The sequence below is a fragment of the Scardinius erythrophthalmus genome (assembly GCF_964197995.2).
Source record: "Scardinius erythrophthalmus genome assembly, chromosome: 1".
NCBI lineage: Eukaryota > Metazoa > Chordata > Actinopteri > Cypriniformes > Leuciscidae > Scardinius > Scardinius erythrophthalmus.
Window position 1 is genome coordinate 59,337,847 of NC_138221.1, and position 244,641 is coordinate 59,582,487.

At 38.9% G+C, this 244,641-nt stretch overlaps 8 protein-coding genes across 16 annotated transcripts; 3 read left to right on the forward strand and 5 right to left on the reverse strand.

Moving 5' to 3' along the window:
• Nucleotides 1-15,592: 15,592 nt before the first annotated feature.
• Nucleotides 15,593-20,122, reverse strand: LOC308699747 (dynein regulatory complex subunit 3-like). 2 transcript variants are annotated; one of them, XM_081380691.1, is made up of 5 exons: nt 17,013-20,122; nt 16,613-16,930; nt 16,433-16,537; nt 16,156-16,287; nt 15,593-15,964 (listed from the first exon to the last, which is right to left on the reverse strand). In XM_081380691.1, exons 2-5 carry the CDS (start codon nt 16,730-16,732, stop codon nt 15,905-15,907), a joined length of 417 nt encoding a protein of 138 aa, XP_081236817.1. In that variant the 5' UTR covers nt 16,733-16,930; nt 17,013-20,122; the 3' UTR covers nt 15,593-15,904. The 2 variants fall into 2 exon arrangements, with proteins under 2 accessions (XP_081236817.1, XP_081236818.1); XM_081380692.1 differs by lacking the exon at nt 17,013-20,122 and having other exon boundaries at nt 16,613-16,741; nt 16,845-16,857.
• A 2,168-nt stretch (nt 20,123-22,290) lies between these two features.
• LOC308699777 (dynein regulatory complex subunit 3-like) lies at nt 22,291-23,059 on the reverse strand. The gene is made up of 3 exons (XM_081380772.1): nt 22,942-23,059; nt 22,665-22,796; nt 22,291-22,473 (listed from the first exon to the last, which is right to left on the reverse strand). The coding sequence occupies exons 1-3, from the start codon at nt 22,942-22,944 to the stop codon at nt 22,378-22,380; spliced, it is 231 nt and encodes a 76-aa protein (XP_081236898.1). The 5' UTR covers nt 22,945-23,059; the 3' UTR covers nt 22,291-22,377.
• Nucleotides 23,060-23,599: 540 nt separating this feature from the next.
• LOC308699764 (uncharacterized protein) lies at nt 23,600-55,843 on the forward strand. Its single transcript, XM_081380728.1, has 4 exons — nt 23,600-23,734; nt 24,504-24,656; nt 28,357-28,441; nt 54,055-55,843. Exons 2-4 carry the CDS (start codon nt 24,531-24,533, stop codon nt 54,150-54,152), a joined length of 309 nt encoding a protein of 102 aa, XP_081236854.1. The 5' UTR covers nt 23,600-23,734; nt 24,504-24,530; the 3' UTR covers nt 54,153-55,843.
• LOC308699707 (dynein regulatory complex subunit 3-like) lies at nt 49,407-58,269 on the reverse strand. 5 transcript variants are annotated; one of them, XM_081380622.1, is made up of 9 exons: nt 58,034-58,210; nt 57,309-57,368; nt 54,474-54,585; nt 54,238-54,374; nt 52,430-52,532; nt 52,079-52,268; nt 50,834-50,950; nt 50,585-50,751; nt 49,407-50,423 (listed from the first exon to the last, which is right to left on the reverse strand). In XM_081380622.1, exons 6-9 carry the CDS (start codon nt 52,230-52,232, stop codon nt 50,250-50,252), a joined length of 612 nt encoding a protein of 203 aa, XP_081236748.1. In that variant the 5' UTR covers nt 52,233-52,268; nt 52,430-52,532; nt 54,238-54,374; nt 54,474-54,585; nt 57,309-57,368; nt 58,034-58,210; the 3' UTR covers nt 49,407-50,249. The 5 variants fall into 5 exon arrangements, with proteins under 5 accessions (XP_081236748.1, XP_081236747.1, XP_081236750.1 ...); XM_081380623.1 differs by having other exon boundaries at nt 49,701-50,423; nt 57,941-58,068; XM_081380621.1 differs by having other exon boundaries at nt 57,309-58,269.
• A 16,180-nt stretch (nt 58,270-74,449) lies between these two features.
• LOC308696330 (dynein regulatory complex subunit 3-like) lies at nt 74,450-92,473 on the reverse strand (the record flags this gene model as incomplete). The annotated part of the gene is made up of 11 exons (XM_081374912.1): nt 74,450-74,560; nt 74,702-74,833; nt 74,979-75,056; nt 75,161-75,250; nt 75,346-75,477; nt 75,572-75,712; nt 76,638-76,757; nt 90,560-90,706; nt 90,855-91,021; nt 91,104-91,220; nt 92,320-92,473. The coding sequence occupies 11 exons, from the start codon at nt 92,471-92,473 to the stop codon at nt 74,450-74,452; spliced, it is 1,389 nt and encodes a 462-aa protein (XP_081231038.1).
• Nucleotides 92,474-93,188: 715 nt separating this feature from the next.
• Nucleotides 93,189-147,556, forward strand: tom1l2a (target of myb1 like 2 membrane trafficking protein a). Of its 3 annotated transcripts, XM_081380539.1 has the most exons (16): nt 93,189-93,253; nt 119,864-119,948; nt 124,097-124,175; nt 124,454-124,603; nt 127,401-127,535; nt 127,614-127,775; nt 128,740-128,856; nt 129,393-129,526; nt 129,735-129,777; nt 132,520-132,700; nt 133,259-133,376; nt 133,781-133,856; nt 137,420-137,485; nt 143,136-143,195; nt 145,722-145,761; nt 147,140-147,433. In XM_081380539.1, exons 1-16 carry the CDS (start codon nt 93,202-93,204, stop codon nt 147,286-147,288), a joined length of 1,647 nt encoding a protein of 548 aa, XP_081236665.1. In that variant the 5' UTR covers nt 93,189-93,201; the 3' UTR covers nt 147,289-147,433. The 3 variants fall into 3 exon arrangements, with proteins under 3 accessions (XP_081236665.1, XP_081236663.1, XP_081236664.1); XM_081380537.1 differs by lacking the exon at nt 137,420-137,485; XM_081380538.1 differs by lacking the exons at nt 137,420-137,485; nt 143,136-143,195 and having other exon boundaries at nt 147,140-147,556.
• Nucleotides 147,557-154,541: 6,985 nt separating this feature from the next.
• Nucleotides 154,542-180,960, forward strand: srebf1 (sterol regulatory element binding transcription factor 1). Of its 2 annotated transcripts, none has more exons than XM_081380185.1 (19): nt 154,542-154,986; nt 159,352-159,828; nt 164,051-164,241; nt 164,349-164,495; nt 166,011-166,229; nt 166,428-166,545; nt 167,609-167,763; nt 167,931-168,108; nt 168,574-168,758; nt 168,866-169,127; nt 169,780-169,946; nt 171,225-171,393; nt 171,486-171,594; nt 174,969-175,078; nt 176,091-176,223; nt 176,538-176,703; nt 177,798-177,980; nt 178,511-178,619; nt 179,361-180,960. In XM_081380185.1, the coding sequence occupies exons 1-19, from the start codon at nt 154,884-154,886 to the stop codon at nt 179,579-179,581; spliced, it is 3,402 nt and encodes a 1,133-aa protein (XP_081236311.1). In that variant the 5' UTR covers nt 154,542-154,883; the 3' UTR covers nt 179,582-180,960. The 2 variants fall into 2 exon arrangements, with proteins under 2 accessions (XP_081236311.1, XP_081236312.1); XM_081380186.1 differs by having other exon boundaries at nt 154,735-154,986; nt 166,431-166,545.
• A 3,077-nt stretch (nt 180,961-184,037) lies between these two features.
• Nucleotides 184,038-243,460, reverse strand: rai1 (retinoic acid induced 1). The gene is made up of 5 exons (XM_081368370.1): nt 243,343-243,460; nt 192,900-198,644; nt 192,258-192,351; nt 189,018-189,067; nt 184,038-184,478 (listed from the first exon to the last, which is right to left on the reverse strand). The coding sequence occupies exons 2-5, from the start codon at nt 198,624-198,626 to the stop codon at nt 184,470-184,472; spliced, it is 5,880 nt and encodes a 1,959-aa protein (XP_081224496.1). The 5' UTR covers nt 198,627-198,644; nt 243,343-243,460; the 3' UTR covers nt 184,038-184,469.
• Between the last annotated feature and the right edge of the window lie 1,181 nt (nt 243,461-244,641).

Genomic DNA, 244,641 nt, shown 5'->3' on the forward strand with positions numbered 1-244,641 from the left:
CTGGATTATTCACCGTCGATCTCACCACGGATTCTTCACCGGCGATCTCACCACGGATTCTTCACCGACGATCTCACCACGGATTATTCACCAGCACTCTCACTGAGGATCGCCTGTCTCAGCCCCTGTGTCACGCTCTCCTGTTTGCTGTGTTCCTGGCGATCTCCTGTGTACTGTGTTCCTGACCATCGCATCAAGAATACGTTTTCTGTCTTTAACCTTGAGTGTTTATTACGCAATAAACATATTGTGCACTCGCACTTGTTTCCTCTCAGTTTGTCGTTACAGATGCAGTATAGGTTTTTTTTTTTTTTAAGATATAAAGTAGAAGAGAAAAGAAAGCATTAGTATTAATGGATCCAGTGAATATATTTAAGATTCAGTATACATAGGCTTACATTTATTTAGTATATTTTACTGATAAATTTAAACCTTAAACGACAACAACAACAATTAATAATAATAATAATAATATGAAGAAGAAGAAGCAGGTGACATCATACAAAGCTACGCGTTTCCAAGGCACTTCAGAGGGCCTTTAATGTTGTTTATAGAATTATATTCTGCTGCTGTGATATTACTGCCATTCCATATTTATTTATGTCATTCGCTGTCAGTATTGGTCATATTTAGTCCTTATAATCACCAATGCACGGTTGTATCTCAGGTAGCACGCATGCGCTCAAAGTTGTTTACACCTGAGCTCACCATCTTTCACGTCAGGAGAGAAAGAGAGATACAGCAGAAGACAAGCATGAAGGAAACCTAGAGAAAGTATAATTATAGATCAAGTGTGAAACCCAAAGAGTTGGAATGACAGAGAATTAGAGATGAGATTGGCTGGAGCCTGGAGGGTCATTCATACTGACAGATCAAATGATTCAGAAACCAAGAGCAAGGAAGCAAAAGGCCTAAAAATTCAGTGAATTATGCATAACTAATACTTAAATTTAGATAGATATTTGGAACCATCTAAACCTTGTCGCATATGTTGTACACACATGTTTTTGTCGGAAAAGAAAAGCTACGAAATAAGTCCGGAATGATGCCTGCCATATGCTTGGATAACTGGAGTGGGTGCGTATGGAAATCAATGAAACTTGACATATTTTCATAAGTGGTGTAATTAATGCAGCAATGATTTTTAGAGTCTAATTTAACTCTGAGATCCAATTAAGTTTCGTAAGCATGTGCAAGGCTCCAACCTTTAAAGTTTGATTAATAAACAGTGAAGCGTTTAGTACAGAGTAGATCCTGCAACAGCTGACAGTCCATGTTTCTGCTGACAGTTTTGTCGCAAACACTTTGCTTCGCGGCTTTAAAATGCATTAAGACACACACATGATAATAATTAGAAACAGTGCAATTTACTGCAGTAATTATATTCCAGGGTTAAGAGAATTAAGGGTCATTGTGATTTTTTTTATTTGAATTGCCCTAGGGCACCCTAGGAAGATTAAAGTGCATTGATTTAATTTCTCTCTCTCTCTCTCGCCGTACTAAACCTATTTCTCCCAGAATATAATTGACATTTTCCCCAGGCTGCAGCTTCCTGATGGGCGGAGATTCAAGCTTCTGTCAGTGTTTTCTGCATGTCGCAGTTTCCACCAAGCATGCCTTGAGGTGTTTCCTTCTGTCACCTCTAAACAGTCTTTCGACATTGAATTAAGTGTTTCGTGTTCTCTCTAAGGATGTGTTCACACTTTGCATGTTAGGTTCGATTAAAATAAACTCTGGTGCGATTGCTCAGTTAGTGCGGTTCATTTGAATAAGCGGCAAACAATTGGACCAAGATCCATCTTTTCAGGGTGTCCACTTCGAACTCTGGTGAGGTTCGCAATAAGGACCAAAGACATCCCAGACAGCAACATAGTGTGGGCCCAGATCCGGCCCCGTACCAGATGTGGCCCGGATCTGGGCTAACACTACAGTACGTTCGTGTCTGGGATCAAAACAAACCAAAACCAGGAAGAGATGTCACAAGATGTGAGCCTAAAAAAGACAGAATGCTCAAGCAAATCTGGTTTCTCATCATATTCGCGACGTTGCTCATCACAGTTCGGTACAGGCATCAGCTTCTCCTCGCAACAGATTTTCTGGTATCACTTTATTTTGATGGTCCCTTTTGAACATTCTGTTGACTATAAGTAACTTTGCAACTACATGTCAAATAACTCTCTTTATTAAATTAGTAGACTGCCTGCTTAATATCAGCTAACTATTTATTGTGATGCTCCTCCAAAAGACTGACTATAAGAAACTTTGCAACTACATGTCAACTTATTCTAAACCTAATATCGTGTCCTAACCGGACGCGATGTGATAAGATTCCAGCGACAAATAATTTGTCTGTCCTCACTAGATGCGACGCGACTACGAGATGCGTCAAAATCAATCAAAACCCACAGCCAATCAGAACAACGTGTGGGCGGAGTCTCACGGCAAGCGCACAGAACCAGAGAGTCATCTTGACGACACTTGCAAGAAAATGGATAAGTAGGCTACATAATCACATTAACAAATATTACACCATTTAAACATTATTAAAAATGCATAGGCTACTGAGTTACTAAAACAATCTTTGTCAAATAATACACTTAGTTCACAGTTTGAATGTTCTTGTTTCCATATGTTTAATTTCAAGATCTGAGGTGAATTATCTATGGTTGCTTTTACAGCTATAAATCTGGAGCACTAAATGATATTTAAAGTCACACTGCATGCTTTTAACATTAAATAAAGCACATAAACAGTTCCTGAGATTGTCATTGCCACACTTTGTGTTTGTTGTTACAGCGCGACGTCACAGAAAAATAGAAACCGTTTCTAAAATAGAATTATGGAAGTAAAATAATGTCAAATGTTTTTGAAATAAAAAGCCTGTTGAATTGCACTACTTGAAAAAAAAAATAGGCATTGCATTAACCATGCTAGCATTTTAATGCATTGTATTTTTAGGGCTTGCATTTTTATGGGCTGAAATTCAACAAGGTTGAATATTTAAGCTGTGAATATTTCAATTAAAAACATTTCAAACACATTTTCATTATAAAAAATTCAATAATCCATATTCACCTTTCATATTTCACTTCCCAAATATTCAAACTGTTTAAAAATACAACCTATAATATTCAACAGGCAATTTTCGGTCCATTTTATTTCGCTTTGCAAATTCGCCTCCACAAATTCAGTGGTTCAAATTCGACAGTAAATTCAAAGGAAGTGCAGGAAAAGCAGTAGATTACCGAGATACTCTCCATCTGCTGTTAGTCGTCCTCACCAGCAGGTGGTGCAAAAGCGCGTGTTGTTGACGAAGACAGAGCAACAGTTAGAGCAAGCCATTCATTCATTCATAAAACTCATTTAACACCAATGTAAGTGTATTTGTGATTATTATGACGGCGGTTTTATGTTAAATTCAGTATCTTCACGGTTACTTTCCCTGTGTAGCCTACAAGCATCTTTCTCTACCGTGAACAAGATTATAATGTTATTCCCCGATGCGGATATACAGATCCAATATTACATTTTTGAGGCTGACATATATTTCTCTTGGTTGTTTAGTTGCCTTAACTTTATATTGTGGCATGCAGGCTATTAGGGTTTCCCTCAATACTTAAGGATTCCCCATTTGGACATATAAAACGCTTAACGTAGCTTAATGGACTAATTACAGTGATTTAAAAGACCAAACTCGCAGGGGCAAGCAGATTGACTCAGAATAACGCGCAAAGTTTAATGCTGAGCGTTTCCCCAGTGATAGACTGGCTGGCATAAAGTTGGCTTGACGTTGGACATTCGCACATTTAGGGACCGTCTCTAAAGTATATACGACTTTGGGATACACGTTTCTAACTTCAATAGCATTTGAATAGAACGACTTACAGTCATAAAACCAACTGTAAGTGTTCATGTAGTGTCAGGCATAATGCGCACCCTTTGGATTTGTGATATTTATTCAAATAAATTAAAGTTTGCTATTGACGTTAGAAACGTGTATGCCAATGTTGTATGCAACTTTTGAGACGGTCCCTAAATGTGCGAATGTCCAATGTCAAGCCAATTTTACATTTATTAGGCTACATTTAGTCATTTATTTAGCAGACGCTTTTATCCAAAGCGATTTACAGTTAAACTAACAATAGGAGGACAACAATGCAAGTGCTATGACTCTTCCCAGTTTAAGCTAATGCAGTACACGTAGGCATAGTCAATTATACTATACTATACTAATATACAGTGGTGGACGAAGTACACATACCATGTACTTGAGTAAAAGTAAAGATACTCAAGGTAAAATATTACTCAAGTAAAAGTAGAAGTGCTGCCTTTAAACATTCACTTGAGTAAAAGTACAAAAGTATTTGCCTTCAAATGTACTTAAGTATCCAAGTACTATGATTTTTTTATGGCTATAATTGTCCTATTATTATTTTTGTCACAAGACTCTTGCTTAACTCAGTCTACGTGAAGACTCCAGTGTCACTCTTGGCACATCAATCTATTAATAAAATGACATTAATTAGTCTATATATGGGTCAATATCACTATAAAGTGCCTTTGGTGTCCTCATCAGAATCGCTCAGTCATCATGAACATAATGCAAAATAATGAAATTCTGAGGTTGTATTATAAATGGCCAAACACTTACACATATACAAGAACAATGATACGTCTCTTGAAATGTGTTTTTCTGATTTTATACCATTTTCTTTGATTGGTATGTTTGCGATTTTGGCATGTCCCACACGCTGCTCAGCTAAATTCAGTGAGTGTAAAAAGTGGTTAAATTACATAAAATTAAAATACTTTTTTAATGTACTTATTGTTCTCAGCAAGCTATTTAATAAAACAAGTCATTTTGATTATTTATATTTTATGTTCATAATAATATTAAGCAGTTTGCATGTGTCCCTGAAATTGCTGTCCACCCTGTCATTATGGGGTAAACGCCCCTTTAAGAAACCAACTGATGTACTCAGTGACATCCCCTCCCCCCTTTGGTCTTTCTTCAGTGGATGTTAAAACATCTGCAACACACACAGTAAGAATCTACACTTATATTTCCTAATTTTCATCATATTGTGTTTGTAGTTGCGTGTTGTCAAGCTTAACATGTCCACCCTGTCATTGTGAAATATTAGTTAATATAAAAAATTTTCATAAATTCTAAATATACATTTTAAACAGTGCACAGTCAGCTTCAACAGTGAATCACTTTGCTAACTGCTGTACACCATGTGCTCATTAAATACTAACTTTAGCCAAAAAATGTCCACCCTGTTCCATGACAGGGTGGACATGGTTCATGACAGGGTGGACATTTGCAACTCCTGAAAATCAGTCTGAGCCAGGCCCCTCCGTCTTCTATGTTGGTTAAGGGTTTCTTGAAGTTCCTGTTGTTTTTCTAATGTTCCCCCGTTCTATTTCACTCATTAAAGCATTTGTCCACCCTGTCATGCCAAGTTCCACCCTGTCACTTTGTTGTCCACCCTGTCATTTTCAACTTTTATGATGAAAATTATCTAATTATTTTAACAAGTTAACAAAACCTTGTGTGTGGTTTCTTAATAAACAAATGAGGGCAGGTTAGTATTGTTTTAAAGTTTGACTAAATATCTTTGTTGTTAGATTTTATTTAGAATAGAATGTGCAACTATCGCATATTTTATTGGGCAATACATATTTAAGCAGTAACTTCATTATTATCAAAATACTTTTAATATTAACTAAAATGTTTTGTTGGGAAAGGGACACATTATCTTTCCACAGATCTACATTTTATAATCACTATGCAATGAAAATTTATTTATTCTACTATGAATTTGTCCATGACAGGGTGGACATATTTTATGGTTTGCTCGTATATTGTCAGCTTGCAGTTAATTTATAAAAAGTGCTGGAGCTTGACCAATATGCATTTCTAACAGCCTAATGTCTCCTTAATACAACACATATGAAGTTAAATGGAAAATCTCAGATTTTTTTTGGGAAATTGTGAAGTCTCAAAGGCACTTTATGGTGATTTTGACCCATATATATTTATATTATATATATATTTGAATTGAATACATTTTTTGTGTGTTTAATTTTGGACGGAAGGGGACTGTTCCCATAAGGTATAATACATTTACAGTATTTACTGTATATATTTTTCACGAGCGTCTAGTTATAATAGGCCTATTATAAACATCCTAATGTTATGATACATTCACATAAACCTGCACAATGCCATTAAACACACAAACACACACACACACACACACACACACACACACACACACACACACACACACACACACACACACATTTATACATATATAATATATATATATTATTTATTTATTTATTTATTTTTCTACGTTATGGGAGCAGCCTATTTCCCTCCAAAATTAAACACCAAAACGTATTAATGCTGCTACTCCCCAGAAAAAAAATGCTATTATATGCAAGTAATTTTAGTGTCAACATAATAAGCAATGCTCATTATGCGTCAATATTTACCGATAATTGCTGCAATAATAGCTGCTGCTCTCTGCCCCGCTTAAAATCATTGGCAACGCGATTTGTTTGGAACTATTGATAGCTACACGAATCACGTGACCGCGCGGCGGCGAGATTGCAGCGGCTGCACACTGCACAGGCCATTCGAATGATATTAAAATACTGCGACTCGAGATAGATCGATTAGTGTAGTGTAGACGGCTCTGTATGCTTTTCAATCACTCTCGCGATGTCATAAACGGATCGGTCTGTGCAGCTCCGGTTCAAGTCGAACAAGCCTATAGTGTGTCGCAACCTTACTGTCTATGGTCGCAACTCTCATAACGGCTCTGGTTCACGCAGATAGCGCCAAGGCAAGTTCAAAACAAAGCACGCAAGTTGTAGACTAGTGATTGGTGGCTCGTTTGACCAGTTAAGTTTTTATCCACTCATAAATAAAAAGGAACGACTGATTTTGAAAATGTAGTAGAGTAAAAAGTAAGATATTTGACTTTGAAATGTAGTGGAGTTAAAGTAAAAGTCTTCCCAAATTTAAATACTCAAGTAAAGTACAGATACACAAAAAAACTACTTAAGTACAGTAACGAATTACATTTACTTCGTTACTGTCCACCACTGCTAATATATATATATATATATATATATATATATATATATATATATATATATATATATATATATATATATATATATACTGTAGAGAGAGAGAGAGAGAGAGAGAGAGAGAAAAGAGAAGAGAAAGTGTTAGTATTGATTTTGTGGCAGTAGGCTATCACGAAACGCTCTGCATGAAACTGCGCGTTACGTTCATCTTAGTCCATCGAGCATATAGTAGCCTACAGCCTACATCCCCAATAATGTGCGAGTTTGGTCTTTTATATCACTGTATTAGTCCATAAACTACGTTATGCGTTTTGTCCCGACAGAAGGGGAATCCTTGAGTATGAGGTATCGAGGAAACCGATTATAATCCTGTTCATGTAGAGAAAGCTGATGACATGCTACACAGGGAAAGTAACAATGAAGTTATTGAATGAAACATAAACACAGTTTTTGTGTCTTTATCATCTTTTCCGCATATATACTGACACAGATAATGATTTTCATTTAATGAATGAATGGCTTGCTCTAACTGTTGCTCTGTCTTCGTCAACAACACGCGCTTTTGCACCTCCTGCTGGTGAGGTTGACTAACAGCAGATGGAGAGTATCTCGGTAATCTATTGCTTCCTGCAGTTCCGTTGAATTTACTGTCGAATTTGAACCACTGAATTTGTGGAAGCGAATTTGCAAAGCGAAATAAAATGGACCGAAAATTGCCTGTTGAATATTATTGGTTGTATTTTTAAACAGTTTGAATATTTTGAATTGAAATATGAAAGGTGAATATGGATTATTGAATTTTTAATAATGAAAGTGTGTTTGAAATGTTTTTAATTGAAATATTCACAGCTTAAATATTCAACCATGTTGAATTTCAGCCCATAAAAATGCAAGCCCTAAAAATACAATGCATGAAAATGCAAGCATGGTTAATGCAATGCCTATTTTTTTTCAAGTAGTGCAATTCAACAGGCTTTTTGTTTCAAAAACATGTGACATTATTTTACTTCCATATAGAATCGTCGTTAACAGAATGTGTTAACGGGACCATCAAAATAAAGTGAAACTCGTTTTTGTTCACAACGGAGGAATTCCTGCTACTGTTTTGAATCCTTTACACATTTTATTAGATCTTCACAAGTTCTCAGCTAATAAAAATACCATCACATGTACACACATACAATAAGCGTGTTTATCCTCGCACACAGCATTGTTTTGGATGTCCAGTAAGTTCAGACACAACAACATCATAAGCTGTTTTTTTTTTTTTTTTTATCTGAAGGTTCAGAGTTAAAAATGACAGTGTGAACACTAAGTGAACCAGGACTAAATTAATTATTTTCTTGGCTATGGACAAAAAGAACCAAGACAACCAAACAACACGTGCGAACACAACCCTAAGTCGGCCACTACTTTAGGAACCAGACCAGCAGACAATAAGGATCAGTGTAAACAAATCAATCCAACTAGTGGCTGCCCTGCTGTAAATTGGAGTGGTCCCAGCATCCTCTCTGACCCCCTGAGAGGAGTGTGAAGCCTGGACATATGTCAGTAAGCTCTTGTTCTGCTAGTGTGCCACTGTAAAAAGCACATATGGGTGACATGCTTCTCAAGGTCTCTTTAATTAAGAGAGAATGAATATACTTAGAATGAGAATCTGAGAGGGGAAAAACAAAATGAATGAGGCGACAGAGCCAGACTCCTGCTCAGTACTGGAGACCCCTGAGGCTTAACGTGCTAATTTTCAATTCACAGACAGTTTCAGAAATAACTCAAAGAACAGACTGGCCATTGTCTATTCTCTTCTTTTTTTTTTGCTTAAATATTCTTCGAAAATTCTAGTCAGCTTGCCTTGCACCAAATGTATGTTTTCATTATATTTTTCTAAACTATTGACACAATTGAACAGGCTGTTTAGTTACTGTATCTTCTATATGCAAATTACCTCTGTTGTGATTGGCTAACCTCCGCAAACTAGTTAAATTTATTTGTATAACGCTTTTCACAATGCACATTGTTTCAAAGCAGCTTTGCGACGATAAAAGCGATAAAGCAGTTGAGATTTGCTATATGGTATATATTGCCCTTCGCAAATATACTGTATCTATGTGGATAAAGTTGGACATGCTCATACAACTATAAATAAAGAGCTGTGTGATAATATAGTTATTTTTGCAACGAAAAAAGTTGAGATATGGTATATATAGCATTATGTGAGTATGCAGTATGTATGTGGATAAACTTTATATATAGAGCTGTGCGATAGCTTACATTTTTCGCTGATTTAATAATCAAGCAGTTGAGATTTGAATGTACTGTGAATCTGGGTAAGGTTGGATATACTTAGTCTCAATCCCAATTTGCCCTTACCCTCTTGGCCCTACCCCTTCGTTTTGCGCGTTCCCGCGAAGGGGTAGGGTTGTCTCGATTCTCTTTTGGTTGGAGGGGTAGGGGTAGGGGGAAGGGCCAGATAGCCCTTGAAACGAAGATTTTTCGGGACCACACTTCAAACGAAGGGGTATGAGAAATGTACCTGCATACACCGGCTACAGAGGCAACATGGCTGCCAATAATCATTTTCTTTATGTCACATTCAATCTAGTGTTTATATTTACGATCATGTTCTTCAAAGAAATGGTTGCAAAAAATCGCTAAAGTTCGTTAACAATATGACGCGTGTAAAAAGCAAAAGTTTGAAGCGAAAGACGCAAGACCTCCAGACGCGCGTAAACGCGTCTTTACATTGACTTAACATTGAAATCACTTGCGGCAGACGCTCTATTCGCGTTTGGTGTGAACGCAGCATTAGCGTCGAAGATATCGTCATCTCCGTTGTTTTCTGCGAACTTCAGAAGAAAAATGCAATAAAAAAATAGCTGTAACTCACGCAATTGAGATGACTACAGCTGACGACGGCATCTTGGAAATTTATGATTCATCTCATGTGACGTAGGCGCTAGCTAGCGACGACATGTAACGGTGTAGTAGTGGTGTCCCATTTCTAAGGGGAATATTTTCACCCCTACGCCTTGCCACTCTGTTTCAAGGGGCAAGGGTTAGGGGTAGGCGAAGGGGTATAAAATAGAATTTGGATTGAGCCAAAGAGATACTTAGAGTGATTAATTTGTTAAATAATTCAAGTTATTAATGAGTTATGCTGTGATATTAAGAATTATGAAACGTGAGGTTTTGTTCAATTTACAACAATTTGGTGTAATGACCAGCCAAATTACTAATTGGTAATGTGTGTCACTGACATGGTTAAGTCATGCAAGGGTTAAAAATGTGCAGTTTAACTGTGTACCAGTGTTCATCAGTGCAAGTCAAGTTGCTGAATACCGAAGTAAAAAAGTGCCTATTTTCCATTAAATACAGTGCACAACCAATTTCTTCCCACTGCTTTCACAATGAAAAGGAGTGAGTAGGGAATCCTGTAAGACGGGGGGAAAAAAAGTCCACAGGACATTTTAAAAACTTTGTAAGAGAAATTATTGAACTAGTTCCATCCTGTGAGAGTTGATGAATGGTTGGTTCAACTTTTTCAACAACGTCAAACTCAAGCGTGTTGCTTCACTCTGTTCACAAGGTTTGCTGGAGAATATCAACTCCTATGAAAGCTTCTTTATAGCTCACAGGTTCCTATTCTCTACCACAGGCCCTCTTCGATCTCTGAGGAAATATTGTGCACCACATCTTCAGCAGAGACCTTTCCATAATTCATAATCCTCATCTTAAAATGGATTTCTTGGAAGGCAGAGGTGACAAATTTTTTTTTTTTTTTTTTTTTTTGGCTGGCAGCACACAGAGCAAAGAGAGGAAAGCCAAGGTGGCCTTGAATGAGCTACCGACTGTTTCAACAAGTGAATGGAAATTAGAGTGCAAACATATTCCACTTGATTGCAACCAATCAGTGAGGGATCAAAGTAAAGTTGATTAAATTATTTGTTTAGTGAATGCCGATAACTACCAGCCTTTAGCTTTAGGATCATTATTGGTTTGTGGAGCCTACTATTTTACTTCTATTGTACTATTGTACATCTGTGTTGTTCCGGTTTCCTCCAGTGAGATGTTACATTGAGAACCGCTGCCAGGGACGGACTGACAATCTGTGCGTTCTGGAAAAGTCCAGAACGGCCTTCCAACCGAGGGCCGTCGGCACAAAAAAAAAAAAAAAAGTCTAATAAAGCAATATGAACAGCCAACAGCAGGGGCACTAATACGATCACTTATGCTACGTGTAAAAAACAACAACTGAGGAAGAAGAGTCGGCCTACTAGCCACTGCACTTTTAAATTTGCTTACATTATATTTGAATAGTTAAGTTATAGTATATAGCAGTGGTCTCCAACGTGGTGCCTGTGAGTTGCCCGCTAAACACATTATATTAATAGCCCCAACTGGGCAATAGCGATCCACTGTAATTCAGGGCTCCAGATTTAGACTAAATGGTATCATTTTGCGAACTTTTTTCGTGCCGGTGCAACTAAACATTTGCACTTTTGCCTCTACAAAATTACCCAACTCTCTTTGATTATACGCTGTTGCGTTGCGTTGAGAAACATCAAATGGCAAACGCTCAAAAAGCGGAACAAAACTTGTTTGATCTGAGCAGCGCAGAGTATTATCAGCTCGGCCCAATAAACAGCGATCGCGGCCAAAACAGCTGTGCGGGCTGATCTCGATCACGCGAACATTTTTACACAGAGCTGCACGATCCACTGAGAAGCATTTCAATTCAGCGCAGAATTCTCTATCTCTATTATAAACACACAGATGACTATGTGATTTAAGCTTGTTAAAAGCCAGATGAAACAGCGCTGATATAATATTCTCAACATATTGACGCAAAAAAACAAAACAAAACAAAAAACAGGCGAAACATTGTTCCAAGAACAAACCAGTTAGAAGACATTTCACTCCACAACTATGAATTACCTGTAGTAAAACAAAAGGCAGAAATGTGCCTGTATATATTCATATGAAAAATGCTGTTATATAGTCATGTATAAATGTATTAAATGTAATGCAGTAGGTTTAGAAGTTATGGCAGTTTATTTATTTATTTATTTTTGCATTTATAAATACTAAATGTTTGGTCTACTGTTTTTGATAACACATACAATTATAGAAAATTTAAAAAAAAAGATCAATAAATATTTTCATTATTTTTCAGGAATTGTTGATTTTTTTTTAAACGCTTGTAAGTCTGAACCAGAATATCAAGATATTTTATTATTTTGCATAAGATGGTGTTACGATATTATGTGACACCAAGCTGTGCGACTTTGGGTGTTTCTAGTTTCTTTTGTATTGTATCTGCCGCTGTCTGTTTGTTTTACTTTCGCTCTCGCAGGCGATGTGCTGATCGGTCGCCTGATTGGCTGACAACCATCGGAGAGGAGGGTCCTGGCGTGCTGACGTCTGCATGTGAGATCCAGTCTATGGTTACCGGAAACCCGGGAACTATAAAAGGAGTCATGGACGCACTAGACGGCGGCGGCCTTTTTGTTTGTTGAACTTGACTTTGTGTGCTTAGTATATTTTCTTCTGTTAAGCTTGATTTTGTTTTTTGCTTGTTTTTAACTTTTGAGAATTTATCAAGCTTTGTTAATGTGTTCGATGTGAGATCTCGTTGTGTTGCCGTCCTATTCCTTTTATCTAAATGTTTGAGAGCGGTAACGCTGTGTTTTGGGAATGATAGAGGAAAAGGGACAGGTAAGAGATGTCACGTGACGTACATCGCACTTAGGTTTATTTTCTGTTTAGATACACTAGTAAGAGGGCAAGTGCCATTCGTTGTATTTTTGTTTGATAGTTAGGGTAGGGAAGTATACGACGTCTAGGACGTCGAAGACTTTTCCTTTCTACATTTTCCTTTTGTGTTAGCTAGGTTAGTTCCAAACGACGTAGAAAGATTATTTTGTTTTATTCTTTTCTTTGAGTTGGCACTGTCCAGTTAATCCCTTTTTCTCCTTCGAGGTCTGGGATAATATAATTTGCTGGTTTGTTTGGTTTATTTCTTTTTTGTAAACAACTTTAATTGTTTTTTTTTAACTATCTATATATATATATGTTTATATATAGATATATTCTTTGACTAGTCGCACATAATAAATGTGTTCAAGTGTTCTGCTGCTTCCTTGTATCACTCACTTCCCAGTGTTTTCATAGTAAAGGTTGTTGACGGGTGACATAATGTTTCCCTTCTACCTTCCTAGACTTTTAAAATCTTGAAGGGTCGTAACAGATGGTGAAAACTAAACAAGTAATAAAAACTCAGTGAGCGTTTTAGCGCAATTTTCTCACGTCATGGGATCACAACACTAAGAGAAAAGGCTTGTTCGACTTCATGCAGCTCTGCGCAGACCGATCGGCGGCTGACTTAAAGCAGTGCATGCCGGTTAGAAATTTTGTCCGACTTGATACAGCGCAGACACCACGTGACTGTGACGTATGCCATCTAAGTACCGCGAGAGCGATTCGAGAGTAGCCGGAGAACTCAGCCAGCGCAGCTTCTCAAGAGCGGCTGCACGTGGGCTGATGATGACACAGCTGTTCTACAATTGGCCGGATTCACCGCATGACAACGATCACGTGTGTTTCGTGTTTATTCGAACACCTTTAGTTCCTCTAAAGCTCTCAAATCAGTTTTTTATAACAGTAAACACTCTTTTCATGTCGTTGCGATGTTATATATTGTGTAATGTTTAATAAATTAAAACTGATTAAAAAACATAGACTCCACTTCATTGATAGTAGCTTATGTTGAACTTTATTCTTGTTCAAACAGACGCTGTATGAAGCAGTACATAAAATATTGAATGAAAATGTCTCTGAAACATCTATTATTTGGCAAATATTGCATTTATTTCACTTCAGCTGTGGTAAAGTATGCAAACACCACGTGAGCGGTCACCACGGGAACCAGAAAGTGTCCGACTTCACGTCTCCGTTTGCAGCTCCTCCCCGCCTGCACGCGGCTACTCTCGCCGATCGGGTGCATCCAGCCGCAGCCGATGTCGAACACACCTAAAGTAAATCTTTTCCTGGATTTTTTTTTGTGCGTTCCCGAGATTAGACCTTCTTTAACATAATGCCGAAAGTCTCTAGGTGGTCTGGTTGAGGAGTAGATAGAAGTGCAAGATTGGTGCGCACAGACAGAACAGAAATCATGTTAACAATCGCAATTTTGTCCGGTGGAAAATTGCGCTAAAAAGCACCACCATGTTATATGTAATACATATTTTTGAGTATACACACGCACACAAAAAGGTTGGAGACCCCTGGTATATAGTAACTATATGTTTTATAATTACAAGTTTGTGTAATTTGGGGTTTCTGTAGCCTGCAGTGACACTTCGTTATTTGTATTATGGCATTGCACATTTTTTGTTTTTATTTGAAGGCTGAGGCTTCATTAATAAACACAACCCCAAAATGATCATCATTGGTTCATATATCAGGAATTGGAATATATCAGGACATCCTGGCTAGTGTCTGTCGCACACGGCAAGAGGCGAATGGCCGGATGATGGGCCTATTTGGGGAAAGTCCAGGGCTGTTTTTTAGCCCCAGTCCGTCCCTGACCGCTGCAATAGTGAGTTGATGTTTGTCAAGTTTGTGAACCAGTTCAACTGGTTCATTTAAAAGAAGCGGCTTTAAAAGAACAATTCATTCATGGATTCATTTATTGTAGTGGGTAACAGCTCACTGGAAAACAAGATCAGTGAATATGTCTGGATATACTGTATTAATTTATTCAAAACATGAAAAATGCAAAACACTGAGGGGAAATGCACTGTATTTTCAGTACAAGCAACACTGCAGCCTCCCAGATGAAATGGCCCCCTCAGTCACCAGATCTCAACCCAATAGAGCATCTTTGGGATGTGGTGGAACGGGAGCTGTGTGCCCTGGATGTGCATCCCACAAATCTCCATCAACTGCAAGATGCTATCCTATCAATATGGGCCAACATTTCTAAAGAATGCTTTCAGAACCTTGTTGAATCAATGCCACGTAGAATTAAGGCAGTTCTGAAGGCGAAAGGGGGTCAAACACAGTATTAGTATGGTGTTCCTAATAATCCTTTAGGTGAGTGTAGCTTTATTTCCAAATTATATATAACTGCCCACACCCCATTTGAGAAATGCCCTTTTATGTAATATACAGCTCTCTCTCTCTCTCTCAACAAATGGAAATGTTGCAACACTCTTTACTCGTCTGTAGATGGAGGCATTGCATAAAGTACAAAAACAAACCCTACAACATTCCTGTAAAACTGATGATCTCAAAATTTAATAAACAAAACAAAGATAATACAGCTGCATACTTATCAACATCTAACAACAAAATTGGCAAAAATAGTTTATTATATATACATACATAGCTATATATATTCTGGATCTGACAAGAGAAACATTTTAATTGTCCTCAGATCATGCCATGTCCTCCAGGTCAAACAAATGCAGTTTTGGATCTCTGAGATGTCAAGTAAAGTTTATTTATATAGCGCTTTTCACAATACAGATTGTATCAAAGCAGCTTCACAGTATTAAATTAAAATAATACATCAATGTTTGTTTCTAGTGGAAAACATCCACGTTTGGTAATGCTGATCAATAGTATTGTTGACTGATTAACTAAATTAAATATCCCCAAATATCCCCAACTGAGCAAGCCAAAGGCAACAGTGGCAAGGAACCGAAAAACTCCATCAGGTGACCTAATGGAGATAAAAAAACCTTGGGAGAACCCAGGCTCAGTCGGGGGCCAGTTCTCCTCTGGCGTTTATGAACTAGAGGTCGGATTTAACTAAGATGCGCTTGCGATTCCTCTTCACCTCGTCATTGTGTATCTATTAACACAAACAAAAAGGATTTACATTTTATTTAATAACAAAAGGTAGGACACAACGTAATATAATATAATATAATATAATATAATATAATATAATATAATATAATATAATATAATATAATATAATATAATATAATATAATATAATATAGTTAAGGAGTTCACAGGAAGTGTGTTCATAATCAAGTACCGATTTCAGCAGACCGCTCATCCAGCTGTTGACCCGTGCCAGTAGCTCATCCTCCCTGTTATCAATCTTCTGCACGTGTGTGTCGCGAGAAGCACTGACTGCATCGGTCACTGTGTCTTTATCTACCAGGAGCTACAGGGCAGCATAGGAAATGAGGACGAAGGATCAGTCAATACTAAAAATAAGTGTCTGGCATGTAGTTACGATGGCTTTTGACTTCTTAATTATTCAGAATTAAACACAAATTAAGTGATCATGAAGACAGTTTTCCACTGACCGTTGCCAGATGCCAGATGTTGGATAAAGGATATATCACTTGAACATTTTCAATGAACCCTTCAACCATGTCTGAGATGTTCCTCTCAAAGTCTTTGAAGATGTCCTAAAAAACATAATATGGAACATAATAACATAATAATTAATATTACATTAACAATATAGATATTTTTATTCTGACCTCCAGTTGGTCCACCAGTCGCATTTCAAGGCTCATGAGGGTTTCAGTGAACTGCTCAGCCTGTTCATGGCAGGAAGTGATGTGAGCTTCAAGAAGCTCGGCGTCTGCGATCTGTTGCATTTCCACAGTCTTCTGCAATAGAACAGAATTTAATTTATGAGCGTTTTGACGTGTTCAACTGGTGAGAAACAGGTTGTCTCGTTTTTGATTTGTATATTTTGCCATTCATAACAAGGACATGTCTCCAGCAGTCTCTGTGTCTCTATGTCTCTGCTGATCACCATCATCGTCCGTTCTCCACTCTGGTTTCTTCTCTACCTGCAAAGACATTCATATTACTCATTCAGCTAAGTTCATTTATCATCTCATTAACACTAACCTCATCGCATTACCTACTTACCTTAACACCTGCTGGTTCCGTGCTTCTGTTCTCAATAAATCATTGTTGATCTTACTCCCCTGCCTTCACTAAATCTGACAGAAGACCAGACCGCATGCAGAACCCCACAGAACCAGCGATGGATCCGCAATGCGATCCGGGCAGAACGGGCTGGCAACCCAATTTGTGTCTTCTGTGAGGGGGACTCCCACAACAAGCTACGATGAACCTAATGGAAAAATACCCCCAGGGGTGCCCGAGAGGGGGGGGGGGGGGTGAGCACCCCAACTGGACGGACACAACGGCATTAGAACAAGGCAACGGGCAAACGACTACGAGCAAGCAGTGTACATGTGGCAAAATCTGTAAGAACAAGCAAGGCCTAAAGATCCACCAAGGGTGGATGAAGTGTCTGGTGGGGACAGGACCAACACAACGCACAGGTGTTCAACCTGGTGAGACGCAGGAGGAGCCAGGCCCGGAGTCACCCCACAGTGCCCGGAACCTCCAAGTGTTGCAAATGACTCCCTCTAGTATCAAATCTGAGAGGAGGCGGATCAAGTGGCCAGCAGCTAACATGACCTCACTGTGGAACCAGTTTGACATTGATGTCGACCAGATTCTGGAGGCCACCATCAGGGGAGACGTCGACAGGAAACTGCAAGCCATGACAACGATCATCTTCAGCATTGCATCCGAACGATTTGGTGAAGAGGTGAATGAAGGAGGCTCCAAAGGATCTCACTCAAATAACCAACGTGAGGTGAGAATCCATAACATCAGACAGGAGATGAAGACCCTGAAGCGACAGTACAGGCAGACAGGAAAGGAGGATCGCATTGGCCTGGCACAGCTGATGAGCATCCTACGAAAGAAGATCAGGATCCTCCGTCGGGCAGAGTGGCACCGGAGGCGCCGCCACGAAAGAGCCCGAAAGCGAGCTGCATTCATTGCCAACCCCTTTAAGTTCACTAAGGAGCTGCTAGGATAGAAGCGTAGCGGCAAGCTGGTCTGCTCTCAGGAGGAGATTGATCACTACCTGAAGGAAACATACAGCGACCCAGCAAGAGTTGGGGGAGTGCAGCACTCTGATAGACCCTCCTGGGCCAAGTGTGCAATTCAACATGTCAGAGCTGCAGCTGAAGGAGGTTCGAGAGGTTGTCGGGAAAGCGTGAGAAAGCTCCGCTCCAGGACCAAGCGGCACTTGGTACAAAGTGTACAAGAACTGTCCTAAACTCCTGCTGCGCCTGTGGAAGATCCTGTGTTCAGGATTCCTGAACAGTGGAGAGTTGCTGAAGGGGTCTGGATTCCGAAGGAGGAGAACTCCAAGAAGATAGACCAGTTCCGCCTCATCTCCCTGTTGTGTATTGAAGCCAAGATCTAATTCAGTGCTGTCTCCAACCGGCTGAGCACCTTCCTCTCAAAGAACAGGTTTATCGACACATCAGTCCAGAAGGGTGGAATTGCAGGAATGTCTGGATGTTTGGAACACACAGGAGTGGTAACACAGCTCATCAGAGAGGCCAGAGAGAACAAGGGTAATCTGTCAGTGCTGTGGCTCGATCTGGCAAATGCATATGGCTCAATACCACACAAGCTTGTGCAGCTCACTCTGACAAAACATCACGTCCCCAGCAGAGACAGAGACCTCATCGCTGACTATTACAACAATTTCAGGATGAAAACCTCTTCAGGAGCAGTGACATCAGGCTGGCACAAGGTCGAGATCGGAATCATCACGGGATGTACCATCTCTGTAATTCTGTTCTCCATGGCCATGAATATGCTCACAAAGTCTGCTGAACCAGAGTGCAGAGGGGCCCAAGATGAAGTCAGCTCAACGTCAGCCACCGATCAGAGCATTTATGGATGACCTCACGGTCACCACAGAATCAGTCCCAGGCTGCTGGTGGATTATAAAGGGTCTCGAAAAGCTAATGGAGTGGGCACGGATGCATTTTAAACCAGCCAAGTCAAGATCAATGGTGCTGAGAAGAGGAAAGGTGGATGATAAATCCCGGTTTAGGGTCGCTGGTGTAACAATCCCGTGAGAAGCCTGTCAAGTGCATAGGTACGGTGTTTGACAGCACCCTGAGGGACTCCACATCCATCCAGTCAACCTGCACTGAGCTGGACAGATGGCTGAAGTGAGTGGATCGGTCTGGATTGCCAGGGAAGTTCAAACTCTTAGCAGTATTCTGAAGATATTTTCAGAGGGATTTGTTAATAAATCATTCCTGGCCTGATTTATGTGACATTTTAATAAAAAATCGATTTTTTAAGGCTATGGACAGTATATTTTGATTTCCTAGGTAATGAAAGCATATATCCTGAAATCCCTCTGAGTTTTTTTTTTTCATCTTGTGTGTAAACAAAATGAAAAAATAATTTTGCACCTGGCTTTAACATATGTTCAGATCTATCTACCGAAAATATATGCAAAATCGTGCATATTTAATGAGATAATGCCTAATTTACATAATTAAACATACACATTTCTAAAACTTATAATACATTTTTTTTATATACTTGTGTAAGTAATCAACTGAGGAAGTTTCATGGTGATATCTATTATTTTAAAATTGTACCCTATTCACCTGTAGTGTCTTGCCTTAATAGGGAGCCAGTGCATTGTTGACAGAACTGGGCTAATATGGTCATACTTCCTGGTTCTGGTAAGAACTCGAGCTGCTGCGTTTTGGACCAGCTGTAATTTGTTTATTAAGCATGCAGGGCAATCACCCATAATCTAGCCTTGATGTCATGAACGCATGGACTAATTGTTCTGCATTTGTCAATGAGAGCATATGACGTAATTTAGATATATTTTTAAGATGATACTTGACACGTGGCTTTCAAATGAAAGATTGGTATCAAAGAGCACACCTAGGTTCCTAACCGACGACGAAGACTTGACAGAGCAGCCATCAAGTGTTAGACAGTATTCTAGGTTATTATGTGAGGAAGTTTTTTGCCCAATACTTAGAATCTCTGTTTTTTCAGAATTTAGTAGTAGGAAATTACTAGTCATCAAATTTTTTATATCAGCTATACATTCAGTTAATTTTGTGAATTGGTAAGTTTCGTTAGGTTTTGAAGTAATATATAACTGAGTATCATCAGCATTACAGTGAAAGGTAATTCCATGTTTCCTAATGATATCTCCTAATGGTAGCATGTACAGAGTGAACAGCAGCGGTCCTAGTACTGAGCCTTGTGGTACGCCATACTGAACTTGTGATCGATGAGACATCTCATCATTTACTGCTACAAACTGATAACGGTCAGATAAGTATGATTTAAACCATGCTAGTGCAATTCCACTAATGCCAACATCATTTTCGAGTCTATTTAAAAGAATGTTGTGATCAGTGGTGTCAAATGCAGCACTAAGATCGAGTAACACTAATAGAGACATACAACCACGATCGGATGATAAGAGCAAGTCATTTGTAACTCTGAGAGCTGTCTCGGTACTATGGTACAGTCTAAATCCTGACTGAAAATCCTCACAGATATCATTTCTTTCTAAAAAGGACGGTAGATTCAAGATCAGCCTGTAATTGACGAATTCTGCACGATCAAGTTGCGTTTTTTTAACAAGCGATTTAATCATAAGGTTTAATCACAAGTTTTTGGTACGTATTCTTATGACAAAGATGAATTAATGATATTAAGAAGAGGATCTATGACCTCTGGAAGCATCTCTTTCAGTTGCTTAGTTGGTATAGGGTCTAACATACATGTTGTCGATTTAGATGATTTAACGAGTTTAACGAATTCTTCCTCTTCTATAGCAATGAATGAGTAAAACCGCATTTTTCCATCTTAAAAATATATCTAAATTATGTCATATGCTCTCATTGACAAACGCAGAACAATTAGTCCATGCGTTCATGACATCAAGGCTAGATTATGAGTGATTGCCCTGCATGCTTAATAAACAAACTACAGCTAGTTCAAAATGCAGCAGCTCGAGTTCTTACCAGAACCAGGAAGTATGACCATATTAGCCCAGTTCTGTCAACACTGCATTGGCTGCCTATTAAACATCGTATACATTTTAAAATATTGCTGATTACTTACAAAGCACTAAATGGTTTAGCTCCGCAGTACTTGAGCGAGCTCTTAACACATTATAGTCCTTCACGTCTATTGCGATCTCAAAATTCCGGCCAGTTAATAATACCTAGAATATCAAAATCAACTGCTGGCGGTAGATCCTTTTCCTATTTAGCACCAAAACTTTGGAACAGTCTTCCTAACATTGTCTGGGAAGCAGACACACTCTGTCAGTTCAAAGCCAGATTAAAGACACATCTCTTTGGCCTAGCATTCACTTAATACATTATAGACTTCTATAATTCAATGTTAGGCTGCATAGATTAGATCAGATGGAACCAGGAAAACTTCCCATAAATCCTGATGTGCTCGTTACATCATAAGAAGAATGGCGTCTATGCTAATATTAGTCTCTCTGTTTATCACGAGGTTTACCGCAGTCTGCCGGATCCAGGCCGTATCCAGACCTGACGAAGGACCTGCGCCTGGAGCGCAGCCCTGAAATGTCAACTAGTCTCTTCCCTGTAAAGACCTCCCTCCCCTCCCTTTCCCTATCTACAGATAAAGCGTTGTCGGGATAATTACGGTTCGCGTGGCTACGTCGAAGCGATAAAAATTCTGTATTATTAATTTTAAGGACAGGCAAGTAGTATGTTGAGGGTTGATTTGTAGGGAAGGACTACACGCTTGCGTACATATATTCAAATGCACATACCTATAGACTGAACTCGTAATACGCATGTGCATGCCATCGTCGTTCTCGCTGGTTCGCGTTTTTGAAGTTTGAGCAGAAAGAACTTAAGAGTTTTCTGTTAAAACGGTGTCGTGTTAGCGGCCCCTAAGTTAATAACTAATGATCGTTGCGTCGGAAGTTAATCAATCAAACTAACTTTAGCTGGATAATAACTTTTTTCTAGAGCTGCTATAAAGCCAAAACACTTTACTTTAATTTCCTATTATCAATGTAAAGCTGCTTTGGAACAGTCTACATTGTTAAAAGCGCTATATAAATGCCGCTTTTTCCCTGGTCAGGTGAGCCCTCAGAGGTTCCAGCTGTCAACCACTGGTTTGAGCAGAGCGAGAGGGTATGGGACACGGCTCACCTGACAGGCAGTGCGGAGGCACAAAACCCAAGCTGACCCTGCACCTCATCACCTCATCACCCACTCCCTTTATAAACCCACTGCACCTTCAGTTCACTGGTCTCGTCTCAACATAGACGCACAAGACTCACTCTAAAGACTTAAAGACTTACCCAATCTACCTACCTGCGATCATCCTCTTCAATCTCCTATTCCCGTCTACCATCCGCCATCTCTGCTGATCATGCCATGTACTCCAGCTCATCTTTTACAAAACGAATGTAGTTTAGGATCTCTGAGATGCGCTTGCGATTCCGCTTCACGTCATGATTTTCTATCTATTAACACAAACAAAAAAGATTTATATTTTATTTAATAACAAAAGGTCGTTCTGATCCTGGACAGCTGCACGGTAGGCTACAACATAATATAATATAATATAATATAATATAATATAATATAATATAATATAATATAATATAATAATATTGTTAAGGAGTTCACAGGAAGTGTGTTCATAATCAAGTACCGATTTCAGCAGACCGCTCATCCAGCTGTTGACCCGTGCCAGTAGCTCATCCTCGCTGTTATCAATCTTCTGCACGTGTGTGTCGCGAGAAGCACTGACTGCATCGGTCACTGTGTCTTTATCTACCAGGAGCTACAGGGCAGCATAGGAAATGAGGACGAAGGATCAGTCAATACTAAAAATAAGTGTCTGGCATGTAGTTACGATGGCTTTTGACTTCTTAATTATTCAGAATTAAACACAAATTAAGTGATCATGAAGACAGTTTTCCACTGACCATTGCCAGATCATCCAGTATTTGCTCCCCTAGCTCGCTTTTGACCACCTTCTCCAGTGTTGCCAAGGCAATCGAAAGCTGTTGTTCATTGTACCCGTCCTCCAGGTCTCGAATCAGTGCGAATGTGTGTCAGAGTTAAAGAAGCCTTACCCATAAAATAAAAATATTTTTGATTTGCTTTGTTAGATAAAGGATATATCCCTTGCACATTTTCAATGAACCCTCCAACCATGTCTGAGACGTTCCTCTCAAAGTCTTTGAAGATGTCCTTAAAAAAAAAAAAGCATTGTGAAACTTCCACTCATTTAGGTGATATGCTCCGTAATTAATATTACATTAACAATATAGGTATTTTTATTCTGACCTCCAGTTGGTCCACCAGTTGCAGTTCATGACTCATGAGGGTTTCATAGAGCTGGTCAGCCTGTTCACGGCAGGAAGTGATGTGAGCTTCAAGAAGCTCGGCGTCTGCGATCTGTTGCATTTCCGCAATCTTCTGCAATAGAATTTAGAATTTAATTTGTGAGCGTTTTGATGTGTTCAACTGGTGAGAAACAGGTTGTCTCGTTTTCCTTGTGTGACTGAGGGAGAAGAAACCAACCTGTCTCCTGTAGCTTTCAAAGTCAGCTACTATTTGCATTGCTTTGCGCCGATTGTCAGCCACTCCCTCATTGTGACCGGAAACAAAGGATTCCACCTCAGCCGTTCTCTGAGCAAGATGAGCCGAACCCTCATCAAATATCTGCACACATAGAGCTTCCATTTTGCTCTAAAATGTAAAGGGATTGTCAAGGTAAATTGATTATTTTGAGTCCTTTTTAACAGCTGTTCCCTCATCTGCACTTGCACTTCCCTCATCTGAGGTTATTTTACAGTCTTGATGTTGCTTTTGGGCTCTACTAGAATAGGTTTTCATGCTTGAATGTTCAAAATATTATTGAATGACAGATCTGAGGAATACAAGAATTCTGGCTTAGTAGGCTATTTGGAGATAGGCCTACTCTGGATATGTTTTTGGATATCAGTCAGACAGTCAAAAACAATCAATCAATCAGTCAAAACACGGTATCAGTCACCTATTTCAAATGTTATTACTAAAAGCTCGCTCATTTGACAACAGACTTACCTGGAAATATATCACTGAAGTACTCGTATATGCTGGACGCAAACACTGTTGCTCAGCAACCACAGACCACCGCCATGACGCCATCAACTTCCAGAGTTTTCAGGAGCTTTGCGGCGCTCTAAAGAAATTAAAATACATTGTATTAATAATATTCAGCCATATAAAGTTAGTGATATTCTTCGAGTATTTAATTTGTAAGATTCTTCATGAAATGGAAAATTAAAGGAAACTTTGGCAATTTAGAATAAATATTCCACGTGTATTTTCCTCCGCTATTTCTAAACTAAATTTCGAAAAGCAAACATGTTCATAAATTCATGTTTTTATAACGTAGTTTCCATACGTTTTTTGCTCATTAAGAGCATTTTGTAAAGGTCAAGGAACTCTGCCGTGTTAAGACATTGCCCATGATTGACAGCTTCCTCGATCAATAAAGGTGCAGACAGCTCTCTGGGCGGGGCTTATGCGCGCTGTCCCAGCCTCTCACCATCATCATAGACAGAAGCTCACCATCGGAGGATTGTTGTTGTCATCAAGATGGAGTTCTTGTTGGGGAATCCGTACAGCACTCCCGTTGGCCAGTGCATTGGTGAGTTAGCGGCTTATAGTAGCCTGTTCTTCAATGAAAAATGTTTTAATAACTGTTAATGGACCATGTTCGTCCATTGTTCGTGTTAAAAATGCTTGAAATGTGTGTAGCATCTTACAGGAGCGTGAACAGTCAGCACTGTTAGCTACATTAGATGATGTGCTAGCCAACCTTTTTAATCTGGTTAAAACACATAACATTTATCAAACTCTAATCATGTGTTTCTATAATGGAAAATTCATACCTAGCGAGTTAGAGTAAGTGTGTCGTCAGCAGATCTTCACTGTGACTGAGTGTGAAGCTGCTGAAGTCTCACTGGCTTCAATCAGAGCAGAATCTGTCTAACATTTACAATTTAGGAGTTACAAACTTAGTCTATACGGAGATATCACTTATCTCTGCTTATATATTTCATATCGATTACTCTCAGTCATGTAATACTTTGCCCAGTACATCATATAACTAAACAATCTGTCACATTCGTGTTCATGAATATGCAAAACACTTCTATAGCCTACTGTTTAAATATTAATGAAAAATAAATGACAACATGTCAATATCCAGGCCACCAAATTTATATATATAAACATCAACAGATTCTAAATGTCTCTTGAGGTTGTATCACAACACTGTTAATTTTTTTTGTATAGGATTTTTCCAGGTTAGTAATTGCATTTCTTTCACAGTATTTTCACAGTAAGACTTCTCGTGTATCTACTGCACTCTCAGACATTTCACAATTACACTACATATATACACTACATTTCAATATAAAATACAGTAAAATCAGTAATAAAGTGAAATATTATTACAATTTAAAATAAGTGTTTTCTATTTGAATATATTGTAAAATGTAATTTGTTCCTTTGAACAAATGTAAATTATGTGTTTTCAGCATAATTACTCTCTTCAGTGAGTCACATGATTATTGACTCCACATGACAGTCTTCAGTGACACATGACATTTCCTTCAGAAATCATTCTAATATGAAAATTTGATGCTCAAGAAACATTTATTATTATTATCAATGTTGGGGGGCACAACGAGGGACCCAGTCGAATGCCTTCTCCAAATCCAAAAAGCACATGTGGATTGGTTTGGCAAACTCCCATGAACCCTCCAGCATCCTGCAGAGGGTAAACAGCTGGCCCAGTGTTCCACGACCGGGACGAAAACCACACGGTTCCTCCTGAATCGGCCGAATTCTCTTCTCCAGTACCCTGGAAAAGACTTTCTCGAGGAGGCTGAGAAGTGTGATCCCCCTGTAGTTGGAACACACCCTTCGGTTCCCTTTCTTGAAAAGAGGGACAACCACCCCGGTCTGCCAGTCCAGAGATACTGTCCCTGACCGCCACGTGATGCTGCCGAGGCGTGTCAGTCAGCCAAGACAGCCCCACAACATCCAGAGACTTGAGGTACCCAGGGCGGATCTCATCCACCCCCGGTGCCTTGCCACCGAGGAGCTTCTTAATTACCTCTGTGGCTTCAGCTTGGGTGATGGACGAGTCCACCTCTGAGGGGTGTGTGTCAGATGTATCGGTCAGATTGAAGACATCCTCGAAGTATTCCTTCCACTGTCCGACGATATCCCTAGATGAGGTGTCCTGTAAACGGTGTTGCTAGGAGACTGCTTCCCCCTCCTGAGGCGCCGGACGGTTTGCTAGAATCTCTTTGAGGCCAACCGATAGTCCTTTTCAATGGCCTCACCGAACTCCTCACAGGCCTGATTTTTTTGCCTCCACAACCACCCGGGGCTCAGTCCGCTTGGCCTGCCGGTACCCGTCAGCTGCCTCAGGAGTCCCACAAGCCATCCAGGCCTGATAGGTTCTTCACCGGGTTCGGGGATTGCCGCCTCGACAGGCACCGGAGACCTTACGGCCACAGCTCCGAGCGGCCGGGTACTCTGCACTGCCATTTGGCCGGTAGGTAGGGCTGGGTATTGTTCAAAATCTTTCGATCCGGTGCCAATTTCGATACCTCAGTTTCGATACCGGTTCCTAACGATACTTTTTTCTATACCAATTTTATGAAATCCATTTTAACAAGATTACATAACACATTAGCTCAGAAAAACTCATGCTCCTTAGCCAGTGAACAAAGGAACACTTTTTTTTTTTTTTTTTTTTTTTTTATAAAGAGCTCATGCTCACCAAAGCTGAATTTGTTTGATCAAAAATACAGTAAAACTTGTGAAATAGTATTACAATTTAAAATCTTATTTGAATAGATTTCAAAATGTAATTTATTCCTGTGATGTCAAAGCTGAATTTTTTAAAATCATTACTTCAGTGTCACATGATCCTTCAGAAATATGCAAACAGTTTGCTGCTTAATATTTTTGGAAACTATGATACATTTTTGTTTGCATTGAGCCTGGAGAAATGTAGGCACACTTTTGATGAACTTTTCCACATATTTAGGGTATTGTGTGTGTGTGTGTGTGTGTGTGTGTGTGTGTGTGTGTGTGTGTGTGTGTGTGCTCGTGTCTCATATGAGTAGCCTATGTGCGCGGAGAGTTTGTGTGTGTGCTCGCGTCTCATTGAGTATGTGCGCGAGTTTGTGTGTGTGTGTGTGTGTGTGTGTGTGTGTGTGCGTGCTCGCCTCTCATATGAGTATGTGCGTGGAGAGCATTTGCGTGCGTGTGTCGTTGTGCTTTTCAAATGTATTTGTTTGAGCACTGACAGTTGAAGAGTTAACCCCTTAGGTATCAAAATCTGGTATAGAACAAGAAGTCATTTTTCGATACTCGATAGTATCGAGGCAATTCAGTCGGTACCTAAAAAGTTTCGAACTCGGTACCCAGCCCTACCCGTAGGCACACACGACAGTGAGTGACCTGTCCCCGACCCGAAGGCACAGGGAAGCGACCTTCTCGTTCACCGGGGTGAACTCCAACACATGGTGGCTGAGCTGGGGGGCTATAAGCAAACCCACACCAGCCCGCCATCACTCGCCATTGGCAACTCCAGAGCGGTAGAGACTAGAGTGTCCAGCCTCTCTCAAGGAGTTCCTGAACCCAAGCTGTGCGTGGAGGTGAGCCCGACTATCTCTAGTCGGTACCTCTCAGGCTCCTTCCCCGCCAGCGAGGTAAAGTTCCACGTCCCTAAAGCCAGTTTCCGTGTCCAGAGATCGGGTCGTCAGGGCCTTCGCCTTCGACTGCCGCCCGATCCACTATGCACTATACCCTTAGGGTCCCACAGGAGGGTGGCCCCACGTCATTCCTTTGGGCTGAGCTCCAGGGCGGGGACCCGGCTGCGCCATGCCGGGCGATGTCTTGGTCCTTGATAGATTGTGTCTCATAATGGGCTTCTGAACCGCTCTTAGTCTGACCCGTCACCTAGGACCTGTTTGCCTTGGGAGACCCTACCAGGGCAATATAGCCCCGGACAACTTGGCTCCTAGGATCATTCGGGTACTCAAACCCCTCCACCACGATAAGGTGGCAGTTCAAGGAGGAGTGAAAGAAAATTTTGTACATTTTGAAGTTAAATTCATAAATCTGGTGCAAAGTTCAAAATTAAGAGCTCCAACCCATATTCAGTGTGCAACTTGAACAAAGAAGAAGTCAGTGCATTGACTTGGACCTGAAATTTAAATGGGACTCAGACATCTTTTTAGTAGCGATAAAGTGTCTCAGTCTACATTACACTACATACTACTATGACTACTACTACTAATACTGTGATTTGTGTCTCACAGAAAAAGCCACAGATGGCTCCCTGCAGAATGAAGACTGGACACTCAACATGGAGATCTGTGACATCATTAATGAGACCGAGGAAGGGTGAGAGACCAACACACACATGAACACATGCGCACAGATCTTGCTGATGACTCACAGCGACTCTCACGGACTCATTCACAGCAGACTGACTGGGAATGTGCTGTCGTAGTGTTGTGCTCCAGCAGTAATGGGTTCTCACCGTTACTCTTGGACTGTTCACAGCTGATGTTGAAAACCATAAAACGTCTGAATTTCTTTCGAAAGAAGAATGTTTACAACTAGTTTTGTCTGCACAGTGAAATTCAGTGCGATCCAAAACAATTGTCTTTCATTTGATGTAGGGATGCACGATACATCTGCCACCATATCGGTATCGGCCAATATATGTTCATTTTTAAAGTTATCGATATCGGCAGTTACCAATATATTAAAGCTGATAAATATTAGATTATTTCCTTCAGCTGTGCTCTGTTGTGATGGTTTTGAATTGCTTAAAATATGATTTGAATCACTTCAAAAAAGGAAAATACAGTTAACGTGCAGTGCAAGTCTGTCATACAGGCTAGATAAAATTAGAACATTATAATTGTGTGCTTAGGACGTGGCTTTTAATGATGAGACTTTTGTTTTTGTGATCAGGCTCTCAAAAAGAATTCGGATTTGGATTTATCGACCAAAATGTTAATATCGGTGCATCCCTAATTTGATGTATTAAATGATGTACACTACTGTTCAAAAGTTTGGGGACGGTAAGATTAATTTTGAAAGAAGTCTCTTCTGCGCACCGAGGCTGCATTTATTTAATCAAAAATACAGTAAAAATAATAATATTGTGAGATTATTACAGTTTAAAATAAATGTTTTCTAAAATGTAATTTATTCCCATTTTGCAACCTTATGTTAAGTCTGTTGTAATAAACTTGGGAGTTAAAATGGATTGTGATTTTAAAATGGAGAAGCAGATCAACTCAGTTGTGAAAGCCAGTTTTTTTTCAACTTAGGCTTCTCACTAAGCTTAAGCCCTTTTTATCCATCATAGACTTTGAGAGGGTTATACATGCATTTATCACAACACGTCTTGATTATTGTAATGCTCTGTATGTAGGTGTTAGCCAGGCCTCCCTTTCTCGTCTACAACTGGTTCAAAATTCGGCCGCTCATCTTCTTACTGGCATTCGTAAGCGTGAGCATATCACCCCTGTCCTTGCCTCTCTTCACTGGCTCCCTGTTAATTTTAGGATTCATTTTAAGATTCTATTGTTTGTTTTCAAAGCCCTTCATGGACTAGCTCCTGTTTATATTACTTCTCTGTTGAAGCCACATGCTCCTTCAAGATCTTTAAGGTCTGCAAACCAGTCTCTTCTTGTCGTCCCTAAAACGCGTCTCAAAAGCAGAGGGGATCGAGCTTTCTCAGTCGCAGCCCCGAGACTGTGGAATGAATTGCCTCTTCATGTTAGACTGGCCCCCAGCCTTCTGGTTTTCAAATCGTGACTTAAAACACATTTTTATTCCTTGGCTTTTAATCCGGCATGAGAATTGTTGTAATTGTTTGGTGTTGTATCTTGTCTACTTATTGTTTCTTCTAAATGTACAGCACTTTGGTCAACATGGTTGTTTTTAAATGTGCTATAGAAATAAAGTTTGTATTGTATTGTAGTTTGTATGATGTTAAGCAGAATTTTCAGCATCATTACTCCAGTCTTCAGTGTCACGCGATCCTTCAGAAATCATTCAGATATGTACGTTGGCAGTGGGAGTTCCCCTACGTTACCTAGGCAGCGAACACAAATGAGAAGAGATTAAGAAAGGACATTTTGGTACAACCAGAGCCCGTCTACGGAGAGCCTGCCCACTCCCTATTAAGTCCTATTGTACCGAATTTTGGTTGTAGTTCCACCAGAGTTCCACTGGGGGCGATCGCCATGAGTGCAAAATGAATGGGAGTCAATGGGGCTAGACGGCTAAATTTGTCTCTTTCACCCGATTGCCGTTGAGAAATCTCAGATCTGATTGTAGGTTTTGCAAGTTCAACATGGGTTATAGGTCGAAAGTTGAATGAACGAGTACTTATGTCGTTTTGATTTCTTACAGGTTGAGTTGTTGTTGCCCATAACACGCTAGCATTCTGCTAATGACGTCAGCATTCTGAAATTTTGAAAGACTTTTTAAAGCAAATAAGTGACTCTAAAAAAATCTAACACCCAGCAATGTGTAATTTCTTTGCATCTCCTTTCGAATACAACATTCAAATTACTAGACAAAAAATTATATCCTGAGAAAAGTGGATTTTGAGGGGTATACCGCCATTGACCTCCATTCATTCTGCACTCGTCCTGTGAGCGCCCTCATATGGAACAAGAGTGGAACTGCAACCAGTTCAGAAGCCGGAAGTGTAGTGAGAGTGAAACTTCTCGCCATATTAGACATTCTCTGGTACAACCATGTTGTTTGCATTTTCTTCTTTGAAAACAAAATGTCAGCGGAATTTCCATGAATTGAAAGCGTTTTTGTCCCGCGGGCAACGTTTCTACTGGCAGCAGTGATTCATTCCGCGTCTGAGGAGATTGTAGACAGCTGTTATTTGCACATGCACCAGCGCGTGGCACACGTGAGTCATTACTGTCAACAGAACCAGTAACTACTGTATAATCAAGCAGCTTAAAATAGTGTTATTATGCCAAAATACTGATTTATTTAGTTTTAAATGAAACCATTGTAATCCTGAAAGTATTCCCCCTTTTTTCAAAATGTAACTATAATCTGATTACTACGTTTTTTGACGTAACTGTAACGGATTACAGTTACTGGATTTTTGTATCCTGATTACATAACGCCGTTACATGTATTCCGTTACTCCCCAACCCTATATATATATATATATATATATATATATATATATATATATATATATATATATATATATATATATATATATATATATATATATATATATATATATATATATATATATATATATATATATGGTACACACACACATACATAAGAGATACATATGAATTATAAAAAAAAAAAAACATTTTAGACTCATAATTAAGCATAATGAAATAATTTAAATCATGAGGCAAAATTATAGAGGCTACAAGAATGAAACTTTTCATTCACTAATAATTGCATACACTATTCATATTTATGTGCACATATGAACTTCTCACAAAAAACTTAACGCCTAATTCACAAACTATGAATTTGTTCTTAACCTAGTTCTAAAGTTGATGAATTCTGAGTATTCTAAATGAGAGGTTAATTTACATAAAACACACCCACACCATGCCCATATAAGGGCTTTCCACACGCCCTTTTCGTCACTTTCAGCATGATGCTCTCTAAAGACGCGTTCTTGCTCCAGAGTAAAGCAAGATCCTCAAGAAATGCCAAGAGTGTCTTCCTCAAAAAGTTCAAATCTTTTATGCAGACATTACAGACCTTTGATTAGCCAGCTGTACATATACATCTTTATGCAGAGTTACCTCACAGCTTGAGCTATTTAAGACCTGTTTCAAATTTCATCTTAAATAAGGCCACCAATTGTATTTGATTTTTGCATGAGTGGTTTTAGTTTTTCCTATATTTCTTAGATACAGACAGTTGAGGTACTTTGCTCTAGTTTGTTTGCTCTTTGACTTTGAATACAAACTTCTTTTCTTTTACTTTAGTATTTTACTGTAGCATTTTGCAAGTCCGCTACTGACACAATTTGTATTTTATTTTTTATGTGCAAATTCAAAGTGTTAAACAGTCTCAAACTCATAAGAAACCAGCAAAAGATGTATGAATGAAGCCGATCAATAGAAAAAGTTTATTTTTAGAGCATATCACAATCACTCCAAAATATATGACAATTCGCATAAATCACAAGCTGTGCTTCTTTACGCGCTTGTTTAGCCTTTCGCTTAGCAGCATTCTAAGGATCTGTTCGCTTCGACGCCATCATAATTCAAGTCAGTCAGCTGCAGAAAAGTTGCAGTTTTGCATTTACGTACCCTATCTTGTCATACATTCAGACTTTGAAACAGTGACATGTTTTAGTTTTATTATAAGTCAGTGACAATTCAACTATATACAATGGTCAGAGTTTTTGCGGCCCGTCTTGATTGGTGGACTAGCGTATGGGGGATGATACGCTCTGCCTCAAAAAAAGTGAGGTTTCATCTTTTACAACCCCTAGACAACAAAAGTGTTAAGATTACCTCCGAAAAGAGAAAAAACTAATATATATATATATATATATATATATATATATATATATATATATATATATATATATATATATATATATATATATAACTGCAAGTCTTAGGCACATTTGACCCATATACAGCACCCACTGCGTTGTTTTAGCTAATCATTAAGCGCTAGCTAGCTACGCTGCTCATCCGATCATAACATGATAGACTATAATAATTTTCATCACTGCTCATTTCATAAAGGCCGCCGCAAGATAACGTGTCTGTTTACATTGTATAATGTGCTGTTGGATTGCTTATTTTGCAATTCTGTCTGCCATCATCGGACTTACAAATCGCATTTACAAATTTTACATTTTATTTTACATTAGTTATTTCATACGAAGATTAAAGTTTACGCTATATAACCCAGTAAAAAACACATACATTTTTATGTGCCTTCTGGTATTCACACTTGCTGTTTTATATTTGTTAATCACCTTATCGTTTAAATAATTTTTAATCGGTCGATTGTAGACTCTGAACCCAGCTTAAAATGACCCAATATATCCTGTGAATTTGCGGTCTGTGTTCAAGTGGTTCGTGTAATTTACATTGATGTACCATCAACATGTTTTAAAGTTTTTAAAAATGAATATTAAACGAATACATATACAAACGTGCCATGATGAAGTTGGTGAATTGTTAATGCCCCCCTTTACACTTTTTAACATCTTCATCAACTTGAATTTTGTCATGTATAGTATGTCAAATTATGACCATATCATTTAAATGAAATTGCCTTTCTTCCATGTTTAGTGTTCACTCCAGTACGCCATCATCTGAACAGGTGTAGCCTACTACACAAGGGCTAAGGTGTATTTAGTATCTGTGACCATTTTTTTGTCTAATTCAACCTTTCTTTACTTTGCAGCATTCCAATCTCCTTCAACTCCCAATCACACCTACCTCATCCAACCCTACAGTCGTCCTCTTTAAAAGCATCACCAATGGCTATTTTAAGAGCCATTCTTCTCTCTCTTCTTTTTTTACTCTGTTCCATTCTCAACCGCTCCCAACTTCTTCAGTTTCTCTTTTCCCAAGTTTTGTCCTCACTCTCTTACCCTCCGTCACCTCTCTCTCCCTCGTTTTTTCTCTCTCTTTCTCTCTCTCTCTCACACACACACACACACACACACACACGCACACGCACACACACACACACGTGTCTGTCTGTCACTCTGTCTGTCTTTCTGTTGGTCTGTCTATATAAATGGCAGGCTACTGTAATAAAGAGCTTTTGGAAGCTGCAGTGGTCCTTGGGGACATCTATATTGATAGATTTGAGACAAGAAACCTTTCCTTTCCCACGGATATGGCCTGTGGTATCGCAACCTGTGAGTGCATGGAACCCTGGTAATGTGCTGCGTACATGATCAGTAGAGTGTCCGCCTGTTCTTCATGCTCACCATGTTAACTTTTGAGGCCATAACACCTTTGTGTGTGTGAACTGTAATTGACAGTTTACATAGTTCAACAGCTTTATGAGTAAGGTAGAGAACGAGGTTGGCTTTTTTCTGCCATGCTTTTTTCTGCATGAGGAGCTCACAAGAAGAGGCGGACACTCTACTGATCATGTACGCAGTAGCAGTAAGTCGTTTTGGCAAAACCCCACATATCTACACATGTGACACAGATGTCTTGGTGCTTGCCCTACGCAGGATACCAGACCTCAACAAAGACAGTCTCATTAATATGGGCACTGGAGATCGTCGACGAAAGATACAACTCCAACCTATTTACGTGGCTCTTGGCCCAGAGCGTGCAGCACATTACCAGGGTTCCATGCACTCACAGGTTGCGATACCACAGGCCATATCCGTGGGAAAGGAAAGGTTTATTGTTTCAAGTCATTCATGGAGACAGATGATGATGTCATTAATGCACTTTGTAGGCTTGGTGTAGGTCCTCATCTATCTCCAGACGTGTTAGCTGGATGTGAGAAATTCATGTGTCAGCTCTTCAAACCTGGTTATGAAACAGCCTGTGAAGTGCTCTTGTCTTGCCAGTCAATGCAGTAGAAGGTGTTCTTGCAAGAGCAACAACTTACCATGCACGCAACTTTGCAGGTGTGAGGGCTCTGAGGTATGGCAAGCCGTTTTAACTTTTATTAATTTCCAGGATATGAATCCTTGATATCCAGGGCTGGACTGGTCTGGCTGGACTGGCGAAATCACCGCGGCGAAAATAAACCAGCCGCATTACAAAGTCGTTCCAGAAATGACCGCCAGGTGGCGCAAAGGGACATTGTGCAAAACAGCAGCAATTGCCGTATTTTAAAATGTAAGTGGGTTAAATATAAAACCCTAAGCCTAATAGACATATTTTTCATATATATAAATAGGCCTATTAGGCTACAACAGAATAGAACCAAAGATAGAATCAATTTTAGAACTGAAAAAATAGAATCAAAAGTTAAAAATAGAGATGATATTAGGAGCAATGACGCTGAATATTTTTATTATTCTATTGAGGAATTAGATAAATGAAGAGCTCTCGTGAGCGATACAATTGCATAATTTATAGTGATTTCAAAAGCAGTCCTTAAAAAAAAAAAACATGGAGTAGTGTGGCATAATTTTTGAAAGATTACGCGGAATGCGTTTTAGTTAAGATCCTGGTTTCAATGCCCTTAGGCTAGGCTACTGCTTTAAAAAAAATGTTTTGAGATTGTTTTGAATTAAACATTGAAGTTTAAAATGTAGTTTTTTGGCACACCAGGCCGAGTGGCGTTACGCATTGTTCAAAAATCAGGTTTTATTCTGGCATGTTGAATTGGCGTTAGAATTTTTTTTTAGATTTATTAGATTTAGATTTTAGATTTCGTTAGATTTATTTTTCTCATAACAGCTAAAATAACTTAATATATGCCTTGTCTTAATATGACCTACTTAATATAGGCAATATAATAGCCTATATAATAAATTAGCAAAACTTGGCCACTAAATATTTAATTTCCAATTATTTTAATTATCACAATTAAAGTTTTAATTTTATTCAATTGAACAAGCGCAACAATCATCATTTAATCAAATATTCTAAAAGATGTATTATTAATAATAATGTTATTTCAACATAATATTTCGTTTTTTCGACATAATATGTGTGCGTGCAACAAGCAAGATGTATATTTGTAAATCCGGTGATGCGTGCATTGATTTTTATCAATAAACTAGTGTTTTCTGACAGTGTCGACTGCAAAGATGAAGTTGACGATCGCCATATTTGTAGTGAACGCACCTAGAGAGAAATGCACATAAAGACATAATCAGAGAGTAGCCTTTTTCTTTTCGTTTTGAATTATTTCGTTTGAAGACATTTCAAGCTTTGTGTATTTGATGTATTGCTCATGTCTGTGTGAGGCATACGCTGAGTTTCGTTAAGTTAGGAGGATGAGATGCGCTCCAGCTGACGTGCAATGCAAGTGACCGCGCGGGCGCCTCCATGATTAGTGTCTGTTATATTTGCTTCTCTTACTTATTAAAAATACGTTAATTTTAATAATAAATAAATTGATTAAAATTAAGATACAATTTATAGAAAACGAAATTCACTTTAAAGAAAGGTTTTCTACTAAACAAAACTTGATGAAGTGGTCAAAATCATGTCTGACCCACTCCATATCCATCTCTCGATATAATACATCCTATACTCGCGCTGTTCACTTTTCATATTCAACATAGATGGAAAAAAATAACATTATAATATTTTAACAAATATGATACTAAATGAGATTATTTAATGGCTACAACAGTATAGTAGGCCTATAGACTCTATTTGTACAAATTGCTGCACATTAATTAAATGAAACCTTGTAACGAATTCACACTGTAGGGTAGACTGTGTACAGTTGAGACACCTTAAATAACTTGCGTTCGCAGCAAGCACAAGTTGTGATTTTTGCTGTGCACTTGCATATTAGTGTCAGCTGGGAAGGATAGAGACCAGACCTCTTGGAACTTTAATTGAATACATAGCGTTAAAGCATACTGAAATTGCATCCCTTCAAATTTATTAGGCCCTACTGAAAATAAATGTATCGAATTTAAGCAAAGTAGCCTAAATGTTAAGACTGTAAGCCCTTTGCTTTTTTACGTAGCCTATAAATGACTCTTATATCCGACTTTGTGTTAATTTAATTTGTAGAGGATTTTCATTCTCAAACATTAACACTGAAATAAATGAAACTAAATTATTGTAATTTTTTTGGCACACCACGACGAGTGGCGCTATGCATTGTTCTAAAGCCAGGTTTTATTCTGGCATGTTGAATTAGTGTTCGACAAACGCGGCGGCGCGTTCATTTGAATGAAGAGCGCTTCTCGCTCATGTGAGCGAACACACACCAGGGCTGCGTTTCCCAAAAGCATCGTAAGCCTAAGTTGATCGTAAAAACGATCGTACGACTGATCTTAATATTACGGTCTGTTTCCCAAAAGCATCGTAGCTTAAGTAGCACTTGAAAATCTTCGTAGATCTACGAGTGCTCTGGAGTAATCGTACATCCTCAAGTTCATCGTAAGAAGAAGACAGATTTATGAGGACACCTGCAGGACAACCGGCAGATTACACCTTTAACTTTATTCATATGTATGTGATTATAATATAAGGTTTTGATTGTACTTTATTGTACACTTTATTACTCTTTTTTGTTGTTGGTTAAATTAATGTATAAATTAAATAATTAAAAAGGTCAGAAAACAAAACAAAAAAATTGAAATAATTTAATTTAATAATTTTAATCAAAATTTAATGAATGAACAAAAAATAAATAAAACAAATCCTTTAAATCTGTTAAAAATTACATCTTTTTTTTTTTACGTTTTTTTTTTTCAGCCATTTTGTCAGTGCCTCCACCTGTAGGTGCTTTATATAGACTTGTCTTGATTGCTAATCCATAACAGATGACAATTATTAGGTTAAACGTTCAGAATACGATTCCATATAAGGTTATGTTTCAGAACTTCACGAATGGACAGCGACTCTTAAGTAGCACGTAGAGCGCGTTCATGTTAAGTGCATTTTTGGGAAACGCTCGTGGAATTGCTGCGAGCGTTCGTAATCTTGCACGTAGAAAGCGCTCTTAAGAGCTAAGATACATCGTTATCGGGAAACCCGGCCCAGAACGTTAGGCCATATTGCAACGAGTGAATCGTGGCCGAGTGGTTGAACTTACGTTACGATCATTAGATGACACGGCTTCGAATCCCGAACTAACTTGGTATTGGTATATTGGTATTGGTATATTGGTATATACTTTATTGTCCCAATGGGAAATTTGTTTTAGGCTCACAAATACAACCACTGCATCGCCACACATATAAAACATACACAATACATAAACAGAGAAGAAAGGTACACATCTACACCCAGTAATTGACCTACTGTATACACTGAAAGTGGTTTACATCCTGCCATTCAATACACTGGAAAGTAATTGGAATCAATCCCTCTATACGCTTGAAGACAGTTGGCACTATACACTGGAAAATAATCGGCATCACGCCACTCTATATGCTGGGAAATAATTGGCATCACGCCACTCAATACACTGTAGAATAATAAAATAATCGGTGTAATGCCGCTCTGTACGCTGGAAAATACTTGGCATCACGCCACTCTAAACAATGTAAAGTGAATACATCGCCCCACTCTGTACACTGGATACTGTAATGTAATTGGCATAACGCCACTCTGTACACTTGAGAAGCCAAAAAAAAAAAAAAAAACCTTAGAATTATTATTTGTACTTTATATTATTCAATAACTTAACAGCTGAAGGGATGAATGAATTCTTAAACCGGTTTAATCTACAGCTAGGCATTCTTAATCTTCTCCCCGATGGCAACATTACAAACTCAGAGTGCAGGGCATGTGTTGTATCATGCAGAATCTTATTTGCCTCCCTCAGTGTAGATTTTTCATATAGGTTCTGGAGATAAAGAGGTTCTGTTCTGCCCATGATCTTCATGGCTGTGCGAACAAAACAACCAAGCCTAGATTTCAAATGCACTGTTAAATTACCGTACCAAAGATGTATTCCATAATTGATCACATTCTCCAATACAGCCTGATAAAATAACAACATAATCTTACTACTAACACCGTAAAGTCTAAGCCTTCTCAAAAAATACAGTCTTTGTTGTAAACGAGTGCACAAAGTATCTATGTGAACTTGCCATGTAAGAGAACAATCAGCGTAAACACCAAGGTATTTATATGAGGACACTTGAACAATAGGAACATCATGAATATGTATAGGGCTATGGTTGCCGATTGACTTGGGATCAAATATCATCTCCTCAGTTTTCTTCACATTTACAATCAGATGGTTGGCATCACACCACTCTATAAACTGATCAATCTCAGAGCGGTAAGACAAAATATCTTGATCTTTATATAATAAGCTCAGAATCGCAGTATCATCACTAAATTTCACAATATAGTTGTTACTATTATTCCTCACACAACTGTTTGTATACAATGTGAAGAGAACTGGGGAGCTCACACACCCTTGCGGGGCTCCTGTGCTAATGTCATGAGAATCGGAGATCTTCCCATTAACCCTGACCTGTTGGGTCCTGTTCGTTAAAAAAGAAAAATACCATTTAATAATACAAGGATTTACATACATCTGTTTTAGTTTCTCCAATAATAAATACGGTTGCAGAGTATTAAAAGCTGAACTAAAATCGATAAAAAGTAGGCGTGCATATGCTTTTGAATCGTCCAGATGTTTAGATACTAGATGGGTGATACTTCCTACTGCGTCATCTGTACTCCTGCCCTGTCTGTACGCAAACTGCCATGGATCTAGTTTCGACATTACTTCACTTTTCAATAAGGACACAATGTACTTCTCGAAGCATTTCATTACTATTGATGTCAACGCTACAGGTCTAAAATCGTTGTTCTCGGACGGATGTGACTTTTTTGGAATTGGGATAATCACAGTTTTTTTCCAGAGCGCAGGAACTATATGAGAATCCAATGAGCGCTGATAGAGTGTACACCACACTGGAGTAAGTTCTGCAGCACAGGTTTTCAAAAGCTGTGAAGAAATCCCATCAGGTCCCTTGGATTTCTTTGTGCATAACTGCTGAAACAATAGTTGCACCTTACAACTGTCTACCTGCAGTCTAGTGCCCGAATCATCCGGCAGAGAACCTATCACAGATCTGCATTTATCAGAGAAATCATGAGTTTGAAACCGCAGATAGAATTTGTTAAGTTCGCTAGCTTTCTGTAAATCGTCACTTGTACTTATAGGTGGTCTATTTGATGCCATATTAGTAACAGCTTTCATTGTATCCCACATTTTTTTCGAATTTGAAGTGGAGAAATTACGCTCAATGACATCTTTCTGTCGTCCCCTTGCTTCTTTTAAATGATGATTAAGCTCTTTTTGTATTAATTTCAACCCAGCAAGATCATGGTTCTTAAACGCATCCTTTTTCCTGTTAATACAATTCTTAATTTCTTTAGTTATATAAGGTTTGTTGTTTGGATATATAATAACAGTCTTTTTAGTGAGTACATTGTCCACACAAAAATTTATATAATCCGTTATTGTCTCAGTAGTCGTATCAATGTCCATATCATTGAAAACATTCCAGTCCGTACAGAGGAAACAACCTTTGAGACTCTCAATGGCGTCGTCCGACCATACCGTCACTTCCTTCGTACATGGTTTACTACGTTTGAGCATAGTCTTGTATGTAGGAATTAGATGGATAGTGTTGTGATCGGAGTTAGCCAGCGGTGGTTTCGCTCTGGCCTCATAAGCCTTTTTAATGTTACCATAACACTTGTCAAGGGTTCTGTCCTTTCTCGTCCCACATTTTATATATTGTTCGAAACCAGGCAAAAACAGTTCAAGCTTGCACTGATTAAAATCACCTAAAATGAATACGGGAGCCTCAGGGGAGCACTGTAGTTGTTGGTGGACACAGTCTGCTATACATTCTGCTGCTCTTGCTGCGTTTCCACTAGGAGGGACGTAGGCCGCACAAACAACGACACTACCAAACTCCCTCGGTAGATAAAAAGGTCTCAATTTCAAGCACAGAACTTCAGCATCAGGACAACAGGTTGAGTCTTTAATTGTGTACTGTTTACACCAAGCGTTACTCACGTACACAGCCAGACCGCCGCCTCTGATTTTCCCTGACTGTGAAGTCCTGTCTGCCCGTACCAGTGAAAATCCTTCCAGCTCCAGAGCAGCATCCGGGACATCGCGGTGCAGCCATGTTTCCGTAAACACCATCAAACTTGAAGTGCGATATTCAAAACATGCTTTGGAGTTAGCTCGAAGTTCCTCCATTTTACCATGCAGTGATCTGGCATTGCACAGTAGCATCGATGGTAGAGGTGGTCTATTTCCTCGACGTCGAAGACGCTGCCGTATTCCGCCTCGATGGCCTCGTCTCCTATGCCTTCTATTGCGCGCAGATGACAACCTCACGCAAACAGGCAGGTTCAAAGGAGGTGGCCCAACATGGCGTAGCGCCAGCAATGCGTCTCTGGTGTAGCTGATTGACGTCCATGTTGTCACACCTGTATGTAGTGTTTGGCACCGTGCAAGATATCCCAATACAGCGGCTACTAGACACAGCTGAACGAACATTGTCGAATGGGTAACGGCGTTAGAACAACAACTTAAAAAATTTAAAATAAAAAGCTAAAAAACGGATAAGAGAAGAACAAACAACAGACGAATGCAGTAGAGCAAGAGCCCGGGTCGCAAGCAGAGCAGCGCCACCGGAAGCTAATTATCAACGTCCGATCGTTCGTACGATGGGACAAGCACAGAACTTCAAGCACAAGAACTACAAGCACAGAACTGGGACAAGCACAGAACTTGGACTACTGATATTTTTATATTAGCCTATTAATGCATTTTATAGTCTATTATTGATGCAGAGAGATTTGTCTAGTTCTAAAACATAGTTTTTTGTTTATAGCCTATTTACAAAATAAAATCACCATGCATTTCCATTTTACACTAAGGAACAAATATTATACAATGACTTTACTTCTGTAGCCTATAATAATTCTAATCGTAATTTCAAAAGCAGTTCTGTTAAATTTTTTTTTATATTTATATATATATATATATATATATATATATATATATATATATATATATATATAATATGACGTTTAAACGACAAACAATAAAATCAGAACCAGTATTCTGTTGCGTTCATGGTTCTAGTGGCAGTAATGCATCCACGGCTTTTCAAAATGTCACAAAGCGTTTTGAGATTGTTTTGAATGAAATATTGAAGTTTATAATTAAGTGTTTTGGCACACCACAACGAGTGGCAAACTCTTTGTTTTGTTTTGCAAACTGAGCACTCCATATGGAGAGTGTCGGAGCCAGCCTGATGAGCAGGCAAAGGCCAAATTCTTTTAAGGATTAATCTCAAAATCTCCAAAAGTCCATAGCCTATGTACAGTAGGCCCTATATCTTATTAAATTATATATTGTAGTTTTATTGATTGTATTTAAAGTAGGGCTGTCAAATTTAGCGCGTTAATAACGCGTTAACGCAAAATCATATTAACGGCACTAATTTTTTTTAACGGACAATTAACGCAGCGCGTATTTTCTGTTTGACCCGTGACCCAAAACCTAGTTGGAGAAATGGAGATAGACAGTGTTGGCAACTTAGCCACATTGCAGACCCCTTTAGCGATTTTTTTCCCTTCAACAAAGCGCCCAAACCTTATTTAGTTTCTGAGAATCTACCGGTACCGCCGGTACTGCTCTCCCAGCACGCGCGCGCACCTCTCTCTCTCTCTCTCTCTCTCTCTCTCTCTCTCTCTCTCTCTCTCTCTCTCTCTCTCTCTCTCTCTCTCTGCGTCTCACGCGGAGGAGCAGCGCTTTAATTCAGTTAAACACAGATATTATGTTGCTTCTCTAATTTTACAAATATAGCCGAAATCAGAGCACGGATATTGTCTTTAGTTTATGTGTATTTGATTTCACAAGACGACGGTTCGATTATCAGAATTTTTGTGCAGATTAACGTCTTGGAAGGGAGAGCTGGTTATGTTTATTTGGTCGCGTTTCAGTCACCATTTCAAATTCATTCCGTTGTTTGACAACAGAAACAGTAAAATATACGTTTTATTGAGAATGTATTGAGAATTTAGCTTCATCAAAATGGGCACAGAGAGAGAAAAACTACAATGTAATAATAAATGCTAAATGTACATTTAACATTTTCAGAAGAGCTGCCCTGTCATGCAAAAATATAAACATTTTTGTGTTAGTAAATTGCTCAGTGCAAAGAAAGAGAAGTAACTTTCTACATGTGTCTAATAGACATGAACAAGTTCTTTGAAAAACATCTATGACCTTTGAAACATGTCTCGTCTGCATGCTATATTGACTATGGTTTCAATAATAAACATACATTTGCATAAAGCATCTATATTTATCAATGCCCACGTTGATTAGAGTATTACAAACTTGAAAAGTATTAATTTAAGGTATATTTAGAACAAATAAAAAATGTGCGATTAAATGCGATTAATCGCGAGTTAACTCATGACAATCATGCGATTAATCGCGATTAAAAATTTTAATCGATTGACAGCCCTAATTTAAAGGTTTTCCACACACAATTTCAATTTAGCAGATAGCCTACAGATAGTGTGGGGAATTGTGTTATTTTAGGAACGGTTCATATAGATTTTTGCAACTGGTGTTTTTCTTACTTGCTAGGACCCCACTGAATACAAAACAACCTGTTTCCAATTTTTTTCTTCATTTTTAGTGCCAAAATTCAAGATGGCAGACAATATATGCAGAAAAATCACAGAAAATAAAATATATAATCTTTTCACTTCTATGAAGGCTTTAAAATGGTTAACTTTTTGATGAATGTATTCCTAATAAGGCAGACAAGTGAGACACAGACTATTTTCAACATATTTATTGGATCATTTGCCAAAAAATTGGGCAAAAAAAAAAAAAAAAAAATTGAAAAAAAAAAATTCTGCATTTTGTTCAACAAAACAGTCAGTCATTGTCACTCAAGTATTTATCCTCATCACTCTCACGGTCGCTGTCTGACTTCAATATTGGTGCATGTCTCCTCAGCCGTTTGAACTTTTATTCAATTCCAGGATATGAATTCTTGATATCAACAATTCAATTTTCACTAGTTAAAACGATAGTTATTGATATCAGAAATTAGATTTCTACTAGTAACAATGGCAATTTTTGATATCAGGTATTACATTTCCACTAGTAACAATGCTAATTCTTGATATCAGCATTTACATTTTCACTAGTTAAAATGATAATTCTTGATATCAACAATTGAATTTCAACTAGTAAAAACTATAATTCTTGATATCTGTAATTGTATTTTCACTAGTGAAATGTCACCATAGGCTGCCATTCAAAATCAATTGCTGATATCAAGAATTGATTTCTTACTTGTTGAAATTCCAGTTTCACATATCAGAAATACAATTCTTACTACTAAAAACCTTTATTTTTGATATCAAGAGTTCAGTTGTCACTAGTTGAAATGTCTATTCTTGATATCAACATTTGAATTGCTACTAGTAACAATGTTCATTTTGGGTATCAAGAATTCCATTTTCACTAGTTTTTCTGATATCATGAATGTGATTGTTACTAGTAAGAAAGACATTTTAGATATCTGAAATTATATTGATATCAGAAATACATTTTCAGATATCAAAAATGAAAAAATTTACTAGTAGCAATTTTAATTGTTGATATCAAGAATAGACATTTTTACCAGTAACCATGTAATTCTTAATATCAGGAATTTGCATTTTTACTAGTAACAATGTAATTAATGATATCAAAAATTATATTTCTACTAGTAAGAAATACAAAGCTGAAATGTATGGCAAGCCATTTTAACATTTAAAAGCAAATTTTGACTATCCGGAATTAACAGTGTAGATATCAACAATGTCTTTCTGACTAGTCGTAATTACATTTTGGATAGTTGGAATTGTCATTCAAGATATCTGTAACGTAATAGTGACTAGTCGAAACGACAGATAGAGATATCTTTAATTCAGTTTTGACTAGGCAAAACTGAATTACAGATATCTGCAATGACCTCATTGAAAATGACATTCAACTCGTCACACATCTTAAATGACAATTGCAGATATCTGTAATTCAGTTTTGACTAGGCAGAATGAAAGTTAAAGATATCTCAAACGTCATTATGACTAGTGCAAATTATTGTGCATGACGTTGCTCTATTTTACATATCCATTTCCCCTCCCCACCATAATCAAAGAAAAAGTGGGTTAATTTCTTTATTTCTATGAATGGAAGAAGAAAGAATCAGGCTGTAATCGAAAAAAACACCAGAAAATGTTTTTTATATACAAAAAAAATAAAATAATTTTTACAATGCTATGTTTATGTTCATGCTTAAAAGGTTGTTGTTGCCGTAAGATTTATGCATGAAAAAGATTCACACTAATTCACTTTAATAAAGATGCTTACATGCATGCTATTCATGAAAGTACAATAACATTAACTTCCTTAGATGAGAAACAAAGTTCTTAGTTCAGATTAGTTCTTATTTTTAATTTTATTTTTTCAGTTTGAAACAGTATCTAACAGCATGAAAAAAGATGATTAAAAACTCTGGTTGCTCTGACATGGTGCTAATCAGTGCTAATTAAAGTTAACAGTTAACAGGTGCTATGTGATTTGATGATTTGAACAACACGCTCTGCTCCCGCCTAAAGTGTGACGCATGCATACAGATATCTGCAACGTCATTTGGCCTAGTCAAAACTCTAATTCAAGATATCTGTAATTACATTTTGACTAGGCAGAATAAAAGTTACAGATATCTCAAATTTCAGATATCTCTAATCAAAATTAATTTCAAGATATCTTTAACTTGATAATAGATATCTACAATTAAATTATGACTATCCCTAACTCCAGTTTGAGATATCTACAACACCATTTTGACTAGACATAACTCTAGTTACAGATATCTACAACGTAATTTCGCCTAGTCAAAACTTAATTTAAGATATCTGAAAAGGAACATGTAGATATCTTGAATTGAGGTGAATTAAAGATATCTTGAACTGGAGTTATGACTAGTCAGAATCTAATTGAAGATATCTCAAACTAGAATTACAGATATCTACAATTCAGTTACAGATATCCGTAATTCACATAGTGGATATCTGCAACTGAATTGTAGATATCTGTAATGATAAACCCCATTCAAATGAATGGCAAAAGTGATGTCATTTGTCCTAGGAAGAATGTCTTTGTGGATATCTGAAATGACAATTATGGATAGGAAGAATGTAGTTGCGGATATCTGAAATGTTCTTTTTGACTAGGCAAAACTGAATTAAAGATATCTGCAACACATATCCAGTCTAGCTTTTAAATGTTAAAATGGCTTGCCATAGAAATGTGTATTCAGAATTTTAACTAGTAATAAATACATTTTTGATATCTGTAATAGTTTTGTCGCTCTTTTAACATTTAAAACACATGTAGGATATGAATTGTTGATATCAACAATTGGATTCTTGATATCAACAATTTAATTGTTTATCTGTAATTATATTTTCACTAGTGAAATGTCACCATGGGCTGCCATTCAAATAGATTTCTTACTAGTAGAAATATAATTTTTGATATCAATAATTACATTGTTACTCGTAAAAATGGCAATTACTGATATCAATAATTCAATTGTCACTAGTTGAAATGTCTATTCTTGATATCAACAATTGATTTTGAATGGCAGCCTATGGTGACATTCCACTAGTGAAAATACAATTACAGATATCAAGAATTATAGTTTTTACTAGTTGAAATTCAATGGTTGATATCAAGAATTATCATTTTAACTAGTGAAAATGTAATTCCTGATATCAAAAATTGCCATTGTTACTAGTAGAAATCTAATTCCTGATATCAATAACTATCATTTTCACTAATGAAAATGTAAATGCTGATATCAAGAATTAGCATTGTTACTAGAAGAAACATTATTCCTGATATCAAGAATTATAATTTTAACTAGTGAAAATTAAATTGTTGATTTCAACAGGGCTGGACTGGGACAGAAAATCGGCCCTGGCATTTTGGCCCAGACTGGCCCACTACATATGACCCACAGGATCTTGGTAAAACTGTGGTGGGTGGACCTCTGTCCCTCTAGGGGGGTTTGGGGGCATGCCCCCCCTAAGAAAAATTTGTGCATTTTAATGTTAAATTCATTAATCTGGTGCAGTTTGAGAGTTCAAAATTAAAAGGCTCCACCCATATTAAGTGTGCAAATTAAACAAAGAAAAAATCATACCTCTTTTAGTAACAGTGTCTGTCTACATTACACTACTACATAATAATAGTTATAATATTAATCTCATGACAGTAGCCTAATAGCCATATATTGCAAAACAAATGCACTGAAAAATAAAGGAAACTTTCATAATTAGTTTTGTACTCATTTCTAAACTTGAAAGAGATAAGCACATGATCTTTTATTTTGACGGAAACTGCATCAAGCTTTTATTTTGGCGGAAAACATGGATAAAAACGCGTCTCATTAAAGTTCTAGTAAATTTCTGTAATCGTCAACAATGCAGATGTGGAAATAATGTGTAGCTGGGTAATGGGTTCCTACACTCATAGCCAAAGTGTTTTGAAAGTAGTTCTGCTTACCGCGGACTCTACACTTTCTCATCTCTCTCCTGATCCTCCTCATCAGCCACTGGAGCTGATGAAGGTCCTGCTGCTGCAGAAAACATATATATTTTGATACATTTTACAGCGTCTGCTTGAAGGGCCTGTATCTATTTTTCACGCTATTTCTCTGTACATTCCTTGCGTTTCTTCTCCATCTCTCAGACTATTTTGACAGATACACACTTGACACTGCACGCTCACTCAAAGCCCAAAGGGGGAGGTGTGATTGGGCCAGCCCAGTGTCAAGAAATCAATCAAGAAAACAACCAATGGGCCGCTGATCTACGGGTTTCATGGGCCGGTCTGTCAGTGGAAAAAAAAACTAACGCTTACTTTTTTTTGACCAATGCATTACACCGGCACTAACCCAGCACCATCAATTAAACAAAACAAAACGAATGGGCCGCCGATGTACAGTACAAGTTTTATGGGCCGTTAAAAGAAAAAAAAAAGTATGAGATTTATCGGCCCAAAAAGCACGTCGGCCCACCGGGCATTTGCCCGGTATGCCAGATTACCAGTCCAGCCCTGGATATCAAGGATTCATATCCTGGAAATTAATAAAAGTTAAAACGGCTTGCCATACCTCAGAGCCCTCACACCTGCAAAGTTGCGTGCATGGTAAGTTGTTGCTCTTGCAAGAACACCTTCTACTGCATTGACTGGCAAGACAAGAGCACTTCACAGGCTGTTTCATAACCAGGTTTGAAGAGCTGACACATGAATTTCTCACATCCAGCTAACACGTCTGGAGATAGATGAGGACCTACACCAAGCCTACAAAGTGCATTAATGACATCATCATCTGTCTCCATGAATGACTTGAAACAATAAACCTTTCCTTTCCCACGGATATGGCCTGTGGTATCGCAACCTGTGAGTGCATGGAACCCTGGTAATGTGCTGCACGCTCTGGGCCAAGAGCCACGTAAATAGGTTGGAGTCGTATCTTTCGTCGACGATCTCCAGTGCCCATATTAATGAGACTGTCTTTGTTGAGGTCTGGTATCCTGCGTAGGGCAAGCACCAAGACATCTGTGTCACATGTGTAGATATGTGGGGTTTTGCCAAAACGACTTACTGCTACTGCGTACATGATCAGTAGAGTGTCCGCCTCTTCTTGTGAGCTCCTCATGCAGAAAAAAGCATGGCAGAAAAAAGCCAACCTCGTTCTCTACCTTACTCATAAAGCTGTTGAACTATGTAAACTGTCAATTACAGTTCACACACACAAAGGTGTTATGGCCTCAAAAGTTAACATGGTGAGCATGAAGAACAGGCGGACACTCTACTGATCATGTACGCAGCACATTACCAGGGTTCCATGCACTCACAGGTTGCGATACCACAGGCCATATCCGTGGGAAAGGAAAGGTTTCTTGTCTCAAGTCATTCATGGAGACAGATGATGATGTCATTAATGCACTTTGTAGGCTTGGTGTAGGTCCTCATCTATCTCCAGACGTGTTAGCTGGATGTGAGAAATTCATGTGTCAGCTCTTCAAACCTGGTTATGAAACAGCTAAAGCCCTTCGGTGGAACATGTTTAAAACTCTAAAACCCGACCAGGGAGTGGAAAAACTATGTCCCACTTCAGGAGCAGTTACAGAGCACATTCTGAGAGCACACTGGCAAGCAAATGTTTGGGCACAAGATACAGCTCCTGCTCCAAAGATTCTTGACACACTATCACTGGATGGAGGCAAATTGATGATGGGCAATGGGCTCCTGTCCTGTCAAAACTTCCACCAGCACCAGAGGCTGTTGTGGAGCTTGTGAAGTGCTCTTGTCTTGCCAGCCAATGCAATAGAAGGTGTTCTTGCAAGAGCAACAACTTACCATGCACGCAACTTTGCAGGTGTGAGGGCTCTGAGGAGACATGCACCAATATTGAAAAGTCTGACAGTGACAGTGACAGTGAGAGTGATGAGGATAAATACTTGAGTGACAATGGCTGACTGTTTTGTTGAACTCTTCAATAATGAAACAAAATGCAGATTTTTTTTTCTTCAGTTTTTCCAATTTTTCTATTTTTTTTACCCAATATTTTGGCAAATGATCCAATAAATATTTTGAAAATAGTTTGTCTCACTTGTCTGCCTAATTAGGAATACATTCATCAAAAAGTTTACCATTTTAAAGACTTTATAGAAGTGAAAAGATTATATATTTTATTTTTTGTGATTTTTCTGCATATTGTCTGCCATCTTGAATTTTGGCACTAAAAATGAAGAAAAAAATTGGAAACAGGTTGTTTTGTATTTAGTGGGGTCCTAGCAAGTAAAAAAACACCAGTTGCCCAGGCTGGAAAAATAATTTCCCTCTTCCTGCAAAAGCTCAAAAGTTTTATTCTGTTTATCGTTTCCTAGTAACAAAGGCTGGCTATCTTTCCCATCTTTCCCATTGGCTTCATGTAATCCATTCTCCCCAATAATTTTCCATGTCATCTGATTGTTAACAGAATTATTGTGGTGAGCGCAGAACATTATTTTCATTAAAATTATTATTAGGTTATATGAAGGAAACTTTTAATCAGTCAATGCGTTTTTCCGGGTATGCCAATAAATAGCATAATGGTGCATGGTTACACCCATCATTGGTTGATAATCATGATAATTCATGTTACCCATGGTCATATTTATTACCCAAGTCAATCAGTTAATTAGAAAATGTATGTATATAATGATATACCTAACATATATCCATTTGAAATGTTTAAAAAGGCGATTATTTGCAATTTTTGGTGATATATCCGCCATCTTGGATTTTGGGCCTGTGCAGCCCGGGAAAAAATCGGAAACAGGTAGTTTTGCAAACTATAGGGTCTGTAGAAGTCAAAAAACATCATTTGCAAAAATCTATATGAAATGTTCCAAACACTTTATTTTGCTACATATGGCCCTGCACTAGTTTGTTCATCCAGCAGTCTGTTGTCCAGATAGACCAAGTCTGGAAGAAATCGCATCACAAATATCTTCAAGTCCTCTTCATCACAGATGGGATTTCCCACAAGGTTGAGAGTGTGTAGATTCTTAAACTGGCTGAGGTACAGCACCTGCAGGGTCAGATATGATTTCCTTCAGCTTTAGGTTTGAGTGACACTCATATTGGAAATGAATTAGTGGATGGCTGCATATTTTGGAGTCAGACTCATTTTCATCCTTCTGGGATTTCACATTTTCTAAAATTGTATCCTCTAAAATATAGTTGGCTTACATTATCCAGTTGAGCAATGGCATTGTTTCCAATAGAGAGGATGTGCAGGTTCTGCAGCGTATCCAGGTTTTCAATGACAGAAATGCGGTTGTTGAACAAACTCAAGTCCTGAAGTTTCACAAGAGAGTCCAGTCCTTCAATCACTTCAATATTATTGAATGACAGATCTGAGGAATATAAGAATTATGGCTTAGTATTTGGAGATACTCTGGATATGATTTTGATATCAGTCGGACAGTCTGTACTCACCCAGCCAGATCAGATTAGTGAGGTTTTCTAACCCTTCAATCCTCTCAATAACATTATTATCCAGCTGGAGTTTTGTTAGAGAGGTGAAATGCCACAGGTGGAACATCTTTAGGATGTCTACAAAAAACACAATATTATATTAATTATATTTGTCAAAAAAATAAATAAATATATGCTATTTTGTATACAATGAACTGTTATTGAAATTATACCAATCATGATAATGAAAATTAATTAAATAAAATAAAAATCCTGTCATTAATTACTCACCTTCATGTCGTTCCAAACCGTTCATGTTCGAAACACAAATGAAGACCTTTTTGATGAAATCTGATAACTTTCTGTCCCTACATTGACAGCTACGCAACTATCACTTTAATGTTAATGTTTCAAAAAGTTCATAAAGGGATCGTGCAACTAATCCATATGAATTGAGTGGTTTTGTCCAAATTTTCTGAAGAGATTCAATCCCTTTATATGATGAACAGAATGAATTTAGGCTTTTATTCACATATTATAAACATTGATCAGTGAACAGAAGCTCAACCGAACCTGCTTGGTGCTAGAAGAAGCTCAAACATGTGCGTAACAGGAGAATGAACCTCAGTGGTTTTTGCACGTCAAGCGAACAAGCTTGAGCTTCAGTTTACCACAACTGATGTGCGAGTTAATAAATGTTTATATGTGAATGAAAGCCTAAATTAAATCTGTCCATCATATAATGCAATCGTGTCTTTTATAAAATTTGGACTAAACCGCTCAATTCATATGGATTAGTTTTACAATCTCTTTATGAACTTTTTAAAGTGTCAAAGTGGTAGGCCTAGTTGTGTAAACTGTCAATGGAGGGACAGAAATCACTCAGATTTCATCAAAAAGATCTTCATTTGTGTTTCGAACATGAACAAAACTCTTACGGGTTTGAAACAACGAGTAAATGATGAAAGAATTTACATTTTTTGTGAGGAACTATCCCTTTAACACTGATTAAAAAACATCTGTGTGAGAGGGGGGATGTATTTTACTTGTCATGAAAATAATGTCTAAATAATTAAAATAAAGTGGGTTTCACTTTTTCAAGAATTCAAAAAAATATATTCTTATTTTTCTCTTGATTTTGGGGTTGAAATATGGGGTGAAATATGTCTCATATGGTAATATGAGATTCACCCTGAATAAAATAAAATTCAATCAAAAATGTTTAATTTTACATTAAAAAGAATTTAATTAAGTTATGGTTCTTACTTCTGAAGTCCAGCCGCAGCTGAAGCACCTCCTCGTACTGGATGCCCTCTTTCTTGGCTATTTTTCCAGCTTGTCCTTGAGGTCCCTGTTCAACAATTGCTTGTTGTAGCATCTCCTCATCGATTACTTTGGGTTCATCCTGTTCCCTGCTCATTTTCCAACGCTTCTGATGACTGGACCCGTTTATTACCTGCAGTAACGGTGATTAGCAGTGCAATATTATCTAATATAATATTATCTAGTGCAATTGCTTATCTTATTTTGCAGACCTGTGACCTTAAAATCAGTCAAAACACGGTATCAGTCACCTATTTAAAATGTTAAAGCTCGTTCATTTGACAACAGACTTACCTGTAAATATATCACCGAAGTACTCGTATATGCTGGACGCAAACACTGTTGCCCAGCAACCACAGACCACCGCCATGACAGTTTTCAGGAGCTTTGAGGCGCTCTAAAGAAATTAAAATACATTTTAGTAATAATACTCAGAAATATAACCTTAATATAGAAATATATAAAGTGATTTTCTTCGATTATTTATTCATTTTCATGAAATGGAAAACGAAATTTTGGCAATTTAGAAGAAATATTCCACGTGTACAAAAATGCCTCTGCTAGTATTTCTAAACTAGATTTCGAAAAGCAAACATGTCCATAAATTCATGTTTTTGCACATTTAAGGCCCTGTCCACACTACTGCGTTTTAGTTTAGAAACGGAGAATTAAAACGAATACGATCTCCGTCCACACCAGCGTTTTAGCTGCGTAGCCTATTAATGTTGCGTTCAAGTCATCTCGTATAGATCATATTTACGAGTTGAACGCACCATAATGTCGTAGCTCGGGATTTTCTCTAATGGTGCCTTCACGTGCTATGGTAATTATGGTAAAATTCAACGAGAGTCGTGAATACTGAAAATGTGGTACTGAAGTACTTCGGTACTGAAAATGTGACGTTACCAGCATTTCTGTAGTACCGGGTATATTCGGTACCCAGTAATAGGCAGCTGCGTTAAGTCGCTTCCATGTTTATCTAAGCGCAGGGGCTCCAGACTAACTTTACTATGAGCACTGTAGCCGATATATACCACGAGTGTCTGTGTATATTAAACTGCAGAAATACTATTTAAATATTAACATTGCATGTTCTTTGTCTCTGTGTGAATGAATGGCGCAGACGCGCGGTGTCATTTACCTCTCACACACACACACACACACACACACACACACACACACACACACACACACACACACACACACACTCACTGAAGCACGAGTGATGCGCGCGCTGTTTTCAGTCTAGCTGCTGCCAGTCACGATGATGAAATTCATCTCCAGAGCCACTCTTGAGTCATTTTACCGTTTCATTTGAGAAAAACTATCGTCATATCATACACACACAGAAACTCAAAGGTCTTCACGGCAACCCGTCAAAATAAAAGTTCGGTTTAACTTTGCGTGCATGCTGCCTGAACCCGTTTGTTTTGCGAATAGCTTACTCTCATTTCAGGCGGGATCACGGTCCTCTTGAATGGGACGGGCGATGTCTTGGTCCTTGATAGATTGTGTCTCATAATGGGCTTCTGAACCGCTCTTAGTCTGACCCGTCACCTAGGACCTGTTTGCCTTGGGAGACCCTACCAGGGGCATATAGCCCCGGACAACTTGGCTCCTAGGATCATTCGGGTACTCAAACCCCTCCACCACGATAAGGTGGCAGTTCAAGGAGGAGTGTAAGAATATTTTGTACATTTTAAAGTTAAATTCATAAATCTGGTGCAAAGTTCAAAATTAAGAGCTCCAACCCATATTCAGTGTGCAACTTGAACAAAGAAGAAGTCAGTGCATTGACTTGGACCTGAAATTTAAATGGGACTCAGACATCTTTTTAGTGGCGATAAAGTGTCTCAGTCTACATTACACTACATACTACTATGACTACTACTACTAATACTGTGATTTGTGTCTCACAGAAAAAGCCACAGATGGCTCGCTGCAGAATGAAGACTGGACACTCAACATGGAGATCTGTGACATCATTAATGAGACCGAGGACACAACACACACATAAACACATGCGCACAGACTCTTTCAGAGCAGACTGACTGGGAATGTGCTGTCGTTAGTGTTGTGCTCCAGCAGTAATGGGTTCTCACCGTTCCTCTTGGCATATTTACAGCTGACGTTGAAAAGCATAAAACGTCTGAATTGCTTTTCTAGTTTTGTCTGCATTCATTTTTTATCTAGTTTTGTCTGCACAATGAAAATTCAGATAAAATGCTTGAAACTTCCCCTGAGAAAAAAGAAAAACATGTTTAGCAGATCAGTTTCTACTTGAGTCATGACGCATAATTATTATGCATTATAAACACAATAAATCTATATTTATTACCCAGTGTTTTCGGTTGACATCCTCATCCGACCGCATCCCATTTCTTGGTTAAAAATGGCCATTGCTTGCTTATGATCTCCCCAGCAAAGAATGTAGTGAGAGTGGGATGTTCCTAGAGAGAGCAATAGAGCAGGATGAGTGACACAATGATATATTCACACAAATGTTTCTGGAAATATAAAATCGTGAATATCACAATGATATCAATGCACTTTTTATTTGTCCAAAAAGAGTGTGTCATTGATTAGACTGTGATATACTTCCTTGTCACGGGATGTTTTAACAGCGTCTGTTATTTAAACTTATGTCATTAAAGTTGGCAAGTCCAATTAATTTCCATGAATCAGTTCAAAGTGTCCATTTAAAATAACTGATTCAAACTGATTCAATTATTCACTCGCATACTAACCCAAAAATGTTTGCTGAAGCATGTAGTATTTTTCATATATTGGAATGTTTTAATAAAAATATACATTACCATTCAGGCCGATAAAAAAGAAGAAGAAATTAATAGTTTTATTCAGCAAGGCTGCATTAAATTATTCAAAAGTGACAGTAAAGGCATTTATAGTGTTACAAAATATTTCTATTTATAATAACTATAAGACGGATCATGTGACACTGAAGACTGGAGTAATGATGCTGAAAATGCACTTTGATCAGAGGAATAAATTACATTTTACAATATATTAAAAAAGAAAACGGTTCATTTAAATTGTAATAATATTTTGCAATATTACTATTTTACTGTGTTTTAATCAAATAAATGCAACTTTAGTGAACATGAGACTTATTTCAAAAACATTAAAACAATCTTACCGACCCCAAACTTTTGAACAGTATAATGATGTTTATTACTCTGTACTAGGGCTGCACGATATTGGAAAAAAATTCCATTGTGATATTTTTTTCCCAACGATATATATTGCGATATTGCGAGCCATCACTCCAGGCTAAAGTCAATAATTACCATTCCATGATATTAATAATTTCACTAATAAGCAAGCTTCATTACAAGTGACAAAAAGGTCACTTAATATTTTATTCCAAAATTAGAACATATTTCTGTCAGAATTTGGTGAACGTTCTACGCAATCCAACGTGGCGGCGCTCTTAACAGATGTTTGTTTGTTCATTAGGCTATAATTCCTCAAAATAAGTAAAAAAAAAATCTTATTCTCTCTCTCTCTCTCTCTCTCTCTCTCTCTCTCTATCTATGTTTTCGCGCTGATGCAGTGATGCGTTCATGTAAACGGCACCTAAAAGCTGTCACAAAGAACCAGCAAAAGTTATGATTATGAATATGTAAAATATTGCAATGAGACATTTTAATTGTTTATTAATAAACAAGTGTTTTCTGTGTCGGCTGCAAAGATGAAGTTGACGATACTGACTCGCAATCTTCGCAGTAGTGAATGCGCCGGAGAGAAATGCACATTTTATTTTGTTTTGAATGGTTCTGTTTAAAAGTAGAGATTTCTGTAGATATTAGATATATTTCTATTTTTTTTTAGGTGTGTGAGGCGAGTAGGCTACCTTATACGCTGAGTTCGGTTCATGGATGATAGCTTAAGCTCCAGTTCAGGTGCTGGCGCCTCCGTGTCGTGATTATCTATTGTCTGCTATATTTACTTTTTATTTATTAAATCCAGCAAATTGGATAATAAAACACTGATTAAAATTAGCCTAAAATACAATTAATACAAAACGAAATTCGCTTTAAAGAAAGGCTTTGTGCTTTCTGTTTGAGGTCTCTGTGAAAGTTTTAAAGCAGTCTTTTAGTGCCGCTTTCAGAGCTGTCGCGTCTGTAATGGAGAACTGTCACGTAACATTTTTTTTCCTCATAAATGCGAACATGAAACATAAAAGACAAAAGACTTTTTAAAAAAGACAACCATCCACAATTTTATAACACTCCAGGCAAAGTACCTCTTTTTGGTCAACATCCTCCTTTTTGTAGCCGAAATAGTCCCAAATAGCTGATTTTGACTTTCTTTTTGGTACGAAATCATCTTTTTTTTTGTGGTGGATCCTCTTGGTCGCCCATTTTTAGCTATAGGATTGCTAGTAAATGTTGGCTGTGAGCGGTGAGCAGCGGCACATCGAACCAATCGCTGTGCAGGCACGCGGAACGTGCATGTCACCCCAGCAACAAGCCATACAACAAACTCTTGTTTACTGTGTTCTACCGTTCTCTTAATACCATAGACAGTATATACACCATGGGTGCTACTACCCTTCACATCGCATGTTCCGGCGATGTGACAATCGCTTATGCGCACATCGCGATGTCGATGTTAAAACAGAATATCGTTCAGCCCTACTCTGTACTGTTATATTGGTGCCTATGAGTGAAAATGATCATTCTTGTTCTTGCATTAAAATTTTGAATCTACTTGTTTGAAGACTGATTGGAAATAAAAAATATATATTCTTTTTTTAATCACGCTTTTAATAAACTTCAGGAAAGTGACACAAATATCAAGATAAATACTGGACAGTGACATATTTCCTTTGACACACAGCAACTGAGATGCATATCAATAAATGAGTGCATTAGGCTTCATAAAGTACACTTAAGCTTCTTTATCTTGAAAAAATATCAAAGACTAACTTTCAGTGTGTGTCAGTCAGTCAGTGTCAGAGTCCAAATCTATTGTGCTCCAGTATTGCAACCAGAAAACAAGACCACAAAAGCAGAATCTCCATTCAGACAAACAATAAGAGTGCTTATGTTTGCGTCATGCCCTGCCATAAACAACAGTTACTAAAGAGACATGCTGCAGGTCACAGTGTGATTACAGAAGTCGAAACGCGGTCAGCTTGACCACTCACCTCTGTCAGACCTTTGATCTTGAGGTATCCACACAGGTATGAGTCCTCCATGGTCACATGCTGTGGGTCAGAAGCAAAGGGTTTTCATAAAATCACTATAATGGTGTACTTGGCACAACTCCAGACCACAAGAACAGATCTGCTAATGTGGGTCAGTTAATAACATTCAACAAAAACCTCTGAAAATACCAATCTGGACTCAAACATGAAGATACGACTCTCTCTGAATGCCCTACTTAGAAATGGGTAATGGATCTATACCGATTAAATATCCAGATTCACTGACATGCAATATTAGACACATTGCACAATGAGCACTGTAATCACACAAGTAAACTACCTAGACACATAGTATGCAGGACATTTTACATAGTAGGCTGGCTAACGTTACCTACAAGCAAGCAAACAGCATATGGGCTCAAGTTCATACTCTCACAATATAGTGATATAGTGAGCCAGCATATTATTTTTGGGCTTCATATTCTCACAACATAATCGAGCACACTTTGTTTTACTCAAAAGCTACATAGTAGGCTCATGGCTACAAACAAACAGTATGTTTGGGTTTCAAAGTTTCACAACCAAGTGAGTGAGCACCCTATCTAGACAGCATTTCTGGACTCAAACTCTACCTAGTAACGTTAGGCTGCCTACCAACAAACAAACAAACAAACAGCATTTTTGGGCTTCATAGTTCCACAGCCTAGTGAGCTGCCTAACGTTACCCTAGACAGCAGTCATTTGAATGCCTGGCTACTCTGGAAAAGGCATGATGGGATTTGCAGTTCTATTACAAGAAAGCAGTACTGTAGAAATCATAGACAGTAAAAGAAATGGACACTGCGACCCCATTGGAACTCAATTGAGACAAGTGAAGCCCATTTTTAGCGATTTCTTAGCACTTCCTTTCCTGACGCGCAGACTCAAACCTTGCAAAGCGTTACACGGACCACGTAGATGTGACGTGAGCAACCCGTCTGTCTTCTAGTAGCTGTGCCAAGAGAAATCTGAATCATTCCCTTGCAGAGACGGAGAGTGTGAGTAGGAATTGTCCATGAGCTAGGAGCAGGAGCAACTTTTGCTAGGTATTCTGATTAATTATATTGTCATTTTGCCTCTACGTCCCCCTGATTGCCCGCGAGCTTCTCCTCCTGTCCATACGGTAATCTCTCTACTGTGCGACAGAGAGTCGCTTGGTTATGACGCAATCATTAGCCTACTTTTACAAAAACTGCTTCTACGGGGCCATAACATAAGCTACAAGGTAATGGAGCATTTTATACATTGTCGTGTTTCTTTAGAAATAAATAATGGACAAATGGAGTCTTCAAACGCCTCAGATGTGAAGTTATTCACTGTCAAAGTGACGCCAAAATGAATGGGAGTCAATGGGATTGCTAACGCAAGTGAAGTTCCGCTACAAGATGGTGGCACGCGGCCGGCTTCAACTTCCGGTCGACTTCTTTCCCGCCTGGTAGAAATGTAGAGAATCGTTTATGTTGTGACAGCTGTTTCTAAACAATGAATTTGCTAATAAAACCTGTTTAACGTGACATATATATATATATCATTATATATATCATCATTAAATTTGTGTATATACACACACAATTTAAAACAAATTTAACATTTGAAATGATACATAAAACATTTGGCAGAAAGGATTGTGTTAGCTATGATAACGTAATGACTTGTAAAATTATAATATATATATATATATATATTGCTTAATGTCATGCTATCATGAAACCTCACATGGTGTGACACAACGTCATAAGGTATGACAGGGTATTCTTGTCACACCATATGATTATTTTGTCACACTATATGATATGAACTGCATTTAACTACATAAATAATGCTCTTAGATACATATTTTATAGCTAATATTTAAGTTTATTGAATATTTCGTCCTTTTAACACATTTTGATACTATATTATTCACACATTTAATATCTATACACCAACTCAATTTGGTGAATCCCTACTTCCCTACTATCCCATTTTCAAGCTGAATCCATGTTAAACTACAGCATTTTGTCACTGAAATGTTTCCCTTTATTTATTTATTTTTTTTTTTTCAGTTTGAGGTATACCTATATATTTCAGTAGATGGTGAGATATGGCGAATACAGAAAGAACAAGGAAATGATACATCATCATCTTGCTGTTCGGTCATTGTTTTACTCATCCTCATTTTGAAATGAATTTATGCATTAAATAAAAAAAATGTTCAATGATTTACTAAAGATTATTAGAATTCATGTAGTTAATATTCAACAGATTAAAATAAAAAGTGCAACATCAAATGAATACAGTAAGTGGATTAATGAATGTGTTATAAACATATGATTCTTTGCTACTTTGAGTAGAACTTTTGCATATAGATTGTTGTGTGGTGTGAGATATATATATATATATATATATATATATATATATATATATATATATATATATATATATATATATATATATATATAAAACATGAACAAATTCAAAATATTTCCTGAGTTTGTATCACAACACTGTTACATTTTTCAGTATAATAATTGCATTTCTTTCACAGTATTTTCACAGTAAGACTTCTCATGTATCTACTGCACTCTCAGACATTTCTTGTAAAAGACTTCAGTACTTTACTGGCAATTTTAGTCAAGGTTTTACAATTGTAATGTAAAAAAGAAGAAGAAAAAAAGCTTGGTTTTATTGTGTTTATAGTATTGGAAAATCATACTGTTTTTCAGTCCATAATGTACTATGAAGTTATGAATAGATTATGCTGTGGAGTTTTTTGATTCTTGTTGGCTTTATCTGTGCTGATGAACTTATTTCTGCTTCACTTTTAGCAGTTTGTGTTGTTGGTTTATTTTGTAATGTTCAGAGTTTATATGTATTAATTTTATTATTATTGGGTCATTTGACCTGAGATTTGGAGCCAAATTACAGCAGTGTAAAAATGACTGTAGGACAAAATGTAGGACAATTAAATGAAAATCTGTTGACTTTAAAAAAGGAAAGCAGCTTTATTGAGAATACTAAAATAATACACTTACAATCTACTTAATACATTTATGTTTGCGATGCAAACATAATTACATTGCATAAACTCCAAGAGAATTCAACACAGTCATCAAAAAGTGATATGATCATGTTGCAATAATATGTTCAAATCAATTAAGACTCAATTTACCATCAAACAGATGGTGTTCACTCAAAATGATTTTACTGCTGTTCCATTTACTTAATTAAAATGAGCTAATACAACACAATTGTGTTGTATTTTGGCACTTAATTTCATCATGTATAATTAACCTAATTCAGTAGTTGCAACATGTAAATATTGCATCAGTGTATTTCTGAAACTGCGTTAAAAAAAAGAGAGGTACATGTTTGTTTCAGCTTATTCTATTTTATTTTATAATTTTTATATGATGCAAACAAGGCGATTTGGCTTCCATGCGTTCTCAATCTGAAAATTTAGCAAATGCGGGTTCTCTTACGAGAGTTCTCTCGTACTGCGTTTTATCAAAACGCTACGGGAAAAGTCTCTTTTCACGAAACACTGAAGCAAAAAATTATCCTTTAATTTTCATATATGTAAAACGCGTTGCGGCAGCAGCAGTCAGCTATGGCGAGACGGCTTGCTCGCTCATTGGCTGCTCTGCGGCAACTGCTTAAGCCTATCGAGCGAGGCCTGAGATGACGTCAGGCCAATGAGGGCGCTTCGCGCCCTCCTCGCCACTTCCCGCCGAAACGGGCGTGGCTTACCTCTATAAAAGGAGCTCGAGAAGGCTGATTCACTTGATTTTTAATCTCTTCAGCAAAGCGCACGCATCGCTGGATCACGGAAGCAAGCGTCGTTCGAAGCAAGCACTTCAGCGGGACGAGCCCTCGAAGCCGCTGGCCAACGCCGCCTTCTACAGCCGTACCTGCTGCGCTTTCCGACGCCTATATCCTTTATTGCTATATTGCTCTGTTTTCTGTGTGTGTGTGTGTTCGCTGCAACACTCACCCCTAAAAGAGCTGCGTCTTTTTCAAGACGCCTTCTCATGCAGCGCTCGCGCTCGCTCCGAGCCAATTGCCTACGGTGACTCTGAGGACTCGCCAGGCATCCTTTCCGAGGCTGCCCTTCCCACAGGGCCCGCGCTCATATATTCGACTCGGGTCGATCACGCACGCAACATAGTGAACGTGCCCACTGCCTAGTGCCCACAAACACTATGTTCTGCATGCCTTTTGGTTTCTGTAAAGAGGAAACCTGTGTGCATTCACTCTGCTCAGACAGACAGTGCACTCATTGCAGTAACTGTGCCCGCTCTCCCGCGCCCACACTTACTCACGGTACTTCTGGTGTCCCGGCCACGGCCGATGGTGCTATAAATGTAGTGTCGATGCCCACTTCTCAGTGCCCATCCCTACACACAAGCACAGCCCTGCACTTAGGGCTCGCGCAAATAAAATCGACTCAGGTCGATTGCGCTCCCCACATAGTAAAAGTGCCCACTACTCAGTGCCCACGAACACTATGTCTATCAGATCACAGGCTCTCTGTAAAAACGAGACCTGTGAGCGCGCGCGCTGCTTACACAAGCAGCGCGCCCCAAGCAGTAAATGTGCCCGCTCACAGCCCACATCTACTCGCACACATGAGTCCCATGGGACTCGCGCAGCCCCCCCTCACTCAGCCAAACACTGTTGTAAGGTCAAGGGCGAGCGCTCCGCCCGCTGTATTAAGCGCGCCCCCCGCCTCAAATGCTGCAGGCATAACGCCTATGTTTGTGAGCCCCATAGCACCTCTGTCGCACGGCGAACAGAGCGCGCTCTGTATCCGGCCCTTAGCCAACCATGCAGATGCATGGGCAGCGCTTCCAGGGGTTTCGGACTGGGTCTTAGGCATTATAAAGAGAGGCTTCTCGCTACAGTTTTGTCGACGCCCTCCGCGCTTCACAGCGCGCGTCGAAACTTCGGTTCCGCTGAATGTAGCACACCTACTTCGCGCCGAAATATCAAAACTGATAAGCAAAGGGGCGATAGAGCTTCTTCCCCGAGTTCAAAGCGAACAGGGGATATACAGCAGATACTTTCTAGTCCCCAAAAAGGACGGCGGTATCAGACCCATTCTGGATCTCAGACGACTGAACAGAGTATTAGTGAAACGCCGTTTCAAAATGCTCGCAACCAGCAAAATTCTCGCGCATGTTCGCCGAGAAGACTGGTTCATGTCGATAGATCTGAAGGACGCGTATTTTCAAATACAGATAGCGTCACATCACAGGCGATTCTTGAGATTCGCCTTCGAGGGTCAGACATACCAGTATACAGTCCTGCCTTTCGGCTTGTCCCTGGCACCTCGTACATTTACGAAATGCATGGACGCAGCGCTCGCTCCTCTCAGACTCAGAGGCATGCGAGTGCTGAACTATTTGGACGACTGGTTGATCCTAGCCCAATCACGATCTCAGCTCATAGAGCACAGAGCCATTTTACTCGATCACCTCGAGAATCTTGGTATCACGGTCATTTGGGCGAAGAGTTCACTGAACCCCAGCCAAACGATTCCGTTTCTGGGTATAGTTCTGGACTCACAGTCTATGACAGCGCGGCTGTCGCCACAGCGCGTGCTGAACATTCAGCGCGCGGCGATGTCTTTCCGCCGCGGCGCTTTCACCCCGCTCAGAAAATTTCAAAGGATGCTGGGTCTCATGGCCTCAGCATCGTCAGTTCTCCGGCTGGGCTTGCTCCGCATGCGCCCGCTGCAGTTCTGGTTGAAAGCGCGGGTTCCGCGCAGAGCGTTGGTGTCCGGTCATTTACGCCTCAAGGTCGATCAGGACTGTGTCACAGCCCTGGTGCCTTGGATGGCGAACGACTGGTACCAATCAGGTGTAAGCCTGGGGACTTCCTCGAGGGTGAGGATGGTGTCTACGGACGCATCCACCTCGGGATGGGGAGCGCTGCTCGAGGGCAGACCGTCCTTCGGCCTATGGTCGGAACGGGAAAAGCTCCAACACATAAACTGCCTAGAAATGCTGGCAGTGCACAACGCGCTGACGCGTTTTTGTCCCCACATCAAGGACCAACACGTCATAGTCCGTTCGGACAACATGGCAGTGGTGTCCTACATAAATCGCCAGGGCGGTCTGAATTCCATACCCCTGTACAGGCTGGCGAAACGCCTCCTGCTATGGGCTCAGCACAACCTGCGCTCGCTGAGAGCAGTACATGTGCCCGGGCTGCTGAATGTGGGCCCGGACAGACTGTCCAGGAACAACGTTCCTACGGGCGAATGGTCTCTACACCCACAAACAGTCTGGCTGTTGTGGGAGAGATTCGGCAAAGCGGAGGTGGACCTATTCGCGTCCCGCGAAAACGCTCACTGCCCCGCATTCTTTTCAAAGACTGACAGCGCGCTGTCCCAAAAGTGGCCGCGCTGCCTGCTATACGCTTTTCCCCCCATCTTCCTCCTGCCTCAGGTGTTGGAACGGGTCAGGAAAACGAAATGCCCAGTGCTGCTTGTAGCACCGTTCTGGAAGAACCAGGCATGGTTCCCAGTTCTGATGCAGTTAGCAGACATCGCTCCATGGCCAGTGCCGTTGAGGAGAGATCTCCCCTCGCAGGCCAGGGGCTCGATCTGGCACCCACACCTGGAACTATGGTCCCTTCATGTGTGGGCGCTCAACGGATACCCGTTGGTCTCGCAGAGGGAGTCATGAATACCATCACGGAGGCTAGAGCGCCGTCGACCAGGCGACTCTATGCTTCAAAGTGGTCGGTTTTCTCCGGCTGGTGTACAGCTCGGAGCCTTTCACCCCTCGAATGTGAGGTAACGGAGGTTCTCTCCTTCCTACAAGAGCTGTTGGATAAGGGCAGATCCCCTTCCACGCTCAAAGTGTATGTGGCGGCTATTTCAGCGTTCTCCGGTTCAACGCTGGGTCAGTCACTGGGAAGGAATGATTTAGTCATCCGCTTCCTCAGGGGAGCTAGGAGACTGAATCCACCCAGACCTCCGTCAGTCCCTATGTGGGACCTTTCTACGGTCCTGGCGGCCATGAAAGGTGCCCCTTTCGAGCCTATCCAGTCTATTAGCCTCAAACATTTGTCTTTCAAAACAGTGTTTTTGATGGCTCTCGCTTCAGTGAAGCGCATAGGCGATCCGCACGCGCTCTCTGTGAGCCCGGCGTGCTTGGAGTTTGGTCCTAATGACTCTAAAGTCATACTCAAACCTAAGCACGGCTATGTGCCGAAAGCCCTCAACACGCCTTTTCGGGCTCAGGTTATTTCCCTGGCTGCCCTGCCGGCATCGAGTGAGGAAGGGGACTCGAGTTTTCTTTGCCCTGTTAGGGTTTTAAGAGCTTATATGTCCCGCTCTGCTGTCTTCAGACAGACAGAGCAGCTCTTTGTCTCGTTCAGTGGACGTTCCAAAGGAATGGCTGTTTCGAAACAAAGTCTATCCAGATGGATAGTTGACGCCATAGCGCTGGCTTATACTGCCAAGGGCATTCCATGCCCGTTGGGAGTTAGAGCGCACTCTACGAGAAGCGTTGCTTCTTCGTGGGCTTGGTCCAGCGGGATTTCCCTACAGGATATATGTACGGCGGCAGGCTGGGCCTCTCCGTCTACATTTATCAGGTTTTATAACCTAGAGGTTCCCGCCTTACAGGCTAAGCTTTTGTCGGTGTAATCTGTTCAGCCGTCTAGTCAGACCACTGAAACCCATGCGCAATGCGCTACCGACTATCTTGGGCAGAACTGTGTAAGACCCACATTTCCCACATTAGTTCAGGTTCCCTACCCTGTCTATGTGATGTTATACTTGCGTCTGTGGACATGTCTATTCTACGACGCTACAGTATAGGGAATTAAGGCTCCCACCCTTATTCCCTGACTCTGTGTGAGTCAATCTGGTGATTATGCACTGTGTGCCTGAAATAGCTTCCGGTGATCAGTGTTTTTATCCCAGCACGCACGGCGTTTTGCAAGGGGTTCCCGTAGCGTTTTGATAAAATGCAGTACGAGAGAACTCTCGTAAGAGAACGTACTCGGTTACTAACGTAACCTCGGTTCTCTCTAGAAGAGGGAACGAGTACTGCGTTCTCTGCCGTGCGTACGGTTCACTCTGGTTCGCTTCGGCGATCAAAATCAAGTGAATCAGCCTTCTCGAGCTCCTTTTATAGAGGTAAGCCACGCCCGTTTCGGCGGGAAGTGGCGAGGACGTCATCTCAGGCCTCGCTCGATAGGCTTAAGCAGTTGCCGCAGAGCAGCCAATGAGCGAGCAAGCCGTCTCGCCATAGCTGACTGCTGCTGCCGCAACGCGTTTTACATATATGAAAATTAAAGGATAATTTTTTGCTTCAGTGTTTCGTGAAAAGAGACTTTTCCCGTAGCGTTTTGATAAAACGCAGTACTCGTTCCCTCTTCTAGAGAGAACCGAGGTTACGTTAGTAACCGAGTACGTTTCTGGGTATGTGTCATTTCAGTGCTGGGGAAAAAAGCATATTTTTAGACTTATGTTGAAATGCTGCCCACAAAGTCAATTTGGCTTTTATTGAAGAAAGGAAGGAAAAAAAATTCCCCGCATATATTTTTTTTTTGGTCTGTCTTTTTTGAGGTTTTTATTTATTTTTAAATATTCGTGTGCGCGGGAGTATTTGGACTAGAGCGGCCGCGCACGCGCAATACACGACAGGACCGTTGGTCTGGAGAAGGACATCTGAGGGGATTGACTTTATGAGGTAAGATTATCATTACAAATTTAATATTATATTCTGAAAATATCTGTCCATCTAACTTTAAATACAATAAATAGTTTAAGATAATCCCACACTTTTTAAATCATGTCGACTGTTTATTTCGTCGAGTGTTGTAACGTTAGCCGCTTGGTCAGGGTTTGTCCTGCATAGAAAACTACGAGGTTTTCCGCCTGACCGACTCCATAAAAGTTCGTCCCACTATATTCAAAGTTATCGAAAGCCATTCTATAGATTAATGTGAGGGACAGAAGAATATTTACATCCTAAAATTAAAGTTCAAGGAAACTTGTCTGCTGTGGCTGCCAATCATTCTCCGTTCAGCTGCAGCATTCCAGCGTGCCTCATACGGTTAACGTTACGACAGTCAGCACGGTAAAACTCTCTCTGATATGATATAATCCCATTATAATGCTTGATCTGTATATAAAGGGCTGTGGATCTGCATAAAATTACTTCGTCTTGCTGAAGTGTAGCACGGTTTCTAAACGATGTCGTCACTGCTACCGGTGTCTGTTAGGCCTCGTTCAGATTTTCAGTCCATCACACTAGCACTAATACTTTAATTGGCATCATAAGCAGAATAACTGGAATTTAAAACTGTAAAGAAACAAATAATCTGTAAACTGTTGGATAGATATACACTAGGATGTGTATTTTTCATACTTTTCAATGCGCACTGTGACTCCATGGGCACATTGCAAACAGCAATATAACTTAAATTGTTTTTCTTTAATGTATTTCATAAGTATACATGTAGTAATTTGTATTTTATTATTAACATGTGAAGATTTTATAAAATTACTGTCAGATTTATTCAAGAATTGCTGAATTGACCTTTCGCAGGGAGCTTGATTGACAGGTGATCTGACCAATCATACTTCGCCATCCGCCATTTTGTCCGACAAAGCAGTCGGTGCTGCGTTCCAGTCCACTTTTAGACACGCACTTGCGAACTTCCCTAAGCACTTCCCCTTGGGGGAATCCCTGCCGCCATTTTGAAGTGCGTTCCACTTCGTGAAGTGGACGAGGGAAGTTTATATGGACAGACCCTCGTTCCCTCGATTTTGACCGAGGGAGCGAGTCTGCTTCAAATGTACACTTCAGGCACCTATATGTCCCACAATGCAGTACGATTGTGACGTCACCACATATCTCATCTAATCACCACCACAACAGACAACTCTATGATATATTAATTATATATATTTTTTGTTTAAAACAACCCAAACACACATAAACATTTGGATGCTGCATTAAACAAATTCTTAAAGGGAAAAAAATGTAAATAATAAATCAACTCCACAGCTGATTCCAAGTGATCAAGGGCTTAGGACGTTCCAGTTCAGCCCATTGCAGTTTCCGCCAGTAGTGGGCACTCGCAATGACGTACATCCGAGTGAACGAGACGGAGGGAAGTTTGCGAGTGAAGGGCATGACAGTTTTGGACTGGAACGCAGCACAGGAGAGTTATCTGACCAATCATACTTCGCCATCCGCCATTTTGTCCAACAAAGCAGTCAGGAGAGTTAGCAGCTAGTAGATTAACATAGGAGGATTTGAACTTGTAAAACGGAGTGTACTGACGCCCAGTAAAAACTCTAAAAGCCTTATGGCTTTATCCCTTATGGTTCGTGTTAGTGTTTTAATTATATACCCATCTAATCTTTTAATACTTTCTTCAGGACATGGATGAGGATCCGTTTCACAGTGCCATTGAGAAGACCACCATGGGGATCTTCGTGATAAAGCACATTGCTGAGAATGAACCCCGAGATGTGGGAATTGTCCTTGAGGGTGTCATTGTGCTTCAGGACCTTGAGAATGTGGCTTTTGCAACTACAATGTTGTTTGGTCTAATTTATTCTCTTAACCTGTAGTACCCCACAACGTTGCGCTACACTTTTGAGATTTTGCAAAAAATCATCATGGAGTTGGATGGGGGTGAGCTCTCTATCAAGGCCCAAAACTTCAAATCCAAACTTCACCTGTGAGATGTACTGCTTTTTCACAGGATGCATGAACTAACAGTTCTGAGTACTGCCTTTCTTAGGCACTTACAGTTTTGAGGTTTCTTCTACACATTCAGCACAAGTTCTACACATTCAAGTTGTGCAGAGGAGTCAGAGGACAGTTTTTTTTATTTCTGGAAATCAAATTATTTGTGCTTCAATGTTCTATTTGTTTATAAAGACAGTTTCAGGAATGCAGGTATGAGATATAACTCATGTTCATGATCTTGTTAAAACATTTCTTATGAAGAGTTCACTTCTTCGATCTAAAATGGGCATGCATGCATATTGTGTAGAAAAGGAAGGGTTTTTTTCTTCTTTTTTTACACACTAGTTTAAGTCATGTTGATATTTAATCACCAAAGAGATTCTAAAAAGATGTCATTTCATAGTCATTTCAAGACGTCAAATTTTGTTCAGTTCTGGGCTGACCGTTTTGATGTTTACATTACACAAGGTCTGCACATTAAATGTGTTGAAGAGAGTCTGAGAGAACAAAGTTCTCTTTGAATTGTGCAAAATTTAGTTTTCACAGAAATTTGAGATGTTATATTCTTATATATCTATGATATGAATCTGATGGTCTTTGTAAATGAGATTATATGTCTAGCTAGAAAATAGAGACTGCATCCATCAGATTCAGTACTTGTACTTTTTACTTGCATAATTTTTAAGTGGAGTCAGGACAGTTTTTTTTATTTCATGAAATCAAATTATTTGTGCTTCAATGTTCTATTTGTTTATAAAGACAGTTTCATGAATGCAGGTATGAGATATAACTCATGATCTTGTTGAAACATTTCTTATGAAGAGTTCACGTCTTCGATCTAAAATGGGCATGCATGCATATTGTGTAGAAAAGGAAGGTTTTTTTTCTTCTTTTTTTTACACACTAGTTTAAGTCATGTTGATATTTAATCACCAAAGAGATTCTAAAAAGATGTCATTTCATAGTCATTTCAAGACGTCAAATTTTGTTCAGTTCTGGACTGACCGTTTTGATGTTTACATTACACAAGGTCTGCACATTAAATGTGTTGAAGAGAGTCTGAGAGAACAAAGTTCTCTTTGAATTGTGCAAAATTCAGTTTTCACAGAAATATGAGATGTTATATTCTTATCTATCTATGATGTGAATCTGATGGTCTTTGTAATTAGATAAGTCTAGAAAATAGAGAATGTTACTGCATACATCAGATTCAGTACTTTTTGTACGTTTTAACATGCATAATTTTGAATTGAAATGAATGAATGTTCAATAAATGGTTTAAATTAATGCTTTTTTATTGTTTTGTACAAAAACACATTTAAGTAACCACATAAACCATTAAAAATGTAATAAAAAAATTATGTAAAGATAACTTGATTAGATTGTGTAGAATTAACATGATCCAGGCATCAATCTAAATTAAAAGAATAATGTTCTGCTAAAATGATTGAATTATGTTAGGTTAACTTAAACAGAGCATGTACACATTACTTCATTAAAATACAAGTGATTAACACAAAACTATTGTACAGAAACTATTTGAATGTGTAGGATACTGGGAACACAAACAAATTATGTGGAACCAGTGTCCATAATTCAATTGAGTAAATCCAATGGAATTTTTTTTTCAGTATGCTAACTGTGATAACCTAGTTCAAAAAGGGCAAAAAGCACCATTTGCCTCATGTTTGCATGCCTGTAATGCAAGAAGTATTAGAGATATCTTAATATCATTTTAGATTCTGGTTCTTTCCAAACTTTTCTTTTGGTATCTTCATTTTAAAGGCCCTCGATGGTTCAATCCCAGAGATATGGACATGTTAAGTGGCTCCATGAGAAAATTAGTAAATTTATCTTATTTTCAGTGGTCAAAACCCAAATGTGGTTCTCTTTGCACACAGCTGATACTTTTTTTTTTTAAGAGGAATATCTGAATAACAAATAATGTTAAGATTAGAAATGTATCTCGTGTTTTTCTATCAGCTCAATTGCATAGAACATGCCTCTCTGATAGCCATAAATATTATTTTATTATTAAGTTGTCATGGCTGTAACTAAAAGTATTCAAGATATATTAATACCCTTCTAGATTTTCATTCTTAATAAACTTTTCCTTTGAAATCTTCATTTTTAAGGCCCTATAATTCAGTCCCATAGACATGGGGATCTCAAAGCAGCTCCATGTTCAAATTGTTGAATTTTACCCGTTTTTAATTTTTACACACACACACACACACACACACACACACACACACACACACACACACACACACACACACACATTTAGCGTTTCTGGGGGTAGTTTTTCTTTACTATGCTCGTTTTCTTTTCCTTTTTTTCCCTTTTTTTTAGTTGTAGGTTTATTTAGAATTTTTTTTGAATTGAGGAAAAATAGTCGCCAGGTAAAAGGTTTTGCCTCGTGGCGGAGGGCTGAGATGGAGGTTTCATCTGTGTCGCTCCGCCATGGAGTCAGGTGTAGGCTATCCCTGACGCTAGTGTGACATTCGAGGACGTGCTTGTGGCGATTGGAGAACAAACAGGATTCGAAAATATTGTATCCTCTTCCAGAATGAACAAGGCCGTGGTGGTGTTTTTGAAGCATCAGAGTTTTGTGAGTAAACTTATCATGAGCGGCGTTTGGGTAAGTGGAGCGTTTGTTATTGTTTCACCTTTGGAAAGTGAAGCGAACAGGTGGTCGATGGTGAAGTAGGCCTAGAGAATGCGGATAAAAGTAAGGAAACAAAAACACAAAAACGACAAATAACAGAGTGAATCGAAAACTCATGAACAAAATGAATCTTCTGAAAATATAGGCCAAAAGGAATTGGGTGAAAAGAAATCAGAAAAAAAAAAAAAGAAATAATATAATAATTGTGATGGAGAAAAAAAAGGAATTTTGAAGAGGCTGGGACAAGTGATGCAAAAAAATCTCATCTTGAAAGTTCGATGATATAGATACTGTTGAGAATCGATTCGATATAATATACCTCTGTCTCAGCTCTCTGAAAGCACTGATGTGACTGAAGAGATGGCTGATGATGATTGTCTTTCTGAAATCTCTGATATTCCCTCAAACTATGATGAGGATCAGTTGAGGATCAGACAAAAATAAACCAAAATGCGTAAGCCTGCTGGTGTCCGCGCCCAAAAAGCTGCCGTTCCTCCCCTGCAAACAGTTCAGGGAAGTGACCCCTGTACTGGCTGCAAGGGGGTCTATGGGGATACAAGCGACCCAAAGGCCAATGAGGAATGGGTGGCTTGCTGCCACTGCCAACGGTGGTATCATGAGTCCTGCGGAGAGCTCAACGGACTTATGGATGACGATGACTTCATCTGTCTTGGATGCGTTCACTGAAGTTGTTAAAAGGTGAAAAAGACAAAAAAAAAAGAAAAAAAAAAAAAGAAAAAGACTAAAGCTGCCATTCTTTTCTTACCAGTAAATGAAGGTGGACAAGGATTAACAGACATTAAAAAGCAGAATTAAAACCTTTAGGCTGCAAGCAGCACAGAAGTTGCTATATTCAAAGAAGTGCTTGACTGAAATTGCTAATGCCCTATTACATGAAGTTGATGTTTTTAAATATGATTTACATTTGTTTTTAATTAATCTGACAGAAATGGACTTGACAGACACTTCTGCTTTTTTATAAAACAATGTTGAAAACATGGACATCAAATTTCCGAGTGAAAAGGAAATGGTCTGATTCTGAATTCTGGATAAACAAGGAACCTCTTTTTAATAATCCATTACTTCAAGCAAAAGTGCCTAATTCAAAAAGCCTGCCGAAAACAATGGCAAGAGCTGGAGGCACAAAACATCACGACGAGTGGAAAATAAAGTCCAGCAGAAATGACTAATCTGACAGGAATTAAGTCCATCAGATTTATAAAATATGTAATGGATGGGTTTTAATCATCTTTTCCTTCTGCATATCATCAGAAGTCAAGAAGAAGAGATTTTGAATGAAGAGGAGAATTTTCCTGATCTTATTGTTTCAGCTTTTGTGGAAGAAGAACCACGAGAGGAATCAATGCTCACTTTTAAGACTCCGGAGATGCATGGTTTCAAAGAGGCTTCAAAGAAAAGTTTGTATTTGGCTTGTGTAAAAGTCGTTCACCAATCAGCTCTGAAGGAAAGTAGAGAAACAAAGTGGACAGATGTGCTAGGGCCAAACTCTTCTCCTAGAAGATGCTGGAGGTCACTGTATAAATCTCCCTTTGAAAAATGATCTGCAGATCTACAATGGAGAATTATACATTGGGCAGTAGCTACGAACAGACACGTGGCACATATTGATCCCACTGTAGAAAAGAAATGTCCCTTTTGTGATTTAGAAGAATCAGTTGATCATCTGTTCTTATATTGTTCTAGACTGAGAGTGTTTTTCAGACATTAGAAAAATGGATTGAAAAACTAGGCAAAGAGTTTAATGACACTGGTTTTATTTATGGACCGAAGTATAGCAGAAACCAAAATGGCAATCTGGGTAACAAGAAAAAAAAAAGATAAAAGAAGCAGCTTTTGTTGATCCAGAGAGAATGTTAAGAGGTTTTGTGACTTCAAGGATCCGAGCAGAGTTTGTTTATTTTAAATTGACAAAAAATCTGGTTAGTTTTAAAGAAACATGGGGTTTAAGTGAAATGTTGTGTACTATAGATCATGAGAAAAAACCTATTTCTGAATGTTTAAAAATGGTGGTAGGTAATTTTTAAATATGTTGTGAAGCAATATATGCATGTAATGGTTTTTTTTTTTGAGTCTTGGAATTTTATGTTTTTATTTGAGATGTTTCTTGTTCAATTATAAAAGGAAAAAAGGGGAATTTTTAAAAACCAAAAACTTGGTTAAAAAAAAAGATTTTTTTTTTTTTGCAAAAAGAGATTCAAACATCTTTCTCTCTCTCTCTCTCTCAACAAATGGAAATGCTGCAACACTCTTTACTCGTCTGTAGATGGAAGCATTGCATAAAGTACAAAAACAAACCCTACAACATTATTTTAAAACTGATGATCTCAAAATTTAATAAACAAAACAAAGATAATACAGCTGCATACTTATCAACATCTAACAACAAAATAAGCAAAAAAAAAATTATTATATATACATACATAGCAATATATATATATATACAGTTAGGTCCATATATATTTGGACACAGGCACAATTTTCATACTTTTGGTTCTGTATGCCAACAGAATAAAATTAAAATGAAACACTCAAGATGAATTTGAAGTGCAGACTTTCAGCTTTAATTCAAGGGGTTGAACAAAAATATCAAGTAAACATTCTAGGAACTGCAACCAAATTTTTTTTTTTTACACAGTACCCCCATTTTCAGGGGCTCAAATGTAATTGGACAAATTAATATAATCATAAATAAAATGTTCATTTTTAATATTTTGTTGAGAATCCTTTGCAGGCAATGACTGCCTGAAGTCTGGAACCCATGGACAATCACCAAAGACTGGGTTTCCTGCTTTGTGATGCTTTGCCAGGCCTTAACTGCAGCTTTCTTCCGTTGTTGTTTGTTCGTAGGTCTTTCTGCCTTTAGTTTTGCCTTTAGCAAGTGAAATGCATGCTTGATCGGGTTGAGATCAGGTGATTGACTCGGCCATTGCAGAATATTCCACTTTTTTTCCTTAAAAAACTCCTGGGTAGCTTTTGCAGTGTGTTTTGGATCATTGTCCATCTGTACCGTGAAGCGCCGTCAACCAACTTTGCTGCATTTTGCTTAATCTGGGCAGACAGTATATTCCTATACACTTCAGAATTCATCCGTCTGCTTTTGTCTTCTGTCACATCATCAATAAACACCAGTGATCCAGTGTCACTGGAAGCCATGCATGCCCATGCCATCACACTGCCTCCACCATGTTTTACAGATGATGTTGTATTCTTTGGATCATGAGCTGTTCCAAGTCTTCTCCATACTTTTTTCTTCCCATCATTTTGGTACGGTTGATCTTAGTTTCATCCGTCCAAAGAAAGCTTTTCCAGAGCTGGTCAGGCTTTTTTAGATGCTTTTTTAGTCTAATCTGGCCTTTCCATTCTTGATGCTTATGAATGGTTTGCACCTTGTGGTGAACCCTTTGTGTTTCCTCTCGTGAAGTCTTCTCTTGATTGTAGACTTTGACAATGACACGCCTACCTTCCTGGAGAGTGTCCTTCACTTGGCTGGATGTTGTGATTGGCTCTCTCAAGAGCTGTAATTTCTAAACCCGTCCTCCAATTTGGATGTAAATACCCTCAAATTAAACCTGAGCACTTTCAGCCCATATCCATTAAATAACTATAGCTTGAATATGTTTTGGTAAATACCTGAAAAAAGAAAAAAAATGTGTCCAAATATATATGGACCTAACTGTATATATTCTGGATCTGACAAGAGAAATATTTTAACCCTCCTCAGATGATGCCATGTGCTCTAGCTCATCCTTTACAAAACAAATGTAGTTTTGGATCTCTGAGATGCGCTTGCGATTCCTCTTCACCTCATCATTGTGTATCTATTAACACAAACAAAAAAGATTGACATTTTATTTAATAATAAAAGGTTGTTCTGATCCTGGACAGCTGCACGGTAGGCTACAACGTAATATAATAATATTGTTAAGGAGTTCACAGGATGTGTGTTTATAATCAAGTACCGATTTCAGCAGACCGCTCATCCAGCTGTTGACCCGTGCCAGTAGCTCATCCTCCCTGTTATCAATCTTCTGCACGTGTGTGTCGTGAGAAGCACTGACTGCATCGGTCACTGTGTCTTTATCTACCAGGAGCTACAGGGCAGCATAGGAAATGAGGACGAAGGATCAGTCAATACTAAAAATAAGTGTCTGGCATGTAGTTACGATGGCTTTTGACTTCTTAATTATTCATAATTAAACACAAATTAAGTGATCATGAAGACAGTTTTCCACTGACCGTTGCCAGATCATCCGATACTTCCTCCTCTTGCTCGCCTTTAACCACCTTCTCCAGTGTTGCCAAGGCAATCACAAGCTGTTGTTCATTGTACCAGTTCTCCAGGTCTCGAATCAGTGCGAACGTGTGTCAGAGTTAAAGAAGCCTTACCCATAAAATAAAAATATTTATTTTATATATGCTTTGTTAGATAAAGGATATATCCCTTGCACGTTTTCAATGAACCCTCCAACCATGTCTGAGATGTTCCTCTCAAAGTCTTTGAAGATGTCCTTAAAAAAAAAAAGCATTGTGAAACTTCCACTCATTTAGGTGATATGCTCCATAATTAATATTACATTAACAATATAGGTATTTTTATTCTGACCTCCAGTTGGTCCACCAGTTGCAGTTCATGACTCATGAGGGTTTCATAGAGCTGGTCAGCCTGTTCACGGCAGGAAGTGATGTGAGCTTCAAGAAGCTCGGCGTCTGCGATCTGTTGCATTTCCGCAATCTTCTGCAATAGAACAGAATTTAATTTGTGAGCGTTTTGACGTGTTCAACTGGTCAGAAACAGGTTGTCTTGTGTGACTGAGGGAAAAGAAACCAACCTGTCTCCTGGACTTTTCAAAGTCAGCTACTATTTGCACTGCTTTGCGCCGATTGTCAGCCACTCCCTCATGGGAACCGGTAACAAAGGATTCCACCTCAGCCGTTCTCTGAGCAAGCTGAGCCAAACCCTCCTCAAATATCTGCACACATAGAGCTTCCATTTTGCTCTTAAATGTAAAGGGATTGTCAAGGTAAATGGATTATTTTGAGTCCTTTTTAACAGCTGTTCCCTCATCTGCACTCTTAAAGAGGTTATTTTACAGTCTTGATGTTGCTTTTGTTATTTTGCTTTATTTCCAGATTCAGTCATAGGCTCCTTCTTACGTACTAGAGCACAATCGCACATGTGCACACTTCAAAATCGGCACTTTGACAAACTAAAAGACGTAAATGATATTTTTGATATTTGCCCTAAAAGTTATCATGAGGAGCTCAAAATATAAAAAGCATAATAGGTCCTCTTTAAAAATAAAGGTTCCAAAAGTTTGCAGCGATGCCATAGAAGAACCATTTTTCAATGGTTGGTCAACCTTTCAGGAAACAGTTCTTAAAATAACCATTTTTTTTTCTTAGTTTGAAGAGCATTTTAAAAATCTAAAGAACATCTAATCTAAAGAAAAGCTCCATGAATGTTAGAGGTTCTTCAGGGAAACTTCAATGCCAAAAAAGAGCCCTATGTTTAAGAGTGTATTATAATGTATTGTTTTCATTTGTGGTTTGATTTGTATATTTTGCTATTCATAATAAGGATATGTCTGCAGCAAAGCTTCAATTCCCGGGAGGAGAGCCAGTTTCTCTGCATCAGGATCCTCAGCAAACATGCTGTCGAAAAGTTGAGGTCCATTTAAGAACTCCACGAATGCGTCCTGTGAAAGAAGGAAGCAATATTTATTCACTACTCTTAAGAAGAGTATATATTAAGTTTGTATGTCCAGTAGAAAGAAGATTTTAATACAGTGCAGCGTTTCAAACACTGTAGTGTAAATCTGACTTATTAAACCTCGATCATTTAAGATCAGTGTTCTTGTACTTGAATGAGATGGATGGCATGGTGATGTTGTCTACCTTGTGTAGTTGAAGCTCCTCGTTTCTTTTCTTCTGAGCCTCAATTGCCTTCTGCTCCTGGAGCTCTTTGTATAGCAATTCTTCTACAGCATCTTGATACTTTGCAAAGGCAGTTTCACGCTTTATATGTAGGTGCAAAAAAATATGAATTATGAACAGAACATTAGGACAAAAAAAAAAGATGCTATTGAATGTGCACTTGTATGTGTAATTCGAATCTCAAATATTTTACAAAACTGTACTTGCAGATAATATAACATGAATGCACTTAATGAGAGTTCACTTTCATGAATGTTTCTTAAGTCAACTTCTAAAAAGTGCACTTTGCAATAATGTAAAGTGAAAACTTTACTTTGAAGTTCATTTTAAAACATTTTATTGGTCATGCTTTAAATAAGTACACTTATTTTGATGTGTTGACTAACATTTTAAAGCTCATGCAAAGTACTTGATTATAATTTAAACTGTAGTGTGTTATTCAATATGACATTTTAAAGCTAATATATTTTAAATGCACTAAATTGCAACTTTAACATTACAAGTGTGTAATTCCAAATATATTTAAATGCGTTTTTCAATAGAAATTACATTAAAGTATTGTGACTGTGTCAGTGAGTAACTCGTTATTTACTGAAACAGTCAGAGTTGCAGGTGATTGGCTGAAGGGAATGGTTGCACACCTGAATGTAATCATGACGCTCTATAAAAGAGATGGGAGCGTGGGGCTGTTTTTGTGCAGAGATTGGGGCTGTTTTCGCTTTGCTCTGTACCTTGGGTCTCTTGTCAAGAGGCTAACGGAGAACTCATGAGATGTGAGGGATATGGGAGATCACTGCCGCCTTTTGATCCATCTCCTTTGGGATGGTTGTTGTTTTTGGAGGTTTCATGGACTGAGAATGGTTGGACTGTTGTCTTTCATAAATGCTACACCTTTGCACATATCTGCTGACACACTGATTACCATTTATACTGATCTTTAATGTTGTTCTGTCTTATACTGATAAACAAATTCACTTATTAATTGGCTGTGATGTGTGGTGACTCCCTAATTTTTTTGCGATTCAGAAGAGATCGTAACAAATGGGGGCTCGTCCTGAAGCGAAATTACATCATAAGATGAAATTTGATTAATATTTGATATTTTTATTGAGCTTTCGGTATGTGCGTTGTTTTGAGACACATACATAGATATTGGGTCTCATTCATGAAACATTCGTAAATATACGAGTAAATATGTGAGTGATTTGCGCGTAAAGAGACGAAAACTCTTCTCCTGATTTACAAATACTTCATAAACGTCAGATGTGATAGTGAAATGTGTGTTAATGAATTCCAATCAGTCGTAAATGGGACGCGCATGCACACTCATTCTCAATTACCATAAATCCCGCCCATTAAATCCGACTGACAACTATATATGGGCATAATATTATGACACCAAACAAAGGATTTCAACTGTCTTCTCAAAAGCGAATGAAAAAGAGAAATTTCTCAGATGCATAAATTGAAGTTTTATTATCAGAAGTTCATTCAAAACGCCACATTTTATTTTCAAGCGTACATAGTGGCGTATCAGGTCCTAAAAAAAAGGAAGCTTGGCAGCATATTACAGATGCAGTTAATGGAGTTTCATCTGTTAATCGAACAGTCCCAGAAGTGAAAAGAAAATGGTTCGACATGAAGCTTGATTGCAAAAAACGAATTAGTTTACTTTGAAAAAATTGTATTCAAACTGGAGGAGGCCCTACTGAAAGCAATTAATTATTTGATTAAAGTGTTCCGTTTGCAGATGCTATTACTGGCTCTCATAATAAAAGTAAAAAGAAAAACCATATGTAATTACTATATATAATATTTTTTCAAAATGCTGTGTAAATAGGTACCCGATTAAGGTGAATTAAAATGCAGCCTTATTAATAAGCAAAACGTTCGGATGTTAAACGCACTATTTACGCGTGGCTGGGAGCAGGTGTAGATTTCTTTTGTACCAGCTAACATTTGGAAAATACGAACATTTTAATGAATCGTGTTTCATGAATGAGACCCATTGTGTTTAAACCGACTCGTGAGTTCAAAAGTAGTCATCATTGAAGGTAAGTGCATTTTTCTTTTTACAGGGGATACATTGTTCATTTTCTCCCGAGTAGGAATTAGAAAAGTGTTATTTTGCCTTTATTTTTTTTGTCCAGGCTTTTGGGTGAAGTACACCGTCGTGGTTTCTGATTGAGCTGTTTGTTCAATTTTTAAACCATCGGTATTTTGGTGTTTAATGGCGCTTTACTCTTGAAAGCTGCATGAAGACTAGGCATATGTTAGCTTAGTGGGTTAGTAAGCAGTTTAGAAGGGGATAGAATATGAGAAGAAAATATTCTTTAGATATTAGAATATTTTAGATACTTTAGATATTAGAATATTTCTCCGGGTTATCTTTCGAGGAAAGAAAAGAGATTTTACAAATGCAGCAGCTTCACGATAAAGAGTTGATTAAAGAAACTAAACGTTATGGATTGGAGATTGAAATAATAAGAAACGAGAATGTGCTCAGACAACGCGAGATTGATTTCGAACAAAAAAAAAAAAAGAGGCTGAGAAGTCCGGATGAGATCATGAGCTGTAGGTGGAGCGGTTGAGATTGGTAAAGGAAGGGAAAATGATGTCAGATGTTGGGGAGAGAGGTTTAAGTTTATCTGGAGGGTTTGACTTGGCCAGTAATTTAAGGCTGCTTCCCAAATTTAATGAACATGATGTTTTCTTTTTCTTTATTCGAAACTATGTCCGAAGAAAGAAATTGGCCGAGGTCTATCCGTATTGTCATGCTTCAAACGGTGATCACAGGCAAGGCACAGGAGGCATATGCAGTGCTCACAATGGAGGACAGAAAGGATTATGACAAGGTAAAAGTAGCTATTTTGAAGGCCTGCGAACTGGTTCCTGAAGCCTATCGCCAGCGATTTCGAAGCTGGAGAAAAGGTGATCGTCAAACTTACTCTGAGGTGGTAAGGGATCTAGTTTCTTTTTTTGATCGTTGGTGTGTTGCGTCCGCTGTTGATGACTTTGAAATGCTGCGTGATTTGGTCATTTTAGAACAATTTAAAAATATTGTGCCCGATTACATTGCTTCATTCATAAATGAAAAGAAGCCAAAAGACGCAATGGAAGCTGCAGTTTTAGCAGATGATTATGTATTAACGCATAGAAAGGTATACAGAGAAGACAGATCAGGTCAACAGAGTAGTAACATTAATGAAAACAGAGCTGGAGGAAAGAAATTTGGGTTTTTTGGAACCCCAGTGGATGGGGTTACTGTCATCTTGGGTAACAAATTGGCTGGAGGTAGAGTCTGGCGAGAGGTGATCCCACCTCCTGAGGTAGTGCCTATTCCAGTCACTGAGAACTCCGACATTTTGCAACAAAATTTTCCTGAAGTATTTACAGCTTGTGTTGTGACTCGTGCAAGGAGTCATGAGATGTCATTTGAGAAACAAGAAGTGTCAAAATATGTTGTGCCTGGTTTGTCCACCCTTTCACCTATTTCTCATAGGGAGTTGGTAGATGTGCAGCAGGAAGACCCTGAGTTGCAGAAGTTGTTTGATGTTGTTATTTCGCCTCACGAGGTAAGAAGTGCTGTTATGTTAAAAGAAGTGGATGTTTTATCCAAGATGAGATGCTTCTAAGGAAGTACATTCCCTGTGTTACGTCTAAAGACGTATATTTTTGTGAGTTATTATTGTACTGTGGTATGTTTTTTCTTTCTGTTGTTTTTGTTGTCTCTTGCTCTCCTTTGGCTCCTCCCACTCTTTCCTCTGGCAGGTAGCTGATTGCGTCTCCAGCTGCACCTGCTTACCATCCAGGAGGGAAGCAGCATAAAATCCAGCAGAACTCTCAATCGGGGAGAACTCTTCTCCAGAGCTTGGTCTGCGTCCTGCCCGGTCCTGTTGATTGGAGCTGTTGTGCTTTTTGTTGTGGATCTGTGCTGTAGCCTGCTCACTGTTGAATGCTGTTGAATGCTGTTGCTGAAGGATCTCTTGCTTTGTTGTGAGACGCCTCCATCTAAAACCTTTAAGTTGTAAAGCCACCTTTTGATTTGTTTTCCTTTAAAAGCTGTTATTCTCCTGATTGTTTGTTGTTACTTTCTTTTTGCCTTGTTACTTGGGAACTGTAGGGAGGTGGGCGCCATTTTATTTTGTAACCCTTTTTCTCCTGTTTTGTGGCTAGGTAGGGAGTCAGGATAGATTTCTGTCATTTATTTGTATATCCTTTGTGAGGCTTATTAAGAATTCCTAAACCCAGGTAGATCTGGCTTTTGTTTATTATTTTGGCATTGCCCCCCTTCTGAGACCTTTGTTCCTCCCCTGAAGCTTATTTTCTGAGCAAGTTGTGATATGTTAAGAGCCTTTGAATAAAAAGGGTTAAAAAGAATCTTGTTGTTGTTGTGGTGCTGTGGCAGGGCCCAGACTAATGCTCTTTAGAATCTTTAAAATTGTAATATGTTACGTTCCGTTAAAAGAACCCTAGACACTAATAGGACGTAACATATTTGGGGGCTCGTCCCTTGCGAATTTGGTAGTTTGTAGAGTTTATCTTTTGTCCTCTACCAAGTTGTTTATTTTTAAACTTGCCCAGTTAGGCACTTATTTGGTGACTTTCTCTTGTAAAACGCCCATTTTTAAGGTAGAACTCATTGAAGCATATTGTTGGTTTTTCAGTGAGACTTTTGTATTATAGGTAATAAGTTTTGGCTGCTTTCATTTTTTTTGGGGTGAGGGCAGACTGCATGCGGCAAGATGGAATTTGATCTTTTGGCGTTTACACTTGCACCAACTACAGAAGTTTTTAATCAGTGTAGAAAAAAAGATTTTTTGGTAATTGCTGATTTCTTTAATGTTACTGTGTCCAGAGATGCTGCAAAGCAAGTGATTAAAAGGGAGCTGTATAGTGCGCTGGTGAATACAGGCATTTTACCTGCTGAATCACCACTGGATGTGTCAGAGGAGAATGTAGCCGTGGAGGAAGCTTCTGCTTTAGGTTTACCCCTTCCCACTGAATCTCGATTAGATCCGATGACGGCAGTTAAGTTAAAAGAGCTTGAGTTAGAGCTAAAAAGACAGGAACATGATATTAAAGTAGTACAACTCCGTACTGTTGAGGTTGAAGCACAACGTGACATTAAGCTAAAAACTCTTGAATTAGAAGCTGAGGTTTTGCGTAGGAAGCCTGTTCCCCTTCCACGCTTGAGAGCTCCCTCCTCACCAACGTTTGAGAGTTCACCTTCACAATCCAACACGGTTAGCTACGACCCAGTAGGCAATACCCAGCCAAACTTTGATGTTGTGAAGTATGTGAAACTGGTGCCACCTTTTAGAGAAGCTGAAGTTGATTGTTATTTTACCACTTTTGAACGCATCGCTGCTAAGTTGGGGTGGCCAAAAGACATGTGGGGCCTCCTTCTACAGTGCAATTTTGTAGGCAAGGCACAAGAGGTCTGTTCTTCACTTCCGATTGAGCAGTCTCTTGATTATGAGATTGTCAAAGCTGCGGTATTGAGAGCATATGAATTGGTTCCTGAAGCCTACCGTCAGCGCTTCCGACACTTAATGAAAACAGCCAAACAAACATATGTAGAGTTTGCGAGAGAGAAAAAAACACTCTTTGAGAAGTGGTGTCTCTCTAATAAAGTCACCAATTTTGAGCAGTTGCAAGAACTTATCTTACTGGAAGAGTTTAAAAATTGTGCACCTGAACCTGTAGTTGTTCATTTGAATGAACAGAAGGTAAACACGCTCTCTGAAGCTGCTGTGATAGCAGACGAGTTTGTGCTCACCCATAAGACAGTATTTCCATCTTCACGTCAGTCCAAACGTCAGTTTTTTAATAGTGAGCAGGCGGAGAAGGAAACTTCCAGTGTTTTGAGGGAGATGGCAGAGAAAAGTCATAAAGCTGATGCAAAACGCTCTGGTAACAAACGTGTTTGTTTCTACTGTTTGGATCCAGGCCACTTGATTATGGATTGTAAAGCGTGGAAACAGAAAAGTGCTGCTGGGAAATCTAAAAGTGTAGCTTTTGCTCGAGCTGTTTCAGTCCCTAAAAACCGTTCGGTACCGGCTAATGGTACTGGGTTTGAACCCTTTCTCTTTAATGGTTCTGTTTCCCTTTGTACTGAATCTCTGGATAAACCTATCTCCATCCTGAGAGACACTGGTGCAACACAGTCCTTTATCTTAGCAGATGCTTTGCCGTTCTCTGCCGAAACGTACTCTGGTAGTGATGTGTTGGTGCGTGGAATTGAGTTAGGATGTGTGAGGGTGCCAGAACATATGGTTTATCTAAAGTCTGATCTGGTTACAGGTATGGTTCCTCTTGGTGTGAGAACGGAGCTGCCTGTGGATGGTGTAAGCCTTATCTTGGGGAATGACTTGGCAGGTGGTAAAGTTTTCCCCTCTCCAGTTGTTGTCGATACACCAGAGATATCGCCTGACTCTGATGTTGCTGTTTGTTTCCCTTCTGTATTCCCTTCTTGTGCAGTAACTCGTGCTCAGGCACAGAAATGGGAAGAGACAGTGAATCTTGCTGACTCGTTTCTGAATCCAGCAAATAGTCGCCAGGAGTGTACTCTATCTATTAAACCACAACTAGCTCCTGATGGTTCTGTGAACTCAGATTTAAAAGCAACAGCTCTGGAATTTGAAAGGGAACACTTAGTTGCTGCTCAAAGGTCTGATCAATCTCTAGCACCCTGCATTGAAGCTGCTGTTCAGTTCGGAGACTTGTACGATGCTAGGATAGGTTTTTTTTGGGAAGATGATGTCCTAATCCGTCGCTGGAAACCACATGATGTTGATGCTTTAGATGTCTATCAAGTTGTTTTGCCTTCTGGTTATCGTTCTGTGGTATTGCAGCTTGCCCATGAGCATCCACTCTCTGGCCATCTTGGGGTTAACAAAACCTACAAGCGCATTTCCCGATACTTCTTTTGGCCTGGACTGAAGTCTAGTGTTTCCAAATTCTGCAAGACTTGCCACATCTGCCAGCTTGCAGGTAAGCCGAATCAGACTTTACCTTCTGCTCCCCTCCATCCGATTCCAGCAATGGGTGAACCGTTTGAACGGTTGATTTTAGATTGTGTTGGGCCGTTACCAAAATCAAAATCAGGGCATCAATATGTTTTGACGTTGATGTGTGCTGCGACTCGGTTTCCGGAAGCTGTTCCGCTCCGTACTCTTAAAGCCCAGACGGTAGTGAAGGAGATAATTAGGTTCTGCTCAATGTTCGGATTGCCTAAAGTTATCCAAACCGATCAAGGTACTAACTTCACTTCAAAAGTGTTTGCACAAGTGTTAAAAGAGTTAGGAGTTGATCATAAACTATCCAGCGCATACCATCCAGAGTCCCAGGGTGCGCTGGAACGCTTTCACCAAACCCTAAAATCAATGCTACGTGCATATTGTCTCAGTACTGGCAAAGACTGGGTTGAGGGCTTGCCATTGTTAATGTTCGCAGCTAGGGAGACTGTGCAGGAGTCTTTAGGTTTTAGCCCTGCGGAACTTGTCTTTGGACACACTGTTCGTGGGCCTTTGAAACTGCTAAGTGAGCAGTTATTATCAAAAAACTCAGTATCTAGTAATGTGTTGGACTACGTAAGTGATTTTCGTGAACGTCTCCATAAGGCTTGTGAGATAGCAAAAGCTCATCTGATAAGTGCACAATCCAAGATGAAATTGCGTTATGACAGGAAATGTGTAAAGCGCAACTTCCAAACCAACGATTTGGTTTTGGTCTTGCTTCCAGTCCCCGGGTCAGCACTGCAGGCTAAATTCACTGGTCCCTATGCTGTTGAGAAAAGACTTACTAACACTGATTATGTAATCTCAACTCCAGATCGTAGGAGAAAAAGTCGAGTGTGTCATGTGAATATGTTGAAGGCTTATGTCACGAACGAGACCACAAACGAAGTTCCTGTCTCTGATGTAGTGTCTGCTGTTACTTCTACACTGCTGCCTACTGCATATTGTCCATTGGAGGATAATCTTATTGAAAATGAAGACCGAATGTCTTGTACGCGTCTGAACAATTCTGCAGTCTTGAGTAACTTAGACTCGTATCTTGCTCACTTGCCTAAGACCCAACGCACAAATATAATAGAGTTAATAAGTGAGTATCCCACCTTGTTTTCTGATGTTCCCCGCCAAACTACTGTCCTCACACATGACATCGATGTAGGTGACTCTGTACCCATTAAACAACATCCTTACCGTGTCAATCCGCATAAACGTGAAGTAATGAAGTCAGAGGTTGAATATTTGTTGCAACATGGTTTTGCTACGCCCAGTCAGAGCCCTTGGAGTTCACCGTGTTTGCTTGTTCCTAAAGCTGACTCGTCCTATCGTTTTTGTACTGACTACCGCAAAGTTAATAACGTCACCAAGCCTGACTCTTTTCCTCTACCTCGAATAGAGGACTGTGTCGACAGAGTTGGATCTGCACGTTACGTCACCAAATTGGATCTTCTAAAAGGATACTGGCAGGTGCCACTCACACCTCGAGCTTCAGAAATCTCTGCTTTTGTTACCCCTGACAACTTCCTACAATATTCTGTTATGGCCTTCGGGATGCGAAATGCACCTGCGACCTTCCAACGTCTTATGCGGCACGTGTTGTCAGGGGTGACCAACTGTGAGGCCTACTTGGATGATGTAGTGATTTATTCAGCTAGTTGGGAAGACCATCTGAATAGCCTTAACCAAGTTTTTAGTAGGTTGTCTGAGGCATCATTGACGTTAAACTTGGTGAAGTGTGAGTTTGCGAAGGCTGTAGTTACCTATTTGGGTAAAAAGGTGGGCCAAGGGCAAGTGAGGCCAGTTGAAGAAAAAGTTGCAGCCATACTGAACTTTCCCATTCCTACTAACAAGAGAGAACTGAGACGATTTCTGGGTATGGCTGGTTACTACAGAAGCTTCTGTAAAAACTTTGCTTCTGTGGTTGTCCCGTTGACAGATCTCCTGAGTACCTCCAGAAAATTTGTGTGGAGTCATGATTGTAACAGTGCATTTAATGCTGCAAAAGACCTGCTGTGCCATGCCCCCGTCCTTTCTGCTCCCAATTTTGCTCTGCCCTTCAAGTTGCAGGTGGATGCAAGTTCTTCAGGGGCAGGTGCTGTATTGCTGCAAGAAGACTCGGCTGGTGTAGAGCATCCTGTGAGTTACTTCTCCAAGAAGTTTACAAAATGCCAACAGAGGTACAGCACTATTGAAAAAGAGGCTTTAGCCTTACTTCTGGCATTGCAACACTTCGAAGTTTACTTGGGAAGTAGTTGTAACCCGGTGGTGGTGTACACTGATCACAACCCCTTGGTATTCCTTTGGAGAATGTGCAACTCAAACCAACGACTGATGCGCTGGTCTTTAATCATACAAGAGTATAACCTTGACATTCAACACCGAAAAGGTTCCGAAAATATTGTAGCAGATGCACTTTCTAGAGTATACAGTGTGGACAATTAGTATGCCTAATTCTTAGTTTACAAACATTTCTTTAGGGGTATTGTTTGTAACTTGTTGGTGGGAGTGTTACGTCTAAAGACGTATATTTTGGTGAGTTATTATTGTACTGTGGTATGTTTTTTCTTTCTGTTGTTTTTGTTGTCTCTTGCTCTCCTTTGGCTCCTCCCACTCTTTCCTCTGGCAGGTAGCTGATTGCGTCTCCAGCTGCACCTGCTTACCATCCAGGAGGGAAGCAGCATAAAATCCAGCAGAACTCTCAATCGGGGAGAACTCTTCTCCAGAGCTTGGTCTGCGTCCTGCCCGGTCCTGTTGATTGGAGCTGTTGTGCTTTTTGTTGTGGATCTGTGCTGTAGCCTGCTCACTGTTGAATGCTGTTGAATGCTGTTGCTGAAGGATCTCTTGCTTTGTTGTGAGACGCCTCCATCTAAAACCTTTAAGTTGTAAAGCCACCTTTTGATTTGTTTTCCTTTAAAAGCTGTTATTCTCCTGATTGTTTGTTGTTACTTTCTTTTTGCCTTGTTACTTGGGAACTGTAGGGAGGTGGGCGCCATTTTATTTTGTAACCCTTTTTCTCCTGTTTTGTGGCTAGGTAGGGAGTCAGGATAGATTTCTGTCATTTATTTGTATATCCTTTGTGAGGCTTATTAAGAATTCCTAAACCCAGGTAGATCTGGCTTTTGTTTATTATTTTGGCATTGCCCCCCTTCTGAGACCTTTGTTCCTCCCCTGAAGCTTATTTTCTGAGCAAGTTGTGATATGTTAAGAGCCTTTGAATAAAAAGGGTTAAAAAGAATCTTGTTGTTGTTGTGGTGCTGTGGCAGGGCCCAGACTAATGCTCTTTAGAATCTTTAAAATTGTAATATGTTACGTTCCGTTAAAAGAACCCTAGACACTAATAGGACGTAACACCCTGTAAAAAGGATTTACTGGAGGAGTGTATAATTCAAGTGGTGGTGCCGAAACAATTTCGAGACGTAGTATTACAACATGCACATGGTGAGGTTGCCGGACATTAAGGAGTAAAAAAGACCTATGACCGAATTTTACGGCAATTTTATTGGCCCTGTTTGAAAAAGGATATTTCGTCTTTCATCAGAATGTGTCACACTTGCCAGGTAACTGGGAAGCCAAATCAGCTGTTGAAACCAGTGCCTTTGAGTCCCATAGCTGTTACAAGCAAACCGTTTGAGCACTTAATAATTGATTGCGTAGGACCACTGCCTCCATCTAAATCAGGGAGTGCATTCTGTTGACCGTGATGTGCTATCCCGCAGCCTATGCCATCCGAAGAATTACCACCAAAGCAGTTGTGAAAGCTTTAACTCAGTTCATATCTATTTTTCGGGATACCTAAAATTATTCAAAGTGATAACGGTACTAATTTTACGTCTCGTATGTTTGCTGAGGTTTTGAAGGTGCTTAAAGTGAAACACAATCAGTCGAGCGTATATCATCCTCAAAGTCAGAGTGCGATTGAACGGTTTCACCAGACTTTGAAGTCACTTTTGCGTGCTTACTGTGTGGAGTTAAACCGTGACTGGGAGGAGGATTTACCCTGGCTATTACTTGCTGCTAGGGAAGTACAGCAAGAGAGTTTGGGATTTAGCCCAAATGCTTTAGTTTTCGGTCATCGTGTTCGTGGGCCTCTTTCTGTTTTGCGTGAGGGACTAGGTGAGGAGGATCCTCCGCAAAATTTGGTAGAGTATGTGAATGGTTTTCGTAGACGTTTGTTTTTGGCCGGATTGAGTGCACAGAAAAATCTTGCTGTTGCGCAAGAGAAGATGAAGAATCACTTTGATAAGCATGCTGAAGGTTGTGTCTTTACACCAGGTGATCAGGTGTTCATTTTGTTACCGTCTTCTGGGTCTCCTTTTTGTGCTAAGTTTACTGGGCCGTATACTGTTATTCGGAAACTGTCTGACGAAAATTATCAGGTTGCAACTCCAGATAGGCGAAAATCTAAGCAGTGTTTCCATGTAAGTTTGCTTAAAGCTTATCGTTCTCGAAATTCTGAAGTTCAACCAACTAAATCAGTTGCTCCTGTTGTCACTGCTGCTTTTGAGTCTTATCAGCCTTTTGTTGAAGGAGGAGAAGATATGGTTAAGGAGGATATAGTTGTTCCTGAAGATTGTGTTTTGCTACCTCGATTAAAGAATTCAGAGACTCTTCAGAATTTAGATGCTCTGTTTTCACATTTGACCGAGGTTCAAAGTAAAGACCTAACCCAGTTGTTATGGGAGTTTCCTGGCTTGTTTTCAGATGTACCCACTTGTACTGCATGATGTTTATGTTGGAGATGCGCAACCTATTCATTAACGTTTTTATAGGGCTCCAGTCAGTAAGAGAAATGCATTGGAATCTGAAATTCAATATATGCTTGAGAATGGAATAGCTGTCCCGTCGTGCTCAAGTTGGGCTTCACCTTGCTTGTTAGTGAGGAAAGCAGATTCAACTTATAGATTTTGTACTGACTATCGCAAGCTAAACGCCATCACTAAGCCCGATGCTTTTCCACTTCCTCGAATGGAGGATTGTGTAGATCAGGTGGGTACAGCTAATTTTACCATTTAATTTTACGTCTACCAAAAAAGAACTCATGCGTTTTTTGGGGATGGTCGGTTATTACCGGGGATCCTGTTCAAAATTTTCAACCGTGGTTTCTCCTCTGACTGACTTACTTAAGAACTCAGTGAAATTTGACTGGAGCGAAAATTATTATTGACCACTGCTCCTGTTCTAGCTGCCCCGAGGCTGGATATGCCATTTAAACTACAGGTGGATGCCAGCCAGATTGGGGCTGGAGCTGTCTTATTACAGACAGGGGAGAATGGTTTGGACTATCCCGTAAGTTTCTTTTCTCGTAAGTTAAACACTTAGGCTATTAGAAAAAATACTCTGCGATCGAGAAATAGGCTTTATCTTTAATTTATTTTTAATTGTTTTTTTGGAGGTTTTATGGACTGACTGTTGTCTTTAATAAATGCTACACCTTTGCACATATCTGCTGACACACTGATTACCATTTATACTGATCTTTAATGTTGTTCTGTCTTATACTGAATAAATTCACTTATTAATTGGCTGTGGTGTGTGGTTACTCCCTTATTTTGTTGTGATTCAGAAGAGATCGTAACAGTATATTTTAGTTTACACTCTTAAAAATAAAGGTTCTTTATTGGCATCGATGGTTCCATGAAGAAACTTTAACATCCACGCAACGTTTCCATTCCACAAAAGGTTTGTTACATTAGAAAAAGGTTCTTTAGATTTTAAAATGTTCTTTATACTATAAGAAAAAAAAATAATGGTTATTTTAAGAGCTGATCACTTAAAGGTTCTTGCTGCAAAAACCAAAAACTTTATTTTAATGAGTGTTAATGTAAACCTGAACCATATTTAAAAGAAAATAGAAGTAGTTATGAAATTGCATTTAGATCTATGCCTGGTTTCACGGACAGGGTTTAGATTACACCAGGATTAGGCCTTAGTTCCATTAGGGAATTTAAGTAGCTTTTATAAACGTTCCTTATAAAAAAAAAAAAAACATTACTGGTGTGCATCTTGAGACAAAACAATGACACAACATATTTTAAAATATATCAGTGCAAGTTGCTTTCAGTTAAAAAAGCTCAAACATGCATTTTAGTCTGGGACAATCTTAAAGGGGAACTCGGCAACTCTAGCGAACTCTAGTCACTTCTTCACTGATTTTCCCTTTTGTTGTCGCATGTTTTCCCCACGAGCTCCCCCTACAGCTGTGGGGGGGCGTATATTTCACAACACGGTCGTAAAAAACTCACTTGCGGCGGCCTCCTCCCCCTCTCTACCTCTGCTCATGCGCGTTTGTTTTGATCGGAGCAAGCCAACTGTATCGTGTGGAGCTACAGTATGTCTACCGAGGTGGGTAATCTGGTAATACATCATACATGCGTGTGTGTTTATGTCGAATTGCCATAAAGCGATTCGTGTTTCGCGAGCTCGTTCTCGTTCTCGCTTCTCAAGAGACTTCCAATTTCTATTTTGCCGGGACGGTAGTGAACAAGTTGCAAGGTTGGTTTTCCGCCTGGGAACGCTGGGGGGAGCGGGGAAAGTCACCAGTATCACCAGAACAGGTTGTTTAACCATCCAAATGATTTCTAGACAGTTTTATTAAGTTAAAAAAGTTACCAAGTTCTCCTTTAAACCTTGTCTGTGAAATTGGGCAATAAGTAAAACAATTTCAGCTAATTTCATTTATTATAGATTTAAATTTAAATTGCAATTAAGTGTCAGAAAACATTACATTGCACTTAAATATTTTCTTCCAAAGTATAATATTTCAATAATAGGAAATATTCTCTTTCTTTCTCACAAGTGGTCAGCTGAAAAACGAAGCCAAGCAACTGCAATTATATGCGAAAATATGATATGAAATGTCTCACTAACCGTTTGTTCATCCAGCAGTCTGTAGTCCAGATAGACCAAGTCTGGAAGAAATGCCGTCACAAATAACTTAAAGTCCTCTTCATCACAGATGGGATTTCCCACAAGGTTGAGAGTGCGTAGATTCTTAAACTGTCTGAGGTACAGCACCTGCAGGGTCAGATATGATTTCCTTCAGCTTTAGGTTGAGTGAAAATTAATTAGTGGATGGCTGCATATTTTGGAGTCAGACTCATTTTCATCCTTCTGGGATTTCACATTTTCTAAAATTGTATCCTCTAATATATAGTTGGCTTACATTATCCAGTTGAGCAATGGCATTGTTTCCAATAGAGAGGATGTGCAGGTTCTGCAGCGTATCCAGGTTTTCAATGACAGAAATGCGGTTGTTGAACAAACTCAAGTCCTGAAGTTTCACAAGAGAGTCCAGTCCTTCAATCACTTCAATATTATTGAATGACAGATCTGAGGAATATAAGAATTATGGCTTAGTATTTGGAGATACTCTGGATATGATTTTGATATCAGTCGGACATTCTGTACTCACCCAGCCAGATCAGATTAGTGAGGTTTTCTAACCCTTCAATCCTCTCAATAACATTATTATCCAGCTGAAGTTTTGTTAGAGAGGTGAAATGCCACAGGTGGAACATCTTTAGGATGTCTACAAAAAACACAATATTATATTAATTATATTTTTCAAAAAAGTACAATGTACAATGAACTGTTATTGAAATTATACCAATCTTGATAATGAAAATTAATAAAAAAGAAAAGAAAAGAAAATCCTGTCATTAATTACTCACCTTCATGTCGTTCCAAACCGTTCATGTTCGAAACACAAATGAAGACCTTTTTGATGAAATCTGAGAACTTTCTGTCCCTACATTGACAGCTACGCAACTATCACTTTAATGTTAATGTTTCAAAAAGTTCATAAAGGGATCGTGCAACTAATCCATATGAACAGGATTTTTTTTTCAAAATTTTCTGAAGAGATTCAATCGCTTTATATGATGAACAGAATGAATTTAGGCTTTTATTCACATATTATAAACATTGATCAGTGAACAGAAGCTCAACCGAACCTGCTTGGTGCTAGAAGAAGCTCAAACATGTGCGTAACAGGAGAATGAACCTCAGTGGTTTTTGCACGTCAAGCGAACAAGCTTGAGCTTCAGTTTACCACAACTGATGTGCGAGTTAATAAATGTTTATATGTGAATGAAAGCCTAAATTAAATCTGTTCATCATATAATGTGATCGTGTCTTTTATAAAAATTTGGACTAAACCGCTCAATTCTTATGGATTAGTTTTACAATCTCTTTATGAACTTTTTAAAGTGTCAAAGTTGTAGCCAGGCCTAGTTGCGTAGACTGTCAATGGAGGGACAGAAATCACTCAGATTTCATCAAAAAGATCTTCATTTGTGTTTCGAACATGAACAAAACTCTTACGGGTTTGAAACGACATGAGGGTGAGGAAATGATGACAGAATTTGATTTTTTTTGCGTGAACTATCCCTTTAACACTGATTAAAAAAAGCATTATCTGTGTGAAAGGGGGATGTATTTTACTTGTCATGAAAATAATGTCTAAATCAATTAAAGTGGGTTTCACTTTTTCAATAATTCAAAATATATATTCGTATTTTTCTCTTGATTTTGGGGTGAATTATGACCCAGGAAAGTTTTCATGAGATTCATCTTGAATAAAATAAAATTGAATCAAAAATGTTTAATTTTACAGTTATGGTTCTTACTTCTGAAGTCCAGCCGCAGCTGAAGCACCTCCTCGTACTGGATGCCCTCTTTCTTGGCTATTTTTCCAGCTTGCCCTTGAGGTCCCTGTTCAACAATTGCTTGTTGTAACATCTCCTCATCCATTACTTTGGGTTCATCCTGTTCCCTGCTCATTTTCCAACGCTTCTGATGACTGGACCCCGTTTATTACCTGCAGTAACGGTGATTAGCAGTGCAATAACGCAGCATCTAGTGCAATTGCTTATCTTATTTTGCAGACCTGTCACCATAAAATAAGTCAAAACGCTGTATCAGTCACCTATTTCAAATGTTATTACTAAAAGCTCGTTCATTTGACAACAGACGTACCTGGAAATATATCACTTAAGTACTGCTGGACGTCTCCCATAGGGACGTCTCCAACACTGTTGCTCAGCAACCACAGACTACCGCCATCAACTTCCGGAGTTTTCAAGAGCTTTGAGGCGCTCTAAAGAAATTAAAATACATTTTAGTAATAATACGCAGTAATATAACCTTAGTGATATTCTTCGAGTATTTAATTTGTAACGGAAAATGAAAGGAAACTTTGGCAATTTAGAAGAAAGAGCGAAATATTCCACGTGTACTAAAATGCCTCCGCTATTTCTAAACTAAATTTCGAAAAGCAAACATGTCCATACATTCATGATTTTATAACGTAGTTTCCATACGTTTTTGTACATTAAGAGTATTTTGTAAATGAACTCTGCCGTGTTAAGACTTTGCCCATGATTGACAGCTTCCTCGATCAATAAATAAAAGGTTCCGCTTGTTTAAACCAATCAGACAGCTCTCTGGGCGGGGCTTATGCGCGCTGTCCGTCAGCCTCTCACCATCGGAGGATTGTTGTTGTCATCAAGATGGAGTTCTTGTTGGGGAATCCGTACAGCACTCCCGTTGGCCAGTGCATTGGTGAGTTAGCGGCTTATCGTAGCCTTTTCTTCAATGAAATATGTTTTAATAACAGTTAATGGACCATGTTTGTCCATTGTTCATTTTAAAAATGCTTGAAATTGTGTGTAGCATCTTACAGGAGCGTGAACAGTCAGCACTGTTAGCTACATTAGATGATGTGCTAGCCAGCATTTTTAATCTGGTTAAAACACAAAAATGTTACTAGGGAACTCTAATCATGTGTTTCTATAATGGAAAATTCATACCTAGCGAGTTAGAGTAAGTGTGTCGTCAGCAGATCTTCACTGTGACTGAGTGTGAAGCTGCTGAAGTCTCACTGGCTTCAATCAGAGCAGCATCTGTCTAACATTTACAATTTAGGAGTTACAAACTTAGTCTATACGGAGATATCACTTATCTCTGCTTATATATTTCATATTGATTAGCCTACTCTCAATCATGTAAGACTTTGCTCAGTACATCATTATAACTAAACAATCTGTCACATTCGTGTTCATCATGAATTAGCCTATGTAAAACACTTCTATAGCTAGTTTAAAAATAATGAAAAATAAATGACAACATGTCAATATCCTAATATATGTATATGTGTGTGTGTATATATATTAGGATTTACATTTTTTAGTATAGTATTTTTCCAGGTTAATAATTGCATTTCTTTCACAGTATTTTCACAGTAAGACTTCTCATGTATCTACTGCAATCTCAGACATTTCTTGTAAAAGATTTCAGTACTTTACTGGCAATTTTAGTCAAGGTTTTACAATTGTAATGTAAAAAAGAAGAAAAAAAGCTTGGTTTTGTTGTGAGTTTACAGTATTGGAAAATCATACTGTTTTTCTACAGTCCATAATGTACTATGAAGTTATGAATAGATTATGCTGTGGAGTTTTTTGATTCTTGTTGGCTTTATCTGTGTTGATGAACTTATTTCTGCTTCACTTTTAGCAGTTTGTGTTGTTGGTTTATTTTGAATGAGTATGTTCAGAGTTTATATGTATTAATTTTATTAACATTATTATTATTATTGGGTCATTTCACCTGAGATTTGGAGCCAAAATGAGGAATATCTGAATAACAAATAATGTTAAGATTAGAAATGTATCAGTTCAATTGCATAGAACATGCCTCTCTGATAGCCATAAATATTATTTTATTATTAAGTTGTCATGGCTGTAACTAAAAGTGTTCTAGATATATTAATATCCTTCTAGACTTTCATTTGTAATAAACTTTTCTTTTGAAATATTCATTTTTAAGGCCCTATATAGTTCAGTCCCATAGACATGGGGATCTCAAAGCAGCTCCATGTTCAAATTGTTGAATTTTACCCATTTTCAATTTTGACAGCAGGCAGCAGGCCCAGTTCTCTACAATAAACACATCACTCAAAAGCAACAGCTCTTATGTTTCATTTGGGAACACTGTCATTTAAATGGCTCAGTCATTTACAGATTACCTACACCCAACGATCATGTAGCCTATAGAGCTGGTAAGTCCCGCCCATCCGTAAAACCCCACTGGACCTCTAGATTGAAAAATCGTCAATGCAAGTGAATGTGAGAAAATAATTATTTTCTGGTCCCGTTTGAATTGTGCCATGAATGTGAACATATGTTGTCTGTGAATTTTTTATATAATTTTTCATGTTACGAGTTTGACAGTATATTGTATGATTCTTCGGCTAGCAGTTGTGGAAAAGACATAACGAGAAAGACTACATGTCGCCTATGTGACGTCACCCCATAACACATTTTCCCTCCACTTGTCAAATCACGGTGCTAATGCTGCGATAATCTATGGAGACAGATCGAGATGCCTGTGTGTTTTGTACCCAAATGTCACCATTCAAACCAAATGAGCCGTTCTTTCTTCAGAAACGCGTCGAAAGCAGCGAAGAGTTGTAGTCCACAAAGTGCTCTCACACTAAGTCTAACCGTATCAAGCTTCTACCCGCTAAATTGTAGCATTCTTCACACGAAAAATTATATTAAAAATTCACAGACAACATATGTTCACATTCATGGAAAAATTCAAACGGGACCAGAAAATAATTATTTTATCCTATTCACTTGCATTGACGATTTTTCAATCTAGAGGTCCAGGGGGGTTTTACGGATGGGCGGGACTTACCAGCTCTATATTAGTTCACTCAGAAATCAAAACCCATTGTTTTGATAAAGAAATACATTTTTCACTTTTGCATTTCTGTTTATTTTGTAATACTGAATGCACAAGTCAAGTCACCTCTAATTCTATAATGCATTGCTTACAATACAATACAGCTTGTTTCAAAGTGGCTTCACAATAGTAACAAATTCAAATTCTCCAGAAAAGCAACTCTAACAAGCCAGTAGTGTCATTCATTACTCAGTTCAAGTCAGTTCAGTTCATTAACTGTAAAATTCATCAGTTGTGCATACATGCTGTATATATAGTGTATTCGTGCACATATTCCATGCAAAAGCACCATTTTTAGAAGAGTTAAAATAGTTTTGAATTAAGTGTTTGCTTTTGCAAAAGATGTGTGACATTTTGCATGTTGTGTGCATGTTTTGTGTGTAGAGTTTCGAGAAATGGAGCCAAAGTCTGTATGAATGAGTCACTGAATCATTCATTCAAGAGATTTGTTCAAAAATCCTGATTCATCCATTAATGAAATATATATATATATATATATATATATATATATATATATATATATATATATATATATATATATATATATATATATATATATATATTATTAATTAATTATATATTTTTAAATAGAGAAATTAGCCTACATTTTATTTAGTTAACTTGTCTATTCAGAATTGTGGGAGAATCGTGATCTTTGTTTTAACCCTTTCACACGTAAATTCAAAATGTTCTATATAAGGCAACCATTATTTTAGAATGTGTCACCTTATTATTTCCATGGCGACTCGTCATGCTTGTCATGTGACACACCGCATCCACAATAGCGCTGTATGACAGATGCATCACTTTTATTTTGTTTTTCCATTATTCAAAATGTTCACGTCATCAACTACCTGATATTCCAATTCTCAAATATGTGGAAGTGAATGTGTTTTGTCATTTGTTGTGTGTGTGTGTGTGTGTGTGTGTGTGTTTGTGTCACTCATAAACATCATTTTATTTGTTGACAACTAGGCCTAGTATTCAGGTTTGATTGCAATTGCTAATAGTTGAAGTGTTATATATTGATTACTCTTAAAACCAGTTTGTGTTGGCATGTCTGGTCCTAAACTTGGTTACAGCCATCATAAAGCAACCATTTTCCAGTCACATGACTTTCCATTTGTTGCCAGTGCAGGTTTTGTGCAAACTAGTGCACATGTGGCATCTTTAACCACTCATTTTGCTTTCCCTTTTTTACATGAGCGGTTCTGCGAGGAAATCTATGTATGGCAGTTTATTTGCGTTTCAAAGTTGCGTGTGGTCACGGTGCATTTTCCTAGGCAGAGTTATCGCATAGCCTAGTGAAATCTCTGAGACCACAATATATTGTACATGTGTACATTGTGTAACTGATACAGTGGCATTCTGTATGCCCTGCATTTGCATGTTGCCTGCCTTTAGCACTGCCGTTTCAAAGGTGTCGTGAAATGGATTATTTTAATATACCCCTTAAAGGGATAGTTCACCCCAAAATGAAAATTCTTCATTGAATTTTGAATGAAGTTGTTCCAAACATAAATTTAATTAGTTTGCTGAACTCAAAAGAAGATATTTTGAAGAGTATGGGTAATCAAACAGCTGATGGGCCCCAGTGACCTCCAACTCTATATTGTTTTCAATCTAGTACATATTGAAATAAATAAGCTATCCCTCCTGTGGCCTTACACCAGGTTCACGTAAATTGATTGTTAATTATGATTGTTAATCATCACCCTGGTAATAAACAGGTTTAGGAAAGGACTATTAAATGAAATGTAGGCAAGTGAAAGAAACGCTCTCAGCCATCTTAAGTGGGCAAACTGCATTATCGCAACACTGATTTGATTTGGTATTTTGCGAACAATGGCTCACTACTTTTCAGCAGCTCACTTCTCCGGCCTCGGGCCTGTAGGTCATAAGTTGATCCTGCTGGTTCAGGATCTGCTGACCACAGGATAATATCTGAGCAGATGAGCGTTTTTATGAGGCAGATCATTGTTTTGTTAAAGCAGATGTCTTGTATTAGTATCTGACAGAACTAGCTTCCAGAAGGAAAGTGACAGTACAGAAGGGAAAAGAAGTGTCTCTCAGTCGTACACTACCGTTCAATAGTTTGGGAATCTTAAAGTTATTGTAAAGCCCTATTCAGGTAGATTTTTCATGGAGAAATCTGTGTTTCACAGGCTAACTTTGTCATTTTAATCCTGTTTTTCTCACACAACCTCAGTTATATTTCCAGGGCAAATGACCTACTGTTTTTCGGGCAACTCAACTCAACGGTCCTCTGAAAAATCCAATCCACTCCGAATGCAAATTGTCTGTTTGCGCAACAAGCATTCATGCTTTCCGTTCATTTCAATATGGATGTCATCTGACGAAAACATTTTATTACAAAATTAAAGGGTTAGTTCACCCAAAAATGAAAATTATGTCATTAATGACTCACCCTCATGTCGTTCCAAGCCCATAAGACCTCCGTTCATCTTCGGAACACAGTTTAAGATATTTTAGATTTTGTTCGAGAGCTTTCTGTTCCTCCATTGAAAGTCAATGGACATGTCACTGTTCATGTCCAGAAAGGCAATACAGACATCATTAAAGTAGTCCATGTGACATCAGTGGCTGATGAGTGACGTACAACACAGACGCGCTGCGCTATTACACTTCGCGAACTCACTCGAGGCACAGAGAGATGGAAATGAATAGTGGCATAAAGTCGTTATTTTTGTTTACTTTTTGCGCACAAAAAGTATTCTCGTCGCTTGATAAACTTAAGATTGAGCCACTGATGTCACATGGACTACTTTGATGATGTCTTTATTGCCTTTCTGGACATGAACAGTGACACGTCCATTGACTTTAATGGAGGAACAGAAAGCTCTCGAACAAAATCTAAAATATCTTAAACTGTGTTCCGAAGATGAACGGAGGTCTTACGGGCTTGGAACGACATGAGGGTGAGTCATTAATGACATAATTTTCATTTTTGGGTGAACTAACCCTTTAATAAATATAGCCAAATTGTGGAAACTGTGAAGACTGCTCATTTTAATATCAGTGTCAGGTAAGATACTTGTCTAGATGTCTCTGCTCACATATGTGTTTATTATGAACAGACACTTTGCTAAACTCTGAATGCCATTAAATAGTTTTTTTAATAAAAAAAAAAGTTTTAATCAATGAGTAGGCTAGTTCACGTCTAGAAAACACACTTCTACCTCTATAATAAACAGGAAGATGTTCGGCACAGACGTTGAGTGATAAGAATTGTAACTGAAACATCGTTTAGAAAACTACTCCCATCTGGTGTTGTCATGATTTTTTTTCATAATTTTTTTCGAACTTTGATACCATACCTTAAAAATATCAATATTTGTTAACATTTTCGATTCCACAGGGAAACCTGCCATATTGTCATACAGATAATTTGGTAATTTCGTTGTAATAGTTTACACACAGCACAGGGAGGCTTTATTTGAATCGTTGAACTACATAGGCTATACAAAGAAAGACAAGTAAACAGCCAGTAATAAAATAAGAACAAATACACAAAAAATCGCACACAATAACACAAATAAAAACAATAGAAAATAAAGAGAGAAATGAAATAAACACGGCTTTAAGTTTTTCAGGTGGGTCTTTCAGTTGTATTCAGGTCAGAAATACTATAGAAATTAAAGTAATCAAATGTAAAATAACATAACATCATAATAGTTTTCATTGTAAAAAATGAAATGCAGATTAATGCTTAACAATTAAAGTTATTCAGTCAAGAGCAGAGAGTGATTTTGTCTTTGGTTATTATCATGACAGACAGCAGCAGGTTTATTAGGCTACTGTCACTTTAAGAGTTTATGCACTGTTACACGACATGCGTTTTCTCAACCATGCTTACCTGAATACTCGGCAAGATGGGCATTTTGAAATAATTTTGTACGTATTAGACCATTTAAGCGCAACAAGCCACGTAAAATGAGTAAATTTGGCTCTTGCGAGTTGTTTGAGAGGCGGCTTTATGTGCGCGACACTTATAGATCAGTGTTGCATGTGCTTTTGGTGAGAGCGTGAAACCTGAGGGAATGACTAAAATCATGCGAAATACAAGCACTATTCAACCAGAGCGAATGAGACGAGTAAGTGAGTGAGTGAGAGGAGGCGGTGTGTGTCACTTCGCCGTCAGAGAGAATGATCTGTGTAAAAGTTGAAACCGTTTCAGATATTTCAGTATCGAAATGAGTGAGGTATAAGTGAGGAAAACAACAAGCTAGTGATCGTTTGGTACCAAAATGGGCAACACAAGTTCACAGTTACTGATTCATTTCCTGTGTCATAAAAAGTTGCACCTCTGCTCTGAAATTGACATGGTTGACTATAACAGTCAATACCAGTAACCACAACAGTACCAGAGATTAGTGCATAAACCAATTAACATAAACATTACGAGATTCAATTAAATCAATGGTATTAATAGTGTTTTTCAATAAATAAGCTATGCTTTAATTATTTTAAATAAGAAATATTAATATTTATTTTGAATATTTATAAGTACAGTTCTTAAGATCCTTGCAGTTTTGTCATGTGTCTTGAATATGGGTATCAAATTGAGTCTGTATTACTGATGCTGTGAATTCTGGTATTGCTTTTTTGTCATATTAGTTTTAGTTTTAGATTAGTACTGATGTACCAGTACCTTTTAGATCACTTAAATAGTTACTTCAGACATTTCTGGCTGTCAATTTAATTTTAGCTGCCTGCTGAAGTGACAACAAGATTATAGTGTTTGTCCAACTCCTCAGAGAGATTAAAGGATGATGGTAAAAGTGTTTCATCCCCTCCTCTCAGACCAAAGTGGACTTTATTAAGGATTGATACTGGCACACTGAGGCATGAACTTTTAAAGTCCCCCTGTGGTGAAAATCAAGCTTTTATTGTTGTTTATAAGTCTATGTGCTGTTTTTAATATGCTTTACGACAAACCATGTGCAAATTCATAAGTCAACATCATTGCTGAGTATTTTCTCTTTAAAACCAAAGACAGTCTCAAAAACGCGGTTTGAAATCGCCGGTGCTCCTTACGTCACAAACTAACTTGTAGTTGTAACCAATCAGGTCACGAGGGTGGGCTTTAGCATATCATTAACTATGACCGCTCTGAAGCAGTGGAGTCTCAAGGGTAGCCAGGTTATTCTGGTATATTTTTCTGTTATGAAAAATCATGTAGATTTAGCAATAAAGCGGGTAAATTATGTATATGATGTAAGCCTATATTACGATGTTTTGATGAACTATAATGCCTTTCTCCACTGATGTTGTAAGTTGTTCAAAGCCTTTCTAAGGATGCTGATTGTTAGAAGGCAGCTGTCTGACTGAGGGCGCGTTAGCAAAACATTAGAGGTCGACCGATAGTGGATTTTACCGATAACGATAGCTAGGTTGGGCCATACTTGCCGATAACCGATTAATGAACCGATAGTTTTTAAAATTGATACTGGATAAAAACAAATTGCACCTTGATCATTCATGTTAGTTTGATGGTTAACAAATTGTAAACAAATAAAAACCTTAATTTAAAAATGTATTAGTACATGTTAATTAACAAACAAACAATGAACAATCCTTATACAGCAGTTATTAACCATAGTTAATGTTACATATGGAATTTTATTGTAAGTGTTATCATTTCATATAAATCCAAACAGTCATGCTTAAAGATGGCCAACTTTAAATATCTACAACGCCAGAGCATTGAAATGACATAAATATTACATGTATAGTCTCACACTTTTGCTTCTATTTTATAAACACTTGATGATTATCTAATCAAAATAACAAAATACATATTAAAGTGATGATGGAAAAAATAACCGAAATCGAATGCTTTTCTGATTTATGTTTCTGTCGGCTGTATGAACATATCAGTTTGCTATCTTACATCTCTAGCTTTAAATATGCAACTTCTCTGCATATTAAATGCATAAAAGTGACTAGCTGGATATAAACTAATGCAAATAGATGTTAACAATTGTGACATTAAACATTCGGTTCGGACTTAGTTTATTTTTGTCAGTGTTTTAACCACTTGAGGTACTTGTACTAATGTTAGCGTCCTCTCAGCCTCGAAGGCAAACAAACAAACTGTTGTGCTGTTCTTTCTCTACTAATGCAGCATTTAGTCAACAAATTAATCGCTTTATAATGATATGAAAAAATACCTTTTAGCTGTTGGTGGTTTAAACGCGCATCTGAGCGCTCTCCACGCAGCGTGTGCTCTCAGTGCAGCACGCAGAATCACGTGTGGAAATAAACAACACGAGGCATCAGAGAAAGTTTTTATTACACCTCTAGAGGCCGCTCTTGTACTGCATGATGCCAGCAGAGCCTTCTCAGCTCTCTCTTACTGTGTAATGAATGACAGCGCGCGCTTCTCAGCCGCTCCAGCAACGGACGCAACCAGGAAAAACTATCGGTATGTATTTTTGCCGATAACGATATTTCCACCAATCAACTATCGGTGCCGATTAATCGGCAAAACCGATGAATCGGTCGACCTCTACAAAACATTATTAGCTGTTTGATAACGTAGTTCAGCCAAAGGTTAATCATATTAATTACTGTTATGTGTCCGACGTTGTAGAGAGCGATAAATAAAACGCATTATCATTCTGATGCATCGACTTGAAGACGAGCCTGAATGAGTGAGTGGAGGCGGGACTCATTTGCACATTCATGGGTCCACGTATATTAAATGAAGCAAGGGTGTAGAGTTACATTCAAGCTATTTTAAGGCATGAATAAAAAAAAATCACAGTAAAAAGCGTTTAAATGTGTCATTTTGGTGATCAAATATGAGTTTTAAGGGATAAAATTATTGACTACAGGGGGACTTTAAGGAACTCACAGAGAAGGACTTAATGAGTCTCAACATAAGTAGCTTTGGAATCTGAAGTGTTTACTAAGTGTTCAGCTTTACTAAAATATCACGCTGACAGCCAACTTTCTTGTGAGATTTTGTCGTTGAACCTCTGTATACAGTTGTTTTTCCCCCCAATATGAAACCAATTGAGCTACTTGCAGGGAAACATTTCACAAACCCCATGGTTCATGAGACAGTAACTGGAAGTACTGTAATGACTTGTGGTCAGTGTTATTTTAAACAAACTATTAAAAATAAATAACTAAAATGGAAGCTGAAAATAATTAAAAAAAATAAATTAAAAATAAATACTATATCCGTAAATAATACTAAAATAACTGCTTGTGGTTCAGGAAGTTCAGTCAGTTCATTCGGTGATGGATTTGTTAGTGTAACAATGGTGGCAAAGACGAGGCAAAAGTTTATTAAAGATAAAAATAAACAAAGATAATCCAACCAAGAAGCGGAACATAATCCTGACCAGGAACAAGAATGCAAAACACAAAGGCAGTGACTCCCAAACACAGACTAAAACACAGGGCTATATATTTATACACACAGGGAAACTAACAAGATGACAAGGAAACAAGAAACAACCGAGGGACTATTAAGAACTAATCAGTGTTGCTATGGTAACAAACAAGGGAACCAGGAACTAAACACAAGAGGAGAACAGAGGAACAATAGAAACAGAAAACACTTACAAGTCCTTGAAAAAGCACAACACTGGAATCGTGACTGCATGATTGAAAGCATAACATAATTATTTTTTTTTTTGACCAGTTCATTAAAAGAACCTTCTCATTGAGAATCAAGAGTCATTTGTTCATGAATCACTTTGTATCCAGCAGAGTTAAAGCACTGCAACTCATTAACATGACAGCAAGCACTGATACAGGTCAGGCTGTGGTGTTAAGGTCTCCAATGTGTGTGACTGTTTGGCCGTGTGGTGTTTGGCTGAGGTTGGTACGGCTGAGTCCATGTGATCCAGACTAGCACTGTTGGGCCAGCTGGACTGAGCTCTCGCTGTGTGTCTTGCCTGTTTTCCACTTGCTTTCTCTACCTGTCTACCATTTTCTAGCATACAATATTGTCCAAGTTTTATTTTCCTGCTCTTGTTTGTTTACTTATTGCCTCCTTTCGTCCTCCCCACAAATCTTCTTGAAGAGATTACTGGAGGATTTTCCATTAGAAGTTGACGGATAAAGGAATATTCTGGAGAAGTTAAGCTCAGTTAACTTGACAGCATGTGTGACGTTAATGCAAAAAATTATTTCATCTCCTTCCTCTTTTTCTTATAAAAATGTTATCATGAGTTACTTGAAGTGAATGAGGCTGGTTTTGGATAATTTAAAAGAAGTGTGATGCTTATAATAAAAAAAAAACGCATACACACTCATTCTTCTGCTAAAACTTGTGTATTATTTGAGCTGTTTAAATAATTTGTACAGTTTGTAAGTTGTAAAATGATAATAAAATCAGTAATATTACATTACATAAATATTACAACTTAAAATAAGTATTTTCTTTTTGAATATATTGTAAAATGAAATTTGTTCCTTTGAACAAATGTAAATTATGTGTTTTCAGCATAATTACTCTCTTTAGGGATGGGACGATTACCGGTTTCACGATAAACCACGATAAAATGTACTGACGGTTAGTAATATCGTTTAAAATTTTATTATCATTAAAACCGTGTTTGATTATCGCGATTTTAGATCCTTCTCAGCCAGCAACAGTCTGACGCAGGCGCAGCGCGCAATGTTATGTTTTTTATTCAAGAAGGAATTGCGGAAGGCAGTGACCGTGCTCGGGAGGTTTTTCAGCCTTTTAAAAGAACCAATTCTGATGTGTGGTCATATTTTGGCTTTAACAAGAGTCCTGAGGGAAACTTAATCAAAGATGGTCAGCCTGTCAGCAGAACATGACAAGAAAAAGTCGCTGCAATAACTTCTGCCGAGTCGTCTTGTGTGACCATCACCCACCGTTGTATAGCGAACGCAAGGCAAGTTAACTTTGACCTCAATACCAAAACTACGTCTGGGAAATAATTGGGCATGAAATGTTGTTTTAAGTATTTATTTATAAATGTAACTATTTTATATCAATAAATGTGAGGCTTCCGCAAAGAAAAGTTCGCAGCAAGTGGCTTAGCCAAAGACGAACGAACAAGTTCAAACAAGACTATTAAGAGTGACATTTAAGGGATAATAATTTATATTCATCATACACTTATTACACCGATTTTTTTTTTTTTACCACATAGGCTAATTACGGGGACATATACAACAATATTATGAAACTCTGTAAACAATAAATCAACTCTGATTATATTATATTCAATACAATTAAAAACGGAGACGCAAGATGGCAAGTTGTATTTGAATGAAACGAGAGAGCGCGTCCGTTGTGATGCATGTTGTAACGTCTGTCAGAGAGTTTGAAGTCTGCCCAGATGAAGAATACATGACAGTGCAAATGAACTGGTAGTTCCACGAGACTTTTATAGATGTTTTCTCTCAGTTAAGCACACTCTTCATACATGTCGAAGAGCGAATGTTAAAAGGGAAAAGAAAACACTAAAACACGCTACAAATCAAAGTAAACACATTATAATAAAACAACGGTCAGCAGTAAGAGCAGTCATCTTCCTCTTTGCGTGATCAATCTCACTCTCACTGTGCGTGCGCACTCACATAAAAACAGCATGCATACAATAACGTACGCCTTAGAAGAAGTTATCTTAAAGGCACATCCACATTCATGTCATGAACACTACTTAACACTAGGTGGCTGTTACAATGCATGTGCGCGGTTTTATAATGCGTTGCTATTGACGACCGTCATTATAAGGAAGGAAATGCTTTAAAAAGTGCATAGAGCTGCTTGTTTTATTTGTTGTTTGTTGATTTTCAAATATAAAACTTGTTGAAATGTCTTCAGAGTGAGCATCAACTCTTTTTGAACACTTTCATCTCGTTTTAACAAAACCATGATAATATTGATAATCGCGATAATTTTGGTCACTATTATCGTGATGTTAAATTTTCATACTGTCCCATCCCTAACTCTCTTCAGTGAGTCACATGATCCTTGACTCCACATGACAGTCTTCAGTGTCACATGATCCTTCAGAAATCATTCTAATATGATAATTTGATGCTCAAGAAACATTTATTATTATTATCAATGTTGGGGGGCACAACAAGGGACACAGTCGAATGCTTTCTCCAAATCCACAAAGCACATGTGGATTGGTACAGTACCCTGGAATAGACTTTCACGGGGAGGCTGAGAAGTGTGATCCCCCTGTAGTTGGAACACACCCTTCGGTTCCCTTTCTTGAAAAGAGGGACAACCACCCCGGTCTGCCAGTCCAGAGATACTGTCCCTGACCGCCACGCGATGCTGCAGAGGCGTGTCAGCCAAGACAGCCCCACAACATCTAGAGACTTGAGGTACCCAGGGCAGATCTCATCCACCCCCGGTGCCTTGCCACCGAGGAGCTTCTTAATTACCTCTGTGACTTCAGCTTGGGTGATGGACGAGTCCCACTCTGAGCCCTCTTCCTCTGCTTTCTCAATGGAAGAGGTGTCGGTCGGATTGAGGAGATCCGCTAAGTATTCCTTCCACCGTCCGAAGAGATCCCCAGTTGAGGTCAACAGCCGCCCACCTCCACTGTAAACAGGTTTCTAGGAGACTGCTTCCCCCTCCTGAGGAGCCGGACGGTTTGCCAGAGTCTCTTCGAGGCCAGCTGATAGTCCTTTTCCATGGCCTCACCGAACTCCTCACAGGCCTGATTTTTTTTTTGCCTCCACGACCACCTGGGCTGCAGTCCGCTTGGCCTGCCGGTACCCGTCAGCTGCCTCAGGAGTCCCACAAGCCATCCAGGCCTGATAGGACTCCTTCTTCAGCTTGACGGCATCCCTTACTTCCGGTGTCCACCGACTGCTGCAGCTCCGAGCGGCTGTGTCGACAATGGAGGTGGAGAACATGGTTTACTCGGACTCAGTGTCTCCAGACTCCCTTGGGATCCGGTCGAAGCTCCGCCGGAGGTGGGAGTCGAAGATCTCTCTGACGGGACTCACAGTACGTTTGGGTTTGCTGAGTCTGTCCAGCTTCCTCCCCCGCCATCGGATCCAACTCACCACCAGGTGGTGATCAGTTGACAGCTACGCCCCTCTCTTCACTCGAGTGTCCAAGACATACGGCCGGAGGTAGGATGAAAGTCGGCCATCGACCTCCGGCCTAGGGTGTCCTGGTGCCATGTGCACTGATGGACACCCTTATGCTTGAACATGGTGTTCGTTATGGACAAGCTGTGACTAGCACAGAAGTCCAATAACAGAACACCGCTCGGGTTCAGATCAGAGGGGCCGTTCCTCCCAATCACGCCCCTCCAGGTTTCACTGTCGCTGCCCACGTGGGCATTGAAGTCCCCCAGTAGAACGACGGAGTCCCCAGTCGGAGCACTTTCCAGCACCCCTCCCAGAGACTCCAAGATGGTCGGGTACTCTGCACTGCTGTTCGGCCCGTAGGCACACACGACAGCGAGTGACCTGTCCCCGACCCGTAGGCGCAGGGAAACGACCCTCTCGTTCACCGGGGTGAACTCCAACAAATGGCGTCTGAGCTGGGGGGCTATAAGCAAACCCACACCAGCCTGCCGTCATTCACCGTGGGCAACTCCAGAGTGGTAGAGAGTCCAGCTTCTCTCAAGGAGTGTGGTGTCTGAACCCAAGCTGTGCGTGGAGGTGAGCCCGACTATCTCTAGTCGGTACCTCTCAACCTCCCGCACAAGCTCAGGCTCCTTCCCCGCCAGCAAGGTAAAGTTCCACGTCCCTAAAGCCAGTTTCCGTGTCCAGAGATCGGGTCGTCAGGGCCTTCGCCTTCGACTGCCGCCCGATCCACTATGCACTATACCCTTAGGGTCCCACAGGAGGGTGGCCCCACGTCATTCCTTTGGGCTGAGCTCCAGGGTGGGGCCCCGGCTGTGCTATGCTGGGCGATGTCTTGGTCCTTGATAGAGCCCGACCGATATATCGGCAGGCCGATATTATCGGCCGATATTAGGCATTTTCAAAACTATCGGTATCGGCATTTATAACGGCCGATAAATTAATATTTCAAAAATAAAATAAAAACGGACGAAACACCCTTCAACCATGTTATGAGGGTTGCCGTTGTATAGTTTGTCCACCAGAGGGCACTCTACACCGTCCCTGTTGGCAACACTCGTGTATAACGCGCCACACATTCAGCAACCTGTTGATCCAGCCAGAGTCGGGCAGAGAGAACCGCGAGTGAGATCAGCAGTGAATTGTGTTCATGGTGAGTTGGTAACGACTCACGAGACATACATTGCTTGAATAACAATTAAAAGAACATCCCTATCAGTTCTCTTAACTCAAATAAGGATGACAAAATTCGTGACTCATGTCCAGTTTTGCTGCGGTTAAATAAGCCGAGAGTGAAGCGGAACAACGCGACGTAGGCTATATTCACATAAAATGTTAACACTGCAGTTCACAAAAGTTCATAATGTGCATGTGCTTTAATGCTTTGTCGGTTAAACATTTAATTTTAAATGCTGATGCGCTGTTCTAACGTGTGCGTTTCTCAGCGCGTACATGTGAAGCTCACATGCACTAAAAGCCTTTCTAGTACCAGCGCCTGGATACTGGACTAAGTTATCTTTCGAGTATTATTGTGCTAATACTGTTAAATACACACAAGATTTACATAAACAATGTCGGTTGTCCGCTTGTCAAATGCGTGTACATTAGACGTGTCGTGCTCAGCTCTTAAAGAGACAGTAGCAAATGTAAACACATTGCCGCTTGTCCTTAAAGGGATAGTTCACCCAATAATAAAAATGATCTCATTATTTACAGGCACTCTAATGTTGTTCCAACTGTATTAATTTCCTTCTAATATTTTTCTAATATTAATAGTTTGAAGAATGTGGGTAACCAAACAGTAGCTGGTCCCCATTGACTTCCAAAGGAGAAAAATATACTATGGAAGTCATTGGGGTACATCAACTGTTTGGTTACCCACATTCATCCAAATAACTTATTTTCAACAGAAGAAAAAAACAACTTGAGAGAGTAAATTATGACAATTTGAATTTGTTGTCAATTTGAATGTGAAATTGTTGTTTTTGTTCAAAGGACTAAACGTTTAGTCTTAAAAAAAAAATCTTAAGTTTGTATTTTTATACATTTTATTTATCAGAACTTTAATATATTTTGATGTTCCTCTGTTCTGTTGTGACAATACAAGAAACAAGTTTCTTTTTAAAATGCATTATCATATTAGTTTAGTTAAAACTCATAAATAACTACAAATAACTAATGTTAGGGAAATTTGTTAATGTTTTGTTGCGCGTTTCTGAAAAAAAAAAAATATATATATCGTCCGATATATCGGAATATCGGATTTTAAAACCAACAAATATTTGTACCGGTATCAGCCTTTATCAAAATCCTTTATCAGTCGGGCTCTAGTACCCATCAAAAGTTTGTACACACCAATTGTAAAGTGTGTCCAAACTTACTGTACTATAATACACATAAATAATATTACTACTGTATTATAATATACACATAAATAATATCGGCCGATATATCGGTATCTGGCTTTTTTTATCGGTATCGGCATCGGCGCCCAAAAATCCATATCGGTCGGGCTCTAGTCCTTGATAGATTGTGTCTCATAATGGGCTTCTGAACCGCCCTTAGTCTGACCCGTCACCTAGGACCTGTTTGCCTTGGGAGACCCTACCAGGGCAATATAGCCCCGGACAACTTGGCTCCTAGGATCATTCGGGTACTCAAACCCCTCCACCACGATAAGGTGGCAGTTCAAGGAGGAGTGTAAGAAAATTTTGTACATTTTAAAGTTAAATTCATAAATCTGGTGCAAAGTTCAAAATTAAGAGCTCCAACCCATATTCAGTGTGCAACTTGAACAAAGAAGAAGTCAGTGCATTGACTTGGACCTGAAATTTTAAATGGGACTCAGACATCTTTTTAGTTGTGATATAGTTTCTCAGTCTACATTACACTACATACTACTGACTATTACTAAAAATAATATTATAATATTATTCCTATGACAGTAATATAGCTATATTTTGTAAAACAAATGCACTGAAAAATAAAAGAAACTTTCATAATTAGTTTTGTCTATTTCTGTACATGCAAGAGATAAACCTGTGAGCTTTTATTTTGATGGAAAATGCAGTCAAGCTTTTATTTTGGTTTGCTTTTAAGTTTATAAACGTCTCATTACAAATGCTGAAATGTTTGAAAGTGTAGGCCTATACTTGCATTATCATGTTTTTATATAATGATTATATATGCAGGGGCATAAAATGGTCTTAAAGTGACAATAATATACTATTTATGCGATGCTAAAGGCTACGTATGCTAACTGTTGCGATAATAAATACACGTTTATGGAAAAATACATGTGACTGCTTGAAGAATGTAGACAAATCATATATGATTATAATCATAGTGATTTTGTGCTTTATCGTATTGTTGATACCAGACTAATGTATCCGCATACGTCATAACATGCACTCCGGTTAACTTTTTTGTCCGTGATCTCTATCTCCGTTGATCTGACTGAAAGGATAACAGTAAAGAGTGACGGAGAGATCGCTCAAACCTCCTCAGATCGCAATCATCACATCGTTTCATGGAAAATTTATATTTTATCTTTGTATAATAAGATAATAAAAGATAATTTAGGCTATCTTTTTTTTATGTGTAAGCCTTTGGACTTAAATGCCTTGATGGAGTTGTTTTTTACATTCATGTGGTCACAAATAAATGGAAGCAGGTGTGACTGAATACATATGTCTTCTCTCTATATGTGAAATGTTAAATACCAGTTTGATTCAGCATGATTGATGTGCACTACTGACACAAATTGATAAACTATTGTCACTGTAAATTTTTTTTATTGTAAAACATTGGTTAAATATTGATGCTGGAAGTCTTTAAGTAAAGACCAAATGTTTGCTCTGTCATGCTCATTTTGCAATCTAGCTAGTTTTCAGTCAGCTGATGAGTTGGTGGGATTTCAAAATAAGTACTACCTACTCCGAGAGTATGCGATTTCGGACACAGCCTGTGTCGTCTTAACAAAGTGTCTTACAGCCACAGCCAGCCTACAGGAACATGCTGTAGGACAGGAGTGGAAGAAGAGGGCTAGTATGAACTCTGCTCTGGTGTCTGGCAGTATCTGTAGTCTTCTCTCCGCCTCGACACATCCATCAGTTTGATAGAAGAGCAGCTCAGAGGTATGAATTAGGCATGAAGTATTTCCTGCGGCTCGGCAGACTAAAGGAAGCGGCCTCACCCATCCGTGAAAGTGGTGTTATGCTCCAGACACTTCCCAGTTTGTTGAGGGAAAGTTCACTGGCACTGGCAAGCTAATGTCCAGTGCTGTGAATTAGGCTTGCTGTGCCATGTGTTACCGGTGTTACACGGTGTTCAGCCATACACCAATTGTATTACTTGGCCACAGCGGCACCACCCCCACTGTCATTTTGCTTTTTTTCTAATAGAAACAAAACCCATTTAGTTCAGTTGGACAACAGACGCTACAATTATAAACTGATAGCGTCTGCTTTGCTCCATAAAGCACAAGCTGCAGAGTCACAGCACAGTGCAACAGGAGTTTAGATTTCACTTATCACGTGACGACAGTTTGGAGAGTTGACTGACAGGACGATGTTGGTGGATTTGGTGCACAACAGATCCTGAGCCTCATTGACAAATATCCCATCTTGTAAGATGTGTGTTCAGTACTGTACACAGAGTACTCGGGATCGTGAATTCGACAGTGAAAAGTGAGCGCGCATTAAAAACTGATTTAAATACCCCGCATATTGATAGCTGCTCCCTGATGCCTGCAAAGGGAGCTCAACGCTAAGGATTTTTTTCTACTAACCTGGCCGGCCCAGTTGTTTAAATTTATACTTGCCCTTCCAAAATTTTCACTGACCCACCACAAAAAATAAAGGCATAGTTATTGTCTTCGTTGTTTTTGACTCATAACCTTAATAAATCAGGTTGTGACACCAACAACTACTAGCCTTACTCATATAAATTTCAAATATTGTTAAAGACAAGCAAACTGTCAGTAATAAAATAAAAACAAATAATCAAATTACGAGCAATAGCACAAATACAATAGAACAAACATACAAAATAAAATAAACACTGCTTTTCATGTTTTTCAGGTAGGCCTAAAGGCCTGTTCACACCGGGACGAATTTCGCGTGTGATATTCGCCGACGTTTAACGCCTCGTAACTAAACAAAGGGCGCCAATGTGAGTGTGCACACCGACGTGAAAAACGCCACGCGTAAAAGCGTCATTTTTTAAAAAACGCCTCGGGTTCGTGTTTTTGGTTTGACGCGCCGCGTCAAAAACTATCCGACCAATGAGATTGGCGCTTTTGCTCACGTGTCTAGAGCTTCTGAAGTTACAGTAAAACACAACTTGAGGGCGCTCAAACACAAAACGGTCTTGCCGAGCACACATACGTAACGGCGAAGAAGATATATGCCGAGTAGCGTCTAAACACTGCCGGGAAGAAATAAGACGAGGAAGATGCAAGGCAAGATGAATGTAGAGCTGCTGGTCTCGTTGGTGTCGGAACATAAATAACTATGACAAACGCGACAGCGACTACAAAAATCTTGATAAAAGAGAACTGTTATGGAGTGGTATTAAGCGCCATCTAATGTCAGGGAATGAATTTGCATGTTCACTCGGCTCATCGTCAGCGAAAATCGCTTGGGTATGAACACAAAAAACGCGTTGAAAAACGCTGGCGAATAACGCGCGCCGATATTCGTCCCGGTGTGTACGGGCCTTAAGTCTAACAGTAATTTTCAGGTAGAGAAAATGAATAATCAAATGTAAAATAGCACTGCATAGTCTTCACTGTATAATTAAATATAGAGTAATCCTTTTTAAAGTTAGAAAAGTTATTCAGCCAAGATCAGTGAGTGATTTTTTTCTTTGTCCTTTTTTTGTTTGATTAGCATTAAAACAAAGCAGCAGGTTTATTAGGATGCTGTCACTTTAAGAGCTGCACGGATCCAATACTGTTACACATGAGTTTTATTTCTGTACTTTTTTATGTTCACTTAAGATATAACAGGCTATGTTTACTAGGACAATCGCCTAGACCGGAATTTTGTTGATGTAATTTTGTGTGAATATCCGTTTAAGCGCAAGAAGACATGAAACAGATCTCAATTCAGCGTTCACATATGGGTATGTGTATGGGTCAGTATGGGATTTACCTGTTAGATTCATAGATGTAGTAGGCTCAGATGGATCGCTTATACAGAATCGCTTAAAGGTGACATATTATGCCCCTTTTCACAAGATGTAATATAAATCAATGGTGTCCCCAGAATGTGTCTGTGAAATTTCAGCTCAAAATAACCCCCAGATCATTAATTATAACTTGTCAAATTTGCACCTTTTTGGGTGTCAGCAAAAACGATTCTGCATGTTACATTGATTCTCCATCTGTGTCTGTGGGATTTCAAAACAAATTACAAAACAAAACAAAGTTACTGGGTTGTCACTTTTCAAGTTTTCTGGGTTGGTAGATGCACCGGAGACCCAATTATAGCGCTTAAACACGGAAATAGTCAGATTTTCATGATACGTCACCTTTAAACTAGTCGATTTGTTGTTTGCAAAATTTCTGATGAAATGTTATGGAAATTAGACGTGGTGCCTTTGATATGGGGATGAATTCTACATAATCTGTGGAGAGATGTAACTGCTGCACCTTCCACATTTGGTCGTGGTGTTTCACTGTGGCCAAAGCACAGATCTGTGGTCAGCCACCCTAGTGACTCAAATCAAAATTGGAACTGAAACTGAAGTAGCTTTGTGGAAATGTATGTTGCCTAAACACATACTTGAAATAACACAAAATATCTAGATGAACAGAAGTTTCAATGTGTATTTCTGTTGTTTGTACGGATGTTCATTAGTGCTTTGCTGCTCATGCATGCAGCGTTGAGAGCTTTTCGAGTAATAAACACATGTGAGCACTCTTAAAGGGATAGTTCACTTTGAAATTCAATTTTGGTATGTTTTAGCTTACCTCAAGGGCATCCAAGATGTAGGTGTCTTTTTTTCCGCAGTAGTTTCAATTTGGATATTTTTAGGTCAAACCGTTCTTGTCTGTCAGTCGTATAATGCAGGTCTATGGTCACTATCTCAAAGAGCATGCACAGAGTCCAAATGAAAACAATTCCCCATCGTCCAAATTAAACAGTTCCCCATCGTAAGTAAACATTGATGGCCTAAGACACGAAACGAGCGGTTTGTGTGAGAAAACGAACAGTATTTATATCGTTTTTACCTCTTATACACAGCCACGTCCAAATGATCTGAGGGCGCGCGCGCATCCTGGTGTGTGACGTGTACGCAGACTGGTGCATAGATATATACACTAGATGTCGCCTTAAAGACATTCGTTCCAATGAACTGCCGTAGACAAGGCGACATCTAGTGTATATATCTATGCACCAGTCTGCGTACACGTCACACACCAGGATGCGCGCGCGCCCTCAGATCACTTGGACGTGGCTGTGTATAAGAGGTAAAAACAATATAAATACTGTTCGTTTTCTCACACAAACCGCTCGTTTCGTGTCTTAGGCCATCAATATACAAATATACTATACAGGATACAAATGTACTGTTTATATAAAGCAATTTCCCATATTGATTTTTCATGGGTTTTATCCATATTTTGAATTATTCTTTGCATTGTTTGTTTTTTGTCGTAACAGAAAATTAGCAGAACTTGGTGAGGACTTTTCACGTTATTTTGGGATCAGCGTCTCTGTGCAATTGTCATGAATTTTGTCAATGCCTAAAATTCGCATGAAATGGAAGTTGTGATATTCTTTCTTCCCTATTGTGACGTATGTGAAACGGCTTCTCGAACAAGAACAAATGCAGGGCGGGGCTTGATTTGTCTATATAGGTAATTGATTGGCTATTGGTGGATCTCATGTGAGTGACAGGTTGTCAGTAAACACATCATCAGAGAAGAGAAGACACTGCAAGATTTATTTTGATTAAAGATTACGAGGCACTTGAATTAAAAAAAAAATTATGATGTGCACGGATAAATAATTTATATTAAACACTGCAATATTCGACAAAAGAAAAATAAGAATTGTCCATTTTGATTAGATGGTGACTTTAATAAACACGTTGCTTGATCTACTGTAGGCCTATCTTGTATACAGTACATTTTTGTGTACCCTCAATGAACACTATACATAATGTTCATTGAGGTCACAAAGCTCTCTACAGAGTCATTTTATTTCAACCACGTTATCCAAATATTGTGACCAATATGCATATATTATTTAAAAATAACCATTTATTTAACTAAATTTTTACAAATTGTACAGATTTTCCCTCAACATCAGCACAGAAAGTGCCAAAAACAAAATCTACATTCTACTTGTGTCTGATGGTGAAACTGACAGCACAGTTTCCAAATGTCTACAGGAAAGTGTACAGGAAACAGAAGTCATTTTACATGTGGAATGTGCTGATGTCCAAATTGTGAACATTTCACCTGCTCGATCATTTCTATTTTGCTATATTTTGTCATCGGTCCCCACCCTTATCCTGAGTCACTCACCAGGAAACAAAGCCAGCTTCATGTTGTGCCACAGTGAAATCTCACTGAAGTGTACATCCTCAATAATGTGCCATTAACGGTTTGTTGCCTTAAAGGGGACCTATTATGCCTCTTTTTACAAGATTTAATAAGCCTCAGGTGTCCTCAGAATGTGTCTGTGAAGTTTCAGCTCAAAATACCCCTCAGGTTCTTTATTATAGCTTGCCCTAAATGCCCCTATTTGGGCAAGAGCAAAAACACACTTTTTGGTGCGTGTATCTTTAAAATGCAATGAGCTGCTGCTCCCAGCCCCCATTTCCAGAAGAGGGCTGTGCCTTTACAGCACATGCTTCGTAGTACCCCAGAGTGCAGTCTGGACGATGGGGCGGGGCGACACTTTTAGGCGGGGCGACACGTGTCACTCCGCCCACACCCAATTTAATTGGTTTATAATACCGCAATCTTATTGGTGTAGACGATTCAGGTCTGAGCATGCGCATTCCTTTCAGTTCGATTTTATGAATGATTTGGCCGTATTAAAGAAATATTAAATGCTAACTTTAATCGTAGGCTATATGTTGTCGGTTTACCATGGTAATTTTAGTTAAGATCTATTGGCTAATGTTTTATTGTACTTAAGAAACAGAATGGATGAAGTTATTGTTTAAAAACGAACGCAGGCCTACTTCAAAGAGATGTTTTACAAACTCGATTTTACTCAAAGGATGAGAATTCACTGTAAGAATGTAAAAGCAGCTGATTTTCATTTTTAAAGCACGACCGTTTTTTGTTGTCATTTTTTTAGCGAGATGTTGTCCAATGCGTGCGTTATTTGGTAGGCTACAGTGCAAATAAAATGTTTAATGGCAAACTCACGTTTCTTTGTTAATAAAATGAGGGCCTGTTGGTTCTGTAAAATCCCTATGTTATAGTTTTAAAGATTCATGTTTTATAAGTGTCGACCGTAGGCTACAATTCGACTATCTGTTACTGTGACATCATCAGGCCATTGGGTTTTGTGCGTTGGCTACAATAGAATTAAAACCGTGTAGTGCTGAAATGTGAAAATAAATAAATATGTATTTACTAAAACAGATTTATTATATCGATCTGGGCTTGTATACTATTTGGTAGGCTAGCCTATTATTGTCTTATTTGTCACTGTGGTTTTGCTTTAAAATAAAATAAAACAAACTTTCGGATTTATCCGATGTTTTACTGAAATACAGTGAATTATCATCATTTGTGTAAAATCCCGAGTTTGTGTTTATTCACTGATCCTAATGGAAAAACGAAGAAGCATTTACGAATGATTTGAAATTCCGGAGCCCTGCATGACATGCGGAAAAATATTGTCTAGCCTATATCAGCCTAGAAATGATCTCTCCTTTGATAGCCTATATGCCAGTAATTTCATGCTGTCATGATCATTGCTCACTAAAAGTGGCACTGACTTATCTGCTGGGTAAATTAATAAATATAAGAGTAGGCTATCTAAATTTCAAACAGTAATTTATCAGCAACATATTTCGTGATATTGCCTAGCCCTAAAACTGCTCAATATTAGCCTAAAGCTTACAATATGATTTTTTGTAAAGCTGCTTTGAGACGATGTGAATTGAGCGCTATACGAATACATTTTGACAGTAACTTCATCTAACTTGACCCGTAAATTCAGCAAAATATTATCCAATTGATCATTAGGCTACTGAAATCGGAAATCCCCATGGTTATCATCACTTAATATTTCTGTAGTATGGCCAAACAGCGTCGAAGTCGTAGATCATTCATAAACTCCTACCATAGACTCGTACATAAAGGAATGCGCATGCTCATGCCTCAAACGGCTACGCCAATTAGATTGCTGTATTATAAACCAATAAAATCGGGTGTGGGCGGAGCGACACGTGTCGCCCCGCCTAAAAGTGTCGCCCCGCCCCATCGTCCAGACTGCACTCTGGGGTTACTCCATGCTTCAGATACTCGGGTCAACAACAAAACAAAAAGTTGCGTTTATGAATTACACGTTTTCGGGTTAAAAATGAAAATGACAACGACAACATAGCTTTGGTCTATTCGGAGATAATGGTTACTTTAGCCACATTGGCTATACAATTTGCAAAGATTCACAAAATGTAAATAACGATCGTTCTGGATATGAAGTTGTATCACAAGCAGTTGGTATTGATCCATCTTTGAGAATCTACTTTTTTGCAAATCTTGCATTATACTGACCCTTGTTTGCAAAATAGTTTGGTGTAAAATGTTTCACATATGATTTTACCTATTTTTTTTTGTCACATTCCCTCAGTAAATAAAATTAGGCTAATCCACTGCGTCCTCGGTGCTCAGATGCCAGGAGTTTATGGAGACTCTTATGGTCATTATTATTATTATAGCCAACAACAGAACAGTTATGTTTATGTAGCTGAGACATATCACTTGCTGCTCTAGTGGGGATATAAACATGGCAGATTGTGTGTGGCTCACTCAGGGCGGGATCTATGCTAATAGGGCAGAGATCGCCACCCGTCGTGGGTGGGGCTTGCCCTAGGGCGAAAACTGGGACACCTCGTTTTGAGACAGTTTCTGTTTCATGGGGATTATATAAAAAAAAAAAAAAAAAAAAAAAAGAGTGGGTGAATTTTTACCAGCATAGGGAGGTCGTTTACACACACTGACACACACTGACGTACAAGCACCATGTAAAAGTGAATTTTGCACAATCTGTCCCCTTTACAAAAAAGCCAGTCAGACGTGTGAAAGCACATTTTAGCTGTAAGCACTCATGTAGGAGAATCACTCCCGAGTTACCTCACACCTGATTTCAAAAGAGTGTGACACTAGATATTATTTCATCACACTCTTCCGTTTTATTATGAAACACATAATGGGGATTTCTATTTGCTAAAAGTACAACTGTAACTCCTCACTGTCCCATTACTGTGTAAACCGACCAATTTTGGCCTGAAGAGCACCAGTAGTTGAATAAGGTTTAAACCTTATCTTGTGCTACTTTTGTGTAAGCAATGAGGAAAATGACATCTGACAATTGAGTAATAATCCAGGCTAGGTAAATTGAGGTCAAGCCTCCCTCACAGATGGGTGGCAGTAAAGCTGACATCTCTTCTGCTAGATGCTGATCCACTCATCGAGTGTTTCAGGTCAGCAGTGATAGGGAGTAACTGAAAGTTTCACCTCAGCCACTTTAAAGGTGCAGTAAGTGATTTCTGAGAAACGCTGTTGAAAGTGGATCAGACCGAGCAGTACAACATACTTGTAGCCAATCAGCAGTAGGGGGTGTGTCCACTCATGATGGGGAGGAGATAGAGTGAGCCAATCAGCAATAGGGGGCGTGTCCTCTCATGATGGGGCAGAGAGAGAGTGTGCCAATCAGCAGTAGGGGGTGTGTCCACTCATGATGGGGAGGAGATAGAGTGAGCCAATCAGCAATAGGGGGCGTGTCCTCTCATGATGGGGCGGAGAGAGAGTGTGCCAATCAGCAGTAGGGGGTGTGTCCACTCATGATGGGGAGGAGAGTGAGGCAATCAGCAGTAGGGGGCGTGTCCACTCATGATGGGGCGGAGAGAGTGAGCCAGGGGTGTGTCAACTCATGATGGGGTGGAGAGAAAGAGCCAATCAGCAGTAGGGGGCGTGTCCAATCATGATATATATTATGTCTATGTAGTATTTTACATGTTCCCCACTAGATCCATTTGTTCAGCCAATGTCAGACGGGGAGTATTCTCAAAACCTTTATGAGAACAATCATTATATTTTGCAATACATTTTTATGACAGTAGTGGGGCAGAAATGACACATTTCACATTTATTTGCAATTTATTTTTTGTGCCAGATAAATATTTACTCTGGTTTTTAGATATTTTAGACATTTTTGTAGGGCACTATGATTTCTGCGATGCGAACGGAATACAGAAAAAAGTTAATGGAAAAAAAATCATTTGGAATAAAATGAAAGAAAATTTTGGAGAGAAATGTAATTTCATAGAAGCCCTATTTATGTAAAAAAATAAATAAAAAAAAATAGATTGAATGTTGGTTGCTATGTTTTGTTAGTATCTTATGTAGTCTGTCTTGACAAACTACAGTTTTGAAATAGTTTCCCCAGAATCAACTGTAATTGCCCTGCAAAATGGACTTCCCAGGGTATTTCACCGTCTTAAGTGTCATTTCAATATGAAGGGAGCGAAGTTCGAAGGGCACTGCAAATAGTGTTGGCATCATCCCAATACTGCAAGAACGCTGACTAAAGGTGGAGAAGAGTTAATGCTCCACCATATTTATAAAGTTCAATTAGTCCCAGGTGTAAGTTGCGCATGACACAACAGTTGCAACTTAACTATTATGATTACGGTTAATTAAGATAAAAGACTAATATCTAATATAACCAAATTGCATTTATTTTAATTTCAAACATCGCAACAGACCTTTCAGATCACTCAATTTAGCGCTTTCAAATATTCATATATATACAGATTCAATTCATTTAAATTTATAATAAATGTATATTTATATAAATACACATTGATCTATACAGAACATGCATAAAAGTATGATATTTATACTATATTTATAGATGTATATTATCTCTATGTTTGATGTTGCTGCAGGGTGTTGTTCCATATGAACACATTTTGTCAAGTGAAGTGAACTCTAACAGATATCCTGTGCTCAGGGAATAGTGAGCAGTGAACACTACGTAGGGACCCTGTCGATTTGAGTTCTAGACGTGGTCCTGTGTCTGGAACTCATAATTGAGTTTGCGTCAGTATTTGAGTCGGCCTGCTGATCCGTGTGTTTGTTTCTCACAGAAAAAGCCACAGATGGCTCGCTGCAGAATGAAGACTGGACACTCAACATGGAGATCTGTGACATCATTAATGAGACCGAGGAAGGGTGAGAGACCAACACACACATGAACACATGCGCACAGATCTTGCTGATGACTCACAGCGACTCTCACGGACTCATTCACAGCAGACTGACTGGGAATGTGCTGTCGTAGCGTTGTGCTCCAGCAGTAATGGGTTCTCACAGTTCCTCTTGGCCTGTTTACAGCAGACGTTGAAAACCATAAAATGTCTGAATTTCTTTCGAAAGAAGAATGTTTACAACTAGTTTTGTCTGCACAATGAAATTCAGTGCGATCCAAAACAATTGTCTTTCATTTGATGTAGGGATGCACGATACATCTGCCACCATATCGGTATCGGCTGATAAATGTTCATTTTTAAAGTTAGCGATATCGGCCCTATAAGAAAATTTGGCCAATATATTAAAGCTGATAAATAATAGATTATTTCCTTCAGCTGTGCTCTGTCGTGATGGTTTTGAATTGCTTGAAATATGATTTGAATCACTTCGAAAAAAGGAAAATACCTTTAAGTGCAGTGCAAGTCTGTCATATAAGCTACATAAAATTATAATGAGAACATTATAAGTGTGTGCTTAGGACGTGGGTTTTAATGGTGAGACTTTTGTTTTTGTGATCAGGCTCTCAAAAAAAAAAAAAATCGGGTTTAGATTTATCGACCAATAAATCGGTTATCGGCTTTCAAATATATAGAGTTATCGATATTGGCCAAAATGTTAATATCGGTGCATCCCTAATTTGATTAGGGGGGAAGTCTCTTCTGCGCACCGAGGCTGCATTTATTTGATCAAAAATACAATAAAAATAATAATATTGTGAAATATTATTACGATTTAAAATAACTGTTTTCTATTGTAACATATATTATAAGTGTAATTTCTTCCTATGATGTAAAGCAGAATTTTCAGCATCATTACTCCAGTCTTCAGTGTCACACGATCCTTCAGAAATCATTCAGATATGATGATTTGCTGCTCAAGTTACATCTCTGATTATTATCAGTGTTGAAAACAGTTCTGCTAAATATTTTTGTCACTTTTGATTAATTTAATGTGTTCTTGCTGAATAAAAGTATTAATAAAAAAAAATAAAAAAAAATCGTACTGACCCCAAACTTTTGAACGGTAGTATACGATATACTCATGAAATCAGAGTAGTGACTGGATCACTCCAGACGAATGTTCATACCAGGTGTAAACAGGTTCTTCACACAGAGTCACAGTGCTTTTCCTGCTCCATATGATTCTTCACTTTCTCTTTTTCTCTCACACTCGTCAAACTGGGACTACAGGCTTGTCTCTGTTCTGTGTGAGGGAACACAGGACTCTGTTGTGTTGTTCTTTGTTTGGACTGGTTGTTTCCTGTTGTATTAGAAATTGTGGGTGTTTTCAAGAATTTAAACAATCTTTCCTGTTGTTAATTATGCATTCAGTTATTTACATAAACACCCCCTTTTTAAGCAGATTATGCCAAAGAGTAGATTTGGACTTTGTAAGAATAGTCAGGTCTGATACGATTGATAGAAAGTGACCATCAAGTATTTAGCATTCAATTTCCCAGTTTTTGTTTTGTCCCCTTTCAGTTTTGTTTTTCAGTTCTGCCATTTTGTACTTCCCATAATGCAAGAGATTATTACTACTATAGTTCCTCTTCTCTATTTGACCTTACGGCACATGATGGCTGCATCTGAAATCACATACTTCCTTACTATATACTTAGTGATAAGCAGAATGTGAAATTAGTGTCTGAATTCATAGTATAAAACAAAAGACTAAATTAAATGGACACTTTACTTTCCGGTACTTTCCGGTAGAGAATTTGTGAATGACATTATGAATGTAGAACGTCCAGATTACATACTAAGTAGAGTAGTTAGGCAGATTAGGCAGGTAATGCGATTTTGGATGCGGCTAATTGCTTTCCTCCATTTCTCCGGTCTAAAGTTTGAGTCATGAGCAAAGTCCCTCTTAAAGCGTAACTCTTGCCATAATGCAACCTAGGGTCTTTTTGTTAATCCACCCGAGGCAAACTTTTGTTTAAAAGCATAATTAGAATGGAAACACCACTTTTAAGTTTGACAGTATTTTCGTTTTCGGTCAAATTGCCTTTTGAACGGGAGTGCTTGGGGCACTTCTATGATAGCATCAAAATCGCTATTTTTAAAACACTAAGAAGGCTCGACACAACATGAAACTTTGCTTGAAGTATCACCAGGGGCTCTACACATGAACTTGAGCATTGAGAACATTGTTTGTGTACACAGAGTTTACTAAAAAGAAAGATTTTGAACAACTCACTGTAGCTGTTGTTGTTTCCGTCCGCCGGCATTTTGACAGTCAAAAATAGTCGATCTCTGAATGCAAGGTAACAGGGAGGAGAGTAAAGATGGAAAGCTCCTAAAGCTTAGTTCCATATAAATTCACAGATAATTTGTTGTTTTGTCATTAGTGAAAATCAATATTGACCTTGTATATGAAAAAGGATGCTCATATAAGAAACAATACTAAAATTCAGTTCATTCGCATTCGGAGATCGGCTATATTTTTCACGGTCAAAATGCCGGCGGACGGAAACAACAACCGCTACGGTGAGTTGTTCAAAATCTCTCTTTTTAGTAAACTCTGTGCACACAAACAATGTTCTCAATGCTGGAGTTCATGTGTAGAGCTCCTGGTGATACTTCGAGCAAAGTTTCATGTTGTGTCGAGCCTTCTTAGTGTTTTACAAATGGTGATTTTGATGCTATCATAGAAGTGCCCCTAGCACTCCCATTCAAAAGGCAATTTGAACGAAAACGAAAATACGGTCGAACTTAAAAGTGGCGTTTTCATTCTAATTATGCTTTTAAACAAAAGTTTGCCTCAGGTATTAGATTTGATTAATTAGATTAACAAAAAGTTAGGTCTAGGTTGCATTTTGGCAAGAGTTACGCTTTAAGACAAGTCATTTGTTGGCCATTCATGTAACACCCTGATACAAAAATAATGGTTGGTTCTTTTAACTATGGCGCAGTGTTGAGAATAATTTATCTCATTAATTTGTACACAAGTTAAAATGTCTTTACGCTCGCTGAGTTCAACTTTTATTAGCTGATTTCATTGTTCTTGCTTATAAAAAGCTCCTTAGATCGGACTCGGAAGAAATGGGAGCTTTGATCACACGACAGGAAAAACAAACCCAATTGCAGCTTCTCGTGTAAGCTTAGAGATAATGAACTTTCTGGCCCTGAATTAGTGTGTGTTTGTAAGAGGGCTTTCAGTACTGGTTAAATTGAGTCTTTTAATTCCTGTCCTGAGCTCACAGACTGCTCTGCTGAATTGTATGTTATAAAATGGATTGTTACGGTCCTGGATAATTATGGTTGATGATCCAATCGTGCTGAAATACACAACACAGACGCAAAAAGTCTATGACGCAAAACATCAGTTCAACTTCAGTAGCTACAGTTGGGGGTTTGTTCAAATCCCTAACCCTAAGTGGGAGCAATGCCACCAATAATTGGTTATTTGTGATATAATGTAGGTATAAATAAACAGCTTCTTCAGTAGAATATACTCATATCACTAGCCCTTTAAGGCCCGTTCACACCAAGAACGATAACTATAAACATAAAGTTTTAAATGTTTATGCTCTAACACCAAAGGAGCAGTCACATTTACTAATGTTCGACCAATTTTTGCAGGCGAAATCAAGTCATTTCAATTAGGAATGCATGCAATTGTGAAATTCACTTGATGACGAAAAATTCACATGTTCAGGTTGGTTTCACAGATTTGCTGCGTTGACTAACAGAAAGCTGCTTGGTCATGTGAGCTGTGCTTCATACATCACTACACTATTGACTAACAGACAATGCACCTTTCTTGTTCGTGACATTTCGACAAAATTTTGCTAATGAGATCACACCTTAACAGAATAGTGGAGTCCACAGTTTCTCAGAGGATTTTTTTTTAAAAACTGATGCATGTTAAAAACATTGAAAGCCAATTAAATCCTCCTTTTTTCAAAGTGCGCACTGCAATTATGGCAGAACATGACTGGAGAATGCACTTTGAATGAACATAACATTATCATCCATTGGTGTGGATGGTAATATTGGTATCATTGGCGTTTTTGGAGAGAACAGGCCTTTAAGCTGTCGTCAAGTCATCTACACTGTTTTCCCCAACAGGCCCAAAGATGCCATGCGCGCGGTGAGAAAGAGACTCAACGGCAACAGGAACTTCCGTGAAGTGATGCTGGCTCTAACTGTGAGTTCCCTCACTTTCACATAAACCCTTGTGCTCATACTGTCTAGGAACACAATCTGTTTTACAGTCTGATGCTGTGCACCTTTAATAGTTAATGGCGGCTGAGTACTTCTCCTCCAGGCTTGCCGGAGGCTATTTTGACATTTAAATAAGGGCTTTTGTGACTATATTTGGATGCATTATGCCAGCTGGAAGTGCTGTTTTATGCTGTCATCTGTGAGTTTTGGCATATCTAAATGATCGATAATCTCAGCTTCTTATGTAATTGTCTTTTCTAGGTGCTGGAGACTTGCGTGAAAAACTGTGGCCACCGTTTTCACGTCCACATCGCCAACAGAGACTTCATCGAAGGTGTCATGGTGAAAATCATCACTCCGAAGAACAACCCTCCTGCTATAGTGCAGGAAAAGGTTCTGTCACTGATTCAGGTAAACTGAGTGAAGCGAATGACTCAGTTCCCCCTGAGCTCTTCCTTTGTTTTAGCAATAAGGGCCCTCAGAAACCACTGTTGAGGACCGTTCAGAATGACGTGGGGTGTCTGGTATGGCTAGAAGACTACCTCTGATGATGGATACTTTCACTGGGGCTGGAAACTAGGTCTGGTGGACCTGCTCTATGAGGCAGCTTGCAATTGCATTAATTCTAGTTGACTGGAAGCCATTACAGAATCAGATTGACTCAGTGTAAAGTAGACGTCGGACAGTTTCCAGAATTGTATACAGCAGTGGTTCTCAACTTCAGTCCTCGGGACCCGTTGCTCTGCACATTTTGTATGTGTCTCTTATCTGACACACTCAGTTCAGTTCATGGAGTCTCTCCTAATGAGCTGATGATCTGGTTCAGGTGTGTTAAATAAGGGAGACAAACAAAATGTGCAAAGCAGCGGGTCCCGAGGACTGGAGTTGAGAACCACTGATATACAGTGCGCAGCTGCATTTTGTCTATTCTTGCGTCCTCCCAAATCCAGTAGTCACATTGTTTTTCAGCCTGTAAAATGTCCAACCATTAGACAGCAAGCATATTCTTCCAAATTTGGTGATTACAGCCATTTTCTAACCCAGCGGTTCTTCAGTCAGAACCCAATCGCAGACTTCCTTAAGATGACTTAGAATTATTTAAAATAAGAGCCAAACAACAAAAAATCTAGTTATTTCAAGTTAAGAACCAGGGTTCACTCATAAAATATATATATTTAGGACTCTGTATCGGCCGATAAAAGCAATTATTTTCACTGTTGGCCATTGGCCGATTGTTTAAAACCAGCAAACTATCAGGGCCTATTAAATCCTGTCAATCAAAAGGGAGAGACAAACGTGTCAGACTGCAACCCGTACTGTGAAGAAAATCTCTCTTGTGTTGAATTTAGGGCTGTCGAAGTTAACGCGACAATAACACATCAACAGTTCAAAAGTAGCCTATGAATCACTTGTAGCTCAAGCCAGGGTTGCCAGGTTCATGTTTTTTCGCCATCAGCAGAAGTCAGCTTCAAGACTCACAAGGAGTTCGCCCCGCTTATATTTACAAAGATCACAGCACTTATACTAGGGCTGCTCGATCATGGAAAAAATCATAATTACGATTATTTTGGTCAGTATTGAAATCACGATTATGTAACACGATTATTTCACATGACTTTGGGAACGTGTTGCATTTATTAAAAAGACACCTTTCAACCATTCTTAAAAAAAATCTAAATTTGAATATTTATTGTACTTTTTGACCTATTAAAATAAATAATATAACAGATAATACTTCAATAAGTATTTTAATTTTCCCGCAGGTCTACCACTTATAATGCGGGAAATTCCCCCGCAAACATTGATTCACTTTAGCAAGTCGATTGTATGAGTAGCCTAAATTAACCACACAGATTATAAAATCAAATCTATCATTTTAAAACTTTCGCCAAGACGCAATTTCACAAACCGCGTGAGTGTTCAGCGGTGCTGCGTCTTCTCTCTCTCTGTCTCTCAAAATGGGTTGGACAAAGCAAGCGTCGAAACTACACTCTCGCGTTTAGGAGTCGGGACATGACGGAATTGTCACTTGCACAATCAAGCCAGTATTGCATCGTAACTAAAGTTGATCATTTTCACTTTAAGTCTTATCAGTTTAAACATTCAAGCTGAGAGAGTTTATGGCTGCGGGTGGGGCGGAAGTGCGCGTGTCATTCAGAACACAAGACAAAATAAGAGTGTTCTTGCAAAACAGAACATGGCAAAATAATTGTTTTTACTCGATTATACTATTTTTGTGATCGTTGGAAGCCCAAATCGAAATCGAAATTCAATTAATTGCACAGCCCTAACTTATACCCTTCACAGAGGTTTCTGATTGGCTAAGAAATAGATAAACACACATTTTCCACACATAAACAGATAGACTGAAGCATATCTCCATCGATTAGGCGGCTGACACTCGGACCTTGAATTTAGGCACGTCGTGACCTTCCAGGTCGCAGATTTGGGTTTCTGGGCGCCAACATGTCCCAAACAACAACTCAGCCAATCTCCAATAATGCCAGTGGTTCCTTAACCTGTAACCAAGAAGACTAACACACACACCGACACACAGCTTTTCCAAGGTTGGATTTGGCCAGGCTCTAACTGTAAATGGGAGTCTCGTCTCAAAACATCAAGATTATTCGTTCTTTCTCTAAAGGAGAGGACACTTCAGTTAACAGTAAAGTAATGACTTTAGCTAAGAAATGGACACTTAAACTATTGGTTCCAATGACCATAGTTGTCAGGGTACCCTAGAAAAGCAGATGTATGTATTGACACATGTTAAAGAAATTCATACTTCATTTCTGGAAGCTGGGCTAAATGAGCAAACACTGTTACTGCATTCAGATATCAAATACAGACATTAGAGAATACATGAAAAGAACATTTCAGTAATCACACTGCTAACTTCTATAACAAAGTCAAATCTCACAAGCCTAGAGAAGTCATTCAACTCATGTGATGTTTAAAAGGAAATATATTGATTAATACCATGATTATAATCACTCATTAGATATACATTGAAGCAGCAGTGGATTCCAGAATCAACCCTCTTCAGCAAATACATGATTCCTGAAGAACCATGTATTACTAATTGCTGAAAAATAGTCGGATTTGTCCCTGATAATACCCGGTTAGGTGTAAATTTAGAGCCACTTCCTGTGGGACACCTCTTTCAGCTCTCATCTGGTCATCTCTCTGTGTTTGTGTTTCACCCCAGTCCTGGGCAGATGCGTTCAGGAGTAGCCCAGACCTCACCGGAGTCGTGCACATTTACGAGGAGCTGAAGAGGAAAGGAATCGAGTTTCCCATGGCAGACCTGGACGCCTTGTCACCCATCCATACACCTCAGCGGGTGAGAAACACGCGACACGCTCTTGCAGATCTGTTTTTACATTCATTTCGCTTCATCTCCTCTTGTGTGTCATTCTAGGGAGTCCCAGAGGTGGATCCAGGCATTCACAAGTACAAAGCACACACGCAGCCCAACACAGCATCTCAGGCGACCCCTAAACCTGCAGCTGCTGCGACACCCGACTTAAACCCCACCCAGATCCCAGCCGCATCGGGACCAATCACAGCAAACCCAGAGCAGGTCACAACTCACCTTAGAGTAGACATTGCTCTATTCAGTGTTAGGGGTGTGTCACAATACAGTGTCACAATATATCGCCATACAAATATGCTGCGTCGATAGTGACAATATGTATTGTGTATAATTCACCCAAAATAAAAAATTACTGTATGTGAAAAATTCAAGTTAACAGAGGTTTAGTGTCAGTACTACATTCAGCTACTATATAAAATGTTGAATACAATGTATGATAATGCAATGGGGGAATATTTATGGGTCCTGATAATGACAAATGTCTTATGTTACCATGTAAAAAGTGGCCTACATTATTTTAAATATATCTAATCAGTGATCGAGTGCAAGCATATTCGTCTAAAATAATTCTGTATATTCAGCTTCAGAATCATGAATATTTTTGGTCACCATTGTCCTGTACATTGTGTTACCAGCACCAAGTCCAAGCCTATTCACACCCACAGTGTTATATCAAATGTAGCTTTTTAATCAACAGTTAATTTTTTTTTTGTTAAGCTTTTACCATATGTCTTGGAGTATCGCAATAATATCGTATCGTGAGTTCAGTATCGTGATATGTATTGAATCGTGACATGAGGGTATCGCTACACCCCTATGTGTTAAGCTGAAATGAGGTAAACGGAGGCCTTTAGTGAAAGGAGGCCTTAAGTTTTTAGTGAAATAAAACAATTTATCTGCACATTTTCCTATATACACTATATTTAAAAAAGAAAAGAAAAAAAACTCAGCTTTGATGAACATAAGAGACTTCTTTCAAAAACACAATCTTACTGACGCCAAACTTTTGAGCAGTATTGTACATTTGCAGTTCTACATAAAAACATCTATAAAATATAGATAATTTAATGTGATTATGGCTAAACTGGGCACCAAGTATGTTTAGTTCCAGATGTTTTCACCGCTATATTTATCTGTAGTTCATTTGGAAATGCTTTGTTTGTGCGTACAGATCGCAAGACTGAGAAGTGAGCTGGACGTTGTGCGTGGGAACATTAAAGTGATGTCAGAGATGCTGACAGAGATGGTGCCGGGCCAAGAAGAAGCCTCTGATCTCGAACTTCTCCAGGTTTGCGAGTTTTACCACTACACTCACTCCTTTACAGAGAATTTATGCTTTGGTGATGGTGTATTACATTTTACCAGGGCTCTGAACTGGTTCAAGGAACGAAAAACGAACAACGGAAACGAACGAAAATTAATTAAGAGCAATGATTATCCAATTTAATTTTACATTTATTCATGCCATTTCTAAAGTGAGGCATGTCACAGAAATGTTATGCTCACAGAACTTTATCACGCTTCTGAAAAGTAAATGATGAGAGAAATTTCACTTTAATACTTACTCAAGGATCTACATGCCACCACAAGGGGGTGTAACAACACAATATACCTCATTTAGCCTAATGCACGTCTATGAACCCATGCTTTATATATATATATATATATATATATATATATATATATATATATATATATATATATATAATTTTTTAATATATAAATATTTTTTTTTTTTAGGGGGGGGCTGGGTTGGTTCTTTCTGTACTCGTCTAGTTTAATGTTCCATAATGCATTTCATGTATTCATATAATGCATTCTCAGGAGCTGAACCGGACATGTCGAGCCATGCAGCACAGGATAGTGGAGCTCATCTCTCGCGTGTCTAACGAAGAGGTCACCGAAGAGCTGCTACACGCCAACGATGATTTAAACAACATCTTCCTGCGCTACGAGAGGTGAGCAGAGGTGTCCGTCACTCAAAAGTTTCCCTCATCAGCCTTTATCTGACAGTCGAGGCTGACACGCAACTCTGCAGTCAGCCTTTGATTTCACTCGCTTTGCTTTAGAGCAGAGCGCACAGGGTCTGAAAACACATTAGCATTTCTTTCATCTCCATCTTGACGAGTGATTTTGATATTTCACCAGAGCTCTGTGTTCTAACAGGTACGAGAGATACAGGCTGGGCAGAGCAGCTCAAAACAATGGGGTGAGTTTGACACCGCAGTACTGCTTTCAGCATCGTTTTTGAATATTGTTTCCTGTAGGGTACATGTATGCCTTGTGGTAATATTTGTCTGTTAAGCGCCTGCTCATGTGTTTTTTGTTTTATTTTATTGTTTGCATGATGCTTAGCTGAGAGAGGCAAGTATGACGCATCGCTGTCATGTAGAAAGTGTCCTGCGTCGTCATCACAGCTCTAGAGCTCTAGACCCTAGAAATAAAAATATTATTTCATGTTGTCTTCCTTTTCCTATCTTTTACACACATTACAGGCCTTAGTTCAGTTGCAACTTCAGCTTTTACATAATAAAAAAAGATCTCAAACTCTTAAAAAAGAATTGAATTTGACTGTGTATTATTATGCATTTAAAATAATCCATTTTTAATCAAGAAAAATTTATAATCAAGAGTTTGTTTAAAAATGTTAAATATTAAAATATTTAAATTATTTAATTTTGATCTCTGAACTCTTTAAACATGATTACTGTTGTTGTTGTTATTCACTAATTATATGTATAGGTTATGTAAATATGATAATATATGCAACAAGCATGTATATAAAATATACAATAGTAAAATAGTATGTAATAATACATAATATTAATTATAAATGGTTTCATTATAAGCTAAAAAATACATGTTTAAGTTTTATTATTATACTTGCATAACCAATATAACTTAAGTATAATAATATACCTTAAGCATGTATTCTTTAATTTTATTTCTCTCTCCCTCTCTCTCTCTATATATATATATGTATGTGTATTGTGTGTGTGTGTGTGTGTGTGTGTGTATATATATGTATGTGTGTATGTATATATATATATATATATATATATATATATATATATATATATGTATGTATGTATGTATGTATATATATATATGTGTGTGTGTATGTATATATATATATGTATGTATGTATATATATATGTATATATTCAGGGGTGCAAACAGCGCGCTTTTCGGCGCCTCCCGCTTTTTTCACGTGAGTTTGGGTGACTTGTGTGAATCGTGCAGATCCGAAGAGTTTTTTTTAGGGGGGGGGGGGGTTGAGAGGGTCTGATTATAATTTAACCAACAGTAATTCTGGATTGCGTCCACCAACAAGTAAATAGGAAATAAGCGAATCAGAACACTGTGCGCCAAACCAGCATTATGTGCGCATTAAGCGGGAACCACTAACGTTAGTGTTTCTGTCTCACTCTGGATCTGCCACTGCATCACATTTCTCTCTGCGTGGCGTGGAGTGTCCGTTTTTATGTCGGCTCTCATGTTAACTGGTTAGAGCTTGTGTTAGAGCACAATGCCTGCGTGACACACACACTTCTCGAGCCGCGCCGAAACCGCGTGCTAGAAATAGAACCGCAACCGACGCCTATTTTTCAGCGACACGCAAGAGTGTTGGAAGTTTTCAGACAAAATAGAAGGCGCAAAATACATATTAATAAATTACATTTTGATGCTTGAAAGTCTCTCGGTTTTGACAAATGCATATATAATTGTAATTTAAAAAATACCTAATTATCGATTTTCAAATATTGCCCCTGTCAATAGGCCTACAGAACGAAATATTCTGTAAGTTAGCCTATTTTTCCGTCAATACTGCCGACGTTGTCTTTGCTGTATCAGGCTATATATATTATGTTTAACATCCAAATGTAGATGGTCTGTCGGCGCACAGAGCCACGCAGTCGCAGACAGCACGTGAAGTCCGTGAACACCGAATTCCCTTTTCTTTCTCATCTATTTGTTTGAAAAGACATGTGCACGAAAAAATAAGCCAGTGTCCGTCTCAACGAGTTTCCCCGTAAACGCAGTCAAAATAAAACGGATGCGTGTCATTGCCGGTATTAGATACGCGCATTCGTCTTAAAGGGACAGCACCCAATATACCTGCAGCTGTTTGTGTCACCAAAGTTAATCAAACAACAAAAGAGAAAGAGAAAAATCACGTTTTGTCAAAAGATAAACTGTATTAATACTTAATACAGGTAATTAACCTGAAAAACAAAGCACTGCTTTATTTCTCGTGTATTTGTGTTTTATTGTATTTATATTTGTATTTTGTTTATTAGTTTCTATGCAGATGCACTAGGCCTACCCTACACAATTACCCCAATCATCCTAGAATTATTAATTCTTTACAAAAAGAGCTATTCAAATCATCAGGTGAAATTGTTTTCAGGAAGTAGCAGTAAAGCAAGAAGAAGACGTGCAAGATAGTTTTTCTAAATTTCATTTGACTCTATGTGCCTATAGGGGTGGGTTGGGGAGGGTGGCAATGTGGATATTTGCCGCGGGACGAGGGCTTCGATTACCTCTCTCTTTTTTGACCATACATGTGTTTGCACCCCTGATATATATGTGTGTGTGTATATATATATATATATATATATATATATATATATATATATATATATATATATATATATATATATATATATATATATATATATATATATATATGTATATATATGTGTGTGTGTGTATATATATATATATATATATGTATATATATGTATGTGTGTGTGTATATATATATATATATATATATATATATATATATATATATATATATATGCTTTAAGGTATACATTCTCTTCTCTTCTAAATTAAGCCGAATTGAATTATCATTATGATGCGAATTAATTTATTATGCCAGTGTATATAATAGGTAATGCTGATTGTTAACCTAGATAAGCAAGTGTGTGTTGTGAATGCACAGGTCCTGAATGAGGCTTCAGAGGAGGACAATCTCATAGATCTGGGTCCTGGTTCTCCAGCAGTGGTCAGTCCTCGGGCCAATGCTACACCCTCTCATACACCCGCATCCACCCTTCAGCCTCCTCCTTCTGCTCCTGCTCCTGCAAACACAGCCTCCCTCTCCACACAGCTGGCAGGACTTGGTGAGGATCTCAAACACATCTGGATAAGGATAGAGAACACATTTATTTTTCAAAATTATATTGATAAAAGTATGCTAGCACTTTATTTGGTAACACTTTATTTTACAGTGTCCTTGTTACATATGCCACATAGCCATAGTAAATTATGCATAATTACATGTAACTAACCCTCAACCAAATCCTAATCCTACTCTAACCCTAGAGTAAGTACATGTAGTTGCTTAATATTACTCAGTACTTAAATATATAATTACACTGTAACAATGACACCTTAAAATAAAGTGTAACCCTTTATAGTGCTGTTCCACATGTACATACTATGTACTTACTATAGTAATTACAATAACTAGGTACTAACCCTGAACCTACCCCTAAACTTAACCGTAACCCATGTAGTTTCCTTATATTACCCAGTACTTCCTTAGGTAAGTACACTGAGAGTACACATAAGTGCACGTACTGTAAAATAAAGTGCAAACGAAAAGTATTTAACATGTTAGTTTTAATCCTCTATGAAACTTTAAGTTGACTTTTAGATGATTGATTTCCTCTCGGTAGATGTGAGCGCAGACAGCGTCAGCGGCACTCTCAGCTCTCTGACCGCTCACAACCCTCAGGATGACTTCGACATGTTCGCCCACACCAGGTCCAGCTCTCTGGCTGACCAGCGCAAAAAGTGAGTGTCCACTGCTATGACTATAGAGCTTATGCACCAGAGAAACAAGCGCACAGCCACCTTTACAGTTTTGTCTTTGAACTTCAGTTTTTGCTGTATTTCTGTATATTTCTATGGCATCGCTGTTGAAGAGTGATTAGCTGGTGAAGTGGATTTACTTATTGTAGAGTTAACAAAAGTTATCAAGAGCATTGTAATGTTTGAAGCGGATGTCATAACAAATGTCAGTAGACCGGGAAGATTTAAAATTGGGCGGTTCATTCATAAACCGTAAGATCTGTGGAAATACGAACCGGAAGACATGGCCAACACAATGAGGCCAGTGCTGAAAAGGGGCGGGGCTACATAAGGTCGATACCACATTAAAAATCAACTCTAAACTATTGTCTTTGCTTGTTTTCCAGTGTTATATATGAGGAACCTCAGGCTCTGGTTAGCCTGGCGTCTGCTTTAGACATCAGACAGCAAAATGCCACTGGGGTGAGTTTCCTAAAGCATGTTGTTTCTCTGTACTTTCATAGCGATGAAGGGTTTGGGTTTTGTGTGTTTCTGATCACTCAGTTCTTACATGTTATCACTTTTAGGCCCTGTTTACACCTGGTATTAAGACGCGTTTTGGTCGATCGGATCACATGTGGACGACACTAAATACAAGTGTAAACTGGGTCTAAAACGTTTTGAGCTTGTCCACTTTCAACCACTTCTAGAGGTAGTTGAAAGCGCATTCCCCCGGATTGCTTTCGTAGTGTAAACGCTCATGTGGTCGAATGTTTAAACAGCCACTAAAGACCGTCTTCAGACTTAATGCGTAAACATTACTAGCCAGACGGGATTTAAACTTTGACGACTGAAGACCCAAGTTTGGTTTGAAGATGAAAAACGCACTGTTTCTCTCACCATTCCTGATTTGTAACACACACTCACAGCGTGATCTTGCGTCTTTCAGAGCAGAAACGAAAGCTGTTGCTCTCTGTGTTTCCGTGTGTGTTCATGTGTGAATTGCGCAACCTTATTTTGTCCATTAGATTAAAAGATCTGAAAAAGCCCATAGATTTACCGACCCATAGACTAAAATGAAATCAGGACAGAAGTGGTCGAAAGTGGACAAAAGAGACGGATTAAAACACCAGGTGTAAACGGGAACGCGTCTCCCTCGTCTACTTGTGATCCGATCAACCAAAACAAGGCTTTAGTGTGCTGAAGACCTCACTGTTTCTCAGAAGATGGCAAATTGCACTCGTCTTGAATGGCAAATAGAGTGGTGCAGGGATGATGTATTTTTGTAAACCAACCCAGTTGTTAGCATCACACTAGGATCCCAATCCCAAGAGGATTTTTTTTATGGATTACTGCAGAAAATAAGCTCTGTGATTAACAAAAGCTTATGACTCCAACAAGTTTTGTTCATCCTGATAATCTTCACAAATGAAGACAACTTTTATGAATATATGAAGCGTTTGCATGAGCACAATTATAAACACAATGAGGCTGTGAAAGCGACTGGTGAGGAGACGAGTTTACCTGTTCGTCTGTTGACGTTTAATTTCAACCTCTTTCTCCCATATAGATGCTTGTTAGCAACTGCCTTTTACAAGGCAAATAAAAGCTTTGAAACAATTGCAAAAGTGCACGTGTTACTTAAGCTTGTGTTCACCACAGACCTTTTTTCAGGCATTTCACCCAAAAAACATCAAGAAACCCATTGACTTCAGGAAGTGCTAAAATGCTAACTCGTTTTCTGGGTTTTGGCCTACCAAAATATGTCCCCCCTGCAGCACTGTAACACATTTATAGTCCTCTACCTTTGCACATCATTCATAGTCTCTTTTAGGATTAAAATGCTCCTGTTGTTGCTGACTCATATTGACACTACGAAGCCTCTGTGCCAATACACAAAATTACATATTCACAATTAGTCTTCAACATGCCACAGCTTGTTAATGCCCAAATTGGACTGGAGAAGTGCTGGCAGATTAGCTTGGGTTTGGTTCGGCTGAAAATAGCTGTGTGCACAAGAGCACATTGTTATAGAAATTCCTTACAAATGCCACTACAGTTATTGTTGCTACAGTAAAACTGCGATGTTTGGTATTAGCCACCATTAAGCTTAATGGCAGTAAGATGTTGAAAGCATCTAACACAGTTTAAGGGTCAATGACAAATAAGATAGTCCACGATACAGAAAAGAAAAACCCTTTTAAATTGCATGTCTAGTTCTTAGAAATGAACTCTTTTAATTCATGTTGGTTTGGTTGGTTTGAAAAGTTTGCATTTAATTACTATAAAAATGGGATTTGGAATCATATTTTCTTTACACCTTGAATACACAATGAAGTGTACTACACATCTTAATCATTATTTATAAAAAAATAAAGGTAAAGTTAAAAATAAAGTTTTTAAATATATTTTAATTCCATGAATTATTAATTAATTACGTTTTTTTGGTAATCACACTATATCATTGAACAAACCTTACCATAAAAAAGGCTAAATTATCTGGATCTCTTTGAAATAATTTCCTGGGTTTTTTTTCCTGCATGTTCAAATCTTTTGGCAGACCAAGTTTTTTTAATTATTAATTATCAGTGAAGCAGTTTTGTTGAAATATTTAGTTTTTTTTTTCTTTTATAAATAATGATTAAGGGATACAGTACGTCTTGAAAATCTTTCAATAATTTCATTCTTTTAATGAGCCTTTTTTCATGATGTTGTAGAGTGCATTAGTGCCCTCCCCCTTTTTTAGCGGCGCTGATTATAGACATATTTTTCCATTCATTTCTCCCGTAGTGATTTCAAAAGTCTTTTTTAAAGCATTATAAGCCACGAACCAAACCAATCAGCTACAAGGTGAATCATAACAGTGCAAACTTTGATTTAAAGCGAAGAAGTATTTGAAAATATAAAGGTACAAGGCTGTGTACTGTGAGGGAAGGAACTACAATCCCATGAAGCTTTGCGAAAAGCATAATTGGATTAAAAACGATCAAATTTACTACTAATACTACTAATTTAAAAAGGTTGAAAAAAATATCTATATATTTATATATATATCTATATCTATATATATACATATAAACAATATATTTTAAGTTTATTGCAAAATATGCATAAAAATTCAAAATATTTAAGTATTTTGAGAGCGCAGGGAGACCGACTCGATTACATCATTCGCAGTGCTTCATTGGAGTGGAGATCTCGTTTTGCTTGTCACTGCTCTCTGATTGGTGGAATTTCCTGTACAGCATCATGGGTAATGTAGTTTTTTATCACGAATTCTGCTGTTAAACACGATTAATTACAAATCAACTCGATTAACAGCTTCGTAGCTCACAGTAGGGCTGTCTTTAAAGGTTTGTAAGTTATCGTAAAAAAAAAAAAAAGATTTTCCTATGGAGAAAATTAATGGAGTTTTTGCTTCCAGAACCCAAACTGTTTCACTCTATAACAACAGATCACCCTGACAAATATCACACACAAAAAATCGCAAGGATTTTTACTTCAGAAACATTATCATCATGCACAGTCAGGACTGTGTTCAAGTCACTGAATGCATACTGGGCAATTGTTTCAGGGAAACATTTTTTACAAAATGAGATCCCATAGGTGATATTTGTCAAGGCAAGAATCACTGTTATTATTGCTCATACATGTTTTTAAATGTTTTTGAACTTAATATAAAGAAGCATTATGAAATCTTCAAGAGTGCGATTAGGAAATCAATTTTAGACTGATTGGATCTCTTGTACCAGACATACTTTGTGTTGAAATCGACCAAGGTTACATAACAGTCGTGGATTAGAGGTGCAATGAATAGCGATCAGCCCATGGGTCAAAGTTTACACTTCTTTCTTCCCTCTCTTTTTGTTTGTTTTCCCACTCCATCTACCTCAGTTCATTGACTCAGAGTTACCTTTCTCTTGCCTTAAACGACACCCGCTTCAGTTCTCCTGAAGATGGAGGTGGCCTCATGTCTCTGTGCTTATTTTGGGGTGGGTGCTTTGCTCTTCTTCACATGTGTACGGTGTTTTCTGTTGTTGATTTAGCCGAATGTAAAAGGTCCTAACGCTGAGTTGGAGCCCATAGACAGCTGGCTCATTACCCAAGGAATGGTGAGGATTTCACCAGAACCACTGTCCCCTCATGTCCACTCAGCCCTGACCTCAGTCTCATCCCTTACACCTCCCTCCTCCACTAAAACACACCCACAGTAAAAGGGAGAGCCGCTCTCTCAAAAGCCTGATTTGATTTGCGGAGGAGCCGACTTGAATGTGTTAAGAGATCAACCAAAAGTCTTTATTTTCTCCCTCATGTCATTCCAAACTTCTATGCTGTTTTTTCCATGGAAGCAGCTCTTTCTGTACTACGAGAGTTTATAGTGACCACAAAAGCACCATGAAGGTATTGAATAGACCACTTTTATGGTGTTTTTTCTTTTCTTTTCGTTGTATGGAAAGAGCCTTAATGGTCAGCATCTCTGATCTCTAATAACTCTTCTATGGTTCCAGGGCCATTTCTGGGCTCCTCTCTTTGCTCTGTCCCTTTTACTGTGAATCACCTCATCGCCTCATTTCCGTCACAAGTAGGAAACACCTATGCTGCGTCCGAAATCGAATACTTCCCTACTATATCGTAAGTGGAAAAAAAAGTGTACGGTAAAATAGTAGTATGTTTAAATAGATAGTATTCGACAAACAGTAGGCGAAAAGTACCTGGATCAGCTACTACTTCCTGAAGTGTGTATTCAGTGGACACTTTACTGTCCCATGAGGCTACAGGAGAGGATTTATGAATAGAAGTCAGCCGACACTGGTAGGTCACATGACAGTAACAACATTTCGGATGAAGTACGTCCGAATTTCATTCACACTACCCATATTCATTCTAGAGCGTACTTTTTTAAGTCGCAAAGTATATTCAAATTCAAATATAGTACTAATTCAGAAAGTATGTGATTTCGGACGCAGCGCTACTTTTTTCAGGGGAAAAGCAGTAGAATTCATCGTCATACACTAGCTAGACCCTGGACTCTAACATGAATTAACATGATCATAATCAGCCCTCAGCTCGTGGAAGGTTCTGGATCTTGTATTCTGTGCAACTCCAAACTTAAGGCTGGAGTTTGAAGAAACATTCACACCTGATAGAGATTTGCAGGAAGAAAGTCCCCAGAAGTCATTCTTTTTCATTTACTACGTTTACATCTGCACTAATAATCAGAGTAAGGACTTTATCACAATAAAGCAAACACATGCAATTTTCATTATTCTGATTATTCACCAAGAATTGTGGTTATTTTTTATTTAAATACCCCAATGCACAACTCACATACAGGTGTGTTACTGGCCACTGTTTTAATCTACTTGCGTCAAATGCAAAACACATTTCTATGGACGTATACATACAACCGGCACATCCGGGAACTTAACTGTCAATTTCGTAACCGCCCCTTTTTAGGGGAAAACAAGCCAGACTTCCCATAGACTTCAATACAAAATAGCGGCACAAAACAACGTCCGTACACAGCCGGCAGACGTGTATAACTTCAGAAATCACTTAGATGAAATATGTCGAGTAATTATATGTCCACCCAGCCTTCCATAGAGCGTGAACGATACATTTATAAACTTAATTTGGGCAACTTAAAAACATATCCCGTTTCATTCTACCAGCGTCAAATTGGTCTAACAACCCCACCCAGTGGTTTACCCGGACATTTACTCGTACCTCATCGAGTCACCAGGTAGCCAGTGAATGATTTTATTACGGTTTTAAGAAGTAAACATCTTTAAATGTATAATATTGGGTCTTTATATTTAGAGTAGCTACTGAGTGCACTTTTCTGTCCAGCCATACAACTAGCCTGATTTAGCTTTCGATAGCATCATCCGTAATTCATGATATTTCCATAACAGCAAGATATTGATGATGTTGGCAGGCAGAGATGGGCATAAATACATGGAAATGTATTTAAAATAAAATAAAAAATACAAAATACTGTGTGGAAAAAAATAATTAAATACAAATACATAATAGGGGTAGCCTACTGTGTGAAAAAAAATGTTTAAATACAAATTACATGTTTGTAAGGGTTAGTACACGTCCTCAATCCGTTACTGTGTATGGCGCTAGCCGGATTGTTTTCCCCTAAAAGTGGGCGTGAACCTTTTCAGAGACGTTCTATGACGCTACGCCGGTTGTATGTATTGGATTTTTGCAGTGACACACCTAAAATCTCTTCATTTTGTTGTTTTCGATCATCAATTTACTGTATTATATTCGTCGCGCAACATCGTCAACATGAACTCAGACCCCAAAAATGTGATGCCATTTACATTTACAAATCTCAAATCTGCACGTGAAAATGTCATTTGTGTACGTACATGCACTCTTTGGTCAAAGTGGAAGAGGTGCAATTAAAATGTTTACTTACATGCCTGTTTATTACGATTAAAAATGCCATACGCCTCATATATTACTGAAGTTACGTTATGGCAACCCATACTTGGAGTTTTTCCTCTGCATTTAACCCATCCAAGTTAGTGCACACACCTTAGGAGCAGTGAAAACACACCGTGAGCACAGCTGGCGCCTGGAGAGCGATTGGGGGTTAGGTGCTCAAGGGCACCTTTCCTGCCGGTATTGAGAATCGAAGCCGCGACCTTCGGGTTCCAAGCCTGACTCTCTAACCATTAGAACACAACTGCCCCCAATTATGGTTACTGTGATTATGAGCTTATTCACATCAATTTGATTGAAGTAAGGTAAAGTTTAATCGCAATAATGCCTTAATCTCACTATAATCGCATTATGAGGGTGCATGAAAAAGTATTCAATGAGAGCTGCTGATCCGAGGTAACAGAAAAATTGCATTGTGGGCGTATCCAGTGACGCAGCAAAGTTGAACATTATGCAAATGAGCTGCAACACGATCTGATGACTACCAATAGGAATTAAGGAGATCCTACTCTCTTTCCCCTCAAGAATGTTAGTTTTTAGTGGCAATCACCCCATTTGTGATCAGATTTGCCAATTGTGAAGCTCATCAATAACTTTAGGGCATCCAGTAGTATGAACACTTATTTCACCAAAAATACACTAGTTAGATTTTTACTAAGAAAAAAAACTTTTTAATATTTTTAAGTTTTTAAAAATAAGATTTTTAATATTCTCTTATGATTACCAAGGTTGCATTTATTTGATACAGTAAAAACAGTAATGTTGTGAAATATTACAAAAATTTAAATAACTGTTTTCTATTGCAATATGTTTTAAAATGTAATCTATTCCTGTGATCAAAGCTGGATTTTCAGAATTTTACTCCAGTCTTCAGTGTCACATTATCCTTCTTATATGATGATTTGATGCTCAACATTTCTTATTATTATCAATGATGAAAACAGTGATACATTTTTTGTTTTTCAGGTATCTTTGATGAATAGAAAGTTCAAAATTACAGCATTTATTTGAAATGGTAAAGACATGTTTAATGTTTTCTGTCACCTTTGATCAATTTTTATGCATCCTTGCTGAATACAAAAGTATTAATTTCTTTAAAAAAATCTTACAGACCTTAAACTTTTGAACAGTACTGAATATCCACTCATAAAATCGCTGTCAGTGTGAATGGGCTTTACACTGTCCACGGTCCTCGTCTATAGAAGATCCAGTCAGAGCCTTCCCTTCATAATCTTCATCATACACTACTATACTACCCACCTCACCTATTAATTTACATTATTCTAAGGTGTTCTGTTCTAACAGATTTATCTTAACCAAGATAAAAAAAATAACCAAATATTGTAATATTATATATCACCTCCTCATTCTCTATTATTACTGTTTCCACATGTTATGATACTAGTTTAATCACCAACACTTTGAAATACACTCATTTGAAATACACTAATGGATGAATATGAATTATGTAGTGACCAAAAGCAACAACAACAAAAAACCCATCTTTTATTTATTTTCACACTTTTTTTACACACTTTATTCTCTCGTCCAACTGCATGAGGAACATCCTGAGATGAATTTTAAACATTATTGAAGAAGTTCACATGTATACTGGCTACTTCTCTTTCTCTACCTATATATAAAAAAACCCATACATTTTAGTTTTGTAAAGAAATTCATTAATTGGCATAATTTAAATTTGTCCACAAAACTAATTTATTATTTGTGTCCAAACTTTGGACTGGTAGTATTTAAAGTGCCCTTATTATGCTTTTTTTTTTTTTTTTTTTTTAAGTTCATGTAGTGTGTAATATAGCTGTGTGTAAGTGTAAAAGATCTGCAAAGTTTCAAAGATCAAAGTGCACAACAAATAAAGCTGGTTTCCAAGTAGAAAACGATTCTGAACTGCCTGAAACAAGTCCTCAGCAATTCAGTCTTACTTGCTTAATAAACCTATATTGGTTTGTAACACATTTGAATAATGCCAGGCTATGGCCTTCATTGGCTGCCGACGAACAACGTCTACTTTGACCCTCAAACACTGTAGTTGTTGCTGAGGCCTGGACGAGATTTGGTTCGTGTTGTCGTCATGTCGAGAAGACATTTCTGCACTGCAAATCCACTCTGTCTACACTTCCAAAGGATAAGGACTCAGGCTAGATTTGATGCGGTAAAACCAACGCCATTTTTACTGTTCGTATTACTGTAATACAAGTGCTGAGGAAGATCCAAAGCTGAATTTCAGATTTGGTTATGGGAGTTTAGTTTCCGACATGTGGTGTAAATGTGGTGCAAACCAATCACAACAGACTGGGCCATCTGACCAATCAGAGCAGAATAGACCAATCACAATAGACTGAACCATCTGACCAATCAGAGCAGAGTAGACCAATCACAACAGACTGAGCCATCTGACCAATCAGAGCAGAGTAGACCAATCACAACAGACTGAGCCATCTGACCAATCAGAGCAGAGTAGACCAATCACAACAGACTGAACCATCTGACCAATCAGAGCAGAGTAGACCAATCACAACAGACTGAACCATCTGACCAATCAGAGCAGAGTAGACCAATCACAACAGAGGAGGCTCTCAGAAAGGAAAGGTTTAGAGAGACTGAATCCTTTATCAAGCCATTTCCAAAAGTAAAGTTTCTTTTTTTGTTGTTGTTGGTTGGATGCACGTATTGTAGGAGACATTCAAAACAAAATAAGGAACATTTAAAATAGCATAATAGGGACAATTTAAATGCTCTTTAATAAAGACCATCTTTTTCTGATTCTTGATCTCATCAAATACAGTAGAAGAAATGTCACTGCAAACTTCTTGTGGCTGTAATATTTGATTGCGCAATAAAGCATGTAATGTGCGAAAAGTCGAGCAAACAGAGCCCTGTAGGGGGAGCCCTTGTGCCGCTGCTCTGAAGTTGATGTTAAAAAAGCAACCATCTCTTCCATCACAATCCTATTTTTCTATGCATAAAAGGCTAGGCTTATAGTCGTTCTGACACACACATCACTGCATCTTTCCTTCAGTGTCCTTTCATTTTTCACTCTCACAGCATGTTGCTCCAGCTCTATGTGCAAGCCGTGTGTGTGTGTGTGTGTGTGTGTGTGTGTGCACAAGTGTGTGTGTGAGGCGCGTGGCTCTCTTTGGCATTGATTGCATTTTTCTGTTGTTGTTGTTTTCCTCTCAGACCTTCTGGTGATTTTATTGTTTGTGTTTTTTTGTTTGTTCGGGATGTTTTTCGTTCTTTTGTGGCTTTCGGGGTCTTTGGTTTGTCCGTGGCTTTGCTCCATAGATCCCCGTACCGCAGTCCTCTGTCATGGATGACATTGAGGAGTGGCTCTGTGCCGATGTGGTGAGACTTCTTTACCTTGATTTCATTCTCTCTGTTTTTGTTTCCATGGTAACACCATGTCATCTTACTCACTTTCATTTATCCAAGTCCTTTTTGTTCTATTTTGGGATTTTTTTCCCTCCCTACCTCAGTAGTACTAATCACTCATTTCCACCAATCATGTTGTCGGTCTACCATATGCCACCCATTCACATGATACTAATGAACATTAACTAGGGATAAATTATTACCAATTTAAGATGTCAGTTAACGTTTGTTGGTGGTGTTGGAGCGTCTTCAGATGCAGATAAGAGTGATGCCGTTGAATGTTGCAGTTCACTGGTGACGGACGCTTTCGTTCATCTGTTGGTTATTGTGTTGTGTTTGTACTGATATTCAAATAATTGTGTGGTTTGTTGAAGTCAATAAATGTCATGTGATATATGTCCATTGAACAGTGTTGGGAAAGTTACTTTGACGAAATCTACAGGTATTCAGAACAGAGAAGCAACTGAGCAATGTTTGTTTTTAAATAACCAATACCAATTTATTGATAACCTACAGAATGTGAATATAAATACAGAATACAGAATATATATGAATATAACCTACAGAAGTCTACCAACAGAACTGCAGAAATGAAATAAAAATGTAAACAATATGAACTCAAAATTCACACACATTGTCAAAATGTTCAAAAACAGCTAAATTTACCATCGCATTTACTGACAGAACTGATACCGTTAGTTTCAAAATGGCCTAATAATTGATTTAATTGACCCTTCGCAGGAGTTTGATTGACAGGCGACCTGACCAATCATAATATGCCATTCATGTCCGACAAATCAGTCAGGAGAGTTAGTAGATAAACGTTGGAGGATTTGAACTTGAAAAACGGAGTGTATTGACGTCTTTCCGCGGTTAAAACAAAATTCCTTCTTATGCTCATTCATGTTTATTTGATGCTATAAATTAACTAGATGGTCGGTTCATGAGAAGGGCGCCACAGCGATCTGTCACGACACATTAAAGAGCATTAAAGAGCCACAAAACGGTATTTATTGTTTACATTTCTTTAAAAAATGACCAAATTTGAAAGTTTAGACTTTGTTTCATATCAAAAGTAACCTGGTCTGTCTGGCAGCGCGTTGTCAGTGTCCTCTTTGCTCCGCGATGTATTTTTCACTGCGTGAGAACATGGTGTGGCGCGAGAGCGGCGTGGCTTGTCGGACATAGCAACAGTAACTAAAGGGGGCGGGTCTTTGCGAACGGTCAATTGGCCTAGTTTTTGAAAGAGTAGTTAGCAATACTACAAGTTACAAAAAAAATAAGTAAATACTATGAAGATATTTAAGCAGACTTTTGGCTTTGGGTAATTGTTAGGTAAGAGTAGATAACTTTAGACTATATAACTATAAAACATACATAAGATTAAAAAAAAAATTCCTGGGCCAAAATCAGTCTTCAGTATAAAAAACGAACAACACTCTAAGGGCCATATTTACTTACTTTTTTCGCCAGCGCAAACCCTCTTTTAGTATTAAAAAACTAGTAGTTAGTGTTGTTAGCAGCATAAAAAAAAAAAAAAAAAAACATTTTTACAGAAAGCGAGCAAAGATCACTGAAGCTGTCAATTACTTGAGTTCAATGTGAGATGCTCAAAGCTACTCTCTTGCGAGAACTCCCGTTATAATCAATGAAGCCGTCTATGCTGTGCAGTGGATCTCTTATTGACATCGTGTTTATACTTTGTTGGTCATAATGAAAAGATTGACTACAAAGCTCAACGCTGAAAAAAAAAAAAAGTTGTAAATAGAAACCTTTGATGCTCTTAACAGTCAGAGTGCTTACTCAAGCTATCAGCAGGTACCGTTACTGCAGAACATTAAATGATCAAATTAATCTTTGGCAGGACAAAGATTCATAGTAATGGCCGCCAAAATATTTTTTCGATGCTGGAAAAATCCTGATAATCAAACTTGAACACACCCCCCAGACAACAACATAGTGTCGGCCCAGATCCGGCCCACATCTGGTACACACTGATTCCACACAGCCCAGATGTGGGCCGGATCTGGGCCGACACTGGGCCGACACTATGAAGATAAAGGGGTCGTTCAACCTAAAATGAAAATTAAGTCAAAATAAATAACATTGATTTCCCCAATCTTCTTCTTATAGGCTATGATAGGAGAATGTTTGGTCATATTACACTTCTGATTTGTTGTAAATATTAGCGTGTTAATGAAAAAGCTAGATTATTTCAAAAACAGCTGAGCGACGATCACGCTGAATTTTAATGAATGTTAAGTTAGCGGCATTACGTTCAGTCAGTTTCTCCCCAACACTGATCTGTCGTCATAAATAATGTGGAAAATGCATACACATGTACTTTGTTTATAATAACGTCATGTTGTGAACTGGTTTTATTGCTGAATGGTAAGTAGTTGTTCAACTTGTTCATTCTGTGTTTGTGGCACAATGTGGTGTACAAATAATAAAAGTCTTACATGTAAATAATGTTGTTCTGTTTGTTGTCTGAAACAGAAAGGTGAAGAAGAGCCAGAAGAAGGAGTCACGAGTGAAGGTACAATACAAAAGCTTAACGTTTGGATTGTAACTGTAAAAGTCTAGCCTTGCATATTTTTCATGTGCATTGTTGTGTTTCACTCGGAAACTCTCGGTTTCCTTATTACGGAAACATAAATTGTGTTGGAAATGCCGTTTCAAATTGACCAGTTGTAGAAAAACCTGTTGTACACAATCTACTGCATGCCTTCTGCCGTGTGATTGATAGGATATATTTGTTATGCAAGTAAAAGGCCTTTTAGTATTATAGTAAAACGTCTCCCTGTTCACGTGTCTTTTTGATGTGAAATCTTTACTGATTTTTATAGTGTAAACGTAAGAATTACTTTTATATTATTAGTACTATTTCATGATGAACACTTACTGGACTGAAGCAACCTAGGTTTACTTGATTATCCATACATCTTTTTTTGTTTTTGAAAAATCTTGTTAAAATGTGATTTATCAAAAATGATCCATCAGGCTCTTGAATGCTCATCATCATTATATTGGATTGCATTATATGTTTAATACAAAACACACCACTTCGGTAGCCGTTGTTTGTTTATGCTCTTGTGAAGTCAGTCACTATTTCCGCCTTCTCGCCTAAAGATGGCAAGCGATGATTGGTCGGGAAGCCACGGTGTAATCTGAAGTGTTTCTTGTCCGCGACACAACAATAATTTAGGAGGCAAAATCACATAATCTGAGCAGACAAAAGGTCTCGTTGATTTACATTATGTTTCATCTTACATTTTGTTCATAGAAGAATCAGCAACTGCACCAAATTGCATATTTTTGATCAGTTTGGGTGTCTGAATAAAACGAGTATGAGCTCCGTATTCTCACTGTATCATCCTATATGAGCCTGATGGATCAAATATGATAATAAACAGTTCCATTTAAAGGGTTAGTTCACCCAAAAATGAACATTCTTGTCAATATTTACTCACCCTCATGTCATTCCAAACCTGTAAGACTTTCGTTGATCTTCAAAACACAGATGAAGATCTTTTTAATGAAATCGGAGAGATTTCTCTCCTTCCATTGACAGCCTACGCAACATCACTTTGATCAATGTTTAAATGTGAATAAAAGACTCAAATTCAATCTGTTCATCATATTAAGCGATCATGTCTCTTCAGAAAATTTGGACAAAACTGCTCAATTCATATGAGTTTATGAACTTTTTGAAGCGTCAAAGTGGTAGTTGCGTAGACTGTCAATGGAGGGACAGACATCTTTCAGATTTCATCAAATAGATTTGTGTTTTGAAGATGAACGAAAGTTTTATGGGTTTGAAACAACATAAGGGTGAGTAATTAATGACAGAATTTTCAGTTTTGGGGTGAACTTTCCCTTTAAAGGCACCCATTGTTCTCCTGGTGTCTCTTCAGAGTTCGACAAGTTCTTAGCGGAGCGGGCCAAAGCTGCAGACAAGGCTTTACCGTCGGCCGCTGGTGGAGAGACCAGGCCTCCCGTCAGCGTGTCTAGCAGCAGCCGCAAGAAGACCGAGCAGACGGAGGACAATCTCTTTGCCCTGTAGACCAACGGTTCAGCCCAGTGACCACAACCATATTCCCTCCAACTTCCAAACGCTTGCTGTACCTAACACACCTACTGATGTCACATGGCAGCCAGACTTCTGTCTAACATCCCCCTTCTGATAGAGCACTGTGAGAATCCTGCTTCAGTACTGCTTTAACCACAACCTTTAAGCTGAACGGCGTGATCAAGCGATGGCTTAAGCCAACATGTAGCCGAAATAAGTCTCTACAGAGAGCTCATTCATTTCGATTAACAGATATGCAGTCAAATAGAGCTGTTTGGTTTCGTATTTATTGTTCAGTAATGAACTAATGGTCTTAAAGATCGCCAGTCCATGAGGTTGAGGTTTGAGGTTTCGTGTGGTGCATCCGTTCTTTTGTAGGGCTGAGTCAACTATGGATTGTGACTCAATCTGTCCCTGTGGTAAATAGAGCAGGAAAACATTAGATCTTAACCAGGCGTTGGAGCGCAGAGACAACCGTGCCAACGGTGCGCTGCTCATGATTGGCTGTCTCGTGCTTATGAGGGTCTGGTGAAGGATAATGGCTACATTCTCGTAATCATCATGTGCGAATTACCAAAGACAGAAGAATAAGCTTGATTTCCGTCGATTTGTTCAAATATGTTGACTCCAGTTGAGGTTGTCTAAGCCGTTATAGACTGGTTTAAAGGCACTATTTTAGGGCATTTTAAAGGGTAGATCTGCAGAGCCCCGCACATGATTAAGCGAAGAAAAATGATATATCGTGGACATTAATTAACAATTCGTTCCCATGACTTACTAATATGTCAGATCGTTTTATAAATTCGTTCCATCGTTTTAAGTAAAATGTGCACAAGATATAACAATTTGTTCCCTCGGTTTACTAAATTGTGGCCATGTTGTAAAAATGTCTTCCCTTGCTTTAGTTAAATAAATAAAAAATGAGGGAACAAATTAGTTGGCCACGGTTTAGTAAATCATGGGAATGAATTCTTAATTCATGGCCACAATATATATATATATATATATATATATATATATATATATATATATATATATATATATATATATATATATATATATATATATATATATATATATATATATATATATATATATATATATATATATATATATATATATTTATATTTGTGTCTGCATGTCATGTGTGAGGCTCTGTATAGATCTGGGGCCTGATGTATAAACGTCGCGTACGCACAAAAAAGGCATTGAAATGCGCGTACGCAATTTTCCACGCAAACAGGATTTATAAAAAAAATAAACTAGCCGTAAATATGTGCACACCGTAGGGACACTCCGTGCGTACACACTCTTTTACTGGTGCGAGTGAATTAATGAAGTAAACAGAATGATTTTTTAAAAAGTTTTTATTTTCATATAGACATTTAGGTTAAATATGCCACTCTCATTAATGGAGTTACGCAGTCATGAAATCATTATCCAGAAGTTATAATATTTTCGTATTAATTTAAATAGAAATAAAAAGTATTTTATATAAATTTGATTTAATGATTTTAAAACAAGACAAGGATACTGAATGGTTTTTAGTCATGTAATTGGCATTTATAGTCCGTTTCTAATATTTTCCTTATGTCTTACCGTTACACATGCTATCAGGTGGATGGGAATATTCATATGGAAATGATATGCAGATGAGGATATGTATAGTAAAACTGGCTCCTTATATGGTTATTTCGGGGGGTGGAGACGCAAGTACGCACAATCTTCCGCGTAATTTTGCGCAGGTTCCGGCCTACACACACTTTTAGGACGAAATCTACAGAAAGTTTTATACATGAGGCCCCAGGTGTCTACAGTGATACAAAAACATATGCATCTTAATTTTGATTATGATATATGATTTCCTGGAACAGGCTCATTTAAAAAAAGAAAAATCAAGAAAGGTGTGGGTCACATTTCATCCCAAAATCAAAAGAACTTGCTTTCTGCTTTGCTAGACCTAACCAAGAATTATATTCGCCTAATGGCTTTTGTAAAATATGTATCCATACGTATACATAAATGTGTATATACAGTAGGAAAGTGTGTGTATAGTACTAAAGGTTTGTATTAACTTGGTGTAAATGTTTAAAGGTACACTATGTAACTTTTTTTTTTTTTTTCAACATTAGCAAAATTGACAATGCATCAATCCTTCTTTCAGAATGTGTTTTTGTCTTACCCTGATTCACTATTGTAAGCCTATTATAAGCGTTTATATTGTAGACCTAGTGGGATGGATTTCGTGTAAAATTGCGTGCATGCTTGCAAAAAGAACGCGACAGAGCTCGTCATAAAACAAGAATCAACATCGGCTCGGCTTTTCAGAGATGGCGAGAACTGAGGCATTTGAAATGTTGTAGAAGCGATGCGAGAGATGTCGTTTTTATTATTCGACTGGTGAATAAGGTATTTTATTGAACAGACAAATTGGCTTATGTAGCTCTCTAACAGAGTTCATTATAAAGGGTATTGTGAAGGGTCGTTTCATCCACACAGTCAAGCACAACCAAAACAATGTTCTTCCACAAAATGCGTGCAGTTTTGTTTTTTAACCACTAGAGGGCCAAAAAGTTACATAGTGCACCTTTAATTGCGTCCATCTTTTCTTTTTCTTTTTTTGAGATTCGTCATGAAAGATTTTCCACGTGATTTGCAGGATCGCCGTGACTCTTCATTCCAGTCGCCAACAGCTGTACCGTACAGTTTTAATCATGCTGAATGTTGCACTGCTATCTTCCCAACAAAAAGTGAGGTTAATGTTTGAAGGAAGATGTTCACTTCAGTCGTATATGTTTATATAAAGTAACTGCAGCTAGATGCATTTTACAGTCAAAGACCTCAAATGTTAAACGACTAATGATGGGAAGGCAAGAGCTTGAACCTGCTGCAAACCTCCATAATTTCCCCTAAATCTGTCAAATCAGCAGTTAAATGTGTGAAACACTGGAGGAGTGTGTATGTGCTTTACTTGAATTGAAGGTGTAAGTCACTGGCTTTGATTGAAAGGAAATTGCGGCATGTTCAGAGCAAAATCAATAATGGCCAGATGAGTTTCTTAACCAAGGCCATTCGAGATGCATCTATGAACAGCATTAATTCACGTTAATCTGCAGTATCTATTTTTGGAAAGTGTGTAATATCTGCTTGTTCTAAAGAGCTCTGCTTTCATCATTATTTGGATTAACTGCTTCGATGGATGTTGCCAACGTGTGACATTAAAAGTCTTAACTATTTTGATCATTTACCTCATAATGTCTTAAATGTATTTTAGAATAATGACATGTAATGAAGTTTCCTATTGCCAGATTTATTGTTTAATCCAAACTATTTTATTAAAGTGATTCATTTGCTTAATGCAAACATTTCCCTGCGTGGTTCATTTCAACGAGCGTATCTAATAAATCTTCCATCTTTTTAATGTTAGCTTTGAAAAAAAAAAGTTCATTAACTATTTTTTTTTTTTTTTTTTTTGTACAGCAAAATAATTAAAGGTTTCTTAACCTGCCTTTTATTGTGTTCAGTCTTCAGTTAAAGCTTCATTGGCTGCTTCCATGAGATCAACATGTCAAACATTTTAAAATTGATGAATGGAAAAAGCAGTTGGCATGAAGTTGTGAAAATTACATTTTATTAGTTAGGGCCCGAGCACCGATGGTGTGAGGACCCTCTTGGAATTGCTCTGTTTATTATTATTATTATTATTATTATTATTATTATTCTCCGCATTTAATTGCATTTTTGAGGGCCTAAACATGCTCGAAAACTCACAAAACTTTGCACACGCGTCAGAACTGGCGAAAATTTACATCTGATATAGGTTTCAGAATTGGACGGGGCAAAATGGCTCGATAGCGCCACCTATAAAAGTTCACGTACGTGCACAAAATTCGGTACATACATGTAATGACCTAATACCTACAAAAAAGTCTCTTGGAGCATAGCCCTAAACACAACAGGAAGTCAGCCATTTTCAACTTCCTCTCAGATTTTTGTGCAGTTTTTGCCATTTTCAGGCCTCGTACTTTAACGAACTCCTCCTACAGTTTTAATCTGATCATCTTCAAATTTGGTGAGTGTAATCTTAAGGCCTTTGCGACGTTAAATTGCGAAGATCTTGAGTTTTCGTCGAAGGGCGGGTCCTCGGCGGCCTGACAAATTTCGATGTTTCGCCATGAAACAGGAAGTTGCTGTAACTCAGGCATGGAATGTCCAATCTGCCCCAAACTTCACACGTTTGATAAGAGTTCTGTCCTGAACACATGACCATGCTCATATTCAGTTATAGTCATAGCGCCACCTGCTGGCAACAGGAAGTGACATGTTTAACACTGTTATGGACTCCTAATAACATATAAAAAAGTGCCAGCAAGTGTTAAACATGCTAACAACATACTAGAAGCATGCTAAAATATGCTAGCAAACTCTTAGCTAAGTGCTAAAGCATGCTATTATTGCAATTAAATAGGAATTTGCTGTAACTCAGGCATGGAATGTCCAATCTGCCCCAAACTTCACACTTTTGATAAGCGTTCTGTCCTGAACATATCTACATGAGAATATTCAGTTATAGTAATAGCGCCACCTACTGGTAACAGGAAGTGTCATGTTTAACACGTTGATGCCATTCTAGCAACATGTTAAAAATGCCATTGACTTCTAAACATGCTAGAAACATGTTAAAACATGCTAGCAATACTTAGCTAAGTGCTAAAGCATGCTAATTCAATGAAACAGGATGTTGTTGTTACTCAAGAAGGCAATGTCCAATCTGCGCCAAACTTCACACTTTTAATAAACGTTCTGTCCTGAACACATGACCATGCTCATATTCAGTTACAGTCATAGTGCCACCTGCTGGCAACAGGAAGTGACATGTTAAACACTGTTGTGGACATATAAAAACATATAAAAAAGTGCCAGCAAGTGCTAAACATGCTAACAACATACTAGAAACATGCTAAAACATGCTAGCAAACACTTAGCTAAGTGCTAAAGCATGCTATTGCTGCAATTAAATAGGAATTTGCTGTAACACAGGCATGGAATGTCCAATCTGCCCCAAACTTCACACGTTTGATAAGAGTCATGGCCTGAACACATCTACATGAGAATATTCAGTTATAGTAATAGCGCCACCTGCTGTCAACAGGAAGTGACATGTTTAACACTGTTGTGGTCTCCTAATAACATATAAAAAAGAGCCAGCAAGTGCTAAACAGGTTAGCAACATACTAGAAACATGCTAGCAAACACTTAGCTAAGTGCTAAAGCATGCTATTACTGCAATTAAATAGGAATTTGCTGTAACTCAGGCATGGAATGTCCAATCTGCCCCAAACTTCACACGTTTGATAAGAATCATGGCCTGAACACATGTCTATGCTCAAATTCAGTTATAGTAATAGCGCCACCTACTGGCAACAGGAAGTGACATGTTTAACATGTTGATGCCATTCTAGCAACATGTTAAAAATGCCATTGAGTTCTAAACATGCTAGAAACATATTAAAACATGCTAGCAATACTTAGCTAAGTGCTAAAGCATGCTAATTCAATGAAACAGGACTTTGTTGTTGCTCAAGAAGGCAATGTACAATCTACCCCAAACTTCACACGTTTGATAAGAGTTATCTCTTGAACACATGCCCATGCTCATATTTAGTTATAGTCATAGCGCCACCTGCTGGCAACAGGAAGTGACGTTTAACACTGTTCTTGACTCCTAATAACATATAAAAAATGCCAGTAGGTGCTAAACATCCTACCAACTAACTAGAGACATGCTAAAACATACTAGCATACACTTAGCTAAGTGCTAAAGAATTATATTACTGCAATTAAATATGAATTTGCTGTAACTCAGGCATGGAATGTCCAATCTGCCCCAATTCAGAGTTTCCACAAAAATATTAAGCAACATGAGCATGTGTTTAACATTAATAACAATCAGAAATGTTTCTCTGGCACCAAATCAGCATGTTATAATGTTAGACATCGCTCTGGAGCATCACCATGTGCATTGTGATTCATAACTCCACACAACTTCCCCTATTATTAAAAAAACTTCCCTCTGTCTTTGATGTTTTTTGAGACAGAAAAGTGCATTAGCTTAATTTTTGCTCATTTCCTGACCAGTATTTTGTGGTTAGTACACTTGGTGTTTAGCCATTTTGGACAGCTGCTGAAGACCTCCATGGATAAATGACTGAAGCCTCAGGACTGTGTGTGTGTGTGTGTGTGTGTGTGTGTGTGTGTGTGTGTGTGTGTGTGAGAGAGTGAGAGAGTCTTTAACAGTCATGCAGACATGCACCTCACGAACATGCCATAATAATAACTACACGTATGTTCAAGCTCCTTGGTTTCATCAGTTTCATCAGTCGGTGGTGTTACTCTCGGTCATTGACCCACTTCACTTCTGTTTGTTGTTATCTATGTGTGTGAGTTCACAGACATATAGAATGACTTAACTTTGTAAACACTATTGAGGTCAGATCAATCCATCCTGCTTCATACCTTGACCAAATTATTTTTTATTTATATAAATTTTTCTAGTGGAGAGCATCAATTGTTTGATTGATTGATTTATTTAATTTGTTTATAAAGATATATATCTATTTTTTTTTTAGTTTATTTGTTTCAATAAAAGCTTCATTTTTTATTTCAGCTTTTCATATTAATCCCCGTTCATATAGATATAATAATCCTTATTCTACGAGAAATACATGATGTAATCACGGAGCCACATGTGTGACGTCACATCACCCCACTCTCTTTCTGACTCCCGATTGGTTGGTTTCTCTGGTTCTACAGGCGGAGTCATCGCTGCGGCTCAGACTAACATGATGTCCTAGTGCCCACCTCTGCTCAACTCTGATTAGCTGACGGAGACAAGCCCACTAAAGCTCAGGCCATGCAGTTGCCGAGTGAGATTTTGTAAACAAAAACGGGGGTGTAAATTCAGGACTTTATAGTAAAATATATCGATTTCCTATTCACGTTTAACACTTATTGACTCTCAACGTACTAATTGAACAGGTCGACGTGTTTAAATAGCTTTTACACATTTATATAAATAACATACAATAATACTAAAACAATAATACAAGTAAAAACAACAATGATACATAATAATAATCCAAACGCTACTGTATCTTAAGTTAAAAAAAAATACAGTAAAAAGTAAACCTCAAATAAGTGACTTCAGTTGCAGTTTTATTTCAATGCAAGCCATGCGAAGGAGACTCGACAACTAAAGGAGCGAGTTCTGATTGGTCGAGGGGCGTGTCAATCACCCACAGCCGTCTGGGGTTTGCCTGGCTCTCGCTGCTAGCATGCTAATGTGCAAAGCAAACTCTTAAGTCAACTTTGCCTTGTGCGGCAGTATGGAAACGAACGCGAGCAGGTTCAGCTAGAAAGTTGAGTTAGTCCTAAATCGAGTGGACGTATCCTACGAAAACTACGCCAGCAAATGCACATTTGCCTGCTCGATGAGTGCAAGAAGTTCCTAGTTTCCATGGAATACCGCTTGTTGTGTGAGTGAGTGATTTAATACTTCTGAAGTCAGCCTGAAAGAGCACTCGAGGACAATGAATCTGTCTTTTGACGACCCGTCACTGGAAACCCTGGACTCCAGTATGTCTTTACACGATCCGAGTGATATTGACTCGGCTCTTCTCAGCGACATTGATGGTAAGAGATCGTTTGTTTACACTTGCAGTGCTGGGTATCGGCAGGTTATATGGCTGGACGAAGTGAATCGTGTGTTTGCAGACACATATTTACATTGATTGATGGTGCTGTCAGACGCATACACGTGTTTAAAATAACGATACAACTGGGAAAACAATCATCTGTTAGAAATGAACTATTACATCTATGTACTTTATCGCCATATAGGATGCTTGTTTTGTTCAGAAACAACTGTGTCGTCTTTTAAACACACTGATATACTGTGAGCAGATCTGAGATCAGGTGGTGTCAGTGAAGCTCAAGCTGGGCGTGTGTTAGTTTTCTGCATGGAGAACAAATATCACATCTATGGGTCCTTTATTTGCACGCATTGTAATGGTGCTTTGTATGTTAAATCTGATTAAAATGAGACTAAAATACAGGGTGTCATTATATTGTGGGCGTTTCATTAGAAGTTGCATTGTGAGAGGCCCCGCCCCCTCCAGCCTGGACTGGTGACGTCGTGGACGAGGTTACAATCGGCCATTCCCTACTAACACAATTCTCCGAGAACTAGAATATTTAAAATAAAAAATAAATAAAAATTAAATATAAAAAAAATAAATAATTGACGCCATCAGTCCTGTATCACAAACCAAAAAGCATTTAAAAATATTTATAGACACAATTTTAATGTTTGAATATATCTGAAATTGTGTATTTTTTTTTTTTTTTTTTTTTTTATACATATTTAACCTTTGCGTTATTAGACCCTTTAGTAATTCACCTTTGTAATGATTAAATGGTCCACGCACGGTGAAGTGGTCTGACCGAAAGTAAACCCTGCTGCTGAAGCGGAGAGTGCCCGATAGTAACCTCTAGCGCGAGGCGCTTTCTGGGCCTCTGATTGGTCGAGCGCGATCACCTCATACAAACACACCGGCCGCCGCCATGCCTGTGCTCACTGATGGAGTCTAATGATATATGGGGTCACATGCCTGGAAAACACCACTTTTGACCACTTCACTTTTTTTACACTGTTGGGGATTAACTCTCCAGCAGAGCAACATCACTAACTTTACTATTATTATTATATTAGTCATATTGTTATTATACTGGTTATACTCTGATTTAAGAAAATAATATCATGAATAAAATATTAAATTGTATGTGATATTTGTGTATAAAATACTTTTTATTTCCTTATTTCAGATCCCAATTCTATTAACTTATTATTTTATAATTATTATTATGAAGAAGAGACTCTGATTCTCTGATTTTTAATCAGTTCCCAATATTATTAATGCATTATTTATTAAAAAAAATATTATACTCTGATTTTTAAAAAGTATATTAAATTATCTTTAAATTATATAATATTTGTGCATAAAATATTTTTTATTTCCTTATTTTATACCTCAATAATAATGTGTTATTTTATAATCTAATACTTTTTTTATTATTATACTGATTATAATCTGATTATTTTTATTTCTATATCTCAGATCCCAATATTTGTAATGTATTATTTATTTAAAACATAATTATACTCTGATTAATACAAATAATAACATGAATAATATATGAAAATATATATTATATTTGTGCTTAAAATAATTTTATTTCCATATTTCAGATCCCAATAATAATTTATTATTTTATAATTGAATAATAATAATTATTAATATACTGCTTTTCCTCTCATTCTTTCTATGCCTTTATCCAATCATATCCCAATATTATCAATGAATTAGTTATTTTAAAAAAATATTTTGATTTAAGAAAATAATAACATGAATAATATATTCAGTTATATATTTGTGCATAAATACTTTTTATTTCTTTATCTCAGATCCAAATAAGTATAATGTGTTATTTAAATAAAAATGCAATGATAATAATAATAATAATAATAATAATGCTTTGTTCTGATAATAACAAACTATAATGTACAAAACCCTTTTACGTTCATCTCAAGATGCTGAATTAATTTGTGCCTTAGGGTGTGTCTAAAGTAAATCGCCTATTTAAATCAAGATCATTAACATGTCATTATGCCGGCATAATGTGTTAAAACGATCCCGATAAATGGTCACCTACTGTTCATTAATTATCGATATTTTATATTAAAGACTTTTTGTACCCTAGAGGTTTTTGAGGTTCGTAATTAATGATTTCCTCTCATGCGTGTGTTTTATTCATTGGGCTCAGTGGCGAGGGCGGCTGTGAAGCGCAGGGCCTTGACTGGTTCTTCCGTGCGAGAGGAATGATGAAACTCTGTAATGGGTCACTCTGCAGTCAGATCACCCTCTCCATCCCACAACTGAGTGAAATCCAGACTGAATTTGCCATGGGTTAGTGCAGGCGTTTAGGTGGAGTCGTCGCTGTGTGTGCCGACGAACTTGTGCTCTGTGGATCCACAGATCTCAGTCGCTTTGAGATCAAACTCAAAATAACAAGCAAAGTATACAGACAGACGCTGCAAACACAAATCTGATCTTTGTAGAGAATAACCAATCAGCTGTATGCAGTGTGTGACACTGAAAATGTGTACAATTTAAAGGCCCCCTGAAATCAACATTTTAGTTTTTTAGCTTTTAGTATGAATATGGTAGCCTTAAGGTTATGAATAAGCTGGTGTGTTCCAAAACAATGACAAAATTCACATTTAGGAGATATAAGCATTCAAAACTTACAGTGTCTCACTTCCGCCTAAATAGATCACGGATTTTTATGACATCACCGTGGACTTCGGCTTCTCATCACATCTTCTGTCCAATCAAATGCTCTCTAGAATCTAAAGCACCGCCCCCTAAATAGCACCTGGCAAAATCGTCCGTTGACACGTCACGAAGCAATATGGGTTGGAGATGTGTGTTCGGTTGCTCAAACGCTCGAGTTTTATTCCGTTTTCCAACTGTACGTTGGTTAAGAATGAAATGGCTTGAATTTCTTCACACCTCTACTATTGAATCCAACGTATCATCAGCGTTCGGATTCGCTTCCATGGTGCTGTCAAGTACGTCTTGCCGTCTGTGAGGTAAACTAAACGCTATTGGCTGTTTGAAAAGGGGGAGGAGCCATTCAATTTTTTCCCCGCCTTAGCTTCCTGTTTCAATTACACCAACGCATCATACAAAGCTGCACGTTCCAGGGCTCTTCAGTGGACCTTTAATAACAATTTACTCATCGAGTCACATGGAAATCCCTATATCTCTGGAGTTGATTCCAATAGGACATTCAGTGGTTCCCAAACTTTTTAGCGTGGTGTTTCCCCTGAGGTATTTAACATCCGTACCCACATCTCTTCCACTGTGACTGCAGTCACACCTTTACCATTAAAGGACAATATTTGCCCCCTTAAAGGGAAAGTTCACCCAAAAATGAAAATTATGTCATCAATTACTCACCCTCATGTCTAAGACTTTCGTTCATCTTAGGAACACAAATTAAGATATTTTTGATGAAATCAGAGATTTCTGTCCCTCCATTGACAGTCTACGCAACTACAACTTTGACTCTTCGAAAAAGTTCAGAAAGAGATTGTGAAACTAATCCATATGAATTGAGCGGTTTAGTCCAAATTCTCCAAAGAAACACGATCGCTTTATATGATGAACTGGTTGAATTTAAGCTTTGAGGTTGAACTCATTGCTCACACCCTAGGTCGACCTGTTCGCGATCGAGTGGGGTGGGGTGGGGAGTAGGGTTGTCACTTTATGTTCGAAAATCGATTGTACAATCGATCGGACCAACCAACGCAAGTTTTGAAAACGAAAATAGGGAATCGATTTTAACGGCCTTCTCTCGGAGCGCGACCAGCTCGTCACGATACGCCCGCAGCGAACGCGCGTCACACAGCAACTGCAGGCTCTGACATACACGCTTAACAGTAAATTATACTTCTGCATAATGTGTCTTTTTTTTACTACAAAAATGTGAGCTACAATCTCCTACGTAGGCGACATTTGTTTGACATTTCTAATCGTAAACACAGCCATGTTGACGACTGCAGTAATGTTTTTCGAGAATGTTGCACTCCTTTTTGTCATTGTGCACGAAACTTCACGCCAATAAATCATCAGGAAAATTTGCTGACTTGTGCGCGTCTCAAGCGCGGCGCGCCCTCTAATGCCTGTTAGTTGTCTGTGGATTTCCCCATATTTGGCGTTTAAAATCGAAACGTCTTTAGACATAGATAATCGATTTTACAATCGATTCAATGAACACTTATGTCTCAAAAATCGAACAGGATTTTTTCACAAAAGTGACAGCCCTAGTGGGGAGGTGTTGTTCCCCATGGTCCGTTCACCACAAGGCCCTCTGAAGCCCCCTAAGGACGCCCTGTTGCTCACTGTATCCGTCTCTTTTTCCATGTTCCAACAGATATGCTCCAGCTTATCAACAACCAGGACATGGAGTTTGTGGGTCTGTTCGATCACACTTCCTTCCCTGGTCCCGCAGCCCCCCCGCAGGATCTGTCAGCCCTGCCTCTCTCCAGCCCTTCCTCTCCTCCACCCGCCTCTTCTACGCCCATCAACACCTCCTCCATCCTCAGCAGCAGCCCGCACCTGGACGCCCTGCTGGGCCCCCCCATCACCCGCAGCTCCTCCATCCCGGACAAGGTGTTCCTCCCTCCCACTTTCCAGCAGTCTCCTCTGGCACAGGTGAGCTCCACCTCTGCCAGCCCCGGGACACTGCAGACCACGCAGCCCAAAGCTCAGCCCGCTCCATCTCCCAGCCTCCACCCGTCGCCCCCGGCCGGGAAGAGCCCGGTGTTCGGTGTTACCCAGCAGGTCCTCTTCAGCTCGCCGCAGCAGCAACAGTCTGTGGTCACTTTCCCCATCCAGAACGCTTATACTGGTGAGTTTTAGTAGCGCCATGCTTCTTCAGTGTTTCTGAACATAATTTTCCCCAAATTATTATATATATATATATATATATATATATTTTAATTCAAATTCAAATCCATTCAATTGTAATGTTAAATAAAATGATTGTAATTTTTTTCTATTTTTATTTTTCTTTATCCGGTTTATATTTTTCTGGATGTCGTTTTAATGGTTAAATAAAATAATTAAATCAAATAAATATTTAGTAATCAGAAAGCATGTTTAAATAATGAATCTTAAACTTTTAATAAATTGTTAAATTGTATTAAAAAATATGTATATATATATAATTTTTAGGGCCCCATGAAATTAATTTTTTCCCAAATTCCATTTTAATGGTTTAAATTTTCTTAATCATTTGTTAATCACATAAATTTAATTATTAAAACTTGTTATAATTTATTAACATTTTCTTACAACAATTAGGCCCCATAAATGTTTTACATTTTCTGGATTTATAAGTTAATACCAATTTATTATCAGAAATGGTGGTAACGGTGGTAAAAAACGAAAACATTAATCTGTTAATCTATTCAAATGAAAATGTAACAATTCTTTTCATTTTGGCAAACAAAATACTGTTGCTGCTCAACAGAGGTTTGCTGATAAATTTAAAACATGTTAAAAAAAGTGTGCAATTCCTTAAATAAAGATTTATTTATTATTAATATTATTACTTTTGAGAAGTACATTCTACTGTACAACATCAAGTTAAACCAAACTTTTATTTTGACGGGTTGTGGTGAAGACCCCTGAGTTTCTGTGTGTATCTGACGTTAGTTTTAATGAAATGTTGGTGAAGTGACTTCATGTGTCCATGTCCTCATATAGTGAGACGGCAGATGCATGTGCTTCATTATGTGTGGTAGACAAAACTGTGCTGCTCATTCACACAGAGACATGCAGACTTCAGATTTCAATAGCAGTTTAATGTTCACAGACACTAGTCCATATCGAGATTTGATTAATTCTACAGTCCTGCTTTGGATTTATGCATCTAAAAATTGCCTAATTCTGTGATACTCCACGTCATACTGTAAATGACTGGATTACGTGATTCCGTCTGTTTTCTGCATTGTGAAAATCATAGAGCCCTACAAATGTGAAAGATCAAAATGTGTCATTCATGTGCATGAGAGGCGCCTGTGCTACTAGTAAACATACAACTTATCTCTCTTACCATAAGTGTGTCAGTTATCGGTTAGCACTTCATCTCAAAGGGTGTAAATCACTGTTAACTGATAAGCTAATTGGTCACACTTTCTATTACTTGTTTTCAATATGTATGTAACTAAAGCATCTGATAGAATGTGGGGAAAGTGACTCTAATAAGACCATCCAGACGTTTTACATGTTTTCTTAAACCAGTACAGTAGGTCTCTGAATAGCCTTCCAATAAAGTGGGTATTCAATTGTCAACGACACTTTAAAAAAAAATGTTTTAAATACTTCACATTTTATTAAATGATCACTTTTGATTCACTGGTCTTGCTTACAAATAACTAAACATTCAACACTGGCACCAAATAAAAAAATTTAAATGATTTTTAATAATGTAAAATAGTTCAATTTCTCACCCCAAGCCTTTGAATGATAGCATGTTAGGTACTGTGTTCATGATTGGTCACTCTCTAGTTGAAAAATTAAAATATATATTGATGAATGAAATCAAAACCTTTTTAGAAAATGTCTTGACAAACTGACTTGTTGTTTCTCAGTCTTTAGTTGGACTACACCAGCTTAATACTTGCAGTGCCTGATTCCTATCCAATGAAGTATTGATGAACAAAGTTATACTGAAACTTTCAAATAAAGTTAGTCTTGGTAAACTGTGTAAAAGGAAATGTGTGGACTTGGCAATAGCTGTTAAATCAGCTTGAGCTAAGCATATGTGACCCTGGACCACAAAACCAGTCACATGTCGCACGCGTATATTTGTGGCAAAAGCCAACAATACATTATATGGGTCAAAATGATCGATTTTTCTTTCATGCCAAAAATCATTAGGATATTAAGTAAAGATCATGTTCCGTGAAGAAATTTTGTAAATTTCCTACTGTAGATATATAAAACATGTATTTGTGTGAGTGAATGCTGCACAATCGCCAACATAAATGGACAACTTTAAAGGCGATTTTCTCAATGTTTAGATTTTTTGCACCCTCATATTCCAGATTTTCAGATATTGTCATATCCTAACAAACCATACATCAATGGAAAGCTTATTTATTCAGCTTTTAGGTGATGTATAAATCTTGTGACTGGTTTTGTGGTCCAGGGTCACATTTATTCTACTGTTATCATAGTTTCACAGTGATTTCATAGTGTTTTAATCCGTTCAGTCATGACATATTGGATTGATCAGATATGTGCTTTATGCAAGTGTGTGTCTTGACTCATGAAAACTTTCTAAAAGTGTTTTGAGATTATGTAGTCTTTAGTGTTAATGATTACTCGCATGTTATTCATGAGTAATGCACATGACGACTGCCACTGTTAAACTGCATCACCTTTGACCAGTCACATCATGTCAGCAGATCCTTTCAGGTAGTTGTGATTCGGTATGAAAAAGCGATTTGAGTTCAAGGTGCAGACAGAAGTCACTGTTGTCAGTCCCTGGAAACCTAGTGACCTTTCATCGTACTTTGTGTTCATGTGTAAAAGAAGCCCAGCCCACATTCTTTCTTTGCATATGCTTTTATCATTGCGTTTCATTCTGCTTATCGTTGCGAGGCTTAGGTAATGTCTCCGCCAGGTCAAAGAGAGAAGACAACATCACACTAGCGTAGATCAAAGTTCAGCCCGGGTGAATTGAGTTATGAATTTCTATTGTGACCCTCTGTCTGTCCCCTTACTGTTATTATTACAGAAGCAAGCTTTACAGAACATCCAATCAGGAGAAACTGGGATGGTTTTGTTAGCCAAGTGTGTTCAAGCACACAAGGAATTTCAGTACTCAACATAAATGCAGGATACAGAATGGAAAGATTAAAGATACCAATACGGATTACATAATTTACATAAATATGTATATATGTGTGCATAGGACAGGGGTGGTGCACTGTAATACCAGTACTGGTTTAAATGCTACTACCGTACTGGTTTTCTGTGTGCAAACAGAAAATCCGGGTCTCAGACAGCACGCAAATTCTAAATTAAGCTCATTTTAACGTCATCTTGCGCTTGAACAGATATATTCATACAAAATTATGTAAAGAAAATGAAAAGGAACATAAACAGTTGAGAAGGAAACCGCATGTGTAACATTATATTAGATCCGTGCATTCGGTCTTAAAGTGACAGCAACCTAATAATCCTGCTGCCATATGTTTTTAATGTTAATCAAACAACAAGGGGAAAAAATGATCACTCACTGCTCTTGACTGAATAACTTTTGTAACTTTAATAAGGATTAATCTGTGAAGAATTTTGTTTTGTTTTTGCAGAAATAGTTTCATGGCCGGTAAAAATATATTTATGGCCGTTAAAATTTAAGTCACCGCCCATTGGCAGATGTGGCAAAAAGTTAGTTTTAAAAGTTAGTTTACATGATAAAAGAGAAACTGGCAAACAACAACATTTGCTAAGACAGGACTGGTACGTAACGGCGTTTGGTGAAGACTGGTGTGACTGTGAATCTAAATCTCTTCTTGAATGACAGCTTGTTCACATTTCAACAGATTTCAAACAGTGGTAATATTGCCTCAAGTGGCAAAAGGTGGTTATGATTTCTGCTTTAATGAACTTTGTTGTTTTCAGAAGGAGTTTTAGAGTTTTAGGGTACGTTTACACGACAACGATGTTCTAAAAGCGGACAAGTTTTTCCTTTGCATTATCCACGCACAGGCGACGACAACGTCGTCAAAACCATCCTCGTTCTCATGGATCTGTGAAAACGACTAAAAGTGCTGTATTATTCATGCCAGGCCAGTAGTTGGCGATGTCACTTTGTAAAGAAACACTTTTTGTAGTTTATACTGAGACGATAACGGTATCGTATTCAAAAACTTGCACTTTGAAACCTGTTTTCAAAAGTTTGCGTTTTCAGTCCCCCAAAACGCCGTTGTCGTGTAAACGAAGGGCCAAAACGCTTGAAAAGTTTTCCGTTTTTAGTTGAAAACTGTCATGTAAACGGCCCCTTAGTGTGATTTCTTACCATTTCTTTCCTCTCATGATCTCATTGGCTCTTGCAGCTGTCACTCAGCAGAGCTCTCCTCAGCCAATCCCGAATCTCCCCGCCTCCCCACAGAATGTTCAACCAATGGCCATCCAAGCACAGATGCAGAGCCTCTCGGCTTCACCAATCCTGACCACCGCCTCCAGCCTGACCACCGTCTCCAGCCCACCCACACAGACAATCTCCCCTCAGGTTCAGCAGGTTCCTGTAAGTGCTTTTATTGACCCACTAATTGCCCATATGTCCAATAATTACATATTACAGCCAAGCAACCTTTTATTGTGTGTGATGAGCGTTCTTCGTGTGTTTCGCAGGTTTTGTTGCAGCCGCAGTTCATTAAGGCGGACTCTCTCTTGCTCACAACTCTGAAGCCTGATGTGACAATGGTCACAACAGTATCGTCACCCTGCATCACAACGCTGGCTACATCCACTGCCCCGGTCCAGACCACCTCACTACAGGTACACAAACACAGTCCCACACAGCCTGTTCACAACGAGAGCGCGACAGTGCCAGCGCTTCACTAAAAATAGATAGATGTTTGGGAACTGTGAAATGTATTTAGGAGCATGTGTATGCAGAAAAAAGGATCCGCTATATTCATTTTAAGAGGGGATGGAAAAATGGGAATGGAGATATGGCCTAGCACGATTATTAAACTTCAAACTTTACAACTTTACACTTTAAAAATGTGGCGCTGTCGTGTGTTCTACAGAAATTGCGTATGAGCTATTGTTGATGAATTATGACATTATTTACTTATGATGTTTATATTGCAATATGTAATAGATGGTTGTAAGAGTGCATAATATAGTAAATCATAGACATTTCAACTTAAGAGTCCAGGTGTATTTCAGAATTGTTTATAATTAAAAGTACTGCATTATGCAAAGGTTTTTTTTTTTTTTCTTGGTTATTATTGGTAATTTTGGTTTAATTAAATGACAGATACAGTTTATTGTGCGATGTAAACAGGAAGGAAAGACTAAAATGTTTGAACCCATATTATTCAATTTATACACTGGTCCGGACCAAAAAAAAAAGTCACTGTTTGGATGTTTACAATATCAAGATTCATCAGGCTCAAATTGTCAAATGATGGAAATAAATGTTTTTCAATCAATTTTTGGTCAAGATCTTGTATTGTCAATGTAAGAGTCCAGCACTCTGTAAAGTCTCCTCCAGCACATCCCAAACACTTTCAATGAATTTAAGGTATGGACTCAGAGGTGCCAATTCATGTGTGGAAATGATTCCTCATGCTCCCTCCCAACCATTATTTCAGAGTTTGAGCCTGATGAATCTGGACATTGTCATCCTGGAATATGGCCATGATGTGTCTTCCTACATTGTTTAATATATTAAAAGCTACACACGCCATCAATTAGTGTTAGAAGAACTGTAACAAACATAAACATGCTATAAACATATTTGCCTATTTAAATCCAAACAGCAATATTTTTGGCAGTGTAGATTTGACTAGTATCAGCACAATAATCTGTTTTTTTTACATACTCTTTAATTACATAAGTATTAAATACAATTGGTAGCAGAAGTATTGAAAGACCGAATGTACATTTTGCATTCTAAATAAGTTTGTTTGTAAATGCCTTTTATCAAGGAAAAACACATTATTTGATGAATGTTCATTGCAACCAAATGTTTTATTAATGCGCTCCTAAATTTTTCAACTTAGAAGCACGTTAGAAGCCCATTGAAATTCAAAGTTTAAAAAATGTCTCAGATTGGCTTCAATTTATTGCTTTGTTCTTGATATAAATTGGCCATCAATCGAATTGTAGTGCTATACATCAGTGTTCAAGACATTTGATCTTAAATGTCACATTTAAACCTTGCCAAAGTTAATTAAATAACCTAAATTCTTACTTTTAGTTAAAAAGGCTCTCACATTACATTTAAGGCATTTCTGAAGACCTCAGTTTTTATTTTGTCGACCTGTACATCTCTCATCTCAGGCGCTGATGAGCGGAGGCACCATCCTGACCACCGTTCCACTGATGGTGGACACTGAGAAACTGCCCATCAATCGCATCGCCATCAGCGGGAAACCGGGCGGCCTGCCACATAAGGGCGAGAAGCGCACTGCCCATAACGCCATTGAAAAACGCTACCGCTCCTCAATCAATGACAAGATTATTGAGCTCAAAGACCTGGTGGCTGGGACGGAAGCTAAGGTTGGCTCATTGTCTTAGAAAGTCTGGTTATTTAGTCACCAAGAGAAACTGTGCTCATGGTAGTGACCCCTTAAGTTCATTTGAAAACTAACCAGATGGAATGATCTAACTCAACCAGATTTTGTAGCTCTTATCTTACCTGGAAGATAGTCTTAAGATGTCTTTGCTATGATTCTAAAATTAATATTCTCTCTCAAGCAGCTCAACAAGTCGGCAGTGTTGAGAAAAGCCATCGACCACATTCGCTACCTTCAGCAGTCCAACCAAAAACTAAAGCAGGAGAACATGGCACTCAAAATGTCCATCCAGAAGAACAGTAAGCTCACCTTCAAAGTCAACATGAAATTAAAATGGACCCTTTTTACATTCCTAATACATGTACTTGATGAATTGCTCCACCTCTGAAACGGCACTATTTGCTAATGTTAACATATCCAGAATGTTAAGGTTCAAATTTATAATATTTATGTTAAGACCTTTGTGAAAAAGTAGTACACCTTGCGGAAATAATATATGGTAAAAGAACATACATATGCATGTTAATTGCAACTAAATGAAAATGTATTACAGTTTAAATTTATATTAAATGCAATTAGCTGATCTTTTTTTTGTTTACTTAAGTACATCTTTATATGTAATCTCATAATTCTATTGGCTTTTGAAATATGGTTAAAGTTACTGCTTAATGTACTGACAAGCATTTATGGTAAACTAAAATAGTCTTTAAGGACCATTTCTTTTGAAACTTGTTTGTGATATATTTAGATATATTTGTAATTACACATTTGTAATGATGAAAATGCAATTTACTACATTTTAAAATGTTAACTTGAAATGTAGTATCTAATAACACACTACAGTTAAAATGATACTTTACATGTGTTAGCATGTTAGTCAACACATCAAAATAAGTGTACGTTAAATCACAACAGAAGATTATTAAAACATGATTTAAAATGTACTTTAAAATAAAACTTAAAGGGATCGTTCACCCAAAAATGAAAATTAGCCCATTATTTACTCACCCTCAAGTCATCCTTGGTGTACAAGATATTATTCTTTCAGACGAATACAATCAGAGTAATATTAAAAATGTCCTGGCTCTTCCAAGCTTTATAATGGCAGTGAATGGCCGTTTCCGTTTTGAAGTCTGACTTATACACTTATACAAGACTTATACACTTATATGAGTGTATAAGTACACTCATAAAAGTGTACTTTTACTCTAGTTTTAAGTACATTTAAAATATATATAAATTAAAAAAAAAATATATATATATATATATATGTATAAGATTTGAAGTACACTTAAAGTGCACTTCTTTTTCACAAGTGGGGTGTGGGTGTCTTTGCATTGACCTGTCTCTTTGCCTCCTCAGAGTCTCTAAAGGACCTTGTGACCATGGAGGTGGACGTGAAACCAGAAATCCCCACCCCTCCAGCATCAGATGTTGGCTCGCCTCAATCCAGCGGCACCTACTCGCACCACGGCAGCGACTCTGAGCCGGACAGCCCAATGGTAGAAGACAGCAAGGTAGCAGAAACTCTGATGATCGGCTTCTCCTGTCATGCCTTTAATGAATTGGCTTTGGTCATGAAGCAATTGAATGTGTTAGCTTGTAGTGGATAATTCATTTGCTTGAGGTCAGGAACCTGGAAGAATAAGCGTATCACGGTTTAACATCCTGTTCTCTCGCGTAGCCTGTGGTGGAGAGGGCTGGAGGAATGCTGGATCGTTCTCGTATGGCTCTGTGCGCCTTCACCATGCTCTTCCTGTCCTTCAACCCGCTGGCATCTCTGCTGTGTGGCGGTTGGAGTAGCTCTGGGGCGTCTGTCTCAGGACACACGGGAAGGAGTATGCTGGCAATGGAGGAAGCAGGTACTAATACTCAAACTTTTAAGATCCCGATATGCTCACAGCAAAGTGCTTTTTAAGTCTTCGCTTAGGAAGTAAAAGTTGAAATACCGATATACTGTTAAAGAAGGCGGGGCCTCAGAGCCACACCCACCTATAATGCGTTTTTGAATGTGTTTAGCAGCCGGAGTGAACTTTTTCTGGAAAGTTCGCTTTGGCAAACTGTTTCGAACTCCAAACGAACTTCGTTTTGGCCTGATTTTGTTGTAGTTCTTTGTATATTAGGGCCTTTAGCTCATGAGAGACACAATATGTTCAGAATACCATTCCACCCAATCTACCCCAGACAGCGACATAGTGTCGGCCCAGATCCGGCCCACATTCGGTACACGTGGATTCCACACGGCCCAGATGTGGGCCAGATCTGGGCCGACACTATGTTGCTGTCTCTCTGACGTGGACAATCCAATCTTGTTTTGATCTGTGTAGCTGATTCTTGGGGCTGGATGGATTGGATGTTGCCCACTCTTCTGGTGTGGCTGCTAAACGGGGTTCTGGTCGCTGGAGTTTTGGTCCGACTCCTCGTGTATGGAGAACCTGTGACCAGACCTCACTCAGAATCATCCGTCCTCTTCTGGAGACACCGCAAGCAGGCTGATCTGGATCTAGCCAGGGTATAAAACACTCTCTCGCACGTATCCATGTTTGGTCTAGGAGTCCATGTTCACCAGATCCCTTTCTACGCTTCTGTTTCTGTAATATTCTTTACGTATTTCTGCAGGGAGACTTTGCTCAGGCCTCTCAGAACCTCTGGACGTGTCTCAAAGCTCTTGGTCGACCTCTGCCCACGTCTCAACTGGACCTGACCTGTGCTGTACTGTGGTCCGCCCTGCGTCTGTGTCTGCAGAGACTGTGGGTGGGCCGCTGGCTAGCCAGCCGCGCCGGAGCCCTTCGTTCCAACCGCCCCCTTCAGGAAGACGCCCGCAAGAGCTGCCGCGATGCCGCCTTGGTCTACCACCGTCTACACCAACTCCACATGACCGGTGAGTCGCTTTAGCATATAGAGGAATCAACCTAGTGGAGAGCAACTGATAGGGCAGGTTCACACAGAACGCATTTTTCCATTCCACTGCACTGCTTTTCCATTGTTTTTCAATGTAAACGCTCTAGACGAATGTCTAGTTTGCTTGTCGTGTCTTTTGCAGCATCTCGTACCATTCTAAAAACGCGGTGCTCGAGATAAAATAAGGTCAACTTTAAAAAAAATGCATCTCTAGACCTTTCTTTTTTCGCTTCACTTTTTTAACCGCAAAAACAAGTTCTGTGTGAATGGCCCCTTCAGCCGCCTTTTTATTATCTCTGACATTTGCGCACGATTGTCGCATTTGGCCCCTTAGTGGTCGTCGCACAGAACTTTTAAACTGTTCGTAAAGCAGCCGTCACCCCCTGCTAATTCACCATGGTAAAATTACAGAATAACGAGTTTACGAATATATCCACACAAAACAAGCGACCGTAGCATAGTAGGTTTTTTGGGGCTAATCACTGCAAATGATAATTTAACAATTATGAAAATGTTTTCTGACATAATTATTCTTTATTGCCCATTTTACAGAAATTTTCTTTAAAGAAGACAAAGCCCAAGTCTTCTAGTCATTTATCATATTTACTCCTGTTGTTGATCTGTGTGTGCAGGTAAGCTCGGAGGAAGCCACCTCTCTGCCATCCACATGGCTCTGAGCGCTCTTAACCTGGCCGAGTGTGCAGGAGACTGTCTCCCTGTTGCCACACTGGCAGAAATCTGTGTGTCTGCAGCCCTACGGATTAAAACCAGTCTACCCCGCCTGATTCACTTCACTACTGTTAGTACACACACATTTACCCTCACACTCACAGGCCCCGCTCCAATATCTAGTGAGCCGCACTGCTGTCAGACGCATGTGAATCTTGACCAAGACGGAACCTCAAAAGTGTTGTTTTTATGTGTACGCTAGCATAGCATGCGCATACACTAGACGTGCAACCTGACCTTTCTAACCGCGCATACGCTCTGTACTCATTTAAACTAGAGTTGCGAATATACAAAGGCATTTTTAGCCTTCGTAAGTTCTGGAAAGAAATTGCGCATACACTGGATATTTTCTTATTGAAAATATGTGTTCGTGCACATTAGATTCATTCTGCATACTACATTCATAGAGTGTACTATGAAAGGCAATGTGATCGGCTGTACGAATGGAAGAAGCATAAGAAAAATAAATCGTAATTATGATATAAAAAGTCAAAATTATGACATAAAAATTTGAGATTATGACATAATAGGTCATAATTGTGAAATACCAAGTCATGATAATGAGATAAAAACTCAAAACTATGACATACTAATTCATAATTTACTTAAGTATGTCAGAATATCAGTTATTTTCTTATTATTTTGACTTTTTATATGCATGTCAATTTTGACTTGATGTCATAATTATGACTTGGTATATCATAGTTTCTTCTGATAAACTTTTTGTCTCATATGACTTAAGACGACGTAAAAAGCCGAAATTATGTGGCTGAAATGGGCTTCAATAGAATACGCCAAGCGTTCTTGTCAAACCTGGAGCTGTATTACAGAAATTTCTGAATTCTTTAATGTCCTAAGTGAAATTAGCATGGCTACTAAACAGACATGATTTTGAGTTGGGATGTTTCTGTTATACATCCCCATTAGCATGTTGCTAAGCTAACAGTGTGATACTCTAAACAAGCATTAAACTGCACATCACGCATACACTTACCCAATGGGTAAAATGGTCCATTTGAAACTTGATTGTAGTATTTTTATCAGTAATTCCCAGGATTGAATGAATTATATTCAGACTTCGGATTTATTTTAGCTTGTCGTAGTGCATTCTGGGATTGAATTTTATGCCAAGATGATAGCAATGCTACCAGACTTGGCAACGTCAGTGTTCGTGTGGCGCTTAAAATGCTGCCTTCATAGAGGGCTCACTAGGTTTTGGAACAGCGTCAGTCTCTTTTCATCCAGTACTGTTTTGTTCGTCTACTCTTGTTTTGATGATGTGTCCATATTTTGTTTCTGTGCTGCATATGGTAAGCGGAGATATGATGTTTCTTTTCATGTTCTGCAGCGAGTGTTCTTAAGCAGCGCTCGGCAGGCCTGTCTCTCGCCCAGTGGCAGCGTCCCTCCTGCCATGCAGTGGTTGTGTCACCCTCTGGGTCACCGCTTCTTTGTGGATGAGGACTGGTCCATACGCAGCACCCCTAAAGAGAGCATCTACAGCCAGGCAGGAAACTCAGGTCAGCACTAAACAGAGGAAACCAGGCTTTAATGTGCTCATGATAATGATTCCCCCGGTCTCACCCTTGTGTGTATTTGCGTCTGTCTGCAGTCGACCCGCTGGCTCAGGTGACCCAGGCGTTCCGGGAGCATCTGTTGGAAAAGGCCCTCTACTGTGTGGCACAACCTCAAGGCGACAAGACCCTCACTGATGGGGACGGGTGGGTGTCATTCTCAGCGCTAGTTTACACGAATCTCTATAGGAAATAGAGCCGCACTGGTTTCCAGAAGAGATGTCTATCTTTTCTATTGTGCAGTTATAATACTGATGATGTCTGCTTTCACCTAAAGGGATAGTTCACCCAAAAATGAAAATTAGCCCATGATTTACTCACCCTGAAGCCATCCTAGGTGTATATGACATTGTTCTTTCAGACGAATACAATCAGAGTTATATTAAAAAAATGTCCTGTCTCCTCCAAGCTTTATAATGAGAGTTTATGGCTGGAGAAAATTTGAAGCCCCAAAAAAGTGCATCCATCCATTATAAAAGTAATCCATATGGCTCCAGGCTTTCTGAAGTGAAGCCATGCGTTTGTGTAGGAAAAATATCCATATTTAAAACTTTATAAACTTGAATCACTAGCTTTCCGATTGAGACGGCCGTACGCATCGATTTACAGTGGAAGACTAACCCCTGAACCGACGCACAAACACAATGACGAACTCGGAAGCTCAGAGGAAAGAGCAAAACAAAACACCGGTTGTGAATGAGCCATTTCGAAGAGAAATGTCGGAGGATTTCTATATAATAGAAGAGGACCTTCAGTTTGTTGCCCTGCCCTATTTGTTTAAACCATGAGAGGCGTCTAAGCTTACGCTACTCCTACATCCTACGTCACACATGCGTCACTGGTTAAGCTACTCTTGTGGCGCAAGTCAATTTGCGTAGTATGCGTACGGCCGTTATTTTAGATTATAAAGTTATAAATATGGGTATTTTTCTTACAAAAACCCATCACTTCGCTTCAGAAGGCCTTTATTATCCCTGTGTGGAGTATTTTTGTTGTTGGATAGATGCACTTTTATGGACTTCAAAATAGAAACGGCCATTCTCTGCCATTATAAAGTTTGGAAGAGCCAGGACATTTTTTTTATGTAACTCTTGATTGTATTCGTCTGAAAGAAGAATGTCATATACACCTAGGATGACTTGAGGGTGAGAAAATAATGGGCTAATTCTCATTTTTGGGTGAACTATCCCTTTAAAGCATGTTAAGCCCTGTTTACACCTGGTATTAAGATGCGTTTTTGTCGATCGGATCACAAGTGGATGGCGCTAAATAAAGGTGTAAACGGGGTCTAAAACGTTTAGCGCTTGTCCAAAATTACACTATATTTTACACTACATACTATAATTATTATGGCAAAAAGCTAAATCTTCAATTGAAACATTAAATCATAATGTAGACTTTGGTTAATTTCTGTAAAAAAAGATTTTCTTTCAAATTTTTTATTTATTTTTCTTCAAAATTTTTGTTTAAGGCGAGACACTACAGGTGAATAGGGTAAAATTTTAAAATAATAGATATCACCACGAAACTTCCTCAGTTGATTACTTACACAAGTATATAAAAAAATGTATTACAAGTTTTAGAAATTTGTGTTTAATTATGCAAATTAGGCATTATCTCATTAAATATGCTCGATTTTGCATATATTTGCAGTAGATAGATCTGAACATATGTTAAAGCCAGGTGCAAAATTATTTTTTCATTTTGTTTACACACAAGATGAAAATTAAAAACTCAAAGGGATTTCAGGATATATGCTTTCATTACCTAGGGAATCAAAATATACTGTCCATAGCCTTAAAAAATCGATTTTCGACATATTTTTTTGATTAAAATGTCACATAAATCAGGCCAGGAATGATTTATTAACAAATCTCTCTGAAAATATCTTCAGAATACTGCTAAGTGTATAACTGGAAAGTTTGGTGTACATAGGTGCTACATAGACTGAGATGTTTCTACTGGAGAATGACAAAAAAATAATTTTGAGAAAACGGCAGTTAAAATTTTAAATAGCTCTAAATGAGAAATCATTGTAAGCTTTAAACCCCCCTTTGGACATTCACGATTGGTTACTGATAGAAAGGGAATGCCCATATTTGGTTTACATTGCGTTGTGCAGGAGACTCAGAGCTTTACAACGATACCGGTCATGACAGACTTCAGTAAACAGACGGAGCTCGGCATGTCGCGTTGGAATACTTACTTCCTGTTAGGCCTGTCACGATAACAAATTTTGCTGGACGATAAATTGTCCAAGAAATTATCGCGATAAACGATAATATAAAAGTTAATATCTATAAACTTTTATTTCTAAAGAATATTAAACATTTAAAACGGAAAACATTTTAAATATCCAAAAAAATGAACAAAACAACCAAAAACAATGAAAGCAATGGACTCTTAGTGTCTGTTAACAAAATAAATGTCTGTTAATAAATAAAATGAAACAAAATTGCACTTCAAAAAATATTAAACATTAGGCTTTAGACATTATTAAATAGTGATACATTCCATAACAGGCAAAACTGACAGTTAGGACCTTTGTAAACAACTTAAAAAAAAAAGCCTCAACAAGCCATATCGCACAATTTTGCACTGTTACTCCTGTTACTTTGTCCTCCTGTCACTTTGTCAAGTGATTGTGTACTGTCGGGAAGACGGAGACGCACTTTATTGCGTGTATGCTACGCAGTGAAAATACCTGGTTAGGATTAGGGGTGAGGAGTGCGTGCGTATTACACGCCATAAAGAGCGTATCATATGCACGCAAAAACTATTTTTGGCGTATAAATGGCACGAGAAATAACATTCGTGGTATAGATACGCATTTTCATGTGATCGGGCTCGCTGTCGCAACTCACAACTAGCGTCTTCTCTCTCTCCCGGCAGTAGCCGCAAACAGTTCCGCTGGCGCTTTCCCATACAAAGACCATGTGACTGACAAGCGCCGCGGCGCCGTCTCCCCACACAAAGACCATGCAACTGACAACAAGAGGGTTCACTCCTCCTATACGCTAAAGAACCGAGCGAGGGTGGTCATCCAGTCTCTTTGGTAGAGAGAGAGAGAGACGAGGAAAACAAACAAGCATGCAAATGGAATTATCGCGGCCGGAAAAATTATCGAGCTCATTTTTTTTTATCGTGCGATTAATCGACTTATCGACTATCGCGACAGGCCTACTTCCTGTTAAATTCGGGAGAAACTTACTGCCGCAAGTAAACAAAATGTAATAAAATAAACATCTTTATGTATATTTCCAACGTATAGCAGCTTGAAAGAACACATACTGAAGGAGTAAACTAGCCCAAAATCTCAAAATTGACCACTGCATGAAAAACGATGTTTTTGCCTGCCGTGTCTCGCCTTAACTGGCAGCATTGGTTGCTAAATATAACAAACTTGAGGATTTGATTGCACTTAATTTTACATTTGGTGCCCCATACACTTTTGAATCAGTTTTATCACTTTATGTTGTGGTTTGAGTGTGAATTTGAGTTGTGTGTGTTTGTTTGGACAGGGAATACTCGGACGCTCTGGAATACCTGCAGTTACTCACCAGCGCCTCAGACGCAGCAGGAGCCACAACACAGTCCTTCGCCATCGGATCAAACATGGCCACCGTCACAGGTACCATCACTTTAGATTCCATTCACGTCTACTTTGATCCCCGAGCTGCTGTTTTGAGGACTCATGGATCATGTTCTCAATAGCCCCTTTCACACAGCAATCCCAGTAAATAACCGTAAAATGACCAGATTGACTTTACCGGTAAATTAAACTTTCTGTGACTTTCTGTGCGCACGCTCCGAGACAAAGGGGAACACGGACAAGCAAAGTGAACTTTGAGCTTCAGGTTCACGCCTAATCGGATAAAAACACACACAAATATGTCAAAACACCCAGTTTGGTGAGTGTTTGCTCAAAACACCGTCGGTTGTGTCTTAAGTGAACATAAACAGCTGGGAAATAAGTAATAAGTAGCATGTGTATCAGTATATTGGATCTGTGCATTCGGTCTTAAAGTGACAGTAGCCTAATATTCCTTCTGCCGTCTGTTTCAGTGTTAATCAAACAACAAAATATAAAGAGAAAATCACTCACTGCTCTTTAGTAGATTTAGTGGGATTAATCTATCTTAAATTTAAACAGGAAAGACTATGCAGTGGTTTTACATTTGATTACTTTCTGTTGACTTTCTGTTCTGTCTATTTATATCATTTATTTCACTCGAATGCTATATTTGTTAAGCTCTAAGCTGTTCCTAATCACCTCTATGGGAGGGAATGGAATGTGTTGCACACCAATAAATAAAGAGTTGCCTTTTATTAGTGATACTTCCTCATTTTTATACTTAAAATACAGTGTTGTTGAATAGCTAAATAAACCCAATGGGTCTATTTGAATTTATCATTTAGTAGTATTTGTTTCGTTGACTGGGATCGGTGATCCGTATCGGCTGTGATCGTGATTGGAATATAATATAATATATATCCTTAATATATATTTGCATTACCACTTTCCGTTCAGGTCAGCACATTTCATATCTCCCAGCATTCATCTCCGCATGTTTCCACTGAAGCACGTGTTAGCCAGTCACTTTGTGTATGTGTGATCTCACCATCGTGTCTTTGACCTCCAGGCTGTGACCCTCACTCCAAATGGTGGTCGTCGGTGGCCGTGGTGGTCATTAACTGGCTGCAGGGCGACGACGTGGCGGCGGAGAGATTGTACCCAGCGGTGGAGCACTTGCCCCTCAGCCTTCAGTCCGCTGAGTGAGTGACATTTGACAGTCTCCAGGAAACTTCACCGTTATTGAAACGCTTTTCAATAGCTGCGTCCTAATGCCACTCTCAGGTTTTTACCTTTAAAAAATATCATTACCACAAGTAAATAAAGATGAAATTGGTTGCACGAGTTATCAGTTGCCCATCAGAGTGGTTTTCCTGGCGAATCAGCGTTTTGTTGATACAGCCCGGTTTATCTTTCAACCGGCCGTCCGGGAACAACGCTTCATTTGGTGTGCGCTTTGTGTGGGTTTATTGCTTTTAGCTCGGCCTGTGCTAAACACGTCCTGTTTGTGTTGCAGGAGTCCGCTGCCCAAAGCCTGCCTTAACACTTTTAAAGCGGTGCGCTCCCTGCTGGCCAAACCCGGGAGTTACCAGCTCAGCCTCAGCTACTGCGAGAAAGCCAGCGGCCTGTTCAGAGACAGCCTCAACCTCGGCCCACACTGCACCAGCAACACTCTAGACAAGGTAATGGCACACTTCGGGTCGTTTAGATTCGCTTTGGTTTGGCTGCGAGTTTGCGGTGTGTGTTTTGTCTTGGACAGGGCTGTAGTGCATTGTAGTTGCATTGCATGTGCCTCAACTGTGCAATGTTCCTGCAGTGCAATACAGAGCTGCGCCGCAGTGCCTCTCCTGAACACACGTTTCTAAACGACTGGTGTCAAGATGATGGATGAAGTCAGTTCTCCTCAAGTTCACACAGGAGTTCTTCATATTGTCTATGGACATGTTCAAATGTTTGACAACCACAAACCAGTGTCGTTTATATAGTATTATAGTATTTATTTATATTTTGAATTTAGCTATTTGTTTTAATTTTAGTTCTGTTTTAATAATTTGATGTGCTTTTGTCATTTTTTTTATTATTATTAGTTTTTATATTTCTATTTAGCTTTAGCTTGTTTTTATTTAAGTTTCAGTTTGTTTGAATGATTTTAAAACTTCAACTTCAGTTAGTTTATCATTTCCAATTTTCATTTTTTCCATCTAATATTTGTATTTTAATTTCAGCTTTATTTCAGTTAACACAACAATTTTTTAAAAGGTTTTAGTAAATGATAACACTTGCACAATGTGTCACAATGTCTTCATTTTGAACAGTATCTGTTGTTTTGTCATTTGAACCCTTTAACAAACTTTTTTTGTGAAGTGTTTTGGTTTTTAGTGGTTTTGGTTTTACATTTTAATATTTTAATAACAATAATAACTTAATTACATTTTTCAAGTCAAACTTTGATGGATAGATAGCTCTCTGTTAGTATAATTTAACGTTTCTAGCATTAATTAGCACATTGCTAGCATGTTTTAACCTAATTTTAATGCTAAAATATAGTTTAACAACACATTAAAATTCTTTATTTGAGCTTGTTTTTGCTGTGTCACACACACACACACACACACACACACACACACACACACACACACACACACACACACACACACACACACACACACACACACACACACACACAGATGGTATTTGAGCTCTCAAAGACATATCTTAAGGCTTTCCTCTGGAATGAAGCAGCATGTGTGATGCGCTGTGCATGTGTGTGTTGCAGCTGGTGCAGTTGCTGCTGTGTGATCTGCTGTTGGTGACGCGCACTAGCGTGTGGCGGGAGCAGCAGGTGGTGTCCCAGCAGAGCTGTCCGACGGCCGCCTCGCCTGTGGAGCTGCAGGGCTTCCAGCAGGACCTCAGCTCCCTCCGCAAGCTCGCTCAGAGCTTCAGACCGGCCATGCGCAGGGTGAGACCCAGTCCACACCAAACAACACACCTGCTCATACTTACACCTCCAGTTCATTCAAATAACAAATGTTCTATTGAAGACATACAACTTGTCCTGGGTCAGGCAGTACGACCGAAATATATGACCATGTTTTCACCCGTCCTCTAGCTCGAAAATATATATATATATCTTTCTTATACATATTCACCTGCTTAAATTAGCTTCCAGAAAAGCTTGCACTATAATGTGCACACTTGTTCAGTAAGGAAGTACAGATATGGATCTTGCATACTAGGTTTAACTGTTGTTCTCTAGCATAGGTTTATTTGATTGCCTGTGTAACTCAATGTCTCTCTCTCTCTCTCTCTCTCTCTCTCTCTCTCTCTCTCTCTCTCTCTCTCTCTCTCTCTCTCTCTCTCTCTCTCTCTCTCTCTCTGTGTCTCTCTCTCTGTGTCTCTCTCTCTCTCTCTCTCTCTCTCTCTCTCTCTCTCTCTCTCTCTCTCTCTCTCTCTCTCTCTCTCTCTCTCTCTCTGTGTCTCTGTCTGCAGTTGTTCCTGCATGAGGCCACAGCTCGGCTGATGGCGGGCGCCAGTCCAACACGCACACACCAGCTCTTGGACCGCAGTCTGCGCCGCCGCACGCCTGGAAGCAGAACAGGTGATTTCTGTTCACTGAGCCGTGCCAAGACCGCTCTCGCTTCTTTTCTCTTGTCACTTATTTTCATTTAAAATGTCTTTCTTTGAATAGAATTGTTTACATCAGAGAAGAAGTGTGTGTGTGTGTGTGTGTGTGTGTGTGTGTGTGTGTATTTGTTCTGGGCAACGATTAATCGCGTCCAAATTAAAAGATTACAAATTTTGTGTTTGTGTAATATATGTGCTTGTACTGTTTATAATTATTTTGTATATTTAAATACACACACATGCATGCGTATATATTTAAGAAAAAATTGTTATTTATATATAAAATATAAAATATTTACATATAATGTAAATTATGTATAAATATATAAACATTTCTACTCTGATGTAAACAATTATATTTTTTAACAAAGATAAATGGAAAAGGTTTTATATATATATATAATAGTAAAACTGTTTTTAACAGTTTTTTATGTATTTATGTAATGTATAATCATATTAAATATGATATATTATTTTCCAGTTATTTATTATTATTTTCTACAATGGGTAAAAAATGCGCAGCTCACAAAATGATTAATTGCTGGTTACATTTGAATCACTTCATCATTCAATTTAAATAAATTAAAATCATGTATTGAATCGCAGTTACTAATAAAGTCATCAGCCAATAGGCAAGTAACTCAGCTAACACTGTGTGTTAGTTTTGCACCCTGCTTACGTGTAGTGTGTGTGTGTGTGTGTGTGTGTTTCACAGAGGAGTGTGAGACTCATCCAGGCCAGCGTGAGCAGGCAGAGGCCGTGATGCTGGCGTGCCGTTATCTGCCCCCCTCCTTCCTCTCCGCCCCGGGCCAGAGGGTGGGCATGCTGGTCGACGCCGCCCGCACGCTGGAGAAACTGGGCGACAAGCGCACCCTCCACGACTGCCAACAGATGATCATCAAACTCGGCAGCGGGACGACCGTCACGTCCACCTAGCCGACTACGCACCAACACGCAAGAGCACTTTTACAAACACACCCCAACATCTCTCCGCTGAGAATCAACACGCTCTTCATTTCAGCCCTCAGTCAGTGACATCCGGGAACGCAAAGATTTTCTCCCCAACAGTTCACGACTGCATATCCAATAACAAGACGCACGGGACCCTATTCTTGACATTTTTGATATGAAATTAGCTATTTAACTTATTTATACGCCCTACACAAAGATTGAACGGAAGGTATTTTTATTATTCCATTTCCTGTGTGAAACGATGCACTGCGAGTGCTGACTTTGGCCACAAGATGGTGTTTTGGTGGGGTGAGCTGGACGCGGGTCCAGTGGGTGCTTGGATTGGACATGTATTGTAGAGCTTTGCTTTACCGTTAGCACCTTTTGAGAGACACGAACATTACGATAGAGGGGGGGAAAAAAAGTGCTTCTCTCAACCATGAGTTGAATAAAGTAGTTCCTACTTGCCTGTTATCGTCTGGGATGAATTCTGCATATTGATTAGAGAAAATTAAGGCTTTATAAAAGTTCTTTCTTTGTATATATTTTAACGGAGTGTATTTATGATGACGCTGTAGGTGAGCAGAGGGGCTGATGGTCCATTTTGTCGTGCTGCTGAAACTGAACCGTTTGAACGATTTGAAGTTGTCAAAAACAAAAATACGGTTTCTACCTGTAGCCACAGTATGTTCACTGGATTTGTGTCCATTTGCACTTTTTAGTGAGTGGGCTGCACAGTCACCTACAGACAAACAGAGCCCACCGTCTGCCATTGAATCCACTGTTTAATTTGTGTTTCCAACCAGTTTGGTTGCAAGTCTTCCATTGGAGTCGGCATATCCAAATAATTTCATCTGTCATCGAATGTCATTGAAGAATTGATCATAAAGCAAAGACATCAGCGTTAACATCTTTATCCAAAGATAAGATTTGATACCTGCAGCTCTTGTTAGGGAGAGAACCATATTTATATTCCATTTCTAGCCACAGTTATGATTACTAGACATATTTTATATCCGCAGTAACCGTGAGATCTGCAATTGACATTCATTACTTGTACGCTAACTTTTCTGTAGTGCTTGTGATCAAGTCTCAAAGATGAAATGTGTTTAAACTTGCAGATATGGTATATCCTATATTGTCTTCTATTTGATTTATTCTTAAGATTGTAAATAAAAGTCTTTTGTAATGAAACACTGATGACTCTTGATGTTACGGGCAAAACCTGATTACCATAGAAAATATTTTTTTTTCGTGAGAAAACAGAAATGTATTTTAGTGTAAAATGTCTGAGGACGTGTTATTCAGGAGGAATACCAAACTATTTTAATATCAAATAAATGCAGTTCTTTTGAACTTTCTATTAATCAAAGAATTTTTTGGGGGGAAAAAGGCATGGTTTCCACAGAAATCCAGTGGTTTTCAACATAGATAATAATCTGAATCAAATGATCATATTAGCATGATTTCTGAAGGATCATGTGACACTGAAGACTGGAAAATTCAGCTTGGATCACAGGAATACATCACATTTTACAGTATATCCAAATAGAAAACAAGTTATTTTAAACTAATTATATTTCACAATATTACTGTATTTTTCATCAAATAAATGCAGCATTGAGACTTTTTTTAAAGACATTAAAAAGTCTTGCCGACCCCAAGCTAGTTCTACATAAATATAGATCCAAAATTAGGATCATTTTGTGAATTCACACCTCTGAGCTAAAATTCCAGTATCATATTTTCGCTATAACTGTTGAATAACACAATTACGACAGTGACAAACATTTAGACGAGTCAGTTTCCTAATAAAGGTGAATTTTAACCAAGGCTTCTAAACTGTGTTCTCAAGATGGGTGTTTTATATAAATAACAGTGAAAATGTTTCATGCTGTGCGTGTATGCAGAAATATATTTTGAAAAATAAATAAACAAAACAGAAACATAACAGAAAACTTTGATAGTCTACAAGAAAAGATATGCTTTATTTATTAACTTAACTTTTTTGTACAAGATATTAACCGAAAATTAATATAAGACCGATATGATGTAAAAATTAAAGGTACACTATGTAAGTGTTTTGGACCTATAGCTTGATGTTTTTCATGGTAAAAAAAAAAAAAAGAAAAAGAAAAAAATTTCGCAACAAAGAAAACCCTGAATCAACATTGGCTCGGCTTTTCGAAGATGGAGAGAAGGGATTTGAAATGTGCGATGCGATATGGCGTTTTTACTACTGGACAGGTGAGTTATTTTATTGAACAGATAATTTGCCATGGTAAAACATTATCAGTTGTGAGGGGTCGTTTTATTGTTTGTTGTTGCTCTGCTTTTATTTTCAAGGAAGTACTGTGTCTATTAATGTGAAAAGCTAAAGTACTTAACTAGACAGCCTGATATCCTTTCTATATAAACTGATTGTATGTATGTCTTAAGTCGAGTACTGAATGTTTTATGAACAGTATGATAATAATCATATTAATCCGCACAGTCACGCAGAGCCGAACCACAACCAAAACAAGGTCCTTCCGCAACATGCACGCAGTTTTGTTTTTAACCACTAGAGGGCAAAAAGTTACACCTGGTAGAATATTCCTGTCATGCAGAAAAAGTATAATTTCTAAAATAAATTCAGAAAGTCATGTGTACTGCTAGTGGGTGGGTGATGAGATGTGACTATCTCTTTGACTTCACATAGAATGGGGTTGTTTCTACCTCGCTAACAGAAGCCAACAGAAGCCCCAGCAGAGTAAATAAAGGTGTTCAGAAAGCAAGTAGGCATGGATCTGTTTCTGTATGCCTCCAGATGTAATTTCAGACCACTGGCTGTGAGACAGACACATCTTTAAGGATAATAGCACTGAATTACTTTGCGTTGAGCGCCAACAAAGACGCACGAAAACAAAACAAAACGTAATTTTGATCTCAATTCCAAAGACATCTGTTCATGTTCACACATCTATTATATTTCACTGCAGTGTTACATGAAAAGAAAATGGCAAACACACACAGAAACTGCAATATGAGCTGTGGACAAACACAATTCCAAAAACAGTCCTTTTAATTCATTGTTTTAATAACTTTTGTAAGCAATAACATATTTGTTTTATAGAAAATAAACATCTCTAAGAAATACTATACACAATTATAATAGTACATCACATCTTACATTTAAACAGCATCAAATACTTATATACACAATTACTTAGAATTAGGAATCAAATAATTACGTGATGGTTCTGTCATCTCTATGCGCGGTCTTACCTGTAATACTGCAGTGAAGTGAAGCATATAATACTGTATGTTAGTCACATATACATCTGATTAAATGACTATGGATTCTCATGTTCAGTTTGTCACGTTGTCTTCTGCATCGTTTCACCAATAACATGAACAGAAATGTAAAATCTGTTTGTGGTATATGGATCTCTTCAGTGTGTTGAGGCTTTCGTAAGCTCAAAGTTCATCCAAAATTACAATTTTGCCATTATTTCCTCATCTAGAATTTTTTTTTTTAACTCATATGACTTTTTTTCTTCATTTGAGTGATTTAGAAGAATGTCCAAGCTGCCCTTTTCCACTCAGTGAAAGTGAACGGGGACTCGGTTTGTCAAGCTCCAAAATAAAATAAAAAAGTATCAATAAAAACCTGTTCGAAGAGTGCTATATTCCAAGAAATTTTTTATTTAAATGTGCTGTAGCTCTACAATATGGCATTTTGGTTTGTTTCACAGAAGAAAGAAAGTCATAAGGGTTTTGAGAAAATTATGACAGAATTTTTATTTTTGGTTCAACTCTCCTAATTCTGAGAAGCTGATACACATAATACGAACGCAGTGTTGGGGAAAGTTACTTTTAAAAGTAATGCGTAACACCTTAAAAAGTAACTAATTGCATTACTTTTTATGGAAAGTAATGCATTAAATTACTTTTGTGTTACTTTTTCTTACCGGGGCTGGGCTTGCTTGCTTGTTTGTTTTTCGATAACAAAAAAAGTTTTATTTTTTGCTAATCTAAAGGTCCTTTCGCACCAAAAAAATGAAACGGATAAGCTTCAGGCTGAAGGAAATGCAAATTCAATCAATAAATAGGAAAACAAAGTAACTTGCATTACTTATTTGAAAAAGTAGCTCAGATATGTTGTTGCAGATTTAAAAGTAATGTGTTACTTTACTAGTTACTTGAAAAAGTAATCCGATTACATAACTCTGATTACAATGCGTGACCTCCCAAACACTGTACGAACGCAGGATATTTTTCCATCCGGATGCACCGATGGACATCTCAGTGATGCTGTTTTGTCTTCAAATGCACATAAAAATAAGCCTACACTTGGAGTAGCAGTATATTAAAATAATGCATTTTTTTTCCCCGCATGATATCAGAATATTTAGACCTGTAAAGCACAGCATGTACATTTTTTTTTCTTTTTTTCTTTGTAACATGTAAGTGTCCATTGAAGTACATCCAGTGTTGCATGACATCTTCAAATTTCAATCCCCCTTCCACAGCGGAAGCACGCGTGTGCCAACCAGCGCTTGGGGCAGCAGGCCAAATCCACCACCAGGTGTCCCCGACTGATAACATCCGCTCCAGAATACGGAATAAAATGGAAGAATGGCACATTCAGATTCATAACAAAAGTGTCTTTCCCTTTTTCAGCTTTTGGTCACGAAGGTTTCTGTTTGAGCCGGGCCGGATGGATTCGGAGATGATCTGATCTTGGGTGAGTATTGCTACAGTATTTTTGTGCTTCGACTGAAGCCCCAGATTTTCTCTGTGTCCACAGCAACTTGCAGCACACAGGCAAACGCATGTCCTTGTTCTACTGCATAGCTGACATTCACCAGTCTTCATGCGCCGCTATATATTACAACGCCTGAAAAACAGATCCGTTTGAAATGCGTAAGAGTGGAGAAAGGCTTGCTGAAATATTCCTCATTCATATACATTATTAAGCCACCTCATATATCTTAATGTATGGATTTCTCCATTTTTAAAGACGGAAGTCATTTAAACAATTTCACCGTTATTTCACTATTTAGCTTTCCAGGTGTTCACTTTTCCTTACTCCAATGGAAATGCTACAAACAAAACATGTTTACTTTATGTAAAAGTCATTTTATGTTTTACTGCATCCCCAAAATTACTTTCCATACTTTGAGTCTTATGTAATATATCTTTAACAAACATGACATCATCATCATCCAGGAAGTGACATCATTTTGGAGGGAAAACAACAGCACAAATAACAGTAAGTATAAGGAATGGATTTAATGAATTCTTTGATGATTTGATATTCATTTGTTTCACTTGGAAACATTCCATCTGTTTGATCATTTCAACATCAGTCTGATTATATACATTTGAAAAGATGTTTTAAAATGTCCAAATGAGCCTCCTTCATGAAAAGTTGATTACTTACCACAGAGCAATGGCTAACTAGCTTGTTATTTCTATTCTGTACATTGTCTTGGCATATAAATGGTATGCTTAGCACGTCATTATTGATTGATTTATTCATAACAAGATATTAACGACGTAAAGACCATGGTTGTTGATATAATGACGAAAAATGTGATGTACACAAATTTGCTAAAATTAAATTAACTAAGTTTACACAACAATAACTAGTAATAATATTTCACAAAAATGTTTACTATACTATAAGCTGCATTGAGTTGGGATCGGAATCGAAAATAACACTGCAGGACCGTTTCCTAATTGCGCTGACATGGATGTTATAGTTGTTTTATGTCTCTCCTCCTCCGCAGCTTTTCATGCTGTTGCACTCGTTCTCTTTCCCTCCTCTGCTCTGGGTCCAATCTCTCGCTTTCTCTCTGATCTCTGAACTAATCCTTCTGCTTTTCAACGCTGGTAATCAGTATCTCTCTCTCACAGCGCGATTTAACCACAGCCCTGGTTACAGTGTTTGCAGGACTGCATTGATATTCATCACATTCTCGTGTTCCAAACAACGTCTTAGTTCAACGCTTAAAGGGACAGTTCACTCAAAAATGAAAATTCTGTCACTAATTACTCACCCTCTTGTTGTTCCAAACCCGTAAGACTTGCGATCATATTCAGAACACAAGTGAAGATCTTTTTGATGAAATCTTAGAACTTTCTGTCCCTCCATTGACACTCTACACAACTACCATTTTGATGCTTCAAAAAGTTCATTGTGAAATTTTCTGAAGAGACTCAATCGCTTTATATGATGAACAGAATGAATTTAGGCTTTTATTCACATGTAAACATTAATCAACTCACACATCAGTTGTGGTAAACTGAAGCTCAAGCATGTTCGCTTGACATGTGAGAACCAATGAGGTTCATTCTCGTGTTACACTGCACGTTTGTGCTTTAGCAAGAACCAGTGAGGATCATTCTCGTGTTAGGGCCTATTCACATATCGCGTCTTTTGCGCGCGCAAGTTCGTTATTTCAAATGTAGGCGCGCGGTATGCGCGCTCATAATGGAAGCGACGCGGTCGCGGTGCGACGCGCTCGTTTTTTCCAAGCGCGTCCGCGCCGCATCGAGATAAAAACATCTCAACTTTTCAGAATGCTGCAAGCGCACCGCAGGTCACGTGACAAGAACCAAGCTTAGCAACGACAGACGCCTCCGGAGCGCAACCACCCGAGCGCTTTGGAAAAAGGAGAACGCGGCACGTTTTCTATGCGTTTTTAGGTGCGATATGTGAACGCCGCCTTATGCAGCACGTTTGAGCTTCAGCAAGAACCAATGAGGTTCATTCTCGCGTGACACAGCATGTTTGTTTTATGTTTGCTGATCAATATTTATATGTGAATAACGTTTGAGCTTGAATCTAGTCCAAAATTTGCTCAATTCATACGGATGAGTTTTACCATCTCTTTATGAACTTTTTAAAGTGTCAAAACGTAGTTGCATAGTTGTCAATGGAGGGACAGAAATCTCTCAAATTTCTTTAAAAAGATCTTAATTTGTGTTCTGAAGATGAACAAAAGTCAGGACAGAAGGGTGAGTAATTAATGACAGAATTTCCCTTTAACTTAGAATCTGTTTACATATGGTATTAACACCGTTCTCGGTTAACTTTGGATGTGCTTCATATGATCTGCCTCATTTGTACAGGTGGCTTTTCCAGGTTTAAAATGTGAACTTTGAACATTGTTTATTTTATTTAAGAGAATCTCTTGACTTACATTGATGGAACGTCTGCCATGACTTCATGGCGACATTCGCTTTTGTGTTCTTTTTCTTACAACTAGTTGCATACTGAATTGTGATTGGCCAACTTAATATGAGATGAGTGCCGAGTGTCAGTAACAATGGCAAAACGGCTCTGATGCAGAACCTAAATTTACCCAAAACTTTAACAATATTCTTTTGTTGCCTGACTAGAACTGGTATTTCCTTGAGGAAACGCAAATGGAGTTTTTCTCATGCAAGAACAGGGGAAAGAACGATATCCTTCTCTTGCCCTGCCTGCTGTGCTGCCCTCTTCGACCTGACTTAAAGCTCTGCCTGTGCTGCTTTGCTGTTGTCATGTTCTCAAGCCACGTGAACCTAAAAGAGAGCTCGCCGCTGAGTGCGTGTGAGCACAGAGGAGAAGAGGAAGATGAAGAGGAGGTGGAGGAGATTTCCTTGGAGACCTGGACGGGGGTGGTATCTCTACCGCTTGCTTTCATTAAAGCGGCAAATTGGCATCCCAGAGACCCAAAGCCCTTAGATCCCCCTGCTGATGTGTGCTCTGCTTGTTCTGAACTTTCTCCTCTGCTCTGTTTGTCTGTCTGTTTCTCTCTCATTCTGTTCTCCTCTCCCTTTGTCGTGGGAGGGCGAAAAAGGAAGGGAGGGGTAGAGCTGGAGAGAGGAGGGTGGGGTGTTTTGATCTCCATCCAGGTTTTGCCTCACGGTCTCAGACAGGAAGCTGCTGAATATCATTTTTCTTTCTCGCTTTCTACCATGCCCATTTTCTCAGTCTTTCTAGTTCAGTCTATCGCTTTTCCTTTCTCTCTCCCTGACCTACCTCAGTTGTAGTTCACAGATTGCCTGTAGGTGGCGAATACACAAGCAAATGCAACAGTATAAAAAGAAGAGGCATGTGAAACTAAGCTAAGGTGAGCATTACTAATATTTGCCTCATTTCACAGACAATGTTTAAGACTAGTCCTAGGCATGTTTGAGCTGTTTTAACTGAAAGCTACTTGCACTGACATATCTTTAAAAACCATTGTTTTGTCTCAAGATGCACACCAGTTGTTTTTTTCCTACGGCACATTTATAAAAGCTATTTTAATCAACTAATTAAACTAGGGCCTAATCCTGGCTTAATCTAAGCCCTGTCTGTGAAACCAGGCCTACAAACCCTAAGTATTAAACTTTGGCGACTTGGCATGTAACTTGCCGTATTGTTTTTGTTTTACAAATATAAATTATACTCCAAGTGGTGTGGATTGGTGAGGAAGGGAATGTTATTACTTTCCAATCAATTCATTCTTTTGCCTGATGGACAATGACATGTGCCACTTTTCCACCGTCAGGCTAAACGGTTCTCATTGCGTTCCATTCCGTGCCGATCCGGGCCAGCTGGTACGGTTACGGTTTCATTTTCCACTGTGGGGCTGTTAACGGACGTTCTTTGGAATGTTAACACAAAAGCGTCAGTAATTGCTTTGGTAATGCAAGAGTTTACAGAGAATATCAGATGTGTAGCGACCGCGTTATGGAGGATGATCAGATATTTCTCTAAAATTTTATGATTAATTTGTGGTTTACGTCGCTCAAATAGAGCGCTTAGCCAGCTTCAGAGAAACTGGTAGCCAGGCAATAGACAAATTACCAATTCTGAGTTGTGACATCAATTTACGGATTCTACCAGCACGAGAATTCCGGGCCGAGAACGGTTTGTAATAATGCCGTGCCGTACCAGGCTCAAGTGGAAACACAAATGTTCCTTAACATTCTAAGAACCGCTCGGCCCGATGGTGGAAAATTTGGGGATGGCTTTCTGCTTCTAGCAAGAGCCAAGACCTTGAGTGAAAAATGTGTCTGGTCCCGATCCAGTAATAATCATCAGGCAGCACTTCTAAATGTCTTCTCTTTTTTCTTCTCTTTAATGTTTGTGGCTCCTAAAGGGGAACAAGGAGACTGAGAGAGCCTGGAATGTCTAATTAACATCCCTTCACTAATTTCTGCTGTCAGTGGTGAGCTGCACAGTCAATAGCAGACAGATAAGGGTGAGATATGCTCAGGGCTCTTCTGCTGCCCTGAGAGATGGTGTTGATGAGGAACTGTGCTCTGCTGTCTAGTTTCTCTCCTTGCTGTTGTTATGGAGGTGGCAGAATGTAACAAAGACACTGAAGTTCATGATACGATGTCTTTTAGATCAGAGATGTCCTTTGCTGTGTGTAAAACCAATTCACCTGCTTACCTTGTGATCCGGACACCTAATGGAGAAGGTCTCTTCTTGAAACGTGCAGCCTGGAAAAAGAAAAGAAAGGGAAGAACCAAAGGCATAAATTAGAAAATGCCATTGAAAACGCAATACAAGATCAGCTTGCCCTTTTGTTTCTGACTAGACCCATCTCCAGCGGTGTAACCACCACTTTCTATGATGGCAATTTCTGATGGAAAGGAGCAATGCATGATGGAGGGAATCTAGTCTCAGCCTCGAATGACACGCCACGGAGCATTCATGGACTATCTGGTGCATATTGTCTAGAGCTGACAATGTCTGCCACTTCCAGTTGAGTGCTTGAATGGAATAAATAGTCTACTACTAATGAAATTGTACTAGGTAAAGTAGATATCATCACGTTTGCCTACAGCGTAAGAGGTTAATTAGGTGAAGTACTTCATAGAAAATGTATTCTGTCAGCGCCGTTGTCAGATTTACCTACATCTAAACGTCGCAGAAAATCATAAAAAGTATAATTGGTTGTTTTTACTTGTTGGTCAGAAACTTCCTGTCATGCTTTAAGTTGATATTATGAAAGTATGGTTTGGGAGACGAAGGGTGTGTTCACACTTGGCATGTTTGGTTTGATTAAAATGAACCCTGGTGCGATTGCTCTGTTAGTGCGGTTCATTTGAATAAGTGTGAACGCTGCCGTCTGAACCCTGGTGCGCACCAAACAAGCGGACCGAGATCTCTGAAAAGATGAGTCTCTGTCCGCTACCAAACGAACTCTGGTGCGGATGGACTGAAAAATGTATGCAATAAGGACCAAAGAAAACATCTAAACAAAAACGGGACATGATGGCACAATATGCGACCCTTAAAAGGACAGAATGCTCAAGCACACCTGTTTTTTCTCGTCATAGTCGTGATGTTGCCCATCTCAGTTCGGTACAGGTATCAGAACCGCGTCTCTTTGCAGCAGATCCTGGTATGTGTGTGTGTGACGGAGGGATTCTCAGCTGGTCAAAGTACCATCATATGTACACACAGCGAGCACATTTAGCCCAGCACACAGCATTGTTTTGGATTTTCGGTAAGTCACGGAATATACGTAATAAAAGCCAACCAATCTGATTGTGAACATATCCCTATGTCTTTAGGTCTGGTATCTTTAGGTTCGGTGTAAAAATGTGTGTAAACACACCCTCAAAGGACTAGTAATTGTAGATAGCCAAGTATATATAATTACTATTGTATTAGTGGTCATTTGATTTTCTACTTAAAGAGAAATGTTTTTATTTTTTAAGAGAATTAAGAGATTTTTGGTATTTTTTGGTTCATTGGTAGAAACATTAGTTTATGCTTTAATATTTGTTTTGCATGTGTAGGCGGCCCTGAAACACCACTTTAGTCAACCCTCCCCAGTCTTCTGTACTATATGGTGTACGTGGCAACTGCTAACTAAATTGATTTTCAATAGGAGAGACGCGGCAGACGAGCCAAGCTAGTTCACGAGAATCCTGCGGCGTTGTCATGTACTAGCGCCACTTACAAGAACTTTTAAGAAAAAAATCTATATTTTCACGGCTGATGAATGTTATTGACAAATCAGAGATGGCTTTATTTATACCCAATAAAACAGCATTTTGCTTTTATGTGATCTAAAACAACATGGAGGAAATTCAGGGGGCCAATGTTCCGGAAAACATTGAAGCTTCCCCGGGCGCCGCCATTGATTAGCGGACCCCCACCTGCTGTTAGCAGCGAATAACTTTACATCTGAGGCGTTTAAAGACTCCATTTGTCCATTATTTATTTCTAAAGAAACACGAAAATGTATAAAAGGCTCCATTACCTTGTATCTTACGTTATGGCCCCGTAGAAGCAGTTTTTGTAAAAATAGGCTAACGATTGCGTCATAACCACATGACTCTCTGTCGCACAGTAGAGAGATTACCGTATGGACAGGAGGAGAAGCTCACGGGCAATTGAGGGGACGTGGAGGCAAAATGACAAAATAATTAATCAGAATACTTAGCAAAAGTTGCTCCTGTTCCTAGCTCGTGGACAGCTCCTACTCACACTCTCCGTCTCTGCAAGTTTTTGAAGGGAATGATTCAGATTTCTCTTGGCACAGCTACTAGAAGACAGACGGGTTGCTCACGTCACATCTACATCTTCAAGCTCAGTTTGAGTCTGCGCAGTACGCTCAACCATCAGGAAGTGAGTGCTTCTAATTGACTTCACTTTTCTCTGTTGAATCCAATAGGGTCGCTGTGTCCATATATTTTACTGTCTATGAGGAAAGTAGGTCTATGATAATACTCGCGGTTGCTGATTTTAGTGTACTCATTTTATTCTCTAATTCTTCTAATTTTATCTAAGAAAAACCTCAGATGCAACATGTTTTCACTCCCCAATACAAGCAACAGCAAAACTGATTATTTAAAAAAAACAAAAACATAATTTGTGTTTCAAAGGAAAAACCCAACCCAACATAAAATAACTAATACAATTAATAATAAAACTTTGCTTAAGTTTTTTACTGTAATAATTAGTCTACTGCAGTGTCTTATGGCCCAATTATAGGTTGAACTTTGGAATTATGAACTGAAGCATAATCATCTCTTCCAGATCATTTAAAGTATTCTACATAGGATATATTTAGGGACAAGCTCAAGTAGTAAAATGTGTATAAGTTTATTTAAAAAAAAAAAACACTAACTAATGTAAGTACCTCATCATAAATGATATCCTCCGCTGAATCAAGCCGCGCATCGCATCTCGTTCTTCCTCTGAGGTAAATTTAAAGCTTAGGCTGTCCTTCACAGTGCGAATTATTCCAAAAACGATGAAAAGTAAGCTTGGTGATGGGGACGCTTACATGTTCACATGTACCATATGAATAGCTTGCTGCATATATTATTATATGCATATTGTAACTAATTTGCAGTATATCAGATGAACTCTTATTCTGCGTGATAGGAAAGGCAGTATACAAAAGACAAAATGAGTTGAAAGGCGGCATTTCAGGGCCGCCCACACATGCGAAATCGAGTATAATCAAATTTTTTACCCACGAAAATCTAGCTTATATTTTATTATTATTAAGTAGAAAATCAAATGACCAGAAGGTACACGGAGCGACCAGCTTGCATACCCTTTTTTGTTTCTACAGAGCTTCATGTGGAGTGGAGGGTGGAGTCATTGGATGGACAGTAAATATTGTAGACAAACAAACAGCACATTTCAATATGTCAGAACTCTTACCCATCTCTTTGGCGCAGACATAATGGTACCTCTGTGTACAGCTCTTCCAGCTGCAGCAGATGGAAGCTCCTTCCCCTTGGCACCTGGAGCATTTCTGTGATGAGACAGAAGGCCTGAGGAGCTTCTCTCTAAATTATCGACTCTTTTCCTTCACAGCCCCCTGAGCCACCACAAGTTGCAGATACCATAACTAATATAATGCTATGCCCACTAGACCCAAAGTATATTATTAGTATCATTATCATTATTATTATTTGGTTCTTTTTGAGTATTAATCATAGCAATGTAATATTACACTGTTTGGAATGGAATCTTAATATATTGCTTACTGTGTACTAATTTATGAAAATAGTAGCCTATACTGTTTCATACAGTAGTGAGCTACATCTCAGAAATACATTTGTTTTGAATTTTTTACATAATTATGTGTAAAAAAAAAAGAAGTATTTTGTTGGTAGAAAGAAGTCAAGATGATATCACAGTTTGTTTCCAGTTGAATTGTGGTGGGATACAATGTGGTGTATATAGTTATTTCTGAGTATGCTATTCCATACATGTTCTGAGATGTGCTCTTGTCTCTTTTTTTTTAACAGTACAGGGGAGTTATTATTGTAGGGTGTTTAATATAAATGAAACACTTACTGCATTTGCAGATTTCTGAACAGCCTCCTTCAGTCCAAAGAGTTTGCCTGCTACCAGGATTATGCCTGTGGTCCAGACAGCACAAGCTTCATGAGCCCAGTGCTCTTTCGCCTCAGCCTCCATCTGCAATCTCTGCAGAGCCATTCCACTGCCCTCCTCACCAGCAGGGGGAGAAGCTCCACTAAGTCTGCTCTGCAACTGCAGCAGTCTTTTGAATCTCATCCGCAAGGTGGGGCGGGTTCTTAACGGTTCCCTAATTGCCCTTTTCCCCCTCCTGGGATGCCAGCTGTGTCCTTCATTTGCACTATCTTGATAGGCGTCCTTCGCACATGCACCCTGTGAGTTGATCTGCTCTGCGATGCATCTGACCTCTGTCTCATTTGCACAGTTGCTATTTTGCCTGAAATCATTCCTGTGTGTTGAAGACAGCATTTTTCGTGGTATGCAGTCCTCAGGATAATAGGGGCCGCACAAGTCCCCAAGCTCTCTGTAATTTGCTGGCTTTCCACATAGGCAGCACGTTAGACACCTTTCAATTAGGCTTTTGTTAACTAAGGGCCCCTGGAGCATTACTGAGGAGTTTGATACTGCCTTGGTAACAGTGACTAGATTTTTTATTTTAGCTGCACACTTTTTTCTTGCCTGGCTGAGCATCTGTTCTTCCTCAGGCCTGTTGATGATCGTACAAAGAGATGCTAGCTCCAAAGGGCTGTCAATGTGTACATATGGTCTGAAAGAACATTTGCCATCTCCTAGTGCTGGATGCAAGTCTGATAATGTCCCCTTCACTGTTGGGGGGAGATCATTGCTGCATTTTGTCTTGATCTTAGGTCTCCTCACTACAACTTTGAGGACATTCAGAACCTTTTTTTTCGGGCCAGCCTTTTTTTTCTCCTTTACTTTGTCATCTTCTGTCTGACTTGAGAGTTCCTCCTGTTTCTTTTTGAGTGATGGCCGCCTGCCTCGTTTGGGTTTTATTTGTGGTAAGCAAAATTCTGTAGGTGGCTCCTCATACTGTGTCTGTTCACCTGTTTCTGGTAAAGAGAAGGAGGGTGGAGGTGGGGGTAATATATCAGTCTGGTTAGGCTCCTGTTTCTCAACAATGGGGATGCTTTCTTGTGGTTCATTGCCTTTTCTTCTCCTCTTTCGTTGCTTCAGATGCATCTCGTGATTGTTTTTAATGGCTCTCTGTTTGGCTAGTCTTGGTGTGTTGATAACTAGGCTCCCGGCCTCCAGGGCTACATCTGGTGCATCGCTGCTCTCTGCGGTGGCCCACGTTCTCCTCTTTTTCCTTGGAGTTTGAATTCCTGTGTTTTGGGTCTCTTGTGTACTTATTGTGCTTTCGCCCTCCATGTGAGTCAACTCAGGGGCGTTCATTGTCTCCTTCGGCTCTGGTACCTGTGGCACTGATTTTGATGTTGATTCATCTGGTACAATGTCTGGTTGAATATTTAAAGGTTGCTTTTTGGACCCTGGGGATGTGATTTTCTGAACCATTGCCTCATATTTAAGTCCCCTGCCTTTCCGAGGAGGCAAATATTTGGTTTTAGTGGGACACTGAGGAGGTACAGAAGGCATGTCACTTATGTCATCGGTGGGAGGGTTATCAGCGGTTACAGTGGTGCTTACAGATTCTGCTTGCAAATGTTGTCCTCTCTTTCGCTTTCCCTTTGCAATACAGACTCCTGTGACTGTATCTAATGCGGGCTGCTGTGTCTTCACTTGACTCTCTTGCACACCTTTCTTCCTCTTTTTGGTGTCTGATGACGGTAAACTGTATTTTCTTTTGATGGAAACAATCTCTTCATTTGGTTGTTGAAGTGAATCTGTAGAGACATCCTTCTGCTTAGGTAATTCAAGATTTGAAGATTCGGTCTTACATGACTGATCCACAGTAACATTCTGTATTTGTGAATGTAAGAGCATTGCTGAAGGTGCCTCATTTGATTTATCACTCTCTTGTTCCTTATCTTCAGTCAACTTTTCTTTTGTTTGTTTTCGTGATCTCAGCACCATGGACTTTTGATCTCTTGCTAAAGACTTTACACAACTGCTTTCTAGAGTGGACTCCAAAGTGGAACCCACAGTTTCATCCTTAGTGGTGTCCACCACACCAACAAGTGTGTCCATAGTTAATGCTGTGCTCACATCTTGCAAAATAAGTTCATGTGTTTCCTTGGTATGGTCTTTTGTAATCTGAATATTTTCATCTCGTTTTATTGATTTTATCTTGGAGGTGATGCCTCTTGGTCTACCTGGACCTTTAGTTACTGACCCCTCAATTGGCTTTGACTCTGTGGTGGTTTGACTTGGCTTTGGAACAAGCATTTCTCCTGGTAAAGCCCCAGGCTTTGAGCCTTGTTTAGAACCAGATTTTGGACCAGGTTTAGGACCTGGCTTTACTCCAGGTTTTGAACCAGGCTTTGCATTTTCTGTGGACCCTGTGCATTTTAAACTTAGTTTGGGACCAGGTTTTACACTCTGCATGACTTCAGGTTTAGGACCTAGTTTTGGACCAGGTTTTGAAATTGATATTGGACTAGGCTTTGGACCAGGTTTTATATTTGATTTTGGACCAGCCTTTGGACCTGGTTTTGGACCTGGCCTTACACCTAGTTTTGAACCTGGTTTTGGACCAGGCTTTGGACCTGGTTTCCTTCTCTCTTGAGGGCAGACCTTTGGGCTACTTTGTGAACCGTAGGACCGAGTGCACATCCGCGATGGTAAACTCTCTGTCACAAGTTTCTGTGATTGACTACTAATATTCTGGTGGGCAGTTTCCATCTGATCAGGAATAAGAGCGCTTTTGCTGGAGGGCATACTTGGATTTTGGGCCGAAGGTGGAGCACTGTCTCCTTCTACACTTAGCTGCCTTCTGATTCCTACACTTGAATGCATTGGTCTCCTCCTGCCCCGTGCATGTTTCTTACCAAACATTCTCGTATGTGCAGATGGGGCCAAAGGCTCTGGTTTGGCTGAGGGAGTCACTGCACTGGGACAGCTTATCCCTGGTTCCATATCCTCATCCCCTTTCTTGGGAGAGGGTGGGGTGTCAGCCCAAGATGGTGCAGAGTGCAGTATTGACTTGCCTGGCAACTGAGGAGAGTCAGGCTCCAGTACCTTTGCATCACTACGATCAATGTGATGATCCCTTGCCTGAGCCAAAGGTGTTGTTTTCTCATTGAGAGCTGAGAAGCCACTCTTGGCAGTGTGAGGCTGAGGTGCAATGTCACATATGGTTGACCTCCTTTCACTGCCTCTGTGTGGTACATCCTGGTTAAAGCTTTCTGCAGATTCTGTGTTGACTTGTGGCATGTTTCCCATCTCCTCAGATGTACTTGCTCTATTATTAATGACCTCCTCTGAGGTTGTCAGATTCTCCTTTTCATCTCTCACCTCAGTGGAATTTTGGGAGAGGACAGACAGCTGCTCCTCAAGGGTGTCCACTGGTCCCTCAGTGCATGTGAGGCTATCTACTGAATTCTCACTCTTTGAATTTTTTTCTTTATCTGGCAAATACAGATTAGTGCCTGAATTGCTGGGTGATGTTTTCACAAGCATTTCAACAGTGGTCTGTGGCTCTGATTTGAAATGTTCTGATTTTATTTCTGTGTCTTCATTACATTTGTGATTAAGTTCAGAAAAACAGTCCATCTCTTCTGAGTTTCCTTTATCTAAACTGTATTTGTTTTGCAGACCTTGGTAAATATTTGTTTCTGTTTCATATGAGTAACCTTCCTCTAATACTGCTTTATTTATTTTATGAAATATAGAAGGACTTTTCTCATCCTCCAACCACTTCTCTTGCTTTTCAGTGACCTCTCCTTTGCACTCATGGTCTGCAGACATATTTTTTTGTCCAATTTCCTCTTCATCAACCATCCTCTCAGTCCATGCTGTCTCCTCAAAGTTCTCCTTTAGAGTACTCTCTGAACGCTTTATGTCTGGTGGTGAATTACTCTCTTGTTTCATAGGACTTGGAGCTGTTACACTGATGGGAGACCTCTCATCTCTAATGCAACGGAGAGAGCTGTTGGGCTCCTCTCCAGTCAATACTCTCTGTACTCTGGGGTCACAGTTGAGATTATCTTCAGAGGCTACACTCTGGAGACTTCGAACTGAGTCACCTGACCTAACGGATACATCATCAGCTGAGTTTAAGGAACAAGTGGACACAGTGTCAAGGCTGAGACGCGGGTGTGTCTGGGTGTGTGCTTGACCTTTATCCTGACCAAAATAGTAATAGCTCCTGTCCATCTGGTCCTCAGTGCTGCTAGAGTATCCTCCCTCCTGTAGTTCTGATGTCATGGACCTGGGAATGCTATATGCATCAGATGGAGGAGGACCATGTTGGTTATCAGGACAAGATGACTCATCCATACCCTTTAACTGACCTCTATAGTCTTCTCCCTTTTTTGGATGGTTTCGCTTGCTGGTCTTTTTGTTAGCCATAAGGGCCTCTGACAGCAGCAGCTGCTGAACATTGTTAGAGATGTTTTCAACCTGAGATGTCAGGGCATTGAGGCTCCACAAACTGGGGTTGGACAGGAGCTTTTCCGAGAATCGTTCTTTCATGGAGCCAGAGTAGCTCTGGGACTGGTGGTTCACACTGGGTGATGAATGGGTATTAGGAGGCATCAACATATTTTGGTCTTGCAAACTTGTGGACGAGGAAGCTCCAGGATTAATGGGAGGTTGGCCATATTGGAATGAGTCAGGATTTGGCATTAAGGGGGATGGTGTAGAGTTATATGAGGGAGATCTTCCCACAGACCTTGCAGGTGAATGACTGGAACTTGGACTGCAGGTCTGGTAGTATTGTTCTGGTGACCTTACAGAAATGTCTGTAATGCAGTAGTTTTGCTGAGGCTGATTGTAGTGCTGGAATTTCTGAAGGTTCTCCTGTGTCCCAGACATTCCCTGCAGGGAGCCTTGTTCAAATCCAGATCTTGAAGGAGTTTGTTGATAACCATAATTATTCTGAGGCCTGTATCCACTCTGCTTTAGACTGCTGTGATTGCTGAGTTGTCTTCCGTACTGTGCATTAGTTGGTATACCATAGCCTTTGTAGCCATGTGGCATTGTATTACATTTCTCCATGTAAGATGATGAAGATGAAGAAGGGGGCTGCGAATGCTGAGGGAAATGGAGGTGGCCCTGTGGATACATTAAAGGAGATGGTGCTGGATTGGGTGGGAGGCCCTGTTGATGGGAACTTGTATAGGTTGTGGCAGAGGACTGGGAGGGGAGATGGCACTGACTTTGAGAGATAGCTAGCATGTTCTGCTCTAGGTACTGGGATGACCCACTGACCCCAGACTCCAGCCGTCCCACCATGTCCTGTTCAAATTGGGTCATCTGAGCTGACTCATCCCATTTTTGCTGCAAGTGACCTTCACTAATATACTGTGCTGTGTATCCAGGGCCCATGTGATTGCTGTAGCCAGCCTGCATGTGCTGGTTTGGAGTTTTGGCTCCTCTAAATGGTTTTTTAGTCTGAGTAGCACTGCTGCTGGTGTAGACGGGATAGGTCTGCTGTCCATAACAGTCCTTAGAACCTGCTCCCGCTGTTGACAACCCTGCAGCAGCTAGAGAGTGTGGCTCATAGCCCTGTCTGGACTGGCTGTGATGATGTCTATAACTCTCAAGGCGCGATAATTCTTGGGGTTCCTGCTGGTAGCAGTGCTGGTTGCCATGGAAACCACTCCGCTCTCTGAAGGACTGCATGACTCCGGCTAGGGGGCTCTTTGGAAAGAGAGAGAAAAGATAGAAAGACAGAGGCTGTGCTTAGTGGCTTTGTTTTCTTATCAGTGATCATTCTTTCATTCAATTAATTTGAATTTATTGCTGCATTTGTCCTAAAACAAATCACATTATAATGTACACATCATTCATAAAATCAAATCATATATCTCTCAATGAGGACTATAAAATGTTACTCTCCCTTACTGCAGCGGCAATCAATCATTATTGTATTATATTGAATCTAGGAATCTAAGCCTATCTATTCCACATTTTGGTGGTTTCATCTTCTGTGATAATATGTGCAACTACATTATTATTATTATTATTATTATAATTTTGTTTCTCAAATACACATGATGGTTTTAAAACATGTATTCACAAAGACCATGCATACAAACAAACAAAGCATTTTATCATTGGCTCATTAAGTGTTTTATTAAAATAAATGATATTCAATATTGTGCATGTGCAATAAGAGGATTCTATTATTGGTGTTACTCAGAATTTGTTTTCGATATGTGCTATTTCTGTATATCTTGCTCAGTAATTTGATACAGTTGGCAATGTGATATTCAGGTAATATTCTCTTCTCAGCAATGACTTCAAAGTAGCAAGTGTGTGTTTTGTAGGCATAGATGGAGGCTGTTCTATTTCTCCACTCCAGTGCTGTAGGCCTGTCGAGGGATGGCCGCCTAGTCCCATCAGACACACACATTATTCATCTCACTAGCGCACTGTCTGAAGTCATCAGGCCCAAGAGCAACGTGCCCCCCTCTTAGCACCCTCCAAAGAGGCCCCACCATCCACTACTGCTTCAGTTTTGCTTGTTTGCTGCTCTGCTTGTTTACACAGTGACCCAAATAAGACCACTTGGGATCTATGTTTTAAGCCTTTAAAAATGCAAACAGTATGTGTTGAATTGTACAAGCTGGCCAGAGTGAGCAAGTGACATGATGGATCTTGCTTCCCCTTTCGCATATTATTGCAGCTGCATGGGGGCATTAATATGTTTAAGTTATCCCACATTAATTTTGTTGCAATACAAAGACTTTTTTGTAGAATCATTGGCATTCAGATCATTCTGCTTGAACATATTTCATGACAGATCCACTGTGTGCAGCTGATTAAAGACTTGTGTGGGGCTATGTTGCTGACACAGCCAGAGATCTGTTGAGAGCGTGGTCTAAAAGGTACAGTAAGTTTTCTAGGTCTGCTGAGAGGGCAGAATTTGTCTCCTGGGGTACCAAATAATGATAAAGACACCCTTACTGTAGAACTTACCATGAGTGTACCAGCATGGACTGGCCCATATCCAGAATGAGTCAAAATCTACGGCAATGTGTCTCAAACTTACTTCCACAGTGCTACAAAGTAGGTGCAAAATCATGACAACTTTAAAAAGATTCGGAGGTAAAAATTATATTCCTGTTACTTGATTTGTAGGTGTTGTTTGTCGTCATTCTCCTCCATGTTGTATTTTTGAAGCTTGTTGAAGCAGAAAAAGAGACTGTGGAGGGGTATGTTTAAGCCAGCTGTGAGCTCAATGAGCTTCTACACACTTTAAGGCAAAATTCCCCAAGAGACTTTTACTTCAAAATTCACTACAAAATCATTCATTAACAGTAGTGACTGCATGTATAAATAGAGTGTTTTCTGTTCTATCTGCATTTGTGTTTAATGCAGTCAATAAACTTTCTTTCTCTAGAGGCACTCTTGCTTCAGATCGAGCATTGGACAGTCATCTGACTCAATGCACAAGAAAGACAATTTGCACATAAGGAGCTTTCAACCAATGCAAATATTAAGTCAGGAAAGAAGATGCCAAGGAAGAAGGAAAGGAGGTTGGAGTGAAGGTCAGGGTAGGGGGTCGATTCAATTTCAGCGCAGTCCGTTAAGGACATGAACTGATCTTGAGGACCAAATTTAATCTGTTTCCTGCAAGACCCGCTCACAGATATGCAAGTTAGATGCGTTTGTTTAGTAAAAACGTGATTCACAACCTGAATCCAAACTGCATCACATGCAAATATTATGATCTAGAGATAATTTAGGGTGAAACAATTACTATACAAGAGTGTCGGTTTTCCAGAGATGGCTCATATTGCTTTGAATGGTTCACACTGGCCTGAAAGATGCTAATCAGATCAGAGGCTTTCAACTGGACTGTCTGTCTTGGCCAGGCGTGAAGTCTATCTCTCTGAGATGTCATTTTGATTGACATCACTGCGGCTTTTTACTGACCTTTGAAAGAACAAAACCATACCGAGAAACAGTAGACTCCGGAAAATAAAGTGTTAAAGGCATTATCCGCAATGGACACCTGGAATGTCCAGAACATTCAGTTTTTCTTCACAGTATTTCAACAGTTGTTGGTTTACTCACCAATTTACCTCCAAAACACGGAGTAAATAAGCATATATATGACATTGAGCATATTATTACATTAATTACAAATGTATTTTCCAGTTTAGTTAAAATGTCCCATGTATAATGTATATTTTTCAATCAAATTCCTTTGCTTTAAGCATTTCCATGTAAATCATATGGTACACTTTGGTGTTCTATTACTTTTTTGTTTGTTTTGAAAACTATGACAGCATCATATCATTAACACAGGATAAAAATAGCAAATTTTAAAGGCATTGAAAGTCAGAATCCTTTTAAAATGGTGATTTATGGCCTAAAAAAAGATAAAAGTCCATATATATATATATATATATATATATATATATATATATATATATATATATATATACACACACACACATACATACACACTAATTAATGACTAAACATATGTATGTATGAAACATCTAATTTTTTTTACACAAATTCTTTAATTAATGTGAAATGTAAGATTATTAGTAACCATTGGTGTAGTTTTTATACATTTTAGTTTTTTTTCTTTCATATGTTTATTATAACAAACTCACAAATCAGTTTTAAACTGTAGTTACACATTTTTAAAGTGTTTACTCTATACTGCTATAAAAAAAAGATATGACTGCTTATAAATCTTTTTTAGGATTACGTAAAATCATCTCATATGTGGCATTGTCCAACATAATTCAAATGCCTTTTTACTGACAGCCTCATCATTCGAAAATCATGAGTCATAATATCCACAATGTGATGATGCGTCTGGCTGCAGAAGCAGGCGATGCTTTTGAATGACTTGCGCAGAGGACACAAACCCCCCAATTAGCTTAGAATTGCACTCAACACCTTTTTCCCCTAGAATACTCTTTGCCGCTTCTTTTATTACGAGGCTGCAGAGAGTGCCCTTTAAATGCTAAAACCTGCCACCGTTGGCATGACGACGCTAAGAGGAGTGCAAAAGCAAACCTGCCCTCCCTGCAGTGAGGTGCCTGGTGGCCATTTCATCTGTGCCAGCCGTGCCCAAGGCATCACACCTCAGGGGTCTGAAATGAGAGCTGTTCAGAGACGGTGCTGGGTAAGGCATAGTGAGAGCCCTCTCCCTGTGATCGATTTTTAGTCTGTGCATTAGGGTGTGTGATACTAAGCGAAAGACGTGTGGTGTGTGTGTGTTTGTGTGCGCAGGTAAATCAAGTCTAAAGCTCCTCTCCGAGAGCCCTAATGCCCGAATAAAACCTAAATAAGATTGAAGTGCATGTTTGCACCAGCACGATAGGCTTTAAGCTGCTTTGTGGCAGACTAAAGGAACACAAATGCCGACTGCTGATGACGCACAACATCTCTCAATTCTCAGATGCAGAGAACGACCGGTACGGCTACTGCCGGTGTGTGCGCATATAACCGGGCACATAGTGCCTTGGGAATTGCGACTCTACATTTTAAAAGAAAGAGCTGCTTTAAATTGGGTTGCGGGGCTGATTGATATTCTTCGGCAGGTCTGCGTGTGCATGAGAGGGCATTAGCAGAGCAGAGGGGTGAGATGCAGCAGATGTAGAGAGAGGGAGGTTTTGCGGCAGGTGAGACTCTAGTCTCCCAGTGCTGCGCTCCAGTGAAGCAGCGCTCAGCTTTGATCTCAGCCCCTCTCTGCTGCAGCGCTCCGCTGTGGCCACGCTCTCGACACCCCAGCCCACACTCACGCTCGCTGCGTTTCGTTCTCCCAGTGCATTTTCCGTCCCGAAGATCGCTTACATTGATCTTTCAGACGGAATGAGAAGTCTCAAATGCTGGCGTGCCGAGGGATTATTTTCTTTGAAACAGACTTCATCAATAATGCTGGTACAAAGGCACAATGACATTACTGGCCTGAAATGCTATATGCCTTGCTGCGCTCAATAAGGGTACAGTCATTTATTTCTCCCTGTGAGGCACGCCACTTTGCGCTTGTTCCTGTTCTGTGCCTCTTCAGCTCGGCTAATTTATGATGCGAAGCGGTCGCAGTGTCACTCACGCTACCGATATCTCTTTCACACATCTTTTCTTTCTGTTTCATATCTCTGCACCACACCCCTGCTCAGTCCAATTTTGGCCCCACCTTAACTACAGATTAACCTTTCTACCCTGAAGCGGAGGACACGCTGGCTGTGACCTTGAGACGACGCTGTGTGTTGTTGCATTCAGGAGCTGCAGTGGTGACAGACAAAGGCCATGGTTCAAAACCAAGTAAGCTGCCTACCTAGACACATATTGAGACTCAGTGTTTCTATGATTCCCAAAAATGCTGTCTCGAAGGCTGCTACTTAGCTCAGCTCAGTACGTGGACATTTTGATGCCAAAATATTCGGCATGAAGCTCACTACCTCTGCTGACCAGATATCCAAATTCCGATATGAAAAATCCCGTTTAGGTATAGAGCTTTCTCTGGAACTATGAGATGAACATGATTTCGCCAAGTACAACATGTACCTATATCAACATCTTTGTTGATCCTGGAACAACATTCCAATCAACCAATCACATTTTACCATTTGTCAAGTTTAGGCTTGCAACCTGGGTTAGGTGCTTCTACATCAGTGTTATTCACCTATCATTTCCCTCTGGTTTTAGGGATATGTTATGGGTAGGGTTAGGTTTAGGGGTTGGGATAAGGTTAGGACAGGAATGTTGTTCCCGGATAAACGAAATCTGTTGATCCAGGAACATGCCTTACTTGGCAAAATCACAGTGACCATGCCTATGATGTCCCAAAATACAGAATTTACATTTGGTCCTCAAATATGCTGTTCAGGTTGGCAACTCACTAGATTTTGAGTCCACACTGTAAAAACAAAAGGAGCCTCAAGTATCCTGTTGGATACTCAAGGAACTTCAAAATGTAATTTAGGTGCCTCAAAGCTCTTTTTCCTATAGAAGGGTAACTGGAGGAGCATTGACAATCTTTGAGGTTCTTGCTGGAACTTATGGGATCCTTTAAGCACTTTGTATTTACTTCAGAGGTTCTGGAGTCACCTTTTCATTACTATGAGACCTCGAAGTGCTTTGGGGGAAAATAGAGGAACTTGAATGCGATAGAAGGGTTATTGGAAGATCTTTTAACATTTAAGTGGTTCCTGGAAGATCTCTTAAGTTAAAGCCAGCATCTGGAGGAACCCAATGGTTCAATGAGGCCTGAATTAGATTATTATTCTATTATTATTATTATTAGGCCTATCCTATTATTATTATTATTATTATAGGCTACTTAAGTTTGATTCAGTATACATACCCAGGTGAAAAAGACGTACTATTAAATGTATTAAAAATGTACTTGAGTGTGTTTTAGTAGACCTACATTACAAATATACTTTAATGCATTTTTATTATTATTATTATAGGCAAGTTTGATTCAGGATACATACCCAGGTGAAAAAGATGTACTATTAAATGTATTAAAAATGTACTTGAGTGTGTTTTTAGTAGACCTACAATACAAATATACTTTAATGCATTTTTAATACATTTAACAGTAACCTAGTCTTTTTCACTTGGGAAGCTTACTTATATTTAGTATAGGCCTATTTTATTAAGTCATTTAAACCTTAAACAACAACACTAAATAATAATAATAATATATGAAGAAGAAGAAGCAGGAGGAGAGAAGTTTTATTCAGTCACGAAACTGCTGCTATTCCTCTGCTGTCGTCGCTTCAGTGATGCTCGCGCTGCTCGCGCGCAACAAAGCTCAGCTGATCGACGTCATCGGTTTGAAAGTAACGGCTCCTCTCATCAAAGCTTCCGCCGTTTGTTCGGCTCTCCATTACAAGGTTTGTAAACTCGCCAAATAAATATAAATACAGAGTCTACTCACTATATATTTAAACACACACACATATATATATATATATAAACTAAATTTATTATACATTACTACGTTTTTACAGTGTTTACCACTCGTTTATTGCACAGTATCTGGTTTTAGCCGCGATGCTAACTAACTACGTTGATCTAATGAACAAATGGAAATTATTGACGTATTGTCTTAGATTGATTTAGTCATTCAATTCAACATATTTTGTACAACTGTCTTCAAATTGCTGATATAGCCTAACTAATTTAGAAAATTCTCTGATTCTTGGCGTTTGTTATGAATAACAAAAACAGGTTATAGTTTGCTCTGTTTTTGTTTAGCCTAACGTTAACTTTACTTACTACAGGTGCCCTCATTCTCTCGAATACCATTTTAAAGCCATTTACTGGTCAATAAATATTATGTTGTGAATAATCAGCTTTGTTCTTTTGTTTCCCCAGAACAACCATTACATTTCTAAAATAATCTGAACATTTCAGTGGCAACATTGAATTACAGTAAGTTACCTGAACCACATGCAGTACTTTATTACTATGAACTTTCTCTGTGTGCAATTGTATTGTTTGACTGTGTACTTGTGTTTTTTTAATCAGTTACTCTCTGAAAATATTTTCTCATGATCTCAAATCTCATTCATGTTACTCAGAAAAATAATATCACAGGTTTGATTCACAAAAAATGCTATAGACATTTTAACTCTGAATTATAACTTCAAGTTTAGTCTTTTTCGACCAAAAAAAAAGGAAAAAGCTATTAGGCTTCAGAAGACTTGCAACACAACCCATAACACATGAGTTGTGAACTCATTGATTATTTTTAGGATCTTTTCTGGGACATTTTTGGAGCTTAACCATTTTTACATAAATTGTTGCATTGAATTGAACTAGACAAGTGTACATAAGAATGGTTTCATGAATGATTTACACATTTGTTTTCTTCTTGTGTTTCATGCAGTGAAATTGAATGGTGACTGGGGTTGCATTATGCCTGAGATCTGCTTTTGGTTTCCACAGACAGAGAGTCAAACAGGTTTGGAACGTCACAATTATTTAAATTTCACAACTATCACTTTAATAACATTACTAACAGTAAATTTTGTACTTTGCAGGGATCTCAGTAAGCTGAAATACAAGTTTGATCAAGAATAAAAATCCTCCTGTAGAATGAAAATCATTGAAGTGCCTGGACCATCCACCAGAAAAGAAGAAAAACAAACGGAAAACGATGCTGTACCTTTTCACTTTTCTAACTCGTTAAGTATCTCATACCAACTTGGTCCCATAGTGACATTTTTGACCACAAACGAAATTGCTGATCGTGTGGATTCTTAGTGAAATGACTGGAATTCACCAGTGAACATTCACAGAACAACAGATCATTTTACTGCACCTTAACTCTGTTTCCGGGTCGAAGCCTCTACTTCCTCTATCTTGTTTCATGAGAATACTCAACAACCATTTATGAACACTGTTGATTCAAGTCACACATTTAAGATTTTCAAAAGCCATATTGTACATTACAGTCTCCAGTCTAACGGCATCCCAGACTTAAACATTTTATGATTCAAAATAGCTGAATAACTAACCATCAGAGATTTCAGTATAGAGATAAAGGTTACAGCACAATGAGTGTATATTAGCACTGTTGTTTGTTTTTGGCATCTGATAGAGCTTTTGGACTTGGAAACAGTGATGTCAGACTTACCATCGGACTGAAACACAAATGTTTTAAAGTTAAGTATGATGGACATTTTTAATTAGTTCAAATGTAATTTTATTTACATTGATTTATTTCGTGGAACATATGTGTTTCCATGCATTTTGTTGAGATGTCTTTTCTTGTTTATCTATTGTATATACATGGTTGATTATTCATGTTGCTTATGTATTATACTATTTTTTTGTGTAGTCATTGATATTAATCTGTAGTTAGCTTTTTTCCCCATGTGCATGGAAGTGTATGTATAAAAATGAATATCAAATATGTAATAAACAATTCTTATTTTGTATTTGGTTCAATTTGTTTATTATAATAGATGTCAAAGGTAACCATAGTAACAACATGAAATTAAATGTTAAAAAAAAATGAAATTTGGTTCCTGGAGGCACCCAAAGTGGTTCCACACAGTGCTTCATATAAGAGTTCCTCAGGAAACCTGTGTGGTTCCTCAGAGAACCGCCCCTTTTTAAAGGGTGCCTAGAGGATCTACAGACGGTTCCGCCGGTGTGGCGAAGTGAAGAACCCCAAAAGGTTCCTCCAGGCACCTTTTATTTTTACAGTGCATGTTTCTCCACACACCTCCATCGCATTTTTCTTGGGACAGCTTTCTACTCTTTAATTTCTATCAGCACACTGTTTACCTCCCTGCCATAATCATCAGACAGGTGGTTTTAGTGGAAGGACAATATCAGTCATGGTACTCTGTCTGAGCCAAAAAATCAGAACTTCTCTGAAGCTAGGCCACAAGATTTGGCCAATTTGAACTATTTTGCGTAGCATATCTTCATTTCGGCTCACACCCCTCGGAGAGAGAACCGTCAGAAAGAGAGCCACTCTGCTCCAGCAATGACAGCTGACATGGACTCTCACTCGGCTCTGGCTCTGAGGTTGGTGTAAATGCAGGATGAGTGATAGAACTGGCTGGAATTCAAGGTTGCCTCGTCGAGGAAATAAAGGACATTATAATACAATTAAAGGAGAAAAGAAGAAATGGGTGAAAACAAATTGAAGTATACGTGACAAAGTTTGGGGGGTAGCAGAGGTGTGCATGATGGGTTCCTTTTTATTTTGTGACTGAACCTCGGGCAATTCTTGGAAGGTGCCCTTGATGTTCCCGGTCTATTCATTCTCCATGTATGTCATCTCAACTCTCTGCCTTATCAACCACCATCCTGTTACCTGAGGAATGAGCAGGGGAATTTTCTAGCTCTGAAAGTCCAGATGGGCTGACACTAAAAGCCTCTCATTCAGCAATCCGCTGACAGTATGGATGAAATCAGAGCAGGGTGAAGGGATAGACTGCAGGCAAAGTGGGAATGAGATAGAAGACGAGGAAGGGATGGATGGTTGAATATGGAATGGAGATCATTATTGCCAGCCAGTTTTGTCATTGATTTCCCTCCCCCTCTTTTCTTTTTGGCATCCTCATCTAGTGGAATCAAATTGACTCTGGGACGAGGCTCACAATGTCTTCTAGAATCCTGTTTGGGATCTATTGTTTGACTTCTTTTAGACCCTAATGCTGACCGCCTCCACACGCCTCTGTGTTTACTTCCTTCCGAACGCAAATGCACACATCCACGCAACAACATGCTCTTTGACAGAGCGCACAAGCTGTTCTATCCTGCCGAGCCTGGGGTGGGTGGTGGAGGAGAGGATTTGCTCTTTGAAAAGTGTCCACAGATTCGATTGCTCTGTCAGAAATGCTTTCTCTGATGCTCAGAGAGTCCATGGCTTTGCGAATGAGGTCTAAGACAAAGGGACGTGCTGGCTTTGGCATATTTATTTCACACTCTTTTTAATTCTCTTGTTTTCCTTTTGTCTTGCCGTCTCTGTCTGCCCAAACCTTCTGCGCCGCTGTCTGCTAGGGGTGTGTGGTGGGGGAGTGTGGACAGGGATGGGTGAGTGAAAATGTGCCGGTGGATCTCAGCCAAGCCAGCAGAGGGCTGGGGGAGACGGGATTCTTTGTTCTTTGCTGATGAAAAGCGGCACTGGATCTCATCTACCTCAGCCTGACATCAGGGCACTTCACAAGCAGCCAGTTCACCATGATTATATTAAACCCAGGCCCAAATTACTCCAGTCGCCCTAATTAAACTTTAATTCCCAATACCACACAAATTACCTGCAACGTAATTGAGCGAATCGCCACGGTTTAAAGAGGGCTATGTTTTTCGCCTGCGAGATAAAGGGCCTGGATGCAGGGATAGACTGAAGGTCATGTCCTCCTGCTGGGAAAATGTCTCTTTCTCTCTCTCCTTTTTTGAGTGGATAGAGGACAGTGGTGTCCGTGCTGCTTGGAAAATGGAGCAGTCAGCTGTGGCTCCTGTCTGACTCAATGTGCCCTGCACCTGGGTGAAGTCTACACAATAGCACTCCAGTTCTCTGTCTCTCATATGCCTGTCTCATTCTGTCACCCTCTATACCTTTTTAACGCAGTCCTTGTGCTAGTATTCTCTCTCTTTCTCCAACAGATCTCATAAACATCTTAAATTTCTGTATTAAGAAATATAAATTATGTCATTGATTTGACATTAGGACAGCAGGGGCTGGTTGCACCAGCTGTGTGTAAGTTACAACTTAGCCTAGTTTTGACAAATTTTTTTTGGAAAAAAAACTTACGCACTACTAAATATTTTTGCTTTGCACCATTAAACTTAGTTGAAGCGTAACTCTTTGTATGAACTAAATATTTATGGAAGCCTCCGATCAGGAGTAACGGTTGGAATAAAATAGCAGACAGACTGAACTGCATCAATAATCTCTTCTTTTACCTGACAGAATTCTTTAGACACACTGTATATGATAATGCTGACATTTACACTTGCAGAACATTGTGTGAAAAGATTACTTTGTTAGCGGCTCCTCAACATGAACCCGTCCTAAACAGCGCGCCGCTGTGTGCATCTGTCCCATCGGTCCGTGTTATGCATGCCAAATAAAATCATAAGTCATAATCAATAAATGTAATTTCTTATGTTTTTTGTATCAGTACTTATTTACATATAAAAACACTTATGTTATCCATGATTAAGAATCATATTTAAAGGAAACTTATTTTTACCGTTAGTAACGGGAGGCAAAAGAAGTTAGAATGAAGGATAAACTGAAATTCACAGCATTTCAACACAACTTCTGCTCACGTATTTGAAGGCTGCTATTGGATAATTGAGGGTAAACATCATATTACGTGACTACGCATTACTTTACGGAGAGCTTACGACACACTAGCTACATTCTGCCTTAAGAACAAATGGTGTAGCGGAATAAAGTACAGAGTTAGTTACAAACTGGCTATATAGCCACTAGTGTGGACTTTACGTTCGATCTTAAGAAAGAACTTACGAACGGCTGGTGCAACCCTACCCTGGTGTGTAAAACCTCCCTCAAGCATTTCAAGACCCATTCAAAGAGTGAGCCTTGCTTGTTTTTTTCACCCTTACATCATCACAAAAAAAGAGTTTTCTCAGATTTGAGCTTTGAAAGAACAACAGATTAATATAACATGAAAAAAGACACATCAAGAGTTTGTGAGCATAACTTGCTTTGTTGTTTGAGATATTTTACAAAGACCTGCAACAGTGCCCCTTGTGGCAATGCTGAGAATGCAATGGCTACTTGCGTTTTAGAAATTGTACTCTGACGGATTCTGCAATTCCATAAAGTGTGAAATCGAATTTGCGTATTTGCGTTAAGTTTGTTTTCAGGCCATAGTCTAGCTGCTTTGGAGATTCCACTGTAATTTTTATCAACTCTACCAAATACCAATACTATCAGGATTTGTGGCTGAGATGAAGTGTGTTTGTATGCTTGTTTGTGTTCAGGGGAGGATTGTGTGCTTGTGTGTAGTAGTTTGTTCTAGGGCTATCTCTGCACATACATGTATTCTAGGTGATAAATGTGTGTGTGGTGCATGACAGGTTGTTTTAGGATATTAACTCAGCGGCTCAGTGTAGCTTACTGGCTCCTGACTCACTGCTGTTTGGGTGTTTTAACCAGTCGATCATCACAGCTGAGTCTCCTTGGAGAAGTACCATCAATCTGAAGGTATTTTTACCCCAAGCAACAATCAGTAACTGTCTTCACATTATTATTTATGCGTGACTTTCATGATGCACATCTTGGTGCCTTGAATGGTTACAGGAATGATCATTTTTGACATAATTTACTCTCAGTTCATTCAAAACCAAATGCGACATTCTTTTGCCCGTGGAACAAAAACGAGACAGGTTAGAAAAGAAAGCCCAAAAGGAGGGTGAAAATGTTCACGTTGCTCTTCTCCATAAAACAAAGGCATTGCATGACTAGGGACCATGAAACTCTTCCGAAGCCATTTAACACCTTAACATGTGGGAAAGACCAAAAATGTATGTTATAACTGATAACCATTCGGTTTCCTGCATATTCAAACATGGCACGTTCTGTTATTGTATGCTTTCATTGGAAAAGAGCAGCGTGAACATTCTTCAAATGATCTCAAGTCATACAGGTTTGAAATGACATGAAGGTGCGTAAATGATGACAGAATTTCCATTTTTTGGGGTGGTGAACTAGGCTTTTAATTCACAACAAAAACATGTGTATTCAGATCAAGTAGTCCATGCAAATCTGGTCTTGTGAATACAGCTCAGATGAAGGTCTCTTAACGGCACTGGCATTCGCCTGTGTTGGGCGCTTTGACACGGCGCCACGCAAGAGTCATGTCTACACACACATTCTCTGACAGCTTAGAGCTTTGAGGCAGGAGAACACACTCTCTCCCTCACAAGATCCCCATCCTCACATATGCGAGAGAGAGAGAGAGAGAGAGAGATAGAGGTGGTGGGTGGGGGGAGTTGTGGCTCTGAAGCGTGAAAGCAAATGATGCCGTCGGCCAGCTAAGTCTCTCACCAGAAGGCGCAAACAGCCGTGCCTGAGAAAGCAGCTTAACATCACACGCAGGAAGTTCAGGGCCACGGTGCGACAATGGTGCCGCTGTAGGGCGTGGAGCAGATGCAGATGCCAGCAACTAATGCAAAGACTGGCAGAAGCTACGCCGATCATCGCCGGTGCGACGAGGTGAGCGGCGTGGCGCCGACTGCGGAACTGCAGCAGGGTTTCCATTCACCCGTGGATTCAGGTGCACTCCGCCGTGTGCGTCATGAATAACTGATTGGAAGCTGGAGGCACAGCAGGTTTGAAAGCCCCCTTTCCTCGCCTGCCTGTCCCATTTGCATAGGATGCTTGATTTGCATACATATGAGGTGAAAGAAAGGACTTGTGTGCGAGAGATATGCATTCCTCCATTGAGAATAGATCGGAAAAGAGAGAAGCCTTTTCATCGATTGTCATAGGTGCCTCCTCTCTCTGTCTATCTGACTGACCATAGCTAACACCTCAGAGAGCTCAGATGAGACCTCCATTAAAATTCCCTCTTTCTCGGTCCTGTCTGCATGAAAGAAAGGTGGTGACAGTGAAGGGAGTGAGGGAGCGGCGGGCTGACAGCATGCATGTGTGCGTGGGTGTGCGTGCTCCAGCTGCCTATCCGCTGCAATCCCTCAGTTCAAACGCATTGATTCGCTCTGAAGCCTCAAGTTCCCCCTACAGACACGGGCCGCGGCCACAATACCTACAGCATGGATGTGTCCCCTCCCCCAGCTCAGACATAGACATGGTCTACACGAAAAGCCATGGATATAAACACAGCACCCTTACAATCACACGTAAATGTGCTTTGATATATTGTGCACAATTTTGATTTGATTCCGATGAAAATGACGCCATAAGGCATGAGAGGGAGTGCGATATTGTGAATAGTCACAACCAAAGAGTGTTGTTAGGCACAACCAAGGCTTTAATTTGTGCCAGAACAAGTCAGATACATGTTTAGTGGATCCCCACCCTCATATGACCTCATAAATTGATGCTAAGACCTGTTAATATAACATCTCCTTAAACATGTAAATCAAAAGGCAACGATGCAGTCGGCGTGAAATGGAAATTCATCCATCTTCAGTATTTATGCATTATATTGATCACATTGTGGCCGATTCATCCATGAATGTTTTTTTTTATTTATTTTTTTTATTTTGTAATTTCATTTAAAAAAAAAAATCATCAGTAAAACGGCAGACTTCTCTGTCGGAATGGATGTCGGACTTGACTGAACCAAGACCTTCCCATACTTTTTTTTGTTTCCTTTCGATAATCCACTGCATATCGTATGTACGTCACAGTACGAAGAAAAGATCTGTCGCAACTTTCGTTACATCACGACTTGTGTAAAATGTGCCATCATATGTGTTGTCTGTTTCACATCTTGGCATTTAACTCCAGTTCTATCAGCTCTGTATGCATACGAACGCTGTTTGTTGAGTATGTCTTCAGAGTATTGTGTGTATAAATCATCAGAGGAGAAAATAATGATCCTTGCTTGCAGTATAATCTTATTTGCATATTCATTTACGCTAATGCAAGTTATTACGACACTCACTACTACTGTGGCAATGCAATCAATGCATCTGCTATACTCAATCTAACCAACAAGCGGGCGTTGCAATGCAGGAAAACTTGACAAAGCTGTGTACACCGCACAGCCAGTTGAGCTCTATCAGCTCTGTTGATTACAGTGGGATAGGTGGGTATATTAGGATGCTTGCTTGTAGTGTTGATTAGAAATAAACACACTCCCTCAACTCCCAACCCCACCTGCCGGATTTATCACCTACTCAAAACTGCTTGATCTGTTAAAGGAGAACTCCGGTCAATTTTAACATTGAGCTCATTTTATTGTACATTTGGAGTGCTGTCAATACAGAGAACAACGACAAAAATCGGTGTTGCCTACACCGTGTTATCCTCTTTTTAAAATTTGCACCCTGTTGACTTCAATGGGGCAAGTACTAAACCTGCTTTTAGCCTCTTAACATCCTTGATGTGTCATTACAAGTGCACAGCTAATGTGAGTGATTCCTTCGGAGTGAACACAGTGAATCTGACTGCAGTAGATGTGAAAGATATTAATAAAAATGATGTTATTTCAGCCAGCGCACATACCTGTGTTTTCTTCCTGTTTTCAGTCGAAGTCCATAGTAATCGATTGTCGAGTTCACGCGCGTGATCATAGGTAACTAAACCTATGCGGGTGAACTCGACAATCGATTACTATGGACTTCGACCGAAAACAGGAAGAAAATACAGGTATGTGCGCTGGCTGAAATAACATCATTTTTATTAATATCTTTCACATCTACTGCAGTCAGATTCACCCACGATCACTCTGAAGGAATCACTCACATTAGCTGTGCACTTGTAATGACACATCAAGGATGTTAAGAGGCTAAAAGCAGGTTTAAAACTTGCCCCATTGAAGTCAACAGGGTGCAAATTTTAAAAAGAGGATAACATGGTGTAGGCAACACCGATTTTTGGCGTTGTTCTCTGTACTGACAGCACTCCAAATGTACAAAAAAATTAGCTCAATGTTAAAATTGACCAGAGTTCTCCTTTAACCAGTCCTTGTTCTGGTTCCAGTATTTACAAATTAAGCACTGAATGCTCAATACAGTACAGTTTTGAGTGCCTTACTGCCTCATTTAAAAAAGTTCCATATAGTAAAGTGCTATATAATAAAGACATATAGCTTAGTAAACTATAACAGTGAAAGGTTCTTTTGCATTATTAACTGTTACTATATCATACATTTTTGCATGTCTAAAATGACCAATCAGAAGCCATGACTGGACCACCTGTCCATTTTATAAATTAGTGATAATGTAAAATGTACTGGTAATTATCAAATAATAATCCCCAACAGGGTTATCATGACCTCTGCCGCACGTGAAGCTGAAGGTTGCTAACATAAGAAGCTACAGTTCGTTCAGATGTTACCCTGCATCCAAAAATGCCCACTTTATACCTGGTGATAAACAGAACGTGAAAGGAGTAGTATGTCCGAATTCACAGTATTCATAAAACGGTAGGTGAAATGTAACTGGATGACCTACTACTTACACAGATTCTGAAGCGCACATCATCTGATGGCCACTTTACTATCCCATGAGGCCACGGGATTGGAGTTGTGAATGGTGACGAAGCAACACAATGGAACTGACGCCATAGGTCACACGACAATCAAAACATGGTGGATATAGTACATGCATGTCCTGATTTCATTCATTCTACACACTCGTTAAATGTAGTAGGCTACCTAATCAGACAGTATGCGATTTCGGACGCACATTTTTGTGTTTCTTACCGGTTTTTCTTTTGATTTTCATGTTCTTAAAAATGAAAAGGTTTTATGGATACCATATATATTAGTGTAGAAGAATAAACCGTCATTGGCATGTGCTAGTGGTAAACAAATAGAGCAAGATGAATCGCACTTTGGCAATTGTGGTTTTGATGTGCGCTGAAAAAAGAGAAGGTGAAAGAGGAGAATATGGACGCAGTCATGGCTAGGGAAAAGAGGACAACTTGCCATGCCAATTTTGCAAATGGAGCTTGAGGTAATAGTTGTTAGTTTCATGTTGCATTTTTATTGGCTAGTCAGTAGACGTAGGTCATAGCAGCAAACACACTGTGAGACGACCATGCAAAATTTCTGACATTGTCAGAAAATGATCGCAGGCAATCTTTGGTCACAAGACCGTGACAACGTCCGTCTATGAACCGCTCTCACTGTACGATGTAGGACCACCGTTTAGGAGCCACGACCACAGAAATAGCCATGATTTTTGGTCATCTTTCGTCTGGGACAGCCCAATGTGTAATGGGCAGAAGACAAAAAAGAAAGTATAAAAAAACTCAATGCTGCAGGTTCTAGAAACAGCAAAGTCTGTGAGTTTGATTTCCAGGAGCGCACACAATAATAAACTATATACACTGAATGAAATGTTATATCATAAATAATATGCAAATGTAGATATGTGTGACACATGAACTTGTGCCTGTGAGGTCAGTATGCCTGAAACTCTGAGAGTTTCATATGTGTGTGTGTTCACTCCATCAGGCAAAAAGGGGCTCACACTTTGTCTGCGAGTGGCTTTCTCTCTTTTTTCTTGGCCTCTCTCTCTCTCTCTCTCCTTCTCTCTCAGCCCTCAAGCTCATTGATTTTCTTCCTTACCTCCAGCCTGCCTATATTAGCCCATCCCATCAGCGCCAAATCACTCCTCATCTGCGCTGGCACAGTTTGTGCAATTAGTCGCCCGTCATCGTGGGGATGAACCAAGGAAGCGTGTAATACTGATGCCTCTCTGGCTCCACAACGTCACCGCCCGGGCGCAGAGGCTGGAGCTGGTGCCAAGCTTGCCCACTTTAGCTCGGCTGCTACATCATGTGGCATCTGCAGTGAATCGCCCACCTGGCATGAAGACGCCACAAGCTGACCGTTGTGCCGGACGCTTTTAAACGGTCTGTGAGGTGAGGTGGTAACTCGGCTAACAACTACCATAACACCTCGGAGAGGCTGATGGACGTTTGTTTGAGAGTTTTGGAGAGGTTATAAAACAGAGTATGTGATGCCAAGATCAGAGGGTAAGGAGAAAGAGTATAGAAAATGATACAATTGTTAAAGAAGCAATTCACCAAAATATGTACATTCGGCCACACTTTAGATTAGGGTACAACGCTCACTATTAACTAACTATTAACCACGACTTTTGCCTCAGTAAACTCTTAATTACTGCTTATTAATAGTTAGTAAGGTAGATGTTAAGTTTAGGTATTGGATAGGGTTAAGGGATTAGTCATTTAGTCATTATATAGTCAGTAATATGTACTTATAAACAGCCAATATCCCAGTAACATGCATGCTAATAAGCAACTAGTTAAAGGGGTCCTATTATGCCCTTTTATGAAGTCATGATTTTGTTTTTGAGGTGTTTTTGGGGTGAAACGCGCCGATTCCCCTCCTTCCGAAATACTAAATGTGCTGTGATTGGTTAGCTGGCCCAGTGTGTTGTGATTGGCAGCTCTTAGCACGTGTTCAGGAAATGTCCCGCCCCTTCATAACTGTGAGTTCTTCTCTAGTGTAAATATTAATGATGGCTTCAATTTCAAACCAATTCGAGCCTGATTCAGACCTTGACAATGTTATCGAACAAGAGGATCGTGCAGAACGGATTTCATACACAGATTTTGCAAGCACGGACTTCACAGGAAGTTTCAGAGAGGTACTTTTTTTGTAATTTTATTATACATTATAGATACGATGTTATCATTAAATCATGATATGTGTTGGAAAACTAAGGTGATACAAACAGTAATCAATCACAAAACTATGGTTAATTTTCTTAAGGGGCGGTGAACCGTCTTACAAAAGCAAGAGCTTACAAAAGCAACAGAAAACAAGCTGTTCTCCATAAAATGTACATGTTATAATGTTCAGGAACAGTGTTTAAAATCTATTTTAACCACTCTAAGTTCATCAGCCTTCAAACAAATGAGTTTTGGAAATGATGTTGAAAAAAGAAACCGTGTCTCTTTGACATAGCGACAACACTTTCTTCTCTAATGCAGCTCAGCCAGGCCTCGTCCCATTTTTTTGCGTATTCCATGGGCGGGGATTATTTAAATGAGGAACATTATGATTTCACAAGATCTGGAAAAATTGCGTTGTAGTCCAAACGGGCCGTTCGTTGTAGTTCTTGGAAAGTGGATTCTGTTAAATAAAATATCTTCCTTTGGAGTGGACTTTGAGCTTTGTAACCTTGCAGACCTTTTATTATGCTCAAACAGCAACATTACACACTAACTGAAGTTGAAAAAGTGAAAAAGCATAATAGGACCCCTTTAATAGTGAGACTTGGACCCTAAACTAAAGTGTTACCAGTGAATTCTCTAATATCTTGGCGGCGTTTTCCATAAAATAAAAGTTGATTGAGGCCGTCTGTTAAGCTCCAAAAAATCAGTATCATAGAAGTGTTTATAAGGCTATGTGACTGCATTTCAAGTGTTCTTAAGAAAAGATTGAAAGTAAAGGTGATCACTGAACATTTTACCCTCTTCGGAACTCTGGAGACTTTAAAAGTTGTATGAACTACAGAAATGTTGTGTTGATGCCAATTTTACTAGTGTGTGTGTGTGTGCGTGTGTGAGGGGGGTAAAGTACGGAATGATGTGTGTAAGTGTGTGTGTGAGTGAGGGGGTACAGTACGGAATGATGTGTGTGTATGTGTGTGTAAGGGGGTACAGTATGTAATGATGTGTGTGTGTGAGTGTGTGTGTGTGTGTGTGTGTGTGTGTGTGAGTCTGTGTGTATGAGAGAAGGTACAGTACACGTGTGAGTGTGTGTGTGAGAGAGGGTACAATACGGAAGGGTGTGTGTGTGTGTGTGTGTGTGTGTGTGTGTGTGTGTCTGCGAGTGAGGGGGTACAGTATGGAATGATGTGTCTGTGTGTGAGTGTGTGTGAGAGAGGGTACAATATGGTGCGATGTGTGTGTGTGTGTGTGTGTGTGTGTGTGTGTGTGTGTGTGTGGGTACAGTATGGAATGATGTGTCTGTGTGTGTGTGTATGTGTGTGTGAGAATTAGGGCAGCGGTGAAGAGCCGGGCCACAGCAGGACAGCTCTGTTGTTCCTGAGGGAGGACCTGCCGTGCAGCAAGCCGGTTATTTTTAGGAGGGTGACTCTGACGCTAACCTCACAGGTACTTGTCTAAAAAAAAAAAAAAAAAAAACTGGGGGGACAGAAGGAAACAGAAGGGCATTTCTTTCGGCTGTATTAGGCCTACGAACAGCACGGCAGTGAACCGGTACTTTCCTGCCATTATATAAAAATACCATCTTATTTTGCAGCACATAGTACCACACTACTTACTGAAATCCAGGATAAACAGCGGGAGAGCTCATACATAAAACATTTAAATCAAAGGCATTCTCCTTCCCATCCGTGGCAAAATGGAATTCTTTCATCTCATCATGATTATCTCTCTGCGATGCGTCTTTTGAAAGCACCAGAGAATCTAGACGTGCAGAAAAGTGTGTGTTTGTGCTTGGTCAACCCTGTGACTCCATACCCACTCCGACATCTGACATCTATCGCCTCCAGACAGATGCGCGGCCCCGCGCTCAGAGACTGCGGTCACTTCACATCCTCCCTTTATACGCCGCTTATTTTGGGCTGCGTGCGTCAGCGCTCGCGTGCGCGCACGCTCGGTGGCTGAAGCTGAATACCACACGGTGTTGACAGAGCACGTCTTGGCACACAGGAGCTCGTCGCCCTCGTTATCTTTTAATTCGAGCTATTTTGATCTTCCGCGGAAACGCGGCGCTTGAATGCAGGTGAAAGCGCCGCATATTGACGTGTTTCGCTGATTTTTTGTGCTTTAATCGCTCCCTCTAGCTGAGCGCTCACATCTGCTCGAGATCGCCTGCCCCCGCGCCGAGCGGCTTGAGCGCGCACACTGGCCAGAGATAAACAAGCGCGCTCGCATCTCTGGGGAGGTAACCATGGCAACCGGCGAGCTCATTTTGAGCTGCCTGTCCTAGAGGCAATACAATAACAGGTTTCAAGGCCAATGTCACTGATTTTTTTATTTTTTTATTTTTTCAAAGGGAAAGCATATTGCAAACCAAACAAATTGTCGCCAATTGATCAAATTGATGTCACGGACAAAACTTACTAAACAAAACGGTAAACATTTTAGTCTCAACGGTGGCTGCTAGCCATGACCGCCCACTCCTACTGAGTGCTTTATGGCTTAATATGTCCAGACCTGAACATCACTACCACATCACAAACTGCCTCTAATTCTCTCCTGCCACGCTCTCGCCTCGAAAATGGAGGCAGTTTTGATCGGGTGTACAAAAGCGAAAGAGCTGTCAGTATGACGCCTCGACCTACCTTCTAATGGACATGAAGACATTAGAGAGCACTCAAGACTACTGTGAGAGGGGAGAACAGAGACGGGAAAGAGCTATACAAAAATCATTGTTTTAATCAGTACTTCTGGCTCGGTTTCCACGTACAGAACTGCAAACTCACAAAGAGTTTGAAAAGAGGTGAAAAAGGTGACATGTTTACAAAATAATTAGTTGTAGGGGGGGTCTGGGCCCTGCTGAATTTTTTTTTTAAAGTGGCCCTGTATTCATTTATTTTATCCCTTAAAACTCATCTTTGATCACCAAAATGACATATTTAAATGTTTTTCATGCCTTAAACTAGCTTGAATGTAACTCTAAACCCTTGCCTTGTTTAGTATACGCGGTCCTATGAATATGCAAATGAGCCCCGCCTCCACTCACTCACACCAGCTCAGAGATCCACTGGTTGACGATCACATGTTGATCTGATTGGTTACAAGGTAGTTTGTAATGTCAGAAACACCAGTGATTTCAAACCGTGCCAACCGTGTCTTTGGTTCACTGCAGTTTTAAGGAGAAAATACTCAGCAATGGTGTCGACATATAAACAACATTAAAAGCTTGATTTTCACCACAGGGGGGTTTTAAAACCAATCTAGGCTGGTCTTAGCTGGTTTAAGCTAGAAGAAGCTGGTTTTAGCTGGTCTCCCAGCTAAGACCAGCTTGGTCAATACAAAAAGTGTCCCAAAACTGCCCTAAAACCAGACTGGAAGACCAGCTCAAACCAGCCAACCAGCTTAGGCTAGTTTTAGCAGGGTGCATATTTGACTTTTTTTTATTCAAAACGCTGAAAAGCGACCAGTTTGCAGGTGTGCAGTAAAATTTTTGAAACAAGACTTGTTCTCATTGAATATATTTTGAATCAAGTTTATTTTTCCTATCTGGATCAACCTGACCACAATCAAAGTAAAAAAAACCTGCTGAATAAAACTATAGCCTACGGTGGTTTAGTTCACCGACTCTCCCAGTATAGGGGCTGCCTGGAAAGATTTTGATTTTGCTTTGCTAAACCTATTCAACAGACAACATTAGATGTTAAAACTGTTCAAAAATACAGCGTAAGAAAATGATTTGTATGCTGTGCGCAAGGACAAAGGAGGTGAGAGGGGAGTGAGACCACTGAGATGAGAGGAAACTCGACAGAGGGAGGGAGAAGCGATTGGACATTCAGCGCTGGTGCCGTAGCGCTTGCAATCCTTATCAATGCATCTGTCCATCCATCCAAGCCGCACAGCCTCATCTCCCCTGTGATCTCTCTCTCTCTCTCTCTCTCTCTCTCTCTCTCTCTCTCCATGTAATATCTGAAAGAGGGGAAGGAGGGGTGAACAGCAATAAAGCAGACAGCAGCCGCAGCTCTGAGGCAGGCTGGATCAGGCATAAGTCAATAAGCTGGCACATTGCTCTTATGACTTAGGATATATTTTCAACCTCCTCTGCGAGCCCGGTGGCAAGGCTTGCCTCGTTAATATTATTAATATTTTTAATTATTAGCCAGCGATTCTTCCACCAATCAGATTTCCGCGGGAGAGTGTTGCGAGTCTCAAAAGGTCGATATGGAGGTCACAGCGCATGTGCAACTTTGTGCATTTGATGCAGATTCAGATAGTGAAAAATAAATATAGCAAAGGTATTTGAAATACATGTATTTTATGCTATGTGTACTACAAATACATTTACATATTTATATACTTAATCTAAATACCCTGCAATTTTATTTTTGGTATACTAAATTGATGTACTAAAGTCTTCTAAATTGGAACAACTAATTTTGTATTTAATGCACTTTAGTTATCCGGAAGTAGTGCTGAGGTCCTATTAAAGATATACTTAAGTATATTTGATTAAGTGGAACTATTGCTAGTATACTTCAATATCTAGCATTTAAAGACTGATATTATACAGATATCATCCTTACTAATATTGATTTTAGGCTTAATATTAAGAAAATGTGCATTGTGCAATAAAGAAGTACTCCAAATAAAGTTTAATTATAATTTTTATAATCAGTAAGTCTCAAGCGATATGTCAGCAAGTATGTAAATGGATTTGTAGTATACTTAGTATGAAATAAATGTATTTTAAATACATGTTGGTATACTTTTTTTTTAGTAGGGTATGCATGCTAATTTGCTTTGTGCGCAACAACAACACTGCATAAAAATCAACTTAAAATAAAACCTTGTGAAAACGAAGTACACTCTAGAATACTTTTTTTTAGGTTTTACTGAAATAAAATACTTAAAAAATATACTTAAGTGCAAACTGAATATTTTCAGGCATAATTGTATGTTATTTACAATTAAATTAATTATACTGTAGCTAAAATTCATAATAAATGTAAATAGCTGAACTTAAGAGTGTTTATTTGAGCCTCTTAAAGTTACTTTGAATGTACTGACAAGCATTTATGATCAACTAAAGTTTACTTTAATGTAATTTCTACTGAAACTTATTTGTCATGTATTTAAATATCGATGTAATTACAAATTTGTAATTTAGTACATTTAAAATATATTAACTTTAAATGTAATATTGAATAATAACACTACAGTTAAAATTATAATCAAGTACTTTTCATGTGCTTTAGTATGTTAGTCGACACATCAAAATTATTTAAAGCATGACAGAAGATTAAAACATAATGATTTAAAATGTATGCATATTTTGATTTGATATGATTACAAAGTGTACTTAAGTGTGTTACGAAACAGTCATGAAAGCATGCATTCTTTGAGTACACATTAATATTATTAACTGAAAGAACCGTTTTAAAAAAAGATTTGAAGTACACTACAAGTGCACATTAAATGCAATTAAGCACTCTTCTTTTTCACAAGGTTAAGCTCATTTGCATGGGGTGTTTTGATGCTTTAGACTGCTTTTAGGCACTTATCAGATGATCAGTCTGGCTGACCAGCTGGTCTACCAACTAAAACAGGCTGAGAGACCATCTTGACCTGCTTGAACCAGACTAGCAAAGCACCTTTTACTTTTTCATTTTTTCTTTTCTTCAGCAGGACGCTCTCAGTGTTTTTTCTTTCTTTCTTTTTTTCTTCTTCCTGTTTTCAGTTTTGACAATCGATCCAGATTGGGTGTGTTTATTGATGTTGGGTAAGCAGGCTGGCTGGTGTCATGTTGACAGTGTGTCTAAAACTGAATCAAATATAGACATGCACTGGTAGTGTGTGTGTGTGTGTGTGTGAGCGAGGTGTTTGGGAGCGCAGTGCAGTAGGGTTGCAGTAATTACTTTTTGCTCCAGCAAAGGAGGAGGAAGTTTAAACACAAACACTCCCACTAATAAGTCTCATATTACCGCCGTCACTGTCGTCTCCCATTGACACCTCCTGAATACTAAATATAATGGGTGACCTGTGTTCTGACTTCTGAGTAAAAGGTTAGGTTAAATAAACGTAGATGCTATATAAGAACTCTGATATAAATGCAAAAATATGACCAACTCAAAGGAGATGTTCATCCACTAGCTTGTAAAAACGTACACTTTAGCATAGTTTTAAAAAAGAGTTGACTTATTCTAGAAGTAATACACTTTACAAGAATATGGCCTTTCTTAAGTACAAATGTAATGTTTTTACATGTTATTAGCAATAAAAAATAAAATATATTATAGTTAAAGGTATAGCGGAGGATCTTTCCTAATTTTAGATAAGACCCGTCCTCTCCACTTTTTGAAAAGTTTGATTGATTCACCAGAATGATTGACAATTAGGAGGACCAATAGTATAGGCATTCCACCCGGAAGTAAAAAAATCCTCCGCTATACCTTTAAGTAGATTTGTATATGTAATTTCATAGTCACTTCTATTGTCTTTGAAATATGGTTAAAGTGACCTGCTGAATGTACTGACAACAAGCATTTATGATTTATTTTCTATTGAAATGCACAGTTGTAGTCACACATTTGTTATGAAGTTGCAATTAGTACATTTAAAATAAATCAACTTTAAATGTAATATTGAATCAGAAATACAGTAAAAACTATAATCAAGTACTAGAGTTGCACGATTCTGGATAAAGTAATCATAATTTTTTTATTTCAAATAAAGATCACGATTCTCCCACGAGTCTAAATAGACAACTAAACAAAATAACGTCATTTACTAGAGGTTTTGACAAAATATGAATTGCTGCAGTCAATTTAAATGTATTAATTTGAATGAATTATTTAAAAAAAATTGTTTTGCATGAATCATTCAATGACTCATTAATAAATACACTTGTTTTATTACTGGATAAATCCGTTTTATTACTGGAAAAATCAGATAAAACTGTGATTTTGTCAAAGGTTTAATAGACAGAAAAATCGTTGTCATTTAGGAATAAGATTGCATGGGTGTTTGAATTGAGATTGTGATCTTTTAACGATTAATAGTGCGTCTCTATCAAGCTCTATACACATGCTGTAGTATCTTAGCCAACAAATCAAAATATAGCATATGTAGCCTACTTCTTTAAAGCATGACATGAGTTTTAAAACAAAATGATTTAAAATTTAAAGTAAAACTTTCCATTCAACATTATTACAAAGTGCACTTTTTAAAAGTCAACTTAAGTGTGTTAAGAAACATGAAAGCGTACGCTATGGAAGCTTGTTTCGGCCATTTTAAAAGATAATTGCAACTGTTTATCTTGCAATTCTGACTTTATTACACATAATTGCGAGTTTATATCACGCAATTCTGAGAAAAAAGTCCGAACTGTGAGATAAAAAGAAAAAATTACCGTTTTTATTTTTTATTCAGTGGCAGAAACAAGCTTCCATACTTTTGTTTAGTAAACTTAAGTGGCCTTTTATTTCATTATTACTATATTATTTCCAAGTACAGGTTTTTATAAATACTTTTTTAAGATATGAAACACTACACATTCATTACAATTAAGTGCACTTCTTTTTTCAAAAGGGTCAAGAGACTTTCAAAAATGCGTAGCATAATCGTTTGAATATGGGAATAAAGTCTGGTCCTCCACTGTAAAAAGTGAACAGTTGAATCAACTTTTTACAACTTTTTACAAAAAATTACTTCAATTGGTAACACCTAAAGAAATTAAGTTTTCTGACCGATAAAACGTGATAATTTAAGTTGAGAAAATGTAATTTCTTTAGGTGTTACCTATTGAAGTAATTTTTTTAAGTTGATCCAACTGTTCACTTTTTACAGTGTCTTTGCAATTTATTTTGGCCAAGAATCACACACTTAGACAGGAAGAGGCGGGACCACAGTTAGTTTTGTTTTTACGTATACCTGTCCGACATGAGGGGAAAAAATCTGAATAGGTGTGCTCAAAAAACATCAACTAACAGTTACAAAAATGTCAAAGATTTGACATCAACGTCGCAAATTGTTATCAAACTTAAGTTGCTCCTCAGAGATGCATTTAGCAGAGTGGTACCTTGTAAACAAGTCTTACTAAACCTGTGTGAGTAATTGATCGGTTTTATGAAAGCTCTCGCTATTTATCATCTAAAAACCCTTGGCTGCTGTCTGAGGCTAAGACTAGGATGGACTTAGCTCAGAAACTCTACAAGAAAAGTGTGTGTGTGTGTGAGAGAGAGACACATTTCGACCGTGACCTTGGGTCTGTCAGCGATGGATATTGAGGAAGGACTGCGTAAAGATTCAGAGGCTGAACTGAGAGTCTGTAAGCCAGAATCCTGTCATGAATATCACCTCCATTACTGATGTGAGGAGCAGAGGGTGTGGAGAGAGGAGACACACTTAAAGTGGTTTTGTTCCCTCCCGTACCTCTCTCTATCCGTCTCGCTCTACCTCTCGACTGTGAGGAAAGTGATGTCATCGCGGCTCTTGTTCCACAGAGGCAGGGAAGCGTATTTTCCTATGTTTCCTAACGTCTGATGCATGCATGCACAACAACAAACCCCCCACCTTTTCCCATCTCACTCACTCTCTCAGTCTTGGCTCGTTCTCACAGTGGTCCACCTCTTTACCTCATCTCCATATTTAAAAGTGCCAGTGTCATTGTGTATTGCCAGGAAAATCGAGTGATTTAATCAATGGGATGGGAGTGAGAGAGGCAGAAATGGACAGAGATTCAGATGTAAGTGATGTAATGCACCCCGCGCACAAAAGTATATGCGCCACTCGTCCCTTTTCTCTACACCCCTCTATTCAGGGAAAGCAAGCGAACAGGTCAAGAGAAAAGCGAAGATGAGCATGAAGCTGCAAACCCTGTGTTTCACACTTGGAATGTAATCAGCCGCTGGAAGTCCAGGTGACAACACCTTTAGACTGTCTCTGGAAGAGAGGGAAGTGGGAGTCAAATAAAAAACAGGATCATCTTAAAGGCCCTCTGAAGTGCCTTGAAACGTGCAGGATTATTCAACGTGGAAAACAGGAAAACAGGACCAGACATATCGAACAGCCCCTCCCAATAGCGTTTCGTTTATATCACAGCTCGGCCAGAGCCGTTGAGCTCGGTAAAGCTGCAGTTTCCTAATCTCTATCTGTCTATATCGTTCCCAACCCCCTATATAATGCACCATGTGCTATTCACCATGTAGGAAACAGTAAATGTGTAAACAAGTGACCCATTTCAGCCGATTTTCATTTATAGTGTAGGGGGCGGGGCTTCAGATTCTAGAGAGCATTTGATTGGACAGATAATCTGAAGTGCAGGGTGATGTCATCAAAATCATTGATCCATATTGGCGGAAGTGAGAGACTAAGTTTTGAATGCTTGTATTTTCTAAATGCAAATTTTGTCACTGTTTTGGAGCAGACTAGCTTATGGATAACAGTAAGGCTAACATATTCATATTAAAAGCCAAAACACTTTACATGAAGCTGCACTCTTGCACAAAGTGGTCTTGTTTCACAATCTCACAAGAAATCTTTTAATCTCACTCAACAAAACGTACCTTTATGGCTGTTTGTAAACGGTCTTGGCAACCCATTTCATATGCAATCTCTCTCTCTCTCTCTCTCTCTCTCTCTCTCTCTCTCTCTCTCTCTCTCTCTCTCTCTCTCTCACACACACACACACACACACACACACACACACACACACACACAGCTCCACCTGAGGCTTCTTGAGTGTGAATCTGTGTGCAACAACTCTCACAGACCTACCCACTGCTTCACACAAATGTCATCAAGATACTAGCATAGATACTTTAACTGAAGCGACTTAGCCAACATAGAGCAAGATATTTCACAAACATCACACACTTACAGTGTTTGCGCTCACTTACATGAACAACACTACATCTCTGCTCCCCTAAAACATAAACGGAAGGTACAACAAATTCATCAAACACACACACGGCGCATATATGTAGCCTACAACAATTTACCATAATACCCCACCATTCAGACATCTCACGAGCAAAATAACAGTGTGTGTGTGGCATGATCGTTCCTGTGACATTGGTCTCGCAGCGGCACGGAGACTGGATTGATGAAGGCGGGAGGAGGATGGATAGATAAAAACAGCGCGTGAATGAGTGGAGGTGGGGTTCGGCTCTGGGAATTGGTGGCTTGGAAAATGGGGGGAGGAAAGAGCGCTAATGGCCGCGAGACGCAGCTGGCTATGGATGTAAAGGACAGAGAGAGACCTAGAAAATGACATTATCCTTTTGTTTTGCGCTGCTGATTTGCTTGTGAGAGTGGAGTGTGTGGAGGCGCATGTTAATGTCAGATCGCAGGGGAAGAAAGGCTTCAACGCTGCTGCTCTAAAGTGACATAATTAAAGACAGAGTAAGAGTATAACGTGTAACAGTAAGTTTTTCTGCATGCAAATTACGCCATGTAGCTAAATAGCAAATCCGGCATGGCGCGAGCGCAACTGGCTTTTAAAGGGAATGGGAGATGAGACTCTGATTGGTTTATTGCACGTTGTGTGCAACAACCCCCCCCCACACACACACAGTATTTTGAAGGTTTTTTGTTAACATAATGAAGCCAACTGATAACCTCTGCTGTATTTCTACTAGGCTACACTATGATATACACTAAATGATTTATCCCTGCCCATCATTATTATTATTTTTAATTCTTATGCCTTTAAAGAACATTTCTGCTTGTTGTCATTTCATTAAAAAATGTGTCTGCCATCTTTTCACCCTCATGTTCTTCCAAACCTGTATGACTTTCTTTATCTGTGGAACAAAACATTAAATATGGGTCTAATGCTTTTTGGACCCCGACATTTTTCTAAATATCTTTAATGTTAGAAATAAAGTCAAGATATCGAGTAAATGATGAGAGAATTGACATTTTTTTTACTATTTTTAACAGCTGCTCTGAGATCAGATGCTGATACTAAGGCACCGTTTCCATGTTTTTCGTAGAGAAAGTGTCAGTCTTTTGTTGTTTGGAGCTGCGCTGAGATCAGCTGCTTTGTGTCGAACCTCTATTCCCATCAGCCACCTCTGCTCCGAGACCAGCGCGCACTTCTCAGCATAACACCGAATAAATTATTGTGCCGTATTGGGGTGATAGGGTTTCAGAGCCACATTTAGAACGGAGAGATAGTGACAAGTGCAAGAGGAAGAGAGGAATGAATCAGAGAGAGGGATGGTGGGGCGCATGCACATGAGAGATGCTTAGTGTTAAAATTGGCAGCTAGACGAGAGAACGAGAGCGGGAGAGAGTGAGACAGGGTCATAGAGAGAGCACAAGAGAGAGAGAGAGATGGGGAACGTGAGAGAAATTGTTATCGCAAAAATAGATAGAAATTGGGGAAATGAGATGAAGAGAGAGAAAGGGGGAGATGGAAACAAAAGGGTCAAACAGAGAGGGTGAAAGGGAAGATGTGTGGTTTTAAAATAGACAGACGTGGAGGGAAGGCAGTGGTGCTGTTTTCTGCTGTATTAGTGTGTGTGTGTGTCCCTTTTTATTACACACACTCGCATCTGACAGATTCACTTTCTCAAAGATTCTCTTCTTTCTCTGTAAATTGCTGGGAGGCTGCCGAGCTCACGTTGACCGCTCTGTAGAAATCAGACTGAGCTTGTGTGTGTGTGTGCGAAGACGTCTAACAAAATCAACACACAACATGCAATGCATTCAGTGCTTTTCGAGCATTGAAGTCTCTTACACTCACAACGGCTGCATTTACTTAATCAAAAAATATCGGAAAACATAGTAATATTGTGAAATATTACCATCTAAAATAACTGTTTTCTATGTCAAAATGTCATTTATTCCTGTGATCAAAGCTGAATTCTCAGCATCATTACTCCAGTCTTCAGTGTCACATGATCCTTCAGAAATCATGCTAATATGATGAACTGCTGCTCAAGAAACATTTCTGGTTATTGAAAACAGTTAATACTTTTGTGGAAACCGTGATACATTTTTTTTTCAGGATACTTCAAAGAATAGAAAGTTCAAACCCAGACAGCGACATAGTGTCGGCCCATATCTGGTTCTGGTACGCGTTGATTCCAAATGTACCAGACGTGGCCCAGATGTGGGCCGACACTATGTTGCTGTCTGGGAAAGAACAGCATTTATTTGAAATAGTAACATTATAAATGACTTTACTGTCACTTTTGTTCAATTTAATGATTTCCTTGCTGCATTAAAAGTATTAATTTCTTAAAAAAAAAAAAAAAAAAAAAATGTAAAAAAAATTTGTAGGCTTTATATATCGGCCTATGTAAATTTTGACCGTGACTGTATATACATATAGGCTACCTTTCAGAATCTGCATAATAAGAGGGATCATCATACAAAGTGCATGTTTTTTTTTTTTGTACTATCCTGAATTAGATATTTTACTTAAAAGATGTTTACATATAGTCCACAAGACAAAATTATTATTATTTATTTTGTTTTTGCTGATTTGATAAAAATGACCCCGCTCAAAAGTTTACATACCCTTGATTCTTGTGTCGTTACCTGGATGATCCACAAATGTTTTTTGTTTTGTGATGATTGTTCTTGAGTCCCTCGTTTGTCCTGGTAGGTTAAACTGCCCAATGTTCCCCAGAAAAAATCCTTCAGGTCCTGCAAATTCTTCCATTTTCCAGCATCTTTTGCATATTTGAACCCTTTCCAGCTGTGACTATATGATTTTGAGATCCATATTTTCACATGTTGGGACTCAAACATAACTATTAAAAAAGGTTTAAACATTCACTGATGCTTTCAATGAAAACAAAGGGGCCATGTGGACGGCACTATGTTGCTGTCTGAGAGGTAAATTGAACTTATTATTAATCGTATCAGCTTTAGTAGTTCTAAATAAAAAAATTATGATCTTTAAACAAAACAAGTAAAATGTTCATCCTGTTCAAAAGTTTTCACCCCCGTGGCTCTTAACGCATCGTGTTTCCTTTTATTTTGTCTTGTGGACTATATGTAAAAATCTTTTATGTAAAATATCTTATTCAGGACAGTACTAAATAAAAAATAAAAAATAACACACAGTTTGTATGATCCCTCTTATTTTGTGAAAATAATTAACATTTTGCAGATTCTGCAAGGGGTATGTAAACTTTTGACCACAAACATGAACAAACAATGCACAGCTGTATGTTTATTGACTAATGTTACCAAAGATTAATAAATACTGTAACAAATGATTGCTCATTGTTAGTTCATGTTAGTCAATATATTAACTAATGTTTACAAATGATACCTTATTGTAAAGTTATACCGGTATATTACATAAGGTATAGTAAGCGCTATGCAGTTGTTGGTGTGTATTAGGTGGTTGCTTGTGGTTGTTAGTATGTTGCTATGCTTTATGGTTCCTCTTAGAACTAAAACGCATTTTAAAAAGAGCTTTTTATTCTCAAGTGTTTTAAAGTACTTATAAACGAATACACCGATCTGAAGCACATACGACGTAAGAGCCTTTAAAGTCTCCAAAGCCCCGTCCATACCTAAGAACCAAAGAACCTTTATTTTAACGGAGTGTGTTTATGTGGGCGCACATGAGTGTGAAGAACATGATGTTTGTGTTGATTATTATAGTATTGATTTGTGTGGCTTCAGTATGACTCACAGCAGCCATGGTAATGCTGTCTCTGCCTCTCTCCACACACATACACACACACACACACACACACACACACACACACACACACACACACACACACACACACACACACACACACACACACACACACACACACACACTACAGACAGCAGTATGGGCGGGGGAGGTAGAGAAAGCGGACGAATGGATGAGTGTGTGTCTGTGTGTGATTATGCGAAGAGGATGTGCTCTGTTGATAGATCCCCCTATGTTTGTGCGTGCGTGCGTGTGTGTGTGTGTGTGTGTCTTTTGGAGAGGTGTAATGGGAGAGAGGTGAGTCGGGCTAAATGAAGTGTGTGTGTGTGTGTGTGTGTGTGTGTGTGTGTGTAGATATCTATTGGAGAGGGAGGCAGACAGATGGGGGGGTCTAAATGATTAGTGTGTGTGTGTGTGTGTGTGTGTGTGTGTGTGTGTGTTTGAATATGAATGCGCGTCTTTTTAAATTGCTCTGTATGTGTATGCGTGTGCATGGCAGCATGCGTTTTAACTCTGAAGATGCATTTATGTGTGTGTGTGTGTGTGTGTGTGTGTGTGTGTGTGTGTGTGTGTGTGTGTGTGATATAGCCTACAGTATACAGTCATTCCGAGTGTGTGTCTGTGCGTGTGTACAAGTTGCCATATGAAAATAGGAGAATGAAAATACACGCACTATGGCATATTCTCATCGGTCTTTTACAAAGGTGTGTGTGTGTGTGTGTGTGTGAGAGAGAGAGAGAGAGAGAGAGAGAGAGAGAGAGAGAAAGAGAGAGAGAGAGAGAGAGAGAGACGCTGTGATTAATCACACTCACTACCTACAACATACATGTCTGCTGCTGCTCCTGCGTGTCTATGGCTGTTTTCAACAGAACACTAGTATGCATTATGCATCAATAACAGCAGTATGCTTTCACATGTTGCATGCTTGATTTAATGAAAGGTGTCGCATCTTGGAAATAAATGGGTCTTTGCATACTGCAGAAAAAATAGTAAATGTAAGTATGCAATACCAAACACGGCCTCAATGTGCTCTGCTGTATACTACACATTTTAGTGCATGTAGTAGGTCATCCTGGTAGTCCATGCATACAAACTGGTACTCGCTTCATGCACATGCATGTGAGTAGTGTGTTAGCACAGTATGCTATTTTAAACATAGCCGTTGCCTATGGCAAATGTAGCAGCCAGGTCATCTAGAAACTTCTTGCATAAAGAAAATTGTTCTCAATATACATACTGCAGAAGCATGAGGAGTATGTGTTAGTATGCAATTCTAACCATAGCTGTGCTCCCCTATATTTTACACATTCTGGCGAATGCAGTAGGTTATTTGGTAATCCATGCATTCAACCACCCTTTGTGCACAACATACATGCTACATAGTGCAAAAATAATAAGAGTAGTATATTAGTATGCAATTCCAAACATATTTACAGTGTGCTTTGTTGTATATTAGGCCTCTAAAAATACTTGGCAAATAGGTCATTCTGATATTCCATGCATACAAACTCTCTTAATGCACAATATACAGTACATACTGCATACTGCAGAAATAGCGTGAGTAGTATGTTAGTATGGTGCTTTTAAAATAACCGGTATACTGCACATTTTGGCAAATGTTGAAGGTTATTTGGTATTCCATGTATACAAGCTCCCTTCATGCACAACATACTACAAAAATAAGAGTAGTATGTTAGTATGAAATTATGAACAAATTTACAAAGTGCTTTGTTGTATATTATACACTATACAACGGGGCTAAAGGCACACCTTAAGGGAAACATGCTTTTCACTACTCCCAAAGTGTATGACTGCAGAAAAAAAAAGAAAGAAAGTGCTTTATTTTGTTTAAAAATCTTATAAATGTATGAGGTGGTGATATGGGCACATTGTATTTATACTTTGGCTAAAATAATATATTTTTTAATAATGTTCAAAACAACCACTTTAGCAAAGTGTGCACTATTTTCTGTTTATTTTGATAAATAAGATAATTACATTTTGTCCAATATATATACTAATATACTATACTAATAGACATTAAAATGTTAACATAAAAATATATTTAAAAAATACATACAATTATTTTAAAAAGTAAAGATTCGGAAAGCATTGAATGAGATCCTAAAATAATTTAATATAGATTTACAGTAGTAACATTAAATCATAGTTTATTATATGACATGATTAATATCATATTTTTAAATATGATGGTGTCATTATAAATATGGGTATTATCTCTTAGGTGGACACCCAACTTAAAATATGATATTTACCATCTGAATCTAACCACGTCATGTCAACAAATGGAAAAGTTAGCCAGATAATATTCGCCCAAAAAGCAGGGGCGCTTTTTACTCCAAATACCATACTTTTACATATTCTTCCGTTATTGAAAAACTGTTGCTTTAATTACCTTGAGCAAAACTGAAAATCATCAACAAGATTCAACAAGCAATCATTAACAAGCGATTCTCATTTGCTACTTAAATCTACAACATTTTAAAAACATAAAATATAAGATCAAATTAGCACAGAATCAACTTTGCGCTGCTGCCCGTGATCACGTCAAGGATCAGACAAATTTCCACGTGCACCTTAAAAAAGCACGAGCTTTTGTGCCATCTACTGATTTAGAGGAAAACAAAATCAAAGGAGCCTTTTACCCCGGTGTGCCTTTAGCCCCGTTGTTGTACCCTACTATTATATAGTACTGCACATTTTGGCAAATGTAGTAGGTTATTTAGGTATTCCAAATCCCAAGCTCTGTAATGCTGCAAATAGTATGAGTAGTATGGTAAGATGCTATTTTGGAGCATAGCCTACTTCTCCGCACAAAAGCCCAGAGACAGACAGCAGTGTGCAGCGCTCTACACCCTGATCGCCTGTAGCAGGACGCGGGTGTTAGCAGTCTAGAGGCGAGCCGAGACGCAGAGGAGAATGTTTGCACGTCCTTGTGTGTGCGTGGATGAGTACAGACAGGCTAACTGCACCGCGAGTGTGTCCGGAGTATGACTGACATTAATAATGGAAGCGCGGCTAGTTAGCGTCACAAGGCCGAGAGCAGTCTGAACGGCTAGCGTGCCTGTGCATGCGTGTGTTTTTGTGGAGGAGGGGTGTGTTTCTGTCACCCCAGCTTTCGTGGTGTCCTCTTTGACGGGCCCTCCCAGGCGATGGAAGCACTACAGCCTACACACGCACTCATGATTACACACACGGCCGCAAACGCACACATCAGACAGACAGGCAGTGGGTTGGGCATCTCTGCTGTCTGCGTCCCTTCATCTGCAGTGTTCTCCCATTCGTTCTCTCTTTCACTCTGTTTTGACGTGGCGTGTGTGTGCCAGCAGCGTGCCTGCCCCATTATCAGCGCCGGCGGCGCAGGGCACCCATTGTCTTTGCCGATGGTGAAGTGCCGAGGGCATTGTCTTCCGCTGCTGGTGGTGGCCTGTATCCACGCACAGTTCAGACGTGCTCTCTCAGATTGTGGATTCTGAAAGTCAAATACCTGTGCTGAAAGTTCTTGCGATTCGATTCTGATTTTGATTCAATATCGATACATTTGGCTAAAGATCAGTTACAGTAGGGCCTACATGTTAATTTTTCTCAAGGAACCAAGAAAGCAACATAGTGTCGGCCCAGATCCGGCCCACATCTGGTACATGTGGATTCAATGCGCAAAACTTTGTATGCGTTTTGGCCATCCGTTTACACGACAAAGGCGTTTTGGGTGCCTGAAAACACAAAGTTTTGAAAACTGGTTTCAAAGTGCAAGTTTCTCCGTGTAAACAACAAAAACGCAAATCTCTAAAGACGATCACATCATGCACATGCGTATTACGTGTTTCATCGCCATCTAATGGCCTGGCAGCAGAATACAGGGTTTTTAGACGTTTGCGCAGATCCGTTTGAAAAGAGATTTTGACAATGGTGTCGTGTGTACGTGGAAAACTCAAAGGAAAAACTTCTCAGTTATAAGCATATCGTTGTCGTGGAAACGTACCCTAAGTTGCTGGTATTATTATTAAAGGTTATAATTAAGAATTCATTTTTAATGATACAAGAGTAAAAAATATAATAAATATGTAATATAGTGCATTATTATTATTACGTTTTTCAAGCTATAGGTCATTGAATGGCTTTACGTGACATATTCCGCGTTTGAAACAATCATCGAACGAGACACGATACAGTAAGCTGTACTGTATCTTTCAGCATACCTTCTGATCGCTACAGCAATAAAATAATGTAATAAAATTGACAGAAATTGAAAGCTGAGACTTTGTTTCATATCAAAAGTAACCCGTCGGCGTCGTTTTTGTTTTGTTTTTGTGTGTTTTAAGCACAAACCTCACTAAACTGTATTAGATGTAGGCTATTCTTAATTCAAGCTATATTTTACAAAACAGTTCTTAATATATTGTACAATTTTGCTTCTCAAGTAAATGTAATGTTGTGATTTTTTTAAATTAAATTTAGAAAAGGATTATTGCCATGTACAATGAGGAGAGGACAGAGAAATTACTGTATCTATTTTGTGTTATTAAAGACGCTTAACAGCATTTTCCAAATCTAAGACAGAGATGTGTATTCATGGCCCACTTTACTGTTCCGATACACGTCTTCCCCCAAGAGATCGTCTCTTTCCTTCCCCAACCCCGACACACACACACACACACACACACACAAAGACGCATGCAACTCAACACACACATACTGTTTGACGCAGCAATCCTCATAGACAGTGAACTAATCGTGTCTGCCAGTGAAGACAAGCCATGAGATCTTCTCAAATCAAACCAACGCAGTTGTCAGCTTTTGTAGTGCTATGAAAGGATTAGGTTTTGGTTCCTTTTCAAAAGCAAACCCCTTTTTGACTATAGTAAGCTACCTTGTTGTGCGGTCCTTGTCGCCCTCCTTCTAACGGTTATATAATTCAAACGACTGTTTGAGGCCGCAGAACTTATCTCCAGAAATGCTCCTGTGCTGCTGTGATCACGGAGAAAAAAAAATCATCTGCAACAGTACGGCTTAAAATCCCCCCTCCCCCTTTCATCTGTTCCCACCGGCCCCTGAGAGTCGTTAAAAAATCCCACGCAATCCCCCTCGTTGCTCTGCAGACTCCGGAAGAGATCGAACAACGCCACTGGAGATCTCACACCACCTGTAGGTGCCCTTGATAGTGTCGCACACTCGTGGCCCGGGATGTGCTGATGCTAGGTGGTAAATTGGTCTGTGCAGCTGGTCTCTCCCGAGGGGATGTGGTATGGATCACATACAGTCAGAATTGGGACACAAATAAATCACATGCAAATGCTTTCACTCGGTCTCTGCGGAGACTTGAACCTGTGCCTTCCACCTGAACCAGTAGATTTGAGCTTTGCCATATATTTGCCAAAGATTTCTACGCCCTTTTCCACTTTTGCTCATACTCAGGGTTAGGGGTTTGTTCTAAACCATTAACCTTAAATATTAAACCCTAGTGGCTTATTGTTTGTGCTATCGACATGAATGAACCTCACATCGCGTTGCTTGTTGAGGAAGTTGCGCTGTTATTTGAACACTCTAAGACTTGCATTGAAGGAAGGACTTTAATCATGTATTGGAATATATCAGAGAGATGTTTGAGTAACCCTAGTGTAACTCAGACTGTGTGTGTAAACCTCACTCCCCTGGCCTCAGGAGGCTGCGGTCATTAGCATCCTTGTTAGCGGGGAAACGGCGGTGCGAGTAGAACCGAAGGGGTGGTGGGGTTACACCCAGCAAGCAATTCTAATAGCCGTCCAAACACAGCCCTAACGTCTAGGCTAAAACAAGGCAAAATTTGGGCTGTCAGTGAAAATTTAATAGACGTCTAAACCATAGCCCAAGAATAGACTAGTCATCAATTATTTAACAAAGAAATGAAATGAGTGAAGAAATGAAACCAATCACTGTTTACTTTGCTTCAATATTATGCATCTCACAAGTTATTTTGCCAAAAAATGACATGTAACCAAATTCAAGGTTATTTTGGCTAAAAGTGGGTCACTCATAGCTGAACTATATCGAGCCTATAGTTAGCCTAGACAGTGAAATGACAGCTATTGCTTGCTGGGTAGCTACCACCCAGAACACCTAACCAGATTGAACCAGCAAGTCCTGTCAGGACCACTATCGTCAAATACAATTGACAATTAGCATACAGTTAGTTTTGGCGGTATGGTTCTGTTCTGGGCAAGAACTCCATGCGTCCATGCAGCCTAGCATGATGGATAAGAGCAGCAATAACCCCCCTAAGGGTAAACAGAATAGAACCAACATGAATGTATTGCAGATATCATTAATTCAATATTTTAATATACAACATAATTTGAGAATTTAATCTGATTCAAAGGGTAATTAGAATGCCAACCCTGACTGGACGAGAGGAGGAGCTGGGGAGGGAGGAGGGTAATTAGCTCCTGAGAAACGCGATAGCTGCTGATAATACTGATTATAATATAATTATAATATAATGTCTTATATATGGAGACAGTGATATGCAATAGCTGAGAGTCAGCTGATGTGAGCTTGACGAACGTGACATGTCACAACTAATACTATGTTTGATTTTGTTTCATTTTCAGTTTTGTTTAGTTTTCGTTTTAAGATTTTTTTTTATTATTTTTTTATTTAAAAAACAAATGATCATTTAATGTTTGTTTAGTCATGTTTATTTGTTGATATTATTTTACTATTATTTTATTAATTTAGGGCTGCCAAAGTTAACTGTTATCATTTAAAAATGTTTAACAGCATTAAGTTGATCGTCAGAGTCTTTTGTTATTGCTATATAGTGGCATTATCATGTTTAATGGAAAGTTTTACAATATACATTATTATTTTCTAAAAATGAAACTATAAACTTTAAAAAAATAATTTTTACTTTACTTAGCTCTGAAGTCATAATTTATTTTCGTCTGTTTCAATTTTCATAGTAATATTAGTTTTTTTATTTTATTTATTATTGTTATACAAACAAATATTATTAAATATTTTCAATTCATCAGTGATAATAACACTTCCTAGAACACACCCTAGAAACCACTGGACTCAAACACGTATTGCCCACTTGAGTGATGCAGTTTCAGCACAATTGCGCTAAACACTAAGCCATGGAAAGCACTGGAAACGTTACTTCCTTCATAACAAATTAAGCGAAGCTCAAAATAAATGCCTCATTTTTTTATTAAGTACTCGTTTCTCAGCATTCGGTTTGTCAGTAGTGAGGCGTGGCAGGAAACAGGACTGTTTGTGTGCGCATGTGTGTGAGTGCACTAAAGTTCTGGGCCAGTGGACTGGTAAATACAGCGGCTGTGGAGTGGAAATGAAGGCTGGATTTATTTGGAGAAACGCTAGATGACCTTCCACTGAGCTGGATGACATCCAAGCGATTTCACCGTGCAGCATAGGCCCACCACCAACGCCATGCGTCACACGCTCCCAATCGCACACAGATGTGTATGATCAGACACACGTGGAAATGAGGGGCGTAAACACGCACACAATCAGAAACAACAGGGCATGAGTCCATAACGTGCAGCCACACACAGACAGTTACACAAACATGCACATCCACAATTAATGGCCCAGAAAACGAGAGATCAAGCCAGGTCACACATTAAGGCCCGTTCACACTCAGAACGATAACTATAAAGATAACTATATTAGCGTCAACAGCATCGTTCTGTTTATCATAAGCTCGTGCTGCAGATTTATCGTCTGTCGCATTAAATGCTTGAGGTCTTTGAAGCAGCATGGATTCTGATTGGCTGTCAACATTTTTATCGTTAATCCGCTGGAAAAAAGCGTTCTTCTGAAAGTGATATCACCAACATTGTTTCTCTGTGCCGTTATTGTTACAGCTGTGGCATGAACTCTACTGTTCTTTTATACTGAGAATGATTTTTTAGAACTATATCTTTATCATTATCATAGTTATCGTCCTTGTTGTGAAGGGGTTTTATCCAACAATATGTGCCGAGAAAGAATCATTTTGACTTAATTACCCGTACAAAACAGGGCTTGACTAACTTTATTGGTCACCACTGTCGTTAATGGTTTTCCAAAGTCACTGTAAAAAATTATCGTAATTTTAACGGTAAAAGACTGTAAAAATGCTACAGTGAAAAACTGTTAATTGGTTAACAGAAAGTTTCCGTACTATATACGGTAAATAACTAAAAATGGTACATTTAATGTAATTTTACAGTAAAATACTGTTAAATTTACAGTTTTTGAAAGTGAAAAAGAACAACTCATTGTATAATTTACAGTGAACAATCGTAAATTGATATTCCCACAATTTCCTGTGTGACACTTCACATTTGATGTATTTTTGTTGAAATAACTATGTTTCTTCATAGTTTTCTTCGTTTTTTCTAATCAGTTATGTACATTAGGGATTTATGTTACATTTAATGTTGTTAAATGAATGTTTATTGCATTTTTAAAATTTCATGTGTGTTACCGTGATGGTGTTTAATGTTTGTGTGAATGACACTGTGCAGCTGCTATAGTATTAACTTTCTTGTGGAAGAGCTGCTTGTGATGAGCTATGATTGCTCATGTGACTATCATCACTGCTGTGATTGGTGGTTATCAGTGTATTATGGTACAAAACAGATATTAATACTTCAATAGGACGGTAAATTCACATTATATCATAATAAAATACGGTTTATTACTGTAAATTTTAAGTTAAGTCTGTAAAACCAATAACGTGTTGCTACCGTATTTTTGACGGTAAAGTTCTGGCAACCACAGCTGCCTGTTTTTTACCGTAAAAATCACGGTTAAATTTTTTACAGTGAACAAGCCACTCAACATTTTCACTGGCCACAGTTTGACATTGATACCACGGGGAAAAGCTGCCGTATAGATATTTTTAATATTATCTCATAATTTGGCAGCAGGTATATTAGGCTGCTGTCACTTTAAGAGCCGATGCACAGATCCATTATACTGTTACACATGCTTTTTCTTTCTCAACTGTTTACGTTCACTTAAAACAACTGACTGTGTTTACATGAATACTCACCAAGACCGGCATTGTGACATTATTTTATGTGTTTTTGACTGTTTAAGCTCAATTTAGTACTGAGAGGTGGCTTTATGTGAGCACACTTTGAGTGTGAGCACAAGATCTATGGGAATGAGTAAGATTATGCGCAATACACGCAATCTCATGGCGAAATTCAAGCCCTTTAACAGCAACAATATTCATCCGGAGCAAATGGAGCGAGTGAGTGAGGAGAGATGGGTTTGTGAGTCAGAGAGATGAGAGAGAGAGAAAGCGCAGCTGGTATCGTGTATCTATTCTGCGGATTTCACATTTCAGATATTTCAGTATCGATGCATCGAACACATGTATCGAAAAACCTACATTTCTGACAACACTACATTGCACTATAGTTTATTATTTCAGATGCCTTTTTAAAATACTACAATGGAAAAATGTATATTATATAGCCTATCATTATATTACAGAAAATCACGTAAGTGGTGCACATTGACCCAACCAATGCTTTGAGTTTAGGGGCGGGACTGTCTGTTTGATTGGCCAATGGCAGATGGCGGGGAGTGTCCAGGAAACGTGTTAGGAAACAATTAATATTTTTTACACTGCCTCTACTAGAGCTGAAATCACACACTTCAACTTCAAAGAGATTACTCATGCGTGAAACGTTTCTGTGGCAAAGTCGATTCATTACGGTGTCACACATCTGACCCCCTGACCGTCGAGTTTGTTGTTTATTTCTTCTCTTCATCCATTCATTTCCTGTAAAAAGACTGCTGAGCCCAGTGCTGCATAGACAGCGGCATCTGGAGATAAATAATTCCTCCATCGCTCCTCTCCTCTCTTCCTCCCTCGCTCGCTCTGCCCCGTCCTGACCTTATGGATCTGTTTTGAGCCGTGCCAGATTGTTGCTCAGGACTCTCGCACCTAGAAAACAGCGGCGGGGGGAGGGGTGCTGTCTTTCCTCTCTTCACCTCATATCCGTCTGTCTCTCTCTCTCTCTCTGTCTACTCTTTCCCACCGCCTCTATCTAATTTCTTTCCCATCACCTTCTATTCTTGAAAGAGCCGACGGTTTCCGATACCCCCCTCTCTCTCTCGCTCTCTCTCGTTCTGTTTTTCATGGTTGTTCTCTGACTGACCCTCAGGTGTGTGACAGTTTCAGTGGATTGCATCAGCCTCCACGCTATAGTCACTGACAAAATACGATATAGCACCGTGTAGGGCTGGGCGATGTGATGGTATAGACTGTGCGGCGGTAGAAATTTATCAGCTTTTACAGATTTTGCATGAGCGTGGTTACACGGGCAGGACTGCGTTATGTTGTTTACACATGAGAGCAATGAGAAAATATGGAAAATTGCACAAATACAGAGTCAGTCAAGATGGCCAAGAACTTGTTTTTGAGGGCAGAAACGTGAAGGAGGGTTTAGCGGTTTATGGTTGCAGGGCAACGTCACAACTTGCCGCATTAATATAGAATTCACTGGAAGTGTTTATATCAGCTATTTTGGAACTGCTTTGATGTGGCTCATCCAATCAGAAGTCAGAGTCATTATAATGTCATGTTTTAGCTCTGTGTCGTGTTTATTTGTGAAGCTGGGTTTGCTCTGAAGCCACAAGTATTAGCCTATTCATTTATGATAATTTGATCTTTTGATTTGCATCATCAAGTTTTAATTTGCTTGATATTTTTCATTTGATTTAAAAAAAAAAGGAATTGCAGTGCAAAATCATTTTCTTAATCGTTATTTTTCCTTGTTTTCCAGTATTTATTTATTTATTTTTAAAGCATATATCATAAAGTAAAAATTGAGTAAGGTTTGTGTTTAAAATAATGTCATCAGAGGAAGAAAAATTTAGTAAAAATGTAGTAAAACTTAATACTTAAAACTATTTATTTATTTCTTATTTATTTAAACTATATTTATTTATTTATTTTCATTTTAAGCATAAATCATAAGGTAAAAATACAGTAAGGTTTGTGTTTAAAATAATAATGTCATGACATTTTATTATTATTATTTCAACTATATGTATTTAATTTCATTTTAAGCACAAGTCTAACAAAAATAGTAAGTTTTGTGTTTAAAATAAGAACATTTATGTCAGTGGAGTAGGAAAGGTATACTTTAATCTCTGAAATGTCAGAATATTTAGCTTCTTGTTTAGATATCAAACGTATAAGTATGATGGTTAAATATTTTATTGGAAAATAAAAATAGATTAAGTTAAATATAAGTATAGATCATCAAATGCTTTTTTACTGGCAGCTTACAGTTATATTTTGGTTTGTATTCATCAAGTTCTAAATGCAAAAAGTCTAAATGTGAAATATTTAATTTACTGGATCATCAAAAACAAAAAAAGTCAGTGATATATGTTGGTAGCCTATGTAATAATATTAAATATTAATATAACATTAAATAATAATATTAAATGTTACATCATTTATATGGTATTCTATCTCATATTTTTACTGGAATTTATTTATAATATAATATGACTCATCCTGTGATAGGAGATTGTGATTATACCGCCTCCCCCAGCAAGCGTTTGGCACATGATCTAGTCTGCTGATGTCTTGGGTTATTTTACATGCAGAGTGACGCTCTTAACCTTGGGAATACAGTTGCGACCTTTTTTTTCTTTCTCTCCAGTAGATGCGTCTAGTATGTTATTGCAGATGTTGGTATCAATTTTTTTTCTCTTTTGTAATTCACTCACATATTCATGCTATCCCTCCATTTTTCTCCCCGCCTTCATATTCATCTCACTTCTCTCCACTCCGTATCTGTCCATCTCACACATACCAACACACACACACACACACACACACACACACACACACACACACACACACACACACACACACACACACACACACACACACACACACACACAGCGCTCTCCGCCTGTCAGTCACGCGCGCGCGCGCGCGCGCACACACACACACACACACACACGTCTCTAAATGGATTCTTGCGGAGAGGGGCCGTCCAGAGCATCAATATCAGTCAGCTGTGACACTGCAGTCTAAACTGCAGTCTGAAATAAACGATAAAGTTTTGTGTTGTTTTTGATTTTTGCCTCACACATTTCGTCTGCGGATCCATGCATATGAGTGATACGATGCTTTCATCACTAAATCTTACTCACAGAATCACACAAACACATTTCCATATAAAGCGCAACACACTCTTCATTTGCATAATGCGTCTTCGATATAAACACAGGAGCACGTCATAGGTTTGAGTTGCTTTTGATTTCGCCTCCAAATATAGCTCACATTTCATCGGATCCATGGACAAATTGCACGTGTTTCACGTTTAGATAGAATATTTCCCGTTTTAATATTGAAATACTCACATAGCTACACTCTTGAAAATAAAGGTTTCTTATTGGCATCGACGGTTCCATAAAGAACCTTTAAATGGCAATTTATAGTGTAAAAATGTTCTTTATGAATATTCACTGAACGTTTCTTTTGGAAGAGAAGATTTTTAAGAATGTATGAGCTCGTACCACATACCAAATACAGTTTTGACGCCAACACAACATACAAACATAGCTACTATCCCTCTCGTACAGCATCTGTTGCTATAGTAAGAGTTGCCTGATTTGAGATCAGTGCCGTAGTTTACCTTGCAATAATTCGGAACGCGATTAGTGCAGGACTAAACTGAACTCAGATCAGACTCGGAGCGCAACGGCAAACACATGTGCAGCCTGTTATCCAACACGCCCCCCTGTCCCCATGCATGCGGCTCTGGAGACGCACAGCAACGCTCAGTCCCAGCCACTCATCCATCCATCCATCCATCCGCTCGCACTGACATTAAGCGCCTTAAATGTGGAGAAACATGCGTCTCTACCTGCGGTGGTGCCTGTGCCTGGATCCCGGTCCTCTGGATCAGGTCCTCCTGCAACGCGGAAAATGGCAGATATTCCCTGTCAGTGGCAGACTCGTCTCTCTCCCTGTCTCTCTCTCTCTCTCCTAGTCTCTCTCGCTCTATTTCACTTTCCTCCTTCCCTTTGCTGCCATGTTCGGAGCGGGGCGGGGGCTGGGGGGTGGACCGAACGGGGTTGGGGGTGCTGTTTGGAGGAGAAGAGACGAGCGTAAAGGAGAGAAAGCGGGCTCAGGGGGATAAGAAAGCAATTAGAGGGCAGTCCTCTCTTACTTCCAGACGGAATGTATAATGGAATTAGCTCAGGGGGGCTCGCAAGCCAGCGAATGTGTGTGTGAATGCTGATTTGTGAAGGGGGGAGACCACCTGCTCTAGCTGGGAGAGAGAGGACAGAGATGGAGGGGAAAGATGTCAGCTTCAAAGGCTGTCTCACAGGTTGGCGATCTCTCATCGGAGCGGCGAAATGCACCGTGCGCGTGTGTGCGCGCGTAAAGAGAAAGAGTGTGGTGTGGATGAGTTGGGAGTTGAAAGAGTTCGCTGAGGAGGAGAGGAGAGCCGTAGATGAGAAAAATCACAAACGAGATCTCTTGAATATTTCAATTATTTCTTCCCTGACAGCACTGAGAATTGAACAGAGGACAAATGGAGACCCTGTAAAATCTAAATGGGCTTTTTGAGGTCATTTATGCTAGCAAACTCGGCCGATGACTCATACTGCACTCACAGGCGTATGCAAATGTTTGCCCAATCAGGTGATCTCTAGAGGGAGAATGCACCTCCCCCTTTGTCACTGCAAATGATTAGCAAAAGCGAGTAGCAAAACATGTTTCAAGGCTGGAATGTGAAAAAAAAAAAGTTTTATGTAGCCTAATATTTTTTTTTTTTAAAAAGGGATGACCTCTTGATAAACTTCCTGTTTCAAAAGGAAATATATCAACACAAGTAAGAAAGCTGCCCCTTTCAAGACATTTCATGTTATCTTTAATCTCTCACATGTGTGAAGTTTCAAGATAGAGTTTAATACAACTCTCAAACTGTGCTCAGATTTTCCATCACTTGTGAAAATTCAATTGTATTGCATGGGAACTTGTAGTGTACTTCACACCTTAAAGGTATATTTCAAAGAAAATGGGACTTGCAGTTAATATAATGTTAATTAAATAAAACTTTCTTGACAGTCTTTTAATATTGTACTTTGTAATAATGGCAAAATGTTACTTTCAACATTTTAAATTATTGTTTTACTAATCTTTTGTCATGTGCTAA

Excerpts from the sequence above, each read along its gene's own strand:
- LOC308699747 (XM_081380691.1), bottom strand. The coding sequence starts at position 16,732 with ATGCAACAGATCGCAGACGCCGAGCTTCTTGAAGCTCACATCACTTCC. Across the intron at positions 16,538-16,612 it reads GACTGGTGGACCAACTGGAG|GACATCTTCAAAGACTTTGA; the intron begins GTCAGAATAAAA and ends TATGTTTTTTAG. Across the intron at positions 16,288-16,432 it reads ACATCTGGCATCTGGCAACG|CTCCTGGTAGATAAAGACAC; the intron begins GTCAGTGGAAAA and ends GCTGCCCTGTAG.
- LOC308699777 (XM_081380772.1), bottom strand. Across the intron at positions 22,474-22,664 it reads TGAGCGGTCTGCTGAAATCG|ATAGAAAATCATGACGTGAA; the intron begins GTACTTGATTAT and ends TTGTGTTAATAG.
- LOC308699764 (XM_081380728.1), top strand. The coding sequence starts at position 24,531 with ATGCGCGCTGTCCCAGCCTCTCACCATCATCATAGACAGAAGCTCACC. Across the intron at positions 24,657-28,356 it reads TCCCGTTGGCCAGTGCATTG|AAAAAGCCACAGATGGCTCC; the intron begins GTGAGTTAGCGG and ends TGTGTCTCACAG. Across the intron at positions 28,442-54,054 it reads ATTAATGAGACCGAGGAAGG|AAAAAGCCACAGATGGCTCG; the intron begins GTGAGAGACCAA and ends TGTGTCTCACAG.
- LOC308699707 (XM_081380621.1), bottom strand. The coding sequence starts at position 52,232 with ATGAGCAGGGAACAGGATGAACCCAAAGTAATCGATGAGGAGATGCTA. Across the intron at positions 50,951-52,078 it reads GCTGCGGCTGGACTTCAGAA|ACATCCTAAAGATGTTCCAC; the intron begins GTAAGAACCATA and ends TGTTTTTTGTAG. Across the intron at positions 50,424-50,584 it reads CCATTGCTCAACTGGATAAT|GTGCTGTACCTCAGCCAGTT; the intron begins GTAAGCCAACTA and ends CTGACCCTGCAG.
- tom1l2a (XM_081380539.1), top strand. The coding sequence starts at position 93,202 with ATGGAGTTCTTGTTGGGGAATCCGTACAGCACTCCCGTTGGCCAGTGC. Across the intron at positions 124,176-124,453 it reads AAGTGATGCTGGCTCTAACT|GTGCTGGAGACTTGCGTGAA; the intron begins GTGAGTTCCCTC and ends TGTCTTTTCTAG. Across the intron at positions 143,196-145,721 it reads AGTGGCTCTGTGCCGATGTG|AAAGGTGAAGAAGAGCCAGA; the intron begins GTGAGACTTCTT and ends TGTCTGAAACAG.
- srebf1 (XM_081380185.1), top strand. The coding sequence starts at position 154,884 with ATGAATCTGTCTTTTGACGACCCGTCACTGGAAACCCTGGACTCCAGT. Across the intron at positions 169,128-169,779 it reads ACACCAACTCCACATGACCG|GTAAGCTCGGAGGAAGCCAC; the intron begins GTGAGTCGCTTT and ends CTGTGTGTGCAG. Across the intron at positions 177,981-178,510 it reads TCAGACCGGCCATGCGCAGG|TTGTTCCTGCATGAGGCCAC; the intron begins GTGAGACCCAGT and ends CTCTGTCTGCAG.
- rai1 (XM_081368370.1), bottom strand. The coding sequence starts at position 198,626 with ATGCAGTCCTTCAGAGAGCGGAGTGGTTTCCATGGCAACCAGCACTGC. Across the intron at positions 192,352-192,899 it reads TTCAGAAATCTGCAAATGCA|AAATGCTCCAGGTGCCAAGG; the intron begins GTAAGTGTTTCA and ends GTCTCATCACAG. Across the intron at positions 189,068-192,257 it reads TGTCTGCGCCAAAGAGATGG|GCTGCACGTTTCAAGAAGAG; the intron begins GTAAGAGTTCTG and ends TTCTTTTTCCAG.